The following is a 239,975-nucleotide window of genomic DNA, read 5'->3' on the forward strand; positions in this document are numbered from 1 at the left end:
AGAAAGCCTGCCTGCCACCAGCCAGCATGAGAGCAGCCTTTGTGTCCTCTTGCCAAGCACACTGCAGTGTGAAAGGACAGGGTGCCACTCTGAAAAGGACAGGGTATAACAACGAGCAGCCGTAAACAGAAAGTGCTTCAAGAAAGTAAGCACCTGTCTCAAGGCTGCAGTGTGTACTTATGGCAGAAGAATCTGGTGCAGCCCTTGGGCACTGCAGAAACAGGACTCATTGCCCATAGTTAATTGTCCAAGTAAGGAAGGAAGAGATGGAGAGATCATAGGAAGACAGTAGGACAGTTCTGCTTGCCACAGAGGATGGGTGTTGAAGGAAAGCAGAAGAAATGTCATATTTTTCATCATCCGCAGTTTGAGTGGAACCTGACCTTAGGAGACGACGATGGCTTTTGCAGCAGACAGACTTTCTCAGGAAGGTCAGCGAGTGAGTCAGCGTAAGGCTGGGAATAGAGCTCAGGAGCAGCACGGCTGTGCGGAGCTGAGACAACAGGCTCTTCTTTGTCTCCAGGGAATTGCCACCCCAGACAGGGAGAAGTGCTCAGGCCATTGGCTCAGCACAGACCATGCCATGAGTTCCAGAGATAAAATACGTATTTCTTCGATGCTGCTTCCTGTGACTGTGCCATTCTTGGCAACCACATTCTGCACTTTCTCTTTAAATGAAGTCAAGTCTTCTCTCCCTTTTGGCTACTCTTTGTTCTCAAAGTTTCTCCATCAGCAATCTCTTAAACTCAGTGGGATGTAAAACATTTGATGAGAGGAATGATTCAGACATCCAGGCATTAAGTCTTTGGTTAAACAGCATGATTCAAGCTACTCCTCTGCCAAGGCCCACCTGTGTCTTCCTGGAAAAGTCACTTGATCTCTTTCCTTCCCCTCCTCACCTGAAAAACTTGTTTAAGTACCTATCCTGAAGACACAGGGGTCTCACAAAAGTTGTGCTCCAGGCTCTGTGCCAGCAGTGGCTGTTGAATACCATGGTTATTGTGAAAAGGGAGTCTCAGCCTGGCAGAATTGGCAAGACTTACTGGGAAGGTGACAGTGTGCTAAAGGGTTAAATGGGAGGAGGTTTTCATTACAGCTTCCTGTGGTTCCATGGTACAGGTATGAGACTGACTGGTCCTAGGATAGTGAATTGAAACCGTGTTACAGTAAAGCTTGTATCCCATGTCAGGGGAATTCTGCCTGTGTCTGTGCATAATGTTCTAGCAGATGACACTGGCAAAAATCACCCACCTTTAAAAGAAAATGCTGCTTCTCCTAGATGATGTCTTTTAGCAGCCATGCACCTGCCTTTTCATGAACACTTTGCTAGAATTTAAAGAACAATTAAAAGCATTACCATTCCTATCAGTGCCACAAGGCTCTTTTGTACATAGGCTCTTCGTCTTCTAGACATCAGGAAGAATGAAAAGCACTGCAGAGATTTCACATGGTAAAAGTCAAAGGTAGGAATGGCAAGGATTTTCAACAGGAAAAACAAGGGTTTGAAAATCAGCAGGGCAGGCTCTGAAGACTGACTCGTGTGTTTCTCATCTCTAATCTTCTCTCTTCTTATCTCGTCTTTGTATGAATGCTTGTCTTAGTCTCTTGGCTGGCATGTTTGGCAACTAGGGTCGAGATCTCTGATCACAGCATCCCTTTTAGCTGTGTTTAAGGTATTGCTTTCTTCAGATGAGGGTTGAGCTCACAGACTGTTTTAAAAGTGCAACCAGTCTTTCTTCTCTTGTTTCTTATCTCCTTGAGGCAGACTTCATAGAATCATAGAACACCCCAAGTTGGACCCACTAGGATTTGCTCCGTTTCTTCATGCAGCACAGAGTCCACACTGATGTTTGGAAAAATTGCCATCTCCAGCTAACTGTAGAATTGCTCTGAAGCTGCAGCTCTTGTTACTTACAGCTTTTTGGCAACAGTTAGTGGATCACAACGTTTTCTCTTCTCCAGAGCCCAGGGATATCCTCACATTTATTGCCCCTTCCTACTGGTTTAATCCAAGTTGGGTTGCACATGGTGTGAAGGCAGGTCATACTGCTGCAGCCCAGAGGTGCCCAACTGGGAGGCTTTGGCTGTTCCCTGGGAAGGGACCACAGCAGGACTTCACTGGGACTGCTCAGGGATTGTCTCAATCAAGACTCAGATTTCAGAAAAAGGATTGAATCCCTCAAAAAAAGTTGGGAAAAGAGGGAAGGAATTGCACTTCTCTTTGTCCACACAGTGTGTCACCCTTACTCCATGCCGCTGTACTCTCATATAGCATTCCTACAGGATCATAAATGACTTTTAAAGGAGCAAACTTCACTGACTTATTCCCAGTCCATAAACTGATGCTGCGCAGGTGAAATGGGGACTTTATTGGTGACAACCTTAACAAGCAACTTCTTGTAAAGGAAGAGGCAGCTTGTGAGGAGTCCTTCCAGCACTGTGAGTTGATGGGCGTGTTGCAAGGCCAAGAACTGCCTCTTCCTTCCCTACATTATCCCAGAACACTAGGGACAACATTTGTTCTTTCAGTCTTTCCTGCAGGATTCACAACCAAGCTGCCTATTTCCACCTGCCAAATACTGCATGCTGGAGCCAATGGGCATCAACACCAGCACTGACAGCTAAGCCTCTTTAGAAACTTTTGACTGCTGCTTTGACATCAGCCAAAGGCAAAAAGATACTTTTTAACTTTTGTTTCTCCCCAGGTTCCCTATGGCCCCATCATGTGTTTTTTAAATCTCCCCCTCAGTACATCCAAATCCCATTCACCCTTACCACCTTGCCTTCTTTCATTGGCTGTTGCACGGTAAAACCCTTGATGTTCTCTCAGATCTTTTTGAGTGACACTTGGGTCTCATCAGAAGCAAACTCAAGCCATTGCATTACTCCATGCTTGACTTCTACTGCAACAGCTCGCTCCAGGGAGCAACAGGGTTGAGCCAGGGGCAAACTCGACAGAACACATTTCTTTTGTCTGTAATAGTACTTATATTTTCATTGATGAAGTAGTGAAGATACTGCAGAAAGAAGCAAGGTGCAGGACTTGAAAACTGCAATGTATCTACTTCTCAATCAAGGAGATGTGGAATGAAGGGGTACCTATGGGGATAAGATTCAGCCCATATTTCTGTTTTCCAACTACTTTGACTCATTTATTGTGTTTCAGTGGCTTTTTGTCACTATTACATTCCAGTGGTCTCAGAAAACCTGACTGTTTCAGTGAAAAGGGACAATTAAAATGCATAAAGGAATCAGAATCTGGCAGAGGGGAGCTGATCCAGAGATGTAGCAAAGAGTGTTTCAGAGAGTATTTTCTGCCAATTTTATGCACTCTATTAAAATTTAATAGGCAGAAAACCACCGAGGTTCTATAGGAATCTAATGCTGACTTACAGAAATTGTTTAAAAATATATAAGCTGTGTCTTCTGTTAGTATATATTGGCAAAATCAGTAGAGCTATGCTGATACACACCAGCTGTCCTTCTGAGCTGTATAACTGAATAACAAGTGGGTTGTCTGCATAAACTGTTGGAGTATGGCCAAGAATTGTTTACTGAAATTGTTAACCTGTGTTAAAGACTCTTCTAGAAGATTCTTTTTCTTTTAGTTCCACGAGCATCAAAATAGTGCTACACTCAGCTTGACGAGTGAGCAGTAGTGCCTTTCAAATCCCTTCTAGCCCCAGAAACCAAAGCTGAAGTTCGGATGTCCCTTTGACAGGTAATGTCATGACATTCATACAGCTCTGATATTAGCCCAGTTCTGTGTGATTTGACTGTTCTTTGTCCTTTTCTTGAGTCAAGAAAGCTGTATCCCTGAATGACAAGGAAAATGTTCCAAGGTCAGCTGCTAATACTTGTGGTTTTTTGCCATCCTCTCTAGCAGTAGCTTATTACAAGTGGTGGCCTGGACAGCAATAGAGGTTTTGCAGTAGTTTGCAATGTTATGGCAATAAAGAATTATTTACTGCTTCAGTCTTCTAGCAGTGTCAGCTAAAAAAGGAAACAAACAAACAAACAAACAAAAAAACACATGGATCTCATTTTAATGGTGAATGTCCACTTTGCTTCCCTTTTCCATGGGTTGTATTCTTTCAGCAACTGTGGTATCTGCTTACACTGAAAAGTTGTGTTATTTAGTTACAGTTTCAGCTTCTTTTAATGCAGTTTAGCAGGTGGAAATCAGGAGGAGAGCCGGCAAGCATAGAAGCAGCCAGATCCCTGCATACACAGCTGTAAGGGAAACTGATAATCACAGCCTGAACCTCTGATAAACCATCTGAGGCAAGCAACGAGTCAGCTGTGGGAGCACAGGTGAAGGTAATTCAGCTGTGGTCCCGGAAGGGGTGGTGCTTGATTCCACCTCTCCTAGAACCCATTTAAGGGCTGACCACCACTAAGATAGCATTTCTTTTTGGAGATTGCTCCTTTGTGGAGTTTTTGTGGTGAGCCTCAACATTGGTGAGCATCCATCTTGACTGAAAGCTGCAGCACTGGTGAGTCTTTTCTTAGATACTCTCTGGCAATTTACTCTATAATTACAACCATACACTTGTATTATTCTACTTATGCAACAGCCAACTGCAGTGCCATAGCATGGAGCTGTACAATCTATGCAGCTCTTAGCAGAAAGGCAGCAAAGCTTTTCTTTGGTCTCCCAGGTTCCTTCTGCTTTTGCACAGGAGGAGCAAGAGAGGCAGGTTTAGGACTCGTGGGATACTTGCCTGCAGATACTTGTGGAGAGGTACCCAAGGGTACTCATAAGAAGTTAATCTCAGTTGGAATCAGCAAAGGAACAGATGGCGGAGAAGCAGCTTCCTGCAGTGTTCTCTATCTAGCACCAAGTGTTTTGGAACACAAGACCACCAATAGCAAATAGAATCATAGAATGGTCTGGGTTAAAAAGGACCTCAAAGGTCATCTAGCTTCAACCTCCCTGCCATGGGCAGGGTTGCCAACCACTAGACCAGGCTGCCCAGAGCCATATCAAAGATTCATATACTCCACCTGCCCATCTCTGACAGTGGCTAAAATTGGAGCTACTTATAAGGCAGCAAGGAAATGATCTTTTGCATCAGTAGCTTCCCAGATTCCAACTGTCTGGGTATAGCTCCCCAGCCTCCAACTGACTGAGAGATAGTGTCTTTTTTGCTTAGTGTATTTGGTGGCTGGCTTTCCATTTGGCCCCCATAAACCTATTAAGATGTTCCAGGAAAACTGCAGCGTTCCATCTGCCAAGAAAGAAGATGCAAAGCAATCTTCTTCAAACTATTCTTCAAACTATTTGGGAAATGGAGGGAGCCTTCCTTAGACAAGTTCCCCAAATGTCTCTGTTTATTTCTGTGCTTGCCTTATCACTGTAAGAAGCCACATACACTTTGCACCCCCAAATGAAGACTATAAAACACCATCTCCTTTAGCCACAGCCCTGCAACACTTCATTTTCCTTCCCCTTTCCCATCTTAAAAGTGACCTGTGTAACTTCCCCCTGTATGGCATTGATCTTTGGCTCCTGCATGCTAAGAGCAATCTGAGTTGCCTAAAAGGGGAATTAATCATAATTTTTTTTCTCTCTTTCTCATTCCTTTAAAAAGTCTCAAGATGGGCTTGTGGGTTCACACAGGAAAGCTCCAGCTGTGGATTGAGATAAGCTCACTATTTCAATAAGGAAATATCATTGGACACTACGCAGCACACTCTGTAGTTACTCTGATTTGTCCTGGGCAGACCACTGATGGCCAGGGCTGTCTTGTCCTATATTCTTGGATGCTATGACAGTTAAAAGAAATGCTACAGGTGAACTGATCTTTTCCCCTTTCAGGTAAAAGCTGCCTGTGGTTGCCACATGTTCTCTCTGATGGAGGCCCCGAGACCCATTATATGCAAACTGCAGGGAAAATAGGAAAGTTGCTTATTTTTGTTGGCATGTGAATGATTGTTCTGGCTTAACTGAGTTCACTTTTGTGTGTGTTTATGTCACACTTTATGATTTACATGGGTAGTTCTGGCTCAGCTGTCAGTGCCTGGTGGTTCTGTAATTTGTACAGCTCTCGGTCTGTCTGCCTTTCCTGTATTCCACTGTTGTGGCAATTTCTTTTCTCATTGTCACTTCCTCCTGTTGGAGCAGCAATTTATGGCCAGAGGTTAACCCCATTTGCTGAAGCATCCAACTGTTGCGCCAATGGATCTATAAAAACAGAGAACAGGGACCAAGAGATGGGAAATAAATAAAACAGATATTCTTCAAATGACATACCCAGCCATTCTTGTTGAGACACAGAAACAAAGGAATTTGGCTAAGATCAATAGCAAATCCAGTGTTCTGCCTCTGCTGGTGTATTGTAGCAAAGTCTTGGAGGAAAAGGACAGCTCCATTAAGTAAAAATTGTGCAGCCATCTGCCTGTAACGGGCTTTGCTCTCAGCCAATTTGCTTCCTGAGACAAATGTTAATCAGTAACACCTTACAGCAGGTCTCCTTATCGCTACACGTTGTTACACAGTTCTGTGCAACCATGGGTCCTCCCTTTGTGCATACAGCGCTGCTCCTCTCTTGACTTCAGTGACATTTTGTTGTAATGAGTTCTGCAGGTGAGCTGTGCATAAAGATGTCTCTTTCCGTGGCACTGTGATGGCAAGTGGCTGCAGCTTGACCTTTCACATTGGCCTCGCTACCTGTGGCTTTAGAAGGAACTAGAAAAATGCACTGCTTGGCAGAAGCTGCCATGAGTCCACACCAGCAAGAGGGAAAGGACAGGGCTGGAAACATTGGAATTACAAGACCTCAGTACCCTGGACTTCTCTGTGCAGTTCACACAGGTGTGTGAGAGCTGAAGTTCAGGGGCTGCTGACTGTGGTGATTGTAGTGTGTTTCCACTGAGGTCCAAGTGGATGTGCCATGTGGGTGGCTTTTGTTGCTTTCAATGTCAATTTTGGCCTTGGTGTGCAGGTGTGTGTGTGTGTTTCCATGCGTATGGGGAACATCAGAGTGCAAAATTAGAAGGTAAGCAATGAGATTTGGGGAATGTGATTCTTTTTCCTTCAAAAATATAACTACAAATTCATCACTGATGTGAGACAGGGATGAAGAATTGATGTTTAATTTTTCAGGCTGTCGTAGCAGCCATAGACTTTCCGTCCTTCCTTACAATGAGATTCTGGTCTTTCTGTTCTACATGACACTCTGCCTCCTTCAAAGGTACTTCAAACTGTGCCCTTTCTGTGGTGTTTTTATTACTAAGGGTGGAAAGAAAGGCCTTTTAATGCTGTATCAGTCATAGGATTGGTCCTGCAAAGCTATGGCACATTTCTTGAGAATATGCACTCACACAATATCTGTTTGGCATTTCTTTACATCTCTATATTTCTGTAATAATTCTATGGTATTTCATTTTTCTGCTTTTATTAGGCAATGAATAATACTGATTCTCTGTACACATGACTTCCATGGCTTGTAGGGGACAAAAAGGCAGGATTCATTTTCACTTATTTGTTTCACTCTTCCCTTCATAACCCATAGTTTTCTTCATGATGTTCCACTTTAAACAGAAACATGCCGTGCTGATGATAAAGCAGTTACACAGGTAATCATCAAGCTCATTGCTGGTTCTAGGGCAGGACCTGAAGTTTGACTGACAGCTGTCAGGACCGATCTGTTCTTAAATGTCACTCACTTCCTGCCCACCAACTCACTCTGCTGTTCAGCCACACACTGAGAGCTGATTTCTATTCTCCTCCTGCATTCTCCTCTCAGCTAATGTCATCTGCTCTTTTCCCCAGTAGCCAGTGAAAACAACTGATCTCCATCTCTTTCCTTGGCTGTTGCTTACTGATGAGTTGATCTCTTCCTGGAATTAATGGTGACTCAGATGTGCTAAGCTATTAGAAAGCTGTTCAGGCAGTGTGAGCGGAGCAGTAATAGCCCAGCTCCTTGGCAGCACCATGGGATGTGTGCTTCTCACCGTGCCTCCTTTCATTTTTCCCATGGATAAGGGTAACGGGACAAGCTCTCTGGTTCACGCCGTGGGTGGGCATCCTGTATGTCTCAGCCAGCCTCAGGCTTCAGCTCCCCTTGGTGTAATGAAGCTATTTCTGTTTTCTTGGTATGGTGCTGTCCTAATTTTGGCTTCAGCATAGATGATTCTTTTAGCACTTGTGGGATGGAGCAGCTTATCAACCTTGGCTGGTAGCTGGCTATCTCCAAGATGCATAAATCGGTTGATGTGTTCCTTATTCAGTCCCTCAGAAATGGGCTAAATGTGACAAGGGAGTAATTTTAGATTGCAGGAGCCATGTTTGGCTGAGTAGGCAGCTTCCCTGAGGCTGAAGGAAAACATTTTCAATACAAGAAAGAGCACCATAAAGCCTAGCTTTAAATAAACAGTAGGCTTTGACGCACCAACTGGAAGAAGCCAAATTTCCAGCTGCTGAAAGGATGCCCACCTCCCAGGAATGTCATCTGACACTCTTGTCTCACTTTGTTTCAGTAATTTAATAGTCATTTGGGCTTAAAATCCCTGGAGCGTTGTCCATGAAAACGATCTTGAGCGTAAGCTACAACGTTTCGGGGAACTCCTTTGGTTAGCTGCAGCCCTGACATTGGGTCTGTTACTTGCTGCACAGCTTGCACATACCCTCATCCTTACTATTCTTCATTCCACCTCAAACATAGACCTGTTCTGCCCTAAATAGGTCAGGGAAGCCTTGGAGATTTAACACCAGGCCTACTAACCCCAGTGCTGCGTCCTTTACCTTGGTGGCAAAATTCCCGTGAAATAAATATTTGAAGGTTATTTATCTGTGTGGTTATTTTTTGGTAGGCCCTGTTAAGTAAACTTTTTCCATTTTCCATCTTTACTGATGGGAACAGGGTGGGGATCACTGTTGCACTGAGCAGTTATAAATACATGCCACATCCTTTCAGCAGCGGATAAAGCAACTCCCTTGGTTTGAACCAAGTGACTCCAGTTCAACTTTCAGAGCACCCACACTGCGTGATCCACAGTCTGTGAGATTCCCTGGTGGCAGACAGAACATCCTGGAAAAAAAAAAAACAGAAGATAAACAAAGCAGCCTCCTGTGAGCTAAATAAATACAGGAGTACACAGGAAAAGCTTTTCATCTTGGATAGACAGACATAAGTCTCTTGTCTTCCTTTCCCCTGAAGATAAAGGGGAATGCATTCAAGTATGTTTTACTGCTCAGGACATTGTCTGATAAAGGAGAATGGGAGAGGGTAGGTGAGAGAGGAGGGAGCACATTATAAAAGAATGATATCCTCGGCTGGGGTTGAGGGTACTTGTGTGAAACACGCATCGTATGTTTACATAGTGTTGTTTACATAACAGGCCCAATTTCTTCTGGAAAAAATATAGATGAGTGGCACCAGTGCTGCATTTTAGGTTCCTTTGTCTGTTCTGGGCAGTTGTTTACGTGGGGACCAACGAACACTTTACTTTCTAGAAATCCCACTTCTGGCAGGAGAACAGCACATTAACAATGCACGTCTCACTCAACTAAGTGCACCTAGAAGCGCCAGTTCATCTCCATGTAGGTTAGAAGGCGAAGACTTCAGAAAGCCTCTTTCCAAGTGGAAGTTGTGCTCAGGTTCCAGGTTATCTTTGGGCATGCAAGAGTGGAGGTTTGGGTTCATACATGTGTCCACAGACATCATGAAATGGCTCATCCCACTACCATGTCCCCACCTACCCTCAGAGGTGTCCTCTGACCTCAGGGCCCCTAGTTTGCAACACCCCAATTCCTCCCACAGGATGCTGGTCTGGTGTGACACCAGCAATGTGACCTTGGTAGCACTTACATTCCTAAATTATTTTCTAGCAGCATCAGTAATGCCTTGTTCTAATGTAACTGGAGGCAGATGTGGCTTAACCTGCAGGAGAGCTTTAGGTGCTCCTTTTCTCAGCATGGCAGTGGTGCCCCATAAAGGAAATGCACAAGCTCTGCTCTGATGTCCAAAAACTGAATTACATCCTCTGTTCCTCAGGACTGCTGCTGTGCCACCACCCTTCCCTCTGGAAGTATTACTAGCTTTAAGTTGAAATAGTTTCAGTTGTAACAGGGGGAGGGAAAAGAACAAGTAGAAGGATCACAGCCAGATCCTCACCCAACCTAATGGGAACCAAACCTACAAGTGTCCCAATGTGTGTGCAGGTGTTTCTCACTAAAGTAAAGGCTATTATCAGATTGTTAACACTTCTTCAAGCAGACAACTTCTTTTTTGTCAGCTCTATTGTTTCTTTATCCTAAATCCATGTAGCACGTTCAAGACAGTCTGAACCTGAGGGCAGAGCATTAACCTTTATCAGCTTCAGGAGGGATTTAAGCTTCCCCTTGATTTCATGCTTTTCCTCTTGTTGCCTGTTACATAGCAGTGTGGCAGGAACAACGCACTGTCACTGTCCTTTTGTAATGCCTTTTATTTAATGACTTCAAAATGCTTGGAAACTGTTTGACATCTGAAATAAGAACTGGGTCAGTTCTGCCTTCCTCATTTTTGAGATGAGGGCAAACAGGTAGAGAGGTTAAATGAATTGCCCCGCAGAAAAAGAGAAGGGAAAAAATAAAAGTCTATATAATGCAATCTGGAAGAGTACCTAAAACTTTTGGCTCTGCTACTTCTTTACTTACCACAGGAATGAATTTCCTCCTCCAGTGAAAATTACTTCCTTTTTGATCACTGACAGTGAGGCTGCTGGCCAGAAAGTGATCATTAAAGACAGCCTAACAAGTTTATCAGCCCAAATGTGAGGATTCTGTCTGCCTCACACCAAGATGCTGATTTACAGGGAGCACATGGAATAGAATGAGGCTATCATCGTGATCCTGTGTGTGCTCAGCTGATGGGTGAAGTGTACATAGAAAGCATGAGGGTCTCGCAGGCCAGTGGCTCAGCTACAGTGTGCAAATGTGGGGCAGAACTAGAGCAAGAAGGCAAACTTCAGGGTATCTGGAAATCACATGCTTCTCAGAAACTGCAGAGCACCAATGAAAGCTCAAAGAATATGTGAGCTCAAAATGTTGCATGCCAGGCCATCTACACCTAATCACCTTTGAAGAAAATCATCGTGGACTTCAGTTCAAATGTGTTGCTTTCTCAGCTTGCAGAGGAATTGCAGGCTCAGAAAGGAGAAGCTGCACTGAAGTGTTCTAAGCATGTCAGATTTATTCCCAATTCATGTGACAAAGCAGTGACAGCAGGTCAAATGGAACTGAATAGCATTTCAATGAAGGCTTAACAAAGTGTCTCGAGAAGTTTGAAAATGCTACAGCATCTCAGAATTACTACGAATAAAAGAATAATGAGCACTTCTGCCCACCTCCTGTCCAAGGCTGATGCAGTCCCATGCACACAGTAATGCTGCTGCACTTTACAACTCCCTGTTTTCAGTTGCATTGAGTACCTGAGGATTTCCTGAGTGGAAAACTGCCTGCTAAAAACAGCTCCACAACCATTCCTCCAAAGACCTTCACCTTCAGCTTGAAATGTACCTGTATTTACTTCCAGTTGTGTCTGTATCACATACATTTTTAATAAGCAAGTCTTATGTTATGAAGGAAAAGGCCTCAATCTGGTGATTCTTCTGGGGTCATCCCAGTGCTAATGTAATCAGCATTAAGATACATTTGTGTGCAGTGTGGAATGTACCACATAGACCTTTGTGGAGAGTCCTCTGCTCTGATAGACTGCTTCTGTTCCTGAAGTTTTCTTCCCTGTACGCAGGAGTAAACAATTCCAACATACCTAGTGTGATGACTTGATCTTGTCAAGCAGGTTCTGTGAAACGAGGCATACAAAAGCAGTCACAGTTTTGGTAAGCATTGCTGGTCCTGGGGACCCGAAGTTTCTACATCTTGTTCCTGGAGGTGACCTACAGCGAGGGGATGTCTCATGCTCTGATTGCATTGTAATGCACTCCAGCTGGGCGGCTGTATGCACCTGGTACTCTGCAAATGTACTGCTATTGTGTTATTTTGTTTTTTGTTTTTTTACCAAATATACGTGTAGTAACACAAATCTTTGCTCTGAAGCATGGCATAAAAACCCCAAGAGGTGGAACTCCAGGCTCTGGCTGCATTTTAAAGTATAACCCCTACGTGAATGAAGCCTGATTTAATTATCCTATCAACTACAGAAGAAGGAAGAGAATGTCTTCCCCATGGTACCACATACAGAAAGCAGTAGAGCTTGCAAAATCATTCTAGTTTTTTCTTCCTCCTTGGTGGATCCTTAGAGAGGAAGGGAGAAGACAAGGTCTCTGAAGACACGGCAGGATTTCCAGCAGGAAGGGCAGCGTGTTCTTAGATCAGACACTTACTGGAAGGGGAAGGATGAGAAATGTTGATTCATAGGCAACTGTTGAGGAACAAATATTTTTAAAATGGCGACATTTGTGTGTTGTTTATAAATAACTGTATTTTTAAATGCCACGTGAAGACTGGGGTTATGCTGGGAATAATTGCTGTGATCCTGGCAAATTGTCTGCAAATCAGCACCTTTTCTTAGTTGTCTGAGGCAGTAAGGATGGTGGGGGAATCTATGAAGCCAAAATGATGGGGACATGGACATTATTTACAGAAACATACCAGAGCATTCATATCTGAGTGGGACAGGGAGGGGTACAGGGGCCAGGAGAGCCAGCATCACCAATGGAAGGTAGAATCATTCCCAGTGAGGTAAATACAGTCTCATTCTCTTGAAATGTGGCACAAGAGGATGGCAGATCTTTTTAGATAGAAACTGATTTTCACAATATTGCCTGTAGCAAAAAAGGAGTGCATGGGCATTCACAGAGCACAGACGTAACCTCATGTCCGTTTTCACCCTCCAAATGAGCAAAACATCAAGAATTTTGATGGCAAAGACGCTGGCCTGTGAGAAATAACTTCCAGTAGACTTGCAGGTTCTCTGCCAGCAGGCTGAAGGATAAAAATAAATGTTCCATCGCATGTGATAACTTACCTACCTCTTTGGCCTGTTAGCACAACATGTCTGAGCTGGCAGCTAAGACAGCATCAAAAAATAGATTGTACCTTTACCATTTCGGGCCTTAATATTGTTGAGTTAGCTCAATGTGTCACTGGGAACACATCCTTCTTTTCTCATTATCGGTCACACCGGTGGTGGCAGAGGACACTGCCTTTGCTCCTTGAGGAGGAGCATTGCTTTTAAGCTGTTGATGATTTTCACATCGAAAGCCACCAGACTTCAGGAGTCAAGCCTCAAATAGTTTGGAATTCTGTGTATTGAGAGACTAAATATTTCCTGGCTGAAAAGCGTGAGGCTGTGGAGGGAGGTAGGAGGAGAGATGCCCAGAGAATAGGAAATATTCTCCCCATCTGTGGAGAGAAGAGAGAGCAGGTGGGGATGTCGCTAACATTCACGTTATTAGCAGGGCTGAGGATGTGTTGTGTTATTTTTCTTGCAATAACTGGTGAATCCAGCTAATAAAGGAAAATCATAATTTTAACACTGATGATAGGTAGTCAAGGAAACCCAATATCTTCCTTTCTATTCTCTCTAGCCTCAGGAAAAACACAATCTGTGATACTGATGTCATCAAGATAAAATCATATTTTTAAACTATATCAATACCTGTGCTGCTAGTGGTGCTAGATTATTAAAAGTTGAGAACCATTCCCATTTGTCTGTCAAGTTCCATCATAGGACCACCATTAACTCATGCCTTCCTGTCACTCACTAGTAGGAAACCTCCAGGGACAGCCTCATCTGAGTGAAGAGAGTGCTTAAGAACCATGGATCCATAAGAACCATTTAACAGATGAAGAAAACGTTGCCATCAGAGCTGGCAATAAATGGCAACGTCTGGACTTTGTGAGGAGGGAGGAAGGGGTGAAAGCAGGGTCCTGGTGTGAATGTCCTCTGGCTTTGGTGTCCCTTTGCAGCAGCAGGACGGGCTCCGTTCATACACGTGCACCTTTTTGCTCTGCTAGGTTTGTATCATACACTCAGTTTTTACTTTTTAAGGGAGGTTCCCCATTTGGGTGACTGGCTGACCCAATATTGCCTTAGAGAAGGAGAGCAAGACAGTGAGGTCTTGAGCAGCATGGGCTGGGAACTGACATCAGGTCACATTTCCTGACAAACCGTTTATGTGTCCGGGTTTGATAAAGCTTCATTGTGAGGCTGTCCATTTCCTTCCCAGGTCTGCGAGGATGGCTCCGTCTTGGCTCTGAAGGAAATGGGGACAGGGTGAAGACTCACCCGAAAAGCCCAATAAGTATTTTACAGATGATCTAAAGAGAAACCGGAGGGAAGCAAGGGCAGGGCGGTGTCATGGTTTTGTGCTGTCAATATTCTACATCATGACATCATGTGCGGTATGAACTGTTTTGGTGGTATAAGAAAGTGTAACAGAGGGTATGTGGAAGTGTAACAGAGGGTATGTGGAAGTGTAACAGAGGGTATGTGGAAGTGTAACAGAGGGTATGCGGAAGTGTGGAAGGTTCATGCTCCAGATCTGTGGAATGGCAGCATCCCGAGTACTCAGCCCTTGGAGGAAACTACATATCCCAGGGGACAACGCGGCCAGTGATGAATCACCAGAGGAGGAGGACACACATATAATCTCGCTCCCAGGCTGGAACGTCCCTCTTTTCGCCCTGTCTTTCGCTTTGGAGCGCTCCATCCCTGCCGTCTCGCTCTATCAGCAATGTTCCAGCCTGTCGCCTAGAGATTGCAGTAGGCCCCCGGTTCTCCGGGACTCTTTTTCTCTCTTTCTTTTTTCTCTGCCTTGTTTGATATAGTAGTTGTAGTTATATTGTATCATATTGTGTCTCGTATTTAGTAAAATAATTTCTTTCCTTAGATTGCTGCCGTTGTTTTTGTTCATTTCTCCCCTTCTAGGGGCAGCAGCCTCTATCACGGATAAATCTAGATAACCCGATTACGTTATCTTGGTGGAGAATGCGGGCAATCTGATTCGATTAGATCTGCTGCTTTTTTAGCTTCCAGAACAACTCTCTTTTTGCTCTCTAAAAGCTTTGTTACAGGAGTGTTATTTTTTCATAGCTGCTCACTGAGAGCGTGACCTTGAAATTCCAGACGAACTGTCAACAGTCTGAGCTAGCTGCTCACTCTGAGCATTACTATCTTGCTTTTGTAAAGAAAACAAAGAGATTTCTTGCTCTCTCAGAGCACAGCTAGTTAGCTCTGACTTTCACAGGGCCTGCTAGCTACTATCAGCTATGAACCCACTCTTCATTCCAGTCGCTCTGTTTAGGGGATTGAAAGCAATCATGATCCTCTCAACATATTGTCCATACGTGCTTTCTTTTTGCGGAATTCTGTATCTATATAACCTAATAAGAACCGTGATGGAGACACCTGCCTGGTACTTATATGCAGTGTGGTATAATTTAATTGTCGGCACATACATTCCAGATGGAATAGCTAATTTAACAGACACCACGATGTTCAATCCAGTGTACAGGCTGTACTCTCAGATTGTCGTACGCTTTTCAACAGCCGAGGTAATATTAATTCTTGGTCTCATACTCATGTTCATGTTATCAATATCAGTGAATGTATATGTATTCCTATACATTCGTTCTATGCAGAAGTCTCCTCCAAAACCAGAGAATGCTGACTGGCAGGGAATATGGAAAGGTTTAGGAAAGATCTTAGAAGCGTGGGGACCCGCAGTGTCGTGGGATTTCACTATTGAACACCTGAGGGACCCTGAGAAATTAAGTGAGTACTTGGGTCAGAAATCTAAGGAGGTAAACATTATTTGGGGTTTGGCTTACGCATACCGTGCTCTGTATAATACTATTCTGGAGAGAGAGAGTTTCCGATCTGAGATTCAGACCAACAAAGATAATATCCAGGTCGACTCTAATCAGTCACGGGAGGCATCAGTAGCAATATCAGTTGCCCCTGTGGAAGGCAAGAAATGGAGACGGGTGTCCACGCGTCTAGAACGAAGAGAAGGAGGAGCAGAAGAAGAGGAAGCAGAAGAAGGTACCTCGTCTGGATCGGCACCGAGAAAGGCAAAAAGAAAGACTAAGAGGCGTGAAGAAGAGGCTGATGAGGAGGAAATTGTTTATCGTCGACCTCTAAAGCTGACTGAGATCCAAGGCTCAAGAAAGGAGTTCATACGGCGTCAAAACGAAGGTATCCTTGCCTGGTTGCTTTGCTGCTGGGACAACGGGGCCCACAGCCTGTCACTAGATGGTAATGAGGCACGCCAGCTAGGAAACATTTCCGGAGACACAGCTATCGACAGAGAGATTAGCAGATGTTCAGATGAAGATGCCACCCTCTGGGAGCGACTCTTAGCAGCTGTGAAAGTAAGGCACCCCTACAAGGCAGCTTTGAAGCTTAACGTTATTAAATGGGATACAATCCAAAGTGGTATCCAGTATCTGAGGGAAATGGCCATGGTGGAACTGTTGTACAACCCTGCGAATTTAAACGAACGTGATCCTGAGAATGTGAAGACCGATCCTGACATATGGCAGAAACTTACAAGTACAGCACCAGAGAAATACGCGTCATCACTGGCAACAACGTGTAAAGAATATGTGGACCACAACAGAAGGCCCGAAGTTAGTGAACTGATTAGGACACTTCAATACTTCGAACATCAGTTGTCCCCACTGTACACCGCCACTATTTCTGCCATCTCACAAGTAAAAGACCGGCTGGATGAGATGCACGAGAAACTATTTCCATTGACCAATCGTGACAAACCCATACAGGTATCAGCAGTGTCCAATGAAGATCAGAACGATCAAGGAAGTCTATTAAAGGAACTGATCAAACTAATTAAAGGTGATGAACACTACTCCTCACCTGTAAGATCAGAAGTCTCGGCAATTAGACGCACACGCTTCCCAGCTCGAGCAAGGAATAACAGTACAATTCCACCACGTGTTTCCATGTGGCGCTACCTACGTGACTGTGGAGAGGACATGAGGAAGTGGCATAACCAGCCTACTTCTGTACTGCGAGCACGGGTGAGAGAACTACAGAATAGACCAACCACCAGTAGAGCTGCTCCGGTTATCACAGGTAACCAATAGAGGGGCCCTACCCTCAGTCAGGGGAGGGACAGGGATAATAGAATTTATTGGACTGTGTGGATTCGATGGCCTGACACATCGGAACCACAGGAATATAAGGCACTGGTGGATACTGGCGCACAGTGCACTCTAATGCCCTCCAGTCATGAAGGGACAGAACCAATCCATATTTCTGGAGTGACTGGGGGCTCTCAAGAGTTGACTGTGTTAGAAGCCGAAATAAGTCTCACTGGTAAAGACTGGCAGAAACATCCTATTGTGACTGGTCCAGGGGCTCCATGTATACTGGGTATTGATTACCTCAAAAGGGGGCATTTCAAGGATCCTAAGGGCTATCGATGGGCCTTTGGAATAGCTGCTGTAGATACAGACAATATTAAGCAGCTGTCTGTTTTGCCTGGCCTGTCAGAGGACCCGTCTGTTGTGGGGCTGCTACGAGTGAAAGAACAGCAAGTACCAATTGCTATAAAGACAGTACATAGACGGCAGTACCGCACTAACAGGGATTCCTTGCTCCCCATTCACGATTTGATTCGTCAGCTGGAGAATCAGGGAGTGATCAGTAGAACTCATTCCCCTTTTAACAGCCCCATATGGCCAGTGCGTAAAGCCAGTGGAGAATGGAGGCTAACTGTAGACTACCGTGGCCTGAATGAGGTAACACCTCCACTGAGTGCTGCTGTGCCAGACATGTTGGAACTCCAATACGAGCTGGAGTCAAAAGCAGCCAAATGGTATGCCACCATTGACATTGCTAATGCCTTCTTCTCCATTCCTTTGGCTGCAGAATGTAGGCCACAGTTTGCCTTCACCTGGAGGGGTATTCAGTATACTTGGAACCGTTTGCCCCAGGGGTGGAAACACAGTCCAACCATTTGCCATGGACTGGTCCAAACTGTGCTGGAACAAGGTGGTGCTCCCGAACACCTGCAGTATATTGATGACATTATTGTGTGGGGCAATACAGCAGAGGAAGTTTTTACAAAAGGAAAGCAAATAATTCACATTCTTCTACAAGCCGGCTTTGCTATTAAGCGAAGCAAAGTAAAAGGGCCTGCCCAGGAAATTCAGTTCCTAGGTATCAAGTGGCAGGATGGACGTCGTCACATCCCAGCAGATGTGATCGACAAAATCACTGCCATGTCTCCACCAACTAACAAGAAAGAGACACAGTCTTTCCTGGGTGTGGTGGGCTTTTGGAGGATGCACGTTCCAAACTACAGCCTCATTGTAAGCCCCCTTTATCACGTAACGCGGAAAAAGAACAATTTCACATGGGGCCCTGAGCAGCAGCAGGCTTTTGAGCAGATAAAACAAGAGATAGCCCGTGCCGTGGCCTTGGGGCCAGTACGGACGGGACAGGATGTAAAAAACATCCTCTACACTGCTGCTGGAGAGAAAGGTCCCACTTGGAGTTTGTGGCAAAGAGCCTCAGGAGAGACCCGAGGCCGACCCCTGGGATTTTGGAGTCGAGCATATAAGGGGTCTGAAGAGTGCTACACTCCAACTGAGAAGGAGATCTTAGCCGCATATGAGGGGGTTCGGGCTGCTTCCGAAGTAGTTGGAACTGAAACACAACTCCTCCTGGCACCTCGACTGCCAGTGCTGAACTGGATGTTCAAAGGGGAGGTTCCTTCCACCCATCATGCTACCGATGTCACCTGGAGCAAGTGGATTACCTTGATTACACATCGAGCAAGAATGGGGAACCTCAATCGTCCAGGAATTTTAGAGGTGATCATGGACTGGCCTGAAGGTAAAAGGTTTGGAACATCACCAGCAGAAGAGGTGTCACGCGCCAAAGAGGCCCCACCATACAATGAACTTCCGGAAAACGAAAAGAATTTTGCCCTGTTCACTGATGGATCGTGCCGCCTTGTTGGGAAACATCGCAGATGGAAGGCTGCTGTGTGGAGCCCTACACGACAAGTTGCAGAGGCCACAGAAGGAAGAGGAGAATCGAGCCAATTCGCAGAGGTAAAGGCTGTCCAGCTGGCCCTAGACATTGCTGAGCGGGAGAGATGGCCAGTGCTTTACCTCTATACTGACTCATGGATGGTGGCCAATGCCTTATGGGGATGGCTGCAGCAATGGGAACGAAACAACTGGCAGCGGAAGGGTAAACCTGTTTGGGCCGCTGAACTATGGAAGGACATCGCTGCCCGAACAAAGAATATGGCCCTAAAGGTGCGTCATGTAGATGCCCACGTGCCCAAGAGTCGAGCAACAGAGGAACAACAAAATAACCACCAAGTAGATCAAGCAGCCAGAATTGAGGTGGCTCAAATTGACTTGGACTGGCAGAATAAGGGCGAACTATTTCTAGCTCGATGGGCCCATGAGACCTCGGGCCATCAAGGAAGAGACGCAACATATAAGTGGGCCAGAGACCGAGGGGTGGACTTAACTATGGACACTATTGCGCAAATTATTCATGATTGTGAAACGTGTGCTATAATCAAACAAGCCAAGAGGATGAAACCTCTCTGGGAGGAAGGGCGATGGCAGAAGTATAAATATGGGGAGGCGTGGCAGGTTGATTATATCACCTTGCCACGATCTCGCAGTGGTAAATGCTATGTGCTTACCATGGTAGAGGCAACCACTGGGTGGCTTGAAACATATCCAGTACCCCATGCCACCGCTCGAAACACCATATTGGGTCTTGAGAAACAAGTCCTGTGGCGGCATGGCACCCCAGAAAGAATTGAATCTGATAATGGGACACATTTCAAAAATTCACTTATAAATACTTGGGCTAAAGAGCACGGCATTGAATGGATTTATCATATTCCCTACCATGCACCAGCCTCTGGTAAAATTGAACGATGTAATGGGTTATTAAAAACGATGTTGAAAGCAATGGGTGGTGGAACATTTAAGCACTGGGAGAAGCACCTGGCAGAAGCCACTTGGTTGGTCAATACTAGAGGATCTGTCAATCGCGATGGTCCTAGCCGATCTAGTCCCCTACACACCATAGAAGGAGATAAAGTCCCTGTTGTGCATGTGAAGAGTATGTTGGGAAAAGCTGTTTGGGTCCTTCCAGCCTCTGGAAATGGCAAACCTGTCCGTGGAACTGTTTTTGCCCAGGGACCTGGGTGCACCTGGTGGGTGATGCAGAAGGATGGGGATGTTCAGTGTGTACCACAGGGCAAATTGATGCTGGGGGAGTGCAGTCAGTAATTCCATGTATCTGTGTAACCATGATGTAATAATGTAGAATAAGGGGTGGAATGTCATGGTTTTGTGCTGTCAATATTCTACATCATGACATCATGTGCGGTATGAACTGTTTTGGTGGTATAAGAAAGTGTAACAGAGGGTATGTGGAAGTGTAACAGAGGGTATGTGGAAGTGTAACAGAGGGTATGTGGAAGTGTAACAGAGGGTATGTGGAAGTGTAACAGAGGGTATGCGGAAGTGTGGAAGGTTCATGCTCCAGATCTGTGGAATGGCAGCATCCCGAGTACTCAGCCCTTGGAGGAAACTACATATCCCAGGGGACAACGCGGCCAGTGATGAATCACCAGAGGAGGAGGACACACATATAATCTCGCTCCCAGGCTGGAACGTCCCTCTTTTCGCCCTGTCTTTCGCTTTGGAGCGCTCCATCCCTGCCGTCTCGCTCTATCAGCAATGTTCCAGCCTGTCGCCTAGAGATTGCAGTAGGCCCCCGGTTCTCCGGGACTCTTTTTCTCTCTTTCTTTTTTCTCTGCCTTGTTTGATATAGTAGTTGTAGTTATATTGTATCATATTGTGTCTCGTATTTAGTAAAATAATTTCTTTCCTTAGATTGCTGCCGTTGTTTTTGTTCATTTCTCCCCTTCTAGGGGCAGCAGCCTCTATCACGGATAAATCTAGATAACCCGATTACAGGCGGGAAGGGCAGCCTGCTGCATGCAGACAGGGGGCTGCAGACGTGGCTGAGCTGTGGGGCATTTGGCACTCCTGGGAAGGTTAAATATGGAGATATGGGCAGGGATGTGGATGTATACTGCTTAGCTCTGAAAGGGCAAGATTCCTGTAGCTGTTAGTCCCTGCAGTGCAGTTCTTGGACTCTTAAACAGGCACAGGAAGATCATTGCAGCCTTCCTCTGTCTTGGCACCACTCTGACACTTTGATGCCTGCGCTGTCCTAGCTCACCCTGTGTCCAGTGTGGCAACGTCATTAGAATTACAGAATCTTAACACAACAGAATAGCTTACAGCCCACCCAGCCCCAACCCCTGCCATGGGCTGGCTGCCCCCCACCAACTCAGGCTGCCCAGGGCCCCATCCCATCTGGCCTTGGGCACCTCCAGGGATGGGGCATCCACAGCTCTCTGGGCAGCAGTGCCAGGGCCTCACCACCCTCTGAGTAAAGAATGTCCTGCTTACCTCCAATCTAAATCTCCCTTCTTTCAGTTTAGAAGCAGTCTATGTAAGAATCTGGTCTTGCTCCTTGATATAAGCCCCTTTTGAATAGTGGAAGGCTACAGTGAGATCATCTTCCAAAACAGTACCTCCCCCCATAGCTGGAGCGGTCCAAAGAAGCTAAAGAGCACTTTCCTTATCCCATGGAAATCCTAAGGGCTGCAGAATTTGTGATGCGATGTTTGGTAGGTAGGTCTGGAGGTAGAACCAGAGGCTTCAATGCAGTTTCAGGCTTCTGTACCACAATTTAATAATGATTTTCTTCTGATCAAAACATAGTGCCAATTTCCACTCACAATGATAATGTGGGAACTCAGAGTATGATAGCAATAATAAGTAATTATAAGTAATAATCAATTAGTCACAGTGAATGCTCTAGGCAGAATGCTTTCATTCTGAGTATTCCCATGCACTTACATGCGCTGGCCGAGATTGCCCCATTAATTTGCTGCAGGCTGTAGCACTGCCAGGCAGAAGCAGAATCCATCACTTTACTGTACTTGCATATTGGTTTTACATGGATATTCTGTGCTGTGGAGGACACAGATCATTAGGAAACTGCTTTAGCTCATCTTTTACTCCTTAGCATCTGCCCTGTGTTCTCCTGCTGGTGCTGGTAATTGATAGTCTGTCAAGTTGCCTCAGAAGAGATGCAACCAGCAGGAAATGACACCTGGAAAGCACAGCCTGAGCTGCTGTGAGGCCCCCACCCATTTTATTTCTTCCATTCCACAGTTTTCCCATCTCTAGGAGCAGAAACCTATGAACCCTGGCACTGGAAGTGCTGTAGGGAGCTAAGGTTTGCTGATCACTAACTACAGATGTGTTTGCCCACCAGCAAGATGCAGTGCTCTGGAGTGGCCTTCAGCAGCTGGTAAATAACTCCCAGCACCTTCCTCTGCTGTGCAGTTCCTTAAACAAACCGATCCCTCTTCCAAACCAAGCTCTGTTGGAAAGGAGCACGTGGGATGCAAATCAGGCTAGAAATAATTGCTCTTGGAGTGAGCAGTGTGGGAGCGGGCCTCTGCCTGTGCATGTCATGTCAATGGAGAAGAAAAATTGCTGAACTGAATTGCTGGTGATAGGTCCCTGGCATCCTTCTTTGGTTAATTTTCCAACTTAAATAAACATGTAAAAAATGAGAAAAAAAAAAAAAAAAAAAAAAAAAAAACCAAATAGAAAAAACAGTAACTCTTCTCTGTTTGTTTGTTTGTTTGTTTTTTACAGTACTCTGAGCATTAATCTAATCAGGCTTTATCATAAGCCACATGGCACTGAAAGGATGGCACAGAACTTAATTCCAGGTGAGCATGTTTAGGTGAGCAGTTACATTTTTAGAGGGATTTTACTAGGGAACACATGGAAAGAGAGGTCAGCCATAGGAACACTAGTGCCACCACTGGCCCATAGGTTCTAGGGCTCATGGGAACACCAACCTGGCTTAGGGGCCATGAAACCGGGCTGATATCAACTGATGTAGGAGCAAGAGATTCCCATCCTTTGGTACATCAGGGTGTTGCTTATAAGTAACACAGAAACCCACTTCCCTGATTTGAGTACTGGTTCTATGGTGCCTGCACCCCAAGGATTAGATACCTCTCTATGGTATGTATCTAAGGAAACTGCCAAAAAATGATATATAGCTTTTTATGTCTCTACACTTAGCGATGTTTCCAGGGGATAAAATGTTTCAGATGCTGTCACTTGATTGAAGCAAAATCAAGTGAGCCGGAAGCTGAGAAACTTCAGGACTGATTTCTGACAAGGGTTACAAGAGGCTTAGCGGGATGAACTTTCAGTGTTCCAATAAGATAAAGTGGAATAGAAAATTGATGTGATAAAAGAAGAGATTGGTGAAATAGGCATTTTTGATGTGGCACCCAGACATACACAGCATTTCATTAAATTATTCTTTCAGTTGAAGGAATAACATTTAAACGCAATAAGATTAGGAATTAGAAAGAGTTCAAGAGGGCTTCATTTCTCGCGGAGCACATTCAGGGCTGTTCTGACATTTAATTTCTTAGCAGAAAGTGAAGCGAGGCTGGAAAAATGGGGCACAATTAAGCATTTGCTTAAAGCTTGGACACAGTTTTACATCGGTTCAAACAATGCCATCAGGACCGAGTGAATAATTTTCTCTGACTTTGCCTCTGTTTCTGCTTACACTCATGTGAACAGCTTGCAGTTTCCCTCAGACGCACCCATTCTGTTCTGGGAGTTATTCATCAGATAAATTTCATGAGTAATTCTCAGTCTTCCCTCGCTGGGTTCTATATTTAGATTTTCTGCTGCAGTGGCTAAAAGTGAGAGGAGGCTTAGGTCACCCATTAACATTTCTGTTCGCTGAGTGAAAATACATATGGTTCTGAGCACCAGACAACTTGAAACGTCCTCTAATTTCTGCTAATATATTCATCCTCTCCAACACTGGTCAGAAAATAATTTAAGAGGACAATCAGTGTACAAGTATGACTTGACCTCAGTGCCATTCTGCGCTGTTATGGCAGATACCTCATCTACTGTTTTCCCATTTCTCATTTTAAAAGCACTGAAATCAAATGTCTGATGTGGTATTTAAGGGAGGTGGGGAGGAAACTGCCCTGCAATTTAAGACTTCTTTTTTGCTGTTGCCCTCTGCAGAAAGCAAGCTTAGATGACCAGCCTTGATTGAATATCTCATTTTTAGATATCCAAATTTACATTAAATAAATCCTATCTGAAGGAAACAAATAACCAAAATTTCAGCATTTTATTGAAAAAGTTATCAGAAAATTCACTTTGGCAGACACATGTCAATCACTGGCATCTTTTCTGGGGTGCCCGGAAATGCATGCAGACCCTCTGTATTACGTCTCAGCTCAAGTCTTCAGTTTTCCTTTGATCTGCTGGCATTTCTCCTCTGTTTAGCAGGGGTCAAACTGATAGGCAGAAATCTCTGTTTCCATTCTAATGCACCCATGTTAAACCCTCAGTGCACTTTCCCTTCCATGGGCTCCTCAAGAGCAGCACTGCTGTACCTTCATGCTGCTGCCCCTGCCATTTATCACTATTACCAGATGAATGCTGCATCCTTTGAAATGGAGACAGTACTGCTCAGGAGGTTTCCAGTTGCTATTCAGAGATCTGCATGGAATCCCAGCTCATTCACATCAGGGACTGCTGTGCTGGAAACATCAGGCACTCTGCACATGCACACTGTGTGTCTCCATGGGTGTTTGTTTTAACATACATTTGCTCTTACCCGATTTAGATGCTGAACATTGAAGTCTTGAGCGTTTGATTCAAAATCCAACAAATAATGAGTACCAAGGGTATAGATCTGCATTGCCTTGAAAAATAAAATCTCCTTTGAGCTGAAAAAAACAAAGCATTTGACAATTTTACTTTGAATCCCATACCTGAAGGAAGCTTCTGTGTGTGGAGCCAGTGAGTAATCTCTTTTTTAACTGCCACCAGCCGAGCTTTCTGATGACTCTCAGCAGGTGATCCTCATGGCTTGTAATCAGGCATGCTCAGCACGGTTGGGTTTGGGGGAAGAACATTCTGGCACCTGGTTGAGTAACAAAAAGATCTGGTCAGTTTTTGAGGGGTCTGGTGAAAGGTTCAGAATGCAAGTACAGGGAAGGAGTTATGTGGTTTGGTGGGTGTCGGTATGGGGTTTGGAGGTCTATGAGGGCAGTTGTGACTGTTATGGGGGCCCCAGGGTTTTCTTCTGGGTTTTTTTCTTCATTTTTGGAGGAGTACTACTGGCCATCCCTCTGGCTGTGCTCTGAAGCATGTTGGAAGGAGAACAGTAGGTGCTGTGTACCTTGACTTCACCAAGGCATTTGACGTTGTCTCCTGTGACATCCTTGTGATGAAGCTTAGGAATCTCAAGATTGATGGGAAGAAACTGGGATGTGGGAAGTTCCACACAAACATAAAGAAGAGCATCTTTACTGTAAGTGACAGCTGAGCAGGCTGCCCAGAGAAGTGGTGGAATCTCCTCTGGTTATTCAGGACTGTCTGGACCCCCTCCTGTGTGACCAACAGAGAACCTGCTCTAGCAGGGGCTGGACTTGATGTCTGGAGGTCCCTTCTGACCTCTCAAGTTCTGTGATTCTGTGGAGACGGGCGTGGGGAAGTAACTGTGCTGGGTTGAATTCAGCTAGCTCTGCGGTTAGTAGCTGTCTGTCTGCTGCAGCAGGCCAAGCTGCGTAATAATGATGTAATTTCTGCAGAAATGACTTGCGTGACCTTTGGCCATTTGTTCTGCAAGGTGGTTGTGAGCAGGTATCTATTTTTAACTGTTCTTGGCAGCTGGTGCATTCGCAAAGGTCTGACTTCCTCCTGCTGGAGATCAGATACTGAAGTGAGCAGTGGGAAGATGCTCCCTGGCAAGGGGAGTCAGTGTGAGCGTGTAGGGTCCTCATACTCATGACCTAAATGGCTGTTCTGGGGGCTTGGGGTGTGTTATTTTCCCTGTGGCTTTCACCAGCTATTTCCAAGCACCTGTTAGGGCTGAGACTCCCCTGTGTTACAGCAATGTGCTTAAATCCCAAGTGGAAGCTGTTTGCAGCTCACTGGAGAGCTATTTGTCCATGCCGTGCTCTCACTGGCATGCTGTTAATCTTCGTGTAACTTTTTAATGCTTTTGCTTAGCTTCCTCTAGTAGGTCCAACTGGATATTTATGCAAATCCTGTTCAAAGATGCCTGTTTGGCTGTGTCAGAAAACCTGTATGGGTGTTCCTGCAAAAGGGTTTTCGGTGTCATGGGTTGCCTGGCTGCTGCCATTGTTACTGGTTTGTTCAATGTTGTCAAAGGTGCTGTTTGACTCCCTGCTGCAAAGAGGTAGGAAAATTAGAGCAAATATCAGGGTGTGTTACAAAGTCCATTACCAGCATTGTAGATGAACTGGTCTGGACTGTCTCTTCATACCATGCTTGTAAGCTGGAAGGTTTCAGAACAGACCAGGGTCATATGCGTAGGCCTCTGATCTCCTTCAGCAAAAGCAAGGGGAAATGAGTTCAGAAAAAAGCAAACTCTGAGATTAACAGATGGGTTTAATGAAATAATAGAATTAGTAGCTGTGACTCACTGGCCAGCCCTGCTGTGAACACTTGTAAATCCAAGTTATGCAAGATCAGGAGATACGAAAACCACAGCTGATTTCTGAGCCATGTTGTTATATGTGGAAACATAAAATCCCCATCAGGATCTTGCAGACATTCCTGATCTCAGCAGGAGAACCAAACAGCACTGCTGCTTTCAGGAATATCAGCTCAATTCATGTTCAGATCCAGAGCTTGGTCCATCTTCATTTTACAGAATTAGAACAGTTGATAATGAAAAAGATGCAGTGGCACAGAGCACAATGCTGTTGACCAGTAGTGGATCACAACAAAAGCTAAAGGCAGCGATGAAATTGTTTGCTATGTGTCTCAGCTTAGAGGAGCGGATGAAATGAGAAAACTGATGATTTGGAGGAAGGGGAATTGCAGTTAACAGTTGTAACCTGAAATGACCGCTATACCATATAATAATAACCCCAGCCAGCCCTGTTTGAAAAGTGCAGGGAGATCTGTAAAACTATCTTGATTCATGACATACTGAGTGACTGTCCTATCCACCCGAAGCAAGACAAGCCATCTGTTAACATGGTTTTCCGCGAAGCTTTGTTCCTAGTGCGTTTTGCTGAGAAGATGGAAGAGAGAAGGAAAGGGCATAATAAAAATGAGAAGGCCTAACGTGATTCCAAGGTACAGTGTAGGTTACTCCACAAAATAGAAACATATTTCAAGAAAACAATGCAGACAGTGGTAAAAGAAAATAAACCATTTTCTATATCATAAACTACAGGATGAGCTGTATATAAATACATGTGGGCAAGAATTTAATAAACTGCATGTCATGTCACCTAGGTGTTCTTAAAAGTGGTAACACTGCATTCTTCTAAACAGTTCCTGCTCAGTGTTAAACCACTGTGACAAAACAACCTTTCATGGTGGCTGCTCTTTGTGTGGTCAGCTCAGCACAGCTTCCTGCAGGAACCAGTGAGAACACAACTTTTGTTCCTGCAGAGTGACCGGCCTCTAAGAAAAGTTTCTTCCATCTAGCTACAGGTTTGGAGTTAGAATTAAGAAGGTTTTCCAGCTTTAGTCAAAAGGCAGCAGATGGGTTGTTTAATCAGACACCCTTGTGAAAACAAAAGCAAAACTCGTGTATTTACCAGCCTGAGTATGAAAATCCTGGTGCTTTGTTTTGGAGAACAAAGTGTGCTGGGTGTTCAAGAACTCCCAAGGCAATAGGAGATGCATGCTCATGCTACAGTAAGACAGTAAACCATTGTAAGCTTCTATGCTTCAAATGGATTTGGATGGGAAACCAAGGGTTTGGTGAACAGAAGTTTTGTCAGGAGCACAATGGAATTAGTTTGTGTTAAGTCCTTAAGGAACTGCAGGGCAAGTGGAATTTAACATTTTCAGAGGCCATGTTTTAAGAACTTCCCTTTCTGCTTTGGACTCTTGCAATTGTTACTATAGTTTTGCGTCAGTGACTGATCTGTGTAATCTTCTTGTTAGAGTATTTAAACGAGGATGAAGAAAATAGTGACTGTTATTTTAATAGAGTGACAGACTTGTGATGTGTCAGGACAATGAGGTTTTTAACAACATTTGATTATTAATGAAGTACTATCCATCTCAAACATTCCCAGATCAGTGTATGCTGCCTGTACCACTCCCCAAATCATTATGCCGGATTGAAACTATGAGGGGAAATTTCCCTAACCGGGAAAGATGTTCATGTTTGATGTTTGAGGGGAAGCTGCCTGCCTCAAATGTGTGTTAATGGCCGGGACCAAAGCCTGTGGAAAATGTGTTCCCTGCAAGGATGCATGAGGATGGCTGCTTTGGCTTGAGTGCCATCGTTCTCTGCTGCAGACAGGTAATGCCTGGGTGGACTCATACCTGCAAAACTCTTGAGTTTGCCCTTTGCATGCATTTATGTGGCTTTTTCTACATCTTCATGCTTTGTATTTTTGTGCTTTGGGCCTTCAAATTAGCATTTGGGTTGTCCCCGAGTCCAGTTTGCTGTGTCACGTCCTACCAGCTTCTGTGTAACCATTCACTCAGTCTGTGTACCTCTGTCCTTCCTGTTTTTCAGAAGACAGAACAGCTTTGAGCAGAAGCTCTTCTTCTCTAGTTAAGATTCAGTCTCTCAGTGTAGCTCAATACTGGCTTCTCTTCTGCTTTTTCCTTCCCTGTGCAAGTGATTGAGTTGTGACTATGACAGGTAGGTGAGAACCAATCTGCACCATCAAATTGGATCCCTCTTCAGTCTTTTCCTTTGCTAAGTGGATTTCTCAGTAACGGCACAAGTCATCACAAGCTTCTCATCTGTTGCTCTAGGCTGTTTTCTTGTCACTTTTCTTGTAATCCACATTGTTCTACAGTAGCACAAACCTGCTCTCATTTCAAGGTTCTGAAACTTTTCTGGAAACCTAGGAAGGACTGGGGACCCCTACCTTTCCAGGTTTGGTATTAGGAACGTGTTCTTCAGAGGTGGCATGTGTAAGGGAAACTGTTGATCACAGCCTGAACCTCTGATTAACCAGCTAAGGCAAGCAACGAGTCAGCTGTGGGAGCACAGGTGAAGGTAATTCAGCTGTGGTCCTGGAAGGGGTGGAGCTTGACTCCACCTCTCCTAGATCTCATTTTAAGGGCTGACCACCACTAAGGTAGCATCTCTTTCTGGAGTTTGCTTCTTTGGGGAGTTTTTGTGGTGAGCCTCAATGTTAGCGAGCATCCATCTCAACTGAAAGCCTCAGCACTGGTGAGTCTTTCCTTAGATATTCGCTGACTGTCTATTTACTCTATAACTACATCCTTGTATTATTCCAACTGTACAGCACGGAACAGGCTGCCCTGGGCAGTGGTCACTGCCCTGAGTTGCCAAAGTTCAAGACTTGTTTGAACAGCACTCTCAGACATAGGGTTTGGATTTTAGGTGGTAAATCCATTTGAAATGCAACCTTCTACCTGCTTCATCATGTGCTCCTCTGCTTCCTTTAGGGGGGCACAGAGGCTAGTAAATGGTTTGTTTGTTTGTTTTTCCCCCTGTGCTGGAGGAGAGGTTGCTGAATGAGGGTGTTCTGTGCAATCCCAGCCTCCTGGGGGGCTTCACCTGCAGTTTGGCAGCTCTGCTTGTGCTGGGGCCTGGTTGGGGCTGATGGGTTCAGCTTCCAGCTTTGCTGTGGAACTGCTTACTGGAAACAGCTTGACCTCTCTATGGTTTCAACCCCATTTCTAATAATTTTCTGTGCTGAAAGAAAAGTAAATGCTTGATGATGTATTAACGTCTGCCCTATTAATATGTATCACATCAGCTTTTACTGAATCTTGGTAAACAATGCTATTAATCTGTACATTTAACTGACCGTCTTTTGTTATTAAAATTGAGTCCTTTCCTTGTGTTACGTTTCATTTATTTTCTCTAATAGATAAACTATCACTTTTTGGGGTCTTTCAGTAGTTGACCATGAAGGAAAAAAATGGAGATAATCCTTCAAAGAAGCAAGCTAGGAATACTCCTATGATCCACACTGCCTGCTGTCCCATATGTGTCATTTGCTATGAGTAATTGTGGAAATTCTTCTGCACCAATGACAGTAAACACTGGTGTCCATTTTCTTCTGAAGAAAAGATTTCGGCACTTATTCCAGAGCCTGAAATGACTCTTGTTCCTTTGGAAAGATTTATTTTAGATTGTTCATGTATTTCCAGTACTGTTGTTGTCAGGGTCCCGTTCAAGGACAGGGCATGATTATTATTGCCTTTATAGCAACTCAAAAACGTGGAATTGCTATGCTGCGTGCTTGATAACAACAAATAAGGTGGCTTGGGGGAAACTAAACAGTCTTAGCAAATCCATTTAGTTTGTATCCACTTGTAATCCTTCTCCCAGAGATTCCTGGCTCACAGCCTCCAGCGTGTGGTTGCACAACAGTGTTGCTTATGTAGTATGGGATGGAGGGGGCCAGACTGCTTTGTCTGCTCCACCAGGGCCTGGCTGTGACAGCTTTGTCTGTTGCTGGCTCTGGGACACCCAGTGAGAATATCTGATGAGTAGGGATGCATCACTTTGTCTCTCTGATGGTGGAGATATGTTCCATAGGTGGAAGGACAGGAAGGTAGAATGATTGAAAAGAACATGCTAGTCTTTGTGGTGTTACTACTGAGAGAGAAGAAATGGGAGATGGAGTGAGCACATCTTTGAGACAGCAGAATACACAGTATCCAGTAACCTTACCAGATCTCTCTGGGTCTTGCTAGGTTGGAAGGGACTGCTGAAACTTGTTTTGCCTATATGCTGTTCAAAGCAGGGCTGCTGTCAGCCATCATAAGGGTTGTCCTGGGTCATGGACACTCTGTGTGGTTTTGTCTCCCTCTGACCGCTAATCCAGGTACGTGCCAGCTGGTCAGGAGTTTTGACTGTAGAAGGATGTATCAGAATGGACTTACACTTATTTGTTTCACAAATGCTTTGAGGAGATGCAGGTGTCTTAAAGTGACAAATGCTCTTGTGACTGGTGTTAATCTGCACTTTGTGCTATGCCTTTATATTTTGCCTTTCATTTGCTATTGTAAAAGAAAAAGAAAAAATATATGGACTGTTATGTCTTGGTTCAACTTCTGCTTTGTATTTCATTTCTCCATTTTCCTCCACAACAAATCTAAGAACTTTTCCTTCCTGCTTATATGAGTTAGGTTGGTTTTAGTGTATCCACCAAAAATATGCAGTTAATGACACCTGGTGTGTTGCTATGATCCTTCAGTGGTGTAAGGGGAACTGATAATCACAGACTGAATCTCTGATTAACCACCTGAGGCAAGCAGCGAGTCAGCTGTGGGAGCACAGGTGAAGGTAATTTAGCTGTGCTCCCAGAAGGGGTGGAGCTTGACTCCACCTCTCCTAGATCCCATTTAAGGGCTGACCACCACTAAGGCAGCATCTCTTTTTGGAGATTGCTCCTTTGTGGAGTTTTTGTGGCAAGCCCCAACACTGGTGAACATCCATCTCAACTGAAAGCCTCAGCACCGGTGAGTCTTTTCTTAGATACCCTCTGGCTATCCATTTACTCTGTAATTACAACTATATCCTTGTATTATTCCAACTATACAAATGGAAAGATGACTGCAGGACTCTTGTCAAACCTTAAATAACCTTCATGCAGGATACCTGCTTTGAGCATTGTAGTAAATGAGAGAACTGAAGGTTCCCATTAGGGACGTCTTTGGTTTCCCAAAAAGTGAGTGCTTGGTGGATAAGGGTGAACTCTACAGCAAGGAGGTGCCTGTGTGTCAGGAGTTACCTAGATTTACCTGTGCCTATGACAGGGGGCAGCCGCCCCGTAGGGCCCCCAGCCTGGAAAGGAAGGGAAAAGGGGAATGGGAAAAAGAGCAGCGACAGGAATTTAAAGAGGAAAAAACTTATTTTACTAAGTACGATATCGGAATACAAGCTAACACAATATAATACAATATGATTGAGGCTAATAAATCAAACAAAACAGAGAGAGAGAGTCCCTGAAAACCAAGAGGTCTACTGTGAACTGTAGGCAACATGGCTGGAACGCTTCCCACTCTCTGAGGGTCTGAGAGAGAAAAAACTCCAGCCTGGGAGTGAGATTGTGTCCTCCTCCTGTGACTTATCTCTGGCCGCGACGTCCTCTGGGATATGTAGCTCTCCTCCAAGAGCTGACTACTTGGGATGCGACCATTCCACGGAACTGGACCTTTTAATGATCCATACTGCACATGATATTATGATGTGGAATATTGACAGCAACATTACAAAACCATGACACTGTGCCATGCTTTTCCTGAGATGGCATGGACTTCAGCTTATCTCTGGGGCATCTACAGGGATGCACGGGATCTCTGCATTGCAGGCGAAGATGGAAAACCAAGTTTCTAAGGAGACAGTCAAAAGCAAGGGGCATGAGACTTGGTCTCTGCTGTAGAGAGTTGGCCAGGGGGCCTGGAAATACTAGGTCTCTCTGCTGCAGTGCATGGCTTGATCCTGCCAAAGTCTGTGCAGAGCTATTGGTTGGTCCTCAGCAGGGCAGATTCTCAAGAGAAGTACGTGCCAACTGAAACAGTCTCAACTCTGTGTTGTTCGCTCTGCCCTCTAGATTTCAGCTATCTTGTAAATGTTAAGGGCCTTGTTGCAGGAGATGCTCAGCAGATGCAAAAGGTCACCAGTGTCCAGGCTTTCAATAAAACAGAGGCCAGCTATTTTTAACTTAATTTCCAGTTAGAAGCCTAAAGCCATAAGCTGGCCTGATTGCAGGAGGCCTAGGCTTAGCTGATAATCAGAGCTGTATGCATAATATGTGTCTGTGACCGCATACATGTTCACAAGCTGCATCTGAAATCTCTTCTGACCTCTCCTAATGCAGTGATGGTTGTGGTTGCCGACAGGGCCTGACCCTGTAGTCATGCAGTAACAAGCAGTTCCATCTCAGAAATACTAGAAGGGATTATTAACTCCCACCTTCAGTTTGTGAGCTCAGAAATAAATTTGCCTTTCTTAATAATGCACCCACGTTCAGCTATCCACTGCAAACAAGTGAAAAGGTAAGTTTGCACTGATGACTGGGTGCCAGAAGATGCGTAGCAAAGTGATCTTGTTTTCTGTTTGGGTAACCCAGGGTTTCTTAGATGTGCCCTGTACAGAACACCAAGTTTCAGTGTTCTGTTTTTAAGACAGATCTTTAGAGATCATGTTAATATACCTGCTGCCTGGGCTCTATTGACAGGAGGAAGGCTGCTTTTGCTGTGATCCAAGGCAAGCCATATTCTGAACCCAGGTAATCTCCCAACACTTCTGAATGCTGCTATAAGCAAGCTCTCTGCTCACACTTGTTTCTGGTATAGAAGAAAAGCACTTTCAGAATCTTGCAGAGCTGAACATAGTCTTGGATTGGTAAACAGCACCAGTGTTGTGCCAGATTTCCTTAAAGTTTGCTGTGCTGTCATCCTGGTGTGGCAAAGCCATAACAAGGAAATCGGGACTGGGGAGAGCTTGGGCCAGCCTCGTTTCTCCCAGAATAGGATTTGCAGCAGGGCTTCTCTCAAATTTGGGAAGGGTGTGTGGAGTCTATTCTGCTTTCCCAACAGTCTGCCAGTGCAGGCATAGTGCTCAGTAAGATGCTTTTCCATAGCAGTGATAGTCATGAGCTCTCAGCTGCATTCCTGTGCAGTTATGAAACTGGATCAGTTCTGATTACAGAACTCTGGGAAATGTGTGGAATGGGAAAATGTTTGAATAGAGGAGCTACGTGTCCTGTTGACAGTTGTTGAGGACTCAGTACAGAGAGATTCACCTGAGTACGTAATTTTATCTGGACTAAGTTAGCAAACAAAGCTGCTCTGTGCCATTGGGTGGCTGCTAAGTATGCCATGATATCACTGCCTGCAGTAGTGATGTCAGTGATGCTGAAGACATTTGTATCCACGTTAATAAATGCAATGCATCCTGGGCTTGTTCATGGTTACCTTTTGATGAGCTCTGGTGGGAAGCTCTGTGGGCAGTGTGAATGGTACCAGCTATGCACATAGATGGCCCTACAGTTAGCATCACTGTTTGATCCTGTGGTTTCCCTTTCTCAGCTCCTAGTGAGACCCCTATTTGCCTTCAGGTTAGCATAAGGGATGCAGAACAGTTCCTGAGTTAAACATTGTGGTTTTGGTCAAAGTTCTGCTGTTGTGATAGCAGCTATTTTCACTGACTGGGCGTATCCCCTGAGCACATGTAGAGAACGCATGGCTACTGCTGCTTCTAGAGGTCATGGTATTGCCAGCCTGCTCACTTTGTTCAAGCTGCACTAAATAGTTTTCTGCAGAACCGTGGGAGCCTTGGAGCAACAGCAAGCACTGATAACACAAATACACATTGTCATCTTATTTGTTGGACTCCTGTCCTCCCAGCTATCCCATGTACTGCAGAGATCAGAGCTTTCATGCTTGCCCAAAAATTCCAGTTGAAAAACATTGATACTTTGGGAATCTTGATGCAGGACCAGCTATTTCAGGATCCCAAAGCACACTGAATCATTGAGTTATTGCTCCCATTTTTCTTTCTAGGCTCAGAGTTTTAAGCTTTGATAGGTGGTACAGGACACTTTTCCTAGAGCTGCTTGGTCTTATTCTTTTAGAGAGGCTGAAATCCACAGCAGTGTACTTAAAAGGCTCTCCCACAAATTGCTGGAGCAAGAACTCAGTCCTATCCAAGGACGAGATATTTTTTCCCTTAAAATCATCACCTTCAGGCCCTGATGCAGCTGGAGCTGTACTTGAGGCTGCCTTCTAGAGAAAACCAAACTTTTCCCACATTCAATGCTGAAGTTCTTCCTTTTTTCTTTAATATTTCTAAGCTCAACTGTTAAAGCAATCAATCACATCTTCTCAGGAGAGGTGTTTCAGTGCAGATCTGTCTCACCCCAGTGTAGCAGCAGTGGAGTTGTGTTTCTTACCAAGCCTACAAGAAGTGACAGACCAAAGACTTTCCACCAGATCTGCTAGGACTGAAAGCTGTACATGTCTATACCCTTGAGTTACAAACTCTGCTCTTTTTCCCCTGTCCATCTTAAAGCACTGTGCTGGGTGTTTGTACCTACCAGCCTCCCTGGTTCTTCAGCAGAACAGTCTCACAAACCAAAACCAAGTTACATTTCCATGGTGTCCTGCAAAGCATCCTCACTGTGTGCTTTCCAGGGTTAGCCACTGCGGTTAGTAATTGAAAGCTGTGCAAAACTGTAAGGGCCTATCCCTGTTAGTTTCAAAGCTGTTGCTGATTGCATGCTCCAAATCACAGATGGGAGCTGATGCCACAGGTGAGGAGCAATGGTTAAAAAAGCCCTGGCTGCTTCCCAGAGAGCTGAAGTACTAATTAGGGCTGTGGATGGTCAGCTAGTTCAGACCTTAATGAACCTCAAGAGACTGTGAGATAATAAAAGCTCCGATGGATACACTACTGTGCAGCCTTGAAGTGAAGTTGTTTTTATTAAGAGCCTTGAAAATAAAAGTAGCATTGTCCATGGAGCTGGGAGGAAACTATGGAAAAAGAGCTTATGAAATCTGGATGGTGAAGACAGATCCAGCCTTTTCTAGGGGGAGATTTCACCCCTAAAAAGCCGAACTCACCCTGCTGAGATTGGAGGTATCTGTAGTGAAAGCCCAGAGAATAGGGAAGGTGAGCTGTTGGTCTGTGGGTTGGAAAGAGGAACTAAACCTAAGGCAAGACCAAAACTCATTGTTTTGTTTCAAGATGTTATGATGGTTTTTGAATTTCTTCTTCTGGTGCTTACTTCTTGGTTTTACTTTCAAAAGAGCCATTCTGCCTTTCCTCTGCTTCGTTGTCTTGAGAAGCATTTTTTGTACAGGTGGAGCAGAGATCTTTGTATACACACAAGTGGCTCAGTGGCCTGCCCTCATCCCCTTACCACCTGTATGGAAGCACAACTAGCATCTAGCACAACAAACTTCCGTACCTGTAGGATACAAATCATGTGTGATGCAAAGAATAAAAGCAAACATTTTCATAAGTGTCCTTGCAACCCATTCCCAGGGAACCCCGTGTACCACCCTTGGTTGGTTCTATCTATCTACTGCACTGTAGATGCTTTGTGTTCAAATGTTTGGCTCTTTCCAGCAGAACCCTCCTATCTTGGATTTTTGCTCTTTTGAAGCATGACTAAATCTTTGTAAATGTAAACAATGAGAGATTTCCTTTCCAGGGGCACTCAGGTGAACGTGGGGCTGCTGGTGCACTCCTGCCAGTGCGCTTAGCCAAGGTAGCTATTGCCACATCTGTGTTTGCAAAGCCCTTTCTATCCTGGTGTTCCTTCTATGCAGTGATGGGCTGGTGAGGATAATCCTAAGCTAGATCTGAAAGGGAGTAATGGAGGGATTTCCTGTGTGTGCATTGGGCCCTCCCTGCCAAGCTCCTTCTCTCCTCGTTGATCCTGGTTTTACATATGTATACTCCCATGTATGTATATGGGAATCATTTTGGAGTTGTAAAGTTCTTTGTGTAAACAGCAACAGCTGCAACCCCAGCCTTGCTAGGAGCCCCTTTCCTTCTGCCTGGCTGCTGCCGGGCTACTGCAGTGCTGAATCCACCGTGTCTAATTCATCAAAGGACTGTCCACAATTTTGTTTTTATTTTCTGTAATATTTAGCAAGGCTGAGTACTGAGCACCTGTAAGACACAGTGAGCAGTTAGATGTGATCTTGCCTGGAAAGGTCATTCCGATGAATGGTAGGAAAGGTTAATTCTATTTCTCTGCTAAAATAAAGGACCGTGCCTTGCTCCTTCCCCTTGTTTACCCAGCTCAGGAGCGGCTCCATGCTTTGTAAGGCAGGCTCCCACCCTTCCTCTCATTGCTGAGCTGCACTTCCTTAGAAAGTACAACCTGTCCCCTCCATCTGCGCTGTGATCAAAATAGCTGGGGTTGCTCCCCCCTCCCCAGGCAGGGACCGTCACAGCCGGAGCCTGCTGGGCAGAGAGACCTCCAGCCCTCATCTCCCCTTGGCTGCTGACTGCTTGGGTGCTTTGGCACTCTGCTTTTGGCATAACTGCAGGTGGCAATGGCCATAGCGCAGACAGGGAAGCTTCCTGCTGGTTCCCAGTGATCTTTTGTATCACAAAATAAGGAGATGTTGAAAATTGTGACCTTTTCGTTCTTTAGTTTTGTCATGAACTACTGGAGTTTTTTTTCAGCAATATTCTTGATATGTAAACTTCAGAAATTTCACTTTGCAGCCTGGGATCCTAAGAATAATGTAGGATTGTACATGGTTAGTAGGAATTGACAATGTGCAAGTCAAATCCTAGCTCTTTTCCCTCTCGTTTCCTGGGCTTTTGCTTTAGGGAGTGTTTTCAGACCAGGCATATGCTTTCTGCAATAGTGTAAGGGCATTTGTTCCTCTCCTCTCCTCTCCTCTCCTCGACTGAAACCTGGTATGTCATGCAGTGATAGTTCTTCTGAATCAATCTTCTAAGATGTCGCAATTGGAAGTAGCTTCCTCCCCACTTCCAAACCTCTTAAAAGAACTGTAACAGAAATTAGAAGTGTCTTAATCAGAGATGAAGAAATGAAGCACTGCTCAGTACCACTCTCAGCACCCTCTTCCCCATCTCTGCTCTTCTTCTTCCCACAGCAGCCCCTGGTTCCCTCTGAGTGTAGAGCTGAAATGATAGGGGAGCAAGGGGAAGCCTGGATGGAGAAGGCAGTTGCTATGCCTCTATGCCTGGGTATACTCTGATCCATGACGCTGTGATGGGCAAAGGTATCATGTTACTGCTGTGAGTGTTGTGTGCTTGTTATAGAGGTCAACAACAGTGCTGCCCTCCAGCATCAAAATGCCATGTATTTATTTTATGTCTGAAATATCAAGAGTCAGAAAAAAGAAACAAAAAACCGCCCAACAAAAAAAAAAGTCCTTGAGCCCCCCCACATGTCTAAGAATCAGGAAGCAGCATCCTTCTGTCACTGTCTGCTTTGCTGGCAGTGCCACTCACCTCTAGCAGTGAAATGCATGGGGGAAGCTGTCGAGTCAAGTGGAAAGTGAAGGGAAAAACGATTGACTAAGTATCTGGCAGCCTTGTCATTAAAAAGCTGGGTAGCAAATGAGCTGGATTTGGAGCAGGAATTCCTCATTCTTTGCTGTGCTTTGCTCACTCCCTTCTCACCTCTGATTTAGTGTAGAATTCAACAATTAGACAGTGATGCATCAAGAGGGTGCTGGGCAATGTCCCTGCCATAAAAACCATCAGCAAACCTTACAGCAATAACAAGATGAATCTCCTTATTCTCCAGCTCAACTGTTTGTCATTATCAAGAAGAGCTGTGAAATGTCTGTAATTCATTGACATATTAATTGATTTCACAGAATTTGTGTGCAGCCACTTAGAGCTGCCTCTCTGCGCTCGCTGTGAAGCGCAAGTACAAAACATAAATATGGAAGATAAGGCTGCACAAATGAATGAAAATATTGATACAGCACAAGTTGCCTGAAAGCGAGAATCGAATATTTTCCTGTTCTGCTGAACTTGGTATGCATCAAAAATACAATCTCTGTGCACTTCCAGTGCTCTGTGAAGAAGAAAGAGGCAATCTTTTTTCCTATTAATGACAAACACCTAAGGAGCAATCGGAACAGAACAACAGAGAGCAGACGAACTTGGAGAATGTATTTTTGTTGTTAAAATAACCTCATCTATCTGTTGTCATAGATGAATGCCAGGGAGAAAACTGGGCCTTAGAAATCAAATGGAGTTGTTGTCATACAAACTGTATCCTTTCAAAAACACTTCCAACAGTATTTATTCTTTGTATTGGTTTCAAGGGGCTCTGGCTATAATACGGGTGCACTTCTGGCATGAACGTGTCTCTTGAGAACATTTTCCAGGTGTTTGTTTGAACACGGGGTGTACAGTTGGGAAGCAGTGAAGCAAACAGGCATGATTAACCCTCTGTAATGGTTTGGCACTGTTTTCTTGGCATTGTTGCCTGGACATTGTAAACCAAAGATGCTGTTACTCTAGGGAGTGAAGAACCCTTCTTCCCCTCCTTTCTCTCTAAAATTGAAAACCAAATATGGGAATGATGCTCAGGGAGGGGAGGAGGGGAGGAATGCAAATTGATCAGTATGAAAGAAAACCATTTTTTTTCTCTCATTTTATTTTAAGCGGAGGCTTAAATTAAGGCTTGGATTTAAAATAAAATAAACTAAATTTTAAAAAGTTACTATGTGGGAAGTGAAATGTTCTTCCTTACTTCTGATGGAAATAGGGCCGGATGAGTAGGCACAGCTCTGACAGCCAATGAGCGTTTCCACTATCTAAATGAAATCTATGGAGGAGAGTTGGCTTAGAGTTGTGTGTTTTATTATTATTATTATTATCATCAACAGAAATATTAATTTGTGTCCCAAATTGATCTTAAAAATATTTATGCAAACATGAGAAAGCTTCTTTACTGTGAGGGTGATGGAGTGCTGGGACAGGCACAGGGAGGTGGTGGAGTCTCCTTCTCTGGCGGTACTCAAGACCCATCTGGATGCCTTGCTGCTTGACATGCTGTAGGGAACCTGCTCCAGCAGAAGGCTTGGACTCTGTGATTCTCAGTGGTCCCTTCTGACTGTGAATGGTGCTGGAGAACAACCTGCTCTGAGGTAGGCAGGTAAAGCTGTGCACTACTGACTGGTTGTTACTGCTGCTGCAAAGCCTCCAAATATCTGGCATTTAGGGAGAGTTCAGACATCTGAAAATGTGTTACTTTTGGCAAGACAAGGGTCTGGAGGAGAGACTACTAAGAACTTGCTTTTCATTAACACAAGCTAATTAAATCATTTAGCTAGCACTTGCTGTACTGAGAGCATGCAGTCTCATACTATTTTGGGGTTTCACTTGTTCTCTGCCAAGTTCTAGTCTCCAAAACAGCTTTATTTTTTGAGTGGGAGCTGGAGAATTTTGGACAGTGTTAAGCATCATCCATTGAGGCCATGAATATGTGGTTAGATTGTGCAACCTTACCCAGGCAACGTGACTAATTCTAGGCATGCCTTGCAGTGTGGTGCAAGATGACTTTGCTGCAGTGCAGGCTGGAGGATCAACCTCATGCACTGGGACTCATGGTATAAGAATTTAGTACAGTCATAAAAGAAGGCTTGTATGATGCAGCCATTTCTTTTAATTGGGGTGTTAATGTAACTCTGCTGTACTCTAGGGTTTCCTAACAATGTTTTTTATAGTGCACTCGGTTTCTGAAAACCCAGTGTTTCTCAGCAGCAGTTTCATCCCTTCTGTGTTTCCAGCATACAGTCTGGGAAAATGGACTCTCTTCTTCAGTCGGTTCATTACTTTGCCATTATCTTTCTCATGTCTATATTGGATGTAGACTTTGTTTCCCTTTAATAAACTTATTTTTAGCTCAATAAAGCACATTTGAGATATCAGCCTTCCCAGGCAGCCGTGCTGCTGCCTAAGCAACCATATTCTTTCTGGAGCATTTCATGCAGGCTAGTTTTCTTTCAACAAGTAGTAAAGCTGTCTAGGAATACATGCGGTGCCTGGACTGGAGTTTTGTTTCCCAAAAAAGGGCTGAAATCCTGAAAGCCAACAGGAAAGTCCTGACTGACTCCGGTGAAAGAAGGATGGCAGCAGCAGGTGCACAGTCCCGATAAATGGGCTGAGATGTGGGCACACGGTAATGCAAAGCACAGCCCTGCCCCAGCTGTTCACCTGCACAAGCCCAGTGCGATTGTTCCCTGGCCATTCCTCACTTTTTCAGGCTCAGCAACAAGAGGTGACACTGGATCTGCCCCTCCATATCTCAGTGTGGTTTACCAGGGCTGGTAGAGGCTTGCACTTGGGAGGGTTTGCTGAGCAAGGCTGCTGAGAGCCTGATGGAGGGGAAAGGAGAAATCTGCAGCAAGACCAGAGAGGAGACTTAGTACTGAGTGGTTTGTGCAGGAGAGTCAAACAACTGAAAGCAGAGGTTATAATGTGTAGAAAACTGCAGAGATCATGCCTTGATGACTTGCTGTTTGCTTGACTAATTCAGGGGAGAAATAGGGTGTGTGGGATTAGGCCTTTCCTTTGCTGCCACTGCCAGGTTTAGTTCAGTTCAACTTCAGCAGAGCTCTGAGTGGTTGGAATACACCTCCAGGACCTTTCCCAAGGGCAGTGCAGTGTGTGCAGGTACTAGTGAGGCACATGGTGTTATGCACAATGCATCCCTCCAGCCTGGCTCCCCAGGGCAGCCTGTGCACTACTGCTAGCAGTTAACTTCTCCTCCCCTCCCCTTGGGATTTTTCTGCATTCATGGCATAGGAGTAATGTGGGGAAGAAGGTTGCTGAACTCCTTGCTGCAGCCTGGAGAATGAGGGGAGATGGGCTGGGGCCTGGGGCTTGTTCCTGGCTGGCCCTCAGCAGCTCTTGCAAGGTTTGTTTGCTCAGGCTCATTCCTTCCATTAAACGGTTGCCCTGAGGGACATCCCACTTACTATCTCATTTCTGTAATAGCTTTCTCTGTGTTATTTTGTTGGTTTTCTTATCCCCACTGCTGTCATTTCTATTATCCAAGCTCGTAACTGACTGCCCAGTGCCGGTCACGCACAACACCAGAGCTCAGTTTTTATTCTTATGCTCAGGAACTTACACGTGTCTCTTGCAAAGTGCCACGTGTGTCAGTGCCTCTGTACCACTGGGACTGCTGCACTCATTGCTCCTGGAAATGGTGCCTCATCCCATGATAGGCAATAGCAGGTCTCACCTCTAATTTACAGCACTCATAACACATCTGTGCCCACCTGGAACCACTTGATGGAAATGGCTACAGTGAGAGATGGGCAGGAGATAAACTGTGCAGGAGTGCTAGCAGCCTTTGCACCACAGCAAGACAGAATGTTAGGGACAGAGCTTTGAAGATGTGTATGGCTGCTTGCCTCAGGTTTGGAAGGAGGTGCACAACTTAAGAACTGAATACAGAGAGTCACTGTGGTCCAACTGAAAATGGAGAATGGCAAGGAAGAGGAAAGTCCAGGAGGGTGCACCCCTGAAGTGATACAGGCAGACTAGTGACAACAGACAAGGAGAACCATGAGGTACTCAACAACTTTTTTGCTTCAGTCTTCACTAGCAACTGCTCTATGTGCAGCTCTCCAGGAGACCTGAGAGCAGCCTGTCAGTACCTGAAGGGGGGCTGTAAGAAAGGAGGGGACTGACTTTTAGTAAGGTCTGCTGTGATAGGACAAGGAGAAATGGTTTCAAATTAAAAGGGGAGATTGGGCTCAAGGGAGAAGTTTTTAATGATAAGGGCAGCTGAATGTTTATAAGTCCATGGGGCCGGATGGGTTGCACCCTAGAGTTCTGAGGAAGTTGGCGGATGTGGTCACCAAACCACTATCCATAATTTTTCAGCAGTCTTGGCTGACTGGGGATGTCCCGGTGGATTGGAGACTGGCAAATGTGACACCTATCTTCAAAAAGGGCTGGAAAGATGATCCTGGCAGCTACAGGCCCATCAGTCTCACCTCGGTGCCTGGGAAGGTTATGGAAAGGATAATCTCAGGTATCATCATGGACGAACTAAAGGTCAGCCAAGGGATCGGGCCTAGTCAGCATGGATTTATGAATGGTAGATCCTGCCTGACTAACCTGATTTCATTCTATGACAAGGTGACCCGCTTAGTAGATGAGGGAAAGGCTGTCGATGTGGTCTACCTGGACTTCAGTAAGGCCTTTGACACTGTTCCCCATAACATTCTGGTAAAGAAGCTGGCTGCCCGTGGTTTGGATGGGTGTACGCTCCGCTGGGTGAAGAACTGGTTGGATGGCCGGGCCCAGAGAGTTGTGGTCAATGGAGTGGAATCCAGTTGGCGGTTGGTCACAAGTGGTGTCCCCCAGGGCTTGGTGCTTGGGCCGCTTCTGTTTAACATCTTCATTGATGATTTGGATGAGGGGATTGAGTGCACCCTCAGTAAGTTCGCAGACGACACTAAGCTGGGAGGGAGTGTTGATCTGCCTGAGGGGAGAAGGGCACTACAGAGGGACCTGGATAGACTTGATCGATGGGCCAAGGTTAATGGAATGAGTTTCAACAGGGCCAAGTGTCGGGTCCTGCATTTTGGTCATAACAACCCCAGGCAACCCTACAGGCTTGGGGAGGTGTGGCTGGAAAGCTCCCAGATGGAAAGGGACCATGGTGTGCTGATGGACAGTCGGCTGAATATGAGCCAGCAGTGTGCCCAGGTGGCCAAGAGGGCCAATGGCATCCTGGCTTGTATCAGGAATGGTGTGGTGAGCAGGACTAAGGAAGTCATCCTGCCCCTGTACTCAGCATTGGTGAGGCCTCACCTCGAGTACTGTGTCCAGTTTTGGGCACCTCAGCACAAGAAGGACATGGAGGTACTGGAGCAGGTCCAGAGAAGGGCAACGAGGCTCGTGAAGGGCTTGGAGAATCAGCCCTATGAGGAGAGACTAAGGAAGCTGGGGCTGTTTAGTCTGAAGAAGAGGAGGCTGAGGGGAGACCTTATTGCCGTCTTCCAGTACCTGAAAGGTTCTTACAGTGAGAGTGGGGCAGGTCTCTTCTCACTAGTGACAAGTGACAGGACGAGGGGAAATGGCCTCAAGTTGCGCCAGGGCAAGTTTAGGTTGGATATTAGGAAGAACTTCTTTACAGAAAGGGTGGTTAGGTACTGGAATGGGCTCCCCAAGGAGGTGGTTGAATCGCCATCCCTGGATGTGTTTAAGAGCCGTTTGGATGTGGTACTCAGGGATATGATTTAGCAGAGGTTTGTCGTTGTAGTATTGTTTTGTGGTTGTTTTTTTAAGAGATAGGCTACTGGTTAGGCTGTGGTTGGACTTGATGATCTTCAAGGTCTTTTCCAACCTGAGTAATTCTATGATTCTATGATTCTATGATTCTATGATTCATGATGTAGGCAGGGGGGTGGGGAGAGCTGTGAGGGACAGGATGGAGGCCATATGGGGAAACAAGAGATGGAATAATAAGACTAATGCCCCTCCTGTACTAGGGGGCATCAGGATGCCCTACACACTGTACTGTGCAGATGTTTCTCGTTATTAAAATGAATGGTGTACAGGTGTGGATCTGCACAGTGCTCAGGCACAACACATTCCTGGTGGTGGACTTGTAGGTACCACTACTTGAATAACAAGAAATAATGTCACTGGAGGGAATGCTGCTGTCCAAATGACTCACTTGTGGCTTTTTTTTTAACCATTACAACATTGCGAAACTAATGGGCAGTCACTCATATTACAGCAGTGTCCTTATCATAAATGAATGCACACGCTGAGCTTTAGTTTTGGTAATGTTGTTCGGCTGGCAGATAATGAGAAAGGCAAAAATTCTTCTGCAAACTGCAACATAGAAAAAAAACCAAAATGAGTAGGAATTGGAGGAGCTTGTGAATCACCTCACTGATCAGGGCTCACAGCTCTGAGTGCTGGTCAGAGCCAGTGGAACACGGGGAGATGACTCAAGCCTCTTGTGAAGAAGCTACACTAACAATGTGTGGCTCGGAAGTGAGAAGTCAATGAGTTAAATACAAAAAGAGGAAAGGAAAACAATAGAGAGGAAGGGGAGGAAGAAAGGGTAAAGTATTTGATATGTAAATCTGAAACTGCTTGGATGGGTGGGAGCAGAGGGGCTGACTGGCCTGTGTTGGTGCTGTGCCTGCTGCCCTGGGCAGTCTGTTCTATGCCCACCACCCTCTGGTGGAGAACCTTTTCCTAACACCCTCCTACTCTGCTCCATGCTGTTCCCCTGGGCACTGTTGAGGTGGGTGGCAGAGCTGGGTGCCTTGGGTGATGCTTCATGCCAGGCTCACTGGGCCCATTGGGCTGGAAGTGCTGATGGCTCTTTCAGAGTGGGATGGTGGTGTCACAAACATTCAGCAGGGCTATTCAGTGTGGTCCTAAGGAGCACCCAGCAAGGTGGTAGGAGGCAAGTGCAAAACAGGCATAAAGAGCAGGTTCTGCCTGTGCAGGTCATTGGGCATCAGCAATTGCTACGGCAGACAGTGCTCTCAGCACAGGATTCCCTTTGATCAGTACCAGCTTTGTTTTGTAAGCCCTCGACCTTTCCTTTTATATTGTGCTGAAACTGCTCCCACTGATAGGTGTGCAAGTGTGTCCTCTGATTCACCCCCCACCCATCACAGTCTTCTGGTCATTCATTCAGTGGTGTCAGTGCTGAACTCTGCTTCCAGGAGCCAAATAAAAACACTATAAGAATAGCTTTGAGTTGATAGCGGCTGTAAGTCACAATGAACAATTTTTTTAAAATATATGTATTTTACTTAGGTAAGCATTACTATGTCATTAATGCCACCTTCATTTACTTAAGTCCTTCTTACAGTCCACTCAGCCTACAATCTGCCTACTTTGCTTTCAGTGCTCTGCTGGGCCAAACTGGGACAGCACCTGAGATCAGCTCTGCTGGCTGCTTTTCGTGCTTAGTTTCACTTGGAGGGTCTCTGCCACGATGTTTGGGTAGAAACAGCGCAGAAACATGGTTATTTATTTAAACCATCTGCTTCCATTGGCATGAAGATAGCCCGTTGCAGTATTTCTCTTGGTTTGCAGACTCTTTGCACACCTGGCAGTGGCTGCACTAGTTAGCAGATCCAAGTAACAGATGCTGCTGTTACCAACAGCTCGTGCTTGTTTTATGCAGGTATAAATGACTGTTGTTGAAGGCAATGCCCTTTTTCTGTTCTCTACTCTGAATTTCTCTGCTCCCAGCCTGGGAATAGCAGAGGAATTACTACCCAGGGGAGTGGACTTCAAACTGGCATTTCTACAGCAGTTTGTATCTGCCTTTCTCTTCCAGCAAAAGCTCTTTGTGTTTGGTGCAAGATAAATATGGCCTCCAACTGTCTACATGTCTCTGTGTTACTGACTTCTCCCCAAAAGCCAAAAGAATTACAGCGTCAGGGCAAAAACCAGCACTGAGCAGCTGCCATGTTTTTCCCTGCTGGGACTGCCTGGCTTTTCAGGACCTGTTATTCCTGAACTAAAACGTCCCCATGAGCCGTGCTTCCCATCTCTGGCTGAAACTGGCTTTGTTTGGGGGTCACTTGAATGGTGTCTGCGGACTTTGGTGAGTTCTGCCTCATATATGTGTTCTGCTTTCTTTTCTGCCATCCAGGAGATGACACAGTCCCTGCTACTGAAGCTCACAGTCTGGCTCCCCACATGTTGGTAAATCAGAGGGGTTGGTGTGCTCGAGGTGCAAGAAGTGGATGGAAAAAAGGCAATGAGCTTTAACACTGCTGTCATGTGTTTCCCTTGCCAGCCAGGTAAGCATTGCTGCCACTCACTCTGCCATTAAATGCCATTGTATTTGCAGACAACAAACAGCTCACTTCTCCCTGTCCAGAGATGCCACGAGTGGAGCCCCTGGTTAGCACTAAATTATGTGTGAGGCTGAAACCATTCATCTGCAATCAGGCAACAAAATCAAACTTGTTTAATGGTACATCCAGACAGTAAGAATAAAGCCAGTGTGACTGCGCTAGCAACATGGATAACAACAGCATGACACATCCTTGAGCGATTTGGCTGAGTGCTCGCCTCCCCAGCCGGCTGGCAGCACGCACAGCTGGCACCGCCTGCAGTGGGCAGCCACATGCTGTTACTCAGCCCCTTCTCTGCAGATATAAAAAACCCTTGGTTTCCTCAATCCGTTTCCTCTTGCCCTCCCCCACGGCCATCCTGCCCACACCTGATGTGCAGGCTGTGAGCACCACAGCCTGGATCCAGGCTGGGGCAGGTGCTGCAGGTGGGATACATACCTGGCGTGCCAAAGTCCCTTTAGTGTCACCTTTGCAGTCACCTTTACCACCACTGGTGAACAGCGAAGCCTCCAAGCAGCAATGCAGTGAGACTGGGTGACTCTGCAGGGAGCCTGTGCCTGTGCCCTCGTGGTCCTTAGAGAACAGGCACAAACCATCCTGGGAGCCCAGCTGGAGACTGCATCTCCCATCTTGGCTCTCACCACCAGCTACGTGTAATGATTGTATTTGCTTCTATTTTCTTTTCCTGGTCCCAACATTCTGGACTTCTTTTGTATAGCATGAAACCACCGCAGCAGCAGGGCTGGCCAGGGGCTCCTCTCTTGCCGCCCTGTATCTGTGGGGGAGTGAAACTTTGAGGAAATCAGTGCATTGGTCACATCTCCCCTCAGAAAAAAACAGCTTATTGTTACAGGTTCTGCTAAGGTAGGGGCTGCTCCCCTCCATCAAACAAGAGAGTGACCCCCCCAACCCTCTGGTCAGCACCCACCCACCAGAGCTTCTGCCCTGGGAGTAAGCACCCTTGGTGGTTGCCAGATGCTTTTGTGTCTCTTGGGCATCCCCAGGGAGCTCAGAGGCTCTCTGCTGCTGGCCATGGGCACTCGCACAACAGCCCTTGGCTTTGGCCAAACTGAAACATAAACTGCAAAATACAAATGATGTGTGTTAAGTGGGGAAAGGCAGCAAGTGACAGCAATGTTTGCAATTCCACCGTTAAGGCAATTATCCTGTCTGGCCCTTGGCTGTGAGGTTGTATAAAAGTGCACGCCTTCATCTCAGCTGAGAACTGGATGGGGACCAAGGTATGCCATGAGACAGCTCATCTTTTTGACACAGCAAAAGCACTGGTCTGGGTGCTGGGGATTAATATTGAGCAAATAGTACCCTTTTGCATTTGTCCAGCTTGCAAACCAAAAACAAGGGTTATCATGACAGCACAAATACGTGGAAAGCAATTCTACTTTAAGATGTGTTAAAATATCCTTGACTCACAAAACCTGCACAGGAGTGACTGATGGTAGGAAAGCAATCAAATGCCCAGGCCTGCCAGCATTGAGCTGATAGTAAATGACCAGGGCACTGCAGCTCAGCAAGGGTCTGCTCAGCTCGTTCATCCAAAAAGGACAGCTCTCTCCTGGGATAAAGAAATAGCCAGTGACAAAGGACTTCCTGAGATGACAGCAGCGACTTACACTTTGGTAAATGACTTTTTTGTTCAAACCTGAAGCTCTTGGCAGAATTCTGCAGTGTTATGCAATGAATATGTTACAGCATCAACCCAGTCTCTGTAAAACCTGCATTAAAAGCTGATAGCTTTAGGTGGAAGAGGTAGTCTTAAGTGGCTGAGCTAGGCAATTTCTAAGCATTTCCAGCCTGGACCAATCCAGCTGCTGAGCTCTTGGATCAAACACTGCTTTCTGTTAACATCTGTGAGACACCAGCACTGTTCCAGTTTGTGCCAGGTGAGAAAACATTAATGAATGAGGGGTTTTTGTTGTTGTTGTTGGACTCAGCTATGCAGTTGGAGGGAAGCTCCTCTGGATGATACACATGTTAGGAGTGCGGGCCCTGTTGGCATAGGTCAGTGCTGTTAATTGTTTGGCACAGCACAGACTGTGCTGTGGATACAAGCTCACCTGCTTTGTTTCCCATGAACCTGGCAAAGGCCCAAATTAGCATACACACGTACAGAGAGTATTCATGGAGAAAATCTCCACAGTGAGATTAAAACCAGGAGCAAATGTGCAGATACGTTGTCTTATGGCTTCTCCAGATGATAAGAAGTGAACAGCAGTCCTCTCCTTAAGTTCACTCCTGGCATGTCCTTCTGCTGCCTCCCTGGATGGAAGCAGGTTCAGACAGGACATGGTGGAGCCTCTCAGAGCCCAAATTCATGTTACTTATAAAAAAGCATTTCATCCCATGGTTTATTCTTAAAATAAACAAATAAATAAGCAAACCACTAGTAAAAATGTGCATCTTGTCCCTCCCATCTGTGCAATGAGTATAAAAGCCAGACGGTTGCTATCTGCTGTTATAGCAACAGGGCAAGAAAGAGCACGAGTATGAAGACCTGTATATATGCAGCCCACATCTCTGCACTGTATCTGCAACCAGCTCTTCCTGGCTGGTGGGCAGGAGCAGCTGAGGTAGATGCTGGTGACAGCTACAGTCCAGAGTGCTTCTTCAAGCTGTAATGTTTTCTTTATGAGGGCATCATTTCTGCAAGGGATTAGCTTTTATATGTATCACCAGAATGAGTATTAAAAACAAAAACAAAAAACAGAATTTCTGCACATTTTTTTCCTGTTGCTGTTGTGCTCGGCCCTAAAAGAAAAGGAAAGTTCTCGGTGATGCCCCTCAAACACCGTGCCTGCACCCAGATGGGCTTTGGATGCTGCATGGACAGCACAGGCACTGCAGGGAGCAAGTGGAAATGGGCCCTCAGGGCTCTTGGACCAGGAGAAGATTTCTGAGCTATTGCTGCTGCATGGCCCAGCCCATGGGAAGTGCTGACCAAAGAGACCCTGTCACATCCACCAGAGGTAACAAACTGCTGTAGTTCTGAAACAAGAAACTGCACATCTTCTCCAGGATGCATTTTGCCTTGAGAGCTGGAAAGAAAACGTCGTGAACATTAAAAGCATTTCAGGAATACCATGTATTGCTGTTCCTTAGCAAAGGTAAGAGATCTAGGCAAATACTGTTGGTACCTGCAGTCTGTGGGAGACTATATTAGTGGTTAGCAGCTAAGTCCTTCCTCACTGGTGAGGTGTTGCATGGCCCTCAGTGGGCAGTGCTTGGAAACACACTCAAAAACGCCATTTACTCCCCCTGCACCCACAGCAACATGCAAGTCCACCGTGTTCCTTAATAACCCGGCACAGATGGTGCATTACATGCTTTGGAGGACTCTGACCCGCTTCTCTACTTAGTGCCAAACCTGCTGCTGTTTCTTAGTGACAGAAAAAGAAGAAAATGTCCTTTTTGGGCTAGATTGGGATCTGTAATCCTGGTGCCATCAGTCAGATTGAAAGGCCGGTGCCTTAAAAAGGGAAAAGCTCAGCTGTAATGCCATGGATATATACACATGGATAAAGCAGAGAAGGCTTTGACGTTCAGAGCTCTTTGTGCAACATTCCTGTCATGTCACAGACTCATCAGCCTGAATGCTTTACTCATTGTGTTACACTCCAAAGCAGTCAGGGCCTGATGCTGCCCACGAAGACCGACAGCACACAGAGCTGCCACGTGCTTTGCAAAACTTGACCTCAACCGTGCTGCTTGGTAATAATACTTAACATCATATACCTTCAGAACAGGGAGAATCAACACAGACTTTCATTTTAAGGTCATTTCCGTACTGAGTGCCATCCATTCATCCTGAGGGTCAAATCTGTACTTTGCCATACCTAAAATAAATCTTTGGTGCAAAGTGGTGACCATAGGCATGCACATGAATTTCTGAATCAAGGAGCCTGTCTGCCCCTATCACTACCTTAAAGGATCAGTTTGGGATGCTATCCAGAAATACAGCCCAACAAACATAGCAGCCCTTAAGACAAACAAGCTTTAAACTGTGTTTCTTTGTTATTATCATTAGATTTTATGCAGCCAAAGTTCATAGTCACAAGGCTGAACAGTGGCTGTCTGGACAAACCTAGAACAAATGAATGTTGTCACTAAATTAAATGTATGTTGGCTAACAGCTATGGGCTGCAGTGGTATTCAGAGCCATGGAGTGTGCGTCTCCCTGGCCACCACCAGAACAAGGGGCATGCAGATGGTTTGTGGCTGCTGAGAGAGCTTTGATAGTGCTCTTGCTCCTGGCATGCATGAAGGGCAATTGGGTTTCTTCCCCATTGCTCCCCTTTCTGGGACATTACACATACTGGACAATGCATATGTGTTCCCTGACCCTTCCACCTCCTCTTCTCTCCCTCAGCTCATATACAAAAATTCAGAGAGGGGTGCAGAGTTCTGGTAAATAAATGTTTTGGCTTTGATATATAAAAATGTATCTTGCAAAGATGGTGGTCTGGGTAGAAGGAATGTTCATCAAAGGCAGGTTTTATACATGGAATTGCATTATGGGTCTGCTCTCTCCAGCAGTATGCTTTGGGAACAGCGCTGTGCCACACCACCTGTGTGACTTCGGTGGTACGCTACAAGAGAAGCGGTTTCATGTGGACAAGGGAATGCCATCACAGCACCCGTGGCATCTTCACTGCAAGCAGAAATGTAAGCAAAAGCAAAAAGCTTGGTTTGGGGTTTGCTGAAGCAGTAGGCAAATATGCAGCTGTGATGTTGAGATCAGGGTGCCCCTGCTCCTGAACCCGCTCACGGTCTGGACTGGCAGAAACCTTTGTGCTTGCAGCTTTGCCTCATATATTCTCTCTCTCTCTCTCTCTCTCTCTCTCTCTCCCTCTCCCCCAGAGCAATGTTGAGTGGCTTTTGTGGTTTTTTATTCCCTTGTCTGCCTGTTTTTCCTCGTATGTGTGGGCTGAAGACTTGGTCACGCTGTGTGCCTGCAAACTCACCCATACAGACGCCCACAGGACAGATAGGAAAGAGCAGGAAGGCAGTGTTGTTCCTGGAAATGTAGCTCTTGGGCTGCAGTTACACACAGTAACTTGCTGCGTGTGCTGGCGTGTTTCTGCATATGACCGAAGGCATCACTCCCAGCCACTACCAGGTCTGGATGCCACCGTACGAGAACCCATTCTCTTGGTTATAACCACACTTGTGTGCTACCTAGAAATACATCGCTCAGCTGCCTTACCTGTGAAAAGCCAGTGGGCTGCTGGAGAAAGTGCTTTGCAGGGGGAAAGCACTGCGCTCCTTCTCCCTGGGCGTGCTTTCTCCCTCCATGCCAAAGTGAAAGCCAGGGCAGGAACCTGCTCACCTCCTCGGCTCTGCCTTCTGCAGTGGGCAGCACGTGGTTGGGGCTCCCTCCCCTTGGAACCCACCCTCTGTGCTACCTCCACGTGTTCTGAAACGCTTCTTACGGCGCTGACAGCGTGTTTGTGAGGGCTGCTGGTACAGTCAGGCTGTCTTTAAGTTGGGCTTGGAGCTGAGCAAAGCTCACCAACAGAAAGCATTTTAAAACCATGTTTCACAGAAGACTTGATCCGAGCTCCATTTGCAGCACTTGCAAGGCAGCATTTTGTCAGCATCGAACCTCCAGCTGCTCAGTGATCGTTTCACTCAGCTCAGAAGGAGGACTCAGAGCAAGGGGGAGGTGGGATATTTCCCAAACATGCCTCTATTTGGTTGCACACCAACGTGGTGGTGTTCTGCTGACAAGCTGGAGCCCCACCCCAGCGATTCACGCTCAGCCTTTGGGAGAAGAGTGAGACCGCTCTGAGGAAAATGATTTAAAATGCCTTCAGATGCCTTTTCACTTCTTTTTATTTAATTCCATAAATATTTTCATAAGGCTCAGTGTCTTTACAACACTTTTTTTTTTTTTTAAACACTTTGTTTGTTTTTTTTTGTTTTATACACACAACTTTGACACTTGTTTGACAGGGTCAAACAGTCCAATATAAACAAAATAATAAAACTGGCAAGTGCGGATCAGCCGGGTTACCAAAATCCTTTTTTTTTTTTTTTTCTTTTTTTTTTCTTTTTTTTTTCTCTTACTGTTAAAACCCCAAAAGCACTAAAATATCAGTATTTGGCTTCAAACTATTATTTTTAAAAACCTTTTTTTTTTTTTTTTTTTTTTTTTTTTTAAATTCTCTGCTACAAGTCCCTGTCATCATAGTGCCTTTAGACTCCTACATACAGACTCTTCTTTTCTTCTCAAGGAAAAAATAAGCTCGGTGATGCCATGCAGAACTTACAATAGCTACTAAATATACATGTTCCCTGAAATGTAGCTGCGATGAAAAGATGACAGAGCATAAAGAGAACAAAACCAGAAACCCAAAGCACCACAGTGTACTATCAATAACATTGCAATGGATGGCCGGCGACCATCCAGAAACTGAAACAAATTTCAAATATATTTCTCTATGTATTATTTTCTATTTACAACTGTGAGATGCACCTAGGTTGATCCTTGTTTGATTGTTTTGGAGAGGGTGGGGAGGCGAAAGTCTTGAATTTAGATCCTCTGTTCTAGTGTCTAGGTCAAGGGGTAATGCATGTCATTTACCTAGGGAAGAGGGTATTTTTGTTGTTCTTTTTTTCTCTATATATATATACTTTCAGCCAGAGAAATACCGTAAACGTGTGAGTTTGTTACAGCTCTCTCGTTTCTGCATATGGAATGGTAAGTGGGTTCCTCCTGTCTGGCATTGAAATGAAAGTCTGTATCAGATGCTCAGTCAAAATCACCCCGATCTGACAGCATCTGTGCTGCTTCCAGCACTTTCAGACACACGAGGCAGCCCAACCCTGCTCCCTATTGGGAAAGCCACTGTAGGTAGTAAAAGTGGGACCCAGTGCTGGTTCTTCTTTGCGATAACGCTCCATCTCTTGCAGCACCTTGGCAATTTGTGGAAGGGAAGGGAAGGGCCTTCTTGAGCGCCATGCCTGAGAACCAAGCCCCTCTTCCCTCTGGAACAAGCGGCTGCGGCTGCTCTGCCTGCCGCCCAGCTTCGGCAAGCGCTAGCGGCGCTCGTTTGTTTTGGCTTTCCACTTAAGAAGGAAGCTGCGAGTCCAACAAGTGGCCTTGTCAGATCGAGCGAGTCTTGATTTATGATGCAAATAATGGTGTGGCGGTGGAGTTTCTTTTTTCCTAGCGCTGAATATTTAGGAAGCATCTTCTCATAAAAATTATGGATGTCTCATTCTCACTCTCTGAGGCACAAAACAGTAAATGAATAGGCTTAACTAATGTGCTTGTTACTGTTGTTTTTTTTCCCCCCTAAGCAATTAAAAAGGAAAAGGAATAAGTGAAATTTCTATCACGCTGACAACAGATTGTAATCTCTCTCTCTTTCTCTCTCTCTCTGCATCTCTCTTCAGCCATTCAGAAACAGTGAAACATTTCAGTTAACTCCTGCAAACCAATTCCATTCACTTCTCTAAATAACCCATTCTGTTAAGCAAACATAATAACAGCTACACTTTCAAGTATGAAAATCCGAGCGTAAAAATGCAAAGATAGAAAAGAGCGTAGAAATCAGCTGTGATATAAAATTTTGTTGCCTCCTATGTGGGATTCCCAGTGTTTTGCTGCTGCCTGTCTCAGAGGGGCCACTCTTCCTCTCCTAAATGCCAACCTGGCATTGCTGCACTGATAGGTTTACAGGTGACTAGAAGGTGCTGAGATTATTTTTGTACTTAAATAAAAAAATACCCAACATGCCCTGGAATATCCCAAGCTCCATGGAAAGACTAAAATTGCACTCTCTGCTTTTGCCATTTTCTGAAGTGATTAAAAAAAAACATTTATCCGTGCTGCTGGCCTGAGGTGCTTATGTGGGGTATCAAATTTGAAAGAAAAATATAAATATCATAGTTATTACTTCGACTTGCATTTTTAAAGGAGGTTGCAGAATAGCTCTGCAAAGTTTAAATTCATCTTCTAAACCTGGTTAAACAATCCCAATTGTCCTAGCGCACAATGGTTTGTTTTATGAGCTTAAATGTAAGCTTTTGTGCTTGCAAACGAATGTACTTAAGGCTAAAATTGTAGGAGGTGTCTTTGAAAATATAGCTATGGATCTCCAGAGGGAGAAAAAGAGAGAGAAAGAGATCTGGAGAATTCAGCTAATCGTTCCAGAGCCCGCTGACACTGAGGCCATTGCTGCAGTTCAGATTTAACTGGTTGGTGATTTGGATTAGGTCACGGGCATAAGGCTGAACTGCTCAGGTCACATCCGTACCTTTCCTGAAAGTCAGTCCTGAACTCTTCTGCAGCTTGGGTGCATTAAATACGGGGTAAATGCTCCCAGTTATCCTACTGCTAATGGGTGCCTGCCACGCTTTGCCTGAGAGGTCAGTGCCGACGTGAAGCCGGCCATCTGAAGTGCTATAAAGTTGGGCAGGCAATGAGCGTGGGCATGGCCCTCTCTTCTGGGATCACTGCTCCTGCACACAGCAATCAGAGGCTCATTAATGCAGAACTGTGCGGGCCTGAGTGTGGCCAACGGGATGGGACCTTAGTTCCTGAAGAAAGAAAAGTGGCCATTTGTTGGAGCCTAATAGCCAATTTTCTCTAGCTGGAATGAAGGGCGTGAAGCCATCAGTTTTTAAGCTTTTATCTTTGCATGGAAAACAAAGATAGGAGTGGGCTTTTCAGAGAGTTGAGTCAGCTTAAAAAGAGAATGAATCCAAACCAAAGATAACCCCACAGAAACAAAATTAAATGCAAAAGAAATAAAAGCCCCCGATATTCTTTCCTCAGTCTTACTCCGAGCGTGATCACATCACACTGAATTGAGAAAAAGACAGTGCTTAAAAAAAACGCAATAAGTTAACTGAGGAAAACCCATCTCTCACTTCCTAAATAGCTGCTACCCCTTCTGCTCATTTTCACCTGCCCGCAACAAAACAGTTAAAGCCAGAGAAATACTGCGCAGCAGAGCATGGTGCACAAGGGAGCACATCCAGACAGGCACGACTCAGACCAGAGAATGCAGGACAGGGACGGGAAGGGACCGATGCTCTTCATTGAAATGATAACTCTGGGACAGCCAAGGAAGGGATGGAGAGGGAGGGAGAGGGAGCAGAGATCTCCCAGCACCCCAAAAAGCAAACAACCCCCTCCCCCCCAACCCATAAATAAAATTAAAATAAAATAAAATATACACCAACACAGTCCATGAGGAACTTCGATGAAGAATTCACACAAGCAAGAAAGCATTCTGGGATGTCAATGACAACTTCAGTGAAAATGAAGACAAAAAGAAAAAAAAGAAAAAAAAAAACAACATCCAATCGATGGAATAAAATAAAATAGGTCACATGGTTAGAAATCATTGGTGCTTCCTAGTATCTAGTAGCAGACTGCTTCCCAAAAACAACAACAAAAAAGTTTTTGGTCCTTCTATATATATACATATATGTATATATATATATATATATTATTTTTTAAATGCGTATATATATATATGTATATATATATTTAGTTGCAACAGTGCTTCTCCGAAAAAAGGTCCATCTATAAATATAATTTTATTTATTTTTATTTTTTAAATTTAAGTTCTTTTAAGTTAAAATTCTCCATCTCTCTAAGTATTATTTTTTGAATGGTGTTAACCTGCTGAAGTTTTGCCAGAATGGTGCCTGGCTGCGTCTGGGTTCGGTGAACTCGAAGACCTGGGACTGGGATATGCCATCTGTCACCATGTATTGTCCCTGATTTAATGGATCCTGGGGTGGTGGGTAGGCTGGAGGAACCGACTTGGAGTAGCTCACACCTGCATCGATGATTGGGGGGAAAAAGAAACAGATCAGTCAAAGTGCAATTGGGTCAATAGTCTTTCTCCGTCATGCTATCGTTTCTTATCACTTTATAACCAGGGTCCCAAGCAACAGGGAGACATGCTAGAGACAGCAAATCTATGGAGAAATGCAGCAACTGCCTGAACTCCCAGCTCAGAGGCTACAACGCTAGACCACAAGCTGAAGATTTGGAAAAGATCCATTACTTTTTTGTATTGGCAGAGTTTCGCCTGCCCTCATGGAAAAGTCCTGCGTGACCTAGCGAGACACAAACACGTGGCCAAGCCATACACACTCAGTCACTCAGACAAAGGCAGAACCGCAACAGTTGATCCCGCTCTCAAATCTTGCACCTGCAGTTTCCAAGCTGGTTTTTGCCCTCCCTCCCAGCTACACTCAGCAGGCAGCTGTGCCCCAATGCATCCCTGTGACCGGCCCTGAGCAGCGCGACTCTGGGGACCACTCGGCACCCGTCCTGGGCCACAAGGGGACAGAGCATGGCAGCTTAGGAGGAATCTCCTGCAGGGACCTGTGTTGTTTCAGTGCTATTCAGCCGATACAGAGGGCAGCTCATTATGTCATAAGGTTTGTAGGACTTTTCCATAGGGTGCTTTTTGTTTTGTTTTGTTTTGCCTTGTTTTGTTTTTAATTTACTGGTCTTGTTTCAGCCAAAAATGGCTATAGGCAATGCAGAATAGGCTGCTTCTGCTCAATCCAAATGGGTAGCAATGGAAAGACTGGCAAGCCTACATTGCCAGAGTCTGTCCGTGGCTTGAGGAACAATTCCCATGTAGGTGAGTCACAAGTTGTGTGCAGGAAAGGGGTAAGGGGACACTGCTCTGACAACTTTCCCACTAGAAAGGTGAGCTTCAGCAAGCTGGGACCTACACAGCCCGTCGTAAAGGATGACGCACAAACTGCAGTTCTGGGTGAATGGAACTGTAACAGGAAGGAGGCACTAGCCCCTGAAGCACAGACTACAGGGAAAAGTCACAGAGCTACTTCTGCATTTCCTCTCCGCAATGCCATTGACGAGGGATAATCCCTCCTTCAGCCTCAGGGTGCTGTGCTCAGCTGGAAAACACAACTCCAGAAAAGGACAGGAGCAGGGAGGACCGGGGCTCTGAAGCAGGTTGCTGTAAGCTCTGGCCACCTCTGGATCCCCTCTGCTGCATGCAGAACTGCTCTTCCTTCTGTGGGGAGGGCAGCCCCGGCCACGTGACAGGTGATAAGCTTCGCAAGGGCCATCTCGAGGCCATTGCCTCCCTGGTTTTAACCGCAGGAGCGAGGTGACTCTACCAAGTAGATCAGTGTCCTCATCTGGAAAGCAGGATGGCATGACCCACCTACCTCACACGAGGGTTGTGAAGCTAAATTAATTAATGTTTGTAAAACACTTTGAGATCCTCGGCTGGGAAGGTGCTAGAGAAGGCAAAATACGGTGATTAGCACCCAGGTACCACAGCAGCGTGTGTCAAAGAAATGAGACTGCATTCAGTTAGCAGTTCCTACCCACATACAAACACATGCTTTGTGGGACCAGCACCGGCCGGCCCGGGAACAGGAGGGCTGCACACAGTTGGGTACTTACAGACAAAGGAAAAAGCCTCACAAAGTGCACTCATGGAGCTCACCTGACAGTTTCTGTATGTTGCCATTTTATAATCCAGGGCTTTTTTTTAGATATGAAGCTACAGCTTTAGGATGGATTTAGGAGAGAGAATTAAATCTGCTTCCCCTTGCTATAGATTTTACCAATCCTAAATTGTTAAAAACTTTAAAAAGGCTCGGACCAGACAGAGATACCATCTTGACTATATCTAACTGATTTATCCTCCTTTGCAGCAAATACCATCAAACTATGCCTCTCTCTGTTCCCTATAGGGAGTAACCAAGGCCTTTCCTCATGGTAGATAAAAACTGCTCTATGGTTCATTACTCGTTAACCTTTAACAAATTCAACACAGCTAATATTTCAAACTCAGTTTAAAAGAGCAGTCTGGAATTGTTCAGCAGCTGTATCTGTTACTCTCATCAATGAGTTTCCTGCTCTGTCTTTCCCAAGCACCTCTCTAGTGCATCTGCAGAGCAGAGTGGGGTCAGTGCTGGGATACCTGAGTCAATTTCTGTACCATCCTTCTCGGTGGGACCCAACGCTCAGTTTGCCCTTGCAGCACAGTGACTTAAGCCAGTGATGTCGCACAAGAGCAAAGCACGGACTTGAGCTCATATCTACCCTGCCTCTCCCTTCCCTTCTACCACTGCCCTGCTCCAAGTTCCCTTGCTGGAAGGCAATTCAACATCTGAACAAAGCCTGGAGAGTAAAATTCTGAAGCCACACACATGTGAAGACATTCCCATGGAGACCCCCAGCCATTGGTACTTGACCACTTCACCCAAGTGAAGAGAGGCTGGTAAGGACTTTTAGGATCTGTGGCAAGATAAGGATGTGGTTGTCCTTTACATGGCTCGTGTTGGGAAATAAATCTTTTTGTATTGGTACATGGTCTGGATCTTTGACCCAGAGGACTGTTTTGAAGGGAATTAGACCTTCTGCCACCAGGATAATTAAATAATGCTTCACAACACAAAAGAGCTGTGAATCTAAAGCTGCTATCAAAGGACACTCAGCAGTTGTTTCTAACTTTGGGAGACCTCAACACCACAGTGTTTCAGTGACACAGCCCCAAGCCTTTTGCACCCCGTGGCTGCAGAACTGCAGCTAGCCTCGTGGTGCATCTGGTCTGCCATGCTGAGCCAGGCTGAGCTCTTTTTTTTTCCCCCAACTTGTAGAGGGTAAACTGCTATTCTTTAATCACAACACAGAAATGCTAAGAAATCTCCTGGATCAGCACAGCGTTACAAACTTGGAAGGCTGGAGAAGTAGAGAAAAGGCAGTCTGGCTGAAGTCCACTGACACTGATGGAATTACACTGCAAAGAATGCAATCCATAATCTGTCTTCTCCAAGAGAGAAAAAGGCAGACTCCCCTGGCCAGATCACTAGCAAACCCCTTTGGTTCTTCCCCAAGAGAACCCCTTTGGTCCAAACTCCTGGAAAACCTCTATCTCCATCTGGAACATACCCAAGCAAACACACACTGCCACATCCCTCGGTACGGAAGCTCAGACCAATATTCTTCAAGGTTTTTTTGTCCTGTCCCTTCTCAAGGATGTAGGGGTTGGTATCATTAGCATTTAAGTTGGATGAGCTTCAAAAGCTGGTTGGTTCTATTTGAATAAGCAGCCAAAGGTTTGAATATTTATCATATTTATCAAATGACGTCCATGGCGTACATGATCAAAACTGTGCATCTCAATGGCATGCATAATCACTGTGTGTTTGTGGGCATGCAAATAAAAACAATTGTGCTCTGGCAAGTCAGGCTGATAATTCCCTGAGAATACATTTTCTTGTGAAGCAGTGATATAGCACTCTGCAAAAGCTAGAGGTGCCCCAAGAATGGCTTTGTTTTTTGACATACCCGTGTTCTTGACAACGTGGAACACAGGAATTATGTGCGGGGGAGGCAGTGAAATTCACCTAATCTGAACATCTTCAAAAGCCAAAAAAGAGCAATTCTGGGAAAAAGTATGACAGGTTGCTGTTTTTCTGTTCCACTCTGAAGTGGTTTGTTCTCTCATCAGAACTCGGGGCTGTTGTGCAAAATTGTCTCTTGAGGGATTTTATATATGCAAAGCCATCACTTCACTGCAATTCAACAGAAAGAAACGAGCACAGCTCTTTTCCAATGCAATTCTGGGCTGCTTGGCGAACAGAATTCAAAGCACAAAGGGAAAGAATCGATAGATAAGTAATGATTTCTGCACACAGCTGCTGCACTGCCTTTCGGAGGGTTAAGAAAGCTGCTATACACCAATGACCAGACTTGGAGCTCCTTCTGCTGGTTCATGCATAATTCTACACTGTAGCAGAATAGAAAGGCTGCAGCTGCATGGCAAGATTGTCCAGCAGGGTGGGGGTATGGAAATCTGTTCGGAACGAGCACAAAGAAAACTCCAGGGTTTATGCTTTGGCTAGACATAACTGGATAAAGAGAGATGCTGCACTGTCAGTTGAAGTCATGTCTTTTTTTAGTGCTGGGATACGTCACTTGGAATCTTTTGAATATCTCCACTCAGAAGAAAACAAAAAGATTTATCATGGTCTCTGTTTTTTCCTTCTAATTCATCTTCTTCCCTCTACCCAAGGTTACAACAGGACTTGACTAGCACTTGAAGATTTAGGAGCATGCTGTTAACTGACAGGGAGTCCACACAGACACGTGCAGAGAGATCCAGTTATAACTTAGTGGGATGGCTCTGTTAGCACTGTGCCTTGCCAGTCTAAATACAAAACATACACAGAATACACTCAGATTTGCCTATATAGTAACCATGGAACTTGCCTTACGAGATGGTTATTCCACTCTCACCCTTTAAGTTTTTATCTTAGACTTTAATCAGGAGCTATTTTGTAGGCTTTTCTTCTATCTATCCATCTAGATTTTGTGCTGCTCGTTAGCCAGAGCTGTGTGGGAGACAATGAAATGTCACCACCTCATTTCCTTGCTGGCCGAGGGATGGCTGCTGGCTGGGAGGGAAGCGGTGCTGTGTTGCTCAGCCTTCATTCCCAGTGATCTCAACAGCAGCTCCTGCATCTCAGAATTTCAGTTCCCTCGTGAATATTGTAACCCATACACAACATGGGTAGCAGGGAACATACCTCAAGAACACTAATTGCTTTATGGTTAATTATTCCTGCAATAGTGACTAGTTTAGTTCAAAGAAACAAGAAGAAGCCATGGCTCAGTGGGTACAGCCCTTTGCCCTTCTTCAGCACGTTTCAACAGAGGATCTCAAAGCACCTCAACGCTGTGCATTCAGTTGCTGCTGTATTTAGAGTTAGTAAACTGTTCTGTATCTGATAGCAGTTCTGCTGGTTACAAGCTCTGTTGTTACAGTCAGAGGTGAGGATGGGGGCTATGAGCAGGAAATGTCTGCCTGGGCTGTTCCACGGTCAGCCACAATAACTGCAACTATGGAGGTAACTTTGCCTCCCTGAATCTATCAAGCCTGTTACTGCTACCTGATGTCATTAGGCTAGACGTTAAGATAATGATTCCTCGTGTGATAAGCAAAAGCTAAGTGAGGCAAGATGGAATAAATGATACTAGGGTTTTATCCATCAAAGCCAGCTGAAAACTAATTTATCCTGTCTTGTATGTATATAGCCTCCCTCTCCTCCAGCATTCTCTGCGGTGATAGCAAACAATACTGTCTGTTTCATTGATAGGAAGAGAGCTCTTCATCCATCACTGCCCTGCAATGTAGCCTCTTCTGGGTTGAAGAAATGCACCCAGCAACACTACCTCTCACCCCAAATGTCTCACTGAACTGGAAGTACAGCAGTGTCTCGGTTGACAACCTTACTGCAGTTGGAATCTCAACACAACATTAATGGCCCCGTGTTGGCTCTTCAAATGAGGGCTTGGTATTGCTGGAAAACCCAAGAGGTCTGTTTTACAGCTCACCAAAACTGTCCCTGGGGAATCTGCTCAGAAGCATGTGCCCACTGCTGAGTCACCAAAAACATCATCAGAGGTCTCCTAGCCAAAACATGGATGGTTTTGTTAGGTATCAGAGCAGTTCTCAGATGAAACTCCTTGCTCCAGCTGGCTTCATAATACACTGAGTGAGAAGGCACCTGTCCCAGTAATCATCACAGACACTACTGTATGTGGACCAAAGAACTCTGAAGTGCTGGGGCAAACTGCAGAGGTTTGGGTGGAGTCTCTATATTTGAGGCAATGGGATAAGCTCGGTGATTTGTCTGAATCTGTGGGCAAATGCCACCAAGAACATAATTAACTCCATTATTTCTCCTGTGAAGTGGGAAGCTCTTTGAAAAAGGGAAATGACCCTGATTATCTACAATGCCCTTCTGTTTCTAAGCTTAGTCTGTGTTGCTCAGTGTTTTTCATTCCTCCTAAGGCTGTGTCTCCCCAGGCATGAATAGGATGGGGAAAAATACTAGGCTCAATCTAGTTAGCAATGAAGATGCAATAAACTAGGTTCAGACACTCAGGAAAACTATATGAGGTTCCTAGACTCGCTTACCTGGTAAGACCTGTCCGTACTGGCAAGATGAAGCCAGCATAAGTATGCTTATGTGCAGTCATCTTGTTTTGCTATGCACATTTGCTGGGGGAGAGTTTAAAGTGCAGAAGCTTGAGATGTCGAAGAAAAGCTGATGAGAGTTTGGGTCAGGGTTTTATGAGATAGTTAGCTGTGAGCTCAAGTAATCAGAAGAGAAGTTAGCAGAATTCAGTGGCTCAGAGGGAGTTTTACTGCAGGCCAAAGCAGTTCATGCTGGCTGACGATTTAACCCCTGCTGGGGTTTGCATAGCTGGGCTTTTATGGGCAGATTTAATGACAGCATCCTTCTATACGCAAGGCTAGGGATGATGGTGATTGAATATATGTTCTCCTCCTTCCACATGTCCCAGACCACCAGCCCAAAGACTTGTCTTTGGTGAAGCTGTTGCATAGTGCAGAGGAGAATGCACAAGACAGAGAGAATGACAAAAAAGAGCTGGCCCACAACACGGCCCTGCAGAGCTCCTGGCACTGGGAAACCCTCTCACCCAGTTCCAAGGTCACTTCTTTACATTTGTACAGAAATTTCATTTTCCAAAATGGAAATATTATTGGGAAGCAGAGCTTTGAGAATGGAATCTTTTTACTGGGCAGTGCAGCCTCTAATCACCCTGAAAACCCTGGCTGACAGCTTCTAGGAACACAGGCAAAATCCCTAATGTGCCTGAGGAAAGGAGACTGCCCATGTGCATGGGAACAGATGTGGGTAGAGCTGAGGATCCAATAAGTAATGGAATGTTTCTGAATGCTGCAAACACTAATGTTGGGAGAGGAGATTAAAAGTGTCCACCAGAACAAAGCCCATGATGGATGGAGGCAGTAAGGAGCCTTCTGTTTTCAGACACTCAGAAATCAAAAAAGTAAGCTGGATAATCCTGTGTCTGTATTAAGAATGGACTGGAGATCCACAAGGGATCCATTTTCATTGGAGCTTCAGCCTTGTTTCCACGGCTGTCGTCAATCGCAAACGCAATTCTGGAAGTGTAGCTCGATGTTATCTTAATGTCATGCTTGCCAGTGCAGGCAGCAAAGGTCTTCAGTGGCACCTGCACTGATCTGCAGAGAAACTGCACACTTGCTCGACTGTAGCATAAAAAATGTTGTTTTTGTAAGTCAAGCCAAATAAATTTCTCTATTATTTTACTATTTCTAGGAAACGCTGCACTGAATTCTGTTTCCACTTATAAGGCTGACACTGAGAGAGGCTAAAGGGCTGTAACCAAGAGGCAAAACCTCGAATGATCAATGCAGAAAAACAAAGCAGCAAACAGCCCCTTTCCCTATCAGTTGATAAGCTGCACAACCAACACTACCCATTTACTTTATGTCTAATGGACTTAAAGAAGGTTGAAAATTGGTTTAATGCTGTCTTAAGGCACCTGGTTTAATATCATTATGCTTTGCCCAATCCAATAAGTAGTGCAAATCCCAGTATATTGCTGAAATCTGACCTTATGCATCATTAAATTGATTTGGAAGGAAGCCTGGCACTGCCTGCATGCACACATTTCTGTGTGGGTATAAGCATTAGGAGATGGCTGCTTCCAAATGGGCTGGTTTGTGCCCCAAAGAGGACCCTTGTTTTAGGACTGAAAATCTCTCACGACACAGAGCTGTGCTCTCACTCAGTCCCCCCAAAGAAGCTTCCATTCCTTTAGAAAGCTGAGTTCTAGGGTTTTGCCTCCCACTATTGGGTGACCCCCTAGTATCTCCCAGTGTGCTGCAGCGAGCTGTGATTTAAATGCTTCCTTTCAGATTGAGTACCAGCTGGCTCCCAAGGAATACCTCTGGGAGGTGTGGTACAAGAGCACATGAAGTAAGCTGCAGTTTATACTATTTGAAAAATGTTTTTCTGCTTCACCTCTAACAAAGTTGATTGCATTTTCCATTTCACCTCCTTCACAGCTTTTCTCTCTTCCTTAAGTATTCTGTGACAGGGAAATTACCATGGTTTCCCACTTAAGAGGTGGAGGGAACAATGGAGATGATCTAGAAACAAGCCTGTAATAGGCATCCACTGACATGGGAGCAGAGCCATCGCCACATCAGCTCGGATGCTGAGCCATGAGTCAAGCAGGAGACATGGGGACCTGTCCAGCAAAGTCCTTAACTGCAAACGGATAAATAGTCCTGATGAATGCAGTGCATTATATTTATAGTATTCCTATTCCCAAGGGCACTCACCACTTTCCAGGTATAACTGATGCTCCTGAAACACCCTAAGCCTCTCCCAATGCTCCTGGCTTGCTACAGGAGGCTGTGTGGGGAGGACACAGGCAGCCCCGAGCAGCACCTTGCCAAATTCATGATCAGCCATGTAAAAGGCATGTGGATATGTTCAACTGTCAGTCACAGAAAAGCCACCTCCCAGGAACGCCATCCTACCTCACTTACTGAGCAATTTTGCCAGCTCCCTGCTGCAGCAGCCCCGTGCCTCTTTGGGTCTTGGGCAAAACAAGGTAAAAAAAAAAAGAGTTCTCAACCAAGCATTCAGTGCAGGTAAAGAAGTTACATAATTTGAGGCAGGACTATGATTATCACAACGTAGGACAAAAGAAACAGAGCCGCTAATTTAATGGTCCTATTGGTTATTGTTTCAGATTTCAGTAAAAGAATCAGACTTTGCCTAGCTGGGCACTTGAGGTCTGACTTCGTTTCTGTCCATCTCAAGGACTTCATCTCATGAAAAGAACTCCCAGCATTATAGCGTAAGCTTGTCCTGTGTACAAGAAATGCTGACTAGTGTTTTACAACCTAATTGATTTTATCTGAGAAGCCTAGGTTAGTGTCCCCCCACTTTTCATCTGGGAGAAAGAGAGAGAAAGAGAGGAAACGAGAGCAATTGCTGAATAAGAAATCAGTACAGTACAGTTAGGCTTATTACACTTGTCACGGTGCAAGTACAGGGATTTAATTGGGAGTACTGGTAGGCATGCTCAGGCACCTTTGAACCGTGTCACGTACTTAATGACTAAACAGTCAAATTATTAATTAACAATTAATTAATAATTTCATTGAACAGTGAATAATTAAAACTGTTTTTGCCATGGCCATCATGCAAGTCAGATTCTTCAGTTTTCCAGTTGCCTTAATTTCTATGGCTGCTTCCTAGCAGGGGGTGGATGTGCAAACCCGCGCTCGTGCTGGTGTCCACTGCTGCCAAAACCACATGGACACTGCCATGCGCATGTCCCCGACCGTGGGTGTGTGCAGATTTGGAGCTTAGGAAATCTGGCCAGGAGAGCTTTTAGAGAACAACTCAGCAGACAACATAGGAAGTCAGGAGAAGACTAATGACAATGGAGAGACACAGCAAACCATGGCGGTTACACTTGGCCTAGCAAACCACTACTGGACCAGCAAAGCCAGTAGACAACAAACAGGTGAGGCAGAAAGCAAAGAATTCCTTCAACTTCTGGAAAGAAAAAAAAAAAAAGGAAAAAGAAAAGAAAAGAAAAAAAGAAAAAAAAGAAGAAGAAAAAAACAACCCAAAACCTGTAGAGAATATGGAAGAATCTGTCTGGGACTCACTGTAGCCAAGAAAACTATGAAATCTCTCAAAACCCTTTTATAGTCCTGGTTGTGCTGAGGTACTTCGGTAACTAATCAACATGCCTATGACTTTGTGAAGCCTTGGAAAACTTGAAAAATTACATCTCTGACTTTCCCTCTGTATTTACTGCTTCAAAACCTGTAGCTGCAAGAGTTATTGCAAGAGATAATTAACACCAGCTGTTTCACCAGTTGAGACTCCGTTTAGTGTATAGCATGGCATTTATTAGTTGGCTGCAGTCTGCCTGGGTTGGGAAATGAACCTGACAGTAGAGATATATAACATCTTCACCAAGATACGTTCCTTCCTAGTGCTGATGCAACTGTGCTGTACTTTAAAAGTTACAGGCAGCCCCAAGAATCATGAGCATCCCCTTCCCAAAAGCAGGGAATGGGAAGGTCTCTTACCGTGTCCAATATTTTAGCCATCTTTCTTTCCTAGCGGGACACACTTTGGGAATTAGCAAAACACCTACACATCTTCGCACACTCTCCCATCTCAGCCTGAGATAAACAGCCAAGAAAGATTTCTGCCCCCAGGGACAGCTTCTGGACATCAGACTGGAGATAACGAGATCAAATTCATCTCTGGTGAAATTCCACTGGCTTCTGCCACATGAGACCAGAGATTAATTTGGCCCACAGATACATTAAGAAAGGATACAAAGCACAAACGGTATTTTATAAAAAAGAGAAAGGGGAGGGGGAAATTCAAGGGAGACACTGGATCCTAGCCCAGCAGGATTCAGCCCAGCCCGCTCCACCCTCACATCACCAGGCACAGTGCGTGTTGCCGGTTACCTTTTTGCTTACTGACTTTCTTTACTGTCATTGCCGCTTGCCGCTTTTGATTTTCAGAAATTTCAAAGCCTGAAAAAGGGAACACGGCAAATACAATTCAGAAGTTGCTTACAGAGCCTCTCTTTCTTTTGGGGAAGGGGGGGATTTTCTGCACTGTTCGGCAAACACAGAGCTCCCTAGGTGGCAAAGCATCACCCAGCAAGCTGTGTGTACAGTAAGGTGTTTCAATGGAAGGCCAATCTGCCTTGAAAGGACAGGCCTGCTTATAATCTCCCTTGTCTGTATGGAAAGTGTAAGATTAGATACATTATTATTATTATTATTATTATATTATTATTATTAACAGGATTGTAAATACGCCCAGTACTTTACAGCTGAGCAACACAAACTGAGCCTGAACTGACACTCGTTGCAGTCAGTTTCTGGGCCAATGCTGAAGGAAGGGTATGGCTGATCGGTCACCAACTCACCCCCTCCCTACCCTGCACAGGACATGCACAGCCAGTGCAGAAAGGAGGCAGCCAGGAGACTCTGGGTCAGAAGGCCCGAGAGTTCTGTTTCACATATACCTCTAGAGGTCCAGGCTTGAAGCTATGGGCAGAATTTGCTCACTGAGGGCCAAAAATACCACTAACTGGAAGGAGATTTACTTCATGGCAACAAGAGCAGCCAAGGACATCTGAACAAGGTTTAACTGTGATGCTACAATTAAAAAAAAGTGGGCTTCTCCAACAATTGGGGCTAAATTAAGCATTACCAACAACCTCCTTTCAGACCCATTTCATATTCCTCACCTATCTTTTCATCTTCTTTTACCATCTTCCTTTCTTCTCGGAAAGCTCTGAGCCATCGCAACTTCTCCTCCAGTTTCTTGGCAAAGAATAAGTGCATTTCCTCAGTCTCCTTGTTATGAAGTTTGAAGGCATTCTTCATGCTGACATTGAAGTCATCATCTCTACCATCTTCTATATCTACCACTTCATATTTATCCATGTCTATGCGACCTTTGTAATACAGAATATCTCTTCGTATCAGGTCCTGTGGAGACAAAAGGAGAGATGGACTGATCGTGAGGTACTTACGGAGCCTGAGCTCAGCAGGGAATTCGCAGGAGGGCTGAGGAAAAGAAAGAAGCAATGGTGAAACAGTCAGAGTCTTCCAACCTCGTCTGCTGCGAACGTATTTGTTGCTGACGGAATGAATAGGGGAAACACAGAAGTAGAACAAAATACAAATCCTCATGCTGCAAAATTTTGCTTACAGGAATGAAAAAACACCTTTGAGCCAACAGAACCCTTCCATCATTTCCCATGGGTTCAGTGCCTTCTTACTGAGCATAAGGTATTACTCCTGCTCCACATGACAGGAGCCTGATGGGATTCCTGTGCTGCAAAAAAAGCCTGTATGGAGAGAGGAAACTTGTGAAATCAGCTTGTGCCCACTTGGCACTGCAGGGCTGGGTCTCCCTTTTCCAGACCTGCTCTCAGTGTCAGGGGAGATGGGTCTGTGCCGCTTCTTCCTGGCACCCATTTCCCATTCTTACACAGTTCATTGCTGAGAAAATGCCCTCAGTTCTCCATTCAAAGCAGTCTCAAATTCTATCCCACCATAACCTCAGTTTAACCTCTTGAGCCGGCTTAAATTTTTGCTTTTCCCCTCCATGACGTTTGTAATCATCTTTGCGACCAAACCTCCTCATCTTCACCTGCTTTCTACACTGATCATTCCCACCCCCTTGTTTTTCAGCAGCAGCTCACTTCTCTCCATCAGGAAGGAAGAAAACAGAAATAGCCTTCTGCTACTGCACTGGCACAGCTGCGTGGTTACAGCAGCTGGGGAACAGTAGATGCACTAAAAAGCAATGTTTTGAGAATACTGTGTCAACTGCTCAATCACAGATGTGGAACTGTGCTGAATAACCACTGTAAAAGACAGACACCTGCCTGCTTTCCCCCCCTTCCCTCTCTGTACTTCTTTTGGTCCTGCCCATCACATTTGGTACTGCCTTTCATGGAACTATTGTTGATTTACACTGGTGTTACAGGAGCACTGGCCTCTTTCATGGAACAGATAACAAAACATGACTACCAGAAAGCAAAGCATTAATTACATAAAGACATGACCACAGAGCGTGTTTCAATCTATAAGACATACATATATATAAAAACACAAATTCAGAAACATACCATTAAGATTGTCCTCCTCCACCCGCTGTAAAAATCCAGTATTTAGGCGTATTAAATTAATGTATTTCAATATTTTTTGGCTTTTGAAATTGCCTAAAGATAAATGTTTCGTCAAAGGACTCATCTGAGAGGAAGAAAATCAATGTACAGTACTTATTTACTCAAGTAAGCTTTAGGAGTGAAGGTTCTTTTTTACGAAGGAGAGCAATGGTGTTGTTTTAAATGAATCATTCGTCTCAAAAAATAAGTTGTACATCACAGTTTTTCAACAAACATGTTCATGGATGTGCCAGACAGGACAGGCTGTCATGAGACAGGACACTGCCCAGGAGATTGGAGTCTTTAAAACCTGCCCCCCTCCTCTGGAATGCTTTATAGGGGAAAAAAATACCTGTTAACTAACATAGAGCACAAATACCTTCCTCCTGGATGAAGGCTTTGAGCAACGATGCTGTCCTAAACATAGGGATATTTCAGTCTGAACATGCAATCCATAAAACTTCTCTGCATTGCCCTGATTTGGCAAATTGCTTCTTTCTTCACCCTCTGTCCCCACCTAAACACTGAGAAAAGGCTGTGAAACATCACTAAACTTGTTCAATTGAATCAATACTGTGCACTGGTTTACATTTTAGCCTTGGACTAATCTTTAGAAATAGCATTCAGCTTCACATTCTCAAAAGACTCAATAACAGACCTCACTGGAAAAAAAAACAGACGTGCTCCTTAAATTAGTGATACCCACAAATATTCTTCTTCACGGAGAAGCGGCCGACTCACTGCTGTAGAAAACTTCCAGAAGAAAGCAGGCTGTCCTTGTGAGGCAGGTGAAGTAGGATCAAACCTACTTTGTGTGCAATATTCATGACTAAGTAGAGATTTGCTCATAAAAATATTATGAAAATAAATAATCACAAGCCTCCTTTTCACCCGGTGCTGAAAATACCGCTCTGTGCATTACCTTTTTGCAGGCACGTACGTACTGAATGCGGTGGGTTTTTTTTCCCCTCTCATTTTTTGTTTAGCAAACATGATGAGCTCCCTTTAATAGCTGAGTGAGTGCTCTAACAGCATTATGCAAGTGCTACGTAGGCCGCCTGGCTGAGTGGCTCCGTGCCTTCCCCTTCTCAGGCTGCAGCCGAACAGTCACTGCTGCGGCACTCCGGGGGCTGCAGGTGCTGCTGAGCAGTGGGTGCAAAGGTAATGGTGTTGCCTAGGAGTTATTGGAGGAGCAATAAGGAGATAATAGAATCTCACGAGTGCTTTCAGAAGATTATTGTTGGGGAAAATGCAATAGCGGGAAAGAACAAGCTCAGCTATCAAGAGCGTTTGCAGAAAACACACAAAGAAGGAACGCTGCAGCTTTGTCCTTGAGCATTAAATAAGCGCACGGGGAATCAGGAAAAGAAAACAAGCACAGAGCTCCTGCCTGCCACTTCTACTTTCATTTCGAGAAGAAGCTTTTTGATAACAAGAAGAAATGAATCATCTTCCATCGGCCTCCCCAGAGCTTAGCCTGGCACCAATCTGCTGCTGGAGAAATGGCCCTGGGGGAAGGCCCTGAGGAGAGGATGCACAGGAGGACAAAGCCATGCAGAAGTCCAGGAGGGAGCTCAGAGCTGGCCCTGAGAAGCAATCACCGCTCTGTGCTGATGGAACACTCTTTTCCTGCTTCCATAAAGGAATTACCATTCCCCACCCACTGGCACCTGTACCCCATAGCACGTGTGTGTGCGTATGGCTCGTTACACCTGGCTTTGGGAAAGCTCAGTCCGTAGAGCAGACTGATACCTGTACCTGGGTACCATCATCTGGGATGGCTCAGCTGTCTGCTGCTACTTCTCCTTTCTTCCCCTCTCCATGCTTACACTCAATAAACATATTATTTACTACATTTTAACATCCATAGTATCAGAATAATAATAATTACTTGAGCCACAAATATTCTGTCACGTACGTTCTTACAGCTCTCAAAGAAAAACAGGTATTACTTAACTCCTTGCCAAGCACAGGCATCTTCAAATGCACTTAGATGACAATGCAATTGGTTCCAACAAAAATTAGGAGTTCATCTTGGCTACATAATTGGCACATGAGGCCAAAGCCCTGTTTTAAGAAACTTATTCTGCATGTGGACAAGAAAATCAACATCTGGGACAAAAGCAGGAAATGAGAGTAGCACTGCTCTGTGTGGTTTGTGGCAGAAGCAGGCAGGAGGGCCATGGCAGGGCAGAGAAATGAGCCCTGTCGCTCTGCACACTGTGTCTGTCGTGCACAGGACTGCCTTTCCTTTCTTCAAGCACATAAGCTGAATCAAACAAGCACACACAAGATAAAGGAAAAAAGATGTGTGGTGGAAGATGAAAACAGATTGCTTAAATGGGCTGGTAAGTAGTACATGTCAGAGGGACAAAGCAAATAGGTGCACACAGATGGAGATTTATCAGCAATGGAGGTAGCTGCACTGGTGAAAGGAGCTCAGCCTTAAGGGATGGCAGAAACTGCAGCTGAGACAGTGCTATTCCTGATCACCCCATGGATACCACTTAAGATAGTTAAGAGGAAATTACTGAACTACAGACACTGGTTTTGTTTACATGCTGCTGTATCAGTGTAGTTTCATCTTGCATCCTGGCTTTAGCAGAGCCAGCATGAAGACCAGTTGCTTTGCACTGCCCAGTTTTTAATGTCACACTGAAAAAAGACCCAAAGAGTTACATAAGTGCAAGAAAATGTAAAAAAGAGTCTGTAATCTTGGTCATTGGGAAGGCTGAAGAAATAGAGCTGTAAAGCTAGAAAAAAACATTAACGAAAAAGAATGGGCTGTCACTGTTTTGACAACATGAATACTTTGAAGAGATCAATTATTCTCCATTTTGATTGTGGCTTGGCTTAATTTACTATAAAGGGGAATAGGATTTGATACGTGAAAAAAGATCTTTCCAGCTACAAGAGTAGCTAAGCACTAAAACAGACGAAATAGAGAAGTCCTGAGACAGCATTCCTTGGAGATTTTCAAAAATAGGGTTAGATAAACATCCATCAGAGAAGATCTGAGTGCTCTTAATCCTACGAGGGAATAGCTAATCTCCTGGGGTCCTTCCAGCTCTGCCTTTTGATGTGTCTAAGAGAAAGGCGACAGATGGAGAAGAAAAGGGATGAGAGCAGGTAGGATTATTATGGATTTGAGGGGCAGTGTGAGGGAAGCCTCCAGGCACCAACCAGGACGGCGAACACAAGGGAGCAGTGACATAAACCCGCAGCCTCTGCAGACTGCATCCAGATTGCATTGCGTGGCTCTTAAGAAAATTGATGCATTTAGGTCATTTGCACTTATTTGTCTAAATATGATCTTTTTTTACCCTACAGCTTCTGTACATTCTTTTTCTTTTTTCTAGCTGAGGTTAATTAAACTCGTCTGAATAAAATGCTCTGCAGTCTGTTCACATAATACGTACTAAGAATATATGAGGAAAAGAATGAAGCAAAAAAAAATTACATATATTTGATGGGAGCACAAAACAAAGATGTGACACGTTACATAAACCTACCATGGCTCTGCTCTCTGTGTTTGTGTTCTCAGAGCATTGCAGTGCCTGTGCTGCAGCAGTGCTCTGGGGGAGGACCTGCCTGGGCCTTATCCTCCTGCTCCCACCTGGACTGGAACCCACCTTGCTTGCTGCTCTTTCTCCAAAGGGGGGAGGCAACTTAATCTATCTGGGTATGAAGGAAAACTGACTCATGTCTGTTATCAGGAAATCAAGGTTGGTCTTTAATTGGAAAATCGAAAGCTATAGTGTGGCTTCCACGGGGAATTACGCACCTACCCCCAAGTTATTACACCAGGTACAGCCATCTGGATAAAGAACTGCACCTGTAAATCTGACTGTTCGATAACTCTTACTGCAGTGCTGCTTTCTCCCGCTCACTAGCTCTAATCCATCACGTTTTCCTGCTGCGAGGACCCGCAGCCACACGGGCAGGCGTTGCCTTTGCTTGCAGGAGTTGTGCAGTGCCCTGCAGGAGCCCCCTGCTGCTGCAGAGCAAAGAGAATATTAATCACAGGGAGGGCAATCTGTCTGCAAAATGGCTTCAGAATTAGAAGCTGTTTAAGAGATTAAGCAGGATGAAATTTCCTTCTCCATCACAGGGCACAGCTGAGCACTGTTCGAATAGGACGCTTGCATTCCCTTGCTCAGGGCTGTTGTCTCTGGGAGAACAGGGCACATTGTATCTTTCATACGCATGGGGTGAGTTCTGCATGGAAAGAACTCAGAAAGGGCTTGGGAATGAGTGACCTCCTTTCTGGTGCAAAGATCCAGTGCTGCCTCCCCTAATGGTCCCAGTGTGAGGCTTGGGACTGGATGAGGGAGCTGGGGGGACACAGAGGAGTTGTGCTTTTACTGCAGTAGGCAGGCTCTCAGCAACTCCAGTGCTTCCTGCAACACAGGACAGCACAGACTGACTTGTAGGTGCTGGGGAACAGAATGGATCCCAGGCTGCTCCTTTGGCAGCCTCTGGAGAGGGCCTGGCCCAGTACGTATGTGGGTAATGGGTTCCTGCACCTCAGTATGTAGCCACTTTTGTGCCTTTCAGAAACTCCTCATATATGAGCATACAGGAAATACATCGAGATAGATGGATAATGTTGGGTAGGACGCCAGGAGGGACTGTGAGAGATCCTAAGACACATTATGATTTGAGGATGGCCCATTTTTTCAAGTTTACTCTATGCTAGGTCACACTCTACTTCTCATGCGTAAAACAAATTGTCTGTAGAGCAAGAGCCATTTCCAGCCATGAGTCATTAGATCCCTTTATGAACTGACAACATAAAAGATGCCAAACCCAGAATAATCTGCTACAAGTTTCTCATTGCACTCACAGGTCGTTGGTCCCTGGTTACCAATTCCTGCACGTCCTGATGGCGCTCTGGGTGCTTGAGGCTCACTGTGGATTTTCTCCCTAACCCTCTAATGGGATAACGCTATCTTCATATCTTACAGGGCAACTGGGAGCCGCAAATAAGTAATCTTTGAAAGACACATGCTGAAAACCCTTGATGACATTTCTTTACCAACTCAAAGCCCTTGATGGCATTTCCCTACCAACCCAAAGCCCCGGTGGCCATTCTGTACCAGCCCAAAGCCTGATAAGAATGAACAGCAGCACTTGCACCTGCGCCCAGGGCTGGAATGCTGTGGGTGCTGTGCTGTGTACATGTAAGAGAGGTCACAGCCAGGGCTTACACCAAACAGCCAGCAGTGGAATCACAACATGGATGAGGCAGAGAAGCAGCAGCATGCTTTGTGTTAACAAGCAGCAATCACACAGACTGCCCTTGCCCAGAAGCTAATGGGAATCTTCAGGAATCACAGGGGAATGGGGATGCAGGGATGAGGCTGAAGGAGGTCCTGCTGAGCACAAAACTTTGCAGCTTGGAGAAGAGCTGGGGCTGAAAAAAAGTCAATAAATAGTGAAGAGTTGATACTGAAATTGATAACAGACTAAAACGGAGTCCATTATAATGACACCCAGACACCAGCCCCCAGTCTGGAAAAAGCTGAGCTGTGTTTTCAACTTGGCTGTGGGTCCAAGCCTCCTGTGCAGTGACCTCCCATTGGCCTGGGCAGGGGGTGCAGAGCAGAACAGCTTCTGCAGAAGGAGGGAGCAGGGTTTTTCCATTTCCTCCTGAAATTCACCCTGGTTTTCCTGCCTGCCTGCTCTCCATCTCCACTCTGCCCAGCCTGCCGTGAGCAATGAGTGCATGGCATGCTGCCACTTCGCCATGTCTTTGGGTATCTTTAGTCATAAGGGCTTTCAACGTTCTTTGGCTTTTTAAAGAAAGACTCAGTGCCTACATTTTTAAAATCTAATTTACCTTAAAGCGACCCTTTGAAGAAAGCAGCACGGCCCGCTTGTCAGGAATACTAAGGACACAGCTTTCGGTTGCATTCATTCCTTTAACCCCACTGCAGGCTGCTTTTTTAGGCTGGGACAGTCACGCACCATTCTCACCACACTGCATAGTCTGCTGCAGAACTGGGTCTCTGCTCTGCCCAAACTCAATGAGCCCTTTTCTGGGTTTTTTTGCCCTAAACATTCTTGACCTCAGAAAATAAATCAAAGCCCTGCTGAGCGTTTGGATGCCAGCAGCTGTGAATGCTGCTATCACCCCATCAGGCACCGCGGTTTGGGCTGAACCAGCAGGGGCTCAGAAGGATGCAGGGTGATGTTACAGCCCTGTATGCTGCCTAGGATGGGCCAACTCGTAGTTGCCCCAGGGGCTGCCATGTGAAGGTGGGAGCCCACAACCTCTTGAGTTTGGGTTTATGTAACTCTTCCTGCACAAAGACAGCTGTGCTGGGGAGGTCGGCAGATTCCTGCCAAATTATTCAGCAATGTCTGTCTCCTGAGTTTGGTTATAGATGCTTGATTCATCCCTGCCAGCTCCATGAAGCTGCAATGTGGGCTCTGAGTGGGGGAGGACTGGAGCTGAAAGCATTTATGTGGAGATGCTATTTTTGCTCAGTGTATTTAGTGGAACATCAGTGGCATTTTCATGCCTTGCTCCAGCTCAAGCCCAGTCATGCTGGATGCGAAGCAGTGAGGCGAGTGCCTTTCCAAAGCACTCATAGCAAGAAGGGATGGGAAGTTCTTCTGCAGACACATCCCTGGCTTGTCTGCTTTGTTCCCAAGGCTGTAGAGCCGTGCTGCCGACAGGACACCACACCAGCATGTTCAGCTTTTGAGGTTTTGCTCGTGGGCCAGATTTACACCCACTGCAATTCCAAGAACGATAAATGAGGCACAGAGAATGCTGTACAGCATCTTGCATTTCTATATAGTTACATGAGTAGGCTAAACGCGTTCCCTATTGAGAACAGAAATCATACACTGTGAAAGAGCCTCTAAATTCAGCCCTTCCTGGATTTCACCATGACATTGGCAACAATAGCCCAGAGCCTTCTCCTGCCCTGAGTGGAGGTGTGTCTGTTCCTAGCTGTTCTCTGCCCATCCCCTGCATCCCACTGGCCCCCTGACCCTGCCCAGCAGTGCCAGAGCAGCAGCACTGCCCTTCGTGCTCATCTTGTGCAATGTCATTACCTCAGACTGCAGAATGCCTGTGAGTGCAACACACTGCCACATCCCTCCCACTGCCCAGCAAAGGGCAACACACCTGATCCTGCTGCAGGCGGACCCAGGCCCAGCGCATGTCATTCTGTGGGACCTGCACTGCTGGAAGGGACAGAGCAAGGGTGGGAGGTGCTGCAAAACTCAAACTGTGCCTTGTGGGTGAAAAACCACTTGAAGCAACAAGAAACATCCCCATGCTGTGCCGTGTTTGCAAACAAGGTTTTCAGATAGCCCTGTGTGCACTATTAGGCTGCAATAAAAGCCAGGCTGTGGTGGTGGTGTGAAGATTACCTCTGTGTCTTAGCAGAAGTGATACAGAACTAGGCCTCCTTCCACTAACAGTGCTCAGAAATGTCTCTTTTATCTTCCTATTTGGGAACTTGAACTGCAATGGAGTTTGACAGGATTATTTTATTTACTCCATTTCCTACAGCAGAGCTATTTCTGGCTGGCTATTGCTACTGCTATTAAGCCTCTCTCATTTTGATTCCCATCCAATGTGCTTTGCTGCGGGAGCTCAAGGGAAGATGGCAACAGCAATAGCCCACAAGCCAGAGTTTACATTGCATCTTGATTGCAAGAGACACAAAAAAAGTGCAAGTGAAAGCTCAATGTGTTTCATGCAGTCACTGATCTTTTAGTGCTGTCAGAAAACACACAACACGGAGCCCCATCATGGGGGAACGGAAAGCACTGTTTGGTGCAGGAGCACTGTGAACCTTTCCCATTTCCCACTGCCCTTCCAGCCTAATGCCACAGCACTTGGGAATCTGGGGGATATCTGAACTGTCACCCCAAGCAGAAAAAAGGGATGCCCATCTACTACATGATGAGAACCTCAAGGATCCCCCGACATAGCAAGATACGATTGTAGGTAACAGTGTGTGGCCCAGGCCTGGATAGGAAATACTCTGTTTTTCAAACTTAAAGCACCTCTACGGCAAACCGATAAGAAAAGTAGAGCCCATGCCTTTAAGATACCATCTTTTAGCACCAACATCATCAAGGATTGACTTCATTTGTTAGTAACTACAGTTAACACAACGGAATATGTATTCTTTCCTGAACACAGACGTATGGTTAAGTCAAACCAAAGCTCACAAACACCACAATCTCACATTTTCAGCCAACTATATAAAGGGGGGAGATTGCAGAGCCTCCAGAAAGCAGGTCATGTTCAAAGTGGAGGGGAGTTTATATGGAAGTACATTAACTGCTGCTGAAAGCGGATTGCTGGATACTGGAGATCCTGCCATAGCCAATAGTGGATTGCTCAGGCACAGGCAACACTGTATTGGAGCAGCAGAAACATGGCAATTATTGGTAACATAGGACAGAGTCCTGCTGAAACCCTCCCAGGCCATCTGCCTGTATGGCTGGCAGAACAATCCCAATCCAGCACAAGCAGCAGAAACATGGATGGCTTTTGAGATTGTGCCTTGTCCTTAGGAAACACACACAGCAGCCAAAATGAAGCAGAGCTCCCTAGCACCGACACCAACAGTGCCACTAACCCCTTGGCCTAGAGGGTAAGCGCATCCCAGGCAGTTTCCACCACACAGAAACGATCTCATCATCTGCCAATATGAAGATTTGCTGAAGAGGGAGATTCCTTGGGATTCTCCACAAAGTTTTGATCAGACCCAGTGATGACACGAACCTGTTTGCATCCTGATCCCACCCCTGAGCTCCCCCAGCCTGCTGAGAAATGCCGAGCACTCCACTTACTCTGATGGCAGCAGAGATCCCAGCTCTGGTGCTCCTGGGAGCAGAGGAAGGCCCGACACTCCTCCAGAGCACAGCCTGGATGCTGCCTTATGAATCGGAAATTCGGGGTCACAGTCAAAGTTTAGGAGGTCAAGATTATAAAATTAAGCCCCGCTGCATATTTGCAGACTGATGCTGACAGCTCTCTGATTTCGTTATTGTTGCTGTTCTGCTTTTTTTTTTGTCACAGAGACGGGAGAGATGTACAAGGCACAACAACAGTGGGTGGAGGGAAATGCACACGTTCCAGAAGGCAAAATCTCAGTCAACCATGACTCAGGAGAAGAAGGTGCCACCCACTGAAGGCACAGGGCAGAGCTGCATGGCAGCGGGCAGCCGTGAGCTGAGTCAGGAGCCACCCACACCATCCCCGGCTTCCTGCAGCCACGGGCACTCCCCAGGGGCTGCGTGCCATGCAGGTCCATCAGCTCACTGAGCACACCCTGCGTGCCATGAACACAGCCCTGGGTGCATCTGCAGCCAGCCCAGGGAACTCCCTTTGCATTTTGTGGATCTGCAGCACAAATGGCCACGATGTGAGGGCTGCCAGCAGGGAGAGGCACCCAGAGCTGTGAGCTCTGTCACTTCATTCCAAACTGCTGTGATGGTAACGAGCTGGGATCACCTCGGTGGGACTGTGGCTGATCAGTGAGGCTGCTGCTGCCTGATACTCCAAAATACAGCTCATCTGTTGCTATCAGTGCTACATCACAGTAGTTCTTCACTCCCTTTCTCTTACCTTCACGGAGTGTTTCATGGCAGAGATGTCCTCTATAAACCAGCACAGCAGCTACATGAAGATGAGGCTTGAAATGTATTTCTCTGAGTGACACACGCACACCCTGTTACACACCGAGCTGCTGCCTGACAGTTCATCAACAGGCAGCAAGCATCATTTTAATGCAGTAATTGAGCTGCCTGTGCAAGTGCCAGGCTTCACAGTTCGTACAGAAATTCTAGGGCTACCTAATCCCAGATCATATGCTGCAGCCAAAACCCAAAAGTAGAAGTGAGGCAATGAGCCAAAACAAAGGGCACATGAGAAAAAGGCATGAAATGAACAAGGGGAGGCCAGATTTACTACCAGCATAAAAATCTCTCGGTCATGTTATACTTAGCACCCTATAATTCAGTAGCATGTAGCACTACCCATATCCTACCTGTCTGCACAGACAGCAAACAGCCACCTTGTCCTAAAAACCACTTTGGATTGGAAAGCCCATTCCCAGCATGTCCTCAGCAGTGCTGTTCACTGCCTGGATGTCCTTACCTTCTTGCAGAGAACCATCTGGTGATCAAAGAGGAAGAAAACACGCTGCTGGTTCCGTCCGTAGGGCTGGTAAATCCAGGACATCTCTCCCGTGTAGATCAGCTCTGAGCTGCGGTCCAAGATATCGTCTCCCTGGAGGGCACAGAGAATGAGGCCATGTGAACCAGCGCTCCCAGCAGGGCATGCTTCTCTTTGTAGGATGTGGAGAAACAATAATTAAATAAGATTTTGGTCTTTCTGCGGCTCTCAAGGCTGCAGTGCCTGACTTCAGGCCAGGAACTGGAGGTGGGGGATCATCCTGGAGGAAAGGAAATCAAGTAAGTGTGGACACTCAACACACAGTCATTGTGGCTCAGAGCGCAGCGAGCAAAGCAGCAGCAGAATGGTGGCTCCAGGACAGCCCCATCCCCACGCTGCACCCCCAGACCCAGCTCACACTGCAGTGCCCATCCCACGGGCACAACCAGCTACAACCCCTCAAGCCTGCAGCTCCCCTGGGCTCCACAGAGATGTCCCTTCAAGATGCCAGGCCAGCTCCTTGCATCACCCACCCTGGAGCTACCAACACTCCCCCCGATGCTGCCACCTCCATCCCCACACTTTCAGGTGATGACCACCCCTCTCCCACAGCATTCATGTTAAGAGCTCCTCAGCCCCAAAATCCCATCGAGTCGGCTGGCTGCCAGCATTCCCTCACCCTGTCTCAGCCTCTGGCCAACAGTTGTTTTCCTCTCCCTCTTTTTTTTTTAAGGATCTGTGAGCAGATGGTCTTGCAAACACAGCGCATTCTCTCCCACTCTCTGAGAGAACAAATGCAGTCACCCTCCACTAATTAGGATGAGCTGGACTTTTTAAAAAGTTAATTAAAATCTATTTATTAAAAATGGGTGAATTCACCACCACCTGCCCCGTGGGCACCTCAATGCCTCACTCCAAACACCACAGAAAGGAGCAGGATGACTTCAGCGCAAAGGTAAGGAGCAGGATGGGGGAGAAAGTGGGAGAAGATAATTCCTTTATTGTTTTTGGCTTTGAAACCAGCTCTGATGCCAAACTAGAGCCAATTCTATGACAAGAGCATCCCAAAATCTCAGCGAACAGCTTGTAAGGGCTCTGGATGCACCCAGGCACACACACTTTGCCGGTCCAACTTACAATGCGGGTGCCAGAGCAACCAAGAGCCCTCCCCAGCCCTTGCTTTTCAGCGAGGATTTCAGACTGCAGGTGAATATGTAATTAACCTCCTGGCATTGATTGGAAGCAACTGTCTGAGTCCCTGGGCCCTGTGACAACAGCAGCTTCATTAAGTGGCTGTGGCATCATGCAGCAGCAGGGACTTTTGGGTGGCCCCAGTGAGGTGCTCATCCCCCTCTCCATCTCGCTCTGTGGCTGTGCTGTCTGAGGGCCCTATCAAGGCAGCCTGCCCAGCACATGGGATCATTTTAGAGTGCCCCCAGCAGTGGGACCTCCTAAGGTAGGCAGCAAGGCCCAGGGATGCGCCAATCCTTCCTCGGAAGGAAACACACAGGCTCCAGAAACTGTGGGCTTCTTTGGCTAAACAGGAGCTTATCTGAAGCAGATTCACAAAGCCCACGGATGGGAGCTTTTCTGAGGGGGCAAGCCTAGGAAAGGCTGTCTGCTAAAAATAGAAGAGCAGCTTTGTCTTTTACTCCTGTGGTAGCATCTCAAGCCTGAGGACACACAGAGGGCTCTGTAAACACTTCGACTTGATTAGCGGGATCCAAACTGTGTAGTCCCTGCAAGCAATATAAAACAAAAAAATTCAGATCTGAAATGATAGGATTTGTATTGCGTTTTCTATGCTGTGAAAACAATTTTAACATACAATCTATAGGCTGGAAGCGGATGATTTCAAGTGCTGGGTTAGCACATTTGGAAATGTCATAGTGCAGACAGTTTGGGACCAGCCCTACAGCCCCAAGCAGCAACCCCGGCTAGTAATAAAAAGCCTCAGGCCAGCCTGGTTGGCACCAAATATCCAGCTGCAAACAGAGGGCAGGAAAGGAAGCTGCGTCCTCTGTTCTGTATGCAGTCATCAGCACTCCTGCATGCACAGGGAGCAGATGTGGGCTGGATGCATGCCCCCATGCTCTCTTGAGCACTGCAGAGTGATGCATTTGTCCTGGGGCTCATCCTGCCTCCTAAACAGAGGTCAGTGCTTCTGCTGCTATGGGAAGGCAGCAATCCCCAGCTCCCCAGCTGTGCTATAGAGCTCAGTCTTCTACAGGTAACCACTCTGCAATAGGCAGTCACCCTGCTATAGGTGACTGCTCTGCTATAGGTAAGTGTGCTGCTGCAGGGGACCACCCTGCTATAGGCAACCACTCTGCAACAAGGAGCTGGGAGGAACCGAAGGGTTTTTCTGATGTCACACAAGCAGTGCTGCTGGATGAACGCTCCTCACTGTTACTGCCGGGCACTAAATCCCCTCTCCTAGTTAACATTCAGCGAGCAGGGCTCTCTTCTGCCTGACACTGCTGTTCTTTAATTAGAGATTGACAGGCTGATTAGCACTCTGGGCTACAGAAAGATCAGGGAAAAAAAAAGGAAAGCGAGAGAAATGTTGTCTTTTTCATCAGGCTCCTTTTTTGATACCTTCTGTTGCTGGGAAAAAAATAAAATAAAGGAGGAAAAGAAAAAAGCAGAAGGATCCGTTTCAGTCCCTGTTGTGATTTTTCCCTGGGAGGATTTCTCATCAGGCTGTCCTCACTTTGAAAATAGCACATTGGTTGCATGCATCTTTTTTTCCCCCCCCGTGTCATTCTTGGATTCAATAACGTAATATTAGGCCAAAGCCAACTATTATGTATTACATAATTAAGGGCACCGAGTCTTGATTTAAAGGACCAGTAAATAATGAGAATGGGAAGAGATTTAGAAAGACAGTTTTCATTATATTTTGCAATTACATATCCTTTACCCTTCGTGTAAATTTAATACTCTTGCAACCTGCCAAAGTGGCAACCCACGGGAATCTCGGGTAGCAATATCTAGAAATCTGCATAAACCAAAGTAATCTGCTTAAATAGCAGGCTCAGGTTAATTGAGGCTGTGAGCGAGGCTCTGCCCTGCACCAAACACCCCACTGCTACCTTAGGATGGCTGATCCCTCCTGGGGATGGCAGTCATGGGACAAGCAGCCTGGCCACAGCTCCCCACTCCAAGCAGAGCCGGGCTGAAGGGAGCAGCACCATGGCCTGCCAAAGCACACATCTGCTTCCCATCAGCACGGCAGCTGCGGCGGGCACTCAGTGAGTGAGGGTGCACTCAGGGCTGTGCGGGGCACTGCAGGCACTGCCCAAGCAAATGGCAAGGTTGTAAATCATAGCATCACTGAATGATTGGTTTGGAAGGGACCTCAAAGCCTATCCAGTCCCAACCCCTGCTGCGGGCTGCCCGCCCACACCAGCTCAGGCTGCCCTGGGCCCCATTCAATGCCCACATCCACAGCTGCTTTGGGCAGCACTGCCATGACCTCACTGCCCTCTCAGTACAGAATTTCCTCTTCACATTTAACCTGCATCACCCCTCTTAGTTTTAAACCATTCCCCCTTGTCCCATCGTGGTCTGACAATGTAAAACATAGCTATCCACCTTTCCTTTAAGCTCCTTCCGGAGCAGCCCCACATCATGCTGTCACCGCAGCAGCTCTGCAGCATGTGGTGGGCTGGCATGGGCTGAAGGAGTACAGAGGCTGGCAGTGTGTGCTCCCTACAAGCTGTGTGGGCCTGAGCAGAGCAGGCAGAGGAAGGCAGGGCCATGCCACTCCTGCCACCTCCCTCCTGCTTCTTAGGCAACTATATAAGCAGCACTGCCCACACTGGGGGTGCAAGGACATAAGAAAGGTGATGGGATTTGAGGAACTGTTCTCCTTAGAGTGCCATTGTACACACATTGCTGGCTAACCTTTGAGATCTGTAGCCCAGGACAGGCTCTGTTCAGCACATTTCACAATGACCTAGAACAGACCTGGTACGCTGGTCCGAGCCCACTGCAGCTGTCTGCATGCCAGCGCTGCCTGCTGCCTTCACACATCCCTGCTCTGATCTGAAGGCACTGAACCACTGGTGGGGGGATGGCACCAAGCAAAGGGAAATAGAGGCTGAGCATCAGGAAGCACTTCATAACCACAAGAGCTCTCAGGCACTGAAAGATCTCAGCAGGAGGTGGCAGAAGCCCCATATTCCACTCCATTAACAACTGAAAGAACAAAAGGCACTAGAGCATTCCATGTAGGCAGGGCAGCATATCTCTAAGTCTGTGGATGCATCGGAAATCCAAAACAAGTGAATCACACACAGCAACAGTCCAATGCACGCTTGCTGGTCGAGACCACGCTCCTACAAATTACACAGGAACACATTTCAAAGTGACTGGGGACTGTTTCTAATTTACAGCAGTCAATGAGATCAGAATCTTCCCTCCTGATTTCGCTCAGTCACTCCACGTACAAAGCCAGCAGCGATTCCTCAGGCTTGGTGCCCTGGTGCTGCAGCACCAACCAGCTGCCCCACAGTAGGGCTGCCTATCTTGGTGCCATTTGCAATGCACATCAGCAGCCCCCACGTAAGAGGCAGCCTGAAAACAAGCCCTGGTTTTGGCAGCTGAAGGAATTCCACATTTTTCTATTGCTGATCCTGAAATTCACCTTAAAAAGCAATTTTGCATCAACACTGTTAGTACAGAGATGTTAAGGAAAAACAGAGACATTTTTCCAAAGGAGGGAATTTAACATTCAAACCACTTTACTCTTGGTTGCTGCTGAAATAATTCACAGAGTACAAAATACAGTAGCAACTGGGGATTATCTCTGCCTTGTGCATGGGATAAAGTTCTGGTAAGGGAGAGAAAACAAATGCTGGAGCTGCCCATTACTCTCCTTGTTCCTGCTTCTTTGTACCTGGGGTTTGGTTTCTTTCTGTTTGTCCCAAGCAAGACTGAGCTGTCCCCAGATCTATGCTCCACTGCTCGCTTGCACAGCCACGCCATCAGGAAGCCACTGGGACACACAAGGGGATGGGAAGGGAGTGCTTCTGAGTACTGAGGGTAATTAGAGGAGGATTAGAGTCACGGGAAGATGGAAGGGTAACCACTGTGGGTTCCTGCCTCTGTTTCAGTGAGAGTTTAACTTGGATAAGCACTTCCAGAAGCTCAAAGTTGACTTCAGGTCACCCTCAGCTGACTGTTCTCCTCCAAAGAAGAACTGAGAGTCACATTCTGCTCTCCAATCCAGATATGCAGTGTACCACCAACGACTAGAAGAGACTGGAGAGATGTACCAGGAAAGCCCCCTCTTACTAACAGCCCACCTGTATGGGAAGAGGGCTGAAAGCCCTGCAAGCTGGCAAGGAAATCCAGCCCTGATGGCCTGAAAGAGGTGCCCTACAGGCTGAGATCAATGCATGGGGTTTTAGAGATCAGCAGCCCAGGTATGCAGTGCCTACAGAGCAACTGTACAGATCAAGGACACATCTGAGCACCTGGCACTGCTTTTGATTTCTCCTGCTCTCTTCCTGATTACGCTATAGTTCACTTCTGTGTAGTTTGGGTTTGTTTTTGTGCATCCTCCTGGCCATTATGTGGGCATCTGTGCTGTGGGGTCTGATGGTTACTTCAGAGGAAAGAATCAAGCAAAGTCCTGTGCTGCATTTAGACCTCATCCTCTAGTGCTCCCATCCAAAATACAGTATAAGAACGGCATGAATGTTGTTTCTCTTTGAACAAGGGCATTAGCTGTATTCCCGCTGGATCCCCAAGTGGCAGCAACAGCAGGTTCTGTTGTATTAGGAGAAGCTGAAGGATGGTGCTGCAATATTGAGCTTAAAATCAAGAAGAGTAGTCAAAAAGTCCTTGGAAAAATGACCTGGCAAGTTCCTGACAATAGGATGGAGATAAAGAATAGGTACAACTAAGTAGGAGTGAATTATCGAGGATATAGCTAAATAAAAATGAATTATCAACTGAGCCAATGGAAGAGAAGAAGAAACTGCTGTTTCACAGATCCTATGTGGAGGTCACCTTGGCTTTCCACTTGCATATGAATATTCATTGACTTGGAACTGATCCATCCTTAATCTAGTTTTGTTTACAGTGAGGTTCGTAGCATTTCTTACAAACGACACAAATTAGCTCATGGCACTGAATATACTGCAGGCTGAAGATATATCTGATGGTCCTGTGCCTCCCTGCGAGCTATTTCCTAATGCTGAAAATGAGTCTGGGTGTCAGTATCAGGGAACTTTCTGCACAGCAAACAACAATAAAACAATCAAGCAAATCATCTGTATTCTCTGCTCTCACTGCCCACCAGAGTGTACGAACCAGCTGTGATTGCTGCACTTACATGTTTTATCAAGAGATCCAGGGCTGAATCTAACCTTTATTAACGCAGCGAAACTAACTCAGTCAAGGAAGACACACAGTCACAAGGTGATGCATCTGCATTTCTCTTCCTCTATTCCCTGCCTTACTCGATCATTTCCCAACAAATAAACTCTGTGACTTCCCCATATACTGTGATTGACATAGCATGATCCCAATGATTTGAATGCGAAGTTATTCTAAACCTTTGTGACTGTTAGGAAGAAGGGAGGCCACTCCATCACTTGCTGAATACACGGATCAGTAATTTATAACAGAGGGTGATTTACAAACACGCTTGTCTTTGCTCTGCTTAGAATCCCAACTCGCCAATTACATTTATACAAGGATTCAAAAAACTCAAGGATGAGGAAAAAATAGAGAACAAATGCTTTGTTTGGATTTGCCTTTACAAGCACATGGCAGAACATAGCAGAGCTGGTGAGGAATCCCTATGCTGACTGCCTTGCTTGTACATTGCAGCTCGTTCATTATACTGCAACTACTCATTGACTTGGCTCAGAAGTATCTTTAAGAAGATACTCATTTTAAGTGTGCAGACAGCATCTATAACTTCATGTCTTGGCTTCTAATAATATGACCAGCTTTTGCCATTTTTTTTTTAACCTGTCGCAACTTCTGGGGCTTTTTGATACCGCTTTCCCTATTTCTTCCCTAGTCACAAAGCACAGAGTCATAACACACCAAGTCTGACTCTAATCTTTCTGCCAGGACAACAACAGTTACTCTGGATTTGTGTCTATGAAATAGGAACCGAACCCTAGATTTTCTTCAAAATACCATTAATGTTTTAAAGCTTAAGTCCCACCTCCAAAGCCTGCAAATACATTTCCTCTGCCCACAGTTTAATCCCAGTTCTGAAGTCCTCCAACAAATACCCAGATCAGGCTGTGTGAAATGAGCTATGTGGTATAGGATAATTCCAACAGCTGCACGGAACAGCCTTCATCCAGGTTTATAGCCCCTAACATGGGTTGCATACCTCCCAGTCCAGAACGGACGCCTGCCACTGAGCTATCTTGTCAATGTTCTCCAGTCTCCGCTTCCGCTCATTGATCTGCAGAGTCACGTTCCTCATGACGGCGAGAGCAGCAGCCACATACCTGTAGTCACTGTGGAACACAGAAGAGAAGCCCGTGAAATGCAGCTCAATGTGCAGTGGAAATATACAGCAGTTTTACTGTCAGCTGCATAATCTCACCATCCTTCTAGCAAGAAATGGAGGTAGGATTTGCCACTCATTACTACGATGCTGTGTTTTTGCATTGTCTTTCTACATCATGGAAAAAGGGCAGCTAGGTTGCAAACAAAACAGTGTGTGTACAAGACATGAAGGCAGCAGCTTCTCAATTGCTCACATCTGGAAGCCCACTGAGTCTGGCCTCTGCCCACCTGATCTGCAGCAGCTGTGGATGTCATTCTTTAAAGCCCTAAGGTGCTCACTAAAGAGCATCCTAAGAGCAAGTCTGACCACTTTGATCAGCTCTGTCCCTGGGCTTGGATTTTTATGATCTTAGGATGAACATCTGAAAATCTTTCACTCAAGACAAGTTGGAGCCCCTTCCAACGCCAGAAGGTAACTCCAAGAGAGCCTCAGAGCACTATCCAGTGGCATTCACTCACATTGCAGGCTTCAGGTGAGCAAATCAAAACCATTCTCTCTTTTTCCCAGGCGTGCCTGTGAGTGTAATAACACGGAGTGCAAATAGCTTCCCACCAGGGCCAGCAAAGATGATGATCAGTCTTTTCAAAAAGTGATGCTGAAATCAATGCTATTGATTTCCACCCCGTGTCTTCCATTCCAGGGAACCTTAATGTTCATTTCAATCGGAAAGACAGACAAGGCCAGCTGCCGTAAGGCCACCATCATTTATTATTAACTTAAGGGCTGATATTGACTGCTGACTAATGAGAAAAACTGTGATCTTAGGCAGCTGCGGGGGGAATGGCTTCATTGATTATTGCTAAAGAATTGCTCTGGTGACAGCTATTTAGGGGTGAGTGCTGTGAATTAGAGAAAAGCTTTAGATTCATTTCGTTATTTGATCCAAACAGGATAAATACTAAGAAACAAGCACAGTACACTATGCCTTGGAATATTATCTGCTATTTTGCCACCCTTTTCTGGATACAATCTTGAGATCAGCTTCAATTTTTACTCAATTCTTACATCAAAATTCCAGCTGGGGTTAAAAAAAATTCCTACAAAATCCCAAAGCGTGGAGGCTGGTTCTTATGCAAAGCAAAGGAGGATAGAGGATGGGCTGCCTGATGTACACATCCCAGTGTACAACAAAGGATCTGTTGCACCTTCACTTCTGTAGCCATCTCTAGGAAGCAAAAGCCTCTTTGCACAAGGGGGAAACTGAGCTATGCCAATGAGACATGCCACTCTACTCTTCAAAATATCCATGAGCTCTTGCAGGGAAAAAGCTCAGTCACTATGGACAGAAAGGAACTGCAGAGACTGGGAAAGGTGCAGGGTATGGAGCTAGTCATTAATGAGCTCTATTAAAAACAAAAGGGGAGGTTGGTTTTAGTGCACCCATTTAGCAGAGTGTCCGTCACGTATTGTGTTCACATTCTCCTAATCTGAGCTCCAATCTGCAACAGGAGCGCTCAGGACACCAGCAAGCTGCACTTAGGATCTTCGTACATTTACTTCACATTAAGCTGGTGCAAACCTTTAGGAGGTGAACAGATGTGGCTTTGTGAAAAATTCAAATGAACCAGACTCAAAACAATGAGCAATTGAAGGGAGCCAGGCTTTGAAAACACCCCCATGCTTGCGCCTCTGTGCCCAGCGACCAGTGCCAATCAAGCTGGGTTTTTATCCCGGTAATGCTAATTCACTAATTCTAATGCTCCATTTGAGGAGAAAACTTCGTGCACATTCTTTCACCCAGTAGTGAAGAAAGAGTCATGCCTGAACTTTTTGGGCTCCCAGCCCACATCTGTGGCAGAGCTGGCAAAACTTAGAAGAAAAAAAATAACAGAAGCAAAGCATTTGGACAGTGAATTAATAACAGGGCAGCACTGACTATAACATTAAGGAAAATAAATAGTTTGTTGATTACTTTGGGAATGCAGTGACCTCTTACCAGGGGTCAACCAGGGTGCAATTCCAGACTCATGCTATTTGAGGGAGAGTGCTCAGGCTGCTGATTGCTGCTCTGCTGCCCTGAGCTGGCACAGGGAAAACACATAGCTCTATAAGCACTATATTAGTGAATAGGAGGCAGCAAAGAAAAAGAATTAAATCTGCTCCCACATGAACCTAAGATTTGCTTTCATAGGGACTCCCAGTCCTTTCTCAGTTTTGCCTTACTCTGTAAATTGCTCAGCAGATTTAAACAGTGTTTCCTACATAGCAAAATTCCAGTCAGCGTGCCTAAGAGGTTCCCAACCCAGCCAGAAACGAGCCCAATTTCACTGTATTAGTCCACTGTAATTCTCTAGCTTCTGTTTCAGATTCACAGTCTAATTGTTAGCACCGTTAGACCACACATGCACAAGGGCAGCTCAGCACCTGGTCAGTGAGCCCAGCTGAAGCTCCCAGTCAGCTTCTCAGTTTCTATTGCTCTTAGCTGATGCTGACAGCATCCCAGCCTGCAGGTACCTGGCTTTTCCCCATGTCACAGAGTGATGCTCCCCCAGAATTACTGATTTGCCATTCTCAGACTCTGGTCTTCTTATCCCCAATCCCAAAGTCAGAGATTTTGGCAGCAGAAAACATTCTCATTTCAAGGAGGCATTTGGGGCAGCCTGGTTTCAGTTGAGTCCCAATGCAGAGGCACCCGATGCTGAGGGAGACATGCTCTGTGCCTCCCTTTCCCCAACCACGGCACAAGGGAGGTCTGGGACATGAGCTGGGCTGCCAGGAGAATTGGTTGCTCCCGGGCTGTTTGAACACTTGAATCATAGGACTGAGACCACAAGGGAGCATGGGGTAACCCACTGTATTTCTGTGTCATAAAGCCATCCACCAAGAGCGAGGCATGCCCACAATAACCAGTGTACAGCACGGCGCTGATGGAGGGCTCTCAGTCTGAGCAACCAACTGTTGCATAACCACAGGGAAGGTTTGAGTCTCACCAGAATGTGACTGTAGCTGATAGTTTAGCAACATGCTGATTTTAAATCATCACAAAGGAATATACTCAAAATAATTCACCCTTGTGTAACCACCTTGTCCACATCCTCTTTGGTATTACCACCAAATAACTCAGATTGGGTTGTTTTAAACACAGACCTCTCCTCTCTGGGGCTGCTTATGTCTCTCCACTGTGAAGTCACACATCTAAGCTCACCCTGTAAGTACTGTGGGGACATCACATGGCTGGTGAGCAAAACAAGCCACAACATTTGGGATCCTTGAGCTGGTTTCTGATACCCTAACATTCCCATGGGTCCACTCCAAGTTAGACTTGGTCTGGTAAGGAGAGGAAAAAGACAAATTGGATCTGGAGCTAAATGCATTTCCAAATAGGTGATTATCAGCCAAGCGTTCAGCAGGTTGGAAGCAATGGTAGTAGTGAACCTGCTCAGTGCAAATCAATGCATCCCTTTCCTCGTGTCACTTCTCTGTGCACTTCCAAGGCTGATTTGGGGGAAAATCAAAAAATCGAACCCTTGCAGAAGTTTCTGAAACTTCTGTAGTCTTTTTTTTTTACCTCTCAAACTACTTCCTTTTAAACAGGTTTTGGAAAGAAAGAATACTGGCAAGGCAGGGGAAAGTCTGTTTCCAGAGGGCTTTATTCTTCTTTCACCTATCACAACTGATATCACAGATATTACTCTTCATTCACACTAGGCCAGGTAGTCAGGTTGACGGCCCTCATCACAAACAAAATAAATCCTTAAAATTTGGAGGAAGAAATCAGACTGCCAGGTGCTTATCCGATCCTAAAAACCCAATGACAAAACCAGAGGCAGAAGCAGGCTGAAAAAGCAGAACAGGTTCTGAATTCCCCCAAAATCTGAGCATACTCAGGTTGGAGTTGTGGATCCCAGCCCTCCACCTGCTGTGTGCTGGGGTCCTCTCTAGGACAAAGAAATGAGCCTTTCTGACCACTGAATGCTAATTAAGTCATTTTTCTAGTGGAACTGGTAGCATCGTAAAGTACATCCAAGGGTAATTAGTTCACATGTCTGATTACAAGAGAGATGAGCTTGGCTCCGCTGAGAATCAGTGCTTTGAGAAGCTTTTTAACTATCTGCTGAACCTTTGCCCTGCTTCAATTTATACAAGATGTCATGAGATGCTGGACAGAAAAAGAAACACCAGCCCGTGTGCGTGCAGGCAAAGAAGAAGCACTGAGCAAAACTCGACTGTGTTTGAGGAGCACCCCCATACCTGTGATCCTGTGCGGTGTACTTGAGAAGCTCTGCGAGCTGCAGGGGGTATTTGCAGATCTTCTGCACTGGTGTCAGTAGGAAACCATCTATGGCAATATCGATCATCTGCTGCAACAGACGACACGCTTCGAAGAAATGCTGGTACCTGCTATCTTTCATCAGCTTGGAAAGCTCCATGCACGCATCCAAATGATTATTACAGTACTCTGAATAGATCCAGAAGCCATCTTGCTGTGAAAGGCAGGAGGGAAGGGATCACACGTCAGTCAATCACCAACATTATGACTAAAGAAAAAATGATGCCCCCGTAGGAGGAGGAAGGGTTGATCCTGAATTCTTTCCCTGCTCGAAAAGGTTGCTATGGGATTAAAGGAAGGAGAGAGAGCCCTTTGTGCTGACACACTGCTAAGGACTCTGCAAGCAGCAGGTGTGTTAAAGTGAACCCCTGTGCTGTGCTGGGGGTGTTCTCAATTACATATTCCTCTTTTCTCTATAAAAGGTAAAGGTAGAACCAAGCCACAACTCTGGCCTTCAGTAGTACAAGGCAATCTTGCTTTTTTTAGAGCTCTCTACCTGAAGGATCATGAAGCATCTGACAAGTGCTTGGGATCTGGGTAGTTCTGAACACCTCTCTACCAAAAGGGAACCCCGTGAACCAAACATTGTGGAGTTCCCTGTGGTCAGAGGTTCAGAAAACACCAAAGACTGGAAAACCAACCAACCAACCAAGAAACCCACTTGCACACTCACATGCCCAGCCACCCTTCGCTGGCTTTCAGCCTCCATGGAAATGAAGACAAGTGTCAGATATCGCTCTGAATAGCGGCAGTAGCTTTTACTATTGTTACTATAAACGAATTGACAGCACAGCCTTAGGACATGACATTTTAGCTACTGATTCTCACCAAGATTTCTCCCATCTTTTTTCCACAAGGGTACAATACGCTGCTGTTGTGGAAGCAAACATCAGAGATCGCAGGCTCTGATGAAAGTGAGCAACTTTAATGCTGCAATGCAATTTCTCAAAAATAAACTTGCCTTTTAATTAGAAGAGCAGTGATCCTTAAGAGATACCACAAGTCTTTTCAGGGACGCCCTGCTGAAGTTTTGTGAATTCCTATTGGAAATGTCCCTAGTACATGAACAGTCACTAGTTCAGCCCTGATGTAAGTAACACAGTACAGGACGCACATCCTGGGTCGCAGCACCTCAAGTGTAATCTCTGATACAGCCTTTCAACCTCCCTAAAAGAAAGCCCAAAGCTGCGGTACTGCAATTTCCTTGACACTTCCTGACATATTTAAAGCACTGGCCAATCTAACAGCTCCTGCAGCACGTGGCTTATATAACAGCATGACAGGCAGGGCCAAACCTCTGGGACTGCAACATCAGCTAAAATGTCCTCTTCAGTGCACACTTAGCGTGAGCTGCCACTTTGCTCCTGGCCCAGCCACCCTGCTGAGGGACACATTGAAGCTTCACAGGTTTTTCAGCCTTTGTAAATGCATCTCAGTGCCACGAGTGAGCATCCTGTCCGTTTGCACTCCTCTACTTTTCAATGCAATGCACAACTAAGGCTTCTTGTTACTCCTTTGGTCTTCCTTACCTAATCCAACCACCTGGTCATCCCTGATCTGATTGGGATGGCTTGTGAAAGGTTTTAAGTCATATTTTGAAGAGAAAAAGAAGGTGAAGATGATGTGAGAAACAGTGCGCCTATGTAATGTGAGAATAGATATGGAAGCATGCTGGGATTCAAATGCAGTGAGGGATTTATCCAACTATGTGCTTCACTTGGAGTCCTCCCAGCATTTGTACCTTACAAAGTGGATACAGTGGCTATGGAGTAGCCTGTGGTGTATCACTACTGGCAATAGAACAGAAGAGAACTGATGGATGGCAGTTAGATGCTGTGTGGTTCCTGCCTTCTGACTTTTTCTGCACCCCCCAAAAAAACAACACCCAGCTCCCCAAACAAAATTACCAGGTGAACTTACGTGTTCAAGGAAACATGGTCCAATCTCACTGAGATGGGGATCCTCATTGTTGTACTGTTTCTCCAAGTCCCGGACAAAACCCATCTGAAATCTATAGATATCTTCAATGTTCCCGAAGATGATCTTCAGCTGTTCATCACTGAACATATCCCTTCTCTTCCGGCACTGCTTCAAGTAGCCCTGTAAGAAGTAGGACAGAGCAATCCATAAAATAATCCAACCACTGAGGCTGCTTCCAGATTTTTCTTGAGTTTCTTTCAATTCCTCTCTACATTTAAACACACAATAGGCAAAACATACCTGGAAATGCCACAAGCCTTTTTCTGACAACTGAACATCTGATTAACCACCTGAGGCAAGCGATGAGTCAGCTGCAGGAGCACAGGTGAAGGCAATTCAGCTGTGCTACCAAAAGCGGTGGAACCTGGCTCCACCTCTCCTAGATCTCATTTAAGGGCTGACCACCACTAAAGCAGGATCTCTTTCTGGAGATTGCTCCTGTGTGGACTTTATTGTGAGCCTTCAACATTGGTGAGGATTTTCCCTTTATCCTTTTATCACAATAATCTCTCATATGAAACATCTTTATAACCTCTGTTTACCTATTGACTGTATGACTGTACATTGCATAAACCAGTTTTGCAAACAGAAAGTTCCCCAGAGATCTCAGCCAGCACAGCCCAAAGCTGCTCTGTCCCTACATGTGCTGCAGAGAACAGTAAAATACAGCTGATGGCTCCAAAGAGATGTGTTACCCAACCCATCAAATATAGTAATACCTGTTTACAGCAGCTCCTACAAACACTGCCATTCTCACATCCTCTTCAGTGGCACGTGGCAGTACACAGGAAGCCATGAGAGGCTGTTAGTCCCCTGTCTACTCTGATTTCTCCTTTTGGCCACAGTAATCAGGGCAAGGAAGTTGCCAGTTGTGCTGAGAAATACTCTGTCAATGTGTGGCAGTGTGCCCTTGCTCTGGGAGGAGGCTATGGATGCTGTATCCATCCTGAGGTACTTCAGCAACAAGCAAAATGCTGAAGGCAAACAGCCTTCCCTCGCTTGGCAGGCAATGTTTGTTCCCCTTCCACGAGACAAAAGCAGGAAGGCTGCAGTGCTGTGAGCACCACACAGCACTGAGGCAATGCAGGAGCTGGGGTGGGTGTTCCAGCTGGCCCCAGCCCCGAGCAGCACAAGCTGCTGATCAATGCCATCTAGAGGAAAGCAGCATCGTTTTAATTTTGGTTTCTTCTATACCAAATATGTTATTCCATACGGTACAAAACAGGCAGAAATTCTGCCCTGTTTTCTTAGCTGTCACTTTTTATTGTTTTTCTTGCTTTGTGTCCTGCACTGTACAAACATCAGACTCTCCCACTGAGTCTACAGCTGTGCAAGATAAATGGAAAAGGAGAGAAGAACAACTGGGATGCAGAGAATTTAGGGAAATTCCCCAAAATAAAAGGGAGTCTGCAGTAGAGTTGGCAACTGTTCAGATCTCCCACATCCTGGTCCAGTGGAAGAACAAAGCGCTCCTTATTACTTAGTCTTCATTTGTCCATGATGCACCGTGGTGCTGAACCCAACTTTAGCTGGGCATCACACATTGCTCCAAAGGCTTCCTGATATAAAAAAAATGGAGTGGATCAATATTCTAGCAAAAAATAATGTAACACACTGAGCTCTGCCTGCTTCCCTGCTTTGCTGAGCCTGCCTTGCCCACGAACTTGCCATCCTGGTTTCAGCTGAATCATGATGACTTCCAACAAGCTTGCCTGAAGCATATGTGGTCCAGGGGATGCAGTGACACACAGAGGCTTGCGATGCCTGGGCTGAATTTCTGACCCTGAACTGATCCATGTGACATTGAGCAAATCACTTCACCCCCCTGCACTTTGCCTGTCTGCATGATTTAGGCTACAAACCTTGCTAGGCCGAATAGCAAATGCTACGCTGGCCTTTTCGGGACTGTGGCCTCTTGGTTGAAAAGAGAATAATACAGGGGTCATCATGTGATGACTTTCCCTATGTTTATTATATAGGGAGAAAAAAAAAAAGAATGAAGAAGAAAAAATGCCAACAGCTCCAGTTGGATGGCTATATTTGGGAGCTCTAGATGCTTAGTCACACAGACGAAGTGCCAGCTGGTGACACACAGCTGCTGGTCCATAATGCAAGCCACTGGAATGCTATAATAAAGTGTCCTTCAGCCTCACCATGTGGTTCTGGGAGGGAGAACTTCAAACTGCAGAATGATAAATGCAACTTTGGCCGAGCTGGCAAAGAACCAGCCTCTGCAATGTCCAGCTCAGCTAGAAGGATGCCGTTACCCTGAACGTGCCCATTCTTACAGCCGGGAAGCTTGAGTTATGGAATACCTTCTCCATTGACTAAATCTAGGTCTCTCTTCTTCCTGCAGCTCCTTGATGACTCATTTCCCTGGGTTTCCCTGTCTCATTTTTCAAGGCCAGGAGGAATCAGAGCACGCTGGTTGCCATGATGCAGGACAGTTGAATGGCAAATGACATTTCAAACAATCAAAGAATAACGCAGAACATTTTCTATGCTCCTTTTCATGTTTACCTGCTTATCTCAGAACCGCTACAAAAAAACAACAGTAACTCATGGACCTGCCCACAAAGCCAGGGCCTTCCTTTTGGCCCCGGCTGCAGCGCTAGCAGTGCTGAACAGCTGCTGCAAGGCATTTGTGTCAGCACCTTTGCCCTGCTGCACGCTGCAGGCTGCCTGCAAGCCAGGCTCCCCTCATGCACACGCTGCTTTGTGAAATCAGTCCACGGATGATTTATATGAACATCTTTCAGCCCTGGGGTTGCTATTGGCTGCAGCTTCTGTCTTGAAAATCCCCTCTCTTCTTGCTGCTGGTTCATCTCTTTGCCAAGTCACGTGCTCCAGAGAAGCTGAAGCAGCACATTTCTGCACAGGCACCTACAGAACCATGGGGAGAATATGTGAATGCATGCAGCTCCCAGCCTTATCCTCTACCCAGCTTGTGCATGTGATGTTTGGATTCCAGCAAAGGGGAGGCTGAAGACTCCAACATAACATGCAGCAAGCACCAGCTAGAAGGATGCTGCATAATTTTTCCAGTAAATTTACTTCTGTTACATAAAACAATGTCATCTTCCTCCTGCTCATTCCATCAGGTTTGCTAAGAAGAGGGATAGCTGACTGACGAGCAGATGTTGAAGTGTGTTTTGCTCAATGAATACCTAAAAATAACCGTCAAACTGTCTCCCTTTAAAGTACATTTCCATGTAGTCCCTGAGGTATAGGCCAAAGTTAGAACGTATTTGCAGGAGGTTAAGTGCTAAGTTTTCTTCACCCCAAAGTGGGTTTAGAGACAGTCAGGAGAGGTGGACAATCCATCTGTCCTTCCTGTCCTGCTGAGAGTGAGGGGAGCACTTGCAGCAGGAAGGAGGAGGAGATGACAGCTGCTGCAGGCTGAGAGTAAATGGCAACTATGATAATCTGCTTTTCCTCCAGCTCTGAGCCAGACTGGGAGAGAAAATGTCCCGCAGGCTGCCCTCATTTTGGACAAGCACCATCTGAACTATCAAAACACTATTCAGCAGAGCAGTGCTCACACACCCAGGTGAACATCACGCCCGTATGTGCAAACCCAAGAGTAACCCAAGAACAAACCAGAGGCTGTTTGAATGAAAAAAGACACACTAGAGCTGTGCCTGCTCCCAGGTACTCTTCAGTCCTGCTTCCAGGACTCTGAAGCAGCAGGCAACAGAACTACTGCACATCAGGCACAGACCATGCACCAGTCTGGCTGCACTTCTTCCATTGGCACCCTGGATTGCCCTGGGAACCACCTACAGTGCGCAGCAAAATCCATTAGGAACACAAGCTGGCTCCTTCTCCAAAGGAGAAAAACAAGTTTTGCACAAGCAAGCAGCAGAAGGCAGCTGCAAGTCACATACTGGGGAATACATGTATGTATGTCCGTATGTATGTCCGTATGTATATCCTTATGAATCTAAGTAACTTTCTACAGAAACACCCTTCATTCTGCCAGCCACAGATGAGAAACTGGCCATAGAGAAGTGCCAGCAGTCCCCCTGACGTGGTCCTCTGGAGGTGCACCACACCACTACCATGAGGGTTTTATGCTGCTCATGAGGGTTTTATGCTGCTCATGTCCTACAACGCTGAGAATGAGTCAGGCTAATGCCACCCAGACCATGCAGAAGCTTGTCCCATCAGCTCTGCACAACAGACTCGGCTCCATGTGCTGAGATGCACTGCTGTTCAGCAATCAGAGCTGTCCAGGCACCAAAGCAAAACTTAGACGGGATCCAGGCAGTCTTATTAAAAAATAAAGTTGGAGTGATATGACTTGGGAAAGAGCAAAACTGCAGCAATGGAAGTTAGCTGGTGTTTTCCCCCTCCTGTCCCTTGGGGCTCACTGCTCCCATCAAGCTGCCACTGTCCCAATACCTCGGCTGCTCTGCTGGTGTCACTCCTGGTAGGGTTGTACCCTGTGCCTTCCCAGGCTCAGAGCCCCAATGCAGCAGCTGGCTGCTGCTACCCATTATAACAGCCTAGTTTTCAGTAGCTGATTATTTTTCTAAGCTCTAACTGCTAAGCCTGAAATTCCTATTGCTGGATATTTCCCTAAGGCAAGATTCTTTTTCCTTCCTTTCCCCTTGGTGATATTAAAGAATAACAATCCATCTGCACCGGAAAATGCAGCCCGGAGAAAGCTCAGCATTTTGCCCCTCATAAAAATCTTCAAAAATTGTTTCACCACACAGCAACCAGACCTTCACACAGAGCAAGGGCACAGCAGCAGCAATTCTCGGTGCTGTGTGGTTTGTTGAGAATGGGATTCCCCTCCAAGCCAGCTGCTTCGTGAAGCACAGGTAATTTTAATTCTGGTGCTGGCTAGCTTGTGAGCTCCTGACTTAGCAGGGCTGGTGCCATGGGTATTATGAATAATAACACGGTCTATAATAACAGAGTAGCAGGTTCTGGGAACACATCCTACAGCAGAAAAGAGCAATTGGAGGGCTCTTAATCACCTCACAGGGGCCAGAATCCTCTGACAGCAACCTCATATCTCAAGGTGTCTCACTGGCCCTAAGACTTCTTATTGTAATTCAGCAACGGGAGTATGACTACATGGCTGAGCTCAATGCTAGATCACGCTCAGCCTTTGCCACCCAGCCATCGCTCCTCTGCATTCCACCACTATGTCATATTGCAGCCGTTTGTCCTTGTGCCTTCAAATAAAAGAGCAGGAGGGAAAGGGGAGCTTGTCACTGCCACCAGCACTCCTGCATCTCATCATCAGATGTGTGGTATCTCCTCATTCCCTGGTAAAACATCACCTCTGTATAAACCTGTTTGGAGGAGCTCACGGCATCTCCAACCTTCTCTTAGGCACAAACAGGAACGCTCATGTCATGCTGTGCCAAAACACCAGCCATGGCTCAGCTGGCCCCGAGCCTTCTCCCGGCAAACTGATAGCCCTGGCTGCACTGAGCAAGTGACAGCCCATCACTCTGCAGACAAGAATGCCCACTTCAGTCCTCCATTTCTGAGTGAAGCAGCTGAGTCACTTCCTGGTGCTCTACCTGGCAGTCAGACTTATCCCTCAACACCATTTTGTATCGCACATCACTTTTACACATTGCGCGTGTCGTTACATGCTGCAAATCATTGTTACTCCACAGATGTCATAAAAGCTGTATCTACCTGCTCCTCCTGAGAACTTTATTTGGCAAAAGCATGGTGACATGGCCAGGAAATGCAAGTTCGGATTCATTCAGTTTTTCAATAGAAAAGTGCAAATGCAGGAAAAGAAGCACAAGGCAAAAAAGTTCCTGCAGCTTTTCCCTTCTTTAATGCAAAGCCCTCTGACTGAAATAGCACACTGAAATTAAGCTCATTTGTTTCCAAATTGAAATCCCAAGGCTCTTCCATATTCGAAAAGCATCACAGTTGCTTTTTTGGTTGGCTGCTTTGCCTTGTCAAAAGAAAAGTGGCAAGTATGAAGGAAGGAGGAAGACATTTTCTAAGTAGAATTTGCAAAGGGCTTTACCACACTGACTCTGGAAAAACTGGACCTGGGCTCATGGAATCCTAAACCTTGAGAGGGATGAGCAGAAAGCCCCAGACTGTGATTTTTGTGCCAACAAACTTTGCCCTCACTCTAAGACAGTGCCCAGGCTGTCCTGAAGTGCATTGAGGCACATCTGTGCATTCCCCTTCCCAAGCACCACAAGCACTACACTTCACGTGCAGCTCGTGGTACTAGGGCTGCAGGACACTAAGGAGTTGTGGGAGCTAGTTGTGCATAATGAAGAACCATGCTGAGGATGGGAGGGTGCCATCATAATTGTCCACTTGCTTGAAGTTTCCCTTACACTATGGAAATGCAATCCACTTCCCATGCTGAAAACATTTTGCTCTCAATCCCACTGTAAGAGAAACCATTCTGAGCAAGGGGAAGTTGCAAACTCAGTGTGAAAGACACAGATGAAATGGTTAACTGATAGATTTAATTATGACCTAATTTCCTTGGTCAACAGTTCAAAAGTAGATGGCAATAGGCTTTAATTAAGAGAAATGCTTGAATGATTTCAACCTCAACGTTTTTCAGTCAAAAAAAGTACCAAAAGAAGATCAGAAAATGTTCTTTTGGCTAATACAAACCAAAGCTAATTAGCAGATCCAGCAGAAAATACTCAGAAGTATCAATACTTATTGACAGGTGCTGCTCCTCTATTACACACACTACTCGTAAGCACACCACAACATCTTCCCCCATCACCCAGGAACAAACTCAGTCCTCAGCTCTCCACAGCCCATCACGTGTGCTGCTGCACCCCCCATGTCACAACCCCAAGTACCTCACAAATGTCCTTGAGGTGCTTGATGTAGTGGCGCTCCGTGCTCATGATCTCATTGATGACATTGGCTCTCATCTGATCTCGGTTCTGGACGGTTCTGCCAAGACAGAGGCAGTCGGCGCTTGGATCCAAGTGACCATTCTGCACTTCGCTGGTTCCCTCCTCCACTCCATCTTCTTGGTTCACCCATAGCTGTGAGGAGAAGAGGGAAGAACAAGGTTATTTGAAAGTGCATCAGGAAGCCAATGAATGAAGCCTGGGCTGAGGTCTGCACTGCACTGGGTGATACCGGATTGAGTCCCTCTTTATGTCAATGGTGATGCTAGCAGTGCAACCATGGCAGCCCAGAGAGCCCATTTTTATAACAGCATAACCACAGCCCCAGGTGGTTCCCTGCACACCACTTGGTTCCTCTTGTAAGCAAAGGGGCTGTGGGTTTTGATAGTTTTGATTCCAAATATAAAATCGTCGTATCAAGGCAACCAGACTGCTGGATGCTGCCAAGTGCTCTGAAATACAGCATGTTCATTTGTACAGCAGAGCGACCTGCAGAGCTTAGCAGCATAAAGCATTGCTTTCCCCAGCCTTCATCAGCTGGGGGCTGCTGTGACAGAAGGAAACCTCTGGTAGGAGGGAGGAGACCCCTACAGATGTCTGCTTTATGAAGATCGAGATATGCCTTCTTCAGGAATCTGAGCGGGTCTGACCATCCGCTCAAGCTAATTGGGTTATGGCTCTCAGGTTTCCTCTCCCTTCCCAGGCCAGCATTTGTGCATGAGCATTGATTTTCATTTCACAGCAGCTTTCCCCCATCATTTCACATGAGCCATTCTCATCCAGGCAAAAGCCCTTTCTCAGCATCCTGAGGTTACAATCCCTAAACTGCACTGGGATGAGACGAGGCCATTCCTTGACAGAACAAATTTTCCTGCCATTTGGAGATCAGAAGGTGGGTACCAAACACACCCTTGGCACTGGACATTTCAGACTGCAAGGAATTGCTGAAAGCAACAGTAAAGGATCTCTGCACCTCCAGCACCCTCCATTTTCATCATCAAATAAAAGCATGCATTGAACTTGTACATGTAAAGCTAATGCAGACTCCACACCTCTGTCTTTAAGCACAACATACGGACCTCCTTTTGTTACCTGTTCCCCAAAACGAAATCTGCTTAAAATAACCCTTAAAAATCCAAATTGGGCTCAGTGTAGTTTGTAAATGAACATTACATAAAGGTTAAAACACAGAAGCAGTGCTGTCGTGCAAATGTCATCTCAGATGTTACATAAACAAAGCAACTTCTCAGCATTTTAAGCCAAAAATACCGGAGACCTTGAAATGAAAGAATACCACGAAACTGTCCACACAGAGACATAAGGGAAACAAGCTGCGTAGCTAGCTTCATCTTTTATTCTTCTTTTTGCTCTTGGTAGTTTCCTGATATTCAGCTTATCTTCTGTTTTAAATGTCTTGATTGTAAGAGGCTCTGTTCCTGCAGATGAGTGAAGTGAAAAAAACGAAAGCTTCCCACACTCCTTCCCTGTTTTCCCATCCAATTATTATGTTTTGCTAAACCGCATCTCCTCTTATTACAGCTCCCACATTTTGCCTTCCTACAATGAGTGGCACAGGCCAAGAAGCCCAAGTGTTCGAAGAAAAAACACCTCTCGCAGAATGTTCACGATGCTGCAAAGTTAGGTTTAAAAAAAAAAGAGCCATAAAAAGCCTGACTTTTCACCCTGCTCACATCTGTGCCATGCCTGGGAGCACTCGGGGACTTTACATGAGGGTACATGAAGCTATGATGCCCATTTAAATGATGGGATGCCCTCTCTGTAGGATCCATGGGGCACTACATCTCTGCCAAGCATCTGGGGACACCTTCTGGGAGGGAAAGCCAGGTGACACAACCTTCCTGCTGGTCACACACCTCAGCACTGCTCCCGCTGCTGTTCCCAAAGCTTGAAGGCTTTGTACCTTTCCCCAGAACAGCACAGGCAAGAGTCAATTTGATGTCCTGTGTGACAGAGCAGAAGTGAAGCGCGGTGAGTGTGGCTGTCAGCTCTTGTTTCTATGCCCCGAGGCCCAGGGGAGGGCTGTGTCGGGACAGCAACAGCACCCAGCGCAGCTTGGCCATGGCTGCAGCAGGACAGATCTCCTAAAAGCAAGCAGCCCCAGTGCTGCAGGAAGGCTTATCAGTCAGTGCACCACTGGGGAGAAATGCCCACCTTCCCCAGGACCTTCCCAAGTGACAGGGCTCTCTGCTGTGGTACCTTCTGCAAAGATGGACTGGGGCATGCTTCTGAGTCGCCACCATGCCAACATCTACATCCAAACTACCAGAGGCAACTGATTAATACTGTATGCTGAGTTTGGGAGGTGTGAGTTTGATGTAAAATCCTTTGGAATCATCAGCAGGTATCCTCAGGGCAGCTTTATTGGTATTCCAGACCATATGTATGTTGATGTGCATCCAAGGGACGGAACTACGAGGACAGGCTGTCGGAGCTGAGGCTGTGCAGCCTGGAGAAGGGAAGGCTCTGGGAAAGCTGAGTGTGGCCTGTCAGTATGTAAAGTGGGACTACAAGAAAGGACAGGACAGACTCTTTAGCAGGGCCTGTTGCGATAGGACAAGGAGAAATGGTTTCAGGCTAAAAGAGAGGAGATTTACATTCGACATAGTCAGGCTGGATGGGGCTCTCTGCACCTGATGGAGCTGTGGGTGTCCCTGCTCATTGCAGGGGGATGGCCTTTAAGGCTCCTTTCCAACTCAGACGGTTCTATGACTCTATGATTCTAAGAAAATCAAGAACCAACGTAGGTATTAAACCCTCTACTACTTTCAGCTGAAGATGAATATGCCTTCTTGCCCTACCTTCCTGCTGCTATGATGAGGTATCTGCAGCTGTCCCAAGCCCAGCCAGAACAGCTTGTTGCCAAGCCTCAAGACATTCCTGCTAGTCTGGCAACGAAGCACATTTTTACAGCTCTACTTCCTGGAGCCAAGCAATCATGAGACAAACTTCATTTTCATTTAAAAAAAAAAATTACCAAAAAAAAATTGTCATAATACTAAGGAGGAAAAAAGCTTGAAAGCATGAATCCTAAAGGCTTTGATTCTCTAACGCAAACAGCAAGCTTGTAAATGTTTATGATTTCTGAATGCCTCAGAATTTGGCACACCTCTTGTGCACTGTAGCGGCATTCCCAGCTTCCACATCATGAAACTCAGGAGTCCTGCTTTCTTCTTTAATTAATTTTTTCCCTTTCCAGCTAGGATTCATGTTTCCAAAAGGAAAAAACTACAGCTGTAGTCTAGAGGACTCCTGCTTTAGATTAAAACAAATGCAACTGCTTTATCGGCAAGAGAGAAAGCCTTCTCCCTGTGCTCCCAAACATTCCAGCTTTGTATTTCCACATCCAAAGTTTTCTGCAGTTCAAGGACTTACCACTTTTTCAGGGGACTATCTGAAGTCCAGAGCATCACTCAAGGAAGAAGAGGAACATCCTCACCTTTGCTGCTGAACTTGGGCCAACCCCTTCAACTGGTCTAGGCTTTTCCCATCTATAATAGGGGGTAAGCTCCCATACCAGTGATACATTTCATGAATATTTTTGAGGTTTGCAAGCTTCATGTTGAATGAGGAACACAGGAAAGCTTTTGCATCGTTTGAATCATGGCCTTAAAAGCATCACTGTAGGCTTGCCCTGCTCTTGTTCTCATCTGCAAGCAATGACATGGCTAGCTGGGTGCTTGGTCTTATATAACACTGCTGTTTTTTTACAGCTTCAGCTTTGGGGGTTGTACAGCTCTCAGAATCCTCTAGTGCTTGTACTAAGCAGTAGCTGTGCTGTGCTTGGGCAAGGGGAAGTCACACTCAGGGTGTTGTGTCCACCATCTCCAGAGGGCAGATCCTCTCTGCTTCACTGTCCTCACTTGAACCTCGATGATGCTGCACTGCAGGCAACAGGCAGGTGGAAGAGGCAATCTGGGGGTGACACTAATCCTTCCCAGCACCTTACTGAATGTCATCTTTAGTTGATCTAGACAATGCTGCTAAGGGTCCTATTATTCATAGCCTAGTCCGTAGCCACCTGTGGGTAAGGAAGCCCTGTTCAGCGGGATCTAGCCATGTGCAGCTCTCCAAACAATGCTCTCCTGCCCAAACTACTTGGCCCCCCACTGCTGCAGTAATGGCTTAGATACCATTAGTGGAAATATGTCCCTCCCCTTCCTTAGATATCTTCCAACATGCACTGAACAGCAGTGCACAGATTTACCTCCCTCCTTGTGAAACTGCATCTATTTCACAAAAGGAATTTCAGACCTCTGTTTTCCTCCCAGCCTCACCTCACCTGCCCAGTCCTCCCCACTCCAGTTGGGTGGCTGCCACCCCTGCTAAGCTCCTGGAGGGCTTTCCACAGGAGGAGATGGGAATTCAACTTGGCATCTCTCACTTGGATTTCAAGAAGTCTCTCTGGGCTCCTGCTCTGTCCTCAGCAATTAGGGGCAATCTTGGAGCAGAAGTGTTGGGATACCAGCTTTAATTACTGCATCCAACACTATCTATATTTTTGGAGCAAATAAATAAAGACAAAAAAAGACAAAAATAATGGCTGTTCTTGAAATCATCAACAATCCTACAATAACAAATTAGCCTGCAGTGCCTTTTTAACACCTCTGCAATGCAAAAAAGCACAGGCTCGGAAATAATACAGTGCAACAACAGCCTCCCTCACACCACTGAAAAGGTCCAACATGGCAAAAAGAAAAGAAAGGAAGGAATGCTGCCATTAGAACCATTTCAAACTTCTAAATTAGGAACTAATTAAAAGGAACCAACAAAATGTACAGAAAAAAAATCAAGTTGCATAACACTGGTTCTAAGTGATATTTCACTTGGAAAGGCCACTCCACGCGTGCAGAACAGGCTTATCACAAGGCTCAAGGTCCCATTTGGAAACTCAACCCCGATTAGGAAGCCGTGACCAGCAGTAATTGGCAGAGGCAGATAAAATAGTCAAGAAAAGTCCCTTTTGCCTAAGGACCCAGTTCCAGGAGCCAGGGAGAGTTAATCACTTCATTGCACTAGTTAATATTATATGTGATTTATATAAAACCTGTAGAAATGTGATTTATCAATTTGCAGCTGTACCTAAATGGTGCATAAAATCACCAAACGGCACCATTCCAACATTAGCTGACCTGTAATTATTATATATTTAGACAGCTGAAAGCACACACTGTTATATAGGGACACGTTACTTGAATGGGCACTGTGGGCTGATAGTCTCATCATAATCAGAAAGCATGATAAAACAAACATTTTACCAGCCATCGAGATTATTCATCTCCTTCCACTGGAGATTCACAAGGACAAAACTAGCAGATAATGTGCCATCCTGGATCCTAGCTCACAATTAAGTAATGTGGCAGATTAACACAGGCAGATCCTTCCAGAGAGCTGCTGCCATTCTGCTCACCAGAGGCTTTTGTAACAAATACCAGTGCAGAGCTTTGCATAGGAACAACAGTCAACATCCATCTCAGAATGCCACTCCAGCACCTGGGCACCACAGACAGGGAATGTGCAGGCTGAACTGGGGTCCTTGAGCCCCATGGCTGAAGTCTTTCCCTCTCCTGCCTGCAGAAGAGGTGAGGGCCTGGCAGGTCTAGGTGCTGGGACGCTCTCACCCTCCCAGCAGCCCCAGCAAATCCACTTCCAGCTCTTCCTCTTCTTCCCCAAACTCCTCATTGCCAGCTTCAGCAGCTCCCTTTACCCAAGGTAAGAAGTATCCTTCACTCACTGCTGATAAAGGAGGAAACAAGGACTCCATAGGAACACCTTCACACTCTATATCTGTGAAAAAAAACCTCCAAGGAAGACATCTTGTGTTTTCACCCGATTTCCTCCACCAGTTCCTATGGGCACCAGGTAGTAAATGTTGCCTGGACACACAATACACCAGGTGTGCTATACTTTACCCTCACAGTACTGCATTTCAGCCCTCATTTCCTAAAATCCTAAATCATCAGTGCATAGAGGAGCTCTTGCAGTCCCTTACATCAGCCCAGCTTGCAAGGAAGCCACCCCTGCAACCAGCAGAGGCTGGGTCTTCCTTCACCACCAGCTTGGCAGAAAACAGGAAAGGGGCTCTGAAGATTTGTGCCCAATTCAAAGAACAGCCTCAAAACAGTATATTTGCACCCAGGAACCAGCCTGTAGGAGGAAGGGCCCAAGTGCCTGCATTTGAACCTTGGGGATCTGACAGATGCTGAGCTGAGTGGCATTCCCTGTCACGTTAATGACAGTTGCAATTAGCACAGGCAGTGTTTGGATGCTAAAATGCTGCTTGACTTTAAAAAAACCCCACAATTTGTCTGCAGTGCATCCTGTCACTGTAGAGTACTGCTCACGCTGTGCACGGTACCTCCACCAGAAGCTATTTTTGTGCTGGATTTGCCACAGGAGAATAAAATCTCCTTTAAAAGGCACTGATGCTGCAGCAGACACTGCAGCACACAACGTTTTATTTGTCCAACAGGTGAAGGCCATTCAGTGCCATCCTCTTCTCCCTGGGAAATCTCTCCTTGATGCCACGACAGTTGGTGCTACGGAGATACTAATGCAACAACTGCAGTGGACTGCATAGCGGGAGGACGTGCTGCTGTATGGAGGTAGCTACACATAGTGGGACTCTGGTTTCAATAGAGAAAAAAGGTGACAGGGCAGCAGGATGAGGCAGTAGCTTGGAGCAACACCTGCAACAGTGAGAAGAGCCCCAGCCCCTAGGAATAAAAGCCAAGACCAACACCAATGAAATGCTAAGCACCGTCAGAAGACTTGGGTGCAGCCTCCTAAGAAGTGTCTTAAAAGCTTCCACATACTGATCTAGCACTTCTCCTTTATCAGACCGAAGTAAAGTGGGTCAAAGGCAGCTTTTCAGCAGGAAAACCAACATGCAATTACAACACCTGAGTGACTTCAGCAATGATGAGTGTGAGGAAGGAGCAACACTGATCCATCCCTGTGTGTTCTGCTCTGGAAGGGGCACTGACCAGGGGGAATGTGAGCCATTATCATCATCATGTGAACCATGGGACATTACCCTCAGTTCTCCAGAACATCCCAGTGGTCACTGGTTGCTACAAGATGTTGTAGCAGAACCTCCCCAATCCTATGTGCTCTTGAGCTTAGCTTGGAAAATAGAGGGAAGAGTACCACTACTGAAGTTCCAGCACACAGTCTGCCTCTAGGTATCCAACAAAAGGAATCCCTTTCTTTGTCCAGGCTGGATGCATTCTGCAGTGCTTGTCTCTAGGGAAAGACTTCACAGCAATAAGCATCAGCAGGGGTTTGGTTTCACGTTTTACTTCCAGTGGAAAGGTGTCGGAGCCCGAGCAGGATGCCATCTAGCTGACAACCATTTTGGAGGTACAGTGCTGGGTCTGCAATCAAAGCCTTGTTTTGAGACTTTGTTTTATGAAAGAGACCCTGAGGCATGGCAACTGATGAATCCACGTGCAGTACTCAAGTATTACTGTGCTGTAAATTCCACTCTAGGAATACTAAGCTTATTTTTTTAAGCTCACATGCGGATGCTGGATGTTCTGGTATGCAAAAACTTATTTCCACCACATTATGTAAAGCCAGCCCAAGACAATACCATTTATAAAGAAGAGAAACAAATAATATGGCCACTACAAAATGCTGTTCAAAAATCCTCTGTTCTTCTTGGTTTACCTCCCCCATTCTCAGATCCTTACAGGGGACAGGACATTGAGAAACACTACCAGCAAATCAAAGGACTGACTTGTGTCCTGTTGTCATCCATCGTGCTCACCTGATAACATACACTAAAATACAAGGTAGTTCTGCCCAAAGCCCAGCTCCTTTTTCAGCCTTAAAGCTAGTTCTGAAGTCCTCATCCACCTTTCTTGGTTTCATGGCTTTCTCCCTGAATGTAAGAAACCACTCACCATTGCCTACTAAATTCCGTACCTTCTCTGCTTTGACTTTTCCCTGAAAAGTACTGCCTTATCATTCAGTCTACCTTTTAAAATTCCTGTGTTCCCAAAGCCTTATGGCTTTCCTCTATCCTCCTTCCTCCTAGCCAAGTCTCAAGCTAATAAGAAGATAACTGCAGGCCTTCTGCACAGAGATAATTCCCATGCATTCCTCAAATGCAGTATTTGTTTGCAACCCCCTGCCTCCAGAGCAGGCACGTAAGAGAGACCAAGGTAATAGGCAGGTTGCTGTTTTTCTCTGCACTTATAAATGGGAATTTTTCCTGCCACGAGGTTTTGTGAGTGCCAAATCCTCTGCCAAAGTCTTTCATGTGATCTGGCTGAAAAGCAAGAAGCGTCAGACATTTCACTGCAAACCATGTTTTCCAGCCCAGGTTTGTATGCAGAAGCGATCCGAACAACTTCAAGAAATATCTGACTTTGCAGTGATCTCCTGGTGCACCCTCTGTTAGCATCTAAAGGAGACCTGCAGTCAAAACATACTGAAATTAATCCTGTTTGGTTTTACACCCATTTGGTCTGGCCTGTCACCCCTTACTCTTAACTGCTTTTGATCCTCTTCTATGCCACGTGTTGTTCCCTCTTCCGCCTCTAATTGCATAAATGAAATATAGAAAAAGGAAAATATCTTTTCTTATGCATGTAAAACTAGAGCCATCCAGCCTAAATCGGGCAGCTTTCTGGTATGATGATCCTACTTGTAAAGTGGGAGGGGAGAAAAAGGAATCTGCAAGAATAGAAATGAATCATATAATAGAATCATAGAATGGTCTTGGTTGAAAAGGACCACAGTGCTCATTTAGTTTCAACCCCCCTACTATGTGCAGGGTCACCAACCACCAGACCAGGCTGCCCAGAGCCACATCCAGCCTGGCCTTGAATGCATCCAGGGATGGGGCATCCACAGCCTCCTTGGGTAACCGGTTCCAGTGCGTCACCACCCTTCTCTGGGTGAAAAACTTCCTCCTAATATCTAACCTAAACCTCCCCTGTCTCAGTTTAAGGCCATTCCCCCTTGTCCAATCACTGCCCACCCTCGTAAACAGCCAGTCCCTTTCCTGTTTATATTCTCCCTTCAAGGACTGGAAGGCCACAATCTCCCCAGAGCCTTCTCTTCTCCAAATGAAGAAGCAAGGAAGTGACGTATGCCAGCAGGAGAGCAGAACATGGCAGCCCAAATGGTATCTGCTTGCTCAGCGCACAACAGCCAGCAAGTGGGCAGCCTTGTGGCTGCAACCTGACAAGCACTGAGGGGAGAAGGCAGCTCAGGATTGGAAAGCTGAAGGGCCTATTTCAAACAAGTGACAAAATGGGCAAGAAATCTGATCCCAGCTGAGCCCCGAGATTCATCCCAGGTTGTTTTTCTGACATTCTGCTCTGTGTATCACAGTCTCAGATTGATGGACTCCTTTCCTTTGTTTTTAACAACTTCTAAAAACAGTCTCCCAGTGTCTGAAAAGCGTGGGGAGAGATGGAAAGTTCAGCCAGGCCAGACGATCCATGGGCTTGGGCCTTAGAGTAAATGGGCTTGTTTGGTTAAGTTGTTCCTCTGGTGTTTTTTCGGAGAAGAGTGCAGTGCAAAACAAGGCTGTTATTAAATCTAGCATGAACACTACGCTTACAACATTACACAAAAATGGGCATTAAATCTTTTCCCCTGAACCACAAACAAAACATCACTGGCAAATGTACTGAGAAGTTAAACTGGCCCGGAATACTTCATTCTCTGAATCAAACAAAAATAATGAGACAGATTTGTCTAAAGCAGCCTTCCCAGCTAGCAACACAGATGAGATGTGCTTGTGACACGGGTGAGAATATTTTCCCCAGTGAGATTATTGTCTTGATCGCACCTCATACAAATCCATTTACCAAGCTCATTATTTCTGCTGGGTGCAGGGTCAGCCTCACTGTGCCCTATTCAACAAAACACTGAACACTATCTTTTATTCTGGGATTTGTGTTAACATTTCCCACCTGGGGAGCTTAGTTACTCTCTCTCTCAGCACTGGCCAGACTCGGGAGAGACATCAGAGCAGCATAACAAGCACTAGAGAGGAAAACAAAATTGTGCACTGGGGATCAGAAGGATGCAGTAACACACAAGGGTCTGTGGGTTCCTTCATCAGTGGTCATTATACGCCACTAGGAAGCACAAGGTCATAATTTCTAAATCCCATTTTCCCAATCCCAATGGCTGCTTTCTGTATGGTGTGGTATAATTTAATAGAGATCTTGAGGATGCAGCATTGACCAAAAGAGGAAGGATTCGGAGGAGGGGTAAGGCAGGCGGAGAACCAAAGCTAACATGGTGTCTTTTTAAGATGCAGCATTGTCTTCACTGTGTGTTTCAGAAAGAAGTCTTCCCCTTGACCGCTGCAGAGTTGTCAAATTGCCCAGGAGGCTCAAAGCAGAGGGTCATCTTTCAGACAATTTCACATGGCAAAAGAAATCTTCATTTCTGAGCCAGATACCCTAAGCTTCTAAAGGAATTAAATCTCTGATTCTGCCTTTCATACCCTCGGCAGAAGGGAGTGGAGAAGGAAGCACACGAGGTCAACACCGATGTCTTGACTCCCTGAGGAAGGCTCCAGAGGGCCCTAATAATGTGGCAGAAGCGATGGTAGCAAGAAGGGCATTTCCCTGTGCTTTCACTTTCTTCAGATGTACAGAGCAAAAATAAATAAATAAAAATAAATTAAGTGCTTGAATCCTTTTTATTTGGGAAAGGCCAGGCTGCCACTGGAGGCATCCAGGTACAACAAAACCTGCTTCAGCAAGGAAGGAACGACAAGTCAAATTGTTCCTGGCCCCCTTAAAAAAATAAACAGCACCCAAGTGCTGACTGCCTGTAGACCCCATTCCTTTATTGACAGCCTGCACGACACAACTGGTTTGCCATAAAGAAATGCTTCAGGAGAGAGACGACAGCAGGTTAAGAGACACGGCAAAGGCATTCCACATCCCAAGAGCCACAAAGCAATGCCTGGATCCTCTACCCAACTCCCATGTCTTTCAAAATCATTTTTCTTTCCTGTTTTTCACACAGAAAACAACATGCACAGTGGAAATAATCACCAATGACAACAAATGCAGTAAGTAGAACAGTTCATCAACCAACCCGAGCAGCAATGGCAGCGATTCACTGAAGCAGAAAAAACAAGAAGGTCACTCACCCTCACGAAGCTGGCGGGAAACCATCCTTCTTCGTCATCAATCTGACCCCACCACCAGTCCTTGTTGGAAGCATCCAGCACCTTGATAACGTCTCCTGCTTTAAACGCCAACTCCCGGTTGGCCATGGTGACGTGATCCCATACTGCCTCAGCACTTACAATAGAACCACCACTGATCAGCTTTGGAAACAGAAAACCAAGAGTCAATAAGAGCTGGTTTCCGTGACACAAACACAAGCACAGCAGCAGCAGCAGCACAGAAAGAAAGCGCTCAGCCAAAAGAAAACACATTTCTCCCATTCCAATCCATAACCATTTTGCCTTCACATGAAGTAATAACAAGATACAAATCAGCCTGCAGCCATTTCTCAGACTGCTGCTCTGCTCCTAACTGTGCCCCACATGCAAGTGGGTGTGTGGAGGTTCAGCATCCCCTGTCCTATGCATGGGGAAAGCAACACTCCCCTCACTGCCACGCCAACTGCAGGCATGGGCATGCACATCTGTTTGGGTCCATGCCAGCCAGCACAAGGCATAGCTGAGAGGTCCCAACAGGACCGGAAAATGGCATTCTGCAAAGGAATTTTAGTTTCAGTGCAAGTTTACTTGGTTAAAGACAGTCGCAGCTCAAGTCTCAGAAGGCAATCCATGCAAAGTCAAGCAAAGCTTTCAAACACATTAAGAAGAATGCTTTTTGCATAACTGTAAGCTTAGTATTCCTCTAATGCTAATGACATACTGACTGTTTTGAAATGCTCCCAGCAGGTGAGCAGGATACGAGAGCATCTGCTGACCTATCACAAGCCTATCCCTAAGAACTGCACCAAGGTCAGCCCGGTGCCCTGAGACCAACTGAGAATGGCCACTTTAGTGCTGGCCAGCAGCATGACAATGACCTCTGCGAGTCTCACTTCCATTTCAAGCCACCCAGTTTTATACAAATTCCTACCTAACACCTGCAAGAAGAACTCATGCAAACACTGGCACTCACACAACATCACACAAACCATCCACCTGTGCCCAGGACACCTGCTGCTCCTCACAACGAGTCATTTAGTTTTTAACAGAGTAATACATGTTTATGGAACAGTCAGAGTGTCTGAGTACATCTAGACATTACCCATGCATTTACTGGCTTGTCAGAGCCATCCCAAGTCATGTTCTTTAATTCTGGTGCCTGAGATGTGCTCAGTAAGCACTAGAGGGAAATTTCAACCCAAAAAGAGTGAGCTCAGCTTTGCAACCATTACAGCCCTTCCAAGACATTAACAGCCACAGATCTCTCTCAATTTAGGCAAGCAATACAAAGAGTAAAGGCAATAAACCCGTCACCACTGTGGGGTAAGGGGAGAAGCACTGGGAATGGTTAGAGAGTACTTAACAGCTCTGCTAGAAGTTTGGCTTACAAAAATGCCCATTAACAACTACCTGCACAGTAAGGACTTGCAGTAAACCTTCTGGCACTGCTGCAGGGTTCTCAGCATAAATGCGTAAGAGCATGTAAGTCCCTATGGGCAGTTCCATCAACAGATTAAAGGACCTAATGTACAGTTTCTCTTGAACTGACGTTCCTTTAAGAAATCTAGCGTCTCAGATTTGTGATAATTTCAGTTACAGCTTTGGCTCATCAGTTTTTAGGGTCAGCTTACATAACAAAAGCAGTATCTAAGAAAAGAAACATGCTTCTCCATATATTCTGTTAAGGCCTTTCTAATTACAAATCTTACAAGATCTCTGGATAAGAGGACAGAAAGTAAAAGCATGGGTTAATAATAAGCTTCCACTAAGAGTCAAGCAGTGGGCACGATGTGTTGAACTTACTGCAGAGGGCACCTAACAGATTGGTGTGGCTTTATCTTATACTCGGGCATTTGATGCAGGGGTGGCTGCAGGCAGGTAGCATAGAACCCTCAGCTCGCCCCAGCCCTGGGCAGCCCCCTTCCCCTGGTGTTTCAGCAGCCCTCCAGGCACCTGGACATTTTGGCTACAACATTCTTGAATACAGATGATCAGAACTGTAAATACTGTTTCCTAAGAGACCTTACCAGGGATGTGCAAAGCAGCATGAAATATTTCCCTTACAGCATCTCACTGAGACACTGCACCTCCACTTCCTCCCATGGCTGCCGCCCACCAGTGGCTCACTGAGATCTGGCACTCATCTAACGAGATGAGGGAGAGGGCCTTCTTTTTATCTAGAAAATCAGATGTCTTATCAAAAAAATAAATCGGGTTGGCCTGACACTCATTGCCTTTGTTAACGCCATTGGGTATTTCAGTCAGTTTTTTACTGATGATGAACCAGGAGCAGAGCTATTACACAGAAGCTGCGTTTCTGCTTTTTCTGCTTCAACTGACAGACTTTGCTGCTACTTCATACACAGGCTGATCTGAGTATGAGCTGCCACAAAAATGTCACCAAAACCAAGCTTCAGAGGGACTGCGCTTCAGAGCCTCCTAGCCCACTTTGTAGAAGCAAATTTCCAAGCCTGAGGCTCCAAAGCCCAGCTTTGAGGAGCACAGTTGGGCTGGTGGAGAGTGCAGAAGAGCAGGGATGTGTGCTCAGCCTTGTGCTTCCCAGTGTTGCTAGAGGGACATTCAGCTGGTCCTTTCCTCAGTCCAGCAAAGGGATCCACTTGCCAGGAAGCTGGCAACAAGCCTAACCCTTCCAGAGTACAAAAACAGCTCAGCCTGCATCCCAGTGGTGGGATGGCAGAATTTGAGTGCTGGGTCCACTGAGAAAATGTCAGCACCTGACACTGAATGGTGCAGCTTTTATTTTGGAAGGCATCTTGCTGCATCTGTGCAGCCGTCCGACTCATTCAGGACAGGGTTACAAAGACAGAACATGACGTCTGCAGCAGCAAGGGATGAGAACAAGAGAAAGGTCAGGATAAAGTACTGTGTATTTCCTGAGAAAATGCAACACAGGAGCTCTTCAATCCAGAAAGTTCACAGCCCTTGGTTTCAAGTCTGAGCATAAACACTGTGGTCAGGCATCCTCAGCCAAAGACTTGGAATGGAACTTATCTTCAGTGCTTTTGAAATGCCTCCCATATAGCATCTGAACCACTCATCAGGACTCCTTTATAATCAGCGAAGAGAAAGACACATCTGGAGTGTGATTCATCTCCACTATTTCAGTTACCTACCTCCAAGTGAGGTGCATTGTGCCCTAGAAATGACTATTTCTGTTCAACTGGGTGATGCAGAAGTTTACATTCTTGACATCTTAATATCCATGCTATAATCTGGTTGTGGCCAAAAAGGGGTAAGCAAAGATTGGATTAAATAACGGTAATCACCACAGTAATGGCCAAATAGTTAAATCACACTATCCCAGACACCAATTTCCTGGTTTGCAAGGGCTTTGTAAATAACGCTGTGTTCTCTGGGGCCATTGGGAGAATATCAGCCTTGTGAATTTATAATAATGAATATCTGGGGAAAAGATACTGCTTAGAAGGACATGGAGGCAACTAGAACAGACACATCAGCCAATAACATGCTTACGGGTCTGACAGACCCTACATACAGCATGTCGTCCAGGTGAAAGCCCTAGATCTATGACAATCGCCCTGAAGCAATCCCCCAGTTCAATTTTCACTACAGGTTTCCAAAGTGCTCTGCAAACCTCCAATAAAGAATTCAGGCACAAATCCTTGCTCTGAAGGTGCTTATTTAAGACGCCCCTAATACTCATGTACAACAGATGACTGCTTCGTGACAGCAAACAAAGTCACTGGAAAGTAATTCAGTAACACCCACATAAGGTCCATGTGGATTCTGCTTTCTCTTCTAGTCTGGTTTTATTTCAGGAAGGGAGTGTGGCCACTGGAAACACTGAACTACATTAGAGATGCTGCCAAAATGAAAAACAGTAGGCAAGTGGGTAAAAAAGTGCTTTCAGAAGACTCTGCAAGTCAGGAACTCTGATATCCGGCATGGGAGGGATACTGTAGGCAGCACCACAACAAATGTGGTGTGGTCCAATGTTGCAGAACATCTGCCGAGCTCACTTGCTGTGTCTTCCATCACCTTGCTTGCTCCCAGAGCCAAGACATACATTTCTGGCCAATCGTCATGGTTAACCGTGACACCAATGTCTGCCTGCAGTGAGGCAGCTGACTCTGAAACAGGTTTTAGAGAAATCACCTAATTCTACTAACTAGTAGTCAACTCTCAACTAGTCAGTGCTTACTGGCTTCTTAATGGTCAATTTGGAAAAAGAAATCAGGGATTTACCAGTCTCTGTAGACTGAAATGGGCACAAAGTAGCAGAAATTCTTCTAGTGTATGATTCAGTTGAAAGCTGAGGAACACAAACCTCTATTCCTAACTCTTCCAGGGATAAAAAATGGCCTTCAGCTCCCTAGATTGTGCACTGGCTTTTAAGCACAGAGGTTCTCAAGATCCAGACTTCACCTAAGGAACAGCCACCCCCAAAAACATCCACAGAAGTCCACCATCAGTTGCTGTCTCCTTAGAAAATTATGCACTTAAATAAGTGCAAAGTTTCCAAGACTGTGAGCTCTGGGTTTTACCCAGAGGTAATGAATAATCCCAGGGCAGGTATTTTGCCATCGGATCGTTTCCTAATGTGTTTAATTGAGTTATAAAAGTTAAAGAACAAAAACAAAAATCAACCAAAAGCCAAAGCTCTGGGTAGTTCCCATTTAAAATAGTCAGGTGAACTATGTACTCCACTACAGGATCAGGATGGCAGCCTGTGGAGGGGAGATGGAGAAAATCAGTGACACAATGCCCTTTGTTTAAATCATCCTTGTACAGACACATCCTGTATACAAACAGCATAAAGGTGCTCTAAAATAATGACGGCATTTCCTACTGTATTCAACAGGCTCCTTCCATAATGGCAGCAGCCAAAATACCTTTAAGCAAAAATACGCAGAGTGGTGTTTAGGGTGAAGAAACAGATCCCTGGGTAAGCCCAGCAGAATAGGAGACACTCTGCTTCCTATGTTCCCAGCAGAAAGACACCTCACGCTGCTTTACCCACTCACGTTTTAATTGCATTGCTCCCTCGAGTGCAGTAATGCTTACAGCACAGACTGTAGGGCAGTTTCTCATGGGACTATTTACAGTAATAGCAATGCCATCATCTTAAAGATGTCCCAAGGAACATGTGTGTGGCTGCTCTGCAATCCCTTTGTCCATCTCCATGTTTAAACAACAAACACCATGTGTCCATGTGTCACTGGCTTGGCCCAGTTCTGAGGCTACTGGTGTGGGGGAACTCACTGGTGTGGGTGAACTCACTGGTGTGGGTCCCTTTGATCATGTGTTTATTTTTAAACCCCTCATCAGAAGTTACACAAACCAAATGACACTGAATCGCTGTGCATTAGCCGCAGGGCTCACCCACCAAACACTAGGAGGGAATCTCCACTTGATTTGCATATTCTCTAAAGAGGTGCAATCGCATGAAGGTTAAGCATGAGGCAAAAAAACTTTCTCTTTCAGGCCCTTTGATGAATTTGACAAATGGCTGGACTGCAGCTGAGAAGTGCTGACTGGAGTGAGAGAGCCTCTGCTACCCGCCTGTTGGTTGGAAGCTATAAGTGTATATAAAGGTAGAGCATCAGTGCAAACCGAAAGGCTTATTAGGGCTGGGTTCTTCATTGATTTAAATTTTCTTGAAGACAGAGCACCTGGCACAAGTGAAATCACCTGGTCTAATCTAAGGCACAGTAGCAGACTCCAGGGTATGTTATTCTCCATGTCATTCCTACTAATTGTAACAGCCACAACACAGAGCCGCATACCACATCTGGAGATCTAAGATTGCCTATAAGATCAAGGCAGAAATGAAGAAAAGGGCTATGAAGGAGCTGGAGTTACCCCAGTAAAACTCTGCTCTTGTGGTTTTTAATTGGCTCCGGAGCAGCAGCAAGCCTGTGCTCCAGGGGTGCCCATTGCCATAACTACTTTCCAGTTCTTTCTGCATACGGAGCACATTCCCTTTGCCTGATGACATATCTTCTGTGTACAGTGATTACAAATAGCCAGTCACCATGATCTTTTAAATCATATGAATTATGGGACTGGTTCTGGTGATCAAGGTTTACATTACCCAGGAAAGCAAAATCTCTCTCCCAGTGAACCAGCTCCCAGCACCAGCACGGGCTGTCAGCATGAATCCTGCACTATGGCATGTGGAAAACAAAGGTCTAAATGCATATGGAGGTTTAAAGCTGTGTAAATCCCAGTCTTCTGACCAAAGAGGAGGACTCTCACATTCCTAAATGACAGCAGAAATGACCTTAAAGACCTGCAGACATATTGAAAATCCTTCCTGTGAGCAGAAGGCCACAGCCATGCCTTGCTTTATGCCCCATTTCATCTTACCCAGTTGACCCTGCACAGCACAGCGTGGTGAGGGAAGCTGGCAGGGTCTGCTACCAATGTTAATACACCCAGCCTGGCACCACCACTCACTGCTGCAGCAAACGTGGTGCCTAACATCGCCGCATTGGACACAGGCTGCTGCAGGACTCAGGGAAGATTGATACAGATCCTTTCCAGTTATCCAGGGTATAAAATGATGCAGATAAGCAAAACCACAGATATTACAAAACATGTATAAATTAGGCTCTGGGAATGTACAGCAAAGAGTGGAGCTGATGCAATTGAGATGCACAGCACTGAGTGCTCAGCCGCATGCAGAGTGTTCTGAGCATCCCTGTGCTGATCCACAGCCTCAGAAGCCGTTTGGGGATAACCAAGACTTGCCTGGAAGTGCCAGGAATGTCAAACCTAGATTCATGCTGCCCGAAAACCCAGGCCTTCCTCAAAAAGGAAAGTGGAAAGACTTCCTCCCATGGAGCAGACTGGCTGGCTGCAGGCAGAGTTAATCTGAGCAGCTCAATGGTTTTGCAGGGAGGGAAGGTGAAATTGTAACTTCTCTGAGGAAGGCAAAAGCACTTGATGATTTAAAGATTATTTCAAAATGAACATCACCTGTTCCTCCAGGGCACAGAAGTTTCCGAAGCAAAAAGAAATTAAAGAGCAAATTACACAAATTACTCCCAGTGGATTTCATTACTCCACACAACACAGCTCTGCACAATGGCACTCGGGGCTGCTTCTCCCAGACACAGAGTCTGCACCCCCAGAGCAGCTGCAGAACTGCAGCAGGCACCCGCAGCACAGAGCAGGTGACAAACACCAAAGTCGTCCCAGACCTACCCAACAGCATACAGCCACCAGCACACAATGCACATGGGCATCTACACTATGAGCACCAAGTACAGCAGTTTCACTATCTGGAATCAAACATCCATGGTAAAATGAAGTGACAGAACCAGAACTGATAAAAGCATAAGTAGATACATTGTTCTCTAAAAGCTGACACAGTTGGTCAGGGTCTAAAAGATCAGGAAAGGAAATTAACTCATATTTAAGTCCATTAATACAAAGCAGAAACATCACTCATGGATGGCCAAGCATAAAGAACGGGCAGCAAGAGTCCCTCTGTGATGTCAGTCCCTGCAATGTGTTTTAAATTACGTCACATTATCCATAGGCCATATGACATGTGCATCCTGCCATGTTACACCACAATGAACTAAAACACATCATCAGTTGCTATTGTAGAATGAGGTCAAAATAATAGCATTAAAGAAGAAAGGTTAAAAACAAACAAACAAAAAAACATATTTAGCAAAGCGATGAGAACCTACAACATAAGAAATAGAGGTCACTGGTATTGCCAGTCAGTGCTTGGGACAGACTTCAGTCCAGATGCATGTATTCCTCTGACAACAGTGCTGCCCAGGCTCCTCATGTGCTGCTCTGATCTCCTGATTTTTCGGTGTAGAGCACTGCAGCTCACATCTAATAAAACCAAGAAGGCTCATTCACAGATAGATACAACACAAAGAGGAGAATGCCATCTTCAAAATGTTTTGCAGACCCTGGCTTATGGCAGATCTTAATGAAAAGAAAGTACAAAGTGAGAGGTAGGTGGAGAAGCAACACGCAACCCCAGAAAGCACTCCTGGCTTCAGCTGGCCTTGCAGAAGCAGCAGCAACCCTGGCTGCATGATGTGCTGCCCCACTCCTGGGCTCCAAAAGCATTCAGCTTGCTCCAGCGTAAGCTCCATGATGAGCATCACTTTTTGGGTACTGACACACAGGGTGAGGAAGAGAAGGAGGGCAGCCCTGCAGGTGTACATCACAACAAAGGCTTTTGCTCCCTTGGTTTCAACAGATGGATGTCAGGCATTGGGCCTGACATTCTTATTTCCATCTAATTCACTCTGTATTACGGTCTATTTTCTTAGTAAAAAGCTCAATGGTCAATCCCGGATATAAGAGGTTATCTCACCAGTAAGGTAATAAAATAAATGTATGCAACTCCCCTGCAGATTGTCATCAAGCCCTATAAGCCTATTACAAGGATTGGCCAGATCAGCAATGGGATATGCGGCTTCCTCCCCTAAGCTGCTTTTCTCAATTCAGCTCAGGTTAGCAAAGAACAGAAGTCACTGTCTGGTGGCTCCTGTGCAAGCCGGCCCTTCCCATCCCTGCAGTCCTGCTGTGCAGGATGTGTGCCAGCCTGGCTCCCTGCATCCCACACCTCCAACTCACAGGGGCCACACTTGCTTCCTGGGGTGACAAAGCCATACCTGGATGGCACTGAATAAAGCAGCTACGTGGCGAGATAATTCCATTCAAAGTCTAGAGGGCAAAATTGTCACAGATGAAATATCACTGTCTATTATCTGTTGGCAAACGCAGCACATAATGGCAGCCACTCAACTTAATGGCTTACATTCCAGTTCCTTCAAACGAGCCCATCACCGCCGTATGTAATCACAGTATATATTTAAAAGTATAATTTCCATCCAAACAGAGTGTAGCTGGAGCATTATGACTCACAACTCCCTGTGCATCAGAAAGCATGTCACGCAGACCAGGAACTAGTGAGCCAACTCATGTGTCCAAGCAGACCATGAAGCGGACCATGAAGCGGACCATGCATGGCAACCTCACTCCGACACAGCTGGCAGCCCCCAGCTGCTGAGTGCCCCTCGCTGTGTGCCCAGGGAACAGACACAGCTCCTGAAGTACATGTTGGTGAGGGATACAGACACTGGACAAAAGCGCAACAGAATTAAAAGGCCTCTCTCCCCATATACTGGTCCCAGAGCTTAGCACCTGAATAGCTAGAGTTGCAAACTTGCTTTTATTTCTGCCATAATAAAATCAGCTCCACAGCATAACTGTGTGTTCGTGTTAAAATAGGCCCAAATGCACGAGGAAGAAGCATACAAATACAATTCGTTTTTTCCAGGCAACACGATGTTTTCCCTGGCTAATAGATTCAATTCATTAAGGAACAACAAGAGCCAAGCAAACTACTTGCAGCAAACATTTGCTGATTTTAGCAGCATTTCCTCCTTGGTGAATTATCCAAAAACAGATTGGCTTTCACATAATTATTTTTACCTGCTATGATTTGACAACCTTTTTCAGTCTAACTTCATTATGTACAAACTACATGTTCTGTAACTACTGCTTAAAACAGTGATAATCCCTAATTTCCTTAATGAATCAATTAAGTCTCCCGGCACTACTCTTGCTCTTGGATTCGATGACTACCACATTCACATACCATTTTCAAGATGGTCAGGATGAGCGTTCAGGTGAGCAGATATTTGCACTAGGATTTGCAACACTATCTTAAGGCAAACATCTGAGTTGTCTGAAGGGGTTTGGAATGAATACATTTTTGCATTATTCACCTACCTCTAGAAATAACGCTCCATCTGCTCACAGAATGGCTTTTTTTTTTTTTTTTTCCCTTTTCTTAACTTAGATAAATGAAGGTCATGCAACTGAAAGAGGAATTTGCACATCCCCAACCGTTCACACTGAGAAAACAAGCGTGTACCTGGTCAAGGTCATTAACCAGTCAGGGGAAGAAATACAGCTGTCAGGTTAGGGGGAGTGAGTAATCACCTAGTGTATCATTGCTGCGACAAGCACCCCGGGACACAGGCTGGAGTTGGAACATGTCCTTTGCAATTAATCAGGACGCATTACGACAAAGAAGTCCAAATGGCAACTCTAATGGTGAACCAAAAGACCTATGCTTAAAAAGACCTACTTTCAAAAGACCTATGCTTAAAAAATGTCAGCTCCCAGATCAAAGAGAAAAGGCAAATGGAGCATGATCAAACCCATCCCAGCCCCTGGATGGAAAACATTCAGCTCATCCTGGGATGTGATTCAGCCCAGCAGGAAAGGCAGCACAGCTGAGCTCTGAGCTTCGGGCACTGCACCAAAGATCCTTTTCTTTCCATGGCTTGTCCCAGGGCACTGCCCTACTGAGGTCCCAAATGAGCCCTGGTTACGTCATAAGAAAACAGTGGGACAGGGCCATGGGCAGCTCAGAAATGGTATTCAGAAGAACAGGATGATGGGCATCCAGGCTCAGACTGCAGAAAGGCAATCAGCTTTTCTTATTCCCCTGTAACACCATTCTTCCTCGCAATGTGCAGAACACAGAAAGCAGTTTGTGCTGTAGGCTCTGTCCTTATTCATGTGAATAGTGGAACCAAAGTCAATGGGAACATATGTAAGCCTATGCTCATCGAACGCATCAGATTCTTGCTTCAAGGAGTATCCAGCCCTAGTGTCTGATGTCTCAGCCAATAGATTTCAATGCTGCCTGCAGTTTGTAGCACGATTTTTTTAGAGCAAAACCAACACAAACTACAAATGGGTGTCTGGAGAGGTTGCTACACATGGGTAGAGCTGAGGGTGCCTGATGACAGCCCAACTTGAATTTGGACTGAAACTTGCCCAAGCTATCATGGTTGAGCTCGTTTGAGTATGTTATCCCAATTAAAGGATCTGCTCAGGAACAGCTTCAGCTATCATGTATTATTTGCCTGGTAAGCAATCTAGATGCAGTTGTAGCGTACATACTGTGTGCTGGGCAGCTCATGGCAATCATAGTTGTGGGTCGGGCAGGCATGGCAGAGTGATAACAGTGACTGATAGCCATGACTACCTACAGGAAAGATGGCTAAAACTGTGCCAACGCAATTACGCTTCTCCTGGAGAGGTGGTGAGCAATCAGAGGCAACACATGTGTAAATGCACATTAACTGATAGCGAAATAAGCCCAACACTCAGAAATAAAAACTTCTGCTACAGCTGTTTTGACTGGTTGCTGAAAACAAGTGCGTGTGTACCTGCCTGAAATGTAGCCCGTTCCATCACAGACATTCCCAGGGCTTTATGAATGCTATGGCAAACTCTGGCAGTACCAGTTATTTCTAGGTATCATTAAAAATTGATACTATTTGTCAAAAGCTTTCAAGATGCTCTCTTAGGGCAAGTGCTTGGCAAGTACCCTCCTGTAGACATCTCGTAATGAATTTTTACTACTGGCCTAGATATGCACTCCACCTGGAAGAACTAAGTGGCTCTAGTAAGCTTTCAGTCTAAGTAAATCCTCATTTAAACAAGCCCTGTGAAAACAGGGTAGGAGTTCAGATTGCCTCTTATTTTTCTTTCATGGTTCACCCAAAGAGAAAGACAGGCAGGATATAACCTGATCTCTCACACAGGTTTCCAATGTGGCTGCATACCTCTCACTGCTTTTCCTTCCCGCAGCTCTGGCACAGAAATAATACATTATCTTACCCCCACAAATTTTTCCATTACTTTTTATGGCCAGCATTTCTCATGATGACAGCTGCCTTCTTTCCAAACTGCACAGCTGGACCAGCCAGGACATTTATCCAAAGGGAAGGAGGGTAGAGAAGAGGAGCAGAATGTCTGCAGTGGTCAAGTACGTTGCTACAAAACCCTCCTTCCCTGCTACTGCCTCCATAACAGATGGAATCAGAGAAAACCCGGACATCTCAATACCACAGGGGACGTTTTTGGACAAGGAGAGATTTCGGGACCCTGCTCAGGTCCGGCCATTGAGGATCTTGGCTTTGAGGACATGGCTCAGCTGAAGATCTCTTGGGAGCACTGGATGGTTTGACAAAGCAGGCCTTGCTTTTTCAGACCAAATACTTGACAAAAGAGGCTGTCCAAAGTGTGCTACTGCCTCATAGGAGAGTGTGTGATTTCTACAGCAACATGATGGAAAAAAAGATAATTTCCCCTCCAGTTCAGTCACAGTCTTTGATAACCTGGACCACAGGTTGAGTTTGCTGTCACATAGACTTAGGGATCCTGCAATGCAGCACATAGCAAGAAAGAACAGCGCAAGAAACTAGAAACAGGACCCAACAATGACTGTTTGCTGCAGTCCTCATTACCTTTACACCTTTACTGCGATATGGAAGAGGTAGTATTCAATTACTTTCCCCAGTGGTATCTAATAGGGAAACCTTACAAATATCTCTGAGTACCAAGAAACAAAGTTAATAAATGGGAGAACAGCTCATTCCAGACCCGTATGGAATGGGGGAGATGCTCACAGGGCAAGGAAGCAGGGCAGTAAGAGCAGCAGGAAATTGGAGAGGAGTCTGAAAAGCACTGCAATGAGAGCAAGAGCTGTAGGAAGCAACAATCCCTCCTCCTCTGGCTTGTTCTGCACAAGACAGTTCATTTCAGACACATATTGATAGCGTGGGAGGGATTCGGAGAAAAGCAACAAATTTTATCAGAGGTTCTGGGGGAATTAATATCCAAAAAGAGATTAAACATGTTAAAAGCTCAGCTAAACCACCATTAAAGAGACTGCACTAATACAGCTTAAATAGCTCCAAGAAAGGTATTATTTATGTGCAAGGGCTGCTCCAAAAGTAATACCTCCTGGTAGGGATACACCGATAGACTACACTCCATCCTCACTGTTGCACACTGGGCTATGACAGTAAGAAGGTCTGTTATTACAGCCCAACTGCGGCACTCTAAGAGCAGAAATGTTTGTTCCCATACTGCAATTAAGGACACACTCTCTGAGCACATAGCTTTCTCCCAAATATGCCTGACTTTAACAAAGCCCCGTGTTCTCTTCCCAACTGCAGCACTTGGAGGGTGTCTCTCCCCTGGTCCCCAAGACAGATGTAGCTGTGGAGGCATCACCACAGCTCTCCCAGACAGCCCCATCTCTGTGCTGGAAGCAGCACAGCACTGCCAAAAGCTGTAGGCAAGGGGCAGCAGTGACTCCCTCCAATTCTTCCACCTCACTGTGCTGAGAAGCCTGGGGCTTTCTGGGTGTGCAACCTCACCTCTCCCGCTCTCCTGAGAATTTACTCATCCCAAAATGGCCATATCTGGACAAATGGCCTTTTCCTCCTTAAAAAGGCAAAAGTCATCTCGCTCCCAGCATTACCGGCACTCCTTGCAAACACAGATCCTCAAACAACTTTTAACAACTCAAGTCAGCAGCCAGTGAAGCCCAGAGGAGATTTGTGATGGCTGCAGAGCAGGTTATTTCAGTGCCCCAAACAGCCTTGAATAAATAAAAATATACATACACTCTACAGAACTCCTCCATAAAGGTGTCTGCACTACCACTGATGGCAACTTCCAGTGTTGTTTACATGGCTATAAAGCCCACAGCCACTCTATCTTTGGGTCACTCAGAGACAGAGGGGAGCCGTGAGTACTTTTTGCACTTACATTGATCTGGGGGAATTAAAACACAGATTGTGTGCTGGTAACAGGTTTTGGCACGTTTGTCTCCAGACAGCACTAGCTACCAAGGGAGTATGGAAAATGTTCCTTGGTGCAAGGTGCATGTTTCCCAGGGGCAATGGTGCAAAGAGAGAACAACCACGCTTCCTTTGCTGCAAGCTTTGGGCAATGAGAACACCTTTTCTGGAAGTTCATGCATCCGTGCAAAGCCATCAGAATAGCACCCATGGGTGCCAAACGGAGCCCTGTGTGCATCATCCTCCGTGCAAATGAGCAGGAGGTTGTTTTTCCCAGGGTAGCACAGATGTGTCACCAAGAAAGGCACAACCCCGCAGTGCTCAGAAGCTGACAGAGATCAGTAGAGGCTGAAATGTCATGAGAAATTCTCAGCTTGTCCTGCAGAATGAGGGGAAGGCAGATGCCTTCATCCTGCTTGGCACATCAGGACCTGATGTTGCTCAGTCTGCTGGCCCTGATCCATCAAATGGGGCATGCTGCACAGCAGCCCAAGCTGCATCTTCCCCACAAACGCTCCCATTGATAACCCCAGCAGCCGAGTGGCAACCCCAGTGCTCCATCAGACAGTTTCTCTGCCTTGAAGCCACGCACTCCAGGAAACCCTGGCTGCTTAATTGGTGCTTTAGAAACTACAGTAGGCAGTGGGCAGAGACCCTGGAACGTCTACAGAAGAACACATGGATGCTAACATGATGCCAGGTCATCCCCCAGCTCCCCTTTAGCTGGTGGTCCACAGAATGCAGAAGTTCTAACTAAAACTGGGGGAGGGGATGACTCCAGAGGACTGAGTACAATGATCCAGCGAAGAATTTAGCCAGGACACTGTGACATAATGCATTCTGTACAGAATGCTGCCAGGGCTTAGCTGCTGCCACTCATGGCACCTACACTTGCAACTCAGCCCTAACATGTTGGGAAGTTGCTGTTTTTCTCACTCCTGATTTACTGCTGATGTGCTCCAAAGGCCACAGCATCAGCAGTCAGAGCCACGCCGTGAAGTGGCAGTAGACTCTCTTCCAAACTACGAAATCAATCTGTGGTCTCATTTGGGCCCATCTCCTGGGAGCCACAGGGGACGTCCCATGGGTGCTGCAAGAAAGAGTAGCATGGACTGAAATACAGTTGCAGGCTGTGAGGAACTATGGTTTTTTGGACATAAAATAGTGTAAATTTTCCAATTCGTTCATGGACTCCTAAATTCACTTAATTTTTAATTAATCTTTTTAAACACCAAAATGTGACTCAAAATGCCTTACCAAAAAAGGACCAAACAAGCGCAGCAATTAAAGTTACATTCTGAGGTACCTTCCTCATGTACAGCTTTTGTACACTTCTCAGGATAATTAGTTCCCTCTCCAAATGCCAACCCTTTCCCAGTTGCTAGGAGGATTGCTGTTTGGATGCTGCAAGGACAGAACCACATTGACATGTCTTTTTTTCTCCCCATTATTCTCCTGAGAAGGAACAAACGTGCCCATATCCCTGCTCTACACCTTCAGAGTGCCTATTCAGAACTCTTCTTACCATAACGGTCTTGTCAAATTAATTCATCATTAAGGACAGATTTTTTTTTTCCCCTTGCCACTGTGCGTTAATTAGCAAAGGGGTTGCCATGGCAACTCAGCAACACTAGTTAGCACCACATAATTTACCATCTTGGCAAAATGTGGACTAGAGCTCTGCAACAGGTGAAACAGCAGGCACTGTGCCTGGTGCACACACTACAGCCAGGTTTGCTCTAGTCTGAAAAGGAAAGAAGGAAAGAAGGAAAGAAGGAAGGAAGGAAGGAAGGAAGGAAGGAAGGAAGGAAGGAAGGAAGGAAGGAAGGAAGGAAGGAAGGAAGGAAGGAAGGAAGGAAGGAAGGAAGGAAGGAAGGAAGGAAGGAAGGAAGGAAGGAAGGAAGGAAGGAAGGAAGGAAGGAAGGAAGGAAGGAAGGAAGGAAGGAAGGAAGGAAGGAAGGAAGGAAGGAAGGAAGGAAGGAAGGAAGGAAGGAAGGAAGGAAGGAAGGAAGGAAGGAAGGAAGGAAGGAAGGAAGGAAGGAAGGAAGGAAGGAAGGAAGGAAGGAAGGAAGGAAGGAAGGAAGGAAGGAAGGAAGGAAGGAAGGAAGGAAGGAAGGAAGGAAGGAAGGAAGGAAGGAAGGAAGGAAGGAAGGAAGGAAGGAAGGAAGGAAGGAAGGAAGGAAGGAAGGAAGGAAGGAAGGAAGGAAGGAAGGAAGGAAGGAAGGAAGGAAGGAAGGAAGGAAGGAAGGAAGGAAGGAAGGAAGGAAGGAAGGAAGGAAGGAAGGAAGGAAGGAAGGAAGGAAGGAAGGAAGGAAGGAAGGAAGGAAGGAAGGAAGGAAGGAAGGAAGGAAGGAAGGAAGGAAGGAAGGAAGGAAGGAAGGAAGGAAGGAAAAAGGGTTGCAAAAACTTCAAGACTTGGCCATTAGGACTAATGAGCCTGCAGGCAGGCTTCCATTCTGCAGAGGTTTTTGCTAATTCAGTTTGAGGACCCAGCTAGGAGCCCAAAGGAGGCTGCTCCAAACCTGTCTGATGTTCAGAAAGCATCTCCTGGCGCACTGCCCATATTTTCAGTGAGCACCCAGTACCTACTCATCCTTCTACCTTTTTGGCTGAAGAAGTTCTCCTCCCTACGGGTGTCTGTCCAGAGAGATCTTGTCAGCTTCCTGTCGCAGGCTGCTCCTCCATTCCCCTGACTGCCCTTGTCCCTGTTCCAGTTTGAATTCATTTTGCTGAATATTTGCAATCAAATGGGCTACTCCATTCCAAGTGAGGCTGAACCACTGTCTGGCACAGCGGCATTAATGTCTACTAGAAATTCATCTCCTAATACACCCTTGGATCGTACCTTGCTTTTTTATGGCCATCTCACACTGTTAGCTCATTGTCAGTCTTTGATCGCCCTGATACAGCTCAGGCTTCCTCCCGCCAGCACAACACAAGGCTGCAGCAGGAACTGCTCTCCCTGTGAGCCACACACCACTGTCTGCTGGTGTGTGCAGCTGCAACCCTCAGATCTCTTCTCTGGTTATTTGGTTACCCTGGTAATGCCCAGTAGCATCCTCTGCTAATGCAAGAAACAGAAAAACTCAAAAGCTGAAATAGCTTTAAATAGACAGAATTCATTATCTGGGTAAAATGGCCCAAATTGCAGCACCAAACTAAAAAAAAGTGTTTTGTTTTGTTTTGAAAGAGGGAAAAAAAATCACAGCATCCCCCAGCAAAGAAAACGTGAAATAAAAGCAAAAGGGATTTGTCTGCACCTCACTAAGTCAGCTCCTAAGGAATGCAAGACCAGGCACCTAGAAGCAGGTCATCTCAGCGTGTCAGACCAAGGCCATCTTCCCCTCCTGTGCTCTCTGGGAGAGAAGTCATTTTGGCTTTTACAACCTCTAAAACACCAGAGGCCAAATGCTCTGAGTTATCGCCCTGAATGCACCATGCAGAGTACAGCCACATCCACCACACACACGAGTGTTTTGTAGGGAAGGAGGTAGCCAGATACGGGTTATTTAGTTTTGGCTTGTTTTGTTGCTTTTCACTGTGAAGATGCACATCAATCCCACCTCCACACACCTCCTCCTGCTCCAGGCCAGGACTTGGTCTCCAAGCAATCCATCCACAGATCTTCCTTCTCATCTTACATAAACAGTTATTTTTGCACTTAGGGAAAGATGGAAACATTTTCCATATTTAAAAACTTTTTTCTACCATTCCCACCAAGTCCAAATCACTCCTGAACGTACTCTCCAAATAAGCATTTGTGGCTCATGCTAAAGGTATCAGAAATATTCTTTCTCAGGCTGATGTTTCTACACTGATTTGCTTTCCTGTTAAATAGCTCAGTAGCTCTGAAAGGCATAAACATGGCAAGGAGCAGAAATGCTAAACCAAGGTTGGTCTCCAAAGCCCTTGACAGCCTGAAATGAGAGAGACTTAGGATCTGGAGAGACAACCTTTTGTCAGAAGAGGCAGTCCATGGGATATCCCAATCCCCAGCACTGGCACACACCAGCCTGTCTCAGGTCACAAGAACATTGTGTGGTTAAAGCAGAGTGCCTTCCCCTAGCAGAGGACACTGAGCTGACTGTATATTAATGAAGGCTCAAGGTCAGTACGTCCCTATCAAGCTCAAACCGAAGCAGGTCAAAAGCTGCTTTCTGAATTAATGGTTACTGGTCCAGTTTCAAGCAGACAGGAATCCAGAAGTCACCATCAGAGTTAGGAAATCAATGCCAAAATGTTAGATTTCCCAATTTCCAGTAGGTTTATTTTTGGCTTATCCAAGTGTGAATGAGCCCAGAACTGAGTCTTCTAATCCCTGGGTAGGATTGGGTTACGTTCCTGCAGGATTTTTGCTAAGGGAAATGATACCAAGGGGAGACCAAGAATTAAGGGAAAAGAAGATGGCAACCACGCCATCCGAATTTGAGAAATGGTATACACTTACACCTAGAGAATCCCCAGACATTTCTGTGGCATCCATGCCAAATTTGATTCTTCTTTTACCCATAATAAAACAGGAGCCATGTGCAGTATTCCACACTGAAAAAGATACTAGCAGTAAATAATAAACACGCACACACCTCAGTGTACAGAGTTGCACCACAAACCTTACACACTGCTGTGCAAACAGACAAAGGTTAAAGCAGAGGAACAGAACCTGAAAAGGAAAGCAGAAGCTTGAGGGTCCTTCAATTGCAATTCAACAGTCATTTGGATCAAGTGATGTGACACAGGCACAGATTTCTAGCTTCCTGACCAGGATTTGAGGATCTGCATCCAAAGAGAAATCCTCTCTCCTTGCGTAACTCACCAAGGAGCTGTTATTGGATGAGCATTTCTGCTTTTAGATCAGTCTGGGCTACTGCAGACCTGGAATGCATTTAAATGGAGGAAAAAAAATGCTGCTTTCATTCTCTTCTAAAGGAATGGTTTTGCTCATGTGGCTAACCTAAAAACACTCAGTACTACCAATCCAACCAGCACATGGAGGTGAGGAACACACTAGGGGAGAGTGCACCAACACAGGTGAAGGTAACAGCACAGCAAAATCAGACACAAGCCCCAGATAACGTTACTTCAGCCCTCCCCAGCATCATCTTAAGGACTACTTCTGCCTTCTGTAGATTTGTGCCTATCAACCTTCAGATGCACACGCTGCACATCTCCTGGATGAAAGAGACAACACCCCCTGATCCTTCCACCAAGATTTATCCCTCTTTTCTCTGGCCAGACTGTGTTCTGTGCCTCTCTGTTCTGCCCCCATAACCCCCAGCGTAGAGAGGCAGAAGGAAAGCACAGACAGGATGCCCCCTAAACTCAGAGTCGAATATCAGCTGCATGCCAGCTCTGCAGCTCAGACATCTCCTTATCTCCTCTCTCTGCTCAGTGCACTTCCTACAAGCCTCTTCTCTAGCAGCTTTAATTTAAGCACTGCCTTGCATGCAGAAGATGTGGTACTCTTATTGACAGAGCTTTATTGGGAAGCACAGATTTATACTTGCATGCAAATCATTCAAGCATACAGAAACTTTGTTCAGAGGCAGCTGAGAGCTTGCCATGTAATGCTGCTCTGGAAATGTCTTTGCAAAGGATCTAAATCAACTAGCTCCAACCTCTCCACATTACTGGCACCAAGAACGTTTGTGCTATGCCAGTTTCATCTTGGTGCAAACACTCACAAAATAGCGTATCCACCCCAAAATCACACAGTCCAAAAGCAAAGGTGGGTTACAAGGCCACGTTGGCTCGTGTTTTTCTCCCTCTGGCCCTGATGACTTTCTGTTCTACTTGTTCAGAGTACAGTGGCTAGAAAAGGGCAGGAGAACATTCAGATGTTCTGCTGGGTGAACACTTCAAAGCTCTTAACAGCATCTCATCCTAAATTCCCTGCTTTGACCAGAATTCCTTTCCTTAATTTAACAGTATGAATCTATCTGGAGAAATTAAACTTATCACAATACAGCCTCCCCCAGCCCGAGATGCTGTATTCATACTGCAGATTCAGTACAGCAGGGCTTAGGAGCACAGGATGAGCCTAAGAAGGCTAAGGAAAACTAAAGAAATCAAAGAAACAACTGAAGAGAAATGAAAACAGGATTGCCTGCGCTGGGCAAAGAGGAAAGCAGTTACTGCCCATGGAGACAACTACTGAGCACATGCAAATCCTTCCACTGCAGCGCCCGAGGCAGTATTAATAACAGGGGTTTTAAATTACTGTTATCTCAGCCATCTCCTTTTTATTTTGTGCCTTGTACGATGGAGATTTCTTTGTCATTTTTCAATTCTGCCGCTTGATATCTTCAAGATGACAACCTGTGCAGACAAGGCGGCAGACCCACCAGCTGCAGGGCTGCTGTGCTGAGTTAGCCTCCACTTCCCAACCTCAGCACTGGAAATAAGAGCAGACCGAGCAGAGCCCAAGAGAGATGTTGCAGAGAAAACTGTGGGCAGCCAATACCTCAGGGTAATTCTTCAGCTGAAACTTGAAGGGAGTTTCCTCCTTCCTCCTTGTTTGGATTTTGGCTTTGGGTTTCACATCCAGACCCACCCTGTCACCCAGCTCCAATACCTCAGCTGCTTTCTCTCACTTCATTGAGGGCACCACACAGCAACGAGCTCCTTCTCTGCAGCAACCACAGATACCAGCCACGAGCCAGAAGTGGTGCACTGGTGCAGCCTGCTAACTGCATCAGCATGTTAATGAACCCAGAGCAAACCAAGCTCCAATGGAGGAGGAAGGACAAGGGCAGGAGATGTGGTGGTAGCCGGTTTGGTTGCCTGCCAGAGATGTCAGCATCACCATGGCTCTGCCATGAGCATGCAGCCGCCATGAGAGAGGAACACAGAGCATCTTCATTAGGGCTAATTGCAGTTTTGGTTTATTCTTTCCCACTCTCCATCATCACCCATGAGATGTCAGTGTGCTTTGCCACACTCCAAGGGGAAGAGCAACTCTCCTGCCTGCTTGACCTTCTTCACCCCAGAGCAATACAATAAGATTTTGCTTGGTAGTGTTTTGCTTTCCAATAGTGATAACCTCAGGTGCGTAGGAGCAGCCCACAGGGACAATCCAACATCCTGGGGTTGAGCTACTGCCTCTGGAGCACAAGAATAAATCCCAAGGCCAGTGTGGGTGAGTTAAACCTTTGGTATAGAAAGACAGTGGGTTTTCAATCGTGCCAGCATCCCCTTTTAGCCTGACAGCTCCTGCTCTCTCAAGAAAGCATTTCTACCCTAAACAAGTTTCAGAAAATCACTTATTTTGACTCTTATCTTCCCAACACCTTGACAAAAGGATCACAGCTGTCAGGAGAGGATATTACCTTAACATAGAGGTAATATGAGCAGTGCAGCTGTGTTTCCTAGCCATGCCCCTGTGCAGGCAGCCTCACAGTGTTACTGAGAACACTGCTGCCCAACCAAGAAGCTGCAACTATGGGATAACCATGTGCTAGATGTGATACTGCTCTCCCTTCTTACATGCATCAAGATATCTTAGGAGTTTCTTTGATTTAAACATGCTCCTGTCCCGAGCACTCAGTGCTGGGGGTTTAAGGCTGCATTTCCCCTGGCTTTTCAAGGGACTGGCCTCGGGATAGATGATCTGGGGGAAGAAAGCAATGCAGTAATTAATTCCTAGTCAGCTGACAGGCCTAACTCATCAATAAGAAAAGATTAAAAACAGGGAAGTGCTGTGTGCCCCCTAAAGAAACTCACCATCTGCACTCAGTAGCGAAGAATAATTCATCAGTAAGATAAATAAAAGACTGCGAACTCCCGTAACACACTGTTCTTTAGTTCCCTCTAAAACCGAGGTTCCCAGATGAGAAAAAACTGCAATGCTACAGAATTCTGATGGGCACAATTTCTTATCTTATCTTAACTGGAAGGACACACTGGTCCTTCCAATTTCAAAAACACAGCATTCAAAAATCCAGCTACATAGACACATCTCTGCTGCTGGGTTTCAGGTCTGCAGCTGAGATGCTGCGGGCTTGGATCTCCTCTCTAGCTCGAGCCTGAGCACACAGGTACCCCTGCACTGTCAGACACCACCACCTGGAGGGCTTCTCCTTCATCTGCAGGGTCTTGGTATTCCCTGAAAATCCCAAATAACAGCGTATCATGTTAGAATGGTCATAACTTTAAAACAGTGCAAAGCACGACAATTTCTGACTTTCAGAATCTTGTTGTTGTCAGAACGTTTTGCTTTATTATTCCAGCCATGGGCAAGTGGTTCTGATACAACATCTGTCTCAAACCAGTCCCTAATGCCCATGGACTAAACTCACCTTTTGTTAAGAACTAAAAGGTTCACTTAACACTATTACTGACTTCACTATAGACAGAAAAGAAATGGAAGAGCTGGAGCACCAAGAAGGCAGCTTTTCTTGTTAAACTGGCCTCAATTTCTCAAGTATCCTATTGAACATTATGGAGGTCACACCTCTATGCCGCTAAGAAAATGGAATAAGACTCTGAAATTTGAACAGTTTAATAAGGAGTGCTATATTCCCAAACTGCCTCAAATGCTTTACCAGAGTATTACGAGTTCCAGTTTTACAGGTCCAAACCACTAATTAAATAAAAAGTCTGATTCTTCCAGATTTTGAAGTCACAGTTTGTGGAAAGCCAGAACACAACAGCTGCTGTGAAGCAGCAAAGCCCTGCTACCAGCTTTGGTCCCAGACCCACCACCACCCTGCCAGCTGCCAGGCTTTGTGCTTCCCATGAGCAGCATTTCACTCCTTCCTGCACTAACTCTGCACCATCTTTTTTCTGCCTTCCTAAGTTATTCCTGTTCTTGAGGCACAACTCCTACCAAAAAGCAAAAAACAGCCCATCAAAAAGCTCTTCAGACTTAATGGTGCCAGACGACAGACCTTACCGTGACACATGATCACACTGTTCCCCCCACCCTCTTTCCTTTATATTTTCCATAGATCTCCTATGCACATGTAGGTTTGTATCTCCCACGGAGCATGCCTTGAACTGATTGAAATGGCTCATCCCTCTATGTTTCCCCCTCTTTCTGCCCATACAGACATGCCATTGTTTCACTGACAGATTTAAGCCCTGTAGCACATATTGAAGTACCAGAGCAGCAGCAGCACAAGGTTACACCACCTTGATAAACCAGGAGATGCAATGGGCAATCTCTTGGGCTCGAGACAGCTCAGTCCTTGGCCTTGACAACAGCATCTTCCAATAGGGATATGAGTTATGGCACTGTGCTGGTGGTGTGGGCTCTGTCGGGTGGATGAAGTAGCAGCATTACTTGGAGTCAAACAGCAGCACTTTCCAGACACCAGAAGCAGGATTGGATTTACACTCTTCATCTACTGTATATTAGGGCTGTAAAATTTCCTCTCTTTTCTTTCCCTGCTGTCCCTCCCTTACAGATTAATTTTATTAACAACTCTTTTCACTGGTGCTATAAAATCTCATTCCGCATTTGGGCCCTTTTTAAGAGGGCAAATTTCAACATAGATCTTGTTATCCCAGGGCAGCTCTCCAAGCACACCAAGCTCCCTTACAGCATCTTGCTGGGCATGCTGCCTCTCTTTGTGCCCCCAAAGGCAGGCGAGCCAAACACAGAACCAGCCAAGCCATCAAGCATCACAGCTGCTTTCCATAAGGTGCACGTATTGCACATTAGTACTCCTAAAATGTACTCAAGGATGTTGAGGACCCGGAGCTGCCAGGTCCCACAGCTTAGCTCACATCAGCCACGGACAGAACTAACCACATGCTGGCTTGTTTTTTATGATTTACACTTCACTTTTCCCACTCACGTTTCCACAAATAAAAATCAATGTCTTATTTTGCTCTGAATGACAGCACTACAGCTGAGCGAATTAACAAAACCCCTCACTGGCTCTGTATGTTCATTTCTCCCTCTCTTTTCAATGAAAGAAAATATCAGACCCTCAGGCCTTTGATTTGTACATCTCAGAAGCAGTCGGGCAGTTTAGGAGCAGTTTCTCCCACAAACCGGGTAGCTCTATACATGACCCTGATCTCATTTCCTATTCCATCATAGCTGCAATCCAAACTGCCAGGCTGACTCCCAGCACAGATTTCAAGCAACAAGGCCAAATCTCTGCTGCCTAGGATTGAAACTGCTCAACAGAGTGCTGTCAGATCCCCTGGGCCTGATCTTTATCGATGCCAAACCACAACGGCGTGCTGAGTCTAAGCCTGGGCAGTGAGCCCTGAGTCACCCGGTGCTACCGAGTGCCCAGCTAAGGGGCTTAGGAGGTATGAGCCACTGCAGTGTCACACACTGCATTTATTTAAGATAAAAGTGGTTACACAGGCCAGCTGCGAGCCCCAGCGCTGCTACCTGAGCACTCCTCTGTAACTATTTATTTCTCCACTGACAGTAAAAGCATCATGTATTTTTGCTTTCTTTGATCGCCTGCGCTATTCTGTTCCTCTCCTTCATGCTTGCTAGCAGGATGCACACAGCTGTATGTCTCTAACGGGACACATTAGTGACTTTGATGGAGCATTTGAAGGCTGCCGAGGCCAAGAGGATGCTTTACAGCACACAAGTGAGACCACATGGGTGGCATGGGGCTGCACAGCACAGCCCTCGTATGCAGGCAGCCTTGCCAGAGCCGTGCCAAGGAACAGGAGCCAGCAGCAGTCCTAATACAACTGCCTCCACCCCATGCCATAGCTCTGCCTGAGAAGCCCATCCCCTAGAGATAATTTTCTATGAATAAAATGCTTCTCTTCACGCTTTCCCAGTGCTCTGCTTGGCCAAGGCAATGCACGTTATCTCCAAATGAATACGTGCACACTGCTGAATGTTTTAGCATCTTACCCTCTCCTCCTCTCCCTCTGAATTTTTCCTACCCTGCCTCAGCCAATCATGGAGGGGGAAATTTTAGTCTGAGCCTCATTAGTATAGGGTATAAAAATAGAAGTACATAATCTCCTGTATTTCTCTTCATTGATTCATCAGCTGCATGAAGGTACAATAATTAAATGTTTGTCGAGTGAAAAAAAACAACAGGCACAGGAGAGACTGTTCTTTTCTTGAACCGGAGCAGAGATTGAGGGGCTCCTGTGACACACAGTCTGTGCCCTCCCCACTCTGCACCGCTATAAAAATGCCTGATGATGATACCTCCCTCTTTCCCTCCTCCTCAGTTCAAAAATAAACACATGATGGAGACTTCAGTTCAGGAGAAAGCTGGCAAAATGTCTCTGCTGCAACACACACACACTCAGCAAATCCCCCTCAAAACCTTTCCCCAGATCTCCCTGAATCCCGCCTGGCGCTTCTACCAGCATCTCCAAGAACTCTGCCAGAGCCCGCTGAGCCAGCGTGCATCTGCAAGGACCAAGGTCAGCATGGGAGATGCTCACAAAACATTAGTGAGTTGACTTGATCCTTCATCAAAATACTTTCTGCTTTTCCTTCCTAACACTTCACTGCCCACGACATGGCAGGCTGAGCCGATGTGACAAACTGTCGAAACACATCTTTTTTTAAAAGAAAAAAATTAAACCTAGACTTTAAAGGTAAAACTGGCCCCTCTGAGTCTCTCTATATCACACGTGACACTCCTGCTGGAAAAACCACGGGCTCCGAGAGCAGATTGTTGGGAAAAGGCTCTCGAACTGGTTAGAGCTGTAGTCTGCAGCAATAGGACTTGGTTGGGCTTGGCTTTGTCTCCTTTTAGCTCACATTAACTACAAGAAGTAACCACAGAGGTACCGAAGGACCTGGCCAGTTTGCAACACCCAGACACAAGCCCGTGGTGAAATGCTGTTCTTTGATTTCATGAAGTAATGAGCAAACCATACCTCAAACATTCTGCTGCACTGCCAACAATGCTGCCAAAGAAAAAGGACATCGACCACCACCATTCCTCAGTCTCTGCATTCATGCCTCGTACTTTATTACTGCTGTTGTATTAGTAATGACCTATTTACCACCAGGCGATTGAGGGTGTCAAATCCAAAGTGCCTCTGTGCTCCCTGGAGGAGTGTGAGATTGCTATTGATGAGTTTAGTGGTTTGATGTAACAGAAATGAGTTTAATGCTATTGGCGCTCCTTTTGTACAAAGGCTGGGGGTTTTTATAGAGTCTTCAAAGCAACAATAAAATACCACCGTCAGGCATCTCACTGTTAACCTGTAAGCAGCAAAGGTCTCTGTACGTGCAACAACCACAGACACAAGGAACTATATGAGATGATGTGTCCAAACTCCAAGGCAGTAATGTATCTAATATTTGGTTCTCTGAAGCTGCACAGATTCCTGGCAGATGGAAAGGGTCACCCATACACTGCTCTGTGTGTATGATTACATATCTGCACAACCATGATATTTTGTGCAGAAGTGTGCATATGATCGCCGATGTGTGGGGCTGTAAATCAAAGTCTTGTTGCACTTTAGTTGTGTTTGAGAGAATGCAACAGCCGATAACTATTCTGTATTATTTGCTTTTGACTACAACAGGTGGTAAAGAATAGGCTTTTCTTAGAGCTGAACAGGTAATGAGTCCACTTTACAAATGCCTTGGGAGTAGGCAAATGTCCAGCTGTATTCATTAATGCAAACTCCCACGAGATCACACCTTTATCTTCTTCTCTACAGGCTGGCTGCACACTTATTTTAAAATGATTATCCCAAAAGCATATAGGTTTAAGCTATTGATTTCTGATTTCAATATCTGATATCTAAGATGAAAACTTAAAATCTCTGATAGCAACAGATAGGAACGCTCAAAAGCTAAACCTTAGTCGACAGAGAATCTGGTTCATGGTTTCCATGGGCTTGGGCTCATTTCCAAGCTCCCAGGATTCCTTCCCAGTGTTCTTCCCCCATTAAGTCCATCAGGATTAGCAAGAATCCTGGGGTTTCAGCTCAGTTTAAAATGTTGCTATACATTAGTGTTACTGTAGGTAAAGAAAATAGGGGGGAAAGTCTGTCCAATATTTGTGGCAGGGAGAGTTTATGAACCAGTAACACCGGACAGGACAGAAATATCTAAGAATTAGGATGGTTATATAATATATATATATAATATATGTATGCGTGTGTGGTAGAATAAGAACCTGATGAATACAGTAGCCTTCTTTAAAACAAGAATCTGAGGCTGTTGGACAGAGACAAGCCTCCACAGCCCTGCCTCTCCAACACAGGTCAGCCAACCAAACACAGCTTGTGCTTTCTAAGGTCATCCATAAATCCAGAGGACTTCTGATTACACTGAAGAGATCAGGAAGGTTTGGAACAGGCTGTTGAGCTGCCAAGAAAAATCTTTTTCTTACAGCCAAATCAACCTCTATGAATCTTCCACAAGCGGTAATCAAAACACCGACTCCAGCTGATGAAATGTCTCACTTGTTTCTTGCTTTAGGTATGGTGCCAAAACCAAGACCTGTTCATGGCATTACCTCCTAGCACTTATATCCACCACCCACATTGGTTGAACCACCAAAGCAAAGCTTGGATTCTTCCTTAACCAGTCGTTTTGGGTTCACACAGCACTAGTGGACGCAGGACCACATAGTCACCAATGGATGGGACTGACGGGCACACACAAGCCTCCAGAGCTCAGCTTTCTAGCACTAACTGGCAAATCCCACCGTCTGCTGGAGCTTGAATCCACTCCAGGTAATAATAATAAAACACTCCTTTCATCTCTGCTCCAGTGTTAGCAGCGGCCCATTTCCAGAGCCCTTCTCCTCATGAATCCATCTGTCTTTGGGAGCTCTGCTGCTCCTCTCTGCAGTTATCATTAGAATTAACTTCATTTTGTGCAAATCCTGCTGGTGCTGCCCATTCATTAAGAAGTGCTGCCCAGAGCTGCCAGTATGCAATTCAGGGGGCTGTGTGGTCAGAAAACCGTATTTGAATCATCTGTTCTGCTTCAGGCCAACAGAAGATAGTCCCCTTGAGTAACTGTTCTCAGTATTTCCTCCAGCCTAATCACCCCTGTCCCATGTGAAACACATCAGTTATTTTCCAGAAACGTAAACCCATGCCCTAACGGATTCCATTTTCCACATATCCTAAATTCCCATTTCCAGCCCCAGCATTCACTGTGTAACACCATTCCACTGTAACCCCCTGCATCGTATCCTTCTTTTATCTGCACTTTCTCTATTTGCAAAAGCCTACACATCTTCTCTTGCCTCTCCTCCTACTCAGCTTGTGGGTGCTTTCTCTGTGCTGCCATCTCTCCAGATTGGCAGTGAAGCTACTGCAAACCTTCTCCCCATTTCTCTCCATTGCTCTGAGACAGTACTTACAACACAAATGCATAGGGGAGCCTGGGAAGGAAGAGAAGGAAGGCAGCAGCTCCTGGTAGTCCATGAGAAACAGGGTGCTCATGCTGGCTCCAGGGGAGCAGGATGCCCACCCTGCACAGCTGAGCTCTGCCCCAACACATCGCTGCCTTGATGCCTGCACAGCACTTGTCAACAACTGGATTCAATGCCCATCACCAAGGGCAGTCTGAATACTCAAAATGGATGAGGAACAAGGTAAAATCTCTTTAGGAATGCCACCATGCACAAGAGAAATGTCATGCACTGGCCTTTCAGGGGACTGCCGGGAATGACACTGCTGACATCTACTAAATTCATGGCTTAATAATGCCAAGACAAACGCACCACATCCTGCAGGCACCAGAAGCCTCTAACACTGAGACTTCTACTGAGATCTTAAGTAGACTGAGAATATATACAGTGAACAATAAATACCAGCAGTTTGTGCAGCCATAATACCTCCGCTGTATGACATGCCCCAGCGTATTTCAAGGAGGCAATCAGAACAAACAGCACTCGATGCCCCAGCTCTGCCACCCATAGGCAAACAGGAGCTCAGCCTGGCAGATGCAACATAGGATTATCCCATGCAAAGCTGAGGGCTTTCACCTTCTAAAGCCACTGTGCTCACCAGCACAGCCTCCTCTCGATGTTCCTTGAGACAAAACAAGAGGAGAAGCTCACAGGAGAAAGCCTTCGGGCAATGCACTTTCTAACCCACCTGCAACAAGGAGGAGCCTTTTCGAGCCCACTGCAAGAAGGGATTCAAATCATCTGCACGGCAGCTGAACACAGCAAGCCAGAAAGCCGTAAACATCTGGAAGTCCAATGCCTTCCTCTACAATTCTGAATCGATTTCTTGCCACAAATAGATTTCTAGATGGACTGCAATTACATTGAGTTATAAAATGCTGTAAAAACATTATTTGTTTCTGTTACAGATTTTATTTCTGTATCTCTCCTTTTTAGATCCTTTCACAATTCATCAGCCCCTCTTTGCAGTTCAGCTACCTTTTTCCTTTTCCAAACTGCCCCACAACCAACCATTTTTATGTTTTACTACTAGAAGGACGGTGCTGTTGGTAGCTTAGACAGCCTCATAGCATTCCCCTGTGAGTAGCTGGCCAGGGGTGCAAATACCCACTGTGGGCATTGACTACAGCTGCTGAGAAAACCCACAAACATCTGAGCACTGAGGCAACTGCTTGGTGAGCTGCCCCAGACCTTCAGGATGCCTTAGTCCTGTGCTTTCAGGACACAAACCTCCATGTACTGTCCTGATTCCTGCTAATAAATCGTAGGAAAGGAGGAAAACCATGAGGATGGACAATGTGAGAACAACTTTGTTCTTCACAAGAGCTTGTAAAGGAGTCCAATTGCCACTGAAAAGGGCAGGGCTGCTGTTACCTCACTCCAACCACTTGCCAGCCATTGCTGCCTAGGGATGGACATACAAATAAGATGATAATTCAAGGGATTTCCAGATAGGGCAGCAGTAGGAGTGTCAGCCACCAGGCACAGCTCTCAAAAGCATTGGGATTCACTTTTAGAGATGCATGTGGCCCTCACCAGTCCTTCTGTATTTATCCTCCACAACCTTGAGCCTATATCACTCCCATGGATAATACAGATAGTTGCAGGTAGTCCCAATGCTTTGATCCTCAGCTGACTGCTGAGGGTTTTCAGGCACCTATTTCCATAGTAAAATAGAAAAAGTACTCAAGTATTTGTTTAGCACAAAGGCTTCTAAGTAACCCAACTTCAGAAATCATTCTGAAGATTCTGGAATGAAGAATATCAAGCATTATTACTTGAATTTCAACATCAGCTGGGAAAAACAAACAAACAAACAAAAACAAAACAAAACATGAAGGTAAAATTGCCTGCAGTGGAAATGGGAAGGAAAAAAAAAGGAAAGCCAAAACCACTGCTAGTGGCAGCAAGGTGTTTTCAGCTGTGGGTGATCTGTTCAAAGGACCGAGTGGAAGTCTTTCATGACCATCTGAGATTAACCACTACAGACATCTCCTGCCATGTCTGACAAAACAGGAGGGAACACGCCCCAGGGAACAGCCTTCCTTTTGGGGAGAGGGTGGTCAGACACAAAAGCTCTAAAAGGAAAGATGGAGGAAGAAAGCCATGAGCCTGTGTCACTCAGGCAGAGAGGTCTGCTTGCAGGAGACAGCACTGGCAGGGGGATCCTGCCATCTAGAGCAGGACTGGGCAGCCTTGAGTGGCTTTTGTGCCATTCATTCATGCGCTGTGAGCCTTTCCTGTACCATATTACTGGCTCTGAGGAGAGGGTTGTTGGTTACTGTGAATGGTTCTGCCCTGGAGTTCACGCCACAAAAGGCTGTGAAGCTACAACTGCAAAGCAACTGTTTTTACTTTGGTATTTCTTGTCAGTGTAGCTTAATTTCCTCGCTGTACAGACATACAGAGAAACAGAAAAGCTTAATTTGGATCAATTAAAAAGAGGGAGGAATTGTGTTACTAATGAGTAATGATTGGAGGCTTTAAAGAGGTATCAAGACCTTACCTAACTGAATGCTTGTCAAAACAGTGGAAATAATAAGAACACAGCCTGATGTTGCATATGCAAAACATCTAAGCCCAAATTAATCTTTGGTGGAACACTCTGGCAGCTGATCCAGCCCTTCACATGGCATCGCTGTTAGGATCTCAGGTGGAATTCATGAGGTTGCTTTTAACTACCGATAACGGAAGGAAGGAGCAGCCTGGGCAGGACCCTGGGCTGCAGAAGCTCCCGAGGAGCCCACCTCCTTTTTGGCTCTTCTGGCAAAGAGAAGAGCAGGCTGACCTAGCAGTATTTTTTGGCAATCCTCACTTTGCTATAACCACATCTACCTTGGACACAGAGCTTTCCATCCTTGGCTGTCAAATCGTTTAACAAGAAAGGGCAATTTCCTTCCGCACGTTTTACAGAAGGAAAAACAAAGAATAAAGTGCAGAGCCCTAATGGAGGGGAACTGATGAGCACATCACCTCTGGCAAGCTCATGAGAATCTCCTGGTTACAGCGGAGGCTTTTGTGGTTTTACAGATACAAAAGATTCAAATTCTCATGTCTCAGAGTACCAGAAACCCCCAGCTAATAGGGGTGAAGACAGAGGGCTCTGGATAAACAGGTTATTCCATCATCATCAATTATGGTGTCTCTCACAATTTTCCCTGCAGCCTGTCTCTCAGACGCTATCCCAGACAGGGCACGGAGCTCCTTGCACTCCTGGTTCCAGCCAGCATGGCAATTTACTGCCTCCTTGGGAAGGCTTTGCTATTTCAAAACCACAACAGAGCGTTCCCCTGGCTTGAAAGGCGACCACCAGCTTAGCCACAGCAGAACTGTTGCAGCACCCCGGGAGATGAAAGCGGTTCAAAACCTTTGGTTTTATTGGACAAATAAAAAATAACCAAACAACTTCTTCCCTTTACTTCCTTTAATCTGCCACCGCCTATTCCCCTCCTGGGCTTTTGAACTGTCTTCAGAAATGCAGGAATTTGACTAGGCAGCCTGGAATAAAGCCCTGCATGAGAGATGGAAGAACAGTGGTACGGCACTGCCAGCAGGCAAAAGCTCCCAACACCCCGCTCCTCCCAGGGCACCTGGCCCCCATGGTCACTGCCCTCTGACTCAAGCTGGATCCATATCACTTGGTTTTTGTTGGTGCCATCCCTTTATATCATGGTGTACCACAACTGACAGGGCTCCTACAGCTGCAGGAGCCACTGCCATGAATCTCATCCCTCTCCAAATTCCAGCCAGCACACTCTGTGCAGCCCTGGGAGGGAGCTTGCAGGGAGCTGTGAGAGCAGGAGATGGAGGCTAAAAGTGGATATTGACTTCATCCCGTTGGTGTAGGCAGTGGAGGTGGGCGGCCACGAGCAGAGAGGAGGCGGAGGGGGCAACGTTTATTTCCAGCTGCACTCTTGTGCAATTTCTCTCAGCGCTGAGATTTTAGAGCAAACAGCGGGAGGTGGGGAGCAGGGGGAGCCAGAAAGGAAAAACAGAGAGTCCTTGCAGAAAAACAGGCTAAGGAAGAGATGTCATCCTCAACCCAGAGCTAAGATTCTGCTCGTAGCTGATTACTTTAAATATACAACAAAAGCCATGATGCTGGAACTCCATTTCTGAATCGGACACAGCTGCGTCCAATGGAAATAAGGCCACTTGATGGAGAGGCACACCCTGATGTGGGCTAACAGAACGATGCTAAGAAGTGCTGCTCGCAGCAAGCCTGCCTCCTAATAATTGCAAGGTTTTCTTCACTCCCAGAGATTATATAATATGTTCCTGCCTGCTGCTGACTCATATTTTTCAAAATATATCTGGGAAGGAAAACATATTCACATGTGTTTTAATATATTTGTTTCCCTGCATATGTAGAGATAAATATACACAAATACTCACAAATGCATACAGAAGCCTGCACATGTATGCTTATTGCTGCATGTGCCGTGTGTGAGGGAGGATGAGAGGGGACAGCCTGGCATCCACGCTGACAACACGTGCTGGAGATGGATTGAACCAGCACCATTTTCTGGGTCAAAACACAGCGACTGTTTAACACAGGGATTGGGGAAGGAGAACCAGAAATCAGAAAGCTCTGGGGGGGGGGAGAGGGGGAGCAAAATAAGAAGCACAGGGAACGCATTGCCTGCTACAACCTTCCACCAAATCTGGGCTCTGGGGGCTGGATACTGAGCTTAACATTGAGTAGGAAAAATGGGTGTGGGGCCATTGTGCCAATTTGCAAGTGGCAGCAGATGAGAACGTCATGTCATCTCAAAGGGAATGGCATCAGTACCTGAGTGCAGTGCAGGGAGCAAGCCAGCAGCTCCGGCAGACTGTGGGAGGAGAGTCCTGGTCCTGTTAACACATGTGGACACTCAGCTCTCCCCTAGGCATAAGAGGGGCCAGTCTCCCCTGGCCGAGGGCTCTCAAGGCAGTAGTTAGCCCTCCATGGGTCTGCAGCCAGCCTGCTGCTCTGTGAGACTGCATTTCTCTTCTCTGTGTCTCTGCGTACGGTCAATTCTTTAGAAGAGACTTGTGCAAAACCTTTGGTGTCCAGGAGATGGGATCGATCTGCTGCTAGGCATCAGATGAGAGATCCATCTACCCTGGGCCAGAGGAGACTGAAAATCCATCCAGGTGTCAGCTGCTGCCCACAAAGCCGCGGCAGACGCTCTCTGCGGATGGCAGCCAGCTCTCTGCCCTGCTCTCCTGGGATGGAGGAGTGCGTGGAGGCACCGAGCAGACACAGCACCTCCTCATCCTGCCCTGTACACGGGCACCATCAGCATTCCCTGCTTTATGCATCCGGCTTTGTGCGCTCTATGCAACAGTAATAGAATTCTCATTCAGCACCCCCATCTACATCACAACCAGCTCTCATTTGAAGGGCACTCATTCCTATTTTAAAGTATTTTATCTGGATTCGAAACCTGTTCTGTAATTGTTGCTTTTTAACATCATTCTTGGAGAACTTCACAAAACACCAAACGTGCCGCACGCCTCAAAGTCTCTGCAATAAACCTTAAAAACAAACATTAAAGATTGATCGTACTTTTCCAAGTTTACAATGAAACTGACTGAAGCTCAACTAGATAAGGAAAGAGGGTTGTATAAAATTAATCAGCACCTTATCAAGCTGAGGAGAAAGAATCTGAGATAGCAAGTCTTTACCAAATTTGGTATCAGAACAGAAACTTCAATGTAAAACCTATTAAGAAAATCTTGTCAGATATATTAAATATAATACAGGAGAGTGAAAGCATCAAAAGCAGCAAGCAGAATATGAAATTCCTTGGGGAAAAAAAAAAACCTGTCTTCTGCTAACGTTAACACGATCTTGCTGTTCTTTTCCAAATGAGACAAATTTTCTTTAGCAAACTTTTGCCCAGCAAATCAGCCCACTGCTTATCAGGGTGGAAGATGGGTCTTTAGGGTCTTCCTCTACATTCATATCTATCTCTGTGCAGCTGCAGCTACACTGTGTCTTTTCAATTCCAAGAAGCATTCCCCCCACACACAGAGGATCTCTAAGGTGCTCAGAGCCCTCAGAGCCAGCTGGTCGCTCCCCAGCACCTCTGCACCCAGAGCTGCCATCGCTCACTCAGCCACCCATCTCACCAGCATCAGCTCCAGCCCCCAGAAGTGGTGACAGAAGAAACTGATCCATTTAGAAACAGACGCTCTCAGGCAACTACCTTTCTGTTGAAAGGGGACTGATACAAAGAAAACAATGAGCAACAGTAAGAGAATTTTACTCGGGCACTTCTGAGGGTGAGGCAGCTCTTTGGGGCACGTTTTGAACATGCCAGTACATCCCTGCCCGTGTCCCACATCCCAAACCTGTTGACAATTACTGTCATCCTGGTACAGGCAGGACATGCCCCACAAACATAACCATGGGAAGCAGCAGGAGAGCAGGATGCTGCTTTCCCCATACACACAGCCCTGCAGCCCGTGACATGGCAGCATCGCACTGCAGCAGCTAAGCTCGAGAGGGAAGGCTGCTGGAGCACTCAGCAAGTGTAGCTCAGGGAGAGAAGCTAACAACGTAATCATCTAGAAATTAACATCACCTGTTATCCCACCCACCACAACAATAAGGGCTGGGATGCCTTACCCCATGCTGTGGCAAATGGGGCAATGCCACTTGCTGAGACCACATCACAGCTGTGGTCATGGTGCCGTCACCCCTGGGCTATAACTGTCACCCTGCGAGTCCTGCTCCTGTAGAGCACAGCTCCTGTAGAGGACAGCAATGGAGCTGCAGAAAGAGTTAATTACTCAGAGCGTTAGAGAAGATTGTAGAGAAAAGCAGCTTGCAGTGTACCCCCTGCTTTACTTAGCCAGAAATGCTGCCTAAAATAGCAACTCAATCCTTGCCAGTAGTCTACACATTATGTTACATGTGGCTCAGCTGATGCAAAAGAAGGGGCAGGCACCAACTTGTGGGCCCTTCCATAGGAGCACTGGCAGGTGCTTCTGTTCCTGGTGCCCGCTGTGCCCACAGCCCTGGAAACGATGCTCCACTGGAGCAAACTGCTTCCGCACAGCCCGCAGGCTGGGCCTGTCCCTGGGGCACTCTCAGGTGGCAGCAACCAGGAGCCATAACCACCTGCCCTGCACCACTGAGGATGAAGAGGAAGAAGCAGACATGCAGCTGCCACAGCTCCTGGCTCCGGCAGCAGCCCTGCCTCAGTTTACCCAGCTCTACCCTGGGAACAGCAGCAGCTCCCTAAGGGTAGCACAGCCCTACAGAGCCTTCCGTAGAACAACCCAGGCTAACTGTGAGCATGCTCCTTCATCACAGCCCTGCTGTGAGCCCTAGGACTGCCCAGCATCCCACACAGCACAGCACGGGGCTTCTTGCCCTCAGCCCAGGTGTGCCCTGTGCACACTGTCGGTGTGGAGCTTCCCACAGCACAAAGGCAATGCTCCACAAAAAATGCCTTTGGTTGAAAATCAGCATCCAAAGCAGCAGGGCGCTTTGCTGCTGAGGACGATGGCACAGTCAGAGGCAGCCCGGGTCCTTCAGATGAAGGCTTGCTTCCAACCAGGGTCACAAGGCATTCAACCATCACCAATTAGAAAAGAAATAAATCACGGTTCCTCCAGCAGCAGTTCCTCCAGGAGCCCCTATTTTTAGGCAGAATTATAAATCACTCCGGCTTGCCACCTCCCTCCACTCAAACACAGAGCCCCAATGCCCTGCCACTGCCCCAGCAACGCCATACAGCACGGGGACAGCACAGAGAAGAGACACAATGGGTGTGCTCAGTCCTGACTCTGCTGTGTTCCTTTGGGAAAGGGGACCACAAGGAAGTGCAGGAACATACCGAGGGCCGCACAGCAAACTAACGGCACAACCAGAGTCCTGACAGCAGCTCCTGTGCCACCGCTGCGACCAGCTAACAGACCTGTCCTCTTCATTACTAACAATGTAGTACATAACCATGGTTATTGCACGATCTCTAGGCAGTTTTCCTCACCCTTCCCAACATGTGCTCGTTGAGAATTCTTCAGTTAAAACTGGAATCAGCACGCTCGGTCGCAACAACAGCAGTAGCACTCAGTACCGGGTACGCACCGAGCACAGCTGTCACAGCCCCTTCAGGAAGGCACACATGGTAGGAGCAGAGCCGCCCCACAACAGATGCACAGAACCCCGCAGCACAGACAGCACAGGCAGCACAGGCAGGACACGGACATGCAGCAGGCACTGCACACACAGCGCCGTGGTTCCCACCACTGCCACCAGCACAGACAGAGACCAGCAGCAACACCAAATGGAATGGACAGCACACAAAAAACGGGTCCAGGCACAAACCAAAGCAAGCCAAACAAAACTTACATGGATTTTTGGCAATTTTCCTTCAGACATTATACACAGCAGTTGGGCTGTGTACTGAACACCTGATCCAAAAAGAAATATAACCACATTATGCAAACAGACAGGGGGCAGGAATCAGGTGAACATGCAGCGCTAACGACATTCATCTACAGGACGAGCAAGCACCTCCGCATCCCCACCGCAGGGCTCCACCGGGGCCAATCCTCACTCACTATGAAGCATAAGCAAGTGCCGTGCCGCTGCCATGGCGGGGGTCCGAATGGCAGGGCAGGGACAGGCCATCACGTCAGAGCCCTCCGAGATGTCCCGTCCCCCTCTAACTTGTCATGTGAGGTTTAACACAGAGCTGGGAAATAGCCAGGGAGGGAGGGGGGAGCCTTTAAAAACAAACAAAAAAATGAACGGAAGCTCTCTCGGAGCATTAACATCACAGTGATCGTGGGGCCAGCACCAACCACCCCGACACGGAGCATCCCAACACGGATGCTTTGTTCTGAAGCATCCAAAGAGGGAGAAACACTCCCTTCCCTGTGCTGAGAAGGGTGCCCGAATCCTGACGGCGGCGGATTGCCGCACAGGCGATGGACTTTTTATGGACTGTGGGATGCAGGGTTGCTATGATACAGTCAGAGGCATTTTCATGAATCCTGTGGCAAATAACATTGAATCCTGCCTAAGCAGACAAACAGCAAGTCAGCTCTCCCATCACCCGGCCTCAGAAACAACAGGAGCAATCACTGAAAGAGATTTTATGTGTTATACTTATCCCATCTGCATATAAATGCACCATTTTCTTGGGGACTGTGTTTTCTAGAGGGTCAGCACGGCTGATTTCTTTACAGGGACAACTGCTCTTCCCTCACCTCTGGGTTAGAGCATCCCTGTGAACAGGAGGAGCTCAATGCTGACAAATGGGGTTGAGCTATAGGGCCAGGACCGACCCCAACAGCCCCACTCAAAGCTCATGTCCTCCCACAGAGCTCAGGGGGAGGAAGGCTGTCCCCCATCTCCATCTGTTACAGCACACAGATTGCACCACGCACTGTGCAAAGCACGGCTGCTTATGAGCAGAAGGGTCTACTGCAAAGAACCAGAAACATGGTCACCCCAAAAAGCTGCCGAAGCAGACTGGCCTGGGTTGAGCTGCTTCTGAGGAGTACGGCAAGACAGAGCAGCTCACCTCACTAACTGCTCTGCTAACGGGGCTGTCTGAGGCTCAGCTGCAGGCTCAGGGAATGCCAAAATGCAGGCGCCAAAGTACCAAAACAGGGATGGAGCAGGTGGCTGAAGGCCCATTGGAAAAGGTGGACCCTGAGGAATACGGGTGGGAAAGACCTAACTAAACACAGTGAAAACCCCAGCCCTTGCTCACTTTCCATGCTAGTTTCCTCTCTTTCTTCCTAGAACCCAACAGGATGCCCAACACAGCACTGCTAAAACAACACTCAAAGTTTTTCTCTGCATTGAACTTCCAAGGTGCTCTGCACAAACCTTACTTTCTTTGATCCCACTAACCTTTGGGAGAGCAAAAACCCAGAAAGTATTACTAAATTTACACCAATCCCCTTTAAGCACGTTGCCTTATTGAAAAAATACACAAGTTTGCAGAAACCCCCTTCCTATGCCTGACATCTCTGTCCCTCCTGAAACCCCACAGTCCCCCAGTCCTACACAATGTCCTCACAGGGATTAGGAGGTCCATCACACCAGCACATATCATCCAACACTTGCACTGCCCGCCCTGCATCCAGGAATGCACCAACACAGACTGGAACACCCCAGCAGGCACTGAGCATTCCTCGTAGAAATCGTATTGAAAGGTAAACCTTGATGCCAAGGCTCCAGCAGCAAGGAAAATCAACATTCAGACACAGTTGCCTCTTATTTTTAACTCGATGGGTTTTTTTTGCTTTTCATTTTTCCACCCTTGCTCCCCCAAATTGTTTAAAACCATTTCACCACAAGGATTATTTTGGCTGCCATCTGGTTGATTCCCTCTCCTTGGTGATCTGTGCTCCTTCATGATATTTCCAAGAGGTTCTGCAACCTATAAAACTAATGGCATCGCATAGCTAACGGGAAAATGAAGCTGATTGGAGCTGTTTAACGGCCCAAACCATGTTCAACATCCAAATGACTTTTCATAGGGATGGTCACTCAGTCTATTGGGGAGTGAAGCCGATCCCTCTCCCCCAGGTAGCTCCCAGGGTGAGGATGCAGAGCCAGCAGGCACCAAGTGACCGTGCTGTGCCACTGGGTTTGGCATCGCTGGCCATTACACAGAGCTGCTGCCATCACGCTCCTCTGTCAGCTCAGCCAGCCAAATGTTACCACCTTGAGACCAGGGCAATTTTTTTTCCCCACTCTTATTTACAGCTAAAGGCAGTTTCAGAGCTGCAGACCTACAGCATTTCACTCAATGTCCGACCGTGCCACCAGCCAAAAACAACTCTGCTCCCAACTCAGCCTCTCTCTGCATACAATTTGCAGCACCACTCGCATGGGAATGGCTGGGAGCCCCTATCTGTAAGCCCCATCCGTGCCTTTATTAATCAATTACTTATTATTTTCTTCCCCCTGGATCGCTAGAGGACATCAGGTAAATAATACAGCTGGAGGGTTCATTATCAAAGCAAAATAATTCCACTGAAGGCTATCAAGAGATCCAAACATTTGCAAACTGTGATTTCTTAAGTTCTGGAGCAATTCTGATTTTTGAAAGGGGAAAATATATTTCTAATAAAGCTCAGCCAGATTTCTAACAGAACAGTACTGAAATACGGAGATGTATTTCCAAGAGGAGAACACATTGCTCTTTGCAGCCACCCCCCTTCATATCCTCACTGACTCGGTGCAACTGGAGCCCGCAGCTGCTTGCAGGCTGTAAACATTGCAATTTGGGACCAGCCATCTCCCAGCAGACAGACCTCTCGCTGGTGGACACCTATTCAGCAAGCCTATAATATGCAGCTCCGCACTTCATTTTCAAGAAAATCAATGTAAATAAAGTCATACAAAACAGCTCATCTCAAAATCTCATAATCCTTAGGGTAGGCAAACATTTTCCCTACATATATTGCCTAAAAACCATCAGTATAAATACACAGACATTAAAGAAAGCTAAGTAAGATTGCAAGAGAAACCAAAGCCAACCCATCCCCTCTGTGTCTGTTGCTTTAGCAAAGGAAAACAAAGCATGCATCCCTGGATATCTTTGAGTCCTCCTTCTCAATCTGCAAGATATAAAGCACATACAGACAGAAAAAGCCCAGCAGGTTACATTCAGTCTCTCTCACATCTCTTAAGAAAGGCACCAGGCTAAATCAGTGTGGACATGGAATTTGGAAGCTTTTGGGTTGAATATTGAGAAAGCAAGTCAGATCATCAAGGCAACAAAGGTAAATAAAGAAATCTGGGTTTTTCTCCCTCTTTTGTGGCTGAATGTTATTTTAGCAAAGATTTAATCCTTTAATAGGATTTCTCGTCCCCCCCACCCCCCTTAAAAATGTCCAGAGCTCAATCCAATTGCAGGCAGCACCTCTCACCTGGCAGCTACATGGTTACTGTCACAGATATTCACATTAACTGCTTGCTGGAAATTTCGAACAAAACATCTCGTTATTAACTCAAGTCGGTATTTTAAAGGAAGCACAATAACACAGCCCGTGCTGATTACAGACAGATATTTTCACTCTGCTTCTAACTACATACATACAGCTCTATCTCTCTAGCACAGAACGACACAGGAATGGATGATCGCTATTATTCATCACATTTAAAACCCAGGCAAAAGCAGCTACACTTACAGGCATACTTAAAGACAAGACATGACAAAAGATTTAGGGAGAGATAATATACCAACGTCATACATATCACAGCGAGGCCATGTTGAAGCTCAACGCGTTCCCCCCTCAGTAAGAATCTCTCTTTCTCTCTCTCTCTCTCTCCTTTCTCTCTCTCTCCCGCTCTTGCTCTCTTGTTGAATTGCTAGTGGTAGTAGTAGCCCCCAACAGCTCAGGAGAAAAAATCCATTTAACGAGTGCCCAGGAAGAACATGAGTATGACATTCACAAGCAATAGCACCACAATCACTGCAAAAACGACCACCGTTTGAACATCCAAGGTCATGGTGCAATGCAGAACACTGTAGTGTTCGAGATGTGGGGCTGGCAGATTTGGAGAAGTCAACCTCTGCTCTGTAAGACTGTCCATACATCCACCATGCTAGAATAAAGGAGAAAACTGTTCCCGGTTTGCTTTGCTCGGAACCGTTTGTGGTCTGCTTTCAGTTTATCCCCCTAGCTGCTGTCTCTAGCTCATTCTGGAGCCCGCTAAGTGAAGCATCATCACAACCGGGGAGCACTAGAGACGCAAAATCCTTCCTTTAGGAAAGCAAGCGAGCGCTGTCTGCAAGCTTCTCTCTCTCTTCCCCCCTCTCTCTCCCGGTCTCTCTCTCTCGCTGGCTGGCTTGCTTTTTAATTCGTCAAGCCAGTGCAGATAAGAAGCCTGTGTGAGTGTGACAGCTCTGCAAGCTGCTGTGGCTGCATCTCGGTGCGAGGCGGACCCTTGCGCATACAAATCAGCGCCGGTGACCAGGCAGCGAAGGGATCCTGGCTGTCAGTCAAACGCAAAAGGAAGCGCTGGCTCCATAAATACGCGCATCTTCCGCCCGCCGCGGCAACGAGCGCCGTGCCGGCACGCCTGTCTCTCCACCCGTCCGTCCGGCTGTGCGTCCGTCCGGCGCTTGGGGAAGCAGAGACGCGGTGGGATGGCAGCGCTGGGCTCCACGAAGGCGGCTCCGGGCTCTCTGCGCAGCGCAGATGCCGTTCCCCACCGTCGCGGTACGCGGGGACACCGCTGCCCGGCTGCAACGCCCGCGCCGTGCTTCGGGGGAAGAGAGGGAAGAGCAGCGCAGACAGGCAGCGCTGCCGAGAGCAGCCCGGGTTTGGGAGCGGGAGGGGAACGGGGGTGCCCAAGCAGCCGCAATAACAACGCGGCAGCCCCTCAGGACGTGGAGATTCACGGAGAGCCTCGGAGATGGGAATGGAGAGAATCACGTTTGAGCTCTGGACAATCCTATCATAAACACATTGTTTATGTGCTGTTTTCTCCACACTAAACACTATCATTGCATTCTACAGATAGAGCTGGAGCTGTGTAAAAAGAGAAGCAGAGTGTGTGGGGGGGGAGGGGGGGGATCTTTATTCCTCCTACAGCAGCCAGAAATGCCGATTCCTACATCAGCGTTTATGGCCCAGATGCCAGTTGTTATCCCAGAACTCAGATTCCCAGACCCAACAGTCACCTCAGAGCAGCATCACACGTGCATACACAAGGAGAAGTGCTCAGCTGGAAAAAGCAAATGATTTTACAGGCAAAGACAAATATAGAAACGTTGCCAATGCATATGCATTACACGCTGAGCTGCGCGGAGGCCGAGCAGCAGCACGATCCAGGAAAGCTGCTCTGCACAGCACACCCAGGGCGTGCAGGCAGGAGCCAGGCCAAGGCACACCACCGAGTGAGCCCCCAGTTCATGCTCCAGCAGCACGAGTGGAGGAGGACTTGGATGTTATAAACCCGAGCAGTCATTGCCTGGAGTTGGTGTACCGCAGTGCCATGCAGCATTTCTTCCCATCGCAGCACTCTTAGGTTAAACAGGGGGTTTCATCTCTTCCCTCCCCTTCTTTTTGTGAAACTTGAAAGCCAAAGGCTGTCCCACAGAGGCTGAAGCATCCTGCTGTGTTCTAATAGAGTATCTCTCATTCATGAGAACAGTTAAAGAAGATTTTTCACTCACATATTTACAAGCAGCAAGTTTAGAACCAGCCCAGGCATGCAGCTGCCCCATCAGCAAGCAAGTGCTGGGCTGGGCCCAGGTGAGGGATGCTCTGCAGCACCAAGCTCCAACATGCATTTCCTACTACGTCTGCATTGTTAGAAGTCTGCCTAGTGCAATTTTAGACTAATTGGAACAGCAGCCATATTGTAGACGTGGTGCATTTGTTGTAGCCACGATCCCTTCCCAAACCAATACTGGCAGTTTTACAAAGCACAAGTCTGAATCCCCATGAACGCAGGAAACCCCATCCCCTGCCTCGCCCTGTGCCATTTACATCTGCTCAACCCTGAGAACAGAGAGCAGCCGGTGGGGCTTCCAGACAGACCCCTGTGTGCCTCTGCATGCAGCCCGGAGGCAAGGAAACCAAAAATGGGGCAGGTAAAAGCAGCTGGGGCCTAGGAACCATCCAGAAAAACAGCGCAGCAGCCACCACACATGCTCAATAGCTACTTCCGTAACCAAAAAAAGAAGATTTCACGAGGAGCGATGCGCCCGGTAGGTCTCAGGCAGTCATTCCGCAAGCGCTGAGCCACTCACAGCAGAGGGGAGGGCGAACAGAGGCTGCGAGGCCAGCCCCCGCCTGCAGCCCAGCCAGCCGCAAGCAGGAGGGTCCCCTCCATCCCTCGCCCCGGCGGCCGCCCGTCCGTCACCGCAGCTGCGGAGCGCGGCAGCGACCGCGGAGCTCCCAGCGGTGCTGCCCAAGATGTCGCGCAGGGATGCGTCGGGTAGCACACGGTATGCAGTGTAAGTGCAGGGCTCTCGGGAGAATTGGGTATGTAACAGCAAGCAAGGCTGATCAGCACAAATAGATGTACTGCATACGGGCTCCCCGTTTAAATTATTCACAGTATTCCCAGTAGGTACGTGCTGCCTTATGTAATTTGCCATGCCTTCTGCGTGCACTAAATGTTAATTTTAATGGGGAAATGGATGATACTTTCTCTTGGAAGCCTTACTGAAAATAACACCTACACATCAGGGGTTTATATAAAACCACCCCAAAGTTTAACTTCATGTCATGATTTCTGGAAAGTTTGGTCTAATCTTCTGTATGGAATTAAACTGAGGAACAAGACGACAAGACATGGAGCAGTTATATAAAACACTGCCTTCCCTCACAGCGCAGCACATGTCCTGACATCAGAGCAGCTCTTGGGAGCACAGTTTGTAATGCAAGACCAGCGATGGCTTCTTCTGTATAAGAAAGCAGTTCTGAACTTCAGATGCCCCCAGCAGGCACATCCAGAAGGAAGGAAGCAGGGCTCCCACTAATACGTCACACATACAGGGACATGTACATACATCTGTATACACACATAGACAGAGTACTCTGGGCTCCCTTATAGCAGCCAAACCAGAAGGGCCATCCTCATAACGTTAATTACAGTAACAGTAATTTTGAGGTATGCCTCTGATGCAGGTGATGCCAAATCTTCATCCCTTATGTGCGTAATACTTGACTCAGCCATGTGACCATGACTCCCTCCAATGGATGTCTCCAGCAATTAGCACAACCCACTGTCAGCTAACCAAATGCAGCTGTAAATCAGGAGCAAGGATTTATTACCTGAATGCTTTAAGGTCCTATTATATTCACCACCCATTGATAGGTACACCATCTCCACATGAGCTGGCAGGATGGTCCAGGGATGGGCAGAAGCACAGAGTTTCAGCTTCAGATCCTGCTCTGCACAGATTAACAACCTACACTGCAGTCCTGGATGTGCAGAGGCACCTGTGCTTTGCTAACACATCAGCTCCATCTTCCACTAATTGCACAAGCAGAGCACTTACACCCACAACCCCAGCACAAATACAGTGAATTACACTGATGCAGCTGTAGGGAGGCAGTGGAGCTGAGAACCCCAGTTCTTCCAGGCAAGAACATGGTCAGCAGTCAGCCAAAGGAGATGATCCTTTCAGAGAACCCAGAATGTGTCAGAGTGGGAATGTCTGGAAAACAGCTGTCAGTGATCTCAGAATGTGAGCAGCTTCAGGTGTCCCTTCACGTTCATTTTTGTGAACAAATACCATCTCAGACCTACGTGGCGCAATGAAAGAAGTTTAAACCCAGCACTTGCATTACTAATACTGCCCATGAAGAGGAACAAGCAGTAGTAGGAACAGTAGTAGTGGGAACAAGGGATAAGTGGGCAGGAGAGGTGCAGCTGTTCCTCTGCTCTTCAGCCTCATCTGCTGGCACTTACCAGCTGCTGCCTACTGCATCCAGAACTGAGGTGGGGCCTGAGCTACCAGCTCTATTAGAGATTATAAGAGGACCGCTAAATCTAGTCAGGAAGTAAATTTAGAGTTTCAAAGATTAAAGGCTACTGGGATTATGATATGCTAAATTTCCAAAAAAAAGGAGGCTTTTCTTCAACTGGAAGCTGCCTCTTTTACCTCTCTTCACTGCAAGCAACAGGCATGGCCGAGGCAGAGCCCTCTTCACCATCCTTCAGTCAGAGGGGATGAGGGGGCTACACTAAAGGGAAGCTTATTCAAGAGACCCCATCATTTTTGTATTTTTATGGACTGACCTCGTTGGAAATCATCAAGCACTTAACGTTCCTTACCCAAAGTGAGCAGCACACAAATAACTGTATAACAATAACTGTAAAGTCGGGGCACAGGTTTTGGCAGTCAAATTTACCTTTTTCTACCCACTCATAGCTCCTTGCCTTTCCACTACTCCCATCTTGCGAATGCCAGAGTTCCCCACAGCCCACATGAAGTTGGGACTTTCTTCCAGTAACTTTCTCTACTTTCTTTTGCCATTCTTCCTCTTCCTTGCTTTACACATCTCCCTTAAAAGTTTCCACTTCACCTTGTCTTCTGATCCAGTCCTCCCTCCCTCAGCAGCCTGTGTCCTCAACCAGAGAGAAACAACAAAGCAAAGCAGCAGGTGACGGTGACAAGCTCAACCTCCTCCAGCATCTTCCCTGCTAACTGCATAACACGCTTTAGCAAATTCATAGCATAGCTAGACTAGCAAATGATTCATGTACAGAACCAATATAAAATACAATTACAGAAAGACAAAGGAGAAGGGAGGAGAGGTGGGCAAGGATGAGTTCATGATCCCAAAAGCTGCAGGGCATAAAATAGACTTCAGAAGAATTTCTGAAGTGGAGAAGGCTGAGATGAGAGCCCGCAAAGCACAGAGAAAGGAAAGAGAAGGCAGGTAGAGAACATGACAGAGCACGACCCATAAAGCAAGCAGCTCTCACAGCACAGCTAAGAGTGCTGGAAAAGAGAGTAAGTTAAGTTTTTAAGCCCACTTTGCAGTGTTTAGAGAATGCAGTGCAGTGCTGGAGGCTGAGCTGGCTGTGCTGCATAACCTGCTCGACCAACTGGCCAAGAGCATTACACAAAGCTCAGAAGGCTACAGGGACAGACTTGAGCATCTCTGGGTCACTGCTCTAAGTGTTCATGGCAACAAAACCCAAGAATTTCACCAAAGGATGAGAAGCACCACACTGATCTTCGGTGCTTGACCCTTGGTAGATGTATTACATACACAAACATACAAAGCTCAGGCAAGCTGCAGTAGATGAACTCTTTCCCATTCTTCACCAGCAGTAACTCCATCACATTAAACAAGAAATGCTATACAACACAATTATGTCCCCAGTCTAGAGGTCAATTTATTTTCAGCCATTTCAATTAACACTAAGAGACAGACAACAATCAAAGGTAGGCCAGGGTGGGTGTGAAGTACTTGTGCACCAGCCCTGGATAACTGTTCTCTTGAAATCTGTGTTCCAGATGAACAAGACTTAATCCTGTGAGCAGTGGGCAGAAGTGACGTGTCAGATACCAACCAAGGTTAGTTTTGGACCACATCTGGAGACACAGTGAAGAGCAGATTGTCCTCTTTTCTCTGTTAAAGAATTAAAGCACTTGCATCATGTTGGGAGGGAAAGATGGAGCCAAAGCCATGTATATCATGTAGTCTTGTAAGGGGCCCACATGTGCACATGTACAACTGCAAGGCTCTACCCCAGCAGTGGCAGTGCCACCACAGGGGGTGATGTGCTGATATCATCAGGTTTCAGAGCTTTTGTAATGCCATGCAAATCAAAGCTCAGATGGCACTGGGAGAGAGCCTGTCAGGGAAGCTGATCCCAATGGGCTTGTCTGGATTCCAGTGAGAAAGAGAAAACTATTTTTAAGATTATTTGAAGTTAAAGCATTAAGAAAGACTGAAATCTCATGCCTCTGGCAATCATATGGCAAGTGCTTTTGCTTCTACATACATCTGCTCCATATCCCAGCCTGTACTCTACAAGCATCTTCAGACTCACCATTTTAGGAAAAGAAAAAAAGAAAAAAAAACCTTTAAATCCAACAGAAATCAGGCAAGGTAATATCAGTTACCCTGGTCACAGAAATAGACTTTAGGGACTGAGAAAGCTCAGTTTAGAAGATGACCTGTCACATTCAGACTTTCGCTTTAACCTTATGTAAGCTCTCTTTCGTCTGAGAAACTGACCCAGAAAAATGCATACACATTTACTGCTACAGTTTACATCTCAGGCTTATGGGCTTGCAGTTGAGCTCAGAAATGAGACTAACAGGACCAAACTACAGAAAAACCCAGGACAAGCTCCTTCCTTCCACTGTTCCCTGCAAGCACTCTCACTCCAGCTCTCATTTCTGAAATTAAATTGCAGAGGTTTTCACATCAACACATCCCTGGACAAAGTGGAAAAAAAAGTCATCACCCACTAGCAACAACTACACTAATTCCAGGGTCAGCATCCTCACTGTGGCCCTTGAGAAGCATAGAAGTAGAGAAATCTCTTGCCCATGAAAATCAAAGGGTGTATTTCAGCTTTGACGCAACACAGGTGTCCCATGCAGCTACAAAGCAACTCTAACAGAGTATTCTCACCCACTCAAGTCTACAGAGATCCAGCAATTAGCAGTGCAAGAGAGAGACACTGGGCAGCATGGAAACAGCATGATCCATGAAGCACGTACCAAACAGCCACATCAGAAACTACACAGAGGATGGGGTTGAAACGTTTTCAGTTCTGCTTTGTGCCTTTATTGACTAGCCTTAACAAAAGAATGGAAAAAAATAAGGACTCTCCTGTATGAGGACTCCCCATTCTCTACCAATCATACCATAATCATAATCATCATAGTGCTACTTATGGGCATGGCCAAGTCAGACCCTGCCCCAGTGCACCATAAGGAATACAAGGCTCATGAACTTGAGAGTCCTGACACTGTACACTGCTTAGGACTTACTGCTCAACTTTTTACTGCTGCAAGTCATCCACAAGGTATGTATTAGGAAAGCAGAGCCTGGTCCCATGACTTTCTGAGCATCACAATCTAAGCATCAATGCTGTGGCAGCTGGGAGCAGAAGTCACGGCTCTGTTTCATGCAAGAAGGATGGGGACAGAAAGGAGTCACACTTCCAGCTCCTCATCTCCATTCTGCAACACTGTCAGCTTTAGCTGCCTCGGATAGTTCCTTGTCAAGATATTGAGAAAAGAAAAAAACACATCTGATTAAGAGGCTGACCCATGGGTCTCATGTTCTTCACGCAAATTAACCTCGAGCTTTAAAGGTATTGCATATGAAACATTTTCGCCCCCTCACTCTGCCTCCCAGACAGAAAAGAGAGGGAACAGCTTACTGAATCTGGCACTCGTGATGAAGAAAACAACAGAGAACAGCCAAATGAAGGCAGAATTCCAGCTGGGGATCAGTAGACGTATGAATAGAATATAAAACGCTCATTTTTATCTGCCGTAATATTAGCATTAAATTAAAAAATAAAGTTTACAGCTTTTTTTCTTTTTTAATTTTTAATTTTTCCAAGTCAGATAGATGAGTGGCAATGGGCTTTCAATTCCTCTTCCAGCCCAGCTCAGCAGGATCGCTTGCAGTGAGACCATGCAGGCTGCAGCCCTGTGGTGCTGCACAAAGCCCTCCAGGAGCGACCAGCCCTGCCTTGCTGCCCACTGCTCTTGACAAGGCATGACTGCGGTGAGCCAAAGGGATGCTCGCTGGGCAGGATCACACAGACAAACCCGCCTGCATAGAGGACATGGGGTTAGCACAACAGGCACACAAAGGAACTTGGCATTGCCTTGGCTTCTTCAACGAGCACAAATTTCACTCCTGATTTGCAGTGCCAGGAAAGCGATGAGGTTCCCTGTGCTACTCTAACCTGGTGTTCCAGGGGTTTTGAGTGCTTAAGTCTACAACCTGAAAATAATTACAGTAGAGAAGGTGCAGTTTAAATTGTTGGAAGGATGTGACTTTGGGTTAAACCCAAGGAATCCCCTAGTGTGATAGATATGGGAGAAAGACAATGAGATCCCATCTGAACAGATTTGCGTGCAAAAACAATGCTCTGGGTGCAGTGAGAGCTAACTGGCACTGCAGAATAACAACCGGACTTCTCACCCACTTACTGGAACAGCCATCAGGGACTTTGCAGCCTGAAACTGGCTCCTGGATACGGCACTCCTGCAGTTCTCTAACAACTCCTTCCCACATTACATAATAGGAAGAGTTATTTATTTTTTGATAAGATGCCTTTTCATAACAATAGAAACTATTGGAGACTGAGATAACTTGATGAATTTTTCCTATTATCTAAGAGCTTAGTCACTGAGGGAATTAGTCATGTTCAAAATAACAGCCAGGCTCAAAGAGATTCAGAGCAACCGTTCTGGAGCAGAAGCAGCTAATGTCATAAATACATTAAGATGTTAGCTTGAAGCATTTCAGAGATTTTTCAAGAAGACTTTAAAAAAGAAAAAAAAAAAAGAAAAAAAAGGAAAACTCTGTTGTATATAAGAAAATCAGGTTCTCAGCAGTTGAAAACCCACCGTAGCTTACAAAGCCTGCTATGCTCAAACACTGCAGTCCACAGGAGGGACAGATGGACACGGTGCCCACATGGCGCGTGTGGCTTTGCAGCCAGTGCAGCCTGTTCGGTGCTCTATGAAATACTGCTTCATATTTCCATGGCACTTCTGAGCAATGGCCTCACAGCATTTTCCAGACATCCCCAATGAATCACCAAGGTACCTCAGGAAGCAGAGAAGTTGGCATCACACCCACCATCCAGCAGGTAGCAAGCGGGGCACAGAGCCAGGGTGTGCACATGGGATCAGGCCTCCTCCTCGCCTTGGGACTGACACAAAGGCCAGCATGCATAGGGTGTTCTACAAATGGTTTTATTTAGTGAAGCATCCACTCTGTTCTAACTAGGATGTCCATTGTGCGCTCTTATGGTAGTGTCAGTGGAAGGCTACAACTGGAAGATTAAAGAAGCCCCAATCTGGAAGTGAAATGGAAAACAGAAACTGTGTAGGTGAGAAAAGATCACCCAGAGAGATGCATTTGCTAGTACTGACTTCGGGAACTAAATGACAGTGCAGCACATTCAAACTTCTACAGTGCATGTGAAGCTCTTTCAACCCAAATATCAGTGTTCAGTGACAACAGATCCCCGGAGGAATAGGAACAAACTTGCAAAAAAACCCACCGTTTTGTAGAAAAGGGCCTTCCTGGCTTAGGCTTCAAAGCACCAACCTCTGCACAACACCCAACCTGCCTGGTGGGACATGCAATTTCCCTGGGTGCACCTTTGCAAAGTGCATGACAGCTGCAGGCCGTGTACCCGCTGTTCCCTCCCATCTCTGTGGGAACACAGGGTGTCTCTGCAGTCCTGTTCTTCCTAAATGCCTGCAGACCATAAGACCCCTTTTCCATCTTACTCCTGCCTGCCTTCCACAGCTGCCGTTGTTTATCCTAGGATTAGACTACTTTCTCCTCCTTTTTTTCCTGACTTCATACTGAGCTTTCCAGGATTAAGCAGAAAGACTCTTTGCTCTACATAAAATATCCCTTGATCTGCAGGCTGACAAGCAGAGAAGAATTGGTGAGGAGAAACATAAGAAAGTTTCCTGGCTGCTGGACTGCCCCATTCACAAACATCTTCACAGCTTCCAGTATTTGGCACTTTAATGCACAGAATTCTTTCCCAAAGTATTTCAAGTTGTGGGGATTTGCAATAGCTTACATTTTGCTTATGATGGTGATGTAAAATATCAACAACAGATGGATTTTGAATGTTTGAATGACAACACACTGTAAAAATACAGCTGTAAAAAAAAAACAAAAGACCCTCTACCTACTGAAGCTGATGGCTGCACTCACCTTGGCTTCATTTACATCATTTACGTACAGATTTAGGCCCCATGTGAAGAAATAAGGATGAAGAAGCAAGTTCATATTTCCTTTTAGAAATACATACAAAGGCTTGGGGAAGAAACTCTGCCTTTTTCACATAAAAACCCAATCCAGAAAAGACTTATGGCGTGACTTAAACCAACTCATTTGATTACCACACCGAATCAGTACCCTGTGTGAAGAAGGCCCAACCAGAAAGAGAATCGTTGTACCAACAATGCTGATCAGATATGTAGATTTATTCTCCTCACTACCAATGACAATTAGTTTCATCTTTCAGGGTTAAAAACAGATACTAGCAGAGTTTAGCAACTTAGTACCAATGAAGCATGTAAAATACCCTCATGGGACGCTAGCATAATTGGCAAAAGATTAATTGTTTAAAAAATGGAAAGCAGCACATGCAAAGAAAACAGCTCCAACAGAGCAATGTTATGGAATAATAGCTAGGTTTCAGGCTCATTTAGAAGTAAAGAACCACCTGCCATGAGAACAAAAGGTACTATCACTTATAAAATATAGTGACATGCTTCTTAGAGATGACTAACTCTGAAAGGAGCAGGTATGATTCTTTAACCCCATCCAGCAATGAGAACGACAAAAAACAGCACTTCAATAAATCAGTGCAGAGCAGAACTTCTGATAAATCAGTCTAAAATCTACCTTAAAACCAATGAGCCTGAGCAGAACAAACTCCAGGGGTGCTATCCAAAAGACATTTCTATTGGTGCTCTTTAATAGATGCACATAAAATAATAAAGGGGAAAAAAAGACAGTCCAGAAAACAACGGGAGGCTCAGTGCTCATGGAAATTGGCCCAGTGTTGCTCTCGATGGAAGGGCAAGGTCCTCCTCCAGATGGCAGGCAGCCTAGTGTGCAAACGGACCAGCCAGCCGTCACCTAGGAGTAACTGCTGTAAACCTCACTCCATTTCTATGGCCCATTTTAGCCACTAGACTGAAATGATAATAACCACACTGACTCGGTGAATACAGCTACTTCTAGTGTGGAGTAACTCCTTTGTTTAGCAGAGCGCACCAATACGATGCAACAAAAAATTACTCTACAGATCTGAGTAACTTAGCACTGAGAAGATCGAGTAAAATCACAATTCGATGAACTATATCTGCATTGGCATCCAGCCGGGACATCTGGACCAACAATCCTCGCCTTGCAAAAAGAGCAGAATTTGTACATAACAGCACAGCCGCAGGAGCACTCCCAGCAGCCCGGATGGGCTCTTTGCCCGTCACAGCCCTCAGACCACAGCAACCCATGCACCAGGCTCCTCACCACAAGCCATTGCAGTGATGCCTACCAGATTAATCTTATCAGACTCGATTCTCATTTTCTGTTTTGTGATCATTTTTTACCTTATTCTTAGATGAAAGTCTGCAGAGATACACAAACAATCTTCAAATACTGCTGAGATGGTTAAACTTGTGCTGCAAACACAGACATCACAACCGTCCCTTTTATTCCTTTGCTATTAGATTGAGTAATATCGGGAAACACCTGGGTAGAATCTGCTTCAAAATCAATCACAAGCATTTTACTTCCCTCAAATATATACATATATACACATATATATTTAAATGTATATATATATATATGGTAGGCTATTTAGCAACCACTATAATTTCTGTCTAAGAGAAGACAAAGATTACTTTAATTGGAACAAAATAACAAAGCCTTTCTCATTGCCAACAGCAAGAAAGGGAGCTGGAAAGATAAGAGGGCAAGGAAGTGTCAAGCCTTGCACTGCGTCAATTAGAAACAGTTTGCCCAGCACCACCACGTCCCCCCCGTTCCACTGGAGCTCAGCAGTCACCCAGGAGGAAATGGAAAGGGATGAAAGATCCCCATCCCGCTTTCTTTCCATCACCACTTTTATTTCAGCATGGTAATCTCTGAAAATGTAAATCAGCGAGCGGGTGAGAGGCGATTTGTGTTGCTTAGACACCAGAGAAGAGGGGAAAAGTGCTACGCTAGCATGCATGTGGGGAAGTGCAGAGAGAGAGCAGCAGCACGGAACAAAAAGCCTGAATGCTTGGAGGGAGCAGCAAAGCCCCCGAACTACTGCTAGGTGGTAGACGAGCCTTAAATAGGACCCTAACAAATTTGCTGTCTGCTGCAGGCTGCTGTCAACACACCCACATTACACTCCCAGAGCTAGCATCAGATTCTTTGGGAAGCGCAAACCATTAAGCTCCTGTTTGTGCAAGTACCTCGGTGGGGACAGAGGGCTGGATGAGCCGCACAGGGGCACACAGCCAGCGGCCAGGTGGCAGCGGTCTGTGGGCTGCCTCCACCACCGTCTCTGCTGCCAGTACATGTGCCGGGTGCCCCTGGCATTGATGAAGCACATGAGGGGCTGAGCCGGGTGACGCCAGCCGCCTGCACGGCTGATGCCATGGCACAGCACGCAGGGCACTGAGCGCCCAGCAAAGGGCGAAACAATCAAAAAGCCCAGCAAACCCAGCCCGGTGCACAGAGGGGAAAGCAGAGGGAAATGCCATTGCAAAGCTGGGCTGTGTGAGCAGGGGGAGCTGGTGGGGAGGAGGAAGATCTCAATAACAATTCTATCTCTGCGCGGGGAAGTTTCTCAATGAGAAACGGAGACCCTTGCCAAGACGGAGGAATCTCCCCGCATTCCCTCCTGGCAGAGCCAGCCCCTCAGAGCTGCACTCGAGGCACAACGAGGACATCTGCAAATCGGCAACAAATATATATATGTAATAACCAAATCTGCTGCTGCTTAAACTGCTTTCCTACAGCCGCAGCTCTCTGGAGGAGCGCTGTGCAGCCCGAGGAAGCGGAGGCAGGGATGCTCCTGCTCGGCACACAGCCCGCCCCGCCGCAGCTCCCCATCCCCAGCAGGGCAGCCCTGATAGATCCCGGCGGCCGCCAGCAGCCCCCCTGCCCTTCTCTCTCCCCAGCTAACACAGCAGCACCTGCAGAGCCCTCCGTGCCCCCCCCAGACACTGCTCACATCCTGCCGAACCCACCCCCGGCCCCTGCCAAGCGCCTCTCCCCCCACCACGCCCCAACGGGGGCACCCCCTCCTCCCTTCCCTTCCATTACTCCTTCTGCTCGGCACTTTGATAACGCGGGGTCCATAAAATGGCTACAGAGTGATCAATGGTTTCAAGGACAGAGAGTAAAGGAGGAGACGGGAGATAGGACAGAGGCTTATTTCCCTTTCAAAGTACTGCAATAAGAGGAAAAGAGAAAGACATAGCTACCTGAACTCACCATTCCTGATCCATCCCTTAGCCACTGCATCTTGCTTCTGATGATGTCCTTATTATCAGGGAGGGGAAAAAAATCCCTACTGCCTGGCGAGAGCTGACAGAGAAAAAAGAAGCCCCCCGCCCCCACCCTGAAGCTCTCAGTCAGGCATCCTCAGCCTGGCAATCCCGTGCCTGTCAGGAGCACGCTGCGAGCAGCCTCCTCGCTACCTGGGCTCCCCGTTCTTTACTTCAACCACAGACCGAGGGATTTGAGGGGAGGGGGCCGTCCTTCTCCTGCCTCTCAGTGCTTTGGGAACTCTGCGGGAGGGGAAGGAGGGGAGAGCAGGGAAGGGCACCTATGGGACTCCGGGAGGGTTCCCGCAGCCCTGCCTGCCCCCGGGGCTCCCGACTTGCAGACCTGGGGCTGGGGTTTGGTGGCACCCACAGGGCAGCAGCTCTCAGCCCGCCCTCCATGTGCAGGGTGAATCCCCTTCCCACTGAAGCACCTTGCAGCCTGGAGAAATGCTGCACCTGCCCACAGCTGTCCTCTCCCAGCACCTGTGCTCAGCTCCCCTTCAGTTTTAGTCCTCTTTGCTCCTTCCCGACTCTCTGATCAGAGCCCCCTGCCCCATTAGCAGGATGCTCATTAAGCACTCATCCCCAGTACAGTTGCGATTGGTGAGATCAGCTTGGCACTGTTTAGAAGAGGTGGCAGTAGCACTTCGGACCAAATCCTCCCAACACTGCAGCCAGGACACACACATTGACATCGTTCTCCCCATTTTGCTGGTATGCATGGAGATGGAAACGAGCTCGATGCTGTCACCACAGCCCTGTGCCCATCACCCCAAAAGGGGCCACCTATCACAAGGACTAACATGCATCTGAGTGCCATAAAAACCACCCCAGCAATATTCCCCAAATCTCTCCAGCAGCTGAGGCAGGAGAGGGCAGATATAAACCATAGAGAGAGTTTGGAGATAGCTGGCTTCCCAGAGCCAGGACACAGGCATACTGGGCACACTGGGTGTCACTGGAACCACACACAACATACACTGCAAAACCTGTGAGAAGCTGCAGTTTCCTTTAGTGCATTTGAAGAGGATTTAGGATTGTTTGAAGGCTTTTCTCCCACATCCTCCTGCATCAAGGGCAGAAGGGCATTTGAATCTCCTGTTCCTGACCTCTAGAGGAGTCAATGTTTTTCCTGCAGCTGAAGGTTGAGTCAGGGAACACCAGGCAGCTCCTCGTGACTACTGCTTGCTGCTGGTTCTGCGCCACACAGCGGGAGGTATGAGAGACCTGAGAGTAGGTGTCTTCATTTGTTTATTTAAATAAGACAGAACACAAGCATCAGGTTGAGCAAAGGGATGCTGCCCAGCATCTCTGCATTACTTGGGCCCCATGCACCCTGTTCCAGTTACATCAAGCCATATTCCATCATCTTTTATACAGACACTGACAGCCGTCGTTATTCCCAGAGATGGACAACAAAAGAGTCAGGAGACAAACATTCAAATAAGCCCAAACTCCAGAATTGTGCCTAAGCTTCCTATGTTAAGTGACAGAAAATTCACATAAGTTATTTACACAAAGGAGGTTTTTGGTCTGAAAAACCCCATCTCTGAATCCCTCCTACATGGAACGTGGTGTCACAGCCTTGGTCCCTTCCCAACGAGGAGCCACCAGTTCCAAGCTGCCCAGAACAGCAAAGGGCATCCTCTACCTGCAGTGTCAGTCAGGTCTACTGCAGCTTCACCAGCTAATAGAAAAGCTGTAGGGGGTTGGAAAGAGCTGGGATGGAAGAACTGACAGATGCCCTGTGTGTGTGGGCATTGCTTCCTTCCAAAATAAAAGCAATGATGGGGTTAAGTGTTTCTCCTACAAGGAAGCACCAAATGAGATGCAGTACTGTCAAGTACACACACACATAACACAAGAAAGATCTCCTGAACAAAGGACCACTTAAAAACACACTGGATCGTACCAGTAACTGCACATACTTTAGTCAGAGATATACTCATCTTAACCCTGACAGTGCAAACGGAGGGAGGTGTTGTCTGGCACATCCCCTGTTGCTCTAATTGGTGAAGTGGATCTGGAGGAGGACAATTTTTGTTAAGGCTTGTTATGCACAAGCAGAAATTACACCAGTTTCTCTTCTCCCACTGTCGGCTGTTGATTTGGCTCATCGATAAGACTAACATTCTGCTGTTTCACTTCCTATCCCTTGTTTATGCTAAGCAGACTTCAGAACTAAATCAAAGGTTGCCAGGTTAAGTCTCAGTCCCTACAAAGGTGACAAGGGGAACAAGAAACAGAGCTCAGCCAAACCCCGTGTCAGCACCAGCCTGCTCCCAAATCCAGCCCTGCCCAGATCAGCAGGGCTGCAATCCTCTCTGCCACACAAACATCTCACAAGAACACAGCTGCATTTTCTCCACCAAGAAAGCACACCTGTTGCCTTGTGCTCTACAAAACACACTCTGCAGCCAAACAGCAGCAGGAGACCAAGCCCAGCACTTTTGCCAGAGCAGAGGGTGCAACAAGAAGAGCCATCTGCAAGCTCCTCTGCTGCAGCAAGCTCTCAGGGGAAGGCATCCTTGGGGAAAAGGCACCACGTCTTGGTTCCTCCAGGACTGTGAGCAGGGATGTTGCAACCAAGCACACATGAATGCACTGTGGGCAGCACTACCAGCACACGGGCTCTGGAGCTGCGAGCTACTACGGGGCAGTGCTAGAGACACTGTGCTGGTGGTAGAATCCAGATTGTCTAAGGGGAAGCAGAGGCAACCTTCAGCAGGTAGAGTTTAGGCACTGAAAGGTAGCACACACCATAGGTTCATACCCTGGGAAGTAATGGCTGATGTAAGTACTGTATTAGATTAATGCCACTTTTTCATTTATTTCTCTTCATTAATTGCTGCTGGAGAGATGGATCCAAAAGCAAAGCAAACAAGTACAAGCAGGGAGATGCTCACTGATCACATCACAGTGCTGAAAAAGCAAAAAGAAATCTCTGTCCTCATACCTCAACTAGTACAGTCAGAGCCATGCAGCTGACACACACAAATGTTAACACCATTGCATCACACTCTGCTCTCCATTCCCACCCTCTCCCATCGGGTTATTCACTGCTGTGCTGCATCATCACAGGGCAGCTTGTAGGAACAGACCCCTAGTTTGAGATAGATCCAAAAGACCACCGCAGGGATCCTGAGCCACCCAACCATTTCCTTGCAGCCTGTGAGAGCAGTGAAGGGAGGATGGCAGTGTTAAAGGATTTCACCTGCCTCTAATGTCATTTCTTCACTATACTGTACCATGCATCACCTGAAATCTCCAGTAGATTGTTCAAGGCTGATTCTTTAATCACACCACAAGAACATTGCTATAAACTGCTCACTGAATGTGGAAACTTCTCACTTTATCTAAGACGCTTCTTCCCTGTTTCTGCCACTTTTGCCCTCATAAGGGCACTTTCCTGCTGGCCTTTCCCTCCCCAGCTGCGATGCTCAGTGCCAGGGATGGCGTACATCCCCACAAACGCCTCCCATGGAGATTCCAGCCCTGAATCACCTCGTTCAAGAGAAGCCCCAACAGTGCTCTTTGGAGAGCCCTTCCACACAGTACTTATTTCATTGCTGCAGCTGGCAGATGTTCTTCATCACATATTAGAGAGCGCAAATATGTTCTTGTAGCCATTGTCTCTATTGAACTGCAAAGAAAAGGCACTAAATCCTACAGGTTAATTAATCAGTAGGGAGGGGGAATTTGTTTAACCTCTACTAGGAATTAGCCAGCATAGCTTTATAAACCAATCAGCCACGCTACACAACTATGAAGTATCTTCCTTCAGGAAAAAAACCAAACACATGGACCCTATGGAATACTTTCAGAATGGACCAGTGCCTCTCAGATTAGCACAGCAATAATGCAGTGCTCCAGGCTTTTGCTAAGTATTATTATTTCTGGTGCATTACAAGGTGGATTGTTTGTTCTTTGCTAAGAGATGACATATTCAGAAGCCCCCAAAATGTGTTCTTCTGAACCAACTCTGACTCAAAGACACTTTTAGCCATAAATTAAAGGATATGACCAAGTGCAACAAATAATTTGCTCTGATGTAATTGATCAGGATCTTGCAGCTTACCAAGAATAAGGATAAAGGTTATTATCTGCCCATTGCAGCTGCAAATGAGGTGCACAAGACGTTCCCCTGGCTTGCCCAAGGCCACTCACCGAGGCAGTGGTAGAGAGGGACAAGGGAGCCCAAACTTGTGCTTCTCTGCTCTGAAGCCGCTCCTCCAGATCAGACCAGCTACACACATGTACCCTCTATAAACCAGCACAATCTAGAGTTATTTCTAATTTAATTTCATTTGGTGTTATATTATGTATACTTGATACATTTACATTTAGGCTCCTAAGGTAATAGATGTAAATGGCCTCTATTTGGACACTGTCCTCCCAGTATTTGTTTCATTTCAGCAATAAAAAGATAGCTTCAGTTTTTGCAAGGATGGCCAGCGCGTGCCAGGAGCCCTGGCATTGCCCCCAAAGCCCCTTCCCTAAGCTCCCAGCCTGCACCCTGCTTACTCTGCCTTTTGCCGAGTCACTGACAAGACGACTCATGCCTCAGCCCATTTGATTTGCTAATGTCTTTCAGCTTTCTCCAACAGTGGCATTTTTAAAACTCCCACACCTGCTTTAATTAAGGCATGGCAGTCTGTTTCCAAGGAACGCTCTCTGTTGCTAAGGCCTCTGCTTTGGAGGTGAAAATTAATAACCTGCACTCAAATTAAAACCAGAGAGTGATGAGGAAAGCACCCCGCTGCAGATCCCCAAGCCTGTTAAAAGTCTCTCCAGCATCCAAGTCTTCTTTATGTCCATCTGCTTCTAGCACTGCCCTAGTTCTGCTTATTCGGGGAAAATCCTATGGAGATTAAAAACAAAAACAAAAGGAATAAAACTAAATTTGAAAAAGAAAGGGCTTTACAAGTAGCACAATGCACACATATAAATTCATTTAGCTTGTGTACTTAGAGAAAGATCTGCAGCCCAAAACGCTTTTTGATTATTTTTTTTAAAGCAAACGAAAGCTTAACATTACCACTCACAAGAAGATCTACAGGGAACCACCATCTCGGCACATGTTTTAAGGGGAGAAGGGTCTGGCAAAGCCATGTACCCTGCTCTGTGTTCCTCTCTCGTGCCAAGGCCCAGGGAAAGAGCATCCTGCACCCACAGCACATCCATGCCTCACAGCCCTTGGGTCCTCACAGCCCTCCTGGGTCTCAGCACAAAAGCTAGATTCACACCAAGCTCCTGTCTGTCCCCCTCTCCCTCACCCAAACCCAGCAGGGATCCCACTGGAGCCAGCTGCCTTTAGGCAACACATCCGGACCTGGTTCTACACCTACAACATAGAGTAGAATAGAATAAAATAGAACAGAATAGAAATGCTTTCCTCCCACTGAAATGTCTGCACCAGCAGAACATGCAGTGGTGAGATGGCACAGTGAGACCCAGCCGAGGGAGAGCGCTCTTGTTGATGTCCAGGGCAGTATCACTTGAATATTCATTCTGCAGCATGACTTTCTATAAATAAAGCCACTGCAGAAAGCAAGTAGATTGGTCTTTCAAGTCCTCACATCTCCATCAGGCAGGTGAAGGCTTAATGAGCAGGTCATATTTATAGAGTTATGGCCACAGTTCATCAAAATGCACAGAGTAATACAGAGAATCCTTTTGTATTCACTCGCTGCTTGTTAGCTCAATTATTTAACGCAAGCTGCAACCTGTGGCCCTGGATGCTGGCTTTGAGCAGCTCAGTTCAAGACAATGGTTTTATGGCTTTGGTTGGGCTGAGCACCAATTGCTTAGTGAAAGACCCTTACCTAAGGGAAGTACACAGAGAGAGCAACCACTGCTGAAGGAAGGGCTCATGGGGCCACCAAACCTCAGCCTTACAAGTGTGGGACATCCAGCAGCAACCAGCCAGGACAACAAGGAGCATTTTGAGCTATATCACTAGGACTATGTGTATTCAGTCCTTACATACATCTGTTTCTCTGTACCTAGGTCAGGTCAAACTCCAAGTTTCCAGTGCCTTTCTACACACTTCTCTGTCCGTTGTCTCGTGCCTGCCATCAGCTGCGTCAGCCAGGGAGCAGCTGGGCAAAGAAAACACACAGCAAAAGGAGCAGCTGGGACCAGCCCCAACATCACCAATAGAACTTCTTGTGCTAGAGCATCATCTGCAGCTCCGATCAGCATAAGGAAGCCTTGCTCAGTTTATTAACTATTGACTTTCAGAGTCTGGAAAATGACATGTACAGATGCTCTCCTTCAGTACTTCATATTGCTACAGCACCATGAAACTCCTTTTCTGAGAGCATTGTCTTGAATCACACACAGGAGTGATAAAAGGGAGGTAGAGAGATCCCCTTCCCCACCTGCCATCTGCAGAGGGATGTAAATTAACCTGATAGACGGTACTGCAGACTGAAGGCTGCAGCTCTTCAAACTCACTGAGCACACTGCTTTCATCTCAGGCTACATTCCAAGGCTCCTCATCAGCCTTTCAGTAATTCAGCTATCCACAGGTCTTCCCCACCAAGCTCAATCCACAAAGGAGCATTTTAATCTTGTTTCATTTTTAAAAGTATTCAAATTTCACTTTCCGGCACTCCCTTTCTTAAGGCTTCCTTCTCTCTTTCCCTCCCTAAACCTCCTTGCTGGCAACCTTTGAAATTGTTAAAACTCATCTGCCTACAACAATTACTAACGCGCTGGTTTAATTCTAAATGAGATGAGATCCCTCTCGGGCTTGTTTTTATTATTGCAGAGGAAACAAGCCAGAGGCTCAGAGAATCTCTGGCTTGCCAGGGAGAAAGCAGTAGGAAGGGGTATTGCTCTCCTGCTGTTCTCATGTCTTTCATTTCTGCATTGCCATGCTGTACGTTATGCAGTATCAGTGCAGCGGGGTGTGCAGTAATACGAGGAGACAGGCACATTCAGGAGGAGCCAAAGGTTTTCCCATGGAAGTTATTTCACAGCAGGGATGCTCAACAGCAAATACAGGGTGTAAAACATGGACAAGGATCATCTAACATCTTCCAGAGCATTTACAATTCTAGGTCACATACTAACAGAAATCTACAGAGGTCAAATCTCAGGAACAGTTACAAGACTGTGGTCAAATAAATAAAGGGGTGAAAAGCAGCTACAGTACTGCCTGCAAATCATTTCCATAGAAAAGCAATTCCTTTATTAAATGTACATCCCCATAAATATGTAACGTTCTCTCCCTCTAGTGGCTGGAGGCTTGGAAATAAAGAGGATGGAAAATGACCTTGCAATCCCAGGAAAAAAATGGAGTTGTCCCATTGTGTCTGTCCCTTGAGCCCCAGGGAGCCAGGCATCACCCCAGCAGGCACAAAGCCCGAGACCAAGTTAAGGCACTCCATCCTCTGCAGCAGTCATTGCCCATCAGCACTATGCAGAACTGAAATTTCAGTTCAGCTTCACTAGACACCTACAGGTTATCGTGCTAAAGTCACTTACGTCAATGCATTGCCTGCCTGTGTTTGTTTTTCTTCTCCACAGCATCCCACTTTGAGACTAGTACTTGTTAATGCACCTCAGCCAAGAGCATATAAGAGCTGCTCTGTGCTTATTCTCACCACATCAACCAGTTGGTCTGCCAGGTCTACTCACACCTAACAATGTCACTGTGCTTGTAGGAAAGCACGAAGCAGAAACAAGTCACCCTGAGATGCTCTGACAGCACAAAGAGCAGTAGTGAGGCAAACTAAGTTGAAATGATATAATGCAATGCATAAAGCTCTACCATAAACTGCTTCTGAATGCTCTCATCTTAGTATCGCTCGATAGTTTCAAAGATCACAAAATACTGAGCTTCATCCCACAGTTTGGGTCCCAAGATTTGGGTACAGAGCTGTGCTATTTGTGACTGCTGGGGTTTGTTTTCACATAAGTCTTTTACCCATCCTATAAGGATAACGAGTGCAGTACAACCTCGCTTTTAAATGAATGTAGCATTGTTTAGGAGGAGAGAATTGTTGGAAGACAGCATTGCAATACTGGTTCAAGACAGCTCCTTTCCTCCAGCTACAATGAAATTCTATCATTTCATTTATTTCAGCTAAAAGAAGTCACACAATAACAGACATTGTTACATCAGCACCAAATATATGTGTGGATATGAATGCTGGATGAATATTCTTGACAACAACAGCAAAAATGTTCTTATAAAAGGCTGGGGGAAAACAAAAAAGCACAGAAGAAAGAGGTGAGGGATGCTATCCAAAAGAGTTGGTGGTTTAGATTCAAAGATAACACTTGCAAATATTCTTTGCAGTTTTTCCAGCCCTGCATGCCAATCAAAAGCACATCAACATCCCTGGGAAAGCAGGGTGCGTTTGCAGTGGGAACATCTCAAGCACTGCACAGATTTGCACAGTAAGGGGAAAATATTCAGGAGATCCTGTTTTGAAATGGCTTGGGAAAGGTTAACAGTGGTCCCCCCCCCAACCTCTTTAGCCTCAGTCACTTCTCTCCCACTCTTGTTAAGGAGATGTACTGTGACACTCCCAGCAGGGGCTTTTGCAAGATGAGACTCACTTTATGACCATAACCATCTACACGTTATTTTTAAAGAACTGGATTACATACACCCTAGCAGATGCCTGTAACAATCAGTGAGGCAGACAGATGCTGAAAACACTGTTATGCCAAAATCCCATTCAACCACCCTGTGCTTTTCCTGCACTTCTGCCTCAGTTACTCTTGACTAAACAGTCAGGTCCATCACTTTCTGAACCTGTCCTTTGCCACTTGATTCTCAGACTGGCAGCAAGGCTTACAGCTGGGCCCCAAATGCTCCACGGCATCACTGCTGAGCACACGGGATCGCACAGAAGTAAAGACTTTAGGAGCACATGTGATGTGAAATCAGAACACCATCTACTGCCTTCTGGAGTGCTAAATATACCAGCGTTTTACTATGTACTTTCCTACTTAGCTATCTCGAGAGCAGTCTGTATCAGTCCCTAAAGGCGGCAGTTTGCTATTTATATATAACGTGCTTCGCAATTTTTGTCACTAAAGCTCCATAGATATCTTATGCACAGGGCTTTTTATCCTTATAAACTTCAACATGGGTAAAATCTATGCTATAAACTAATCTTCACAGGTTCTTAGAAAGGAACACTGTCAGGTGGGATGAGTGTCCTAACACCTCTGAGAGCATCATTCTTGTGAACCAAGGATTTTAGCAGTGCTTAGAACATGGCACAAGAAATAAGTTAGACAGGCAGTCATTGAAAATTGCCATATATTCCATCTGCAAGAATAGCAGATTTTTGTGTTTTACCCTAAATATTCACAAAATAAAGATATGCATACAGGTCCCTCAAGAAAGAGGTATCCAGGATTACTCGCAGGAGCCCAGTAAGATTACAAGATTATCTTTGCAAATTTCTCCCCAAATCTAATGCTTCTAGAAATACATCCAGCAGATACATTGACTCAAGCAGCAAAAGACCATCGCTGAGACTCTTCAAAATCAAATGCTGGGCACCTGGCCCTTGCTTGCTTAAACTCTCTGCCAGACAGAACCTATGATGGCATTTGAAATGCACGAAACGTGCAGGACAATTCAATCACGAGGGAACGGAGGCTATAAATGAAGCTAGAGAACACCTCTTCAGCATGATGAGCCAAGCAAAGCAGTCCCTTTGTAATTGACTTTTTTCCTTTTCTGAAAGAGGTGGATTTGAAATATACAGGATTGTTTATAAAATATGTATTTTTAATCAGGCCACGTTGTGAAAGCAAAAACGACCTTTAGGTGAATGCACACGTGGTGCAGAGGCATCCCAAATATATTTCTGAGCAGAGTGAAAAGGTATGAAATGCACATTCTTGAAAAGAAATGTGTGCCTTCTGTTTTAATCTGCTTCCTCTGCATAGCCATATGTTGGCTGCTGTGTTCTATTAATAAACTCAGAGCTTTGCCATTATCCCACTTAGCATCTGGATAAGCATGACCCGTGCCCAATTTTGGGTACATAAATACTTAATGCAGCTATCGTCAGTGATGGCGATGCCTGGATGCCAGCTTTGCCTCCTGCATTTTGATTAATCCTCCTGCAAAGCACGCATGTGCATACCCTGTCATTCATGAACAGGATAAAAGGGGAGGGCCTTCCTCTGCACCACCAAATGACTTCTTAACATTCATATCTCAGCCTTTTCATTGCAAGAACACAAAAAAAAAAAAACCAAAACCATACAGAATTTCCTTCAGCTTTGAAATGTGGGCACAGCTTGGATGGAACATGCCAACTGCAGACAGAACACAGCAAAACAAATGAAGAAAGTAACAGCGTGCCTGGAGGAGATGCTTAAAGCTGGCCAACAGCCACAGATGATTCTCATGTTAGGGACCACAAAACTGCTCAACCAATTTCTTTTTCCAGAGCACCATGCCCATGCTACACAGTAGCTCATTTCCTATTTTTCAGGGCAGCTGGGTAACCTTGGTTACACTGGTGGTACATCACAAACAGTGAAGCAATACTACACACAAAGTCAGAGCAGGCAAATAGGTTTTGCAAGATTTTCCTATCTCCCTTGGGACTAACTGCATTTAAAAGGTGTCTGAGGCAGAGACGGCTCAAACTCACCAACTGAGAAGTGGAGGTGCACCAGCAAGAAGTTGATACAAGGAAATGCCCATCACACACCTTCCTGGCTTAAACACAGCTCACGTGCATGCTGCTGGCCTGGGAAAGGCATTCTCCAAAAGCCTGTGTTGCTGGAGATACTATTAGCAAAGGGATATGAGAGATGTTCCACCTTTTCTTGGACTAAGTACATGAAATGACTCTGATTTTGATTTCTCTCTGTTCCCTTCAAAACAACAACACATTGATTCTCATAAGGACCAGCAAAGGTAGAATGCCGACATAAAATCTGTTACCCATTCCCCATGACCAAGTGATGTGACTTCACGCTAGACAAAAAGAAGTTGTTTTCTAGAAGGATATATATCTTTAAATCCAAAGAGGAGAGAGTGAATTAAGCCTTCGCAATGCATAATAAAGTAGACAATTCTTCAGCCATGTTCAGAGTACATCCGCAACTGCGACCAATACCCAAATTTATTTAGTTTCATTTCTTCCAAACTATTTCTGGGTTCTTTAAGCTGGTACAACTTTGTGAGAAAACAAATAAAAACTGCTTTTTTAGCAAGGATTCCCCAAGCTGCTGCTCATTAGAGAATCTCCTTGTTAATTATTTTATGTTGATACCTTCAGTTCTGGATGGAAACCACAGAAGTGTTCTGCTGGGAATTCTGTCAACAGGAAATTCCCAATTCTAGGAGGGACTCAGCGCTGATTATCCATCAGAAGTCTTATCTTTTTTCCAAAGCCCGCAATAGAAATCTAGATCGTTCCCCTCCAACTTTAAGGTTTTAAACAATGGGAAACCTCTTTCAAAAATGAATTCTACAAGAACAAAAAAAGGGAATAAGCACTTCTTGCCCTGTATGTGTCACACTCAGAATAGCAAGCCTGGATGTGACACATTCAGGCACTGCAGTGGATCTGCTCCATTTTTCTGCTTCCATTCATAGCATGCATTCTTTCCTTTTTCACTTGATACTCAGGCTCTATTTTCTGATGCTGCGTAAACCACCCAGTACCATTTTGGCCCTGGTAGATATGGAAACTACATGAAAAGGAAAAATGGATTATTATAGTCTTCTTGTTTTTTTCTCCCAGAATTCTTACGTTTTCTTTTTCTTCTTTAAGTTTCTGGTATTTCAGTGCTATTTTTAACACCTAATAACAGTTCTGGTTCCCATCCAGGATGGGGCCAACTTCGGTAATACACCAAGTGCTCCCTGCTCCCATTGACTTCAAGCCTACATAAAACAGATCAAGTGAGCTCTAGTGGCTCTTAAATGTTCACTCTTATTGTAACACTCTTAATGCCATATCTTCTAAGACCTCAAATCATTTTACACTCATTAGCAAGAATTATATACCATATTTGCTTTCCCTTTCACTCGAACAGTACTCGTTGGAGGCAGCCATTATTTGGCAGCCCACAGAAACACCATACAATAGATTAAGTCCCAAAGCAAAGAACACTCAGGTGCACAATGTACCATAGCCATCATGGAGCTGATCAGAAAATTGTGGCTTCTGCACAGAATGCTCACCGATATTAAAACAGGCTTTGTATTGCAGGGGTTTTGATACCTTCTGAAGAAACTTTTCAGTTTCAGCTAAAACCTGAAAGCTCTGAGTCGACAGAGATTACAGTTCAGAGAATGAAAACTTCCTGGTTTCTTATTGGAGCCTACATCCTTAGGAAGGCGGGAAAAACTTACAGACAGACAGGGAAATACAAAAATTGGTTGCAAATTTAGTTTTCTGGTCAAAAACCACAGTTTCAATGGAAAATATTCAGGCAGCCCTTAACCATTCCGCACAGGCCTGGGAGTATGTTGGCCCATCACAGCTGTGTCGCAGTGATGAATTAGGAGTAGAACATAAACATGAAAACATCCTATTGGGCTACTTGCTACAAACATCTTAATTCAAAACCTTTCCCCCATCAGAAGAACATCAGCACATCAGACTGAGAATAACAAAGTGCAGCAAATTTTACCAGCCCCGCAGTTTTCCTCACCAAGAGGCAGCCCCTCGCTCGAGCTTTGCCTGGAAAGCTCACAGGTTCTGGCAACACCTTCAACTCTCTCCAGAACACAACAATGACAAGACAAGCTGTGTGTGTATGCTGGTATGAACGACAGAACAATTCATCCTTGAGGAAATACATTTGTCCACTTGTTTCACTTGTTCCCTCAAGGAGTTCAGTGTTGTCTTAAGCTTAGGAAGACTACTGAACCCTGAAAAGCCAATGTACAGAAAGCTTGCTCAAAGCCTTTGCTGATATGTCTGTACAGTCCCCGACATTGATTACGTTGCATACAAAGTCTTCCGGTACATTAAATTGCTTCTCACTGAAAGCTGTTCTGTTGGGTCTGCTAATTTTTTCTACTTTCTAAAGTTATTGCTGAAGTCAGAGTTGGCTACAGACACTAGGTTAATAACCCACAGGACTCCAGAACAGGCAACAAAAGCCTCACTGCACCACTCACTGTGACTTGGAGAGACCACCTCCCTAAAAGGAAGGCATCAGTCTGTTCCTCACCTCCCTGACATTGCTAGAGAGTCAGGTCAGCTTCTGCCCCAAGGCAGGAGCTCACCCAGCACCTCACTGACACGAGTGCAGTGTTTTTGGCCATGAAGATGGGAACATCTAAGCCCCTGAAGCTCTTTTAGTAGCGTCTGCTCACAGCTGTCCCTACCTGGGCAATCGCATAGGGGACACAAACACTACCCCTCAAGGAAGAGTTGCCAAAGAGATGCAGTTCCCTGCTGGGAAAGGTTTTCCCCTTACCAGCAAGCTGGGCAGGGCAGGCAGCAATGAACAATGAGCCTGTTTCTCAGCATGAGCCCCTTGAGCCATCTGTCCCACCCCCAACGCCCTCACTGAAGTTTCCCAGAAATAAATTGCTATTTCCTTACTCTTTCAGAAACACATTTTTCGTTCAACACACACCATTCCCACTCTGCCCAAGCTGCAGCACTCATGCTACACCAAGCTGGAAGCTGCTGCTTTGCTTTACTTTAGAGGGCACACTGGAAATACCCAGCTCCAACTCCTCACCCAGACCCCTCGCTCTCTCTACACAACCTTTCAGCAAAGCCTGAACATTTAGTGTCAAGCTTCATTCTTTACAGAAGGATTTTCAGAGTGAAAGTGCATCCCACCACATCACTTCCAGACTCTGAGCCAAGCTTTGGGAATCCCAAATCATCCCTGGGCTCTCACTGCTTCTCCCACTCTCATCTGTCTTTTTGAGCTACTCCTTCAGAAAGAAGATACATTGCTCCCTTTAGCAAGGCACATTCTAACAAGCCATGGTATACTCCTTCAGCAAGGCTCTTGCTCTTATTCCCAGACGTGCATTCGTGTGCATCCCACCTGCATTGGAAACCTCACTTGAAACCGCATACCAGAACATTTTTATGGACTGATGCTGTGGGAGGAAAAGAAGAACAAATAAAGCTGCCTGAATGCCTCTGAGATGATGAAATAACAGGACCAATCTCCTGTCTGCTATTTAAATTACACTGGTGGACCCCTGGAACAAGAGCACAGGTTTCTCCCACAGAGCTAAAAGTTGCGTGGCATTTAGCTGGATGGTGCTGCTATACACAGCATCGTGACCAATCCACTAAAGCAAACTTTAAAGTACTCAGCACATAAAATCAAACACGTACTTTTGAGCATTTGGGGTTTGGGGCCTGTGTAGTTAATGTAACGCTATTGCTGACAATACACTTCAATTACTGATATATTGCTAACATCAAGAGAACTGATACCAGCACAACAAGTGCAATAAAATAATTAGCGTTTAATATTTCATCAAAATGTTTAATTTTTAAACACTGAATTTGTCTTTTTTTCTTTCTTAATGTATTATCAGTTTCAGTTATTTAGCTGATTTAACAGCACCTTAAAGAATCTCTTGCAGTGCCTCAGCCACTCCAACACCAACTTCTCTCCAAGTGATGCTACGCGCACAGGTTTTCAAGATGGCTGCCATAAGCAAGCCCCTTAGAAAAGGCTTTTTAATGCAAAACTCTGGTCTTGACTGCCACTCACATTTCATTCATGAGAAGCATCTGCTATGAGACCAAGCCTGTCCCGAAGCAGCAGCATTGGACACCACTGGAGGGGAGATGGATGTGAACTGGCTGTCACAGACCCTCTGGAGTTGACATCTCTCTACACAGTGGTGGCAGTTAATGAAATATTCAATCACTGCTGCCTTCAAAGAAGTAACAACCAAAAATATCCCCTCCTTACTGACCTTATCCCCAGTCTGAGTGAGGGAACATACCTTGCCTATCTCCATCCCCTCCCTGATGCTCCTCTCTGATCCCTCAGCTACTCCTCGTGAAATTTGTTCTCCAGTCCCTTCACCAGCATTGCTGCTCTTCTCTGAACATGCTCCACAGCATTTATGTCTTCCTTGTAATGAGGGGCCCCAAACTGAACACAGTGCTCCTAGCACTCTGCCCACACCAGAGCTGAATGCAAGGTGATGATCACCTCCCTGTTTTGGCTGTTTGCACTATTTCTGATATAAGCCAGGATACCACTGACCTTCTTGGCCACCTGGGCACATTGGTAGCTCATGTTCAGCTGAGCATCAACCAACAGCCCCAGATCCTTTTCCTCTGCACAGTCTTCCAGCCCCAGCCTGAGGCTGTTATGGCCAAAGTTCATGACCTGGCACTTGGTCATGTTGAACTTCATCCCACTGGCCTCTGCCCAACAATCCAGCCTATCCAGATCCCTCTGTAGAGCCCTCCTACCCCCCAGGCAGATCAACACTTGCTTCCAAATTGGTATCATCTACAAACTTAGTAAGGGTCCATTCAATCTTCTCATCCAGGGCAATATTAAACAGTATGGGCCCCAATACCAGCTCCTGGGGAACACTACTTGTGATTGATTGCCAGCTGGATTTAATTCTGTTCACCACCACTCTCTGGGCCAGTCCCTCCTGCCAGTTTTTTACCCAGTGAAGAGTGTGCATATTCAAGCCAGCTTCTGCAGAATACCGTGTAAGGCACTGTCAAAGGCTTTGCCCAAGTCTAAGTAGACTACATCAACTGCCTTTCCCTCATCTACCAGGCTGGTCACCCAGTCATACAAAGGGATGACATTTGTCATACACAACCTGCCTTTCATAAACCCATGCTGGCTGGGTTGAATTGTCTGGTTGTTCCACACATGCCGTGTGATCTCCCTCAAAATAATCTGCCCCATAACCTTTCCCTGGCACTGACATGAGGTCTGCAGTTCTTCAGATCCTCCCATAAGACCCTTCTTGTAGATGAGAGTCATACTGGCAAGCCTGCAGTCCTCTGGCTGATCAGGAATGCTGATAGGTTGGCAATCACCTCCACCAGCTCTGTCAGGTGAATCCCATCCCATCAAATGGACTTTTGACAGATGAAATAGAGTAGAAGGTCTCTAACTACCTCCACCATGCCACAGCTGTGGGAGTTTATCTTGATCTATCTATCTCACAGGTGAAATTACCAGATAAAGGGTTATGTGGGTTTTTTGTTGTCTTTTTTCTTCCCTCCCCTCCAACCTGGTGCTGCTAAATGAAGAAGCATGCTGCCTGCCAGGTCCCTGGCAGAGCTGCAGCAGCACTTCGAAGCCATCAGGGCTGCACTGCTGCACAGGGAATAAACACAAGCCTCCACAATGCATTTGTACACTCGTGCCCATCTCTCACCTAGCCCTGAGCATCCTGAACACAGTGCAGAGGCAAAGCATTAGTACAAGACACACTGTTAACCCTGGACAAATACTCTACTGAAATACCATTTTTTAATCTATCATCTGTTGAAACCATTTCAGGACCGGCCTTTTAGCAGAGAAAAGGAGAAATCATGCTCTGTGACTATCTATATCATGCTCAGGTAAAGCATGGAAAATGACTCCAAACAGGCTGTTGCTAAGTTTAAATACATTGCTCCATATTTGTAAGCCCTCTCATGCTGTCACTTCCATAACCACCTACCTATTCCTGTGCCTCCCCGCACCAAGGGCTGGTGATACAAGCACACACGGGGGATTTCAGAGCCAACTGTACAGACCCAGTCACCACCTCACCTGGAAATGGGGACATTCAATTGGATTTTTGTTTTTCCAGCTTCTAAGAAATAGATAGGGGGGAGCTAATATTAGCTCTTCCAGGAATAGTTAGGTGGCTAAAAAGAGAACAAAGGTGATAAAATAGACTGTCTGCAGCAGCAGCAGAAGAGGTTTTATTGCTCTGGCCTGACTGCTGCTATCCTCAATAGCCCCTGCTTTTTCTTGTCACCTGACAGAAGACGTAGATGAAACCCTTGTGTCACTGCTGACATCCAGCCATCAGAAGGGGTGGGATTAAATACCCATCAGCTCCAGGTAGCCATACTGCTAGGCTAGGGCCTTCAGCAATATACTCAATAAGTCAATAAGGAAGGGAGAACCCCTGGGCAGCTCAAGCAGCTCTTCCCATCTGCTTTATTAAAGACCATACATCATTGCATGCCCAGGGTGAACAGTAACATGATACACTTTGCACTCCCACAAAATCCATCCCTGTAAAAGCCTGAGGTGTCTTAGAGAACTAAACACACAACTTGCTGATGGGAGCACGAAGGTGGCTCTGGCCCAAATTGCAGCAGCTCACATAGAGCTGGAGGGGGACCCTGAGCCCCAGCATCAGCTCCACACAAGCGGGGTATGTTCCCCTAATATGTTCATGATCCTCCCAACCCTTCTTCCTCATTCCCAAGCATCACTTCCCTGAGACCAAATGAACCTTTTTGAGCAGTGATATTCCCATTCTCTTTCAAATAAAATTCTTGCTTCTGAACTCCAATTTTTTTTTAGATGCTAATTTACCTGATGGTTAATTGTACACACTTTGGTCACCCTATAACCAGGTAAAAAAGACCCTACACTGCAACAAATGGAAGTGAAAAAATGGATTCACTTCTGCCCTGCTAAAGCCCTACTAAAACCAAGTTAGTGCATCAAAAACCACGAGTCCAATTTCCTCTGAGATGTCTTGCTTTCTGTGGGCTGGATAACAGTGGGGAACTGCATCATTTGTTTCCTTTTTCATGACTGCATTCTGCCTTCTTGGGCCACCAACATTTAATGGCTTGCAAATTATACACAAACAGTCAAACTGTACTGAAGTACCGAAAGACTTCCCCCCTTCCCAGGAACAAAGGCTTGACATGTTGTTGCCTTATTAAGCCTATTGTGAATGTGCGTGCTTGGATGATTATAATCACAGGAATTTAGCAGGATATTTTGTTTTGGTTTACATGCTTAAAAAAAAAAAAAAAAAAAAAAAAAAAAAAAAAAAACTTTAAAAAAAGAAGAGTTAGAGGAAATGGAAAAAAAGAACAATCACTGCACACAGACACAAAGAAGTTTTCCAGGAACCACATGAGGGTGCGTGAGGAATTGCTGTTTGCAGCAACAGAAGCTCTGGTTGGGTTTAGCAGCGCTAGACAGTCATTAAGCGAAGAACATTCGTGACAGGGCTATGGATAGCTGATGGGGAACCACTCCATATCCATATCAACAGCAACAGCCTCACCTGCATTTCACCCAGGGGAAGGTTCTGACAGTCCCCAGATGCAGACCCAGACCACGTGTGCCCTGGGCTCTAACACACCCAGAGCACAGTCTGCTCAGCAACACCCTCCAGTCCCACCAAATTGCATTCTCTCAGTGCTTCATGAGCCAAGAACCAACCTACCGAATCCAGTACTGCCATGATGAAAAGCAATCCGTAGATGATGGCAAGGGCTGAGCTGAATTTTTATTAGCGCTCCAGTGACTACTGTGCAAATCTCCATGCAAAGCTGTGCTTTGGGTCTGCACATCTTGGGCCGCGCAGGGCATGATCCATCCCAACTGCAGAGTGGTAACCCAGCCTGAAGGTGGACACACTCTGTCCTACCTTACACACATGCGCACACAGCATACCATGAGGGGAAGGTCTGCATTCATTCACGCAGCACAAAAGAAAGGCAGTAAAACAAAAGTGCTGGCAGCACTGTAAGCAAAGTGGACTTAGGGATAGCATAGACTAAATTTCCAAAGGTCCTCAGGGGACCTTCAACTGCTTCTCATTCACCCAAAAGCAACCAAGGAAGGCAACAACCCAGAGCAGAATGAGGATGTCATCTCACAAGAAAATACAGCAGTCACAGAAGCAGCTTTCAGTGCCTTGGCATTAGTTTACTCAGAACTCTCAGCTATGTGATGCAGTCCTGACATAGGTAGTAAGAAGAACAGAGAGGTTATAGCAAACAGACCTTGACATTTGGGGAAGGGCAGATTTGTCACACGAACAGCAGCTTGATTTTGCTCCTGTTTTTATTTCTGCAAACAGCACAATTCTGTGAAGGAAGCACGCGGATTTCCACAGATGAGTCCCAAAACTCAAAAGCTGGTTCCTGCCCCAATTTCTGCATAATCACCACATGAAGACCAGGAAAGTCTGCCCCCATGGATATAAAAGCTCATAGCTGTTACAAAAGAAAATGGCTCCTTGAGATACAATTTTTCCTTACTGATTTGGACAGCTGAGAGCAAATATGGCAGCGACAGCCCATTATTTAACTTGCAATGGGAGCAAGCATAGCAATTCTGCAAGGAACATGTAAATCTGATCCTTTGATGACAGTCTGTTTTGGATCAGCAACCAGCTAGGTACCCTGGTGCCCTGTGTGCATGTTGCTCCTCCAGACAAACCTCTGCATCTATTAGCAGCATCTGCTGCTAATAAACAGGGAGAAGCCAAGCTACCAGCTTGCAGCTATTTTTGGATTAGAAGCTTGTTTTGAAGGCAAAGAAAATTTGCAGCTTTCACAAAGGCCTTTAACCTTCTTTATGTGGGAAACTACCTACTGTATATTCCCACCAGACACACACTCACATACAGATTCTTTAAATTACCTGAGATATTATTAGCATAATTTCCAAATCAGAAACAAAAGCCTGCTGCCAGGAGAGAGAAAACAGGTTCTAAATTACTATTAGCCACAAATGTTAGAAACCCAATTCTACACTGCTTAGCTGATGAGAGATAGGTGTGATCTGAGAGCAGAGCAGCAGAGAAGTGCAGGGAGATCCCTTGCCTGTACCACTGGAGCTCCTCAGAGATGGGCTGCTTGCTCCATGAGATCTGGGCAAGGAGCATTTGCACAGCCCATGCCACTGACAGTCCTTTGGAAGCAACAAGGTCAGAAAAGAGGTAGTGTTCAGGACCTAATAATCTGGCATCTTATACTTCTACAACCAGATCTGCATGAAAACAACGGGTTCTCTTTCCAGTGCAAGATATCATCTTATTACACCTATCCCTGATACATTTCTCTGACTAATAATAAATATAACTCGGCCTCAAGCAAAACCACAGATGCTCAGTAACTCTTTGCCTCAATATTTTGACCTCAGTGTGGTTGCTCAAGCCCTTTGCTGGCACAAGGGGCTTCCAGCAAATGTCTACCAGCACTCAAAACGAGCATGGATCTTGAGGTTTTAAAGGGCTTTGAAGCCCATTTCCAGTCAGACGTCACCTAGAAGTCACAGATTCATCAACTGCTAACCAGCAGCTGCTTTGTGTCACGCACCAGCAACCAGCACACATCAACACAAGCAAAACTGGAAGCAGAGGGACAAAGGACTGAGAGACCCAAGCCAAATGAAACCCAACAGCTCCAGCTCAAGGGCCAGTTTACTGAAAAAGAGCCCAAAGCACATATACTCATTTTATCATAAGGATTATTTGTTCAAAACAAGGATGCAGTTTGTCCCACCAATGTTATAATTTGGGAATAGGTGGTGAGAACTGGCTCAGTCTGGCAGTGCTTGCTGGGACAGGGAAACCACCACTAAATGCCCCTTCTCTATGACCCCAAAGAACTACTGTAATTAGAGAACAGGCAGTAAGAGCAGCAAGGGACTGACCTAAAGGGATCCTTCCAGTGACACTGTGCTGCTTTCCCTCAAACACACAAACCTGATTCCTCCTCCCTGCCCCAATGCCCTCCGCTGCTCACTCCTCCCTGTGCCTCTGCAATACTGCGCACAAATCGGAGCCCTGAATATTCACGCTATTCCAAAACTATCTGGGCTCTTAGGGAACAAAATTTGCGTCACCGTATCTGCACATCAAAGACCTTGCAGCCACAGCATCTGCAGGGGCAGGAGAGGGAACAAACAGAAGAGAGGTGACAGTGGGGAAGACTTTTTCCTTTCCTTTTCTTTTTTCTTGCACAGAGGGAGCTCCCCATTGAGATTTGTATCAGAGTATTTGCAGATCTGGGAGATTGCAGTTCTTCTGAGCTTTCATAATTCCTGCTCAACACCAGCCAGGCTTCACCAGCCCTCTTCCCTCCCCCTTGCAACCCTTCCTAATATCCAAAGTGTCAGCTAAACACTGATGCCAAACTGAGAGCTGCTGGCACAAAGGTGCTGTTTTGATATATTTTTTTGTTTTTCTCCTCCAGTTCACATTATCCACAGCAACCTGAATATTCAGATAGCTCAGATAACAGAAACTGATGTTTCCAGTACGTTCTAAAAGACAACTGTCAGAAAAGCCAGCTCCTTTCAAACGCCTCGAGATGCTCAAATCTTTTTTGCCTTTCCTGAACAGCCACGTCCCTTCCTTTCCTCTTCTTTGATACAATTACAAAAAGTACTGGCTCAGATACTAATTCCATATCCAGGCCCTCTCAGTCTGAACAGACCCTTGCAGTCACCCTAAGCGCTTTAGTGCTGGAGTTGTCTCTTCCCTGATCCTGGTGAAATTCTCCCCAAAGCTCAAAGTTGCCGGAGGAGCGCAGCTGCTCATTTAATTTTGTCCAGATCGTTAGAGCTGATGGAGTGTTCCATACTGGCCATGCCTGAGCGGTCAGGTCACTTAAAGCACCTAACCTGGTGATATCCAGCCAAATTGGCTTGTAGAGCACTAACAAATTTCTGGGGAGAACAGCAAGGGGCAATAGATCACTCAAAGATGAATTTAAGCTGTCAGTTATTAGACTCACTTCTCTAGGGTTATTCTTCAGAGACTCATTCAGAGCAGCACATAGAGCACAGCTCAGAAAGCACTGCTTTAACTAATACATTCCAGACACCTGTTGCTCTGTTGTTAGGGCTCAGCAGGTTTCCACAGCCTGAGGGCTGCCGGGCAATCCCAAAGATCACTAGACAGACAACACGTGGATGGCAGAGAAAGACAACGTTTTAGGCTTCAACTTCTCTTTAAGATGAGACTTATTCCCAAGTCAGCTTATCGAGCGGTGTTCTGAACACCTAAGTGAAGAACTTCACTTCAAATGCAAGCAAAAGAGGCTCTTTCTTCTCTGCAAACCAGCACAGAATTTGCAAATTCTAAGATGCTGCAACTCTGCGATGAGCAATCAATCCCACCTTCTTTATACCTCTGCTGGAAACTTTCAACCGCTACTCTCAGCAGATCTGAGGGCACGGGGAATTCTGCAGCAGCAGTACAGACGGCAGGGTGCAGGGGGGTGATGGGATTGCCTCTGCCTTGCCCACGTAGCCAGCAGCAAGTCTCCAGCCTCCTAACCCTGCGCCAAAGCCTTCAAACCATGTCACAAGAGCGTGCTCTCTAATTAGATGACTTACATGACTAACCAACACAGTGCAAATTGTAAATGTCAGCAGTTTAAACTACGGTACAAACTTCCCTTTGGGAGAATCCTCCTGCTTCAGAGATTGATATTTATTTTTTAATGAACACAGGGCTGAGGGTATTCATGTGGATACAGGAACAGATCGGGGGAGGAGCGTGCACGTACCTTAATCGTTACTTCAGCCTGGTTTCTAGTGTTTCATAATTTTTCCTATCCATTATACAGCTCCAATAAAAAATAACCCATTAGCTGAACTCAAGAATAAATCCCAACAGTTTCAAGCTGTAAATAATCAAGTCAGATATACTGGATTCTGCAGAACTCCTGTTTTCACCATGCAATGGCAAGAAAAGAGGAAAAGAAAAGGGTACAGTTAGAGTCACCTTCATCTTTTCTTGTTACATTGCTCTAACATGAGATAATGGTTACAGACAAACGCTAAACCTAACACTGGTGAACTGCAGGACCATAAAACACTGGCTGAGCCTGTTTGTACACCTCTAACCAAACCATTGCTATGGGACTGATGAAGGTATGAGCTTGAGGCTTGCAGCAGGAAAACCACAGCACACGTGGAGCAGCGTGATAAGCAGCTTGACCCTGACATTAAAAGGGCCTCATTTCCTCCAGCCACCTTCTTCAGGGCTTAAAGAGGTGGGTTGTGAAAGCACAAAGCACTACGATTGGAGCAACAGCAGAGAAGGGAGGATAGAGAGGACATTTTGAAAGAAAATCCCTGCACTGTAACGCTGACACGATTGCTTGTCTCCAAAAGCCCCAGAATGAAGTGCCCAACTGAGTTTGATAGGGAGATCTGGACTAACATAAGAGGATTACTCCCTCTCCACCCAAATTCTGCCTTTCTCATAGGCCAGCAAAGCCCTTGAGTCAGTGACAGCAGGCAGCACACAGCTGCACTGCACCAGTCCACGCCCTGGGGAAGAGCTCATGGAAGCCTCTTGTAGACATTTAGGCAACCCCTTCTCAGGGAAAAATTTCTATGACTGCTAAGGCACCCAGACAAAGCGAGTTTTTGGATGCTGAGGATGTCCCAGAGGTCGGTGATGCTCAGCACCTCCAGCCTGGCAAGCTCCAGTACCAGCATTGGAGCAGTAGTTCTCAGTGTCAAAACAGTCAGAATCCCTAAAGGAAAAGCAAAACAAAACACGCTGCACCCTTCTTTCTTTCACTTCACTCCACCTTATCCTTAACAAGAGCTTGCAAAACTTGTTTGTTTTTTTTTTTTTTTAAGCTGATGGTTCTCATCATATTCAGGCATAACTATTTTTATTTAGGAATGTAGCAAAAAAATAGTATAAATTATGCTTAAGAAAACCCTTTGGCATTTTAACAGGCATTGGAAAGAACCAGTTTCAGAACAGTGCCTTATAATGGATGTCTCCATGGATACGTCTTTGTCAGCACCTCATTAGATAAGAGATGTATATGAGTACCTTCCCTTCTGCATTTCAGAAGGTACCTGAAAAACACTAATTATGCAAATCTCTATCCTCTGACTGATGGATGCTGGTGAGTTCAGGTGACAAAACAGATGAGCTGAGCCATGCTAGGAAGGCAGGACAAGGGATTTCATTTAGACCTTCCCTGCAACTGCTGACACTTCAACAATTACCAGAGACCGGGGAACTCCTTTAGGCCATGAAGGAATTTTTTTTCTCCCCCCTTTTCATTTTTAATGGAAAAGAGGAAACAGACTGAAAGGAAGAGCACAGTGCAGAGGCAGAATTCAAAGAAAGCAGAAGAATGCATGGCAGGTCTAGTCAGGGCCTTGGAGTTGGAGACACAGCCCAGAGGAGCTCTTTCTAGATGCTCCACAAACTGGTGACTAATTAGTCTGGTCTGATCAGACAAATAGACCAATTAAAACAAAAATTCAGCTCTGGAACCACACTGGAATCACAAAAGTAACTTGGCTTTCAGAACAGCATCTAAAAAGGCAAAGACGAGATTGAGGGACCCACGCTACCTGTAAGCCAGCCAGAGTTAACAAAGATCTCAGAAACAAGGTGAATTGTGGGAGACCAGCCCCACAGGGACTTTCAATTTCTCCTTCCACTGCTGAGCACAGCAAAGGTTCTAATATGCTGCAGTCTCCTACTCCTGAAGCAGCTGGGAGCACCCTCAGATCCTGGCATGGATCAAAGCCACCACAGGGAAAGGCTGTTATCTATCCCCAAGAAGCCATTGTAAGTCAGTCTAATTCACAGGAGAAATTCTTTGGACTGCTCTCAGTTACGCTGATACGCCACAGCCCCATGGGGCTATCTACCTGCTGGGGATCACAGCATGCTTCTTCCTGGCTGTACTGCCTTCCTTGCCTCACAGGTGGGAGCAGAGAAACATCAATTCCTGCCCCTTGACAAGGAAACCCTCCCACCAGATGTAGGCAAGGCGTCCGAGCCCCTTGCTATGGCACCACAACAAGGCTGAGCACTGAGCCCACAGCAACAATCTCCCAGTGAAACTAAATCGTACTGAATCCTCAGACATGCAACCTGAGATGAGAGCTGCCTGGTGGAAGCAGTTCTTAACAGAGACCATCCTGTGTGGTGTTCCTATTTTGGGTGTGCTACTTTGAAACCTCGGGAACAAAGTGGAGCTGTGCCACGTTTCTCACATCCAAAGCAAAGATAGCTCACCTGACAAGCTGCAATGCATCATCCAGAAACCAGTGTCCAGCCCTAGCACCAGGAGGCTTGCATCAGACAGAAGGGTCAGACTCTGGGAGTGCTGCTCAGACCCAACATAAAACTAGGGTCAGACTAAGAAAGGTGGATAGAAACATCGTGACCAAACAAAATGCTGTCTGCAGTGGAGGTTGATGGATACTGGGACTGACTGCTAAATTGAAAAGCATCACTTTGCTGCCTGCTCGCACGCAGGCAAGGCTTTCTCTCACCCTTCTTTAAAGTTCCTACCAAGTCCAGCTTACATACCTCAGCTTAAAAATGAAAGGTCACTTCTGAGTGCCCTCAATGGTGAGGAAATTGGCGCTTCACCACCCCACAGGAAAGGTGTGGCATCCTGGACCAGGCAGACGGTAGAAGACACTGTGCACACATTATGTCACTGGCTTTTCACACTTTGACCTTTGATGGCTTGTTCATCAGACCTCCTGTGCTGCTCATTTGCAAAAGCCTTCTGCAGTCCCTGGGAGATTCAGAGTGCCAGCGGGAGAAGGGATGCACCAAAGCAGGTTGGTCTGCATGTTTTCTCCAGTCGGACAACACCTAGCTGAAGTCATCCTCAGCTCCTACTGCACCCAGTGCTGAGCAGAGCAATCGCAACTGTTTCTTTCCCTCTCTGTCACATCATTTTGGAATAAGCAGCAACTATGCCACGACCAAGCAAGCCAAATATTTCTGTTTCATCTATCATACAAACAACACCGGATTTGGATATGTGAGAACCAGCTCCCTGGTGGCTCATCTCCATAATTAGTCCTTTACCTGAGGCTGTGCGAGCAGAAATATTTTGCAATACTTCTGATGACAATTATTTGCACTCATATAGCACCTGTCATTCCAGAAAACCCCACCGCACTGTAAACAAGAGCAAGCACTTGTCCCTGAAACACAACAACCTTGGCAATGCCATGTAGCAGTGCCATGTGGCAGCTCTTTAACAGACACAATGAAAGGAAGATTCTCCCAGCTGTGACAAGGCAGAACAATACCTTCACACCGTGAACTTCTGAGCACTGAGAGCTGTAGCAAAATCCTACCAAACCCAGCAGTCCCAATGGGGCCCTGCCACATGGACACAGGGCTAGTTCTTCAGATGGACACAGAGTACAGAAACATTTGTGCTCTGAACCCATTGAAAATAGATTATTTCTTTTATGGCCTGACTCTCAGGCCATAAAGAGTGCTGTCTGACACACAGTGACATGAGTCAGGTAAAGTAAACACCTGCAGCCCGCGCTGAGCTCAGGGGAGATACAGGCACTTCTCAGACACAAGAAGAGAATGGTGTCATGTATGTACTGTGCACGAGTGCACGTCAAAGTCTCAAATTTCACTCATTTTTAAAGGGCAGACTTATGCAAACCAGAATTTTCCTCACTTTTTTTCCCTCCAAATATTTTCTTTAGGAATCCCTTTCGTGGAACAAAGCCTTGTGCTGTGCATGGAAAGAAGATCCAACCATTCCCTGTGTGAGCAAAATCCACTAAAGCCATCCCAGCTCCCACTTTCACTCCACAGTCTCAAGAGTGACAAACCAGAGCTCCCAGCTACCAATCAAACACCCTTAAGGGATTTCCTGAAGACTTAATTGGAGTAATTACTGTGTTCATGACAGATGTGGTAGCAATTTTAATCTTAAGTATCTTTTTTGCAGTGGATGTGATAAAAGCAAGTAGCTGCAATTAACCAAAGCTAAGTTCTTTATACTGAATACAACACTAAGAAGCGAAGAAAAAGGACCGTAAGACAGACAGAGACCTGGAAGCCAAGAGCAGTTAGTCTAGTTTCACCACAGCTGTCCTCCAGCACCTGTAGGACATCACATGCCTTTCTCAGTTTCATTTGCCTATTCAGCCACATAGGAATGAGAGCTCAGAGCTGCTGCGGTGCTGGGAGGAAATCACTAGGACAGCAGATGTGCCTGCCTGCTACTTTCCATGTGTACTTCTGGGATGTGACATTCTTTTTGTCAGAGAACAACTTCTTTTTACTCCTCGTGAATTTCCTCAATAACTACAGCTTTCAGAATACGTTTTAAGACAAAGGCTTGATTGAATATTAATGCTATCAAAAAATAATGGGAGTATGTCCTCGATCACGTCTAGACAGAACCTGATATAATAAATTTCCAGTATCTAGGTAGTAGATATAAATAGATTAACATTACTCATACAGACCTGAAACAGCTTTCTCTGTGCATTATCCACAGGAGTGATCGTGCAGCACAAGCCCTTCCAGAAGATCTGTTGCCTACCAAGGATGTGCTGCTCCGCTCCTGACTTGCTATCGGCAAAGCACTTGGAGAAAAATGGTCAGGGGGTGCTGAGGAATTGCTCAGTTAACATTTGTGGTAGCTAACAGGAATCCTCACACAGAGCTGGCTGTGGAGGAGCAGAAGCACACGTGTCCGTATTTCAGACAGGCCCTTCTCCCATTATGTCCACAAATCGGTCTCCCCAAAAGCAGCACAGAAATGCTCACTTGGACCCACAGCTGGTTTAGCAAAAGCAGAGTGCTGGAATAAGAAGACCCACACTCGGCCAAGAGTTCATCAGCACAAAGATGCTTGTCAGGGAAGGGGGGGTAAAAAAACAAGCAGCAAAAGATCAGGAATGGGTTCATCTATGAGCTAAGGCTCTTTGAGGTGTAAGCCTGGGGGAATTAACTTTAACACTCCATTTCAGCTTTTTTTTCCTCTTTTCTCTTTTGCACAAACTTGCATCTCTTTGCTGTCAGACTTTGATGGTTTTATGTAACTGTTTAAAAATTGAACAGGCTTCTTAACTTAGGTTTAGCAGAACACACTTTTTTGCCTTTCTCTTTCTCGAATGCGCATTAAGAATAAAGATTTCCGGAGAAAACAAGACCTTTCCATCCTCTGACATCAGCCACGGTAGTACACAAAGTCACGTCCTTGAGGACTCTATTTTTTGTACGTACTGTTCCAGCAGAAGCCGACGCATCTGCAACCCCCGTGGGCTTTACAACTGGTAGCTGGAAAGAAAGATTCATCCCAGAGAAAATACATGAGTTAACTGCAGCAACAGCACCCACAGGGCAACTCTTCGACAAGAGGGCAGTGACAACGAAACCCAAACACCTTGGCAATAAAGTACAGCAGCAAAAGCCTCAGAGTGGCAGGCAGGGGTTTACTCTGTACTATGGCCTGAGAAACAGTGTATGACCTGCTGCTGTCACGAGAATTATTTTCCTCTTTTTTTTCTAATACAAGCTTCTGCTCTGGGTAACCAGATGAAAAAGCTCAAGAAGAGGCTCCCTCAAGGCTCAAAAAGCAAAGGCAAATAGCCTCCACCCTTTACTGTGTGTTTATATTTCTTAATTACATTTGTTTCTAAGTCAGAATCATATTTGCTGATGCTTCGGATTGGCAAAGTCGGTGGTAGAGACGTTCGGGAAACCTGGTAAAAAGATTCAACAGCAAAATCTGTAATTAAAGCCCTTCTCCGCTCCCACTTTGTCTATTCAAAAGTGTCTGCCTGTATTTGCTCTGGGAGCTCTTCAGGGCAAACACTGCTTCTTACTGTTTGCACAAGCTCAGAACAACGGGCTTGGTCTCAACTAAGGGCCACAAGGTACATTGAGCAACAAACACAGCACAGGCATCTCTTGCTCCAGCTACTCTGTTCCCAGCTTGGAGCTAATCCATCAGGCTGGCAGCAGTCAGCTAGGGCTGCAAAAGGTGCCAGCTGCAGGCTTTGCACAGCTCAGGTTTTGGGAGACCATGAGAGAAGCACACCTGGTTCTGAACTGGCGCACGGTGTTCGTGCACCCCTCCCAGGCTGCCCACCCTGTGGCTGCCTCTTCCTGCTCATCTCCAGGCACAGCAATCCCAGTTGCACACCGCATCACCTTCCCAATGCCACAGTGCCATAGTCATGAATCACAAAAATTCCCAAGAAGGGACATAACCACACCAAGGACTGCAATCCCAGCAGTATAAAAACAAACATTTGATACCCACAGAGTCCTACGCCTGAAGAACCAACAGTCTCCCTTTGCTGCATGGATGCTGTTATGCTGCCCCTTGGAGGGAAGGAACGCTGGCAGACAACAAACCTAGGAGTCTTCCAGCATCACACTGAGTCAGAAAAATGATATGCAAAAATAGCACAGCTGACCATGATTATCTGCTAATTATCTCATGGCTCTATCATTTGCTCTGGAGACTCTCCAGGCACAGAACAGAAAGTTCAACCAACATATAGACCCAAAGCTTACACTGCAGGCTTGACGTGTGTGTCTAAAAACTCAACAGATGAGCCACCAGATCATGGTCCAGGAAACAGAGCAGCGACCCAAGGAAATTCTGCATGTTTTTAGAGCCCTGACAAAATGACTGCAGCTTGATGAGGTTTCTGAACGCAGCCTGCTTATGCATCTGCATTGTGCATCCAGAGTTCAGCACAGAAGGCATGCAGATGTAACCAGACAGCAAAAGCATCAGCAAAAGGAGCTGCTAATGCAGTTTTGCAGAACAGTGTCATGCATTTGCACCAGGCAAAAAAAAGCAAATAATGAGATAATAGGAAGACCCTGAATGTACCTGAGAGGCTGCAGAGGCATTGCTGCCTCACACAAGGCTGTGCCTTCATAGCACAAGCAAGGGGCTGATGGGGTGTGAAGGGAGCACACATTCCCTGTGCGGCCTGAGGCTCTCACCCTTGTCAGGATTGCAGCTGCAAAACGAAGTGTGATGCCTGCCTTTCTGACCAGATCCTAAAATTGCATTAATCCTGCCTCAAATCCAGGCTGTACTGCTCACAGACAACCCCCGTTTCCTTACCCTTTTTGTGCAAAGCTGCAGGGGATCGCTGCCTGCCCTTGCAACTCCCGCAGAGTTGCTGCACCGTGCTCCAGGCCACAGAAGCAGCTCAGACCCACACCAGCCTACGTGCAGCATGTTATGTAAGCAACATGGCAGGCATCTCCTCTCGCACCACTACCAGCTACTCAGTTAACCCCAAATCTGCAGCAGGACCATGGCTGCCTACAACAGCAGCGTTCCACTCAATTGCTCAGTGTCAAGCAAGAGTTATCCACCGCCAAACTTCTGACCTACTTCTGTGTTGTGTTTCTCCCCCTCCCTGCTCCTGCCCTCAGTCCCCAATTAAATCTGTGTGAGATTTCCTCAATTATCCTCTTCCTGCTAATAGATGTGGAAAGAGGATGCCATAACAATGTATTCCCCTGGCAATGGTTCAAAATAAATCTCCGAATTAATGTTGAAGAGTGCAGGATGTATGAATATTTTAATTAAACATAAATGTATAGGAAGAAAGCCGTTACATTCAAGAAGCTGATATTTTGCTGTCACCACAATACTTCACCTCTCAGACATGCACTGAGAATCCTCGTGCTCTCATTTAATTGACAAGCCAATAAATCAGTGCTAACATCCCCTCTCTGCGTATTTGTGCCAGTTGTCACTTGGGATGTGCTACTTCAGAACACCACAACATTCACCTGGCACAGCCTGAAGAGCAACACGCACAGGCATCCTGATTGAAGAACACTCAGGTCTGGATGAAGCAAATTATCTTAACACCTGAAAGACTCATTGTGTTACCAAAGCCTTCGTTTCTTGGACACATGCACAAAATATGACAAAACTGGAGGTGGGGGAACCCAAATGATAAAAACCTCCATTTGGGGATATCTTTAGGAGAAAACATTGATATATAGCTTTGGAAAAAACCAGAGCAGAAATATAGAACTCCTATTTGATCACATTAAATAAGATATTCTGGGTAAGCACTCACAATTCTGGATGAGTACAAATGAAATAATTTCCATTTGAGGTCTGTGAGGAATAGGTAGTAAACAGTGCTGGGGAGATGCCTCACTCATTACAGGAGCTGGCAAGCATTTGCTCGACTTTATAGGCCCCTTTTCACTCATCCAGAGAAGTACTTCAAGATAAGAAATTGCAAGTCTTCATTAAAAAAAAAACAACAACAAAAAGACTTCAATCCAATGGAAACTACATCAACACACTGACAAGCAGGAGATTTTTCCATACTGGAGTTACTATTTTATCTCCTTTATTTACTCAAAACTATATCTTTTTTTGGCAAGAAATGCTATGTGATTTCCTAACAGCCATATACAGCAATAGAACACATAACTGCAAAGGGAGAACAGCGTGGTAATACTATTGGATAAAGGAAAAAAAAGGTTATTTTAAGCCTGGTGAAAGGTACCATGCAGCATATAAAAGGATGCCAGACCACATCCCTGCTGCAAATGCTCAGTAAAATTAGAAGACAGTGAGTTCACACAGCTAATAGCTAGTAGGGTGGTCTCAAAATTGTTTGGGGCATTGCATTGATGAAGCTGAAATGGAAACAGACTTAAGTAGCAAAGGAAAGCTCCACTATGAGATGTGAACGCCTCCCCTAGAGAGGAGCAGACAGGCACAATTTTGAACTATCCTCCAGTATTTCTATGTGCTCTTTGTGGATATTAAAAATGATTAACACCTCTGGGAACAAAGTGTCATCTCTCAAAACCTGAGCTCTCTTTCTGTGTAGGAAAGGCAGTAACTCCCATCCTGAAACTGTGAGCAGTAATACTCGGCTCCTCTCTGGAAAACACACTTTCTCTAAACGTCTCCTGAGAGACTCTAAACAAAAAGCTGCAGCTTCCCCTCTCGCCTCCCTCCCATCACTGTTTGCTCTATGTACATCAAGGGCCTTCGTTTCCACCTTACTGCACATGTACTGAAGCTATTTTTGGCCAAGAGTGACGTGGCCACTTTGTTTGCATAACTAGGTTCCCACCTCATGATCTGCCGCTCTAATAGTTTGCAAAATAATAGCTGGAAAACGTCTGACTCCTAAGAAGTGCTTGTAAAGTTCAGTTTGCCTTTATTCTGAGGCCAAAAAGAAAGAAGACGACGGTAGGAAATAAGTATATCTTTCTGCAGTAGAGTTTGTAAAACGCTTCAGTAAAACAAACCAAATTCTTTAGTAATGACTGTCTGGGATGTGGGGGTTTCATTCTGCTCTGTTTTGTCTGAAAGAGTATCAAAACAGAGAAAAGACCCAAATTGGCTAAGGCAGACAACCATTTTACACAATGCAATCTTCAACACGGCCCGATCTACTGTGGACCTGATTTGTAACAACCCACATCCATCCCAAATCCCATCCACGGGAAATGCAAACTTACCGCTGGTAGCTGAGAACAACAGCACAGCTCAAAATAGCAGCGTTTCAGATTGTCAGTTGGACGGTTCTCAGCTGTTAAAACTGAGCTGTAATCACAGACCACTCTGGAGGAATATCTGGTATTTGTCAAGTGTTAGAAATCAAAGTAAGGTACCTTAGAAGAGAAGATGATGGCGCTAATAAGGAAGGCAAGGAACTAAAGCATGCGTACAAGCTGATCTAATGGTCGGCAGTTCTCCATAGCCATCCTGCAACTACCAGGGAAAGCAGTACTTCAGCACATTCCCAGAACAACTCTGTCTGCAAAACACTGCGCAGGTGGGGCTGAACGACTTCCTGACCTGCACAGCTGATTTTCATGATGTAAAGCACTGCCCCTTCAGGGTCTTACTTCACACTGAGCCAAAGCCTTGCCCTGCTCCTGTGTTGCCTGAGTGCGAGCTTCGTATTTGGGCAGGATCATTGCTCTCTTTGGTGCTGAAACACTTCACTTGCTCTCCATCCCTGTGCCCAGCATTAAGGGGGTTTGAGGCACGTCACTGTACATACCCATCAGCTCTAGTGGAGTCACACAGATAAACCTGTAAGATAAGAACACAGATGGCTCGATCCCTGACAAAACCCTACTGCAGTAAAGAGAAGAGACAGAGATCAGAGTGGGGGCTCTCCCTCCGCATCTCCAAGTGGGAATTTCTTACCCCAAAACGCTGAGCCAGAGGTGGGAAAAGATTCAGGAAACATCACCCTTACACTGCACCATAACACTGCACCTGGGCCGCTTCGCATTTGGTGGTGGCTGCCCAGTTGTGCTTTATTTCAGCACATTTCAGCACAGGGAATCACGCAGCAAGCACCACACAGTGGAAAATGCCTGGCAGTATACTGTTCAGTAGGCTTGAGAGAGACAAAAAGAAAGCCAAACAACCATATGCATTTGCAAAAGACTGCACGAGCTGCTTCACGATTTCATGGAGTCACTGTGAACCAGAAACCTCGCTGTGCTGAGCCCAGCCCTGTCTGCAGCCAGCAGCAGCCCACATCTGAACAGCTGGGAGGCATCACCAACAAGAGAAAGGAATCCCACAGAACAGCTTCTGGCAGTTACCCTGTGCAATTCCAAAAATGCAGGCAGCATTGCCATGGGACCTGAATGCATCATGGCTACAGAAAAGTCTTGAGAAGAAGAAAAATGAAAGCTTTTCCTTTGCTTTCCCACTTCCTAGGGCCAGTAGAGGTTATCATCCAACTGCAGTCCACGCAAAGGGCAACTGCAGCAAGGCAGCACTTTCACTGCCTGGCAACATGCTGCTCGCAGCTCAGCTCAATCCCTTCGCCAGCACTGTGCTGACACTGATTGGATAATAGGTCAAAATCTCCCACATCTAGACATCAGAGCAACACTGAGAACCCTACAGCATAGCAAACCTCCTCTAAAAGACAGTTAACAGTTTCTGCCTGGCTCCGGGGAGACTTACTTGTTTCTTCAGGCAAAGTTGAACTCACCTAAAAATTTGGAAGCATGTCAAGAGGCAGAGCTGAGGAGCACCCATCATACAAAGAACAACGGTGGAGGCACTTCTGCTTTTAGATATGCTAAGTTCTTGCGTGAGGAGGAATGCAAAGGGGAATCATTCAGTACTGACTCATCTCTCCCTGAGCAATCTGCTTCTCAGGCATCCCTCTCCAGCTGTGCTTGGCATCAGGTCTTTTCTGGCTTGCAGCAGTTATTTTTTGTTTTCCTCATTGTCATTTACTAAATCACACATAACATCACTGAGGAGACACCCTATATTTGACACCACCACACAAAGCAACAGCAGACAAACAGAATGGCAAAAGACCACAGCTTCCCATACCCTTCAGAGGACACTGCAAAGCACCCTGCTGTTGCAGGTATCTTGGTATTGTGACAGAAAACAGCGCTTAATACTGACAAAAGCCACTGTGCAACCAGCTATGATTCCATCTATTACTCCAATTGCATAGGAGTGCAACCACTGACCCCATCACACCAGATGGAGCTAACATTAAATTCTTGTTCAGATAAGACTGATCTCTCAAGGTTTTGAGACAACAGGATAATAAATTTCCTTACGTATTACATATAGAAAGAGATTTATTAGGGGGATCAATACCTATATTCTGTATAGTCCATTAAGAGATGACGTTTTCCCTGACTCATCGAGAAGCTCATTGCAGGCCACGTGATTTCACTGGGATAACACCCATGTTCCTATGCAGCTTCTCACCCTATGAATGTTATACTCCTCGTTCCCCAAGTACCAGCAGAGTGCCAATGCATCTCCACCAAAGTACACAATTATAATCTGACTGGAAAAGATGGGGGAAATGAGCTGCGAGGATAATCACAGATCTCCCTTCCAGAGTTTCAACTGAAGCAAATCAACAGCTGAGGACGCAGCACTGTGTCACACAGCTTACAACAGCACAGAAGCAGGATAGCCCTGCCACCTCCATGATGTAGATCTCCACAGAATCCAAGGGAATAGCTCTGCAAAGGAACAGCCCTCGGGTCAGTGAAGTGCTTCAGACCTCATGCCTTACTAGGACCATATGAGGTCTGTTATGCACCAAAACCATTTCCCCATCAACTTTCAGTGAGTTTCTGGATGTGCTCCCCTACCCATTGTGCACTTTGGTGTGAATAATGCATGTAAGAATTATGTCTCAGAAGAGGTTGTGAAGCTATGACTGCTTTCACCTCTCCTTCCCAAATTTAGCTCCTTTTCAGCTACATACTGGCAGCACTGCAGCGGCCTTGAATCACAAATGCAGCCAGAGCTTAGGAAGCACTACAGAAGCATTTATTCCAATATTTACTCAGAGATTTTTTATGCTACACCTACCACAGACTTTGGTTTATTAGGAACATAGTGCACTGGGGAAGGGCAAACCACACAGAGCTGCCAAGCAGAATGTTATTAAGGTTTTAGCAACGCAACGCAAATTGAGTTTATATTAAAGCCTCTTTTGTATAAGCCATATCTAAAGTGAAACACAGTGACTGAGCTGAGTATTGAGGTGAAGCAGAGAAATCAAGGTAGAACTATGGGGCAATAGGGAAAAGAATCCATTCCAAGTCAGTATTTCAGAGGAGAGCTTAATCTGCACTACAGAAGAGGTGATTATGTACAGTCACCATTCCACTCGCATTTAATACCACGTAGGATGCAGCACCTACCATCTGTAGTTGCACAGAAAACTTCCCAAGGTTTAATTACGCTATAAAGACCATCATGAACTGGAAGATTCTTAACATAGGCTTACATCTAACCTTGAAACAGCCGAGAACCTCTTCTAAGTCTGGAACTTCAAATCTCTCTTACTATCTAGAAGAGAAACTCATCTCTCCAAGCTCAGTGTTTCTTCACATCAAGCTTCTCCTTCCTCTAAGGATCCCTGCTCACTAAAAACCTGTTTGTCTCCAGGTGTGGTGGAGAAACTGCTAGTGTAAGACCCAACTAACCAAAGCTTATGTTCCCCCGCCACTGCTCTGTACAGAACACAGCAGCATTAAATGCTATTTCTAAAGCATGACAAAATAACCACAGCTCTGTTCAGTTCTGCTACTAGGAATCCTAAAGTGTGTTTTGCACTGCTATTCCAACACAGTCACTAGGGAGAGAGCTCAAAGACTGGACCACTCATGCGAAATGGATGCAGATGGGTTTAGGGATGACCTAAAGTTCACTGCAGACTATACACATGCATTCAATGTGCTCTGACCAGTTCATAAACAAAATCATATTAGACACATCAGACCTCAGGTGCTTAAAAGGCTCCTACTGCTGCAAATCCCACTCACCCAGAGATCCTTGCTGTGCACTCTTCACACAAACATACAGGAAGCATTTGCCAGCACTGGAGTCACAAGGCTCCACAACAGGGTCATTGGGATCAGTCAAGTTGGACTGAACTGCTGTTTCCACAATGAATGAGCAGGTCTTTTTTTCCCCCTTTTCTGTTTTCTTTTTCCTTTAAACAAGATAGCACACAAACATTTACAAATGCCCATGAGTGACTATGAGGAAATGGAAAGAGCTACACAAAGATTTCAGAGCACTCATAAGATTGCAATGCAATGGGTTTATCAAGATACAAAATAAACCTCAGAAGACGCACAGATGAAATGCATGGAGACAGCAGAAGAGCTAAACGTTCAAAATGAAGGAAGAGAGATTAAAAGACGACGCATTTTTCTGGCAGCCCTCTTCATGTGCATATAACACTCTCATCAATGTTAATTTAAATATTGGTGATATTTAAATTAATTAGCACCTGGAAAGCCACAGGACAGCGCTTTTCTATCAGCTTATTCATGTGGATAGAAGAGCTAAAAAATGACTATGATTACACACAGCTCACGTATCAGAATGCAGCAGTCTGCAATCCCTTCCACATCCCCTTCCTCCCCAAAGTCGCAAGCCAAGAGAAACACGGTCCAGGACACGTTTCAAACAGGAAAAAAATAACCCCACTAAACAAAATGCGAACTCAGCATTATGCTAGGTGACAAAAATAGCAAGCAAAAGAGCTGGTACAGAATACCAACCAGCATTCCCTATTCATCTCAGCACAGCGTGAGGGAACCCAAATCAGCTTTCCCTTCACTCCTCTTTCTTGCAGGCTGCAGTTTGCTTGAAAATCCTATTCCTTACAAACGCGTCAGTGGGGAATTAGCTTTGGGTAGCAAAGGCAGCTGAAAGCAGCTTCTGAACATAGCTTGTGGTTTGGGAAGAAGAGCAAGAACAGGTTGGGTTGGTGGGGTTTCACAAACATTCAACACCTCTGCACAGCAGGCCTACTGATTGTTAATACAGAACATGTTGAAGATGCTAGCGTTAATGCAAAGTTTCCATTCAAAGTAGTTCAGCTGTGGCCTTCATCCAGCACATAAAGTAAGGCTTTAGTCCTTTGTGCAAGATCATGCAACTGGGGAAAGCAACAGAGAACATGAATGTTTGCCATCATCATTGCTATGTTAAAAACTAAAAATTAAAGCTGTCCAACGCTCATTAAGTGGATGGTCCTAATTCCAGAATGGGTTGAATCTCCTTCTGGAGTATCTCCCATCAGCTACTCTGACCAATAAAACATCTCCCAGAATAGCTCTGGGGCTGGAAAAAGTAACTCACTTCTTCCCTTGTCCGTTGTCCAAAGGGCTCAGCCACATACCAGTAAATCACAGAAGTAAATCAGATGCCAAGAGCTCTGTCAGAGCTACTGCAGCCTTTTGGAAGTTTCTTTTGGCATTTCAGTTCCTTGCTGCAGCACAGCCTGCAGAGTTGGGCACCTGCCAGTCCCATGCAAGTTTGTCTTAATTGCACCAAATTGCTCCCATCAAAGTAAAGGCTTCAAGCAACCACAGTGCCAAAATGAAACGCTTTGCATATGAAGTGTTTCAGTATAGAGTTTTCTCCAGGCTGAGAAGTGTGCTTAAAATACTGAAAACTTTCACAGGACAACTCAGTTTGATACCATTTCCTTTTTTTCCTTCATGAAATTAAGAGAGAAATGAATAATTACTGCTGTATGGCTCTCCTTATACCACCCTGTGGTGCTTCACTTTCCTCATTCCCTCCCACTAAGTGTGGGTAATAAACCTCAGCTGTCCCATAGGAAATTTCTGAGGCTTGTGTCCAGACTGACTGGTGTAAACACATTAAAACAGCTTGGGGTAGGACTGATAGAAGAAAGCTGTGACTAGTAGGGGAAAAAAAAACCAAAACACACAGGTGTGTGTATGCATGCTGAGGTGAGGAGTGGAGGTGGAGCACAGGATTATATACTCATCTTTCTCTCCTGTCCTGCTACCACCACTTGCTTTTCCAACTGCATTTTGCTCTTCTTTCCAGCTCCCAGGTGTTAACAGAAAATCACCAAGCAGGGAGATGGCATGTCTGCTACCAGCAGCTGTCCCCAGTATCTGGACAGATGCACTAAGATACAGCCTGCTGGAAAGTGGTGGTGATGGTAAATCAGATACGACAACCAACGGTCTTGATGAAAAAGGGATTCTTTCATAAAATGATCAACAGCTCTGCATTTTTGCATAACATGTAGCAATGCCAATACTCTTTTTACACAACAGCCCGCATCTCTCCAAGGACCAAGATGGCACTGACACCTCCAAGACAAGCCTAATGCTTTGTCAGTTTCCTTTTGCTCTCTCTCCACCCCAGGCATTTCCATTCAAGACAGAAATCAAGCAGTTTCTTTGGAAACCTAGCATCTGGTTTGGAAGTATAAATCACTGCTTTCTGTACTAGTTCTGTACCTGTCAATGAACACACCTGACAAGAGATACCCAAGTTCACAAATCTTATCTCAAATTTATAAATCTTGCCAATGAAGAAATTTCTTTCTGGCAAACAGATGATTTAGAGACCCATATATCTTCACTCAGCTTGGGGCAGAGGCAGCAGATGAATTTTCCAGCACTGCTATTGTGAGCCACATTTATATATCTGCTCTGGTGGTGCTCACCACAATAACTCTGATTTATAGACTCCAGCACAGGTTTCACACCTGCTCATTCACTGTAATTCGGGCTGAGCAACAAGCTGCCTAATGGCAATGCCAAACAAGTCTCCAATATCAGCTTGTTCAGCACCCCAAACCAATCCTGTGCCCCAGTGACACACAGGTCTTTGGCACATCTGTGTCTGAGCCAAGCATCACATACCCATCTATTTGCACACAAAGACCTCATTTCCCTTTTCAGTTTCACATCCTCCTTATATTTCTCCACTGGAGAAAGAAAATTTCCTAGCTATCATTTCCCAAACTTCAGCAGTATTTCTGGTTTGCTGAAGCTTTAATTCTCAGCTGCCTTTGTAAGGGTACTCTCATGTTAAGCTCTATTCTCAATCAGAAACAAGTCTAGCTTTTTGAGTTGACTCAGGACACAAACCATTCTGTTTTTTGTGTATTTTCTAGCAAAATTATGCAAGAACAGAATAACATGTTGACTTCTGAGCAGAGCTGGAAGGACATCTATGAAGGCTGAGAAACATACATTTCCTATTAGCAGATTAAGAAAGCGTTAGATTTGCTACGCAGACCAAACATACCTATGTACTAGTTAACACTAGATTCCAAACACGGAAATGTTTCTGACACACCTGATGAGATTCTTTTATAGAGCTTGCAGCATGTCTCATTGCTGTAACACTGCTGTAACAATCCTTGCTGGATCCTCTATAGGGATATTATTGTTGCATTTATTCTGTCCCAGAAAGCAAACAGCTGTACTGAATTTTGATCATTTTATCTTCCAGAAGCTTAGATGTTCAGCATCCCTGTAACTAGAACAGCTGTTTCAAGGTGAACGCAGCACTTATTTTTGAGAAATAGGGTAGGATCCAAATGGAGGTGAGAGAAAAGGAAAGGTTGAACTGCTCTGCTTGTTCACTGCCCTCTATCTTATATCTCAGCTCACTAAAATCAGGGGAGAGAACTGGAGGCAGACCAGAAAGCCACTAAAAAGATAGCAGTGGTCTATCCCTGTATGTATCTCTTGGAAGCCAAGAAACACCCAACACAAGCAGGCCACAGAAGACTGCCTCACTACCTACTTACTGCTTCTACAGTGGAAAAACGTGCACAAAGGCTTTCCTCCTTGAAAATCACATTTTGGGAAGGCAGCTCATCAGATATCAAAGGGAAAAGATATGCAATCAAGGACTGGCAAGGAAGGACAGTAACTGAGAGAAGAACTGCAGAGACACAACCTCAGGAGGCCAGTTTCCTCCTGTCAATTCCAGCAGGGAAATTCCTGGCTCCCAGATCATCCTTTGTTTGTCTGCCCTAGAGGAACAACAAAGGCTAAACCTCTTCTGGCCCAGTCACTAGAAAACTTTCCTTGCATCATGGTAGACGCCAGCTAGCAAATCTATTGTGTTTTGTACTATTCAGTTTTAGGTGTCGGCTACCAGTGAAGCCAGACTCACAAATGATACAAATGCCAAACAAGATCACAGAACACCCAAGGTCTTCAGACTTCAAACGCACAGCATGGCACAGACAGAAAGCAACCCCACACAAAAACAAGGAAGCACATCAGACAGATGTAACAACTATTTGCTATCTTTCCTGATTATTTTTTTCAGCTTACAGAGAAAGACAGGGAAATCCCAAGGCCCACAACAGCTTTTTCTTCCCCAGCTAGTAGCAACATTCACAAATAAAAAGAACAAAATAGATAGTGTCTATATTTGCAAAACTCTTCTGGAAAGAATCAGTTCTGTGAATCTGCCACAGAGATGGCACTGGTAGCACTAACAAACCCAATGGACACATGGTAAGAAAGGAATGGGGGGTGAGGTGGAAGTGCATCATCAAAACCACTGAGCAAATCTATAGGCTATTTGAAACATTGCTGTTCCTCTACGTGCAAGGATCGCTCAGCCAAAGGAATGGGAGGTCCTGTGCCTCCATCAGACTACAAAGCCTCCGCTATGCACCCGAGGAAAATTAATCCAATGGGAAAGGTTAGCGCACCTATCATCACTATAAAACAATTCTAATAACAAAAGAATAACTCTCATCCGTGGCTGAAGGAACCGCAGATTCAGGAAGCCATTAGTAAAGCCGGTTGTTAGTTTCCAAGGCTAAACATGTGGTAGGTAAACAACAACCCTGAAGCAGGCAAAGGCATATTTCAAACACCACCTTACCCTACTGATTTGCAGCTTCTCAGCTCCAGGCTTGAGGAGGTTCCATTTACGTCCGCCGTTCCTGCGCACCTTCAGAGTCTTTGAAGCCACTTCGTTCTCAGCTGCCAGTTTAAAATCCAACAGAGAAATAAAGAAGGAAGAAAAAAAAATAAATAAAAAAGAAGGAATGACAAAAGCTAAATGCTGTGCTTTAGCTCAGGCTGGGGGTGGAGGCTGTTCTTTTAAATGAAAGGAAGAAAATTGTTTGCAAGAGACTCATTCAACCCCTTCTTTAGAAAAAGAGAGCAGAGAGGATATTTAGGTGCTTTATTTGGTGCTCTCGGGATACAAGTAAAGCAGTGCAGCTCGGATACTACAGAAAGGCAGGCACAAACAAGGAGCCGAGAGCCAAATTAAGAGGTGGTCTGTGCAGGTGAGGTCAGACAGGCTGGGTGTGAAGCCAGAGTGCTCTCCTAGACGCACCAGGTAGCAGAAGAGCCTCATCAACATTGACCAATAATAAAAGTACAATAGCTCCTTGGGTCATAACTGCTAACTGTACCTCTGCAGAAATCCCAGCCTTATAACTGTTGCAGTTTGCATGATGCAATTCCTTGAAAAAGAAACAGCTTCCCAAATTTATGCAGAAAACAACAATGGGAAAGCCCACAAAAGATGTTTGTCAAAGCAGTGGCTATTTCTCATCCCAAGCATTTCAGACCAATGCAATTCTTATCTGGCTTTAAGTTATTCTGTTCACACCAGCTCTCAGCTTGGCTGTACAGATTGTATAAACCCAAGCGCAAGACTGTAAAGAAGAGGCAAATGGTGAGGAAGGGCTGGTAATCCACCTTCCAAAATTGTTTTCCTAACCGTCCCAAATGTTAAGTTCCTTATACTATCCCCTTCTCTTAGGGGGGTTAAGCTGTCACTTTGTGCAAGACTGGGTTTTCCCCTCCCACAACTAGCCAAGTTAGATGTTAACCCCTTTGCCCAGCTTGGGCTCCTTTCAGAGGGCAAACATAGCCCAGGCAGCACGTGGAACTCATGTCTGTGCCTGTGTGTGTATACACATCTAGGGCCATTCACAGCCCACAGAGCTTTGTCACCCCTCTCATGGAGAAAGGCACCCAGAGAAAACACATCCCAGAACTCTTGTCCTATAGAAGACTGTAATGCTATAATGCAGTGGAAAGCACAGTAATAACAACAGGACAGCAAAATTCCAGGCTGCAGCAAGTAAGGATAAGCCCAAATGCAGCAGCTGTACACACAGAAACAAAGGAGGAAAAAAAAAAAAAACAAAAAACAACCAACTGCTGACCCTTGGAAGGCCTCAAGTAGGCAGGAACCTCCAACAAAATACCCCTACCTCCACTGCCAACCCTTAAATGAGGTCTGGGAAGGGGTGGATCCTGGCTCCACCCCTTCTGGTCACTCAGGTACATTGCATGCACCTGAGCTCCCCTGGGTTGGCCCTGCCTTCCCACCAGGTGCTCAATCACTGTTTCTAGCCATGATGATTTAGCATTTCCACTACAAAGACCAAGCCTAATTTTCTTCTTCCAGATGAATCTCTAACCCCTGTTTGGGTTTCAGATTCTGTCAGTCTCAAGGGCTTTGAAACCAGACAAAGGATGAAAGGTCTGAAGCTTTGAGAGACAGGGACACACACACTCCAGGATCTGCGTTCCTGGTGTTTAGGTCACCTTTACTTACATAGCCAAAGTACATGTCCCTGCCTGCTTACTGCAGGCTCCCTGCTCCCACATCAAATAGCTGGGGACTCCCTGCTGCCCAAGACAACAGCACAGAGCACAGCAGAGCTGGTACCCTGCCCCAGCCCTGGGTGGGCAGCAATCCTGATTTTCTTCCAGCGTTGCTGGGAGAGAGATTGCAGTGAGACCCATTTCCTAAACGCGTTGCTGACGTAGGCACCCTGCTGTTATTTTTAGCAGCACGCATTTCACTTTCTAGACTCGTAGAAAATCAAGCTGCATTGCAAGTGCCGATTATAGCAAGAGGCTGCTACCAGGCTCCAGAGGAAATGTGCCAATATAGTAGCACTCGGGAGCAATGTGCAAACGCAGTAATGCTCACATTTTGAGAGATGCTTTTGCTAAAAGCATGTGCGCCCCTACAGAAGAGCTATCAATTAAAGAGGCAGCCGCTATGCCTTTTCCCTTCCGATTCTTCTTAATCCTTAATGTGCTGCTGCCATCCATTAACTGCTCAGATCCCCAGTGTGCTCCCAAGCAGTGCCAATGCAGTCTGGCGGCATTCCCATACTTGCCCATCGCTAAATCAAGGCATCCTTAGTGCTAGCACTACCCCCTCCAAGAAACGATTTTCTTACAGCAATTATCAATCTTTTTAATTAGAGGTCCACAAAATCATGTTGCCCATTCAAACATCTGCTTATTTACCTGCCAACACAAGACCATTCCAGCAAATATACTCTGTCGTGCTTTCTCCAGCATCGTTTTGAGCAGGACAAATTACAATTACATTAATCAAGTGCTGCAGAGGATAGCTCACCACAGGCTTTGACTCACAGGGTTCTCTATCTGTTCAGGAAGAGCACCCAGAAAAAAAACAACTCACATCTTGCTCTTTTCCAAACAAACATTGGAGCTGAGTTATGATCTCAGAATCCATCACTCAACACCTCCAAATGCCAAGCACTCACAACAAAAACAGGTAAGAAGACAGAAAGCCAAGAGGAAACTACCAAATTACAACTCCCACAAACGCTGCTGAACAGCTTTTACTCTTTGTGCACCTATCTGTTCATCTTCTCACAGCCAAATTACAGGGATTGCATTCAGAGACATAAAAGTTACAAGAAAGAAAAACTCTTTAGCATGAGGCTATCAAAGGCCTCCTCACCTGGCTCCAGGGTTATAACACGAGTGGATACAAGACACATTTGTGGTTTTTTAGCCCATGTTAGCAAGACCAAAAGACAAAGATTTAGGGGGAAAACCACTGCAAAGCTACTCACCGCGTCTTCGGAGCAGGTGCTGCATGCGCCCACCCACTTGGTCCAGCCCCATCGGGGTGCTCTGGGAGAGCGGCACAGAGCGACATCTCTCCACAAGCACCTTGAAGGGAGGTGCTCGTGGGGATGGCTGAGAAGGATGAGACATTGTCTGGAAAGAAAAGAGTCAGAGAAGAAATTTAACAACACACATTGAACCTGAAACAAAGAACACCTTTCTTTCTTCCCAAGAAGGTACAGCACACCTTATAGCTCCTCACTTCAATTTGCACCCTCTTCATTTTATTTCTTGCTGAAAGACTACGTTTTGCTGACCTTTTTTCTGGCATGCCCTAACTTTCTCTGTATGGGGCTCCCTGCTGTGAGCACAGCTCATGGTGCGAGTGTCCTAGCAACTTCTGATGGCACTTTCAAGGGTAAGATGTGGTGAAGACATTTGTGTTCTGCACTGCATTTTGTCAATGCCAGTGTCACCAAGCCCCAGCAGGAACACAAGCAGGAAGTGAATCAGCGGGTGCTGAGGGCCCAAAGTCCGCTTGAACCTCAGCCTTGGAAACTGAGCACCTAGGGCTGAATTTAAATGAACGCTTGGGATAATGAGTGTAGTCCCCCAGTTAAGGGTACTAAGGGTCGTTAAGGCCAATTAGTGCACTCAAAGCATATTATGGACAGACAGCTGAAAGATCTGCTTCAGCTGGCACTCCTGAACTGAATTAGCAGATGCACACTTTGGTGGCCTAAGAAAATGACTGTTCCTGTCTGGACTTTTAGCCTACAGCTATTTACACCTCATCAACTACCACAGATCTACGAGCATGGCCATGCTCAAGAGACATTTAAGAAGTGGTAGAAATACCTCCAGCACTTAAAGCATGCAGTAGCAGAACAATGCAACAGTGAGGTTTAGGAGAACAATCTGCTCATCTCTGTGCCTATCCAGAAGAACAGCAGTAGGATCTGCCCATCCTACTATAGAAATAAGCATTTCAAGTTTTCAGAATAAAGCCATGATACACAGCAAGAACAATTCCTGCAAAACTCGAGAGTCTTGCTGACAATAATACCTATGCAAGAGTGAACTGAATTAGTAACAGGATGTCACTCTCTTAATTCCCAAAAATCTTAACAAGACACTCCCTTCCAGGCATTTCCAAAGGTCACCCAAGGTCTTTTTCCAATTCCATGAACAGAAGCCCACAGATGGTCTGTGAAGAGGACAGGAGGTGAATAAACCTAACAGCAATGTTGTTATTGCTGCGCTGTTGGAGTCATCGGGAGGATACAAGGAGCTTTCTGGAGAGAGAAAGGGCTTCACATATAGACGGAATTGAATGGCTTTAGTAGTAACAGTAGTTTCTCTGAAAGATGATTGATAACAACTGCGAACAAGACAAGTCCTCTATATCAGTAGCCTAGGAATTATTATTACAGACACTGGCATTTGATTGCAGCACCTATAAAGCAGTCAAATATCCCCAGGTATACCCTAAGATAACATTAACCCAAATGAGAAACTAGCATTTATAGCTTAGTGGAGAAAAACGTTGGTGTTTCTCTTGCTCCTGAGTAAACCCAACTTTCATCCTCCTCTTGCAGGAGGAAATGATCCTGACAGAGACAACAGCAAGAATTGTGGAATGGCTTTCTCTTTCTGAAAATCATGGTTCAAAATCCTGCTTTTCATTCTCTTCTCTGTGACACGTGATGATGTGGGAGTCTTGTCTGTAATCCTGGAGCTAAGACATCAGCAGAAAATTCAGTTTAAAAAGGTCAGGAGAAGAAAAGATGAGGGCTCTTCACTGGGAGGCTTTTAGCCTCAGTTTGAGACAGATTTGTCACATTTCCATGGCCCTGCTAATAACTGGGTGCCTCTGATGGTTCAAGTCCACAAGCACCGTCAGCTTTCACTGATGCACTATTATCTTTATTTACAAATGAAGAACAAAGCAGACAGGCTATAATTACCCTAAAGTCATAGTGGGAGGCTGTGGATGATGTAAGGATCCATCTCCCATTCTCTGTACCATACCCAGTGCTCCAGCACACTCCCCTTAATCGGGGAACAAGCAGGAGGAGGAAAAAGCCAAAGCAAACCTCTCAGGCAGAGAAGTTCTGGACACACAGTCCTCCAGCTCAGGGGCTGGAAGAACCTACAGAAGTCCCTGTTCATATCACTGCTCTGATGGTACTAAGGGAGGTAGGAGAAGCCAAGGCTGTGAACTAGAGAAAGGCAAGGCTCAACATGGAAATCTGAAATCCCCAGGTGTTTGGTGCCTATCAGCCCAGCAGATGCAACCTGCCTTTCCCTCACAGTGCTGAAAACGTTTCCAAAGGAAGAAAAAGAAAAAAAAAGAAAGCTAGCCCAGTATAGATAGCACTAAATATAGGATTTAATTCAAGATTTTGATAAAACTTCACGGTTACTAAGAAAATCTGAACAGCTTAGAGAGGTTTTGTCTCTTCTAAAAATAAGATGATTGTCAGACATAACCGTATTAAATGCCATAAATATACAGGATCTTCATTCTGTAACTAAATCATAGCTCGCTACAGACAGAAATGCTGTGCTCCTTTGGCAGCAGGAGGACTGAGAAAGTAAAGCAATATTTCTTCACTTGTGCTTCCTTCGTAAGCGCAATAGGTGGAGACAACCCAGCCAACTGGCAACAAGCAGGAGATAAAGCTCTGAAGATCAGCTCTCAGAAATGCACATTTCCTGATTAGTGCCACTGAGCAGAGCAAGGAGGGGAAAGCCAGCTCAGCAATCACACTCCTGCAGCAGCCCCCAACATGTTCTGTGGCACAGAGACAATCAAACAATCTCAAGTTAAAAGGTCACCACGGGATCCTGTTGCAAACTGCTCACAGTTTCTCATCAGAGAAAGTTTTTCCATCTTCCTCTCATGAAAAGACATCTGCAGCAGCTGCTCTAAAGCACAACTCCAAACCCGTGGGAGGATCTGAGATCTCCTGGGTTTGCCTCCAGTGCCCCGGCTCTGTCAGAAGGCGTATCTGCCAGCGCATCTTCTGGCACGTGCACGCACAGGTAGATCAGCAATCCGGTGCTTCCAGTCAGACCTACCATGCAGGATGAGCCTCTGATTTTCCCACGTATGCAGCACAGTGTGCATAGAAATCACAAACCCCAGTAATGTCGTAAAAGCACTGGTGACCACTGGTATGGGGCACTATCAGCATTTATACACTGAGCAGTGAGCACCTAAACGGCACCCAGAACAGTTAGCCCCATAAGCATGGAGCACAGAGCCCCCAGCTGTCCAAAGGAAACACTCTCCCTCGTGTGCTATGAGGCTGAGAAGTGTGGATGACCTGAGAAAGAAACTGCAAACTATCAGGGAGACATGCAGGATCCATCAGCCAGCCTGGCACCTTATCCTGCAAGGCAGACACTTTCTGTCCAGGCACACAAGACTGGAGAAAACTCATTTTCATGCTTCTGGCAACTGTAAATCCCCCAGAACCAACTGTTTTCTATGTGTGGGGAAAAAAACAACAACTAGACAGCAGCAAGATGCAGATGATAAACCATTTACAGATAAAATTCAAAATCCTGCAGATAAAGCACACTCTTCCTTATAAATCCTTGTTTCACCAATAGCCAGCAGAGGGCAGAGAAAGACCACAGTGAAAAGATTTTGCGCCTTAACTACATTTTAACTGCAGAAGCCAAAATATGATGGAGCTGCTCAGTAGCGCTCAGTACCTGCTGATCACCTCTGCGAGCCCTGAGGTGACCCAGAAGGACCTCGGTGATGGCAATGAGCCTATATCAGGTATCTGAGAACTATGAGATTCTACCAACTGGAAACTGAAGTGTGAGGTAGTCCGTCAGAGGTGTATTTTGCAACTGTTACTCATGCTATGCTCAAAGTAAGCATCAACCCCCCTGCCCCCAACCCAAATTCTGTCCAAGGACACATGGGGTGGTTTGAAACCCTGATGGCAATGCCTGGCTGCAGGGTAGCTGATGTGGTTCCACAGCTTCCTCCCAGTGCAGCATCAAGTCAAGCTCCTGGAAGCAGACAAATTCAGTTTGTGGGGCTGTGCCTAATTCCATGGAAAAGAGAAACCTTTATGGTTTGCAAGTGAAGGCCATCAGTTGACCAGAACCTTAGAGAAAATCTGTCATCTTTAAGCTCCTTTCCTATATCTCTATCTGAAAATAAGGAAGGCCTTTCAATTCCCAACTTGCAGCAGTGTGAATCCACAGCTCATTTGCCACTGACGACTCATTTGGACTGCTACTGTCCTTTCAATCCATCAACACGTTTATATCTATGCTGATCAATAGTTCCCTGAACAAGTGAGAATTTGGGATCCAAAAGCAGCTAGGCAGGGGAGCAGTTTGAGGAGTAAGCGGTTTTATACCCGCTGCTCTTCTTACTAAATGTTGTTGCAGTGCTGTTTTCTGTACAGCAGTAAGATCAAACACTGTTGAGCTGTTACTTGCCCACGCTGTCAGTAAGCTGCTGCCAGAAAACATGAAATTTTAAAAGGCAAGGTAAGGAGAACAAGAAATGGAGGTGTTAGTTTTAGAAGAGCACAGCTAAGCAGAAGATTTGCCGTATAACTAGAACCAGTGCCCAGGTCTCCCACATCTCACTCCACCACCCTCTGCACTACATCATCCTCCATCTCTTACCATCTATCTCCTGGCAGGCTGGGGCAGGGAACCTCAGTGAGAACCAGCATTTTTCTGCTTTTTGTGGGAAAACATGTAGGTTGTTTTGAAAACAGTTGCTGAAGCTATTTCTGTTTCACACAACGAACGCACTTCAAAGGCTGCAGGAGTACTTGCTTACAGCACCCTGTCCTGGAAGCACCCTTTCACTACTTTTGATGGAGCGTTTCACTTGCAATCTAAATCCCTCAGTTACTGCAGAGCAGGAGTATGGGGGCCAACAACTGTCCCAAGGAACAGGTGCCAGTAAGGAGGTGAATTCAGCCCTAAAACAATAAGAGGCCTGAGTTTGCTGCTAGTGTCGTGCTCAGGCTGAAGTTATTCCTCTTATGTGTTTATTTTTGGTAGACTGTTTCCGAGTGCCACTCCCTGATGAGAGATAGGCAAGTAAATCCCTTGGGTGTCTCAGAACATTTGTTACTGGAGCTGCTGATGGACTCTCTAAGTCCATTCCCATCCCCAAGTTTCCTTCCTTTGCACAGGACTCGGTGCTGCCCTTAGATCACTGGGCATCTCTAGTCCAAGTTTCTGGGATCCAGAGGTGTTTACAAACTAGGTTGAGCTATGTGCTTTCCCTTCCAGCTTTGTCATTGCTTCTGCCCAGTGAGGCGGCAGGCATGGACCCAGGAGGCTGGAAGCCACCATAATGCAGGGGTCATATTGTTATCACCACCCTCAACAGGAACTCGGGGGAGGTTTCCTGTCGTTATCTTCAGTACCATCTTTAAGTTTCTCTGTAAAGTCTGTAAGCTGCAACAGCTGAGATGGGACTCATCCCACCTCTGTTCACACAGCTGACCTGGGAAACTGCTCACATTTTGCCCTCAAAGAATGAGAGAATGGCTTAGGTTGGAAGGGACTTTAAGGACCATCTAGTTTCAGCTGCTCTGCCATGGGCAGGGTTGCAAGAACTCTGAGATTAGACACACAGCCATAGCCCTCAGCTACCACAAATGCAGCTGCTCTGGGAAAAAGATTGCCAATACCTCCCTTGTTCCACTCAGTCCTTACATGCCTCTGTTATCTTGCTCCTGCTCAGCATACTTACAGCTTAGTGCCTGTGAAAGTATATCAAACCACGGTCCGCTCCTTCAAGCCACTCCTAAAAACATTTTGTCCAGGAGGCCAAAAGTGACTAACCACTACTTGTCCCACTTCGTAAGTCTCTGGAATTACACAGTGAACTGTCTTCATATTTTTGAATAACAAAAAAAGAAAAGTCATCATTTCAGCTTTAGCCAACAGGAACCCAAAAGAAAACAGCTGGACTTCATGCTGGGCAATACAGATTTGTAATTCTCAGAACCACCGTTTCCCATCTTCCATTTTGGGCTAGGACTGGCGTTCCAGATGCTGTGGTGTAACAAGCATCACCTAATAAAAATCAACTGCCACTACGACTAAATGCAGAGAGGAAGAAAAATTAAAGTTAGTGCATGGAAATACACCAATCTCTGTTACAGCCCTCTTCTAACGGCACTGATAATGACGTAGCCAAAGGGTCGTATGAGGAGCACACTGAAAATTTGCACTAACAGCCCAAGGATACGTCAGTCAACTGGTTCCTCGTAGACTGATATAAAAGCTACATTTACAGCCAATATTTGTATGATTAAGTAAAAATTCCAAAGAGGAATATAAAATAAATGATTTCAAGTGCAAGCCGTCTTTATAAGAGGTGTAACAACAATACAGCCTTATTGGAAGTTGCACAGTAAAGCTTACTCATACCTTCCCGTTGTTAAGTAGTCCAGAGGAGACAATTCTAGAGATGGTCACGTGGAACGGACGGCACTCATCATCACAGTTGAAGTGCACTCCTCTGCCAAGTAACTCCACAGGGTTCTGCTCCACAGGCGAACTAGTTCTGTGCTTTCTGAAGCATCCATCAGTCTGCTCAAACACCACCCCTTCAACTGTGGCACATTTCAAAGAAGTCGCTGCAGAAAAGTCCCCGTTAGCAGCTGGGGAAATGTTCAGCTCTGCAGTATCCAGATTTTTCTCCGGAAGATGTTGAGAACATGGCAGGTCCCCGCCTATGACCTGTGCCTTCTCTGGAGTATTGCTTGAGTCTGGAAACTCTGGGTCATCTCTAGATAAGTCTTGTAAAGGCAACTCAGGATTTCTCAGGTCCTTCATATCCAGTTCAGTCTTTGACAGCTCCAGAGCCGCTGCTAGAGACATACTCATGTCATTAGTAACTACTGAAGCACAAGCCACATCCTGAGGTTCGAGTTCATGCAGAGTCATCTTTAGTGGATGGTGGATCAGAGCCACAGTCACTACAGGAAAGTCACTATTAGCAGCTGGAGAACTGCCCAGTTCAGAAGTACCCAGATTTTTCCCAGGAAGATCTTCCAAATGTGGCAGGTCCCTGCCCACAGCCTGTGCCTTCTCTGGCATACTGTCCACGTCCTGAATCTGTTCGGTCAGAGCTGTCTGCGGAAAGTGGACCGCAGTCTCAGAGGGTTCTTCTGAATTTATCACAGTGACAACAGAGTCATCTGAAAGCTCTGGCCCAGAGGGAGAAAGTGGTATTTCACTAAAGCTATCATTCTTGCTGCTCAGGGCAGGGAAACCAATGTCTTGTGACACCTCTGTAGTTCTACAGCCCTGTGTGGTCTCCTTCCCCGCTGAACTCTCAAAGCTTGGATTATCCCACACGCCTGAATCTGGGGACTGCAGACATGCTCCCACCGTGCAGAAAGCATTGGCAGTCTCATTCTCGATAACCAGGCTCACTTTGCGGGAGATGACATCCTGCCTCCAGCTTCGGGAGCTCCGCTGAGGCCTTTTCTCATCAGGTGAAAATGCCTTTGAGGAGCCTCGCAGCCGCCGAGCTGCCTCGGCTACACTGGTGAAGAACCGCACAAAACCCGCAAAGTGAGTGGCTTTGGTTGCACTGTTTGATTTTTTCTGCTGGCTGAGATTCTCCTCACATCTCTCATCAAAGTCCAAATCAGAAGTGGAATGATCAGTTATATTTTCTAAGTTCTGGAAATTGGTTTCAGCCCTTTCATCTAGAAGCTTTGAATGATCTTTGCTAGTTAATGAAATTCCTTTCAGATAGCTCCAGACATCAGAGCTTCTTCCTCTTTTGCCCTCCTGTGGGAGCACGGTACACTTCTTTTGATTGTCCCCTTCCGTAACTGCAGGACTCTTAAAGTTTTCTAAATTCAAAGACTCGCTCTTCCTAACCGGTATTTTCTGGCAGTTACTATCATTATCTTCACTGTGTAGTCTGATACTAATATCCCTGAGACACTTACTTTCATTGGCGTCGATTTCAGGAACGCTGATATTCAGCTCAATGTCTTCAAAAGAGGAATCTAAATCTTCAATGTGCCCCCCATATGAATGGCGGTAGGGCCTCTGGCTGTCACCCAGTTTCCTAACCCTGTAGACTGCTCCTTGCCCACTAGAAAGATGGTCTTCCTCAGGGACACAAGTAACCTGCACTGCAGATCCTCTGAAATCTACATCCTTAGGCAACTTAGAGGTTCTTAGCTTTTTTAAGGGCATTACTCTGTCCATGAAGGATGGCTTTTTTTCATCGGAGGCGTCATAGGTATCTCCCAATACGATCATGGACCGGGGTCTTCTTTTATTCATAGAGGATCCTTTCCTTCGCCAAACAAAATTCCAGATCCGGTTGCCCCTGGTCGACTTCTTATACCTGGGTGCTTCTTCCTGTTCATTCGGGACTGCATCACTGGAGGTGCCGTGCTCAGCACAACAGCCCTCTGATGCGTCAGCACTCCTATCCTCCATGTTTGCTTGGAAAATCCTGTTTGCATATCCATTTGAAATGATCACAGGGTCAGTATGCCGGCAGCCATCTATAACTTCCATTGCTCCGGCTCAAAAGCTGGTACCAGGGGTCAAAGACACATTGTCTTCAGATTGTTTTCTTCACAAGACTTGAGGGAAAAAAAATTGCAAAGGAACAAGATTAGGAGAAGAAAACATTTTCAGAAGACACATTTGCTAATGCAACACCAATCAAATCCTATTCCAGTGACAGTAATGCCACTGATTTCAGTGAGACCAAGATTTTGCTATACAACAAACTATACAACATTCGAAGCAACTTAAGTCTGATTTAAGTTACTGAAGATTTATAAGCTTTTTGTATCAATGAAGTTACCCCCAAGTGCACACAGAATACCATAAATCACATATTGGTCTTGCAGATTGCTAGACCTCTCTCAATACATCAGAGTACAGATGTATATGACAGAGAGGAAAAGAGGAAATTGCAGTAAAGGGTCCCTGTACATGTCATTGTCATCCTCACCAGCTTCATCTGCCAGGAACTGACAACGCACTCCAATGAGTTCCATCTCTTCAGGCAGGCATTCAAAGAAAAGCCAGGATGGGCCTTTTCCTGGAAACAATGCAATTCTGAAATAACTTCAATACCAAAAACCTCACAGAATATTCAAGCCACGTTTTCCTACAACATCTATGGCACCAGCGCAGGAATCCCTCACTGGAACTGAACTGCTAAATGAAAGATGCTTGGCCACCACTCAGTGCTACACAAGAACACATGTTCCCCCTCAAGTGAGTTCCAGCCTAAGTGAACAGGATTCAAACTATGGATACCCCACACATAAAAGCAACTGAATCCACTGCCAAGCCTTTGTTAGAATTTGAACTTCTACACATGCAGATCCTAAGCCTTTCCTTCCACTGGTATATACCTGCCGTGCCCTGACTCACTGCTACAGCTTCATAATGTGGTCCTGGGTTTGCTGTCTGTCTGTTCTGTGCAACGTACAGAACCACCAGCCAGACCCCAATCCCAGCCCTCCTCACAGGACGAAGAAGAGAGGAAAAGTAGGGACAAGAAAGGGCACAGCCTCAGCAACACGGGATTGCCAACACAAAAACCTGCTCCTGTGCAGGTGCTGCATGGGCCGTGGCTCCTGCCCACGAGCTCCCACCAGAGGTACTGGTAGGGAAGAGGTCCTCATCCGACACTCCCTCTTCCTTCACTGACCTCATAATGCTCATAATGTTCATAATGCTGTTCCTCGCCCCTTGCCACAGAACAAGGCCAAACCGTGACACCTGCTTTGTTTGTTAACTCCTCCTACGGTCCTTTCCAGCATTTTTGCCCTTAACCACGTTTTCACAGAGAGGCTGCCAGCATCACTAACAGGCACCACTGCAGCCTGCAGTGCTGCCATTCCATGCCAGTCCTGTCTTCTCCCAGCAGCTTCCCTGCAGCACCCCAGTACCAATGCCTTGAAAAACACATCCCATAGAGCAGCACAGCCTAATTTCATAGCTGTTTCTTTCCCACACACCTCTGCTTTGGCGCTATGTTTACTCAGCCCACTGCCTTCTGTGCTCTGTGTGGTGGAGATCTTGCAAGAAACTCTCCTTCCTCATGCAAAAGTCACTGTTCTAGGGCTGGGGCAGGGACAGCCATTACTCAAACCCTACAGCACAAACTCACATGGGACCTGCCTACCACAGAAAGCTTCTGTTAAACAAAATGTTATAAAAGACACCACAGCTGGGGCTTGAGGATAAATGAGAAGGGAGAAGTGGCAACAGCAGAACAACAGACATAGAGAAGGGTGAGGTACTCAAGTTCTAAGGCTTCCCACATCTCTCACAGCCCTGAAACTCTAGACAGTGGTCGGGGTGCAAAATCCCTTCCACTGTAACAGCGAGACCCCCTCATGAGACTGAATGTGTACAAGTCTATAGGGCCCAAAGACAGGCATCCCAGGGTCTTGAGGGAACTGGGAACTGGCTGATGTGGTTGCCAAGCCATATTCCATCATATTTGAAAAGTCACGTGTGTCAGGTGAAGTCCCCAGCGATTGGAGAAGGGGGAGCATCACTCCCATTTTTAAGAAAAGGAGAAAGAAGGACCTAGGGAACTACAGGCCGGTGAGCCTGACGCCTGTGCATGGGAAGATCACAGAGCAGATCCTCCTGGAAGCCATGTCAACATACATGTGAGATGAGGAGGTGATTGGAGACAGCCAGCATGGCAGGGGGTTGGAAATAGATGATCTTTAAGGTCGCCCCCAACCCATGCCATTCTATGCGGAGAGCATCTCATCCACAGTTGTCACAACGGTCTGTGGGTTGTCCTCTGCTGCAATTTAAAGAATAACATATTTGAATGCATCAGATGGAGTGGAAAAAGTGCATTTGAGGAGTTTCAAGCTGTGCAGCCAACACGCATGTGGCAGCAGAAGACCAAAAATCAGAAAGCTCCCTATTTTTTCTCTTTCCAGTTTTATATTTTATTGTTTTTGGCTGGGTGGATCCTGCATGGGAAGATTCAAAGGAAACAGACTTCCCTACAAAGTCTTTGGAGGGATGCTAGCAAAGAGGAGACATAATCTGTTTCTCATGTAAGAATCTTTTACAGCACACAGACCCTGCACAGCCCTTCCCCAGAAAGGCAGCCCAACACAGAAAGGCAGGGCACAAGGGTGGCTTCAAATTTAAATATATATATATATATTAATTTGAAAAAAGCAGCTTTAAACCAGCTGTAAACCACAGCTGCCACTATAAAGTCAGACCCACACACGCTAGGCAGATACAGCACCAGAGCTTGGGTAGCTCCTCTCCACTTCCCCCTCCACAGCCTCACCTGGGGCTCTCACAAGCTTTGAAGCTGTCCCTGAAAAGTCTCATGGTTTCAGTGGATGAACAGAATAGTAGACCACACGTCCAGCATTCAAAAAGCCTTTTGAGCAGCTACCGACAAAGAAAGGCGCCTTATTTTTGCCTTATTTACACACTAAGTAAGCCTGCAGGACTCTGCATGTGCTGAAATCACAGGCTGACCAGATGGCAAGAGCCAATTTCACAGCAGCACTACTTTGTTAGTGCCTGTGGTCATCACTGCAGTGGCTGCAGGGCCACACCAGGCTCACCAGCTGTACTGGACAAGGCTTGAACCCCAGCATGACCTCAACCAAAGCCTCCCCACACCCAGGCACACCACATTTGAACAACTGGCAATCAGCTTCACTCAGGCTTCCCTGACTGGGTGTCACAATCTGCTATGCTCTCTCATTTGATACAGCCACCGAAACCAGTGTCTGCAGCTGTGCAAACGCACAACAGCAGCAGGCTCATGGGAAACTGATGCTTCAAATCAGCCAAATAGAGAAAAAGCGGCCTTATCATAGAATCACAGAATCACCAAGGTTGGAAAAGACCTATTATCAACCAAACCATGCAGGCCTGGGGGCATTATCACCCTTAACAACAGCAAAATTTGAGTATGGGGAATGGCTGCAGGAGTACTCAATTATTTGGCCATTACCCATCTTGCTGGGGCACAGGAAAAGGTGGACCAGAGACAACACTTTGGATATATTTTTAAGGACATCTGCTAGATGCAAAACTGAAGCGGGAAGTCAGCCCCCACTTAGTTTCCCTCTCCTAGGGCTGGAGGCTCAGCTGCAGATGTCACGTTGCAGCAGGTTACCACCCAGCAACTACGCTGCAGCAACCATCACTGTGCGAGACTTGAACCACAGCAAGCAGGAGGAAACGCCATGACCTTACAGCACCCACTGAATTACCTCCAGCCGAACAGGGCGGAACAGCGGGGCGGTTGCGGCTGGTCTACAAAGCACACAACTCCTCATCCAGCAAGGAATGTGGTTTTAAAAACCACAGCAATCAGACACCAAAAACTGCTCAAACATACAGGAGCTCTGCGGGTTTGTCACAAGCCCTGCCCTCTGCACGAGGCTCTGCTGCTGCTGCTCTCACCACAAAAACAGCGGCCCTTCATTCCTCCAGTTCTCCTTCCTTCTGCAAAGTAACCAAGGCTGACAAATTGGTCAGCACAAAACCTCATGCAAATGATGCCAGGTGTGTTGCACAAAGCATCCATATCTATGGCCGTGACACTCCTCCAAATTCTTCTCTCTTTCTTTTTTTTATGTTATCCAGATCTCAAAATCTAGGTGCTTTATACCTCATTCACAGTTGCATAACATTTCCTTGGCAACAGGGTTTTTCTTGCCTGATACAGGTGGGAGTAATAGCAATCTAGCAGGGGGATACAGGAGCTAAAATAACTCCAAGGACCCAGGTAATATCCACTGAAGCTGACAGCGAGGTCAGGGAGCCATGTCCCCCCTTGTGTTCGCCTCCCCTCATGCCATTGGGAGCATTTCTGGGCATGAGCTGAGCCAAGGGGTTGGAAACAACCAAACAAGAAACACTGGCTTTAGTTTTCAGCCAAAGAAGCACAAGAACACACACAAGCCATGTGACAGGAGGAAGGAGCTGGGGTGGGCAGAAATACCTCCATCCCCAGCAATTAGATTTTTGCTGGACTAAGTAGCGGGATAATCTCAGACCAATTCTCCAACCAAGATGTGCTTGCTTTGTTCCACCCCAGCTTTCTGCAGGGAGCTTCTTCATTAGTGGTTTTTACAGTTGTTACAGACCACGAGCATCTCCAATTATATCTTACAATTCCAGTTTTATGCAGCCACTTTTCTTTCTCATACAACCACTTATAATCAAGGGTCTGACCCAAACGGGTTTGTTTTTGTTCCTTTAGTTAACATCTTGATGCTTCCAGGGCTGCTGAAGCTGGGCTCTGAACATCACCACCAATAAGCCCATCCATCTCTTTTATTTGCTTTTGCCATGGAGTAATCATAGAATCATAGAATTACCCAGGTTGGAAAAGACCTTGAAGATCAAGTCCAACCGCAGCCTAACCATAGTACCCTAACTCTAACAACCCTCTGCTAAATCATATCCCTGAGCACCACATCCAAACGGCTCTTAAACACATCCAGGGATGGCGATTCAACCACCTCTCTGAGGCCCTCAGGTGCTCTCTCACCTTCCAGCAATGCTAAGTTTGCTTCAAAACTGATTGGCAACCCGCAGCATCACATGGCACCACTGATTCATCCTATAGGGCTGGGGACCGCATGGAAGAGGCACGGGCAGCCCAGCAAGGCAGCAGCCAGAGCTGGAATGTGCTGAGGGCCCCTGGGGACACGAGCTTCCACTCGGCTCTTCCTCTGCGGGATGTAAAATAACAAACAAGAAGGAGCCTTTGGCCATTGTTTGTTGGGGAAGGGGGGTGATGGGGAGAGGGCACGAGGCGCAGGCTGCCAGAAGGCATGGTGGAGCTAAGGAAGTCCTGCCTGGGCTTCAGTGTATCCGCTCCTCTCCAGGAGGGGGGCGGGGGTAGGCAGGAAGGAGAGAAAATAGAGAACAAATGATCATATAACCCTTGAGAGAAACCCGTCTGCTCTCGGAGAGTGTATATAGCCACAGCGTGCAGCGCCTTTGCTATACAAAAGAAAAAGAGGAAAGAAAACCCCGCCAGTTCTTCCGTTACCATGTTCTACCACCGAAAAAAAAAATCAGAGGAAACAGATGTTAAGCTCTCCAGCATCAGGAAATTATCTCTTTCATGAGAGTACAGTTACTTCAGTGTAATTAGGTCAAAGAAATAGCAAGAGAATCGTGACTTCTCCCCCTTTCTGTTTGCGTCTCTGCTGACATTTCAGCCCTGCGGTGCTGCTCCAAAGGACCAACTGCAAAGCAGTGCTCACGTTCCAGCAGCACGTACCCACACACAGGAGCTTGCTGTGCTCAGGGTTCTGCCCACCCAGCCCCAACTGCTGCAGCTCGTTGACGTTCAGCATCTTCTGCACATAGGACAAGGCACATGCTGTGCCACTCTCATGTGGGTGGGTGCTGTGGTACTAAGGCTTACATTTATTTATTTATTTTTAAATAGAATCATAGAATCACAAGGTTGGAAAGGACCTATAAGATCATCTAGTCCAACCGTCCTCCCTTTACCATACCTACAGAAAACCCCTAGACCATATCTCCTAGATCCCTAGAGGTCAAAGGAGCAAGGAGAAGGGACTTGGGTGAATCATCTGCTAAAGGGATGTCCAACCTTCTGGCACTGGTCTCCCAGAGGAGCGCTGAGCAAGTGCCTATAGGAAGTGACTATAGAATTTAAACAGCATTTTACATGCTCTGCAAAATGTATTACATGGGAAGTTAAACTCCTGATTACGAGGCAGGAGGAGGGCAGGAGATTGGTTCATATCCCACTCCAGGCAGGAGTGGGTGGCTCCTACTGAAACATCAAGTCCCTGTGCAGTAGCAGAAAGGAATCTGCAGCAAAGGTCTCACTCTGTTACTGGGGATGACCTACCAGGCAAGGCAACACTGAGCAAACACACCGCTTTCCCCATGGCAGTATGCAACTACCCTGCATGGCTTTTACTGGTTTAAGCCAAAGCTTTTACAGTACTGGAACTGCATTTGTGTTTCTGTTAATTCAGTATTCACCAGGCAGACGGATGGATGCGCAGGAGCTCCATCCCTGTATTCATAAGGACAGAACTCAAAGCTTCGGTTCGAGTAAATCAGTTCACTCATGCATAATTTAAACATTACTTCCTTCCTATTTCAGGGAGCTTTAGAGTTTGTGCGATGGCTAAACACAATGAAATTAGAGCGGGAGACTCGTTTCACCCACAGCCGAGGGACAGAGCTGCTCAACTGCATCTGTCAGATAAACTGGACTTGTGCCTGTGCTGCCAAGGAAGGGACCAGCTGGCTCCATGCATGAGGAGCTCCACACTTGGGGCTCAAAGGGCCTGACGGCACAGTGTGGTAGTGCAGAGAACGTATCTGAAAGGATACTTTTGCTATTGACAGCCAGGATATGTAGGAACCTAAAACAGAATGAGGGAGCCAGAAAACACAGTTATCTTCTCAACGAAGGTTATGTTTTGATGATGGCTCTTTTCCCCAAATCTTCTTGAGTATTTGGCACTGGCTTCAGCAAGCACAGTATAGAAATAATTGCCATATCATGTGGATTGTTTAAGCTGTTTGGTAGTCACGTCAAAGTAGTTAATTACATATAAGAACATTTAATTACTATCCAGTGGCAAATGCAGGCATTCTAATGACACAGCTGTAAGCTGAAATGCAGAAGTGCAGGCAGATTCGGGGGTCTACACCCACCCACACCATTGTGTGGAAGGGAACTGCAAGAAGCATCAAGTCTATGCAGGACTATCTGAAACTTAAACTGCATGCCTGCAGGCATCGTCCAAACACTTCTGGAACTCCAGCAGGCCGAGTGCTGTGCCCACTGCCCTGGAACAAGTCATCGTTGGAAGAAGCTAAACAACATCAGGCCACTGGCTGCGTCCTTCGTGAGGATGCTGGGAGGCAGTGACTTCACGATGCTCATTGCACAACTGGGCATTCCCAATTAGTCAATTTAGTAGAGATGCCTCTGAAACTTCCCAGCTGCGATATTATTCCAAAGTGAACCCCTTACAAATATTTTCCCACTCTAAAAATCCTCCAAAAAAACACCCATAGCTGTCTACAGTCACAACATAAGAGCAGAAATCAGTAACCAGCATTTAATTGTTTTTATCTTGGGACAAAGATAGTGTCCAAATAATTGTCTATTGTATCTCAAAGACGGTACAGGAAAGCTCTTCCCCTCACAGGGAGCCTGCAGGTCACACATGCTTCTGCCATAACATCTGCTATAAATAACCTTCTGTTGAGCAAAGGTTTGTGCTAGTTACAAAGCAGAGTAAGGCAGGCACTGTGCTCCTATCGGTTTCAGCCATTAGCTCTCCCTAGAGAACGCATATCCTACCCTATTGTTCCTGCTCAAATGTTTGAAAGAATTATTTTTTCCTTGCTACTTTTGTCTGGGGAGTTTATTTATATTTCCTCTTTGACATGGAATTACTATTAGAAAAAATAGGTGCCATCGTACAAGGCAGCTCACTGATACCAGTATTGAAATTGGGCATGGAGGGACACATTTGTACATATATTTCCATTGTTACTTACCATGCAGTCTGTTTTAACATATGTTCAGTGTGTTCAGTTCAGGATTGGAAACAAAGAGTTCAGTGACTTATTATGGTCCCAAATTCACACGCAGAGACCAGGGCTTGTAGCAACTAGTCCTGCTCAAACACTTGAAATAATTATTACAGTGGATTACTCACCCACTTCTTTACATTGCCCTGTGATGTCAATGGGCATTAAAATATACTTAATGCCTCGCTCTAAATCCTATGTCTACCTCTGGGCAGCTATCAAGCAACCTACTCAATTTAGGCAGCTTTGGGAGCAGGATTTCCCCTGTCTATCAGAAGAGCAAGACCAAGGAGTGCATCCCAACATCCTGAAAGAAATGGCTGGTGTGACTGTCAGACATGGATCTGAAGGGTGGTTTACTTGATAGATAAAGCAAGGGTTGGAAGGTCACTGCCAGAGGCTTGAGGTCAACAGCTCTATGTCCCAGTGGAGGTCAGTCACTCGTGGCATCCGCCAGGGGTCAGTCTTGGGACTGGTGCTCTTCAATATAGAATGGTTTGACTTGAAAGGGACCTATAAATGTCTAGTCCAACTCCTCTGCAATGACCAGGGACGCACCCCAGCTCCATCAGCTGCTCAGAGTCCCATGAGGTCTGTTCTTGAGTGTCTCCAGGGATGGGGCACCCACAACCTCCCTGGGCAACCTGTGCTTCACCACCCTGACCTTCTTCCTTATGTCCAATCTAAACCTCCCATCTTTTATTCTGAAGCCATTTCTCCTTGTCCTATCACAACAGTCCCTGCTAAAGAGTCCCTCACCCTGCTAATCATATTACTCTTGATGCAGCCCAGGATATGGTTGGCACTCTGGGCTGTGAGGACACACTGCTGGTTCATGTCCAGCTGCCATCCACCAGTTCACTCGGGTCCTTTTTCTCAGGCTGTGCTCTACCCTTATACCCCCCACTTTGTACTGATAGTGGGGATTGCCCAAGATGACACACTTGGATTCGTTGAACTTCATGAGGTTCTTTTAGGTCCATTGCTTGAATCTGTCCGGGTCTGTCTTCATCAATAATCTAGACAGCGGGATCAGGTGCACCCTCAGGATGTTTGTGATGGCACCAAGCTGGAGCACCTCTCTCCTGGAAAGAAAAGCTGAGGAAGCTGGAGCTGTTCAGGAAAAGACTCCAGGAGAACTTCACTGCAGCCTATCAGTACTTGAGGGGAGCCTATAAACAGCAGGGAGACCAACTTTTTACATGGTCTGACAGTGTTAAGACAAGAGAAATGGCTCTAAGCTAAAAGTAGGGAAAACTAGGTTAGATGTTAAGCAGAAATTCTTTACTCAGAGAGCTGTGGTTGCCCCTGCCAGTGCACAAAGCCAGGTGGGATGGGGTTCTGGGCAGCCTGAGCTGGTGGGGGATAGCCAGCCTGTGGCAGGGAGTTGGGCCTAGTAAATCTTGAAGGTCCCTTCCAACCCAAGCCATTCTGAGATTCTGTTATTTCTATAGGCATTATCCTGCTTATTATCCTCACCAGAGCTGATCCCATAAGAAACACCTCACAATCCCAGCCTCAAAAACCTTAGCTTCTCAATGTGAGCTTGCCCTGCTGACCCGATACTGATGCTAAACCAAACAAGCAGCTTTGAAGCAGGTACCATGAGAGCATCCCGTCTGGACCACTGCACTGTCTCACCCACATGGCTTTTCCCAGCAAAGGGGGCTGTCAGCTCACATTCCTCACGCACCGGGGCCTCGCTCAAGCCAGTTACGTTCTGCTGCGAGACGGCAGCAGCAGCCACGTCTGAGCACAGGGAAGCGACATCCGATTCAATTAGCATCATTACCAATGAACTTTTTCATCTCAGCGGTGTCTCTGCCGCTGGGGTGGGGCCATACACACACCAGCAGCCACGCAGAGCAGAGCTGCTCAGGGCACCCAGCAGGGAAAGCACAGCGAGAGGCAGCTGTCCCCCCTCTGCCCTCCTGCCCTGACCTCATCAAAGACACCCTAATCCCATTTTTAGAGCTGAAACACCACAGCCGAGCAGGAGTAACTCAAGGGTCTCTTTTTCACCACTTGTGGAACAAAGTCTGACCCTGGTTGGTTTGGGTTGTTTTTTTTTGCAAGCAGCTGGGGATTGCGGTCCAAGCATTGGGCATCTTTTTATTTCACCTTTTTCTATATCCTGTGAGGCCACAGCTCTGCGCCTTCCCAGCAGCAAGCCAGAGGCAAGCTGCGCATCACGCTGCGACTACAGCACCTCGAGGAAGCAATGCTTCTGCACCGACAAGCACCCTTTGGAGACAGAGGACCAGCCTGCAGCCAACGAGCCGCACCAACTCCTGCTTTCTCCATGATTACATTCAAATCCTGCTCGGCTGGCACAAAAGCTGATGAAACTCCCACGCTTTGCTCGGCGTGCCGGCACACGCAGCTCAGGGCCGGCCCCGGCTCAGCTGCACCGCCAGCACGGTTTGCAAAATGTGCTGAGTTTTCTGGGTGTTATCCCAGCGCCGTGCCTTCTCGGCTGGTACCAAAGTAAAACCACCTCGGCTTAGGGACCACGTGCTAGGCCTGTGCTATGCGCCAATGCCTTCCTTCCTGGATCCAAATGACTCACTCTTCCCATTTGAGCACCGAATCGCTCCCTTGGCATAAAAATTCCTTGAGGAGCTGATCTTTCCTGTCCGTCTCACTTCGGAAGCATCAGCAGAGCTCTCCTCGGGCTGCTGTAGTGCCTGACTGTGCAGCACCTGGCCTGCAAAGTGCCTGGGGACACTGGGATAAAGGTAGTAAATATTTTCAAGGATTCCTGTCCCGGTGATTGCACCTTCCCAAAACACCCCGTGATTCATCGGCCACGTCAGCAGAGTGGAAAAAGTGACCCCTTCTTCCCCTAGAGGAGAGAAAAAGTGCTTAAGGAAAAGTGTTTAAGAACACAGGCTTGCCCAGCAGGAAGCCTACACAAAACTCAAAGCTTCCATTGGCTTTGGGAGCTTCTGAGCTTTCTCTGCCTTTCCCCAAAGGCTCACTCCCTCTCTGCAGCAGCACAGGGATGAGATCAGTGTCCCCAGCTGACGGCACAGGAGCCATCGCAGGTACCAGCAAACAGCCACTACATCACAACCACCAGCAGCAAGAAAATCTAGAAATGCCACACAGTGTGACAGATGTCATCTCCCAGCAGGACAGCAATAGGGAAGGGCTGCAAAGAGCCCATCCCAGCACAGGGACCTGAAGCATGGGCTGAGGGCGTGGATGCAATGGGCAGCAACGTGCCCGCCCTGAGCAGGTGATGAAAATAGGCACAGGGAGCAAGGAAGCTGGCAGCCAAGGCAGCATACAGACAATTAAAGGCAATCCTTGCATCAAAGGCACACGCCCGTGTTTGACTTGGTTTTATCAAAAGGAGGCTGCGCTGAACTTCCCTGCTCACCCTATAGGGAGGAGCGGGACAGGCTCTCAGGTTCCCTGATCTCAAAGCAGTTGGATAAGGGGCAAAGATAGGACACATGAGTGAAGCAGCTCCATTGGGAGCTGGGTTATGTGCTGATGTTCTGGTCCATCTCTATGGATGCACGGCCTCAGCATCAAACTAGGCTGGGACTGATCCAGCCCAGAGCGAGGTCTCGTCATACCCAATGGCTAGAAGAAACCACACAAAGATGAACCCGAGTGTATTACCAACAGCGGAAAGAAACACCAGATTAACAACAGGCTCTTTGCAGAACTTGTCCCACATTGCTCCTCCTCTGGAAATCCTCCTGCACATCGCAGGCAGCACCCCAGCCCACCCGCAGCGCTCATCCCGCCCCACCTCCTGCATGGGTGCCAGAGAGCATCTCATGCTCAGACACGCACTTAGGATAAACTCAAACTAGTGATCTCAATACTCATCCTAGCAACGTGTCTGCTCTCACAGCAGAGGGGATATAAAGACATGAGGAAATGCAGCAGGGGGGCATTTCTCCGACATCCCTGCTCATGCAGACCAAGTCTCCAATACCAGTAGCTCAACCAGATCCACTCCCAGCAAACTCCCACCTGCACTCAGGACAGCATTAGGACCAAGTTGAAGGCAGTTTCGCTTCTCCAAAGAGAACAGAGCAGCTGGGTTGGTGCACCCTGAACATCCACACAGCCCTAAAGCTGCTGCCCACAAAGCCTCTCTTCTCAGCTCTGCCTTCTTAAGCACGTTTATGCTGCAACTGTAAATAAAAGCAGAGCTTTCCAAGAAATCGAAGCAAGAAAAGATTACAAGAAAGACTGTAGACTAATTATCACCCTTGAAACTTCAAGCCTAAAACCATAAGGACAGACTCCTAATATTTATTACGGACAGGTTTACATGGCACTGCCCCAATTCTTCCTGGGTGCAAAAGTGCTTACAGTCAGAGGAGTACAGACTTGCTGGTCTGCATCACATGGGGCTCCCATACAACCCAGCACTTCCTCTGTGCTCCAGACAAAGGTAAATGCACCAGAGGAAGGGGAAAGGACTTCAGAGATCGCAGAATGATCTCTGCCTTGGGAAAAACTGCTTCCAGCTCTGTCAGACATGGCTCTGCTTTGCCATGAAACGCATATCCATCCTATATGAACGTTTCTATCTAGTGCAACTTACTCTTATCAGAGAAGTGTATTAGTGTATTACAACCTCAGCTTTGGCTTATGACAGCAAGAAGTGACATCACCTTGCCCTAGCAACTGTGACTTTTTTCCTGTTTTTCCTTCCTCTTCCAGCCCACTCCTAGGGATGGGAGCAGAGCAACGTGGCCTCATTGTTACCCACTAGTGCGAACCCTACAGCACCCATGCTTTATTAGTGGGCAGAAAGACCCACACTGTTTCTTCACTGCCTGCAATCATTGCTGCCCCGCAGCCATTCACACTTTCTCTTGCTCAGACACTGCCCTCAGGGCCAGGAGATGAACCCATGCAGCAGCAGCCCCAGCGGTGGGTGCCTCAACACAGAGCATCTTCCCTGGCACCCTGAGTACTGCACAGCTGGGATCCCAGCTCAGCTCATGATGGGTGTTCGCACTTGTGGCGCTGCTTGTACAAAAAGCCACAAGCCCTGCTTGCTAACTGGGTGAGCTCATTCCCTGGACCAGCTGAAAGCCGTAGAGCACAACAATAACAGGAAGAAATTGTTTGTGCGGGACTCACACCGTGCCACGTAAACTCCCTGGCTGCTGTGGGACAGAACCTGGCTGGTGAGCACAGCCGCACCGCAGGGCTGTGGCACTCAGGGCCCAGCAGTGTCCTGTGTTGTGTCACACACACAATGGGTGTTTTTAATGAGCATGACTGAAATGACGAAGCTTTAAACTCACTAATAGCTCTCCTTGGCTCTAGTTGGCCCCAGTGCAGCATCCTGAGACATAAGACACGCTCCCCAGCTCGCACCCAGCACCAGCACTGCTCCGTTCCACCACCTTACGGCTGGACAAGATGATCTTAATTACTTTAATGACTCTGTGATTCCACTCATCACTGTGCAAAGCACTTCAGAGAAGAGTAACCAAGCACCACACTCATGTCACAAGCAGGAGAGAATCCAGCAACAGGGAGGGGAAGGGCCTGAAGAGGTGACAGGATGAGCATCCCCACTGCAGAGCTCCCCAGCCCTCCTGCTGCCGTGGCATACGAGTGGTACCCAAACATCAGATGTCAGCTGCAAAACACAGGGTGAGGAAAAAGGGTTTTGCAACTTGAGTACTGTGGTTATCACCGCCAGCATCTAAACCACGGGGGGAAAAAAAGAACCAAAAACAGGGAGTGCAGATTTCTGCACTGCTTGGATGGAGAGCAGAGGCACAGAGAGGTTTAGGTGTCTGCCCTCAGTATTACAGTGCAGGCAGGCACTGGGCTGCACTCACACGGTGCCATCCCAAGCACTGTGTTTTGACATCCCAGCAGCAGGGCTGGACATGTCCCCATGCACCCCCACGTGGCACCACACCCCAACTCTCTGCCTTCACTCTGAGCTCCTTCACCCCGAGGATTCCCAGGAACAATCCAAGCAGTGACACAGGGGTCACGGCTCAAAGCGCTGCCGGCAGCAAACCCTGAGCACCCCACAACATCCTCTTAAAGCTCATTTTAGGATGTGAGCAAAGGCGAGCCCTTCTCTTGCCCCAAACAATAGCTCTGCAGTAATGGTACAACCAGAATTTCCTGTGCTGCGGTGCGCGCCAGCTCCGGGCAGCAAACACCATGGGAAGAACTGCCACAAGAAAGGCACTCTGCAGCACCAGGCAACATCCCCGCAGCTCCTGGGGATGCTTTTTGCTACAACAGATTCCAGAGCAGCATCACAGCCGGGCCGGAAAGCAAGCAGACTGCAGCAAGGGCTGGCAGCCTGGGAATGGCTGTGGCTAATGAATTACTGCACACAGCCCTTTGCCACGTGTGGACGTGGCTTCCTCTCTCATGGATATTTTGCTACAACAACCTTTATAAAAACATCCCCCCAGAATGGGATGGGTTTACGCACAGGGCTTTGCTCAGCAGGCACAAACCCAGCGTGGGATGTAGTGGGGGATCCAAGTGGATCACAAGCAAAAAGCAATCACACAGCTCTGTTGGCTTCAAGGATTTGAAAAGAAGCAGAACTACCAGCCAAACAATGATGGACCAAACCAGCACCTCCAACACAGGTGCAGCCAGACCCTGCTCCAGGTGTGGGAGCTTCCCATCCGTCCATCCCACAGCACTACACATGCAGGTCTCACCCAGGGCACATTTGCATCACAGGGACAGGAGCACAGGCACCCAGCACTGCCCTGCCAACTGTGCCTCCCCAGCCCCACCTATAGCACTTTCCATCAACTACTGGCATCCTTTCTTTCTCTATATGTGAGGGGGCAGAAACCATTTCTTTCACACTTGAGGCCCCAAAGTTCCTTCTATGGCTGAAACTACCCAAAGCAAACACACAAAACACAGACGTCACCTCCTGTGCCAGCAGCACCACCCTCGCACCACACATTGGTGCCCTCCCAGCCAATGCAGTTGGGCAACTCTTATTCCAATGACAGCTCCCTGAGCTGAGGGCTGTGCTAAGAGAAGCAGACCAGCACACAGCCCTCCATAACTCTTGCCACAGGTGCACAGGGCCCTGTAGCTACAGCACATGTGCAGCCAGCAGTGGGATGGAGCTCTGCCCATGCCTCTGCTGCAGGGGGCAATTTCACAGCGCTCATCCCACATGCAGCCAAAATTCCTCACCGTGTCCTCAAAGTGCCCCATCTGGGGACTGCAGATCAGGTTGGTGTTGTAATGCACAGATACAGCCTTCACAACTCTGTCACTTGATGGAAAATTAATGCTGTCAGCACCAAGCAAGTAAGCAAGCCTCTGCTCTGCAGACAGATACAATAGGTTTGACTACAGAAGGCCAAATACAATAAACCTGAAATGAAAACACCTCATGCAAGTGGGAGCCAGCAGTGCTGCTGCCTTATGACATCACACAAGGCCCTGGTGCTGCCCCCTCTGCCTGCACGTGACCCCCACTACTGAGGGGGACCCTTCTTCAGGCAGGACACAGCATCACCCCTTGTGGCAGCCCGCTGGGATGTATTGAGCTGGCAGCAGGTCCAGACCCAGTTCAGAGCCCCCCAGGAGTCTCCCACCAGCACCCTCCAAAACACAACCCTACCACACACTGCTGCTCCCCCACACGCAGCAGCAGCATCTCCCATCCACCCTCAGCCCCACAGCACAGAAGGGCCCACAAATGGGGCTGTATTACTCCCAGCCCCACGTTCCCCCTTGCAGCAGAAAATGGGCATCTTTAGGGCTCAGATCAACCCCACTGGGCTCCCCAGCTCAGCACTTGTTATGGAGTCACAGGATTGTCTGAAAGTGGAAGGGACCCTTTAAGGCCATTCCTCCAGCCTGCAGCGTGCAAGGACACCTCTACAGCTCCATCAGGTGCTCAGAGCACCATCCAGCCTGACCCTGAATGTCACCACCACCTCTCTGGGCAACCTGTGTCAGCGCCTCATCACCCTTGTTGTAAAAACAACTTCTTCCTTACATCCAATTTAAATCTCCCTCGTTCACTTTGAAACCATTTCCCCTCATCCCGTCACAACAGACCCCGCTGAAGAGTCTGTCCCCTCCTTTCTTACGGCCCCCTCCGGTATCCCAGGGCTTCGGAGCCGGGGCAGCGAGTAGTTCTGGGCTGGGGGAGCTACGGGCATGGGGCGCAGCTCTGGGCAGCACCAGGAGGGGCACAGCGCTGACCCCGGGCTTTGAGCGGCTGGGAGCTGTGGGCACAGCGCTGCGCCCCAACACATCTGGGACGGGTGGCGGTGAGTCATGACCCAGTTCCCACGCAGCTCCCGCAGGATAGAGCTCACCCAAGGCTGAGCTCCACCAAACACGACCCCAGGATGCCCGTGGGGTCCCCTTCGTGGCACCTCCGTTCAGTGTCCGCGGCTCAAAACCGCCTCAACTTGGTGGCGATAAAAGAAACGCTCACGATTCCCACTCCCTCACCCCACCACCACCCACAAAGGACCACCTCGTTACGAACCCCCCCGCTTACCTCAGCGCACGGCCCCGCCGCGGCACGGTGCCGGCCCGCGACCCGCCGGAACCGGGAATTGAAAAGGATGAAGGTGAAATTAATACGAAAAAAAAAAAAAAAAAGGAAAAAAAGAAAAAAAGGGGGAATAAAATAAAACGACAAGAGACGCGGTAGCGCTACTTAACGCGAGCAACAATAAAAAACTACCAAAAGAAAACAGTCGGACGAAGTGGGGTTCCCGTGCCATACACGCGGGCCGCCCCCCCCCGGACCGCCTCCCGCCGCCGTTGCCCGGCGCTCCCCGCAGCGCTCCGGGACCGGCCCGGGACCCCCCCGGCCCCAGCACCGGCCCCGCGGGCGGAGCGCTCAGGGAGCGGCGCGGTGCGGCCCGGAGGGGCCGAGGGAGGCCCCGTGGGGCGGTGGGCGCCCGCGGGCAGCGGGGCGCGGGGGACGCCCGGCGTGGCCCGGAGAGGGCCGCGGAGCTCCGCCGCCTCCGCGCATCCCCCGCTGCCCCGTCCCGTCGGGGCCCGCCCGGCGCCGGCTGCTGCCGCTCAGAGGGAGAAAATAAAAATGAAAAGGAAAAGCAACTAAATGATAATAGTAATAATAAGTTAAACTCAAAGTAACTCAAAGAAATCGAATCGTTTCAAAAGTCCCGAGTTGGAAGCCAACGGGAGCCCAGACGGAAACTTCCCGCGGCGGTGCGGTGCGGCCACCCGGCTCTTCCTCCTCTTCCTCCTCCTCCTCCTCCTCTCCGCCGCCCGCAGTGTGCGCGGCGCCGCCCGGCCCGGGGGAAGCGCGGGGGAGGCTCCGCACCGCCCCGCGCCCGGGGCTCTGCCGGCGGGGTCCGGCCGGGACAATCGGAGGAAGCGCGGCCGCCCCCGGGACGCTGGGGCGCTTCCCACGTGCGGGAGCGAGCGGTGCTACAGTGCCCGGCACCGGGCTGCGAGATCCGTCGGGTTTAGCCGGGATCCACCGCGGGGCTGCCCTCACCGACGGCTCTCTGTCATCTCTTCCTCCTCACCCTCCCTGCACGGCCTCTGTGCGGCTCCGAGCGCAGCTGGGATAAGCGCAGTCCCTGGGTTCGGCCGCGTGCACGGAGCCGCTCGTTAGGAACGCACCTGTAGCAGCCCGCCATCCTGCCGTCCCAACCCCATCCCAGCCCCACCGGGCTCCCGCTGACCACCCCAGAGAGCCCCCGGGCAGCACGGGCCGAACACGCCGGGCACTTCCTGAGGTCACAACTGAGCTCCATAAGCGCAGCTCTGCTCTCAGTCAGTGCCTGGCAATGAGCCGACGTGGATGAGCACAACTGTCCCATCAGCCCGTGCACCTCACAGAGCAGCACTCACACCAGGTGCTCCCTCCCGGCTGCTGAACCAACCCCTGCCAACAGCTGCATTAAATGAGCCACAGGTGCAGCTCGCTGAGCAATTCATTTGCTGCCCCTCCTTCCCCATAACTGGTTGCAGGGGGTGCTGCGGTCAGGGCTGCTGAGTGGGAGCAGAAGGACTTCAAGTGCTTCTGTGCTGTAGTTGGAGTATTTCGAGGTCTCTAGGAGCCATCGGGGATTCAGGCCCAGCTCCCCTGGCCGTGTGGTTTTGTGTAGGGACCTCAGCAGCCCTTTGCTCTCCATTTGCCACACCTGGAAACCCACACTGTGCTACAGCACGTTCCAGAGCGGACCATCCTGCAGCCCCAGCAGCACCACGGGATGGGGGCAGGGCAGGGCCCAGCCACACGGAGCAGGGACACGGGGACACACTTCCAGCTATTGGCTCCATTTCCTCCGCTTCCTCCGGCCCCGGGTGTTATTAATAACTCCTCACAGCCGCAGAACGCACCCAGCAGCACCGCGAGCATCTCGGAGGGGTTTGGTTTGTCTTATACAAAAAGCAGCTCAGGAACAACTCCCCGAGTGAGGCTGGTGCCAACACAACTCCCGGCTCCCCTCACACTGGGGGCTGCAGCCTCCTCCCTCCTGGACGTGGGGCTCCCAGTGCCCCCAGACTGGGGCTGGTGGCTGGGAGCTCTTTTTTGTCTGGTTCCCTGTTGTTCTTTCTTAAAGGAACAATGGAGTCAGCATCCCGCCTCCCTCCCAGCCTTGGTGCAGCTCCAGATTTTGCTTTTTTCAGGCTTCACACCATGAAGCACTTTATTATTGGAAACAAACTAGTTACCCAAGAAGAAATAGGACCAAACAGAGCATCACCGCACCCCTCGGTACCCGCACATAGCACACAGCCCCGCAGCAAGAGGGGTTGCTCTGGGCACATTCCCATTCCCACCTTTGGAGCTCTGGCTGCTCTCCGTTCCTGGAAACCTTCCTGCACACTTCCTGAGCCCAGGGATAGCAGGGAGCCTTCATCAGACAGCTCTTGGAGCAAGAACAAAAGCCACCGGCCTTGTGTGGTTCTATAAAGGATGGTTTTATTTCTATACAGGGCATCCTGTGTAGAACATCCCTTCCCCAGACACAAAGCTCTCTGCCTGGCCCCACAGCACCCATCCATTTGTTTGCATTGGGTGGCCCAAAGGCTGGGAACAACTGCAAGGCTGGCAATGCACTCAGAGCGGCCAGGAGTGGGCTGTGCCTGGGGGGAACCAGTACAGCAGCTGGGATTGAATGGGCTCCAGAGCCCACAGGGGTGGGTGTGGGACACAGGTGGGGCTGCTCAGGGCCATTAAGGGCCATCAGTCCTTGAAGCTGTGATGACCTGGCTTCAATGCTATCCTGCTTGATAGTGGGCACGTAGGGATGGGTTGATGGTTGGACTTGGTGATCTTAGAGATCTTTTCCAACCTTAATGATTCCGTAATTCTAAATCCCAGCCCTCACTGTGGTCCTCTATGGGGATGGCACCGGAGGAGCACAAACCCTGCTCTGCCCTTGGAGGCCAAAGCCGTGCACGGTGCCCATGGAGCAGTGAGTGAAGCCCAAGCGTGGGGAGAAAAAGAAATGATTTGGAGAAAGAAAGGACTGCAGGGATCCAAGCTTGCCCCGTCCCACACAAGTGGGGATGGTGGAGGAGCCTGACCCCAGGCTGCAGAACTGACCTGCTGGGACCAGGGCCGCACAGGCTCCAGCACAGCAGTTTGCTGCAGGCTCCATTCATTGCAGTAATAAAACACATACCCCCCAAAAACCCCACAACATTCATAAACAACATCTGTGAGGTCTGGGCTCCATCAGATTCAGTCTCTGTTACTTTCCTTCTTGCACACCACACTGATCAAGCAAGGAAATCCCCGTGTTTATCTCTCCTAAGGTTTGTTTCCTCAAGTCCTGTTTTTCAAAGTCAGCCTTAATCACTTTTTAATCATATCTGATGCCTCTTTGCCTTTGGCATTCCATATACCTGGAGATGCTCTCCGTAGCACAGCCGTGTCTGCCACCCCCAGCCCCAGGTCCCATTAAACCAATGCATCCTTCATGCTGGCAGCTGCTCCGGCCCCAGGAGACAGCAGAGAAACCCAGCATGGCTGCTGCCACTCAAAAGCCAAAGCAGTGCTCGGAGGAGGGCAAAGTGGGGCTTCCCTCACTCAGTCATCCTTCCCCCTGCAGGCTGGTAGCCAGTGCAGCTTCATGAGGAACCCAGACTCACATTCATCAGGTCTCTGTCTCTCAGGACAAAAATCTGCCTAAAACTGGGCCTTATTTGATGAATGGCAACCCGTGGGCATCTGATCACCCTTCTTTCATCTTCCACCCAGGGAACCACACCTCACAGTCCCGTACCTATTACTTCTTATGTGCAGTCCCAACACTGTGTTGTGGTTCCTTGGCTTTTGTGCATTGCCACATCTCTGCAGGCAGCTGCTCTGCCATGGAAGAGCCATGGAGGTGCAGGGGCTCCTTGGAACACGTGCTAAGGGGAGTTTTGATCTCCTCCATCTCTCTGGTCTGCATCCAGAGGACAAGGTGTCACTGGAAAGAATGGAGCATCCCATCCCATCCCATCCCATCCCATCCCATGCCATCCCATGCCATCCCACCCTCTTGCTTTGGGATATTTTTACTATTATTTTTAGTATTACCCCTGTCAGGCTGCAACCTCTGTCCTTCTGTTCATGTGTCAGCTGCAGTTCATTGTCACCTGCACCCCAGGGTGACCAGACCCCACTCTATTCAGCCCTGAACCCACCCCGCAGGGACCCAATATGGCTCCTGAGGGGAATACTGAGGAAAGCTGCTTGGTTTTCCCTCTTCTGGAGCTTCCTAGAATGATCATGGAGGCTCATTCTGTTGGTCTCCGGGATGTCCTCTCCATACATACCCCAGGGAGCAGATTGTAGGGAGTGACACGGCCAGGGGGTGCCTGACCCAAGGGTTGGAGCCAAGGGGATGTTGTTCTGAAGCCCTGGATCCTGAGCTCGTGCTGTGAGCAGGTCTGCTGGGAGCACAGAATAGGATGTCTTCTGCTTTAAGCCTCTGTAGAACGAAAACGAAGCCGAATGTTACATGGGATGGATATCTGAAGCAATAACATTGTGTATGCGGTGCTGCTGCGTGGATGGCTTTGGGAAATGGGACACGTTTTCAGGTTGCAGAGAAGACCCAAAGCTCTCAGAGCCCCGGAGCACAGCGGGTCCCCGGTGCCCTCTGCTGCTGAAGCACAACGCAGCGTTGGCATCATGGGATGACATGGGAGGTTATTCTCCCCAGGACGGACCTTCGCTCCAGCTGCAGAGATGCAGAGATGTGTGCACGCAAACCGCGCTGTTTTGGTTCCTTCCACCCCTGGGTGCGCCTACGCAGGGGCACGGCTCTGGGGCCGCGTCTATAGGGCCGCATCTATAGGGCCAGACGCGCACCGCGCGATCCGGAGCGACGCTCTCCGGGAAGCGCTGGGAGCACCGCTGAGCGCAGCAGTGCAATAACGGAGCTCTCCCTTAGAGGTCAGCCCAGCACCAAAACTGCTCCGAAAGAATCCACGCAAAGAGATGGACGGGGAGGGACGGGGATGCTCCGGGAGCCCTCATTGCCTGCAGAAGGGCACTGCCAGCAGCCGGGCTCCGCTGTGCGCCGCCAGCTCCTTCCTGCTGGGACGGAGCGGCTCCGGTCCCAGCACTGGGGGCCTGGGGTGCCGGTTCCGCTCCCCGCCGCGCTGCCGTGCTGAAGCAGGAGGCACCGGGAAGGACGGCGGCTCCAAGAGGCGCTGAAGCCCGGTGGGATTTCTTTCCCAGCACAAAACAGAGCTCAGCCTCGTACTAAAAATAGTGGGATTAAAAAATAAATCTCCGTGGCTTTTTTGGGTGCCCTGCTTTGTCAGATGTAATTCACGGCCACAGAGCCCTCAGGTTGGATATGAAGGATCACTTATTCTCTGAACGAGCCGTGAGGTGGTGGCACAGGCTGCCCAGGGAGGTGGGGGAGCCACTGACCTTGGAGGTGCTCTGAGCATGTTTGCTCGGCACCCAGGCTCAGCTGCAGTGAGGGAGCTGTGTTTAGCAGCAGGTGATCAGCACTGACCTGAGAGCTCCCCGCTGGGAGGGACACCCCGGGCTCCATCCCCGCCGGCTGAGGTCATGCTCGTGTATCCCGTGTGGTTTGCTGTCACCGTTTGTTCTCTTCCAGGCTCCTGCCCATGGTTAACATGCAGCGAAGCACCGGAGCTCATCCATCAGTGACACCGGGCTGCCCCGCTCTGTCCCTGCTTTGTGCTGCCCAGGGAGTTTTTGCCTCCCTAAATTCAATTAGATGCCATAAGGGGTCAACCCCATTATAGCCATGGCTCCTTTGGGATCGGCAGGGGGCTGTAGCCTCTCCCTCCTATAGGATCAGAACACAGCCCTATAAATAGTAATTAAATGTTAAAAGGAGCAGCTTTGAGGGACGCGATCGCACCAGTCAGTCCCAGCTGCCTCCCATTAGAGGCAGCAGTGTGAATACAGCCCCCTGGGGCAGCTGAGGCCCCAGAGCATTCAATAGGCTGGGAGCACTTCTGGGCAGGCACACAGAGCAGCTGTGGGACTGCAGACTTCACCACCAAGAGCATTGCACTGGGGGTACATCAGTGACAGCGTAGGCCAACACACTGCTTGGTTTGCTCTAAATGAGAATGCTGAAGGTTTGGGGCATGGAAAGCTCTCCAAAGCAGGGCAGTGTGAAGCATGAGCAGTGCAGAAGGGTGCGATGATGCTCCTCTGCAGCCTGGGGACCCAGGCTCTCCCCATCACGTGCTTCCATTGCTTTGGAGTTAATTACAACAGAGCTGAGGAGCAGGGGAAGATGCAGCTCCCATCAGCCGAGGGGGAAAAAGCAGCACCAAGCCTCAGGAAACCCAGAAGGAACCCACACCAGTAGGTAATGCTG

At 46.5% G+C, this 239,975-nt stretch overlaps 2 protein-coding genes across 17 annotated transcripts; both read right to left on the bottom strand.

Annotated features, from left to right (window-relative positions):
- Positions 1–52,249: 52,249 nt before the first annotated feature.
- Positions 52,250–205,691, bottom strand: ARHGEF9 (Cdc42 guanine nucleotide exchange factor 9). 16 transcript variants are annotated; one of them, XM_072334145.1, is made up of 12 exons: positions 151,174–151,312; positions 147,305–147,366; positions 110,973–111,152; positions 99,767–99,958; positions 92,886–93,065; positions 90,887–91,119; positions 86,513–86,642; positions 79,129–79,260; positions 67,563–67,806; positions 66,769–66,837; positions 56,073–56,232; positions 52,250–53,665 (listed from the first exon to the last, which is right to left on the bottom strand). In XM_072334145.1, exons 2-12 carry the CDS (start codon positions 147,332–147,334, stop codon positions 53,659–53,661), a joined length of 1,557 nt encoding a protein of 518 aa, XP_072190246.1. In that variant the 5' UTR covers positions 147,335–147,366; positions 151,174–151,312; the 3' UTR covers positions 52,250–53,658. The 16 variants fall into 16 exon arrangements, with proteins under 16 accessions (XP_072190246.1, XP_072190260.1, XP_072190258.1 ...); XM_072334159.1 differs by lacking the exons at positions 147,305–147,366; positions 151,174–151,312 and adding an exon at positions 205,577–205,691; XM_072334157.1 differs by lacking the exons at positions 147,305–147,366; positions 151,174–151,312 and adding an exon at positions 164,616–164,884.
- LOC140250982 (uncharacterized) lies at positions 151,337–151,516 on the bottom strand. The gene has a single exon (XM_072334160.1). It carries the CDS (start codon positions 151,514–151,516, stop codon positions 151,337–151,339), a length of 180 nt encoding a protein of 59 aa, XP_072190261.1.
- Positions 205,692–239,975: the final 34,284 nt, after the last annotated feature.

Source organism: Excalfactoria chinensis, chromosome 4, assembly GCF_039878825.1.
Source record: "Excalfactoria chinensis isolate bCotChi1 chromosome 4, bCotChi1.hap2, whole genome shotgun sequence".
Taxonomy (NCBI): domain Eukaryota; kingdom Metazoa; phylum Chordata; class Aves; order Galliformes; family Phasianidae; genus Excalfactoria; species Excalfactoria chinensis.

What these genes read in the sequence shown, in the direction of transcription:
- LOC140250982 (XM_072334160.1), bottom strand. Translation starts at nt 151,516, where the DNA reads ATGGACAGTCTTACAGAGCAGAGGTTGACTTCTCCAAATCTGCCAGCC.
- ARHGEF9 (XM_072334144.1), bottom strand. Translation starts at nt 164,655, where the DNA reads ATGCAGTGGCTAAGGGATGGATCAGGAATG. An exon ending in TTCCCGCCAGCTTCGTGAGG is followed by an intron (nt 99,959 to 110,972) that starts GTGAGTGACCTT and finishes TTCTCCTCACAG; the next exon opens with CTATGGGTGAACCAAGAAGA. An exon ending in ACCTCAAGGACATTTGTGAG is followed by an intron (nt 93,066 to 99,766) that starts GTACTTGGGGTT and finishes TACTTCTTACAG; the next exon opens with GGCTACTTGAAGCAGTGCCG.